The sequence below is a fragment of the Echiichthys vipera genome, assembly GCF_963691815.1.
Source record: "Echiichthys vipera genome assembly, chromosome: 16".
Taxonomy (NCBI): Eukaryota; Metazoa; Chordata; class Actinopteri; order Perciformes; family Trachinidae; genus Echiichthys; species Echiichthys vipera.
Window position 1 is genome coordinate 8,075,402 of NC_139841.1, and position 258,517 is coordinate 8,333,918.

At 40.7% G+C, this 258,517-nt stretch overlaps 11 protein-coding genes across 14 annotated transcripts; 4 read left to right on the forward strand and 7 right to left on the reverse strand.

Moving 5' to 3' along the window:
* Positions 1–7,701: 7,701 nt before the first annotated feature.
* LOC310958478 (uncharacterized protein) lies at positions 7,702–12,799 on the reverse strand. 2 transcript variants are annotated; one of them, XM_083929435.1, is made up of 5 exons: positions 12,517–12,799; positions 10,667–10,847; positions 10,494–10,580; positions 10,057–10,119; positions 7,702–9,765 (listed from the first exon to the last, which is right to left on the reverse strand). In XM_083929435.1, the coding sequence occupies exons 2-5, from the start codon at positions 10,827–10,829 to the stop codon at positions 8,459–8,461; spliced, it is 1,620 nt and encodes a 539-aa protein (XP_083785561.1). In that variant the 5' UTR covers positions 10,830–10,847; positions 12,517–12,799; the 3' UTR covers positions 7,702–8,458. The 2 variants fall into 2 exon arrangements, with proteins under 2 accessions (XP_083785561.1, XP_083785562.1); XM_083929436.1 differs by lacking the exon at positions 10,494–10,580.
* Positions 12,800–41,303: 28,504 nt separating this feature from the next.
* On the forward strand, positions 41,304–52,523 carry pip5k1ba (phosphatidylinositol-4-phosphate 5-kinase, type I, beta a; the record flags this gene model as incomplete). Its single annotated transcript, XM_083929271.1, has 13 exons — positions 41,304–41,411; positions 43,807–43,937; positions 44,091–44,208; positions 44,324–44,476; positions 45,211–45,507; positions 48,194–48,378; positions 48,940–49,020; positions 49,613–49,661; positions 49,834–49,918; positions 50,003–50,143; positions 50,251–50,335; positions 50,777–50,873; positions 52,485–52,523. Exons 1-13 carry the CDS (start codon positions 41,352–41,354, stop codon positions 52,521–52,523), a joined length of 1,521 nt encoding a protein of 506 aa, XP_083785397.1. The 5' UTR covers positions 41,304–41,351.
* Positions 52,524–59,646: 7,123 nt separating this feature from the next.
* tjp2a (tight junction protein 2a (zona occludens 2)) lies at positions 59,647–100,466 on the forward strand. Of its 3 annotated transcripts, none has more exons than XM_083930421.1 (25): positions 59,647–59,787; positions 75,337–75,466; positions 81,439–81,492; positions 84,576–84,700; positions 85,244–85,346; positions 86,779–87,601; positions 87,818–87,921; positions 88,244–88,397; positions 89,502–89,613; positions 89,792–89,925; positions 90,038–90,122; positions 90,332–90,482; positions 90,882–90,990; positions 91,497–91,716; positions 92,008–92,195; positions 92,302–92,397; positions 92,582–92,661; positions 92,747–92,957; positions 93,251–93,351; positions 93,542–93,766; positions 93,921–94,025; positions 95,636–95,836; positions 96,278–96,355; positions 97,992–98,077; positions 98,169–100,466. In XM_083930421.1, exons 2-25 carry the CDS (start codon positions 75,461–75,463, stop codon positions 98,320–98,322), a joined length of 3,705 nt encoding a protein of 1,234 aa, XP_083786547.1. In that variant the 5' UTR covers positions 59,647–59,787; positions 75,337–75,460; the 3' UTR covers positions 98,323–100,466. The 3 variants fall into 3 exon arrangements, with proteins under 3 accessions (XP_083786547.1, XP_083786549.1, XP_083786548.1); XM_083930422.1 differs by lacking the exon at positions 59,647–59,787 and adding an exon at positions 60,565–60,675; XM_083930423.1 differs by lacking the exon at positions 75,337–75,466 and having other exon boundaries at positions 59,710–59,787.
* Positions 100,467–101,670: 1,204 nt separating this feature from the next.
* On the reverse strand, positions 101,671–121,004 carry LOC310959001 (uncharacterized protein; the record flags this gene model as incomplete). Its single annotated transcript, XM_083930171.1, has 12 exons — positions 101,671–101,742; positions 102,847–102,987; positions 103,336–103,455; positions 105,005–105,217; positions 107,363–107,542; positions 109,392–109,592; positions 109,729–109,815; positions 110,105–110,137; positions 115,578–115,723; positions 116,000–116,039; positions 116,490–116,852; positions 119,118–121,004. 12 exons carry the CDS (start codon positions 121,002–121,004, stop codon positions 101,671–101,673), a joined length of 3,483 nt encoding a protein of 1,160 aa, XP_083786297.1.
* An 11,813-nt stretch (positions 121,005–132,817) lies between these two features.
* Positions 132,818–148,521, forward strand: LOC310958363 (MAM domain-containing protein 2-like; the record flags this gene model as incomplete). Its single annotated transcript, XM_083929267.1, has 15 exons — positions 132,818–132,848; positions 132,982–133,092; positions 135,869–136,158; positions 140,013–140,097; positions 140,307–140,444; positions 141,765–142,042; positions 142,419–142,512; positions 142,622–142,768; positions 143,709–143,828; positions 143,959–144,104; positions 145,062–145,164; positions 146,139–146,297; positions 146,465–146,718; positions 147,991–148,075; positions 148,171–148,521. The coding sequence occupies 15 exons, from the start codon at positions 132,818–132,820 to the stop codon at positions 148,215–148,217; spliced, it is 2,088 nt and encodes a 695-aa protein (XP_083785393.1). The 3' UTR covers positions 148,218–148,521.
* A 1,014-nt stretch (positions 148,522–149,535) lies between these two features.
* On the reverse strand, positions 149,536–160,590 carry slc30a5 (solute carrier family 30 member 5). Its single transcript, XM_083929514.1, has 16 exons — positions 160,121–160,590; positions 159,203–159,325; positions 158,997–159,063; positions 158,654–158,739; positions 158,373–158,460; positions 156,882–156,969; positions 156,664–156,740; positions 156,385–156,555; positions 153,902–154,190; positions 153,458–153,666; positions 152,979–153,136; positions 152,742–152,871; positions 151,437–151,722; positions 151,131–151,357; positions 149,973–150,101; positions 149,536–149,764 (listed from the first exon to the last, which is right to left on the reverse strand). The coding sequence occupies exons 1-16, from the start codon at positions 160,189–160,191 to the stop codon at positions 149,594–149,596; spliced, it is 2,370 nt and encodes a 789-aa protein (XP_083785640.1). The 5' UTR covers positions 160,192–160,590; the 3' UTR covers positions 149,536–149,593.
* Positions 160,591–162,649: 2,059 nt separating this feature from the next.
* LOC310959117 (annexin A1-like) lies at positions 162,650–170,814 on the reverse strand. The gene is made up of 12 exons (XM_083930357.1): positions 170,748–170,814; positions 170,535–170,640; positions 170,099–170,204; positions 169,773–169,867; positions 168,681–168,794; positions 168,044–168,134; positions 167,627–167,763; positions 165,840–165,933; positions 164,898–164,993; positions 163,231–163,289; positions 162,981–163,103; positions 162,650–162,840 (listed from the first exon to the last, which is right to left on the reverse strand). The coding sequence occupies exons 2-12, from the start codon at positions 170,601–170,603 to the stop codon at positions 162,784–162,786; spliced, it is 1,041 nt and encodes a 346-aa protein (XP_083786483.1). The 5' UTR covers positions 170,604–170,640; positions 170,748–170,814; the 3' UTR covers positions 162,650–162,783.
* A 2,742-nt stretch (positions 170,815–173,556) lies between these two features.
* Positions 173,557–188,380, reverse strand: tmc2a (transmembrane channel-like 2a; the record flags this gene model as incomplete). Its single annotated transcript, XM_083930108.1, has 20 exons — positions 173,557–173,765; positions 174,073–174,190; positions 174,857–174,935; positions 175,643–175,768; positions 175,892–176,131; positions 177,202–177,269; positions 177,726–177,854; positions 178,273–178,431; positions 179,999–180,178; positions 180,527–180,715; positions 180,872–181,019; positions 181,376–181,518; positions 182,133–182,231; positions 182,537–182,643; positions 182,739–182,820; positions 182,914–183,004; positions 183,282–183,437; positions 185,735–186,179; positions 186,299–186,337; positions 188,347–188,380. The coding sequence occupies 20 exons, from the start codon at positions 188,378–188,380 to the stop codon at positions 173,557–173,559; spliced, it is 2,841 nt and encodes a 946-aa protein (XP_083786234.1).
* Positions 188,381–193,024: 4,644 nt separating this feature from the next.
* Positions 193,025–199,903, reverse strand: LOC310959188 (AN1-type zinc finger protein 5-like). Its single transcript, XM_083930449.1, has 6 exons — positions 199,778–199,903; positions 196,510–196,694; positions 196,252–196,399; positions 195,848–195,951; positions 195,483–195,611; positions 193,025–194,437 (listed from the first exon to the last, which is right to left on the reverse strand). The coding sequence occupies exons 2-6, from the start codon at positions 196,664–196,666 to the stop codon at positions 194,289–194,291; spliced, it is 687 nt and encodes a 228-aa protein (XP_083786575.1). The 5' UTR covers positions 196,667–196,694; positions 199,778–199,903; the 3' UTR covers positions 193,025–194,288.
* A 2,639-nt stretch (positions 199,904–202,542) lies between these two features.
* On the forward strand, positions 202,543–205,715 carry ccnb1 (cyclin B1; the record flags this gene model as incomplete). The annotated part of the gene is made up of 9 exons (XM_083929975.1): positions 202,543–202,563; positions 202,812–202,922; positions 203,511–203,609; positions 203,704–203,892; positions 203,986–204,144; positions 204,269–204,505; positions 204,586–204,726; positions 204,933–205,043; positions 205,230–205,715. The coding sequence occupies 9 exons, from the start codon at positions 202,543–202,545 to the stop codon at positions 205,332–205,334; spliced, it is 1,173 nt and encodes a 390-aa protein (XP_083786101.1). The 3' UTR covers positions 205,335–205,715.
* A 25,703-nt stretch (positions 205,716–231,418) lies between these two features.
* pmchl (pro-melanin-concentrating hormone, like) lies at positions 231,419–231,826 on the reverse strand (the record flags this gene model as incomplete). The annotated part of the gene is made up of 1 exon (XM_083930001.1): positions 231,419–231,826. The coding sequence occupies one exon, from the start codon at positions 231,824–231,826 to the stop codon at positions 231,419–231,421; it is 408 nt and encodes a 135-aa protein (XP_083786127.1).
* Between the last annotated feature and the right edge of the window lie 26,691 nt (positions 231,827–258,517).

Consider the following 258,517-nt stretch of genomic DNA (forward strand, 5'->3'; position numbering starts at 1 on the left):
AAACTTAATTGAAACCTTACTGATAACAGTTATTTACGTAAATACATGGATGGATTACGGAATGGGTTTACGAGACACAGGCCCAGGGCTCAAGGGAGTAAGGAGGCCCCTAAACCAGAGAGACACGCTCCCATTGGAAAGTCACAGGGCGCAGCCAATCATCCCTTATATAGTCCTCTATATTGGATATCTTTCAACCCAATCTCTGATCCAATCTGATCGGTCTGATTTATTTATTGTATTTACGTTTTCCCTACAAAATACTGCGCCAGTGCATACACATTAAAAGTAGTAAAGTTGATTTAAATGTGTGACAGAATAAATATCTCCTGTATCAAAGGTTTACTTTGGTTATTTTCGATAATATTTCGAATGGTGTCCCACAGTATTAAGCATGTGCATTTTCTTTTTCAACAAGTGTGTTTATTAATTTTCAGAATAAATAATCACACTACAACTAGATATACTGTAATACAGGGGCAAAACAAAACTAACACAGTAAGGCTCATCTTAAATGAGATAAGCATCACAGGGCAGTAGCGTGTGTTATTTTTGCACAGTCCAAAGCGTAAATAGTCCTTCAACTCCCTTAGAGAAAAGAATTTCAAATAAAAAATAAAAAGAGAGGAAAACAAACAAAGACACAAACAGACGTATAGAAAATACATGGTCATTTCATTTGTTGGTGGTTTACATGCAGGGGGAACATGTCTCCAATGCTTTCCTCCGCTCTAAGAACACCATAAAAGATCTCCACATACTGTCAAAAATGAGATATTTACCCTTTAATGTGAAGGTGAGTTTTTCCAGTGCCAGCAAATCTGATAATCCTGCAAGCCAGACACTAATACTTGGTTTAGTAGTGGATTTCCATAATTTGGCAATAGTGTATTTGGCTTGTAGCATGCAAAAAATAACCATAGATTTATTTGCCTTGCTAAGGTTATGGTTTATCGGAAAAATACCAAGGATACATAGTTTGGGTCCTAATATTAGTTTTGGAGCATGTGCATTGTTAGGCATATGTGAACCTTTCTGCTTTATTTTTTTTGCATAAATGGAAAGACAGGTGTGAAAAGCATCCATTCTCTCAGACTATGATCTGCATGGCAGGTGTGCAGCGCCACATTTGCATGATTCTTTTTTTTCGCTTCCTGCAAACTCAGCATTGCTTTACTGTGTGAGCCGCGAGTCCAGGTCATCACTGACACTAGTTTGTCTCTGAGCTCGGCCTGCTGTTTAAAATGCAACCGACATTATGTTTGATAATGTTGCATAATGCAGTGATGTAAGCATGCTGAACGCTCACATTATCCTGCTTACAGCTGACAGCCGGCTGCTGCTGCTGCTGAATGAAAGGCCGCCCGCATGAGGGGGAGCAGTGAGTGATAAAGAGCTCTACAGGGTTTTAATTAATGGCTTCTATCCAAGGTCAGAGTCATCATGTCAGTGAGCTGTGGCCCCCGAATTGATTGATCACATTCTGCTCTCACACAGTCACATGTCCAGTCAGGTGACATGCATTGATCTGGTTCTGTGGCCTGTGACATCACTCAAGATCCAGCCAGCCCGTAATCCACTCGTCCATCCAGCCATCTATTCTTTTACGTATTCTACCATCATCTGTCCATCCATCCATTATCACTACATTAATTAATTATCATCCATCCATCTATTCATGCATACACGCATCCTTTAATACACACTAACATCCTTTCATCCAACCAACCGTCTACCATTCTGTCCATCCTAGCATTCATCCACCAATCCATGCACACATCCCTCCAACCTTCGTTTTTCCCCATTCCATCCCTCCCTCTGCTCATTCAATTATGCCTTTACATTCTTACACATCCAATAATTCATCCGTTCATCCATTTGTCAGTTCACCCATTCATCCATCATCCATCATCCATCATTCACACATCGATTTATGGATCATCTATCCTTTCAGCAGTTATATATATATATATATATATATATATGAATAGATGCAAAGAGTTGATGACAAAACATTCATACATGGTCAGGTAATTTAAGTAAATCAATAACCAGGCAAGAAGTCTACACTAACTTGCAAAAGTGAGTTTTTAAAAGAGGCTTAAAAGAAGAATCAGTATTTGTTTCCCTGATCTCTACAGACATGCCCCCCCAGAGTCCAGGAGCTCTAGTAGTGAAGGTGTGGTTACCTGTGTGACTAAGTCTGGACCTTGGATCGAACAATCAGGAGGGAAGCACCTCTGCATGCTGATTGCCTTTTCTCTGTCCCCACAGTTCATCACTCTGCAGTCAGTGACACTCTGGCACCACATGGCTTCAGCTGACCGTCAGGGTAGTGACCCCTGAAACGGTCTTCCATTAATCACAGTTAGACAACATGAAAGGGAACCATGGTGGACGAGAAATGAAAGCCGCCGGAGGTCAATCTGGCAGCCAGCAGCAGCAGCAAGTTCATCTGCAGGTATCGATGCTGCTGACGTTTCAGAAATGAACCGAAGCAATGGCTCCTGACTGTACGCAAACAGATCAATGATGCAATACGGTTGATTACACTTGCCAAAAAAGTAATTTGGCCATATGTGATGTTTATTAAAGGAACAGCTGTAAAATGATGAATTAAACCCTGAAAATAAACTTTGTATCATCAGTATTTGATCCATGAGGTCAAATATAATTTAAAAAACCTTGTGTTTGTGTTGGGAACCAGCAGGAAGTCTAACCCATGTGCTCTCTGCCCTAATATTTTGCTATAAAATAAAAATATATATATATTTATTCATTTTTTTGCCACATGAGAACAACAGAAACAAATCTGACATATTATCACCTTTACTGCGAACCTGTTAGGGAACAATTGATTATTTACACAACCAGCAGAGTAACATTCTTCTTTTTGCCCATCTTCAAAGTTTAAGTCAAATATTCACTCCGTTTTTAGCTCTGTTTTCAGTCTCTGCCATCTCTTCTGAGGGAAAAGAGATTGGGTTCACCCGCTAGTTGCTAACTGTGTCTGTCTGCCGTTTGCTCCTGGGCTGATAGTTTACTGTGGTGGTCGTGTCCTGACGGCTCATTTAAAGGCACGGTTTCTGAATAATATGTGCTTTCCTCTGTGTACTGAGCGTTTTGATCCTTTTACAGCAACTTGACCTGCTTTATAAAAGAAAGTAATCGTACTTTTTAAAATATGGAACCATTAAGGAAAAAACATCTAATGAAACACTTGGTTTTTATTATGTTCTTTAATCATAATTATATTAAATGGTAAGTTACCACGACTTTCACAAGCCAGTCAGAGTTTCTCAGCCCTTTTGCATCACCTTAACATGGTTATTTTTGAATTATTCTAATTAGGCTCGGGCAATATTGAATATACAGTGAGGATCAAAATTAGAGAACAAATTATAAATACTTAATAAATTTTGAAACACTGTTATTTTTACTGTTTAGAATTTGAAAGAATATCAGCTGTGACTATACCACTGCTGTACTAGCATGTTTTGTTTGTTTTTTTTAACCACTGTGTCAGAAGAGAAGATTTCAACAATGTTTTCTTTGAGAGGATTCAAAAATGAACAGGAAGTGTAGAGGCTCTTGCTTTGAATGACTTCAGCACATCCGCGCCCACAGGACATCACTAGTTTCTCACACTGCTCTGGTTTGATCTTGGTCCATTCTGACTCACTCTCTTCCACAGTTCTGTAACTGTAGTGGGTTTCTGAGACATTACTTTGTTTCCGAGGATTTTCCAGAGATTCTCTATGGGGTTTAGATCTGGACTCTGGGCCGACCATTTCATTGTTTCAATATTCTTAGCTTCAAGGAACTGCTTAACCTGTTTTGCAGTGTGACAGGGGACATTGTCTTGCATGAAAATTGCTGCTGACTGGGAGAGAGTGGCAGTGAAGGTATTTCATGTTGCTGAAGGAGGTTCACATAAACATTTGCATTCACTCTGCCATGTAGCTGTACAAGAGGCCCAACTCCTGCTGCAGAAAACATCCAACCAACCATGACACTTCCTCCTCCAAATGTTTCCCTTCAGACACATATAATATCATGGCCAACCAATATCGTGTTGAATGATAATCTCCATTTCTTATAAACCAAACGTGGAATTGTGTGTGTGTGTGTGTGTGTGTGTGGGGGGGGGGGGGGGGGGGGTTCAAACAAACTTCCTGCAAAGAGAACTTCACCTCGGGGAGGTAAATCTCTGTAAAAACACTGAATTCTTAGCAGCCTTAAGCAGTGTTGGCCTAAAGGTTATACCAGATGCAATAAACTGGTATTAGAAGTGTGTGACCTGCTTAGTGCTGCCTGAGACGAAGTCACACAGGGAAACAGTTGGTGTTGCTGCAGCCATGAGCACCACAGAGCTTTTCAAAGAGCCAGTTACATGTTTCATTTCAGTTATTTTTTTCATGCAGCAGTTTTTTAGAGAGATGGTTTGTAACTATTGATTACATCCAATCCAGTTTCAATGGTTCTTAGAAAAATTGTCTTTTATAAGTGCTCATTCCTGATTGATTTTGACAATTGCTTGAAGTGCTTTCTGTTTTTCTGCAATGTCTTTCTTGTTTTGTTGTGTAATGTGGTTCTTTTCAAAGATATCTTTGTTCCCTTTATTTGAATTTGATAAGCTGGGTATTTTTTACACGATATGTCGTTCTGAGTATAAAAGTTTACTGAGCCAGTGAATAAAACATGATTAATACCTAAATTTTGATCAACAACGCAAATCAAATCTTCCATAACCACCAGATAAGAGTCTCTCAGTAGGTCACATCCTGTATGTACTGTAATGCACATTTCTCAAGAAGACATTTTGTGGAAATCACGCCAAAAATAAGATGACTGTCAGCATTCATACCTGTTGATAGTGTATATATCTGAAGTGTCATCCTGATGCAGCAACTAACATGGCAGTTTGTGTATGTCGATCCTCTACCACCATCTAGTGGGTGACTTCACAGAACGCAATAACTTCATTATTGCTCACTGAATTAACAATTTATGATGGACAAAACTGAATTATAGTTTTCTTACTTGTAGGTTTTCCATGATCTTTATTCAAGATATTACATATGAAAGAAGTTAAAGATTACTAGAACTAAACACGACAAATTAGAACTACTTTATAAATCCTGCATGGGGAAATTTTTTTTTTTGTCTGTCTGTCTGTCTGTCTGTCTGTCTGTCTGTCTGTCTGTCTGTCTGTCTGTCTGTCTGTCTGTCTGTCTGTCTGTCTGTCTGTCTGTCTGTCTGTCTGTCTGACACACAGACACACAGACACACAGACACACAGACACACAGACACACAGACACACAGACACACAGACACACACACACACACACACACACACACACACACACACACACACACACACACACACACACACACACACACACACACACACACACACACACACACACACACACACACACACACACACACACACACACACACACACACACACACACACACACACACACACACACACACACACACACTTTCCCGAGCGTAGCAGAACCGCTGTCAGCAGTGTCACTAACATGGCAGCCTATTTACATCTAGCCCGGGAAAGTCTCCACAGACACACAGATATAAACACCTATCTGTGTTTGTTAACTCTCTGCAAGAAAGCAAATAAACGTATTGCCCAAAATGTCAAACTATACACCATACAGTATAGTATTATACTAGAGGGCATTTAAAATCCATGTATGGTTCGTTCTTTGGTTATTCCGTTTTAAAAACAAAGGGCATGGTTTCAGCAGCAGTGTTCAAAGTCACTGTCTCCCCAGCACTTTTAAACAAGGTCTCAGGAACAATGAAATGTTCATTAGCTTAGGTTATCTGCTTTCTTTATTGACTTCATTCTCCCCTGCCTTTGTTTAATGGCAAAGGAAATTACCTACATGTAAGTAATTTGTGTGATTCCGGTAAAACCAATCAAGTGAGAAGAAAACATTAAACTGACAGCGAGCACTGCTTTAAGAAAGATATGTGGAGTCAGCAGCTTCTAATGAAGACAGCAGAGAAAACAAACTTTAAAAGACATGCTGAAATTCTGAGTTTTAAACGCAGTGGTTACTAAATGAGCTGGTTCTATATAAAATAAAGTAATTCTTCTTCTTCTTCTTTTTCAAACCTCATTACACCATTGAATGGGCAATGGGCATCATCAGTGGTTATCAGATATGAGTCAGAAGGGGCCTGCTACACCTAGGTCCAGAAGGCTGTTATCAGACCATTTAGGGCGCACTCACACTGTCCTTCTGTACCGTGCCCAAACAGGTTTCACGGCTAAAGTCTAGTTCGTTTGACCAGTGTGAGTGCAAGCGTACCGCGCCTAGCTGCTGCACGCTTGCCGGCCACGGGCCGTTTGGGAGAGGTGGGCTTTTGTAAAGCAAGTTTGCACATGTACGAGCACGAGCATTTGGTTCTGACGTCATTTCATGTACGCCTGTTCGGACATAGAATAAAAAAAGGACGGACCATGCACGGACATTTAAAATAATGAAGGCGAAAGGTTCACGTTGGTGTGATGTGGAGGTGGAGTGTTTACTGCAGATTTGGTCGGATGAAAATATAAGATGCACAAAAACTCTGAGGTCTATGGAAAGACTTGTAAACAAAGCGACGCATCATGATGACGTCAATCAATGCGTGTGACGTGTTACGGCATGATGACGTAAAGGCAGCAAGAAGCATTCACCGAGGCCCAGGCAGTGTGACAAACGGGCCTGGGCCGCAGGGGGGGACAAGTATCCTAAAGCACGGGGCACGGTACGGATGGACAGTGTGGTATACTGGATGTGATTTAAAGCCTGACATCCAATGTCACAAGACTACATTGTATTATTTTAATTATTTTATTTTCTTGTTTTAATTTTTTGTAATTATTTTACCTTAATGTCATTTTATATCTAAATGTCATTTACTATGCATTTCTTTCCAATGCTTTGAATGTTCAATGTAAAGCACTTTGAGTTAACGCGTTGTTGAAAGGTGCTATATAAATAAACTTGCATTGCCTTATATTGATTGAACACGTCTAATTTCATCATTTGGTATATACAAAGGCTCCAACAAAGGGAAATCTTAATTTTACGGGTTACAATTATATTTGTTCACTCTCTTTCCTTTTCCTGATTCAACATAACACCGTCAAGAGCCACAACCAAGAAAGGTTTTTTCTGTTCTTTATGGAAGAACTAGGCTGTTAGGCGCGTTTCCATTGGGGTAAAGTTGGGCCACTCGGAAAGTTGCTAGGCACGCCCTCTCAAAAGTCCTCTCACTATGCGTGTTTCCATTACAAAAAAAAGCCCCAGAGAGGATAACAAGAGTGACATATCACCCTGAATGGGTTTCAATCGCCAGCTGATCAGTGATACAGTGGCGCTCCATTGTTTCTTCAGGTGAGAAATACAGAATAGTTGTAGTTTGATTTAAGCTTGTCCGTATGATTCAACTTATGTGCAAGTAACATCAAAGAAAACAAAAAAAAATGAGGCGCTGTCAAAGTGTGTGTTGACAGACAGGCTTGCACCCCGCTTGCAGTAAGGGGTGTGTGTGTGTGTGTGTGTGTGTGTGTGTGTGTGTGTGTGTGTGTGTGTGTGTGTGTGTGTGTGTGTGTGTGTGTGTGTGTGTGTGTGTGTGTGTGTGTGTGTGTGTGTGTGTGTGTGTGTGTGTGTGTGTGTGTGTGTGTGTGCGTGTGTGCGTGTGTGCGTGTGTGCGTGCGTACGGTGGAGTGAGATGGAACATGCAGCAAAGGGTCAGAATCCAACCCGGCCGCTGCAGCACTCATTTTAAAAAGCATGTACAAAGATGCGCACGCACAGATCGTTTTCTGTGCTGCGTTCTACACCACTGGATAAAAGTGTCTACTCTACTTTGCCGTGTTGTTGTGGCGTCTGTACTACCACGTCACATCCCGCTTGGCGTAATATCCAATCAGCAACCAGGCTTTTCTCAGGGGCGAAAAAAGGCCACGCTCTCCTACAGGGTAAACAAACGGCCCCTCAAGCAACTCAAATGCAAATCGGGCGTTTTGCCGAGAGAGACCCCGCCTCATTCTGGGTATTCAACCCTAATGGAAACGCACCTTATTATAGCAGCAGATTAATGTTCATGGCTTTGGAATGACATGTTCAAAAATCGTACATGGATGCCTCAACATCGTGGTATAGAATTTTGTCTGGAAACTCAATTGAAAAACCGTTTATAGACAGTTTTTATTGTTTTTGGTCAATCTAGTGAATGTTATTCCTGTAATGCAGTCTGCAAAGGTCTAATCCAGCCAGGGGATTGACAATTCTCTATCAGGATGGGAAAATCTGCATCCGACACATCCCTAGTATCTCCCAGTATTTTACTGTCACATTGCCCAGCCCCAACTTCTGTGTACAGTATTTCAACCTCTAAGTACATGAAGTGACCATACAGCAATGAAACGTTTTAGATTTTCACAGCAGTTATTTCAGACTGTCCATCTCCTGGCTCATCTAGCAGGTGACTTCTCTGATGTTTCCTGAAGTCGCTGCTGTGCATGAAAGCTTTCCCGCAGACCATGCAGCAATGAGGCTTTTCTCCTGTGTGGACCCGTCTGTGAGCCTTGAGGCCAGTGGATTGACAGAACCTCCTGCCGCATATGTTACAGCCGTACATTTTCTTTCCCGAGTGAATCATCGTGTGTAGCTTAAGATTGCTGGGGTTGCTGAACTTTTTATCACACTGGTTGCAGGAGTAAAGCTTCTCCCCCGTGTGGATGCTCATGTGATATCTGAGATTGACCATGCGGCGGAATTTTTTGCCGCACACACTGCAGACCGGCCGCTGCCCCGGTTTCTTCCCAGTGTGGATCCTCATGTGGTTCTGAAGCGCGCTGGCGTGGCTGCAGCCTTTGCCACAGGTTTCGCAGATGTACGACTTCTCTCCTGTGTGGGTCAGCATGTGGTGCTTCAGAGCGCTCGGGTGACTACAACCTTTACCACAAACCTTGCAGGAGAAAAGTTTCTCCCCGGTGTGTTTGCTCAGGTGATTTTTGAGGACGCTAAAGTCGCTGCATCCGAGGCCGAGCACATCGCAGCAGTTTTCCTTCTTCGTGTGAGTCACCCGGTGAGTGACCAAGGACGAGGACGAGAAGAAACTCTTGCCGCACATTTCACAGACAAAATCTCTGTCTCCTGAATGCAGGTCCTCGTGATCGGCCAAACTCTGTCTGCATTCAAAGGTTTCCGGGCAAAGCGAGCAGACAAATGTATTCTTTAAGGCACAACACCTATGCCGCTGCAGCGCCAACACCCCGATGAACTGATTCTCACACAGCATGCAGGTGTGGTTGCTCGGTTTGTTGAGGCTGTGCTGGCGCATGTGTCTGTCAAAGGTAGATTTGTAAGCAAACTCCGTCCCACAATCAGAGCATTTGTAAAGCTTCTCTCCGGTGTGACGTCTTGAATGTGCGATGAGCCCTTGTTGTCCGGCAAAACGTTTCCCGCACACAGAACAATGGTGAGGTTTGGAGTGAGTCAGGTAGTGCCTGTCCATCATACACTTCAGAGCGAACGATTTGTCACAAGAAGGACATTTCAGTGGCCCAGTGGTCTTCTTCTTTTTCATTTTATGAGTGCTATTTGCAGTGGCTGTATTCCCCTGGACACCATCTTCCTCGCATACATCGGAGGCCGGCTCTGAGGTGACGTTTGTTAACATAGCTTCAGGTTCAGACGGCGACCCAGAGTTATTGTCATGTGTGGCTGCATCAGCTAAAACAAAAACAAAAAAGCTTTTAGGAGACCTGAAGCAAAGTGGGAAGTACACAGCTAACAGATTAACACAGATTCTCACAACAGATAGAATTTCAATATCTTTTTACTCATGAAAAAAAAGAAGATGTGTTAAAGACGTGACAGGTACTCTACACTCTCCAGGTCTCACTTGTAAATCTTCTTCAAGAGACTTCAGCGTTGTAAAGAATAATGAATAAAATCAACATGAACGTGTTCTCATACACTCAACATCTTTTCTGCTTGTTTTGTATTGAAAGCCGTAGTTACCGGGTTTATTCACTGATTCTGAGTCAGCTGCTGCTGCTGTTGGTTCTTCTTTATGTTGCTCCTCTGAAAAAAAAAAACATGAAATTCATTTCAGTGAATTTCTCATTAAGGGATCAGTTTGCCCAAAGAGAACTACCAGTCCTGCTACCTGATCCAAGTCAGAAGTACGGTATATCTCCACCATGAAAATTACTTTGCGGTAAAAACTCTTTTACATTAATACCATTCCATCAGCCATGACTTCTTATCATGGACAACCAGGACAAGCACTGAATTTTAAAGGTGGGTGTATCACCTGAACACATCATTTTGAAAAATTTTAAATAATGCTTTGGGAAATGTCTGGCACTAACCGAAGGTGTAAACAGACAGTAGCTTATGTAATACCACTGGTTATTCCTCTGAAGTCTGACTACAACTGAAGCGGATACTGATACCTCTGTAATATAAGGTGTCATTCTTCTTTCTTATTGCTGGTGGCTTGATTTTATTTATTTTCTTAGGAGAACTTCTGGATGCTGATTCTGTAATTTAACAACAACAACAAACCTTCTTTAAAAAAAGCCAGCATATTAACATAAAAAGCCACTCAAACGTTTACCTGACTTACGTTTTTTGGACCCAGCCATTGGCCTTGCTTTCGGCTTCCTGCTCATCTGTTTCGTCTTGTCATTCAGCCCAGTCTTCTGCTCTGCAGCAGGAACAGCATCACACATGGACACTTTGAACATCAGCAGTATTTTCTGTACTGCATCTTTCGTCCATGCTTCCATGAGCGATGCAAACCGGTTCTGGAAAGTCATGGGTAATAAAGAAAAGCAACAAGAGTGGTTGGTAACACACTGAGGGTTTTTTTTATTTTTTGCAGATTTAACTACAGCTCTGAGTCATGGCAATGTGGGCAGTGTCTGCACATGAACAGTGTTATAATTCATTTCGTGGTCACAGCGCATGGAGCTCACTGAGGTCTGATCTCGCAGTCCTCCGCTGTCATGCTCCACGGGAATTTTCTCCACAGAGAGAAGGCAAAAACCATTCATCTGCGCACACTGCCCCCACTGCTATGACACAGAGCTGGATCAAATTGGGACAGTACCCCTTTAAACTAGAACCAGACTAATATATTAGTCACATATGAATCACATATTGTTATCCATCAGTATCAGTGTATATATGTTTTCCAATGTGCTGATATAAAAATATTTTTTACAGAACATGATGCAGAAAATTATGCTTTGGGTGATTTTAGCATGTTGTCATATAGCTATTATTTTTATTAAATCCTTATTTAAATGGTCAGCAAAAGACTGATACCTGTATTTTTTCGTTTTTTTTAAAAAACATATCAGTCTGGCCCTTCTTCAAAATGAGTCAATTGTTGATTGACCAAAAATGTATATCCTTCCTACACAATTACAAACCCCAATTCAAATGAAGGAGCATCCCCGAAAGGCTTAGTTGTTCACAAGCAAGAATGGGGCCAGGTTCACCACTTTGTGAACAACTGTGTGAACAAATAGTCCAACTGCTTAAGAACGTCTCTAGGCGTACAATTTTAAGAAAACGATCCCTAAGGCGGCACTGTAGTAAAAACTGACATCATTCTGTAAAGGATATTACCACTTGGGCTCAGGAACACTTCAGAAAACTATTGTCAGTTAACGCGGTTTGTCGCTACAACTACAGGTGCAAGTTACAACTCTACCATGAAAAGTGAAAGCCATAAATCAACAACACCCAGAAACATCGCCAGCTTCTCTGGACCCGAGCTCTTCTGAGATGGATTCCACATTTCAGTTTGTTTTTGGAAATCATGGATGTCGTGTTGTCCGGGACAAAGAGGAAAAGGACCAGAGTGTTTCAGCACAAAGTTCAAAAGCAAGCATCTTTGATGGTATGGGGGTGTGTTCGTGCCCATGGCATCATGGGTAACTTTCACATCTGTGAAGGCACCATTCACAGATGTGAGGTACATACAGCTTTTGCAGCAACAAATGCTGCCATCCAAGCAACGTCTTTTTCAGGGACGTCCCTGCTTATTTCAACAAGACAATGCCAAGACACATTCTGCACGTGTTACAACAACGTGGCATCATAGTAAAAGAGTGCAGGTACGAGACTGGGCTCCCGACAGTCCAGACCTGTCTCCCATCACATTTGTTTGAAGCTATTGAGAGATCTTTAGACGCACAGACATAACATTTGTACAAAAGTGTATTTTAGGGCTGAAACAAGTCTGTATCAATTTTCCTCCCCATGTCAACAACCGCTAAGGCTCATGAGTACTGTCGTTTTAGGTGCCGTTATGTCAAAAAGACAGAAAACGCTACTTTTCTTATGCTAAGCGTAGTTTAAATGTAACAAAAGGCCATTCTATGTTTAGGTTAATGTTGCAGCTAATGAAGCAGTTATCGATCGGGGTCTGTTTAAAAGCAGTGTGAACGTGTGTGTGTGTGTTACCGTTATATCTTTATTATACAGGTGGCTCTCCTCCTCTTCGCCCTTCACGGCTGTTAACGTGACTGAATCCGAGGAAGAGCGGTCATAACCATAACATCAGCCGGGCAGTTGTCCAGTAGTCTGCTGAGCTCCGTCACCGCCACTTCCGCCACAGTGTCCAGGATAGCAAATAACTTTCTCTCAAAGCTCTCCAGACGGAGCATGTTTGACAATAACTTCACGGTTTAATTTGGTAAATCTTTCTTTCTGCATGGGGCAAGTTGTCAGACAGTCACATTGTTGTTGTTTCTGTTCCGCGTTCTTCTTCTTCGTGTGATTTAACTACGGCAGATAGGCAGACTTCCGCCCTCTAGAAGAGAAGAAGCGGTCAGTCTTTTTGTTATATTTTGGTCCTTAAATGTGAGTTTAAAAATTAAATAAAAAGTTTCCATTGTCGACTGGTTCCTTAAATATTTACTTTGACTATTTTACGCAGCCAGGTTTAGTTTATTTGAAACCAGGGACAGTGCACATTAATAACATTACTGTAAATGCGCCAGAATTAGCCAAGAGGCTATTTTTCATTTGCAGTCCCTAGACAGATGTTAAAGTCACCCTCAAAACAGAACAGAATATAGAAAAAAATAGATGTTAACCACCACATATATGGATGCATATAATCATGCAGATTTATTTATCTAATGAATAAATGTTGCTTTTGTTTTTTGGTTATTCGCTAGATGTTTCTGATTGTTTAGGCCTATTTCCTAGTTAGACAGTGTGCTGTGCTGGTGTGGTTCCTCACTGTAACCACTGGAGAGCAGTGAACATTCATGGACAACCATCAACTGCACCGGCTGTAATGTAGGATACAGTTGAATTCCTTCACTTCTGGTTAAAAAAAAAAAGTATCATTCGAGAAAAAGGTATTTGTCACAATTGTGTAGGGTACAAAATGCAGGCACGCAATCTTATAATCTAGAAATATTCATCTTTAATATAGAGTAATGTCATATTTGGACAACATCCCACATAATAGTCATATATTATATCGATAAAAAAAAACACATTATTTTCTCATACTATCTGTCTGAATTTACCCCCTTCACCCCTGTCTGAAATGCTTGGCTTGTCTCTTTAAGGCCCACTCCTGAAAAAGCCAGCTCTGTTCTGATTGCTCAGCATTTATGGCGTTCAGCATCTGTGCTCTCTGCGTCTCTGCACAGTCATAGAGTGAAGCAGAGATGACGTATTTTGTATGCCAAATAGAAAAGTAGATTTTGGATTATTGCACAAAATAAGCTCTGTGGCAAACAACAGTTTAAGATAGGTACATGTGTTGGTCAGCAAGATGGTTTTCACAAATGGACACCACTTTTATGATTTTGTTTTTTAGATTATTTTTTTCTGGCAGATTTCAAGCCTTTTATTTGATAGAACAGATATGAAATGGGGTGGGGGGGGGCATGCAGCTAAGGGCCGCAGGTCGGACTCAAACCCACGGCCACTGCCCCGAGGACCCCCAGCCTCCCCACATGGGGCGGCTGCTCGAACTACTCAGCCACCAACCGCCCCCGCTTTTTATGATTTTTGAAGCATAAATGTAATTGGCAGAAGTAAAAAGCTAACATTAGGCTATGAATGAACTACACCACTCACTAGCTTCCAACTGATTTTGTTTGTATGGTGTTCTGGCGTTTGTCGTGTCATTTTAGCCTTCACACAGTTTTTTAAAGACATGTACAAGCTTCAAAAATCAGGAGTGGTGTATTGATTCACGTATTTTATCTCACAGAACAAAACGTTAAAATCTCTCAACCCTGTGTTAATCAGAGCAGGCCTTATTTAAGGCATCTAACTAAAAACCCTATTGAAAATCCCACTGACTTGAGAGACAAGGGAACCAGGAGTGTAAAAAATGGGGAATAACTGTAACAGCACTTTCTACCAATCTATATAGTCTAGTTGTGACATCACAAGTCCTGAAGGCTCTTTTAAAGGCACAGTTTCTATACAGACTGTGTGCATTTCTCTGTGGATTGAGCTTTTTGACACCTGACATTTTCACAGTATTTATAAAGCACCTGAACCTGCTTTATAATACCAAACATCACAATATTTGACCCTTTTTAATCATATGGGGCCTTTAAATAATACCAAACATATAAAACCTTTAGAACTTGTGGAAACAAAATATTCATCTGTTAATGACAATATTTCCTTAACTGATACAATTGCAGCATGGATCACTATTTGCTTGGTATTCATGGCAAAATGTTGCACGTTGACCAGACTCCTGCTCCTGCTGAACTGAGCCAGTGTGTTTGATCGAACTGCCATCAGCTCAGAAGGCACAAGAGGAAGGCCAGATGTTTCTGCAGAGTAATGCCGTGGTCACGCACATGTGGCAATCTGGTGGTTCCATTCAATGCTGATGAAAGAAGTGGCAAAGTCTGCACATTAATCAAGACATGGTATTTAATTTCCGTGCAAAACTCATTTCCTTTATTGTAATGCATAACGTCTTTGTATTTCAATACGTTTTATTTTTATATTATGATACTATCTTAACTGATAACATCAGCCCTCGGGAAAAGTAAACACAATCTTTCTATTGAATATAATCGTCTAATTGTTAAAGGTGAACTTAATTTAATTTCCCAGGGATGAGTTGAACTGGCAACATTGCAAATTGTCAGTCATTCTGCACAACAAAGGGAGATGAGTTATAAAACCTCTGATGCACAGCTGATAAAGGCGCAGGTGCACATTCTCGCTTTCTCTAAGGCAATACATCCTGCATGTGGCCAATAGATGTGGACCGAGATGTGGATCTTGTTAGGTGATGACATTCCCAATTTCCCAAACGTTTCATTGTGAGAAGACAATTGTGTTTCACGTATACATTTTGCCTTGTTTTAGTGTATGAAGACACTCTATATCCCAGGGATTCCCACCCTTTTGTACCCAATACATGTAGCTCTATAAGATGAGCTCCCGGCATCCAAACCAACCAATCATGTTCCAGATGTGATCATTTGAATTATTATTAACGGTGCTGTACTCAAAATACTTCTGCTAGATAACAACAGCAATAGTGCTCCCACTAGCTAGCTAATTGCTGCTGCTTGCAGTGCAAAGTATCCGGGCCTAGCTTTTGTGGGAGATCTGTGCCCATACGGAGCTCGTTCTCCCGATCATCAGAAAGGGAAGGGAGGGAGAGGGTGGAAGAAACGGGGAGCGCCAACAAAGCTAAAAGCTACATGCATTAGTTAGCTCCGTGGAGGGGTCACACCTATATTCCCCAGGTCCTATGTTCCCTGGTCGCAAAAGCATATGCCTCCGCTGATTTTATTTAGCATTTTGTTAGGTTTAGGGGTTATGATTAGGGGCAGGGTTAGGTTAGATTAGATTTCTTTATTTGTACCTGCAGGTAAATTTGGCTCGCAGTGGGTTAGGGGGGTGTTAGGGTCTACATAGGCCTGTTTTTGCCAGGGAATTTGGCACTAATTGTGGAAAAAATAACAGACTGGAGAACATAGAAACATCTGACCTTTTCGGAATATTTCGGAAAGGGTCCGATGTTCCCCAGTCACATAAAAAGCAGGGAACATAGGTACGTTCCCCTCCATGGTTAGCTCACACGACCTGGCTTCCGTGGGGAGTGGTACTCAGCAGTGACGTGACCTTCCTGACTGGGACGCTGCAGTTATCATAAACACGAAGGATGGGGCCAAAAGTTTTAATAACCTGTTCTCCAGATCGTCAAATACCAATGCTTAACAGAGGGACTGACATCCAGTTACATGCACGGCCATCACACAGAACAGAGAAGCTTGGATTACTCAGTGAGAGTGATTCCATTCTCTTCTCAGGATGACATTACTCCACTATATCTTTACATAGCAAATATCTCTCTGCTGCCATATTAATGTTCTGAATGTCGAGTACAAACCTTTAAGCTAGATTTTATGTAATAATAATTATATAAAAGTAAATACAAACATATTTTCATAAATTTGTCACATGTACAAATGTAAACCCTTTTTTAGTAGCTACCATCATTTGGAAGTTGAAACCATATAAAATCAGAGCTAGTTGCTTTTTTCACCAATAGTTGAGTACTTTTTTATTTTATTTCCAACAGACTTTCTTAAAGGATCTCTATATAGGGAAGTTGTTTTTCGGAAATAACTTAAATAAATAAAAATGTTCTTTTCAAAGAAAGATTGAGTCATGTTCTAGGTGTAAGACTATACTCAGGTCCTGCTCAAGTTTGAGATTTAGCCTTTATTCTCTACATTAAACTAACCCAAAGATTAGATTACAACTAGGTTTAGCCTGAGATCGTGGCTGCCGTTGAATAGAGTGTGTAAAAGTCAGGACTATATAAAGGAAAAGGCGTTTTTTATCCTATATTACTATTTTTGTTAACAAATCCCAAGAAAAGATCAAAACCAACCATTTTACTCAATAGTTTGACTTCTCCACCCTGTCTGTGGCCCCTAGACCAATCTTAAAAACACCTTACAAATAAGGTTTTTTTTTCATTTTTTCATCAAAACAGCTGGGTGCTTTCTAGCCAACATTACTCAAACATTAGCAAATTGTGAATTTGTTGGGGCTGGGGACTATTTTCAGCTGCAGATAAATGTCAATTATTAATTTGGTACTCTTCTAGTGAGTGTTTCTGGCAGCAAGACGTTGTGTGTGGGATTGAGTCCAAATCAACTACATTGTGTGTGTTCATGGTAATAAAGGAATGTGTCACAGAGAGCAACAGTGTGTGACACACACACACACACACACACACACACACACACACACACACACACACACACACACACACACACACACACACACACACACACACACACACACACACACACACACACACACACACACACACACACACACACACACACACACACACACACACACACACACACACACACACACACACACACACACACACACACACACACACACACACACACACACACACACACACACACAGACCACCAAGTCAAGTCCAAGACCGGGTCCAGAGCACATTGTGTCTGTTCAAGATTATAATAGGCAAGTGTCTTTTCAATGCTAATATTGTGATTAAGGAGTTGATTTATCTGCTAACATCAAACTAATCTCTCGAGAATTTAAGCAAAGTTCTGAACAAGTGATCCTGAATCAGCAGCCAGGAATAACTTGAACAGTTCTCAATAGCCAAGTCCAACAGGACATAAGAACAAGTCCAGTCTAGAGATCAAGTTCGGAGTCAAGTACTACAGTTTTGCTTATTAGTACCAATTAATCGTTGGTTTTGGTCTATTCAGTTGTCAGTTTGATAAAAACTATATATTTTCATCAGCCATGTCCTTCAAATTACAACATAGTGCAAACACAAGTTGGTTTCAGATTTAAATGCTAAAAGAAAGTAAAGAAAAAAAAACTCATTTTTTTACAGTTTGAGCAAAAAAAGGTTCTCTTTTGTAAATGTTCTGTGTGAGGGTGCTTTAAAATCATTCTAAGTATGCCCTCTCATTCTTTTGGACATCATGATAGACATCTCCAGTAAGGAAGTACAGAATGTTTTGACATATCCCCATCATCTCTGTACAAGTGAAGAACTTAGCCACTGTGAACAAATTGCTAAGACTCCCTGTTCAGCAGTCGACTAAGCTCTGCGCCTGATCAGAACCAGCAGATGCACACGACACCGCAGAAACACACTAATCCACTGATCCTGCCTCAAAAGAGTTGTTCTTCCAGAGTGATCCGCAGTAAGAACTCCTCTCTTAGAAATGTGTGAAAAACCGAGCAGGCAGAAGAAAGTGTGACACTCTCCTTGTATCCACAAAACAGGTATCCTCCTCCAGCCCCAGGAGCAGCAGTAGCAGACACCATAGCAGTGTAGTAATCCCTGGCAATGTGATTTTCATTTTCTGTCCCAAATCATCATGCCAGAGACCCACACAGCCACAGCAAAGACACCTCTCCGTCCTCCAGGAAGACTCACAGCTCTGCCCTCCTCTTGTCATTTCTCTCTCCTTACCCCTGCTACTTTTTCTCTCACGTTCCAGTCTCTCCAATCCTCCCTCCCCCCACTCTCCCCCCACAGGCTCCCATGCTCGGTTTAACTTTGGGTATTTCCCTCATTAAGTGCTACGCCTATATCAGGAACTCCAGAGAGGCCCGAGGAAGTCTGGCTCTGAAATAAAATGACAGCGTGCTCCTCTGATAGTAACTAATGATAATCACCCCCTCACTCTGCCGGGCGGGCGAGTCTCATGGCAGGTGTGAGGGAACTCTGGGACACAAGCTGAAACAGTCGTTGATTAGACCAAATGAAAAAAAAGCCCCGTCTCCATCTGTTATGTCTTTGTTGTCTTTATTCTTGCCTTGGCAGGAAATATAGGCAGAGTACACGCGTAGGCGGATATTTTTGTAAACATGTGCTTTTTTTTTGGCCACACACAAACTGCGTTTTAGGTCTTTAGGAAAATCCCAGTTAGATTTTTTGAAACTATGTTTTCATAGTCAATGTTTCCATTATCCAGTAATTACCAGTTTTTGACCAGGAAAATCTGGTGAAGTGCAGTTCCCTATGCTATGATAACAGCAAGTGTGTGGGCAGTATGCCTGGAATAAGTCTGGGATTCATAAGCACTTGGTTCGTTCGACACATGGCTGAACATTACCGATTCTACTTCAATTGTTCATATTCACCCTTCACTACAACTTAGCCAACAGCGTACATCAGGTGCTCGTTGGCATGATATTAATATAGGGGATTTTTCAACGATACATATACAATCCAAGGAATATTTTGTCTATTGCCCAGATGTACCAGTGAGAGGAGGAGAAGAATGTACGCAGGTTAACTTCCCCGCCTCAGCCACTTCTCTAAGCTTTCATTAGGAAGAATTGCCCAAATGGAAGTAGACACTGAATACGATCGGTAATGCTTTGGGTTTCAGTAAGCATTCTTCCTGTGTCGGGGAAACATACTGTAGGACCGAGGGTGCTAGGGGCTGATTTTTCCTCGAGACAATATGGATTAAATAAAGGCCCCATGGCCCCACGCCTGAGCTAAGCCGGGCCAGACAGGTCCCCTCTTATATCTGACTTCATAATAAGTACATTTGCCAAAGTCCTGGACTGGTCTCTGTTTCTACATGTATATCTGGTCGTGATGATATGGAGTGACGATGAAGTTATGGGCTGTTCCGATAATGATAAACAGAACAAGGTGCATTGTTATGCCAAATGGTCTGCTGCCACGTACCAGCAATACTTCCAGACTTTCATCATCGAGCCAAATCCATCTGTGTCTCCTTCTGCAGTGAGAAGAAAGGCAGTGTGACCTGTCAGCGAGGCCCTGGCTCCCATCACAGGCTTTTATCGGTCCTGACAGCGGATCTGGTGCAAGGAACACCACCTACACCGACTAATGAGAAGCAAAGATGTCACATGTCCTCAGCGGGAGGTTACTCCAGGCTGTGCTGTTCTCTGAAGGTAAGAGAAATGGATGAAGGAGAAAAGTGAATAACTGTACGGTGAGGGCACATGCAAATCCAGGTTACATACTGTTTGACCGTTGTTACCTTAGAAAATGAATATCATCCAGAAATCTGAGAAATTTGCCTTATTTTCAAATTGATGATGCATATTATAGTTTAAATTAGTTTTCAATCATTACTATGCTTGTATGTCATGCTATATGAATATATCTTGCTTCAAAAACAAAATGAGTTGAATGAGAATACATCATACATCTCAGGCTGTGTTTACTTGGGGAACAGGTGTCTCAGGCAATCACAGTCAGCTGTGGTGGCTGCTGCATGTTTCTCCCTTGCTGCTTAAATTTTCTGGCCCTGATACTTGCTAAGATGGCTAAAACTTTTATTACGTTTTATTAAGTTTGCAGGTGGAACTAGTATGTATATACTGTATATAAGTATTCCTTTTTGTCTATTAACATGAGTATCTGAAGTCATGGTTTATAGGATGTCATGCTCTGTGGGACTTGGGTCCAGCAGTGCTTTGAGCTTTATATTAACATTAGCATGTTAACATGCTCATAATGACAATGCTAACATGCTGATGCTGGTGCTTTGTTGAACTGCTAGCTGTCCGGTTTGGTTACCCTTGCATCCACCTCAGCCGTCTGTTTAAAGTTACAGAGCAACACTATCATTCATTTGGAGCCGTGTTTGGGTCCATCTGATGAGTGCAACTGATGAGTGCAACCTGTGATTATCCAAACTCACACAGACGCTTTCGACCATAGACTGAATAAAAATTGACATAGCTTCTGGATCTGAAAAATGAGGCCAATGCAGAAATGCCTTCAACCTGTACTCTGTTTAATATCCAGCAGGGGGCGACTTCATTGGTTGCAAAAAGAAGTCAGACTTATAGAAGCCAATGAGAAAATTACTCTACTTTTCACTTGATTTATTACCTCAGAACATTTTCCTAGTCACTTCATTGTCTCAATTGCTTCTTTCCAGCCTTTTTCAATTCAGAACAATGTTCATTTTTTAAATTATGGTCCTGTTACAGTACAATAGACAATAAAGTACGGTATGCTTTAGGGTGTGGCTACCTTGCGATTGACAGTTTAAAAAAGGAGGTTAATTGTAACATTTTGGTTCCCTAAAAATGTGTTGTCCAACAAATAAGTTTCACCTTGCTTACAAAGCAGAGGTAAATAAGCTAGCACTAGCATTAACTGGTTACTTAAATGAAACTGCCAATATTCAACCGGCTCTGTGTCACTGCAGCACCAACAGTACATGCAGTTCTAGTGTTAAGATTGGATGCATACTGTGTCCAAGCTTTAAAAAGGCTACATGGATGGTGTTGGCCAGTGAAGTGCAGGTTGCATGTGAGGACCTGATCCTGCAGGACTGATAATGATGATTACAGCCTGAGAGTTCATTAACAGTTTGAGCCTGCAGATAAATATCAGATATTTTACATAATCAGCTCAACAGGCTTACGTTCAGATTGTCTTATGTGTAGACACAGTATGAAAATGGTGACAGCAGTGAGTAAATTATCTCTTAAACTAATCAGTAATGATTTATGGTACATGGCTGCACTCCACATCTGTCTCTTAAACCTGTCACTCATCCCAGTTTATCATGCCACAAAAACGATTTTCATATTAAATTAGTTCTTACTCAATCCCTGCGAGACATGGTGTTCAGAGTTTGAGCGTGCCCAAGCTAAAAGTGAAGCCAACGTGCTCGGGCTCATGCTAAACTATAACACGATCCTGCTGTATGCCGAGTGGTTAGCAGTGCGTGTGACTGCTGGAGCTCACTTAATGGGAATCACACTACAATTTTTTACATGTTTGATCCACAGAGGCAGTACATACCAAGCGTGATCTTGGCATGTGACCTCGCCAGCTGTTCAGTCAGCGTACCTCTGACCTCCAAACCCATGGGAGTCAAATCATGCTTGACTTGGTGGGGCCTTTATGAAAGGGGACTGAGGGATTGTATTAGAAGCATTAGAGCAACTTAGTGGAAGAACATGTTTAAATTCCTGGATTGCCACAGCACATGCCACCAATAATACATTTATGGATAAAAGTTATTGTTACAACAAACATAATAGATATCCCTGTATCTCTTGAGTGAAAATAGATAAAGAATGTTTTTGGTGCCTGGTACTGCATTTTAAATGTCTTTAATTTGAGGTTTAAAGTTAGAAACCAGTTGACCATCACTTAACCTGCACACCTACTCCAGATTTGGACATTGCCTGCCTGTTTTCCAATCTTAGTTACAGTTGCATCTTTTGGCTGTGTCCAAATCCTGTGTTGGCTGGTGTATGTGTCTGCACAATCTTCCCAAGCCCTATATCATACAATACAGTTGCCGGAGCCAAACAACAAGATTTTTGGCACATACTTGCATGTGCTGAACTTACTTACTTTTTACTACTTTTTACAAAATTGCCTCGCATGCTGTGTTTTTATGAAGAGGGCACCTGCACACTTCAGCAATAAATGAGGGCTTCTTTCCAACCACAGGCATGTCACCATTTTAAATATAATCATATTATGTGCTAAAATTCTTTCATAGGGTTTAAGTTTGATTGGTGTCATTGACTACAAACATCTGCTTAGCTACGCTATGAATATGAAGCAGACATCTATTCACAGCATACATGTGTATATTAGCTTATATATGCACAGACATTTATAAACAAAATATGCTACACTGTAGATGTAGCCCGTCCTTATAACAAAGTCGATTAAGTGGGAAAAAGGGATTTCTAGTGGTTAGTGGTTCCTAGAGTCTCCAGAGAGCCTTCAGCTACCGAGCTCCTCTCCTGTGGAACCAAGTCCCAAGTGTTGTTCTGGAGGCAGACACTGTCCCCGTATTTAAAAGTAAACTTAAAATTTTCCCTCTTTGATAAAGCTTACAGTTAGGACTTACTAGCCTTTAGTTATGCTGCTTTAGGCCTAGTCTGCCGGGGGATAATGTTCCTTTGACACTCTGAGCTTCTCTCCTCTGTCTGCATCATCCATGTCTTATTAATGCATGTTTCTATTCAACTTCTTCCCCAGAGTCGGTGTGTTTTCTTGTACTGCATGGTGCTTCCTGCTGCTATTATTACTATTATTCATATATATATATTATCATTAGTTTTAATAATTATAATATACACAGCCATAAAAACCCTAATCACACGAGTCATATTTCTTGCAGCTGCTATGGTTACTATTCGTATCATTTGTCCATATTCACCACCATAATTATCATTATCATATTCTATCACCTTGTCTGCCATTTTTTCTACTATGGATATCACTCTGGTATATTAAGTACCATAACTTGTTAGTCATATTCACATTACTATAGATATTATTACAGTTAATGTTAATTTTGTGTTTGCTTGCATCCTTGGTACTGTCTGTCTTTGTCTCTCTCTCTGTCCATCTGTCTGTCTTTTCTCTCTATTTCTTTCTCCCCAACCGGTGCAGAAAGATGTCTGGGTCTGTTCCACGTTCCTGCCTGTTATGCTTCTGTGTGCACAAGATTGCTGGATTAATACTGTATGTATAACTATAATTATCATTATTATTTTTATTAATAAAGATAGTGCGACTTGCTCGTGGGGGAATTCTTGAGTCTCTGTAAATCATGAATGAGTCATACAGTGGGGACTTGACCGTCTCCATATGTAAAGTGTCCTGAGATAACTTTTGTTATGATTTGGCACTATAAATACAATTTAATGGAATAGAATTTAAAAAGGTCACATTTGAATACCCCTTAGACTTAAAATGGCCCATGTCCACTCCTCCTTCAGTACCCAATCGTCTTTTTCCCTTCACTTGGGTTGCAGCTACATTATGATAAGGGTTGTGTTACGGAGAATAAATTATTAATTATATTTTTTTAAAGTGTACAGTCAATGTACAACTTTATGGCAGTGATACGCCACTTCAGTATTCCTCTCTGGCTTCTGCAGCAGCAACGTAGTAGTTAAAATGTTTTTGAAGGATTTTCTTAAAATTGTTAGTTGCTCTTTGTAGTGTAACTGCTCCCTGTAAAGAGCATAAGATGTCATTCAGCACTGGATAGCTTTAAAGGGGGTGTTTAAGAAGCAGGTTGCAGGAGATTGTGCAGAAAATGTGGCATTTATTTATTAACAAAAATGAACTCAGGGAATTGCAGTAAAGATAACTTAAAATGTAAGAAATTACAGGGGGAAAAACTGCACCCTCTCCTATCACTATAGAGACCAATGACTAGCCATTCTCCTTCTTGCTGCACAGTCAGGCTCAAATTCTTTCCCCATTCATTTCTGTGGAATGATGCGAGACAAATTCCCTTCTGGTTATGAATCGACCTTTGGATTGATCGGACTGAACTGTGACAGTGAGTGCAAAGACAGTGGTAGAGGCCATCATCAGCTCAGGATACCAATACGAAGAGCACACCTGATGCAAAGCTTTCAAAGCATACAGAACAAGAAACACCACTGATTAAGCATGATCTGCCCTAACATCACAAAACACACAACTCTGAACTAACAAACTTCTGTTAGAGTGATAAATCAGTAGATTAACTGAAAAATTTAAGCCTCCTGACTCCCAAATGAATCCACTTCCTGTGCTCACTGTCTTTGAAACATCACCACCAGAAACAAAACAGTATTATCAGGTGTTTAGAACCAGCACCTGCATCATTTCTCCTATCATTCCTGCCTTTTAACAAGATGTTTCAAATTAAAATCACTTCTCAAAGCTTACTAAATTAAAGCTGCATCATTTCACTTTTCGGCCAATTGGGGGCAGCAGAACAAGCAGAAAACACAACGTTTGAGAGTGATAAGGAGGTTGGTATAGTGAATGTTTTAGCAACATTTGCTAACTTTGTCTGCTGTTTGGTGCTGGGAAGGAAGCGAAAGTGGGTATGCCAGAGCTTGTTTGCTGAAAACAGCTTCCTGCTGCTGCATTAGAACTGGAATGGACCAGTTTTTTTAATCTGTGAGCTTCTATCAACTCCTGAGGTTAAGCCATGTCAAATGGGCTTCAGTGACAGAATTGACAAAGGTCAAAAAATGAATAGTGAGTCACTTTAAAAAAAACTTTATGCTTTTATTGGATAGAACAGCTTGAAGAATGTCAGGAAACAGGAGTGGGGGGGGGGGGGGCAACTTTCCCTGCGGCTCCTGCTCTTTCACAATGACGTATATCCATTTTGCGCACTAAACATCTGTTTACTTCCGTCAGTTTGAACGTTACTTCTCCTCCAGCCCATTAAAGTGCTTTTTATCCTTGAGTTAGTTACTTTGCTTTGTTACATGAATCCTGTGGGGGTTTAGCAAATTTGATCATTTTCATTATCGGCTTAATGTATTTCAATAGCAAGGTAAGCTAGCCTGGCTGGCTAAAATGATGAAAAGCACTGTCAAGTTCATGAGGAAAGCGGTTAAACTGTCTGGACTGTCTAAACGTGGACTGACAGACACCCCATTACGTTACAAACATCTATGTGGGTAGATTTGTCTCAAGAAGTCATGTTTTGTAAAATGACACATTTACGCCTACCTATTCTCGTGGTTATGACTTATGGCAGCTGGAACCATAATGGAATTTGCCTAGCTTGGCAAAAAAAACGCAGGGGAAACAGCTAGCCTGGCAACAAGAAATAACTACAGCATGCAACTCCAACTAAAACCTTTGTTCGTGCACAGATTTTGAGCTTCAGAGATGCTGTTCATTTTCTCCCTGTGGACAAACCAAGGCCAGCTGTTTTCCAGTTGTTTCCTGTCTTTATGCTAAGCTAGGCTAATCACCTGCCGGCTTCAGCGCCATTATTGCACTTTAAACCTGAAAGTTGTATCAATCTTCTCATCAGTCCTTAGAAAGGAAGCAAATAGTGGATTCCCTTTAAGTTATAAAGTAGTCTATTTTTGCACCAATGAAGGTCCAATCAAAGCTTTTTACCATAACTTTTTCCTCACTGATTAAATGAGCGTTATTTTATGAGTTTTATCTATGAGTGTTCCACAAGAGTACCAGCATTTGTTTTGCATCTTAGCACTTCCATCAGTCTAGTCTAAGGTTTAGTCTTATAGTGTAAATTAAAAGAATTACAAGCAGTTAAGACAAGCAGAAAATATAATTATTAAACTAAATGAACTAAGACAAAATATTCTGTAAATTGAAAAGCTATAATTAAAGAAGCATATTAGTATCATAAAGCATTTGTTTGACATAAAATCCTTTGCTCTTTTACTCCTATTCATAAATAATAATTCACATTTAATGTTAATATAAAACCATGTGGACTTACTGTACAATGTGTTGTCCCTCGCCTTACTGCAGTGACCCAGAGACGCTGCCTCCCTGCAGCTCTCTGTGTGCCCTGAATGGCAGGAAGGAGTGGGCTGAGACTTTCGCCTTTCTCTCCTTTATAAATCAGGCTTTATGAGTTGACACAGCGTCTTTGTTAGGCCTGCACCAACTCCATACAATTCAAAGAACAGTTTGTTGGTCTGGCCCTCGTTGGCACAGAACACCTCATTCAGCCTGAGTCTGAGTGTAGGAAGTCATTTCATCAAAGCTGTATTGGCAGGATGTAGATTTACTATATGTGTAACAGGTATGGAGTGAACCCAATTGCAGCACAGATGAACCAGGTAAAAGCAGGTCACCTGGGGAGGGCAGCAGAGAACTGGATCCAGGTGAGTGTGTGGGCTCGTGAGCAGGTAACAGCCCAAAAGTTCTTAACAGGCTCAGCAAGTATGGTGGAGGGGAAGTAATGCAAACTCACTGCTGATGAAGGTCTGACTGGAGAGTGGTTCAGGATGAGGGCCGGGAGTTTGAGATGATTTCACCAGAGAATGTGAGCTGGTGAGGTGCAGCTGAAGCCAGGTGGGTCTTTTGGTGGAGCAGAAACAGGCCAGGGGCCAACCAGCCACAGGCAGACGAGGAACAGAAAACAGGCAGGCAGTACTCGTGGTCAGGGACAGAAGGCTGGTGGATTTACCGGGGCTTAGACGAGAGGCGGTGGTCAGAGGCAAGTCGGGTCGATACCATGTAAGCGATCTGGGAACAAGTGCTGGAGAGTCAGGCATGAGAGCGAGGACAATCTGGCAAGGAGTGAGGCTGCATATATACTGGCTTGATTGGAGATGGTGAGCAGGTGAGAGCAGCAGGTGAAAGCTGTAGACTGATCAGGAGTGTGGCTGAGCAGCAGAGCAGGAGCCGAGCAAACTGTGACAGTATGGTTGTCAATCTTGTTTCCAGTGACAAACACACTCACTGTTCACTTCCTGCCCGGCACCAAACTTTACTACAGACAGAGCCAGTTAGTCTACCTACTGAAGTGGAACATTTGTATTGTCTTAATCTTATCTACTTCTGGGGGATTGCACAGAGCCTATGGTTAAGGTAATGTCAGCTATTTTTAGTTTGCCTGAGACAAAAGTCCATGTGTTTCATTCATATTTATCCCAATTCATCCTTCTTACTCAATTTAGTAGATAAACATAGATGTCATTCAAGGTATGACTATCTTAGTCAAACCTAAACCAGAAATAACACTGACATTTTATGACCTTATTAAGTTGACATGGTGAAGATGTTAGCAAACAGTTGCCTATTTCAATTCAATTCAACTCAATTTTATTTATAGTGCCAAATCATAACAAAAGTTATCTCAGGACACTTTACAGAGTAGGTAAAGACCACACTCTATGACTTATTTATGATTTACAGAGACCCAACAATTCCCCCGTAGAGTACAGTGGCAACGAAAACCTTCCCTATAACAGACAGGAACGTCAGACAGACCCAGCTCTGTGGAGGACGGACATCTGTCTGCACCGGTTGGGGAGGAAGAAAAGAAGAGAGAAAAGACAGACAGATGAACAGAGAGAGCCAAAGACAGACACAAAGACAGAGACAGACACACTTCCATTAACTATAATAATATCTATAGTAATGTGAATATGACTTATATGTTATGGCAGTTAATACAGCAGAATAGTAGAAACAAGCACAGCTAAGGTGATAGATTATAATAGCAGCAGGAAGCGTCATGCAGGACCACGGCAGCAGGCATCGCCACGATCAGCAGAGACCTGAGAGACGACAAAGCACAAACAACTCCGGGGAAGAAGCTGAATTAGTAACATGCATTGATGGGACATATTTCAACATCCAGCAGACACAGAGCAACATGAGCATTGATAAAGGGTTGTGTATGTGTCCACCTAATGAGTGTAAGTCCAATAATATCTCTCATATTTGCTCTGTTTTGGGAAATATACCTGTCTCTTTTCGGCACCCTTTAACGTCTGTATGACGTGCACAAGGCTTTCAACCAACAGCAAGTACCCCAGAAGTCAGGTGACATGGAATAATTAGCCCCAAACTACATTTAGGAAGGAGGTCGGGGTGGATGCTTGGGTCATACACACGACTTTTGCCCAGGAAACTACGGTTCGTGTCCCGTCCCAGTTTAAAGTGAAACTTTATTTTAACCCATACCACAATCTTTTACTAAACCGAACCAAGTAATTTTGATAGATTGACATAGTTAATCGTTTTTGTTTGAATTCCCAACATTAACCACATGTCGGTATGTGACGAGTAGGGAATGAGAATGGGTTACAGCTGTTCAAAAAGGTTTGCAGAAACGTACAATGCCACTGTGTTTTTTCCCGGTGTCCTAGTTGTCTCTGCACCATCATTGCATCTGGGGAATGACTATAACACCACTTACCTGCAAATAATATAGTTGCGACATCACAACCATACAGAAGTCTTGACAGCTCATTTAAAAACACAGTTTCTGAATACAGACTACAGTGCATTTTGAGTGTTTTGATACTTTCACAGTAATTATATAGCACCTCATGTGCTTTATAACAGCAATACAACATGGGACCTTTTAAATGAAGAGACTAAGACGGGGTCTTGCCTGATGTGAAAGGGTTTGAGTAACAGATTTATATATATATATATATATATATATATATATATATATATATATATACATAAAATATTATCAGGAAAATCAGAAGTAGCCTTTAACTCAGGGGTGCCCAACCCTGCTCCTGGAGGGCCACTGTCCTGCATGTTTTAGGTTTCTCTCTGCACCAACACACCTGATCTAATGATGAGCTCGTTATCAAGCAGCTGAAGCTTGTCACAGGTTTGAAAATCGTTATAATCAGGTGTGTTAGAGCAGGGAGAAACCTCACCTATTAGCTCTGCTTGGAGGAACAACAGAATTTACAAGAAGCTCATTGCAGCTCCTCAGAAAGCCAACAGAGGTCTCTCTTGCTTTCCTTTTCTGTATAAATCCATCACAGGCTTGTTTGCCTGAGGAGAGCAATGTCCAAAGTTCAGCAAAGTTTTGACAATAGTAAACCTGCAGCTTCAGATTATGTGCTTTTTTAGTATTCATCAGCAACAGAAACCTTTGTTAATCCTTCCTACAGTAAAGCTTCAATAACATGTCGTGTGTATATGTGATGTGGGGATCAATTCTGGTTATGATTTTAAACAGAATATTCAGTGTTGGTTAGATTTTATAGTCCATTCGTCAGTTTGGGAACTCCCCCCTCGGCTCCATGTGGCTTTCCTCCCTTTTCTCGTCCCTCTGTCTTTCACCATTATGCTCCAGACCTCTTTGGGAACATCTCAGGCACATCAGGACACTAGAGGCCCAGCACCTGGGAATTCTTCTCCCGAGCTTTTAAGCAGCCACTGTGTGAAGGCACAGATCTGGCATGTTGACTAGATCTTCCTCTAGGCTCTCAGGATTTAGAATCTAGACCATTAGGCCTTCAGAAAGGGACTCAGAGCCTCCACATAATGATATTCTGGAGTATGAGGGTGAGCCAAGTGCTGCAGCTGTCCGTTTTGTTGGTTGGACTCTGTCAGGCCCACCGTGGCCTTCCACCAGCTGGTTCCTCCACATCAAAGGAGGCAGGTGAGGTCCCCGTGTCCCAGCTGAGGATGCTCTCGCTGGGACTGTCTCACCTGCTGCAGGGGGTTGAGGAGAACGCCGAGCAGCTGGAACAGCAGGCCGAGCGGGTGGCAGCAGAGCTGGACGGGGCCACAGAGATTCTGGAGAGCCTTCGTAAGCAGAGTTTACAAGCTGGACGGACGCACAGGCAGGTGAGGAAGAATCTTAGGAAGTCAGCAGAAAAATGGACCCATTCTCCAGTGTGTTCATATTTACATACTAATGTTCATTTTCATGATTAAATGTCAATCATTTTTACCTTCATTATTTGATTATTTGTTTAGTCTAAAGTAAAAAAAAAAAATCAAATGTGAAAAATACCCATCACAGTTCAGTTCCCTAAAGCCCACAGTGAGGCTTGTTTTGTCTGAGCAGCACTTACACATCACTTATTACTGCACAATATGAGACAGGAATGTTTGGTATTTTTGTTTGATTTTGAATGAAACGACTGATTGATTATCAAAGTAGTTGCTGGTTATTTATTCTATTGATCCACTAATAAATTAATCTACTTCCAGCTCTAGAAGTTGGTAGCTTTTTTTCTCCTCCAATCATGTTGCTGTAAACCTATAGGGCTAGGAGATAATTCAATATGATCATTAATCGTCTTGCAATGGATTAAATTCGAAATTCAAAATGGATTTGTTTAAGTTGACAATAACCAACAAACTTCTCAGAAAATGTTATCTGAAATACCTAAGGGAATATTATTTGAAAATGACAGTTTTGGTTTTATAATCAGACTTTACATTACCGCTTAATCCTCTGTGATTAACATCAACTGGACTGCACCACCCATGGTTTCACATAGGTGAGCACATAAACTGAGATACCGTAAAGGCAATAGGTAAAGGAAGATATCCTCAAGACTACATTAAAATATCTATTTTGTATATTACATTTATACTGTTTCTATGTTTTATGATGAGAAACTATCAAACGAACTCCATCAAGCCAATATTTATTGATTTAGACGATTCTGATCCCTTTAGGTTATGTTCATTTTGCACTAAAAGTCTTAATGATAAAAGGAATATACACAAACAGGCTTTGCCATGTGGTTATTCCAAATGGAATATGTATTTATTGAAGTAGCAGAAAACACTATATCGTGATATATATCTCTATCAAAATAAAGACAGAGATCCAGCCCTATCTTAAACCTCTGTTGAAGATCACAACACAACAACGTGACTGTATTCCGTACCCTCTTGTGTAAGATCTTTATTATATTATGTATACTCTTTGCTGAGTAACATAATCTAATACTTATACTGAGTTTGGTAAGGCAAAGGTTCAGACTTCATGCTTACATGCTGAGACTGAACCCAACTGTTTATATTTGTTGCACTGAGAACTGCACTACCCTGTCTGAAAGGTGTGATATAACGTGTGCTTGATTGATGACACAATGATTTTTACTCTCAGTAAATTACTTTTTACAGTAATTACAGTAGTAAAAATTCTACACATGACAAGCATCTTTGCTGTACTGCCAGAAACCGGGATCTCCTCTAAAGTCTGAGATAATTCTCTGCTGTGCCACCCACTGATGAAAGAGAGTCCCCTCAGATGCTCTGATTTCACAGCTTGCGTTGATTCTGCACAACATAATCTCAAAAATGCAATCGTTTATTTGTTGAATCATGCTATTTGGCACAGTCAGTGAGAAGTTTTTAGTTGGTTTCAAGCTGTTCCAGAGAGAGGGACGCAGTTTGGTCATTAAGTATTTGATACATACAGATACTGTGAAAAACATCGCTATGAATAATGAGATAAAATATTGTGCTGTTCAGGTGAGAAAGGACCTGCAGATGCAGAGTGCCAGGGGTGACAGGCTGTGGAGGGTGTCCAAAGATCTGCAGAAGGGTTTAGAGGATCTGGAGAGGGAGCAGGGAGTCATGCAGCACCGGATGAACTGGATCCTCCAGAGGGTGAAGAGCCTGACGGAGCCGAGGTCAGGGGGTCCGACTCCGCTCCACATCAGCTCTGTGAGGGTGAGTGAAACCCAAGAACCAATCAACAAACAGGTGTTTGTCTCCGTGACACCAACACAAGGGCATGTAGAGACCAAGATACGTTTGTCAGTGGACGTGACCGATGTGACTGCTCAGATATCTTTGTTGTGTTGTGTTGTGTTGTGTTGTGTTGTGTTGTGTTGTGTTTTAGGTTATCATGGATAAACAGGCCCGACAGCTCGCCAGTCTGACCTCACAGGTTTCCGCCCAAGACAGAATGATTGACAGGCGCAAACGGCACATTGACCACCTGGAGAAACATGTACGTTATGTTGGGGTTTGATGCTCCCTTCTTATTCTCTGACTTTATAGCTATTACTGTAGTGTTTGATCCATAACGAAATCTATAGATGTAAAATGCTGTTTTAAACTGAAGTATGACCTCTCAGAAGGAAAACAAGGTCAAAGAAAAATGTACCACATAAATATTATTTTATTTTTATAATCATAATAATAATAATACATTTTATTTGTATTGCACTTAACATTCAACAATCTCAAAGTGCTACAGAGCAGAATAGAAACAATATAAAAATAAAAGGTAAAATTAAAAACAAGTAATAAGTTAAACATCTAAAAAACATTTAGCAAAATGCTTTGGTGAGCAGGAAACCTTCCTCTTCACCAAAGCATTTTGCTGAGTGTTTTTTTAAAGGTCTTTTTTTAAAGCATCTGTAGTCTGCGGGGCCCTCAGCTAGATATATTATGATTTTTTATTAGAAATCTGGGAGAGTCGCTAACAGCCAGATTAGAAAACACTGATTAGCTCAGGGCAGTACGGTGAAAGCACTCAAAGGTCTTTTTTAACCACTAATCCTGCTCAAAATAACACCAAACCTCTGCATTAGCATTAGAAGGGTCCCTACACAGAAAACAAAGCACCAATTGGCTCCTTCCTTTTGGATTGACTTTGCTAATCCACTTGAATGGACTTTACTATGAGAGGAGCTGGTACCGGGGCCAGTAGGTAAGTCTTTCAAACACTCTTTTAATAAACTCTGGGTTCACTAAATATGTTGTTGGTGCTTTGTTATTTTGAGCAATATTAGTGTTTAAAAAAGCCATTTTACCGCCTTCAGCGTACTGCCCCGAGCTAATCAGTGTTAGCCACGTCCGGCTGTTAGCGTCTCTCCCGGATTTCTCCGTTAATAGTTGTTACACAAAAAAAAACTGATTGCTCATTGATGTATGTAAGTGCCGAAAAAGACCACGGGAGGATTTTGCGCCGGAATTACACTTCAAACAATAATGCACTTGATTATTTCCATCCTGTCTGTGTGTTTGTTGTAGGTGTCTAAGAGCCTCCCAGCAGCACTACGGGCAGATTCTGACTCCCACTGTGTCGGATGAGCCCAGCTGCATCAACACAGCCACTCGGAAACAGTCCACTCACAGGCTGCTCTGAGAAGGACTTTGTGAAACTCACAAAAGGATGTGTCACAATCAACAAATGTGTGTGTAATTCAGATAAAAAAAACACGTTTAGATTATTCTTCAACACAAAGTGTCAGTTACAACTAAACACTGGTTTATAGGTTGTGTTGTAGATGATTATCAATGTGTGTTGTCCTCAACAAAACACGCCAAAAATAAGACTTTCCTGTTCCTGAGTCATCGTGTTATGGCTCCGAATTCCACAATATTGTGGTTGACCACGGTGGTGAAACACCTTGTGAAGACATACTTGCTTACATTCACCCAGAAAAACAGACGCAAAAACCTTCAGACTGACAACACACAGCTGAGGGTTTCATCACACAATCCTTTTACAGCTCATTTGTGTTTTTCCTCAAAATGAGGAGAATGATGAAACCAGGGTATGACACCCCACCTCAAGGACAGTGTCTATTATCTTTTAAAAACTCACATAATTTGAATATTAATATAAGATATACACAAGTGTACACTTCCTACGGTTTGTTCAGTGAAGGCAGTGGAATATTCTTTCAGTAGGTTACAATAAAAGTAAAATATACTGTGATTATGCAAGTGGTTTGTGTTGTTTTCTAAGGCTACATATTGCGACATGACATAACACGGCATAACCGTTACATAACCTCACATCTTCCGGACATCCTAAGTGTCCTCGTAGGTCAGTAGCTCTCAACCTCAGGCTCAAGGCTCTCTATGGAGTTCCACTGCAGAAAACAAGACCATTTTTGCATTTGTTTTCATTTTACATTCACCTTTGAAATTACATTTTTCAAAAAACAACTTTCTGCTGTCCTAGCTTAACAACAGTAGAACCAGCTCCCCGTTAAAACTCTTCACATCTTCTGCAGATGGATAACATTGGTCCATAACAGACCTAACTCTTTTTCATTGCCTTATTCTTTCTAAATGAAGCTTAAGTAATTCAGCTTATTTAAAAAGTTGATGTACTTGTATGGTTTTTGTAACTTTTGGGTTGTATCCACGTCTTGGAATGCACTTATTCTAAGTCCATTTGGATAAAAGTGTCAATTAAATAAATGTAATGTAAAAAAAAAAAGGGAATTCCACCGGTTCTAATAGCAGTTTTTCTGTTTCATGAGTTGTCTAGAAATTACACTTCAATCCATGCAACTCTTTAAACAAGTTAAGGTGTCCTGAAAACCAAAAGATAGTACCGTTTTGACGTTTTAAAATATGTATGAAATAAAAGATAATAACAGAAACAAATACTAGATATAGACTACAAATACTAAGTAGGCGAGATAAAGTGCTTAGAGGGAAACTGTGGTATTCTTCAAACTGGACCCTATTTTGTGACACTTTCTTCTTTACATTTCGCTGGATCTGGTTTGTTATTTTATTTTGAAGTCCAAATCAGCTAAATATTCAGCCATGACATTGAACATCTTATGTGCTTTCTGTACTCTAACACAACAAACTCCTCTCTCCAACTCTCACTTATGTTCAGTCAAAGGTGATAAAGAACATAAAAGCTTTCAATATTAAAAGTGTTCAAAGTCAGAGCAAGTCTTTTCCATTTTTGATCAGATGACCAGACGTGTTAAAAGACCATCAGAGATGACAAGCAGCATTAATTTCATTTAATACTTGTATTATATGGGGAAAATAAATATTTGTTTACACTCAATATCAGCTCATGCTTAAAGAGGCCCTATTATGCTAGTGTGTAGGGTCATATTTGCATATTTCAGGTCAGCTACAATAGCTTTACATGCTTTGATCTAAAAAAAAAAAACCCACATATTTCTCATCTTGCCCATTGCTGCAGCATCTCTGTGTGAAACGCTCTGTCTGAGCTTCAGGGGAGTCAAGAGAAGGGCTGCCTGAGGGAGACACAACCATGGAGAAAACTCTGGTTGGCATTTTTCTACTTAGAACACTTAGAACACTTTTTACATGCACAAACAAACTATATAACATACTAAAGGAGGGGACAACCCCCCATAAAGCATAAAAGGGCCTCTTAAATATAAAATACTAATTAATAACAATAACTGACGGAGAGAAAAACATGGGCATTCTTACTTTTAAAATCCCTTTGTGCTTGAACTGTTCGCCCCATGTATTCAGCAAAGAAAGGGTCAAATGTTAAAGGTTCAAAGCTGTGGTCTTACAGAATGACACATGCTTACAGTCTTTCATCACTGACAGTGTTAGTTCTATCACCAGTTCTGTATCTGTGGGGAACACCAGCACTCTGCATCCTCACTGCTGTCTTGCAGCTAAATGTGACAAAGGTCGCGCATGGAATCTTGAGGACTGAGCTGATATCTGATGGCCTCAAGTCACCATCTTGACAGCCGACTTGTAGGCAGTCTGGCCCCTCTGGTGTTCCCAAACAAACCTCTAGCAACTCAAACTCTGTCCCACTTAGAGGAAAGAGCTGGGGAAAGGCAGTGAGAGAGGGTGAGAGAAAGAGAATTGTTGTCAGGAGTAAATCAGGATGCAAAAGCATGTGCAAAAATGAGGAAGGAATTAAAGCAAATGAAACAAAGTGAGGAGAGAAGAATGACAATGCCGGAATTTAAATTCAGATACACAGCAGCTCAGATGAGAACAGATTATTAGTGTACAGCAGTGTTACTGTGGGAGAAGATGAAGTTATTCATTTGGAATTGGAGGGTTTGGCAGGGGGGTCAGAGTTGCAACAGCCCCCTCTAGAGGTGAGAGGGAAACACTGACACCCATGAGAAACTACAGTAGTACCCTCAAACTGACCTGGTGGGATAGGTGCTAGGAAACATGTGTGTCTCTTCCACTCCTTCTGCTCTGTGGGCCTTTTGACTGAGGGTTAGAACAAAAAACATGTTTTTCTATATGGACAATGTCCAACAATATCTGCAATCTTAATTATTATCCAATATAATGTGCAATATTTACTGCTTGTGTACCTGCATGTACATTAATGTGTATATTTTTCAATATTATTTATTAACACTTTTAAGATGAAAGAAGACAAAAAAAATAAATGGAAATAATAATAAAGTAAATATAGTAAATACTATAATAGTAATAGTAAATATAAAAAGATGTATAAAATAATCAGTAATAATGTAAATTACATTTATTAAGTTAGTATATGTATTTCACAGTTGCATTTGTACTTATATATATTATATCAATACAATTAATAATAATAATAATAATAATAATAATAATAATAATAATAATAATAATAATAATAATAATAATATAATTGGAGTGACAGTAAGCATCTTGAATCTTAAATGTCAACATAGTGTATTTTAGTGTGTTCTGAAATTCCACGTTTATTTTCTGCAAGACTTATGTGGGCTTATTATAAATAATAATGATAATAAGCAGACACCTAAAATAAACAATCAAATTATAACAGAGTGCTCAACACCTAGTAGCTTATAATATTACCAATAATCATCATTATTATTATTTCTATGACTAATACATAGTTAAAAGGCTGCTTTACCACATCATCACACAAAGACAACAAACACAAAAAGTAAGTATAAAAAGCAAGTTTAAAAAGTAACCAGAAAGAGAGTAGAAAATGCCACATGGGCTCTGGACTGACTAACTTTTCTCCCACAGACTTCTATATGTAACACTACTCAATCTGACTCAAGTAGCTACTGGGGAATAATACAGCAGGTAGGTGGGGAGAGTGACACACAAAGACAGAGAGAGAGAGAGAGAGAGAGAGAGAGAGAGAGAGAGAGAGAGAGAGAGAGAGAGAGAGAGAGAGAGAGAGAGAGAGAGAGAGAGAGAGAGAGAGAGAGGGAGGAAGTGGTGAGGATGCTCTACAGTCGTTGCAGCACTTTGCTCCTCATCTCACCACAGTCAGTCTGCCACAGAGTTCAGCGTGCCGTTGCTGTTTCACTGACCTGCATTCATCTCTGCCATCATTACACCATGCCCGTTAAGGTAAGAAGGCATTAAGTGTTTCTGCTGAGCAAAGTTTTTATTCCTGTTAACTTTATTATAAAGTGAGGATTGAGCCTCCTTTTCAGGTCTGTTTTCCTCAAAGTTGTAGGTTTTTTGTTGTTAATGTTCTGTTGTGAATAAGAATAAACCTTATTACAGTGTCATGGGGTCCCTACGGGCCGTTTATGTGTCATTCAGGGGGAAGATGAACTGATCACAAGAGGAAATCAACTCCACTTCCCTTCAGTCAGACAAAGTAAAAATGTCAGTGATAAGCTGGAAGGGGTTGTCATCATTTACATGCATGCAAAAAGAGTTGCAGTGTGTATAACGTGTGAGTGTGCAGGTTTAAATATTCACCTGAGTTTACCTGAGACATAAACACCCTGGCCTACAGCCTTTATGCCTGACTGTAACTAATGCAGTCTAAGACAACAGCTCTGTAATAACTCTTCCATCATCAAGGTTATGGTGTTCATGTTTTGTTAAAACTGTTTTGGAAAGGCGTCGATTCAACTCTATGTTTATTTTGGAGGCAGTGTGTGGTGCTGTTGACTTGTATTGCATTATACTGAGAGGTATCTCCAGTTTAGTCTGTCCTCCTTGATTACCATAATATTAAGTGTAGGTTAAAGACTTCTTTCAATAGAGAAACTTTCCCAAACATAAAGCTGTTGTATCACAATTGAGATGATCCTTCACAGTGTTATGTATTATCCTGGCTTGATTATTCCAATTTCCCTTTTCACCTGCCTCAGCAAGTCCTCCCTGGACGGTCTACAGCTGGTCCAGAATGCTGCTGCGAGGCTGTAGACCAGGTCCAGCAGGATGTGTCACATCCTTTTGTTTTAGCATTACATTGGCTCCCAATCAAGTTAAGGATCCAATTTAAAGTTCTTGTTCTGACATATAGAGCCTGTCAGGAATGCCATGGCCAGACACATCGGACCTGCTCCATTAGACCACAAATGAGTCACTCAGGTCTTCTGACCAAGGGTTGCTGGTGGTCCCTCGCACTAGACTGTCAGCTAAAGGTTACCGTGCCTTTGAAGCTTTGGCTTTTAAAAAGCAGCTAAGACTCACTGGTTTATTCTGCCTTTTTGCCTCATGTCTGTCATTTTGTGTCTTTCTTATTTATTATATTTTATTTTATTTGCTTGCTCATTTTACTGTTTGAGATGTAACAACTTTATCATGTGAATCACTTTGTGACTTTGTCTGTAAAATGTGCTATATCAAATATCTATATTATAATCATTACTATTATCTAGCCCCATCATTATGTCGCAATTTAACTTTGTCCAACACTTTGGTCTATGAACAAATACTTGAAAAAATTACATTCCAATTAGCCTTAGCTAGCAAATTTTAGCATGCTGCTAACATGCCTTTAGCATGTGAGATGGTTAACATGGTAAACAGGCCTGCTAAACATGAGCAGGTTATCCTTGTCATTGTGAGCATTTCAGCATAACATTAGCCTTAAATTCAAAGCACCGCTGTTAGAGGTACTCACAGAGCTGTTGGCATAGCTCAGAATCAGGATGCATTCACGTCTGTTTCTTTTGAACAGTGCAAACGTAGGCCCTGGCCCAGTTGAGAGAGGTGGGCTTTGGCATGGCACTTTTGCACATGTATGGGCACATGCATAGAAGGTATAAGCACGGCACAGATCAACCAGGCCAAGTTTGAGTGCACAAATAAATATATGTAAATTGAAAGAACTGAAATGGAAACTAAAGATTAAACTGGAAACATTTTACATTATAAGGCTTTAATCTGGGAAATACATATAGAAACAGCTGTAAAGAATAATTGGAAAGTTTTTTACTGTACTGATTTGGAGTCAAATTCTTGTCTTGTATTTTATTTATTATTTAACAATCATACTAACATAGTTAGTAAGCAATCACTGGACTAAGAATGTATATGTCATTGTTTTGAATGAAAACCATCTAATCCCTCTAATATGCAGAGGATAAAACTAATGCACTTAACCCATCATGTTTTCAGCCACGTTGTGCTGTTGTGTAATGCTGTGTGATTTCAATATGTAAAGACCTGCAAAGGAAACCTGAAATGAACCTTCCCTGACCCTATGTAGCCTACAGAATTACTCCATTCACTGCTCTAACCATTAATCACAACGTGTGTTTATGAAAAGGAATCCATCTTAAGCAGGTTTCTTGATCTCTCCAGCCTACAATTCAAACATGCAAACAACCCGGAGAACTGCAAAATGAAACGCGCTTTTTCATCATGACCCTTAAAAAATAGTTTCATTCTCCCCGCGTCAGACCACAATACCACATCCTGAGGCAGTACTTAAAATAAACAAGGGCTTGTCTCTTAGGATCTGTGCTGGATTTGCAAGTTCGTTATAAAAAATGAAAAGGATGTTTTGATAGAATGTTTTATGGTTCACAAGCTGATATTTGCATAATTCAAGCAAGTACAGGGCATGAAAAGTAACAAACAATTCGTGAAAAAGGCTTTCGGCACTTAAATATGTGTCACTCTATAACCAGGTGAATATAGTATACATATGGCATTAGTAGGGTTGCACACCCCTTGTTTAGTAGCCACCTAGAAAATAGATATCAATATGTTCAGATAAATAGCAATTATTTAAAATGATTGGAGTTCATGGAGTTCCTCAAGGCTTATTATAAAGCCCATTTTGGTATATTTTGTACATAAATCGCATATATTTATTTTATAGACTTCCACACATTCAAATGTATTTCATTTGTAGATTTTATTTTTTTCTGTGAATAATTTGAAACAACATTTTCATGGGAAAATAATTGGAACTCCTAGAGTTGATTTGATAACAAGCTATATCTGAATTTAAGCAAGACTAAATCCATCATGTTGGATGACAGTGATGTTGAACTTGATAGTGTCTTTGGGAGGGTTTGTTATTACTGATAACACATTCTTACTGTGTGGAAGTACAGGGCAAACAAATACAAATCCACTTATACTTCCGAAGAGAGCCAAAGGAATTGTCCTCTGTAGAGCCTTTGTATTCGCAAAGTGCTGATTTTTCAAAAAAGCGGCTAAGGACATGCCATAGTTGCAGCAGTGTTTGTTTTTTAATCCATAATTAGCAGGAACCAACTGTTCCATGGTAATTCCGTCATCCACAGTCCAATGGGAAATAATGTACTTTTACAACTAGGTTTAATTTCATATATTTTCAATAACAATTTAATGTTATTGAAAGTAAAATAATCACTTAATGTTCACAAACTCCAGAGAAAGTTCATTTCCATGAGTTGGCAAATGTACAACAGGGGTAAATGTTTTCATTTTATTGAACATTTTTCTGCAGCAGCATCACCACAGCTGCTTCTAATGACGCACAATGACAGATAATATATTTGTTGTTTGTCTCTGTAATCACTTCTGCCTTCATAGGGGGGTTGAGGGTCACATACGTAAGCACTGAGTCCACTTTCCGTACTGTTATAAAACAGAAGGGAATTTGGTATGTAATGCTTTTCAAATCCTTCTTAAAAAGGATCAAGGTTTGTTGTGAGGGATTCTGGAGTTAAAGACTCATGCAAACACTGGTAGTTGCTCAGAACTCAGCAGTGTTCCAGACAGAGAGGTCTGCACATTTCAAGGCTCTCTAAGTCAAAGACATTCATGGACTAAGGTAGATTTGAACTAGACAGAGGAACTGCTCGGGTATCAGTCGTAGTCGTGCAATTTATCACCAGCTGACGTGCTTTGCATTGACATTCATGCAAATGCCATGCACTGTGTAACTCGTCTTCTCTCTACCTGACCCACAGAAGTGGTGCACCTGGAAAATACAGTTTCAGTAAAGTCCATTGAGGGTAAATCACTGCGTCTGGTTCTCCATTACTGAGGGGAAAGAAGGAACTCTGTCAGCCTCACAGCTGGAGGAAGGACGGCCGAGCTTCCCTCTAATCAAGTTCTCTCTGTCCAAAAGATGTCAACGGCCACCGCAGACAGTGCAGGAAGAGGAAGCAAAGCCTCTAAAGCATCAAAGGTAAGCAGACGTTATTATTAATTTATGTAATACTTTCCAAGGAAGGGAAGCTCTCAAATATCCTCTTTTTGGAAGACAGTGACACAGTATTAGAGAAACATTGCACTGTCTTTGTCTTTCAAACACAATACTACAATTTATTAGGCTGAACTCAACACAGAGTTTGCATGTTTCAGAGACTAATTCTTGTGAATTAAACCTCTCAGTTTATTTCATACTTAAGATAAGAAACACATATTTACAAATGTCGAGGAAAAGCTTTAATTTCCTAATTTGTTGCTGTTAATAGAGCTGCACTTGTCCGATACACGGATATCGGCTCCGATATGCCAGTTCCAGCACAACAATCCAGTAATTTCTTTTTTATCAATATCATATACAGCAAATTAATTAAGCCATTGTTTGTTGGGTTTCAGGCAGCTGCTATATTTTATATCACATTTTAAAATATCTGCAGTGCACTTTACATGGAAGTGTTATTTATTTATTTTTCCTGCTAATGTACACTTTGTTATTTGTTAATAAATGATATAAAGTACATTTATAACTGTGTTCATTTGTTACCTTTTTTTAACAAGGCTAAATGTTTATTTTAAGCCTGATGCCTTCACTTACATAGCAAAGTATACGGTTCATTCATTCAAGGATCGGATCAGTATCTGTCACAGCCGATACGTTCAGCCCAGATATCAGTATCGAATTGGATCGGAAAAAACTGGATCGTGCATCTTTAGCTGTTAATAAGGTGACATCTATAAAGGGTTATACAGTTCCATCCGGATGTAAATAAAGATCTTGTAAAGACACAATACCAGTAGAAAATGTTATGTCAGCTGTGTTATGTAACAGTTGGGGATGGAGGGAACAGAGCAGTGGTGAATAAGAAGATTAGACTGATTAGCTTCAGTTTTTGGTTTACAGAGTGATTTCACTGCACTTCAGTAAAAATGTTTTGTTATATTTTACTTGAGATATTTATTTTCTATATATTATTAACTCATCGCATATGCTAAAATACTTCATCAGGGGGCCTCACCGCCATCAAAGCTGTTTTTTAAGGGATGATATTATAAAGAATTGTTCATCATCTCACCAACTATTGGGTGGATTACCGTGGAATTGTGTACATTCATGGCACCTGGAGGCTGAATCCTAATGACGGACTATCCCCTGACTTTTACTGCTCAGCTGTACTATGTGGTATGCTAATGCATATGCTAACATGCTAACATGTCAAAGATGGTAAACAAACATTAACATCATACCTGTTGTTAGTGTCCTGACATAGCATTTAGCTCAAAGAGCCATTGTGCTCTATTGCTGCTAGCATGGCTGTACACAGGTCAAAGAAGGATTAATGTTACCTCTTTTCAGCCTCGCTCCTCCTCATCATGGGGCTTACCAGCTGTAATTGATAATGTTGTGAAAGTTGACAAGTTAATGTGTTTCTTTTCCTGCCCAAGCTTAAAGTCCCAGTCTGCAACATCCGTTAGATCATATTCACTAAAGTTGACACTCTGCTCTGATAGAACAACATAAATCATTCGGTTTTGGTTTCAGAAAAAAAATGCGCCTGTTGTTTTTTTTTCAAAAATCCACAGCGCTCATATCATCCTGTCCACTCAGGGAAGAGCTGACTCTCAGGCATAGTTTGTGCACACGCAACAGATCCCCCCTCCCAGCTCGCACATGTTACAATATCACAGGAACACGCCTCAAGCTTGGCATACGTTAAATGACGTTAGCAGTTGCTATCTATGAGTAAGTTAGCCAGCCTACCTCCATGTAGCATGTACTCGTGCATGCCATTTAATCTGGAATCTGGTGCACACGCACTGACGAGCACTCGATGGGAGGGAGCGGAAGAGCTCCCTCAATCCGCTGGACTTGACGTTTGCAGCTTTAATTGTTACTAAGCAAGAAAGCTTGTTCAAATGTAATTTCAAATGTAGCCTAATGCTGAATTGCACCCTAGAGGACAGAACATATAACATGATAATGGCTAATAGGTACATAGTACATGTTAAATATAATACAAATAATAGAAATAATAAGGAATTCAATTTAAATAGGATTATAGAGGACGATTGACAGCACTAACAGGCTGAGGGGAAATGGCAATCAAAACACCGGACAAGCTGCACTTCTCACCAGATTATGGCACTAAGAGAAAAGTCACAGGATGGCCAAAGTCAGCAGGATTTGATCTTCTTGGGATCTTCTTTCTGCATAACATTTCATGGCAATCTATCCAGTCGTAGCTGAGATCGACTCACCAATCTATATTGGATGGACCGACTGATCAACATTGCCATCCCATGAGCCACACTTCTCAAGTGATTGATTTCTTTTTTAAACAAATATATTGTTTTTTCCTTCCCTTATGATTCATTAGCCCACGGCAGCTGCCCTGAAAGGAGCCATTCAGCTGGGCATCGGTTACGCTGTGGGGAACCTCAGCTCTAAACCAGACAGAGATGTTCTCATGCAGGACTTTTCAGTGGTGGAGAGCGTTTTCCTGCCCAGGTACTCCCTCATGCCTACACATTTTTATTGTTGATATTAAGCTAATTACTTGGATACCTAAGTACAATATAAAGTTGTACTGTTGTACTGTTTTATTATTGTACATTGATATTTGTCTTATCCTAACTTAAATACATTTTGTTTGTACTCCAGTGAGGGCAGCAACATGACTCCAGCACATCACTACCCAGATTTCCGTCTGAAAACGTACGCACCACTGGCGTTTCGCTACTTCAGAGAGCTGTTTGGGATCAAACCAGATGACTATCTGGTAAGTGTGGAAATTCACTTCATCATTCTGATTCAGCATGATGTGGAGGAAGTTTCAGCTAATTCGACTGCAACACTGCTTCATGCTACGACTGTTGCATCATTCTGAATTTCAGTACTCCATCTGTAATGAGCCTCTGATCGAGCTGTCCAATCCCGGCGCCAGCAGTTCCTGGTTCTACCTTACCAGCGATGATGAGTTCATCATTAAGACGGTGCAGCATAAAGAGGCCGAGTTCCTGCAGAAGCTGCTTCCTGGGTACTACATGGTGAGTTCCTTCCTCAAACACAAACCCTCACTGTGTGTGTATACTTAAGGTCCAACAAGGTCCCTCATAAATGTTTTTTTAATATTTTAAATGCTGCGTTGTTTACAACAGTTTGCTAGCTTGCAGTCTTCTTCTTTCTTCCATTTGTTGGCACATTACCAGTAGGCAATATAAGGGGGGCGCCATTCCCCTTATTAAGGAGGAAGCATACCTGGTGTGACTGCTAGGTTTTAGGTTTTCTTCCAAGATCGTGGAAGAACTTTAATGTAATTTTAAATAGTTTGGGAAACTCGGACACAAAAACAATACGTTTTTCCTCCTTGGCTTGATGTCACTCCCTGGGTTGCCTAGGAAACGTAAAACGTCAGACTCAAAGCTTCTATCTCATTGGTTGCGCTTTCGAAAGGTCAGCGGCAACAAGGTCAAAGTTCATCTGATTTGAACTTTGAGCGCAGCGTCAGAGAGGCAAATCTGAGCAGTGCGCTGCTGCTACTTTGAGCGCTACCGCCTCTTTCATAGGAAATGAATGGAGCGGCCGTCCCAAAGCGTTTTTACCGCGTATCATGCATAGGGGCCTTTAGCAAAAACGACCTAAATGAATGTCCCTTTTCAAGCTGCCATGCCCCCTCACCACCCATAGTTATAGAAAGAGTGCTAGGGCAGAAGAGTTGTTTAATTGAATAGGTTAGATAGATTGCCTGAAAAAAACATCTGCTTGGTCTTTCTTCTTGTAGAATCTGAATCAGAACCCGAGGACGTTGCTGCCCAAGTTCTACGGCCTTTACTGCATCCAGTGCAGTGGCGTCACCGTCCGTGTGGTGGTGATGAACAACGTGCTGCCACGTGCCATGAAGATGCATTACAAGTACGACCTGAAGGGTTCCTCATACAAACGCCGTGCTTCACGCAAAGAGCGTGTGAAGTCCTCACCAACATTCAAAGACCTGGACTTCCAAGACATGCACGAGGGCCTGTACTTCGACCCGGACACCTACAGTGCCCTGATGAAGACCCTGCAGAGGGACTGTCGGGTGTGTTAAAGATCTTGTATCTATAAGCAGTGGGTCAGGATGTTGGTAATCTGGGTAATAGAACTACCTGAGTAGAATTAGTCTGTTCCGTCCAAAAAGTCACAATAGAGTTTCAGCAACAGTGTGTCTCTGTGTGTTTCTACAGAGAATTTACAAAATGGAGATAGTTTATTCTCTGGGAACCATTAGAACGCTCCACAAATTTAATGGAAATCCAACTAAACAATTGATGGCGACTGTAAACCCCCTCACTGCTGGCTAGTGGCAGCGCTCTCTAACTTCCAACATACAGATGATTGATCAGGACTCCTTAGCGTCACATTTTTAACGCTATACCCCTTTGGCATAATTTTTCAATGAGCAGGGCATGGTTAGGTAAGGTTTAGGAGAAGCAGGGCTTAAATTGTGCCTGGGACCCTCGGATTGGAACCGGCACCTATTTGATTAGATCAGGCACCTCTTTTGTCCCTATCAAATCTGCTTAATACATTTTGTTTAATATTTAATGTTATCTGTTTGGTCATTCTTTTATTTCCCATTGATGTTCCTCGTAAATCGCTTGTTTGCCTATTTTGGATGCATTTTAAGTCTGAGTTCTTTTCAAAAGCGACTCAGGTCAGGCAGTGACACCTGAAGGATGTGAGTTTTGCGCACGTGAGCTAAGGTTACTTCAATTTGAATTATGATACCCTCAGCAACAAGGAGGACAATGGTAAAATGTAAATGAGACAATCAAATTTCTTGAATTTCTTCAAACCAGTAGGTCAGTCGATATTTTAGCAAATTACTGTAAGCCTCACAGCTAGTGGGCATTCGGCACCTGCTAAGTGTGAAGTTGATTTAATGAACAGTTCTTGATTGCATATGAAGGACAGTCATACATGCATAGACAGACAGATTTCTTCCTAATAGATTGATTATGCTGCTAAAGAGCCATCTATTTTAGAAATGGCACCAAATTTGTCATGTGTCATTTGTCACTCAAACATCTGTTATCTAATGTGTTTGCAATAGCAAAATGCCTTGACCACAGCATTTAAGCATTTGAGGGACAGCTATAGCAAAACCATATGAAACATCATCTTTGGGTACCCTGCAGTACACCCACCAAGTGTGCAGCAGATTGGATTTTGAGATAAGCAAAGGACAAACATACAAGACATACAGAGATTCCTTGCTTTACAGTTAGATGAAAATAGTGAAAACTGCTAATCACAAGTTCCAGACTTCCTGATCAACAGTCGAAAACCCAAAGATATTTCACTTATAATGATATAAAACAGAGAAACAACTGCACATTTTCACATTTTAGGAAACTGAATCCAGAGAATGATAAATAACTTAAGTGATACTTGGTTGTTCAATCACTTCATCGTCTGATCCTTTCAGCTGTCACAGCAGGTTTAAATGTTTCCTCGACTGAACTGAATTCAGCCAGTGATCATGGCACCACGCCCCTCCTGATAACATTATGCAACCGTGACAGCCCACTTCCATGAGCCGTGCTCCCTTTGCTCAGACCAGAGCTGTTACGATGGCCTCATTCGTGCCTGCCTGTTAATTCATTAGTGTGAATCAACAGTGGTCACTTGATGAAGGATTATCAGCCAACAGAGCGGAGCACCTGACTCAAGATCAGACTGAGCAGCTGGACTCAAACTGGCCCCGTCTGGGTGTAACATGTTCTTATTGGGCCTCTGTAAGTAAGTGTATTAGGTAACACATTGGGAAGTAAGGGCCTCTTTGTTTACAGCAGTTACTTCATGACATCAGTGTTTGGTCACAGGGATTGAGGCTTATGTTGGACTGTACTTTTGGTTTGCAGATCAAGGTTTAAGACCCTATAACTGGGACCTGCTTTGTTATGGAAGGTCAATTTACAGCTTGTTCAAGAGAAGTTTTCTATGTGTGGTTAAAACAGTACATGTACTGTTTGTGTTATTTACCGTTCTAGTAGTGTTTTATAACATGTATCAACTTGTCAATATTAAAATGATGATATTTCTGGACAAAAGAGTTGAAGAGCACAAATACCTAAAAAGCAACATAATACCCCAAATGAATGACTCTTTGCATTAGATGGAGGTCAGAGGTCCTACTTGAAGCTGTATCCAATGTATTAAATTTAACCATGAACATATACAGTATATATATATATATATATATATATATATATATATATATATATATTCTCACTAAAATAGATATCGTTATGCTAACTTGATAAGACAGCTGGAAGATCTCAATATACCAAAGAATAAGCATTGTGAACAGTCAGCCCATGATGACATTTATGAGGATTTATCATACGAGGCTTTCTAAATGTGTGCTTAAAGGTCCCGTAATGAAAAAGTGAGAGTTGTGTTATAAAGCACCCGGAGGTGCTTTATAAATACTTTATTAAAGGCTCAGGCCACAGAGAAACGCACACAGTCTTTATTTAGAAACTGTGTCTTTAAACAAGCCGTCAGGACTTCTGTACGGTTGTGATGTCACAAATATATATATGTAGAAAGTGTTGTTACAGTCATTCCCCAATAACAGTGCAGAGATGCAAATTCAGAAGACCTAGAAACACCGACCAATCAGATTGGGCTTTTTCGGGAGGGGATCTTAAAGAGACAGTAGTTTAACTGCCTTTGCTAATTGCTGGAGTTGCTTACGTTCAGTATCCGTCTCTCGTCAGGTCCTGGAGAGCTTCAAGATCATGGACTACAGTCTCCTGCTGGGGATTCACGTTTCAGACAATAAGCAGCTATGCAGAGAAAACCGATGTGACAGCAGGAAAGGACAGAAAGTCCTCTACTCCACCGCCCTGGAGTCCATCCAGGGGGATGTGAAGGCCCCTGAACCAGTGGCTGATGACGACACGTAAGAAAAGTTTTTGATTTCTTTTCTCTGCTTTTTTTTTTGCTTTGAAGGGTAGGTAGCGTGGAAGAATACAGTTTTTAACATTACATTTGACAGCTTGGTTTCATAGTAGAGTTCTTTTTGCAGCTCCCTGTAAGTGGGTTATTACAGTATGTAACCTGAACACAGTTATTGTTTGGTAACCGTCTGCGTTACATGCCTACAGAGACATAGAATGGTCTCCAAAGAAGGCAGAGGTGTTTGATAGTGTGAAGTGGCTTTATTTTGCCAAAAAAAGAAATCACAAGACGTTTCATTGTTTAAATTTGTATGGGGTCTGCCTGTGTTTCCTTCATTCTACACTTTTATTTCTGTCTTCTAACACAAACTGCTTTCCCATGAACAAAACTCACTCTTATGAAATTTTGTAATAGTCTCATTGAGTTCAAATGTCACATTCAACTATGGTGACGGTTGTCCTGATGGTAGAAGTATAGCATCCATTTTAAATAGCTATACTGAATGTGCTGGAGCCTAACTTTTCATGGTTTTTAATTTTAATCGTATTTATTCTTTTTTCAGATTGGGTGGAATTCCTGCCAAACATAAAGACGAGAACCTTCTCATCTTTTTAGGAATCATCGACATCCTTCAGTCCTACAGGTGCGCTCACAGACACAAAAACATACACACGTCTGGTCTTTGGTTATTCTGGAATGTGCACACATTTGCATATTTCACCAGAGAGGTCATTTAAAATTGTTCAGTGTTAAATTACAGTATAATCAATTCATAAAATAATTATTTGGATACTTTTTTAAAACCACTTGTAAAATATGAATAAAATAACATTAAAATGTGTAAAACATATTAAAACATATCTAGTTTAATTAGTTTTGAGTATTCTCTCTTTAATGATTAAGTAGAAATAACAGTTTAAAGTTGGATAGTGAAATTTTTGTTTATAGAAGTTTTTCATTTGTAGTTTTTACTTTATTCTGGTCACTTCTGGGTTCGTCTGTCATTTTTCATCTCATAGATGTTTGATCCATTTCATAATCAATCCAATTTTAGTTTATTATTTATTTATTAATGTATCAGTTGATGTGCAGTAATTCATCTTTTGGCTCACTCCAGACTCCATAGAGCATGTGTGCCACCAGGCTCCATAGACAGAAAGTATATGAACGGTATTAAAACTAAAAATTAAACAGGTGGTGATGGGTGACATGTATTTTTAATTTCCTATTTTAAGGTTCATCAAGAAGGTAGAACACTCCTGGAAAGCTCTTGTACATGACGGGGTACGTTACTTCACAACCTCCTCATACCTGCAGTGTTTTATGTCCAACTACATACACACAGTATGTGCACAAGTGCATGTGTGTGTGTGTGTGTGTGTGTGTGTGTGTGTGTGTGTGTGTGTGTGTATGTGTGTATGTGTGTGCGTATCTGACAGCATTCTTTGCTTCTTAGGACACAGTGTCGGTTCACAGGCCCAGTTTTTACGCGGACAGATTTCTGAAGTTCATGGGCTCGACTGTGTTTAAAAAGATCCATCGTAAGTCCCTGAGCTAATAAACTTCTGCATTATGCATCCTTATAAGCTTCTCTTTTAAAATGACTCTTTCTTCCTGTCTCTCAGCTTTAAGAGGAGCGTCTTCAAGGAGGAAGAGGAGTTCCCTCTATGCGGTAAAGTCCGCCTCTCAGGAGTTTCTGTCCCCACAGAAGGAGGAGAAGAAGGAGGAGAAGAAGGCTCAGAGCATGGACAACCTGGATGGAAACTGTAAGTTTAAGACACACATGTAACACGATATTCTAGCAAACACTTTTGTCATGTTTAAGGGAAGGCGTTGCTTGTATTACTGCTTGATGATTTGATTGTTACAACAGTTTACAGTTCGTCCAAGCAGCCCGATCTCCTTCCAAGAGTTTCTTTCGAGACTACGGGAAATGATGAAGAGGACCTCGAAAACAGGTACTTTACATGTGCAGCTCTCAGATCAGGCTCTGGATCTTCAACAAGTCAGCTCTCCAGGAATTTAGAAAAGTTCTGCTTGTTTGAATACTTTACATCCATGAACTGAGCAGTGACATATATTAGGATATATTAGTTTTCTTTCTGTATGTTTTACAGTGTATTTGGTGTAGTGTACAGGAGTTTTCCATTTTAACTGAGGCCCATTTGGTCAAAATGCATATAACGTATACATGCCGTGTGAGAAAAACATCTTGAAATCCAGGTTTAGTCTTTTTTTTAGTTGAGAAAAACACTGCATTAGTCATTTGTTCAAACATAAATTACCTACTGTATGTTTACATTTTTCTAAGAAGCAAAATCAAAAGTGAAGCTGAAAGCAGAAACGCAGTGTGCTGCACATTCACATCTTTATATTCACTTGATGTTTTTATGTTGCAGTGAAGAGCGACGAGCCTCCAGTTCAACAGTCGCTCTGGATGATCCTCTGCCGTCCCTCAGCAGGAGCCAGTCAGAGTCTGAACTGGACGTCTACTTGGTATGGATTTGTTTTATTTTATACAAAAACATTTTTTAATTACAGGGCATTCATCTATAGATATATCTTATTGTCACTAAATCCCATGAAAAGACCAAAATCAACAGTGTTTAATTTGTCTTTCAATATTGTCTGTGGCCCTTAGCCCCAAGAAATATGGAATATCATCAACCTTATCCTTTAATTATTAAACACCACAACCCAAACATCCCTCTTTTTAAACCTTGATATTTTAACAATGAAGCATAAAATGTTGTGAGCAAATGTGTAACTTATTTTAAAGGGCTGTATGTTAAAAATACTTCCACACTGAATTTGTAGCAATAGTGCAACATATTGGGAAATGCTGTGATTTGCTTTCCTGCTTAGAGAGAGGTGAGAGCGAGAGAAGTTTGATGCCACTCCCGTATCTGTGCTAAATATGAAGCTATAGCCAGCAGCCGTTTAGCTCAGCACAAGCACTGGAAGGAAGAGTTAGTTAACCTGGCTCTCTCTAAAGGACAAAAAGCTACTAGCACCTCTCTATAGTAGTTCACCAATTATATCTCATTTGTTTAACCTCTAAAAAAAATACATTTCTGGTTGATTGGCAACCTCATAGCGAGGACAAGACTCCAGAATGTCACAAGCTAATCAGCTGCTGGCTAGCTTCAGCATACAGACATGAGGGTGGTATCAATCTCCTAATCTAACTAAAAACTGCTCCTGCACCTGTTATTCCCAACATATTCAAAGACCAGTGGGATTTAGTGGCATCTAGCGGTGATTTTTCAAACTGCAACTAACTGAATAGGCTACCCCTCCGTTCACCCCTCTCTTTCCAAGTGTTTAGTAGAACCAAGCCCCCACCACAGCGACTTCCTGGTTGATCCAATATCGAAGTGCAAAAAAATGCGATGTTTTTTAATACCAGGCTAGTTTTTAATTTATTGGAGGTTGAAGTTTATGAATAATTAGGGGGGTGGCCTCTTGAGTGACAGCTAGCCTCTGGCACTAACTTCTCCTCTACGGTTTAAGTCAGCCAGATGGACACATCTCCCTCCCCCCAACGTCGCATACATGCCCTTTTTTGGTAAGAGGAGATGAGGAGGAGTCAAAGTCTGACAGGATGACGAGTGCGATTGGATCAAGTTGATCCAACGGGTATGCTTTTCTGTATACAGTCAATTAGTAGAACCTACGGTGGCCTACGTGAAAAACGTGAAAGGGTCTCTCTACAGCCATTGTTTGGGTTCTGTTCTGTGCTACTGTGGAAACATGGCTGTGCAACATGGCGGGCATCCCACTCCCTATATAAATACAAACTGCTCATTCTAAGGGGGTCATATGTTCCCCGCTCCGATGTATCTGAAGGACCCGGGGAACACAAGAATTCTTGGTTTCAGGGGATTATACATGAATCCAAATATATGCCAATAGATCCCCCTAAATCCTACACATTGCTCCTTAAGGCTCTTCCTTTTATAGCTCACATTTTTTTGAATATTACTATTACATCTTTTTTATTCTCATGACTTATGAGTGTTGGGCATAATACTGTGTTGTACTGGTGTATTTGGAAACATCACCCATGATGAATCCAGAGGTCACTGGGTGTTTCTGCATTTTCAGCATCACACAGACTCACCCAGGGGACCCAGCTGGAGTTGATCAGTCGTTTGTGTCCCAGCATCCATAAACTGTAAGCAGCAAATCATATCCATAGACCATTCTATTGATTGTGTTATTGATCTTTCTTTAGCAGCCTGGTTGGCAGAAAAAAAATGTTGGTATTGTTTGTTTCTGCAAAGAAACGTTGATATGAAACATCTCAACGGTTTGTTTGGTACCCTCCAGCGCCTGTATGACACGCACCAGGCTTTCAACTGACAGCATGTGCTCCAGAAGTCAGGTGACGCAGTAGGCTATAAGAAGTCTCAAACCCCGCTTAGGGAGGAGGTCAGGGTGGATGGTCGGGTCATACAAGCATCAGACTTTTACCCCCAGAGGCTGGGGTTCATGTCCTGTTCCATGTGAAACCTTATTTCATAACAGACATATTTATTTTAACCCAAACCACACTTTTCTTCTAAACCTAACTAAGTGGTTTTGATGCCTAGACCTAAGTAACGCTGTTGCTAACCACGTGTTTAAAACTGCAAACGTGGAGCGTCAAAAAGTGTCGGTCTGTGACAACAAGTAGGGAATGATAACGTGTTTCACACCTTTCAAACGTTGAGTTTTAGAAAACACTGAAATTTAACGTATCTGTGGTTTGCAGAAATGTACAATGCCAACTTTTTTCTGGTGATTGATGGGTTGCTTTGGGACAAGACACGGTTTCTGCTTCTGAACAGAAAAGGCACTTGGGTCCTCTTGATGACTCAGTTTTGCCTCAGCAGAAGACACTGAATAACCTAAATAGAAACCTTTCTTTTCATGCATGCTTACATCAGCCTGCCTCTTATTTGCCTGCCATCTCATATCTTCCTAGAACTGTCTTTTTTTGGTCCTGGAGGCCCACTGGCATCCTGTGACATTTTTTTTATTAAGTCCTAGACAAGGTGACATGAGGGACAAATACATCACACCATGTGGATTATAAATACAGACAGTGGACATGAAGTACAGATAACAACAGAATAAACAGAATGTGACATTTTAGGTGTTTTGTTTCGTGTGATCCTTGCCACTACCACGCACCTGATACACTATTCAAGATCTGGAGCTTTGTGTGCTACTTTCCATTATATCCTGTGACGTCTATACTGCGTGACTCAGCCGAGCCCTGTCCCCTGCACTCCCCCGATCAGTCCTTACGCCTGTATCAGCCTGAGAAACCTCCATGAATCCCCTTTTTCTACAGCACTTCTCTTACATAACCACAAAATCCTCATTCAGGCTTATATGAAGCTGTTCTTCAGCCCACATTAAGCAGTTCTACTCAGGCACTGTGGGAAGCCTGCAGACGTCGGAGTTAATCTGACCTCAAAGCCTCTGACAGAAGACAGAGAGACTCAGAAACTAAAGTGTGGATGAAAGCAACATTTCTGAAAGACTTTTTTCTTCTTAACTCTTATTTTTGACTGCTTGCTCAGAGATTATCTCTATGCTCCCAGATGGTTTAACATTGAAAGGGATAGCTTGGATTTTTTTGATGCGGGGTTGTATGAGGTACCATAGTAAGTCTTATACCTACAGTACAAAGGTGGTCGGCAGTTTGAAGACGCAGCCAAGAGGAAAGGCATGGAAGTGAATCACTGTAATGCTGTGGAAGGGGGTCTGCAGCTAAATGTATTTTAGCCATTTATAAAGAAAATCAATGTCAAGTGTACGCTTTATTAAGAATATTATTATTCTTTAAAAACCCTTAAGAACACAGGAGCTGCTGGTCTACTGCTACCTTGAGTACCTGGCACAAAAGATCAGTTTTGGTCTCTACAGCTAATTTCCCACACTTACGGTGTATTTCCAGCAGAGGCACGTATCATTCAGGTTTAGAGGGGGGCTGTGTTGCATTTGGCGGTCTTTATTTGCATAAAGTTGACTGGACCAAATTATTCCATCAAGCACGACACTGCTGACTCACAAAACTTGGAGCAAGCTGTCAAACTAGGTGATGCAGTTTTATAATAAAACAAGATTCAGCAGTGGCGTTGCCTGTTTCTTGCCTAACATGTTTTCAGAAATAGATTTGGATGGTTTGATTAGATGGAATAACAGAAAGTTTATGAGCAGGTACATTTCACAGCAGGGGACGTCACCTAGTTCGGAAATAGCCAGTTCCATCAAGCGGCCAGTGTGGAGCAGAGCGTCCCCTAGTGTCGTCAACGCCTCGTTAGGATTACAATGGCTCTTTGAAACTTATGTGTGACTTCACAGATGTCCATGTTTAGTCCAATGTTGAAACGTTGCTTCATTGAACTTCAGGGAGCTTACCTTATTCAGTGTCAGACCAGTATTTAGGATTTTCTTGCTTATCGTGAGACCAGATAAATTTTTAGCTTGTGGCCCACATCAGGGTCATCCAATATTCAGTTTCCAGACTAAAACTGAAGCCTGAACCTGGCCAGTACCCAGGTCTAAGTCTGTCCCGCTATATACTGTATATATTGCTTTATTTAATCTGTTACTGGTTCCTGACATGCCAGGCTAATGCCACATTTTCTGTCATTTTTGCTCTTCCCCCATTTGGCAATCTGCATATGCTTACAACACGTGGACACAGATGACTAAAACAGTCATGAGAGAGGGAAATTTCGTTATACATTACATTAAATACCAAAGCTGAACCTGACCTGCGGTCGGATACTTTGTTGGGAGGCAGAGCTACCTCTCTTTTGCCTTTGCATGCTTATGTTGTTCTGCACCTGCACCCAAGTGGCATTGGATGTGCACACTATCCACTCTTTGCTTTATACTAAATCATGCAAAAACAGTTTGTTTGTCATTCCAAAGAGAGATAATAATATAGGTTACTTCAAACACCTGCCTGGGCCTGTTCTTTCAATCCATTTATTTCTAGTTTGTAAATGTTCAACTCCTAATTCGTTTGATTCCTAACACCTAATGTTGTCCTTTATCCTAAATCTTTTTTTTTTTTTTTTTAGTGAGGCACCACCTGGACTTCTGACCTCCCAGTCCAACAGTGTCAAATCAGGACCTCACAAGAGGGTAAATGTGACACAAACTACAGCTAACATGTTAATGTCAGTTTCTCCACTGTGAGTATCACGCTGTGCCTCTGTGACTTTACTTTTTGAGTCAAAGTTAATGTGCCAAATTACTGGTTATTGCAGAAATCCCATTATGAACAGATGGGGATACAGTCTGTGTTTATGTGTGTTAAGATCACTGAACCATTGTGTAGATTTATAAAACACTATGAAGCTGTTTCTTCTCCTCTTGCTTGCACTTTGCTGCTAATTTTAACAACAGTGCAAACAAACAAAAATGACTTTGACGTCTCCTCTGGAGCGTCTGAATTTCTGTGCAAATGTGTAAATGTTCTCAGCGGCTGGATCCCTGAGGACGTAGATTATGCTGTCACTTAATCAGCTACAGGAAAAGTAATGCAACTAGCTTTTTAAGTCATATAATTATATCTGAATGAAAGCTGCATCTGTCAAGACATTGAAAATCAAGAGTGATACAAACTTTTTGTATAACCGATTTTAGAATGCCAAAAGAATATATCAATATTATGCTACATAATTATTCATTCTTAGGTATTTTCTGTGTATATTTTCATCAAACGTGCAGAATGTGCTGCCACCATGACAAAAAAGTATTTGCTCAGTTTCTCGTTATAATGACATCTTTTTCTGTGTTATTACAACAGCGACACACTGTATAGTTTTCAGTCCTTGACCTTTCATGCTTCACTGTGTCATTTCTCTAGAGAATGTACTGCACCTTTCATCTTCACTGGGATCTGTTTAAGCCAATGCCTGTTATAAACGGTTTTGAATCCTGGGGGTAAATAATGACCGTATTGTACATTATGTCAACTGTCTTCTTTTTGCCAAAAGTTTTTAAAAATCTGTGCTTTTTGTGATTTCTAGGCCTACAACTGTATTATAGCAATACTTTGAACTTGTATCTGTGAAATAAACTTATATTTTATGTTCTTAAATATTCATTCTTTTTTTAGGGCCCGAGCACGAAAGTGTGAGGAAACCTATTGTTTTTAAAGATTTATTATTATTATTTTGCTACTGCTCCATTGCATTTTTTAGGGGCATCGAATGCACGAAGGCTTGCAGAAATGGGGTCAGGTGTGGCCAGCGGGCTCCATAGCGCCCCCAATTGCACGCCATGGTTGGGATAACGGTCCTTTGATGTTCATGAAATTTGGTGGGATCGTTGCTCTCATCTTAAAGAACACATACATTTTATTTCGCCGGACAGGAAGTCGGCCATCTTGGATTTTGTTCGTCAATTTCAATAGTATTTACTAACACACTTTTGTTTTAGGATGCACAAAAACTCACAAAATGTTTCGCCCATGCTAAAAAAAAATGACTTTGATGTCATGTCTTGGGCTTTGCCATGGACACTTTGGCTCTATAGCGGCCACTAATTACTTTTAGCATTTTTGAGGTGCTAATCGTGCTCTTAAGCGCACAAAAAGTTGTGGCGGTAAATTTTGCCCAAAACTTAAAAAAAGGAAGTTGTCGTAATTTGACTTTACTGACTTACAGACTTGTCAATTTCTCATTCTGGATAAGGGTCCAGACCTGAAGACATCTGCACACCCTTTTGGATTCACAGTCATAGCACCACAACAGGAAGTAAAGCTTATGCGACAGGCATTGTCTGATTTACGTGAAATGTATATGGTGTGGCCTACATCTGATGTACAGTAACATGGTGTATAGTTAGTTGGTGTGTGTTCTCTGGGGCCACATAGTAGACATCGGACGAGATATACAGTTGCAGTGCCCACTAGCTGATGCAGAAAATAATATCTTTGAGTCATGCATACAGTGTGTGATGGTTGCAGGAATGTATGGAAATTATATTTTTAATTTTTTTTTAATTTTTGTGTAGCCGACATTTTCATTAATCTTAACATATGAAAACATTTTCAGATGGAAAATCAGAACAGTGTATATTTTAAAGGAACACGTCATATTTTATTTAAACACAAGGGGGCACAGCAATAACATAAGCAGTATAGACTGTATAGAAAGGATAAGGTATGGTGGTGTTAATGTTTGCCTATGTGTGCCTTGTGCTCTACTGCATACCATTAAGGATGATTACATGAATGTCTTTGGTTTACCTGCAGACTGCTTCTTTCTGGATCATTTTAAAAGATAGCCTAAATATTGTTTTTGCATCCAGTTTTATTAAATATTAATATGACTGGTTCAATTCAAATAAATTTCTAAGGTGCAGTAGTTTCCTCTGTCTGTCTTCATCCAGTGATGTCATTACAGAGCTGAATGGTGATCTACCACTCAGGTTTAGAGGATAAGGGTTAACCCGATTTGGATGAAAGACTCTGCCCGAGGTGGATTTTAAGTGGTGGTGGTTTTAAGTCGCGATTTGACGGAAAGCCTTAACTTACTGTAAGTTGTGAAATTACATTTTTTGAAACTTTACTAAACCAGGCTGTTGTGAGGATCAGAGCTGTGGCGGAGTTTGGTTTTCATTCTGGCAACAACAAATTGTTGTTTTAACAGCTTTTACTGGGCCTTTCTGTTTAAGAACTCAAATGTGCCAGAGGGTCTTAAACTGACCAGGTTAAACCAGTCAGACGAGCACCACAATGACAGGCTGCTGTTGCTTTTGTACCATGTACAATGTATACTACACAAGTGGGAGCAAACAATAAAACCAGTGTGTGCACAGGTGGCACCATTTGGTTAAGGAGTATTGCTTTCACCATGAACAAGTAAGGAGATAAGAAAGAGAAAGAAAGAAAGAAAGAAAGTGTATACCTTGCAAGGCTAAGTTGAGCTTGATGTCGATACCAACAGCAAAGCGCACTTTCTATCAAGCAATACATGGTGGGATTAATACATCACACATGCTGCAGTAAAGATAAAGTTTCATTTAGACCAAATGCCCTTTTGGTAATGCAATGTAACATCATTAAAGCAAATTACCCTCACAAAAAAAGCACATGTGAATGTATCACATGTAAAACACATTTTTTCATTGCAACTGACAACAACATGTAGTGAAAGCTTGGGAAGAAAATGCTACTTATAGGACGTTGACCTTGGACTTTTTCCACGTTTTTTAATTGGATTTTGCAGATATCAAACAAGGAAAAGTACAGACCTTGGTCTTTTTGTCAAACATTTTACAAGTTTATCACATCTGGAACACCATTTACTATTCGACACAGTCAGATGAAGAGTTTATGGTTTTTAAAATGCTTTCACGTGATAAACTTTCAGTATTTTCAGTAATATTTCTCATGTCAAATGTAAAAATCACATGTAATAAAAAACATTCATTTCACACATTGTCCCACGTGAAACACACTTCTCATGTGGCACATGGTTTATAACACGTAGGCCTATCATGGATATAATTCCTTATCATTTATCACATTTATCAGTAATTGTTTTGTATAATTTCTTATTAACCCTTTTTTAATTTTACCTGGCCTATTTTGATAGCTAGTAGCCTACATTATAAAACTTTTATTGGCCATTTAGATCAATTAATAAATAAAGATCAATAAATGAGATAACTTTCTCATCCCTTTATTGATACATACATGTATTTAATTTGTAAAATATTTGATTAATTCCGTTTTCGTCCAGTTAGATATCAGATAATGAAATGCTTTACACCTATAGTCCTGCATCTGTGGAACACAATTCCCATGTGAAAACATCACATTCACAGGGCAGTCTAAAGTAATAACGTATATTTTTATTAGAAGTCACACAACACAGCATTTGTGTTTTTTTCCCTGGTATTTTTTTTGTATTAATTAGGCCTACTATATTTCAGATTCCGGCCACCCCCAAACACTGATTGTTAATTATATGATTGATTGATATGATTTTTTAAAACTTTAAATGTGTGCATGTGTCTGTAAACTGAGTCCTATCCATATCACACAGTCTATGGTCCTATCAGGTCCAGGTCACAGGATGGGTGACTCAGGAGAATGTCACCACCTTCCGCACCCACGGGGAGTCACATGTTGAAACTAGAGTTGCTGCAACACAACACACACCTGCAGTTTGTAAACCACGCCCACATACCTGCGAGCAACCAGGAAATCCATTTTCTTTGGCCCAGACTAAACCGAATTAGCCACCGACATTTCTTCCCGTTGAAACCCCCAAACGCCGCTGCACCCTTCACTTCCACCCCGACCTTTCGGATTTATCTGCTGCGGTCACACGGAAACGGCCACACGGAAACGGTCACACGGAAACGGTCGCAGCCGGAGTTTCACCTGGTAAGTGCGCCGTGTGTTGTCCGCCCTGGGTGTCGACATGTTTTCACCGTGTTTCGACGCGCTCACCTCCATATTAGGGCATTACACTGATGTTTACCTCATATGGGTTTAACCTGGTAGTCACAGTTACAGTTTTTAAACTTTTCTGTTGCTCATAAGGCAGCAGCGTGTCGTTTTCACTTGTCTCTAGTTGTTTGTAGCCGAGTGTGAGCTGCAGTGTGTGTTTTAGTGTGTGTGCTCTCTGTGTTCATGCTTGTGTAGCCCCTGTGTAAATACACCAGAGGTACAGCGGGGCTGGGCTGCCATTGTCCTGTAGCTACTGGTTGAACTCTCATGTGTATTCCGTGTGTAGGCCTGGTAGTGCATGTTCACCGTTTAGCATCCAGCAGTTTGGAAAGCCACATTTGAGCTTCCTCAGACTTCTGTTGTGTGTAAAAGTAGCTCTAGGTGTGTAAAGTGAGGCTACCTTTAGGCCAGGGGCGGGCAATTCCGGTCCTGGAGGGCCACTGTCCTGCATCAGGTGTGTTGGAGCAGAGAGAAACCTAAAACATGCAGGACAGTGGCCCTCCAGGACCGGAATTGCCCACCCCTGGTTTAGGCTAATGAAGTAAGTAAGCTCTCACTTAAATAGTGCACTTTTCCATTTGGTGAAATCTTACTTTTCCTCCACTATATCATGAATGGTAAGCCTAACATTGGAGTTACATCACTTGGCATACTACAGATACTATATGTATCTGACAGCATGAGTTACTTATACTTTATTAAGACCATATACACTCCGGTGCCGGTTAACTCATGACTGAAGTATACTGAAGCCTATACCTACCTGAAAGTGTAGGCGGAAACAACAACAACAGAGCAGTACTTTGGGCCATCTTCATGAAGGTAAATTTCAGTGTTTGTTTAGACTGTGTTGTATTCATTTTATGGTCATTTTTGAGGCAGCTTCTAGCTCAGTTGAATTGTAATTTTAATGTGCAATTAATTATCTACTCTCACATACCTGGACACTTATCTTCTTCTTTTTTGTGCAATAACTTTATCCACAACTTAAGTTCAATAATTGATTTCATTTTCCGTGAATTTTATTTGAACTGTATTCTTCTGTATTCTACCTCATATATATTTGACTAAGAGTTTATTGCTTACTGTTTATTGTTTTTTTTATACTTTCAGTATCTATTTAGCTAAGAGTTTATTGCTTACTGTTTATTGTTTTTTTTATACTTTCAGTATCTATTAAGCTAAGAGTTTATTGGTTATCCTCTACTGTATTTTTTATACCTCCCTTGTGTTTATGTAATCTGCTGGAAAGTCAATTTCCTTGGGAGTCATCCTAAAGGATCAATAAAGAGAATTCTAACCCTAATGTAAAGTTTGAATTGTATTGCCTCATACTGAGAGGTATTTCTAACATCTAATATTTGGTCTGACCTCGGGTTGCCTTTTTTATTTAAGTTTATGCAATTAAAAAGTTATACACACACACACACACACACAACAACAAATCATACAGTACATTTTATAATATGTAAAAATATGAAAAATAGTAAATTACTTCCAGTGCGTATAATGTCCATGATCTTCTTATAAAGTGCTGTGGGTCACAAGTTGTAAATGTTCCATGGAAGGAGCTGTTTCTTGTCCAGAGCTCATCTCCTCCTGTCCCTGAAATGGAAATAAGGGACAGGGGTTGTGGAGTGTGGGCTTATGTGCATATAACAAAAATACACTTGCATGACTGCATTATTACTATACTTACTGTATCTAAATGTATAATATACTTAGCTAAGAAAGACAATTTCCCCTGTTCTTTGCTGTTCAAAATCTAGTTTGTACTTAAAACATGTGTCCCGTATTGCCCCACTGCTGGGAAACACTGCATGGATTTATTCAAGAATTTTATTTTAAAACGTTCTTGAGTAATGCAAACAATTTTATTTTCAGTATTCGGAATTTTTCAGTAATTCCACTCTGACAGTGGCAGAAGGTGCGGGTGGCCTTATATGCGTTATCTTGAACGTTTTCTTTGTACCATTCTGCCCAATATTTCTGTAAACGCTTAGTCTTTTTTTTACCAGAGAAACGTTAGCCACTCACAGGGAAACGTCTTTTAGTTTGGAAATAAGGGAAGATTCCTTATCTTAATGGATGGTTGGCAACACTAGTCTAACTTTACCTGCAGTGTAAAACAACAGTCCTGCAGTAAACCTGTCAATTGTATGGAGGATATGTTTGGCCGTTTTTTTAACATTTGCATTTTATTTTATTTTTTATTTAAAAGTCATTGTTTAACAAATAAAACAAAGGAATAACATACAAAACGATTGTAACTGATAGAATCTGAATTCTGCTAATGCCGTGTTCTAGGATCTGGCACACTAAAATGACCTGTCCAGCAGAAACTCCATGACCATCTCATTTCTTTTTAGCTCTGGATGAAACCGCATTAGCCTCTGCCGTTGCTGGAAAGCAGAGCCATTGTTGACTCGCATCTTGCCTCTTCATGCATCAGTTCTTTGCCGTTCCTTGCTATCGATCACAGACCACTCACTCTGCGGAGAGGCAAGTGGCTTGTAAGCGGGGGCAGCGGTAGGCAACTGGAAGGGACACTGCGACGATGACAGGCAGGAAGCTCTGCAAAATCATTTTATCCGGACTGAACTGATTGAAATGATTGGTCAGACTTTTATAGAAACATATGAATATTGATGGGTTTCAACACCTGGTGCATTTCTTTTACATTTTAGTGTGCCATACACTTATTAGGAGCATTTTCAAGATTATAAAAGAAAAGTGTAAGATGCCTTAAAGGTAAGAATTTCTTTAAGTGCACGCTACATCTAGAATTTTTTCATTACTTTGTCTTGCAGTCAGACAGCCTTTCCTTTGGCACTACATTTTCTCTATTGCTATGTGCAAGCCATCATGCACAGTACCAGGACCGGAAGCTGCTAAATGGTACAGCCATCAATGATTTTATTATTTACGTCTGTATTTTCCCTACTGTGAAATTATTATATGTCTTCTGTGAAAAAGATATAATCTGGTGTTGGCTGTCACTCAGTAAATTGAGAGGGATGCCCAGTAAACTACATCCTGCTTCAGGTCATTAACCACCAAATATTCAGAAATAATACTGAGACCATGTCCTCAGTAGGAGATGGAGCCCTGGCTTTGATGCGTTTCACTAGGGAGGGACAGACTGTCTTCAGTATCCAAACAGAGCTGCTCTCTCATTCCTCAACTTACATTGTTTCACTTCACCATCTCTTGAAAAGAAACGGCTTCAGCAAGGACAACAGGCATTTGTGTCATGCAAACTGTAATGATTATTTTGGAGTTTGCCTCTCCAGGTCACTGTATGTGCACTGCACTGATGATCCAGATTAGACCCGAGGGCACGTGCACACACTGATTCTCTTTTCTCTCTCCGTCAATCTCCTTCCCTCTCTCGCTCTCTACACTCTCATCACAGATTTGAGAGTGGCATGTGTCCCTCCATCTGGCTCACACATGCATTGCATATGGACATTGCATAATGGCTTTGGGCCTTAGTAATGCAGCGCTACAGTGCAACTCCAACATGTGGGAAAGTGTCAAGGGCCAAAGAAACAAATTGCTTATGTAAAAGCATTAAGGCGACCAAACTACTCTAGTTTTAAATGCCCACCCCGTGGAAAGGGAAGAAAAAAAAATAGAAAGCGTTCTCATTAAATACAAAAAAAAATGCAGGAATTAGGCAAAAGAGTGGATCACTCTTCTTCTTCTCCTTATTTATATTATTTATAATTTAAATATAAGGCTTTTTAAAAAGTAAATAGCCCTGACCAGCAGGTTTGATACACTTCACATTCAAAATATTTGTTTGAGTAGTTTTGACAGAGCAAAAATACCCATGTAAATGATAAAGTTTTAAGATGGTGAAAAACTCAACCAAAACTTGCAAATGTGCAAGCCCATAGAACAGCAATGGATAGAACGTGACCTACAGACAAAACTACGATCTCTCTGCTTTTGGAGATCATCAACGACTTCTAATCCTTCACGATCTAATATCGTCATATAATATCACCACCCCTAATTCTGGCTGTGTTGTAATAAAGACTATTATTGCCTTATCACCTGGCTGTTCTGGTGATGAGCTAGCAAACTGCTTCTACGACGAAACCCATCGCCTATCAGTCTGATGATGAAGCCTCTGGGGGCACCGGCCAATATTTTGGGGGTTCCAGTGGATATCTGGATAACGAATATCCGGGCCAAGAATTCCTCTTTAGTGTGCCGGTCATTGTTTACAGTCTGAACAACTTGAGACACGAGAATGGAGTTGAGGTTGAGGAATGAAAGCTACGACTGGATTGTTTCATAATGTCTACTAATACAGTAGATATCTGCACATGAATGCAGATAAATAAATAAATAAAAAGCGAAATCGTTGTCAGGCGGTAGCTGATGGGTTCTGTGATTGCATTTCGGCCAATGCGTTCCGCCTCTTTTGCTCTCCATGTAGAATATTTACGTGCATGTAACCAAAACCCTCTCATATGTGATTGGTTAATAGTACTCAGGCTGCAAATGGAAACCAGAACGCTTCTGATTGCAAAATCTTGTTGTACCGAATTTATGGAGATTAACATCCAGCAGACACAGAGCAACCTTTTCATCCCATTGAAAACATATTTGTGTCCACCTGAATGTTAGTTTTTCAATGTTCACTCTCCCTTTAGATCTTTAGCTTCACTTTCTGTACTAGCTAGCTAGTTGCTAAAATAGCTCTTTGGTGGTGGGCAGTACCAAACAGGCTTTATAAGAGCTTGTTTGTTGAAAATTGCTGCCTGCTGGAAATGAAGTTGATGAGAGTGCTGAAACTAAAGTAATCAGTGAATGTACTATGAAAGAAAACTTTATTCAAAATCGAATTGACATTAGAGATGGGATTTACGGCTCTTTGAAGGGAGCCGGATCTTGTGGATCCGTTTAAAAGAGCCGGTCAAAAGACTGGCTCATTTTATTTTATTTCATACTTATTTATTTATTTTTAAGAAGCCAGCCTGGGGGTAACTCATTTTATCTGGGAAATAATCCTTGGGAGTAATGATGGGGTAAGCTTTGGATCATAATCATACAAACTTGGACACCCAACCAATATATATTCTATTGGTGGGATATCTAAGTTTGAATTATTCTGAAATATTGATTGTGATTGTATGATTTATGTGTGGACAGGATTTTAATGTCTGATTTGCATTCATTGTAAACATTCCACAAGGTGGCGCCATACCCCTCTGCTTTGACAGTGAGATCACTATTTTGGATTTTCCCTTTGTCTTAAATGTGTGAGTGTAACTAAAGCTACCTTGACTTACGTAAAAATTAGCCTTGCGTTTTACTCGCAGATCAGTCTGGTAACGTGCGGCAGAGAAAAGTTGGCCAAGCGACCGAACCAATCAGCGTTGGTTCTGAGGCAGGTCGTAGTGTGACACAACGAGAAGCAACTGTTCAGTGTGAACAACATGGCAGCTTCTGCAGATGAGATGAGTGCAGCTATCAAGGAGGCCGCTTGCTAATCTTTTTTCTCTTGGATCCTGTTGGAATATGGACCGAGCACCTGAAATTGTGCCTTTTTATTTGTAAATTTGTGTTACACAAAAGGCAAATATCCTTTACTGACATGTTGTTTACTTTCTGAGCTTTGCCTCGACACTGTTAGTACGTCATACACTTCGTACATCGGATTGGTTGATTTGGTCCGTATGTTGGTGATAGACAGATGGTTTATCCAATCAGCAACCAGTATTTTCGCCCTTTCCCAAAAGATCTCCAAACAAGGGGTCCCAGATGGATATGCTGAGCAAATGAGAATCAATCCATCTGGTGGAGTCATGTTACGTTAATGAGGCAGCACCTAAAAAAACTTTGTTGCACAATAAATAAATATAAATATATAAATACAATACTAAGTAGGCGACAATGAACTTTCATGCAAAACACCTCATAGTGCAAAATTTCCCACACAAAAACATGTTTTACAATACAGCATTTTTAAGTGGCCATGCAAATTTTTTGTTGACCCGGACTTGAATGAGATGTTTTTCTGCAACTGTTACACTTTGCTTTATCGTTTGTGTCATCAGAAAAGTGCATCCAGATGCTACTGCGTTTTCTTTGGCTCCTTTGATCATTTCTAGTCGCCAGCCACTCAAATGAAGCATTTCCTCCTCATGGGATATTTGCATATCAAATAAGCAGTGAACGTGTATTCTGCTACACTCTTCCCCTTGTGCCTGTTCTCTGTCTCACTCAGTGGAGCAGCAAAAGAGGAGCTTGTGTGTGCATCTGTATGAATGCACTGAAAAAAAAGCTCTCAACAAAGACTCGGTCTCTTCCTTCGTGTTAAAGAGCCAGTCAATAGATTTGGTTTGTTTGTGAACGTCAACTCTAATTAACATTAATAACAACCAGTATCAGTGCGTTTACATGCAGTTTAAAAACCCGACTATATCCAGGTTAAGAGCCTACCCCGGTTTCTTAAATACCATGTATCACCATACCCCGGGTAAAATCTGAGTTTTCATATCCCGGTTAACAGACCGAGAGAACTCCTTTTGTTCCCCAATTATTTTGCGCGTGTAAACAGTATTCTCAGATTATTATCGGGTTTCTCAAGTGCGCATGTGCCCTACTCCGGGCGGTGGCTTTTGACTCGTAAATAGAATAAATCAGGAAGCAACGGTGCCAAAAACGTGTAAACAACAACAACAATGGAGCGTTACCTTTAAACCGAGGGAGGACTTCGCAACGGCAAGTAACATTACTACCAAGAAGTCTCGTAATGTTGTCCAAAAGTCGGCCGTTTGTTATTTTGACAAAGGTGAACCAAGGAAAAAAGCCGTATTCAGTCCAGCTGTATGTTGGTGGAGGTCCACCTACTGTACCGGAGGAAGAGTAACTCTGTCATTTTCCCATTAAACCTCAGCTCATACAAGGGGAACTTCAATAATCCGATCATTCCCCTAACCGGGGTATGGGTTACTGATGTGCATGTGTGATAATTAAAACTACACCCTTGGAATAGAGACTTTTTAACAGTATGTATTTTTACATGCTTTGTATGTTTATGAAATATTTCACACTAATAATTTTGTTTTTCTGCCACCTTTTAACAAATAATTTCTGTTACGCCACAGATGTTCGCATGCTCAACAATATCAGTAAAGTTCTGATGCATAAAATGAGCTCAAACTTGCTGTTAAGTTCATTAGAGCCATGGGTTCATCCCAACCAGAGACCTCTGACGATGTCACAAAAAGATTACTTTTTGCCATATCTGATAGATATAATACTCAGTGGAGAAAAACAAAAATTTATCCAGTCTATCAATAAGGTGAAGAAAAGCGAGGCAAAAAAAGCAACTGAGCTGCAGATTTCATGTGTAGGCCCTGTTTAAACAGAGACGATCTGGACAGGAAACACTAAAGTGGCATTGCATTCTCACTTTTTATTCCGCCTTTAGATTAGCGTCTTTGGGGGGGAAAATCTGTGTTCATACGGTGATGCAAAAGTGTGTGAAATTCAATGTAGTATGCACTGCAGGCCCTACCACCAAGAGCTTGTGCATATATAGAAACGTCCTTCTACCTCTGTCCCTAGTAGCGGAGAAGCAGGAAGCCATACAGTGTGACAGGGATCTGCAGCGTCCCACCGCAACTTGAATGTCCGACTGATGAAGTAGTCCGGCATGTTTGTTGTTAATTGCCTGTACTGCACATTGACGTTACGTAAATGTGACGAGAGCCATCATGAGCACATCAAAGCACACCTTTGCGTTTTCAACCCTTTAGAATGAAACACAACGGTGGAGCGTTTTTTAAGATTTCCACTCTAGGGGGTAGTTTTACTTTCATGGGTTTTTAAGCCCCAAAAATGTTGTCGCCATCTGAACAAAAGGCACAAAATCTTTTGTCATTCTCACCCACAAGCATTGTCCTGTAAACAGGGCCTTAAACAACAAAAAATAAAAGAAAAAAATTAAAAAAAAACCTGTATCTCCTATATTTGGTTTTTGAACAATAAAGACAACATAATGGCCTCTGTATGTGCAGAACAAGCGTTTTATAATTTTTGAATTGCTGATACCTTCACTCATTGTGTAACGGATGTGCACAAATGTAAATGTGTACCTTTGCGTGTCGTGTTTGTTCACGTGTTCATCTGTATGGTGTTTGTATCCCCACATATGCACATACAAATGCACATATACACACATTCTCCAGTTTAGGCCATATAAGTGTTCTCCGTGAGGTTGCTGTAAGGTGTTGGATTATGATAAAGCAGCCTTTGAAGTGCATGCTGTTGTGTGAATGCTGCACTGTTTATTGGTTTGTGCTCCTAATCGCGCTCCTGTGACAAAGACGACTCACTGAGTGAACTTAAAAAACCTCTCTCCTTCTTTTTCTTCTTCCTCTGTGCTGTTGTTACCCAACCTTTTTAAAAATAGACGCCTGTTATATTGTATGTCTTCCCTGCTGTTCCCCTGGTATTTTCCGCCCCCCTTGAAGTGCTGAGGGATTTCTGCTGCTCAATGAAATCTGAATGTCTCTCTTGGCACGACCATCCAAAGCCGTAATCCAGACGTCCAAGCTGCTGGAATATAAATCCTGTCCGGAGTTTGCATCGGCTGGCAGCTCATCAAGAGGCTACAGAGATTATTTATTTATTTAATTCAAACCTCTCAGAACATGGTGGGTCTGCTGTCAGCTGGTGCCTCTGGGATGACAAGATGTGGACATTTAATCTGTGCTGTGGCATGCATGCCGAGGGTTTGCACAGTGCGTGGAAAAGGCACTCTATCGGGTGGAGTGAACTGGGGATGCATTATCGAAATTTATTAAAAACAAAACTATTGAGTGAGTGGAAAACATAATTCAAACAGCTATCAGTCAGAAAATTGAGGTTTCAGAGTGAGTAAGTGAGGTCAGATTTGAGGTGTCATCCTCTTAGACCCTATCTTTATGACATAATGCTGTTTCCCGTGTGCTCCATTAGTTTTTTTTATGTGTCCTTAAAATGAAGGTCTTTGCAATAACCAAACTCCAGTCAAACTATCAAGCTAAAAAGAATGACCACTTGCATGGTGTTAATCACTGTAAGTGTTCTTTGAGTTAATGACGTGTGATTGGCCACTACCATAGCAGCTCAAGCACTGTGTTTTTGACGGAGTTGGCAGTTCAGCATGCTGAGATGCTTCAATTCACGTGATGGTCATCGAATGCAGTAGAAAAAAAAGTACTCTATTGGTATCTAGGGTCCTGTAGCGTTTGGGTTTTTTCAATGCCGGTGCTAAAACGATACTTTTAAAATGGTGCCGTGCCTAAACGGTGCAGATATCAATACTTTAAAAGTTCAAATTGATCGATTTTTATTTATATGATGGCGTTAGTTTCTTCTTCTGAAACTTCTTTTGGTTATTAGCCTATTATTATTAATTTTTAAAAATTATTATTATTATTATTATTATTGATCCAAGGTATGGCGGCTGCTATCCCTTGTCATATGAATATAAAGGACTGGATGTAACCCTTAAAAACACTTCAAAAACTTCTTCACAATATAACTCCCCAGTTACTTTTTTTTATTTAAAAGCTTTTATTGTGAAGCAGCAAAACCAGGAAATGTTGTGTTTCCATCAGCAGTAGCATAACCGGAGTCGTTTTCAGCTGAAAGAACACAAAACTTTTAAAATTATGAAGATATCTGAAAGTACCAACGAAGAAAGAAAACTTTAGACCACACAGTTAGAAGCTACAAAAGTCCTGAGAGCTGAGCCCAGAGACTTTTAGGGCCACAGTCAGCCAGCTGCTGTTATTCAGCCCCCCAGGAGCTGCTGCTCACAGACGGGCAGAGACACTCGCGTCTCACATCTGGTGAGGATTACCTGTTAGCTAACGGGAGGCTAACGTGATCTGCTGCCAAGCGTAATGTTGTTAAGCTTTGTTTGCCACCAGGGTGAAGTTAGTTGGATATCTGGCTACAGTGCTATCCCACAACTTCAACCCGGTTCTGTTGCCTGTAACGTCCGTTTTGGAGCATCAGAGAGCAGCGTAGGAATTACCGAAGTCTGTGTCTTTCAGCCCAGTAGATACTGTTTGTTTAGGAACTGGCGCCATATTGGTGCCGTGTTTCGGTCCCCAACCCTTCTGTACCCTGATATACAGTGCCACAGAGCTCCATTGTTAAAATTTAGTTGAATAGAGCTGTTCAAGTTGTTCCTGGCTGCTGATTTAAGATTAGTTGTACAGTGCATTGCCTAAAATGTATGCAGAGATTAATTTGATGTTAGAAGAGAGACCAATCTTCTTCCTAAGATCTTAATCACTATTTACAATTTTATTTTATTTTTAGTGTCAAATCCATTTCCATATAGAGAAAGTCTCGACCACACTATGATTTACAGAGACCCACCAATTCCCCCATGAGCAACAGTGGTGACAAAAACCTTCATTTTAAGCTCTATGGTGGATGCCCATCCCTGTTGGAAAAGGGATAGAAAGAGATAGTATTGGAAAAACTCTTTAGCCTATTATGGTCTTGAACAGGACTCAATTTGCTCTAGACTCAGTCTTGACTTGGGACTGCACTGGGACTGGATTAAGTTGGGCTTGACCACAGTCTGTTATTTAACCCATTTGAGTAACATTTATGAAAAGTACAATGCCCAGCTGTTTCTGTTTCTTTATAAATTTCTGAGCCTTTATAAAAAAGACAGGCGAGGAAGGTCGGAATTTTGTGGAACAAACCACTTGAACATTGTTAGTTTTTTAAAGCAATTGCATTATGAAACATCAAAATTGGTATTTTGTTTGACAGCAAGTAAAAAGTGCTGTCTTATGATTCTTGCAATGATAAAATGGAAAACCTCGTCCAGTCCAGATGACGCCAAAGCAGCTAGAGAAAGTATTGAGAGCCGATTTCAAATGAAGCAGACACAAAATAGGACACTGCTCTGAAAACACGTTTTGTGCTCGCAAATCTCTCCCTGTGCTCACGCAGTCTTGAAGTGCAGATTGATTACAGCTTAAATGTGTTTAGTAGTGGTTGTGTCATTAATAAACCAACATATGGGGTTGGTCCTGGTGGAGGGGTGTGTGAGGATGTGAGGGTGAAGAAGATGGGTCTGTTCGGGTGTAAATGGCAAGAAGACTAAGCCTGGATGGGGGATTATAGGAGAAGGGGGCGGGAAGCATTCATGATCTGTCAGGGCTTAGTACCACAATTATCCCAGTGGCAGCGGCAGCAGCAGCAGCAGCAGCAGCGATGGTGGCAGAGGCTGTGTTTTCATTAGTGTAATGTCCAGAGAAGCTCCAGAATTATGTAACGGTGACGTGCTGTCATCCTCTATCGGCCGGCCCACTGCCTGGCAGGAACGTGGCCATTTGTTTTCCTTTTATCCCCCCTCGCTCAGAAAAGCCAAAAGGACATCTGTCGGAGTCGGCGGTCGAAGGGAGGACTCGTAGTAGAGGATCTCACCGCTCCAGGTGCTGAAGCCGTGGCTTGCTGTCATGAGAAGGACATGTTTGTAGTCTTGATGCTGCAGAAGGAGCAAGTGTGGAGATGCTGAATCTGCCTCTGGTCTTTGTTAGAAGATGATTGATGGAAGTGTAGCAGCAGTCAGTGCAGTGTGGTGTGTGTGAAGCTGTCGCTGTTAGAGGAAAGTTAGAAGATGAAGTTTAAGAAGTTCATCACGATCATGCAGGCAGCTATAGGGATTGTACCCCTCAATAAACGGGAGCTTTTGCCGCCCGGCAGGAAACTGTGGAGACCTCCGGGGTGAGTTCACTTTGTTTGTGTGTCATTACGTTTTACATACACAGTGAGTAGTAGTAGTAGTAGTAGTAGTAGTAGTAGTGAACTGCATTTTCATTGCTGCAGCTGTGTTTTTCTAACAGATCTACTTCTAAATCCTGATAATGTTTTAAAAATATATCTTTTTAGTGCCTAGTTCATGGAAGCAGCAGATGAATTTTGGAAGGTAAAAAAAGAAGAAAAAAACCCAAAACATGCGTACTTCTTGTCCAGATCTTGAGTCTGACTTCTGTCTCCATTGGCATATTATTTATGGTCCTCTACGCATTGAAAAATAACATAAATTGCAGATCAGGATCTATCTCGAAGGCATCCACAATCTACTTTTCAGGCGAATCATAGAAATATCGGCATTTAATGTCTCCTTAAATCTGATCCCAAACTTCAAATAACCTCATTGAATAGCAATCTGTGCTACTTGAACAAACCAATCGAGTGATGAAGCAAACTAGATTACTATACTGATTGGACAAATGAATGACTTCACGTGGCTCTTCCTTTGGTAACATATTGTAAACAACGAGAACTCAGACTATTTCAAGTTTGGCTATAGTCTACAGGGTATTTCAAAATTGAGAAAAAAAGATTGTGAATTTGATCATAGATCGTTATTACGATTCAATTATGATGATATTATTTTAGTTTGCATTATACCTAGGTGATTTTGTGACGGGGCATACTTTAAAAAAATGATCATTTCAGCACAAAAGATGAGTTTGATCTACACTGGAGATCAAAATTGGAGAACAAATTATAAATACTTGATTAATTCTGAGATACTGTTATTTTTTATTGTTCATACTTGTTGGAATATCAGCTGTGGCCATACTATTGGTGTATTAGCATGTTATTTGAAATTAAACAAAAAACTTTATTTTTTGGGGAAAAAAGCAGTGAGCAAAACTAGAGAATACTTTCTGATACTTCCCAGGTGTTAATCTGGCACTTGCTAACATTTTTTTTTTCTTCAGGCTGTAAGATTAAAAAAAAATAGAAAGTGTAGAGGCCAAAGCTTTGAATGACTCTTTCGCAGTTCACTAACTGTAGTGGGTTTCTAACACATTACTTTGTTGCTAAGGATTTTCCAGAGATTCTCTATGGGGTTTTGATCTGGACTCTGGCCCGACCATTTCAGTGTTTCAATATTATTATCTTCACGGAACGGCATGACCTGTTTTTGCAGTGTGACAGGAGACAAAATTGTGGCCGTTTTTTGTTGAAGTGCCTTGGTTATTTAAAAGAACATGCAAGTACAGCAGTGGTATGGCCACAGCACATATTCTACCAAATTCGGAACAATAAAGAATGACAACACTTCAAATTAAGTATTAATAACGTGTTCTCTAATTTTGCTCTTCATTGTATCAGTACATATATCATGTTCATATTCATGTAACTTTTCATAGCACGAGCAGTCAGGGAAATTTCTAAATAGTGCTAGAGTCCTGTGGGTTGGCGGTGTAGTTTGAAGCACTAAAACAGTAACCTTTTTCAATGACGCATTGCAGTATTAGTTGTTTAGCAATGGTTTAGTTTGTTTTACTTTTCACTGATTAGTTAATTACTGTATTTTAGACATGCCAAATTGCTGCTTGCCACAATTGTTGTCTCACAAGGGCTCAAAAATAATTAACAACAGCATGTTGTATCTTTCAAACATTTGCAAATATGTATACATAAGCTATTTCCTGTTTAAAGGAGGAAACATGCTCCGTCTTTATCCCATTTTCTATTTTTGTAGTTGCAGTAGAAGGTTTTATTTTATTTTATTTTGGTATTAATGTTGTTCTCATCATCTCTCCTTCTGTGATTCGATTTGATCTTGAATGTCCAGTATAACAGAAAAAGTATTGTAAAATGGTTTCTGCTTTATGTTCTTACGAGGTTTTACGAGAGCAAAACTACCTACATAATACATAGAGGCTGTGTTTATATAGTGTATATCATAGCCAGACTTATTTTACTGTATATACTATTTATTGGTTCTGTCCATACTGTACGTGTCATAGCTGCATTCACTTCTGTACATTTTGTATATTGGGTCGTTAATTTTGTATGTCACAGTTATATCCCTTTTTACTACCTTACCCCATTGGTTTATTCTAAATCAGAGCTATGATCGGGCTGTAAAAAATCACGCACAACCTGGCATGAACCCAAATAGTTTATGTCCAAGTCCAAGTCAGAACCACTGCTGCTGTTTTGGGCCCGGGTCCGATCTAAAAACCTGAACATCCTCTGCTATTTTGTCCATGATGACCCTATCCCTAACCCACCTGTTCAACAGCATGTTAATGCAAATATCTTATCAGCCAATCAAGAGGCAACAACTCGATGCAAGCAAACTCATTCAGGCATACAAACATGGTCAAGATGGTGCTGAAGTTCAAACAAAGCGTCAGCATAGGGAAGAAAGGTGATTTTCTAAATGATGTTGAATGTGGCATGGCTGTTGATGCCAGATGGGCTCAGTTGACCATTTCAGAAGCTGCTGATCAACTGGGAATTTCAGCAGTCTAAAATATTAATTGAAGGGGCAGTTCTCTGGGCAAACAATACCTTAGTGATGGCAGAGGTCAGGGGAGAATGACCAGACTTGTTCGCGCTGATCAAAGGCAGCAGTAACTCATATAACCACTGGTTACCCAGCAGTGTTCTTGCACAGAGTCCCCTAACAAGTGAATGCTACTATATTCAGCCCTAGGTCTAAATATTTCTTTTCTGTCTTTGAGGGAAGTCACTTAGATTATTTCACTTGTTCCAGGAGATACTAAGCTGAACCTACTAGTCTGTGCTTAATGTGTCAGGGCCAGAGCAGCAGGTTTAGTCATGCAGAGGCAATCTACTTTCCTCTTTCTCCGCACAGTATCTCCGTAGTCTCCACCTGTAAACCTCACGCTTGACTCGCTGCCATGAAGTTGCGAAAATAAAGTTGTTAGAGCTTGATGGAGAAAACCACATGTTCAGACATGTTAGGTCGGAGTTGCTGCTCTTGAAGTGAGCCTGCAGATTATCGTATTATAGTCAGTAGTATCAGTGTGAGCAGGTTCTCCTCTGGCTTTACTCAGAGCCATACACGAGTGGCTTAGTTCTGGGAAACGTGGCATTTTATGCTCTATTTATAGCCCTGCTTTTTCTCATCTGGTCCTTTTTAGTTTTTGAAATATTTGGTTTATATTTCCTCAACAATGAAGAGTTTTAGTTTAGTCGTTCTGACTGTTGCCAAAAGGAGATAATTGTAATCTGTAATTTGAAATTGTGTCATTTTTCATCTACCATTACATGTTATACTTGTAAAAGATTACATAGAACATGTCACAAAAAGTGATAAATCAGTGGGGATATTCCAGACCCCAGGGTGAAATCTTTAAATCACTTGATTTGACTGACCAACAGTTGAAAAACCTCATATAAACAATTTACAATTAAATTACATCTGAGAAAAGCAAATCTGAGAACCTAGAGCCAGATATATTTTTGGTATTATTGGTCCATTGCCCCACTTTGGTCAAAACTGCAATATCTCGATATACATGTGTACAGCGTGCTTTATAAAATTGACACATTTATGGATAATAATACTTATATCCACTGCTCTCTCTTGACAAAGATCTAAAGAGTGAATGATTGGTATTGTTGAAATATTTCTTTAAAAGGTGTGTTTCTCTCTTGTGTGTGCAGGGAACAGCCTGGCTCTGACCAGACCAGCACTGAACTGCTCAAATATAACCGCAAGTTCCGCTGGTCCAGAGAAGCCCAGTACTTGTATCTTCGCCGCCTCTCCTCGCGCAGCTACTCGGCTATTATGATGGTACGTTAATGCATGATGCTGTGTTTTCAGAGTGATGTAGAGTCTCGTTTGGTGTGGACTTATTTGTGTGGTCCTCTTGATCCCTTACTGTGTGTTTCAGTGTCTACACCCGATATACTTCACTTGTGAATGTGCTTATCTATTAATACATTAGCATTTATTATGAAATCCTCACAGGTCCATCTAGGGTGAGTGATTTTCATGCTTTGTCACTTGGATGGTTGTGTGTTTCTCACTAGGTAAAAATTGCATGAATTTTAATCCCATCATTGGATAAGATAAAAAAAATGCATGCATGTATTTTTTTTAATAGCCAAAAATAGTACACAGTGCAAACAGTTACACTTCTCTTCTGATGTGTGGATATGAAGATATGAGGTTTTGTGAGTCAGTGTTTCCCAGACCTCTTTCCTTATTCGAATACAAATACGCTTTTGTGACCCCTCCTGCATCAGGATGATGATTAACCAGAAAGACATGTCACGCCCCGGATGCTTCATTGTTTTAACGACTTGGTCACACAAATGATTCAGGCCAGTGAAGCGGTTTTGAATCGCGATGGCCTATTTTAAGGCCTTTTTATTGGTGATTTGACTTGTTTGGATGTAATGTTTTTTCTGAAATTGTATTGTCATTACTACATTATTATTAAGGTATTGCTCCTCTGAAGTTTTCGATATTGTGTGTGTTCTTTTCGCCAGCAGAAGTGCGTCATTTATTAAAATAGTGGATATTGAAAGGAAACAATTAAATTGTACATGGTTTTAGGGATTTTGGAAATTTTCAGGGTCAGCTGGAGTTCTTATCTGTGATTTGTCTCTTGTTGACAAAATACCAGATAAAGGTAGGCTTCAATGGATGGATTAGATGGTATTACATACCCGTGTACACACACACACACACACACACACACACACTGTGCAACAACAACAATAGGTTATTGTTGAACAGTTTCACATGGGTGTCTAGTTTTTCTCGACCTTTGCTTCATCTATAAGAGCCTTACATTTTTCACATACCTCTATAACCTCTAAATACATTTGTGTACTTTTGTTCTGGGGTGGTTTTCCTTGTTTGGGCCCATTGGTTCCAGTAAAAGTAAAATACAGTGGTAATTTAGAGAGCCAGCTCAGTTGATGCCCTTGGTTTTGGAATGATGACAATCACAAACACACTATGGCTTTAATGTTCAGGTGTCCACATACGTGTGTGTGTGTGTCTTCTACACTGCAATGCAGTAACATGCATCACAATATGGCAATTTACACACTTTCCCATACGAAAGAAGACAAAGAAAAAAAAATAGATACACTTGCATTTCCCTACTTCAGTAAACAAAATACTAGAAATATTCGTAAATAAAATAAATAAGTAAGAAAGTCTATGTTTTGCCCTTTAAAAAAATATAGTGATGTAGGTTACTTAGGATCTGCTTTAGTCGTTGTTGGGTTGCTATCTTTAATCTGAAGAGTTTTGGTTCTTTTATAGGCTACACACTAAACCTTGTGTTTGCTGTTGGGAGGCAGTTGCTGTAAGCATAGAGGATATCCTAAATGTATTGTATCACCTCAAAATAAATGTCAAATGAATTCCCTCTGTGTGCTCAGATGCGTTTTTAAATGGCACGTCTTTCTCTGAATGATGTCCTAAAGCTGTTTTTGTGCTGTCTGTCTGGGAGCCTCACAGCAGGCTCTCTGAAAATCAATGGGGATTTTGGACGGATCCATGTCAGCGGTATCAGAGGTGCAAGCGCTTCTACAAATGTATTTATAATGGGCTCATTGGTTCGTTATTACTGATAACCAGATTAAAAGTTTTTAAATTCAAACGGAGTTGACTTATAACACGTTGTTTTAGTTTGCTGTTATCTATCGTAGTTACTTTAAAACGTACCAACCCCGCTCTCACGTGGTACGGTCTTAACAAAGCTAGGAGTCGTCGGCGCTAATTTTTGCTCTGAATGTCTAATCTTAATGTTTTTAGAAGGCAAAGTGCGGACTTTAAAGTAGAGTAGACGAGACTTTTACACACTTTTTCGACTTTGAAAGCTTCTCGGTGTCTCCGAAACTTTGGCATATTTCCTACCAGAAACGTTTACCTAGTGATAGTTTAGTCTAAATCCAAAGTGAAGTCGTACAGTTCAAAGTGCGTGATGCGAGTACACGGAGAGGGGCTGCTCTCCCTGAGCAGATACGCCACTCAGTATTTCACCGTAAGTACTTCAAAGTATTCATAAACACTAAAGTTAACAGACAATAACACCTGCATGGTCCTGTTACAGTGTTTTGTGAGTCTGTTTTGGGAAGTAGTTATTCGGGCGTTTCCATGAATCCCTGCCGCATCCCGCTGCACCTGCTGTGATGTTCAGATAGCGGTCGGCTAACGGAGTTGTTTAGCTTAGAAACACGGTCAACGTTAATGAACCGCGTTTTAAACATTGTCTCGGCCCTATAACTGTTAATGATATATCGACCTATCTCGTAATTGATAGCCCTTTTTCATTTACCTCAATTGTCTATCCTTTTGTGGTCAAAACATTTCCTTCGTTTCTGTTTTTAATCCCCCTCGTCTTCAACGAGCCGCAGTTAAACGCGGTGCATTAAAAGTCATAGTACTGAAGTTATACTTATGGTTGTATGTTTTTAAGTTGTTCATGTAACTTGCCGGTGTGTTCTTTCTCATGCCTCACGGTGTAGTCCGGCTCTGTGGACACTAGGGGGCACACTTGTTCAACTTCTCTGTTATCAGCCGCCAGCATCTCACACACACTCACACACATACACACACACACACACACACACACACACACACACACACACACACACACACACACACACACACACACACACACACACACACACACACACACACACACACACACACACACATACTTCTAGACTTATGAAGAATACAGTTAATTTATTGACACAACCTTCCTAAAACATCTGCAGACTGCTCTCAAATCCTTACTCAACAAAAGTAGTGGCTCCATATGTTCCATTTGGCTTAAAACCAGTTGCACAGCCTACATTTTTAGTTTGAATTCAGCTTCTTATACAGTCCAGTACCGTTTCAAAGCAACTTCAAACATTTTCTACAATTTAACAAAACCGTTTTTTTCTCAATCGAGTTTCTGGTGCTGAAACTAGTTTTGAAAAACAAAAATCTCTTGTTCCAGCACCTTCTATGCGATGGTTTGCTGCTTTTCTGTTTGATATTATTGTAAACTGAATATTTCTGTGGTTTTGATAAAACAAGAAAACTGTAGACATTAGAATAAACAAATAAAAATCAGTTTTTTTTTTTTTTGCAGCTCTGCTGAGTGCTCAGATTTGAATATTCTGTTTGGCGAAAAAATGTTTTCATTATAATGGGTGTCATGAAAAAAATGTGTGGGAATGTAGAGCAAAAAAATGAAATGGATTTTAAAATGAATTTTGAGTCTGGACATTTAGTAATTCATCTGGTGAGAACCAATTTACACAATGGAGAGGAGAACATATGCAGGCTGTGATTTTGCACGTTTGAATGTCACCCAAGGAGACTTTATTTCAATGCGTTTTCCCTCTCTAAAGAATTTCTTTCTCTAAGTCACGGCCTGCGAAGATGACCCAGTATTCAACCTCCCTCTCTGGACTTGTTTTTGTGTCTGGTTATGTAATGACCAACACTCTGGAGGCTACGACTTATCCAGAAGGCCTGCCTCTGAGCAGCCGTCACAATCATATCTCATAGTACAAGAAGACTGTCTGTCTGATTAAACTGGTTTGGCCTAAAGCATTTCCATCGGCTGCTTCTAAGTCATTATCTGACTTTCAGGAGTTCATGTTTTTTTTTCTGTCCTCACATAGTAGCTATTCGCTCTGCTGCGTTTTTCTTGCCTTCCTGGTGTTAGAGGATGTCAAATAGACCGAAGCATTTTTCACAATATTCTACACTATGTTTGTAGTGAGTAAAATGTTCATCTTTACATGTCATCTGATCTAACCAGCATTTTGAGATACTGTTTTGAGTACTTTTTAAATGATTGTCACTTTAACAATTTTCAAACAAACTGGAGTTTGATCGTTTAAGTTTAAACTGAATTTCTAGATTGACATTTGAAATGGCAGTGCCAAAAGAAAGATCCTCTCTGTGTTCATTTTCTCTGTAGTGTATATGTAGCATTTATCCTTTTGTCCTGTTGTCCTGTTATCCTGGTTTCCCCTTGTGGGCCACAAGATCAAAAAAGTGGGTTATGATGGGTGAGCTGCCAGCTCCATTCGTGCCCCGGTTTCACTAAGCCTGGGCTTGAGATGTCCGCGGAGCACAGATTTCACTTCCACTAGTTACCAAAAAAAACCCAACAGTTTTAAATCTCAGCCATTGTTTTGTCACTAACTCAAATATGCACCCTCTGCACGTTTACTGTTGGTTTGTCTTTGATGATGTGAGTCATCTCTAAAGCTGTAAAGAGTTTTTGATCTATCTTAGGATGTGGGCAGACATCCAACCAAAACTGTGTTGTGTGATTTGCAGTTGTGTTTATGGATGAACACTTGGGCGTTTAATCACCGCATGCCTGTGCAGAAGTTAGTGTGTCTGTATGTTTACACCGTCTGCAGACGGTGGGATTTGTGCTGAATGTAGGCCAGCAGAATCCCTCTTACGTCAAAGGCAGGCGGGCGGGCAGATGCAGGAAGAGAGCTGGTGGTGGTTGTGCAGCTGTGACCATGGAGGAGGCTGTGGCGCACATCTATCCGCCAGAGCACCGCTGGCGGTGAACAGGGAGAGACGCAGATAGGAAGAGACGGAGAGTGCCAACAATGAAGACTGTCCTCAGCCTGCACAGGAAATGGGCCCACGCGGTCAAGACCATACGTATCCTTCAGGGACTCGTGAGTGTGATTCTGCTACAGATTTGATCAGATCTGTGGCCAGGGCACATGGCTCAGCTAGACTGGTTCTGTAATGGTGGTGCTTTTTTTTTTTTTTTAAGTTGAGCCGAGTTGCGTTTGGTTCTGAAATGAGGGGTCCTGAATTGGAGAAAAGTGGCATCAACTGTTATCAAAAGATCATTGGGATCCAAATGAATTATGGTATTTTCAGAGGGTAACGGCTGATGTAAGTAGTCAACTTGATTCAAAGGTACTTTTTTGTAGAGAAACTGAGGTATGATCTCTCTTTATGAATTTGGAGATCAACTTTCACTTTGTCTTAAATGCTGAAACATTTGTTAGAAAAGTTAGTTTGTACTTCATTTGGGCTCATGGATGGACTTGACAGACAGCAAAACCAACTTCATGAGTTTGGGCTCTATTGCTTCTCGTTAGTCCTAACAATCAATCAAAGAAAGATTCATTCAATTATGAAAGTAAAGTAATTGTTAGTTGCAGTCCTAGACCTTGCTCAGTGGTCAGTTTCTAGGTTGTTGAATGACTTGAAGTTTAGCAGGTGTGTGTGGTTTCTATGTTTTTTTTTTGTTGAGTCGTTTTTGTCATGCTTATTTTTTCATGCTTTTTTTTTTCATGCTTACCCAAGAAACTTTTAAGCACATCTCTGGTAAACACAAGATTTAGAGTTGTGTTTTGCATGAAGCTCTGTGGAGAAATAAAGCTTTACAGATTTATTGATTAAACTAATTGCATAGCGGACGAAATGTGTTAGTCGGCAAATCATTTCTTAAAATGAGGACAGCCTTAGTAGTTTCATTGAACAGTCTGTCAGTAGACATGTTTTCATCCTGAATTATTTTGAAGTGCTTGTTAAAGAAAGCTAACTGAAGTGTTCTTATCAATGTTTAATCAATAAGAGACAGAAGTTTCTGAGTCAAACTTGTTGTAATGGTCCGTCGTTGTTCTTCTGGTAGCTCCTGATTGTGTAACGACAGCCTGGGCTAATGAACTGGCTTTTGTTGTTGCATCACATAATACATTATTAATCTGTTCGGTGAAATGGAACTACCCATGGTAATCTTTCCTTTCTCTCCACAGAACCCGGTCATGGAGGAGACCGTGTGGGAGCAGTACACCGTGACCCTGCAGAGGGTGAGTCGAGCTGCCACACAAACACACCAGACCTCATCTCATTCACAATATTTACATTTTAGCAATAAACACAGGCTGTTTACCGTGTGCTTCACAACAAGTGGATTTTAATCATTTATTATACCCGTTGCAGTAATCAAAGAGCACCCAGGTGACAAAGACATTCTCCTGTCCTCTGAATTAGAGCCAGAGTAAACCTCTGCAATTTTCAGAGTCCAAAATTAACCTTTTGTTCTACCTGCTAATTTATGGTAAACTACAAAAATTCACCAGCCAAAATATTTGTCAACCAGCCTTTAAAAAACATGAGGTATGATCTTCATTTTTCCTATTCATACTGGGTTGCTCTACCCCAGCAGTGTACCGTCACATACTTGTAGACTAGGGGTGTATGGTATAAACGGTATAGAGACTACACCGGTAGGAAGTGTGCTACGGTATGGATTTTGACTCTACTGTGTAACCAGCAGAGCAGCTTTGACGTAACCACACAATGCATACGGATCTGGATCCCAAGGGAATATTAACTGGTGCTATCAGTAGAAGCCTATGTGAAAACGTAATTAATGGCTCACAGCCACAATGCTCTGGGAGCTCCCGCACGTATCAAGCGAGGCGTAGCGATTGCTATAGTTCACATCAACATGGGTTCCACTTCTTTGTGACCTCCTACTTCTGAATGCAAGTATGACTGGAACTCGCTATACATTAGTTCCGGAGGAGTCACATCAACGAAACTTACGGTGTCTTCGGTGCCTCAAAAATAGGCATCGTCCGTGTTTTTTTAATTTTAGAATCGAAAGGTATCGCAAGTATCGGTTCTCGTGACATCCCTAGTCACCACAGACACATTATTTGAATACTCTGCAAAAAGGCAAGTAGAAGTGCATTCATTAGTGGCTCATATCATCCATGACCATTGTTTTAACTCACTCTTTGATAGATATTAACTTAAAAGACAATTAAATAGATGAAAATCTTACGGAGTACAACTTTTAAGTCATTAACTATTTGATCAAAGTAAACTAGGTTACAAATCGGTCAATGCCAGCTTCAGTACACTACTGACACATTATAGTTGATAGTATAAATAATTGCTAGTTACAGCATTATGGTTAAATAGTTAATACTTTGTTAAATGTAGATCTGTCAAGTTTGTGCCACATCTCACCACCAGCCGGTGAACCAGGGTCTACACTGTTGTTAATGTTAAACATGTGTATGACTATGCGTGCAGAGTGAACTTGAGCTTAGGTAATCATCATGATGAGCTCATTGTCTCTGCTGCGGTTGACTGAAGCCAGAAAAGCAGATTTAGTGCAAAAAGGTTCTCTGCTGCAGGCGTGTGACCCCCGACTCTCAACCCCACCACAACCAGCTGTCACACTTTTTATTCTCTTCACCATTTGTTAACTGAGTTGTCTCTTATGATATGTTGCCTCTGCCCCTGCAGAACATCTCTCACCTTGTGTGAGGAAAAAGAACAATTGTAAAAGTCTGTCGCTTTAACACACTTGAAACTCAACATTCATGATAATATTAATAAAATAACATAATAAAACAAAATATTCATCTGCTCTAACGATACAAGACATACAATCTTTATTAGGGACAATGTACATTAATTGATTTCAATGTGATGTAAATGTGCCACATTCAGCCAAATGGCTAATTTTCCTTTGCAGGTTGCCGTTAAATAGAACATTTTAAAATTAAATACATTAAAGAGCCAAAAGGCAGACAAACAAATCCATACAGAAGGAAAACAAGAATAACACTAAAAGAAAATGTAAAGACATATATGCCAGCAAGAGAATCTCAACGCTGATTGGCTGTTGTGACACACAGTCACACGAAATCACCTGAAAAGTTCAATATTTGCGACAATGCGTTGTTCGCAATCTTAAGGCTGTTGTTTTAGTTCTTAAAAACCTAAACAGGGACATGGTCTGCAGGTTAACCATGACTACAAGTCCTATATACTGTATATACACTGCATAGGTTACATAATACCGCATGTATTGTCCCTCTCAAATACATTAATATATACATTTAATACAAACTGGTAGAAACAATAATGTAACACAGTGGCAGGCTTCCGTGGCTTTATAGTCTTTGCTGTCTTTTTAAAATCCCTTTTATATCATGGTGGGGGTTTTCCCACTTTTATTTTAGTTTAAAAAAAAGTACAGCCCTGTTTTTATTGGGTAAAGAGAACAGTCTCTGGCCTCTTGGGCTCATAAAACCTTTTCCTAAATCCGATTATGTCAAACATGCTTTGTTGTCAAGCTAAAAACAAAGCATGAAAAGTTGACATTTTGGAGACATCTGTCAGCAACAGTCTATTTTTCAAGCTTTCTTTTTTTTTTTAACTATTTGAGAAGTATTTGATCCTTCACTTAGTTGGCTCATAACAGAAGTAATTTATTTTCTAAAATTATTATACCAGAGAAAAAGAGACCCTTAATTTCTTCCTCCTATGTTCATTAATTTTTGCCTGTGTGGATTGCTCCCTCCCTCTGCCTCCATGGCCATCTGCTAGAGACAGAGGGAAGTGGTGAATTGTATCGTTTTAAAGTACAGATGGAAGGGAGGGGATAAAGAGACGCAGCCATCAAATCTCTGACCTAATCTAATCTGGGCAAACTGGAGCAGTGGCAGGTAGAATCATTCAAACCAAAACACGTTTCCAAAGAAGCCCTTAAAATCAGGAGAAAAGCACACCTTGAAAAAGTGTGCAGTGAACGCTAACATGCACAGGCACACATGCTCACATACACTTGACTCTTGAGAATAATATGAAGCCAAGGATTACCATTGTTAATCAGACGATGGACATGTAGGCGCTGAACCGTTGCACAGTCATACAGTCATACATGACTCCAGTATGCACAGCTGTAATCACAATCGAAGTCAAAATCCCTTTAATCGCCCGCACAATACACATACAGCCATGATAATACACTGTGAGCTGACACACAGGGATTACAGGACCTCAACCACGCACACGCAAGCACATGCACGCGGTGACACAGAATAGATGGAGAGTCCACATGATTTCCATCTTTTCTTTTTGTTCTCAGGATCCGAAGATGGGCTTTGGAATCGCAGTGTCAGGGGGGCGAGACAACCCGAACGATGAAAGTGGCGAGACCTCCATTGTGGTGTCCGACGTCCTGCAGGGAGGACCTGCTGATGGCTTGTTATTGTGAGTACTGATGTTGCTCATAATTCAATATAAATCCCTGAACTTCACACAGTACACTCAGAAAACTATAAATCAGTTTAGTGTATACTGTATTTAATTTAGTACAATTCTTGGACCACTGCCAATAATGTAATTACTTAACCATGACCCCTTGTAGAAATGTATCCATACCTACAGAGGTATTTGACCCTTTTTAATATAATATCCCTGTATGTATTAGACCATGGTGGAAAAGAGAAGTGCTTAGCAGGACCAACCGATTTACAGAATATGTTGCATCTATGTGAGAAGCACATGTTCTTCCAGATCTTACAATTTTACAATTTACCACAATATGAATTTACAGTACATGTCCATAATAGAGGGCCTCCATAACAAACCTGTGACTCGTTCAATCAACCAGTTCATTAGTAAAACATTTATTTATCTGTTTATTTATCTGTGTCTTTATTTTTGGAATGAACATTCTCATTTAGTCCCTTGAGAATACCAAAAGTAACAGATTTTAAGTTTAGCATGTTTAGCTCATGTGTTTGTGTTCAGTGAGAATGACAGAGTGGTGCAGGTGAACGCCATCCCCATGGAGGGGGCCATCCACTCCTTCGCTGTCCAGACTCTCAGGAAATGTGGCAAAGTAGCGAAAATTGTAAGTACAGGTTTTAGTTTGTTGTTTGTACCTTAACCTTATTCCTGTTTTGTTACTTGGTAAATAAAGATAGTGGCCCTCATTTATCAATCTTGCGTGAAAACGGGCGCAGATCTGAGCGCAGAATTGGTCATACGGCAGGACACACGTGTGATTTATGAAACATTCGTATCTGACCAATCTCAGCGTACGAATGAGCGGGCCTTGATAAATGCGGCGGCTGAATTCGATCGTCATTAACATGTTATGCCCTTAAATATTCCTGGTTCGGAGGCCTCGCCCACTGAGGTCAAACACGGAGAGACGAAACACTGGGAAGAAAAGAAACTTTTCCTACACACAGATCGGCATCCTGACATCTGAGATGGAGCAAAATATAGATGTGCTTTTTGGAGTGGAATAAAAGGGGCCCATCAAAACACTGTATTGTAAAGAATAACGGACGCAGTCAACCCGAAGCGGCGCTCCACTGTGAGCGCCTGTGCGTGTGTACGCACTGCTGAACCTGCGCTCTTGCTCTGTAGCGGGGTTTGCCAGCGGGGTTATTAGGTATTCCTTGAGAGGATGACTTTTGTCACCTAGAAGAACCATACCAAGATGTTAATCATCTTATACCTTGTTTGATTTAATGCAATTTATCGAGGGTAGCCACTTACCGAGGAGATGACTTTGGCTCTGCAGTGCGTCTTGCTGCAGCCGCGCGCCAACACATTCATTCATCTTCAACCGCTTTTCCCTGTCGGGGTCGTGGGGGGCTGGAGCCGAGCTGTTTTGAAATATAAAATAATTGTGTGTGTGTGTGTGTGTGTGTCGTCGACGTCCCCCTCACCTGGCCACCACGTTTAAAAGCGATAGCTTAGCATCACAAGTCACCTGTACATTTATCGAGGGGTAGTTTTTGTGATTGATGAATGCGTAATCATTCATGGATGGTGCCTTCAGACGCACATGAGTACAATCAATTGTTCCAACCACAATTTTTATATTTTTTATTCGTTTTAAGAATCCGTTTTGATCTGTTCTTCATATGTGACTGCTTATGCTTAATGACAGCTGAGGTTTGTTATTTTCAGCCAGATTTGCTGTGCTGCACCTCAAATCCACAGGCTGAAATGTGCGTACAGGATCTCAGACCACACGTGAGATTTGATCGTAGCTCCCGCTCATGTCCAAATTGATAAATACCGAAATTTGCTTGGAAATGGTCGTACGCACGTTTATCTGCCGTACGTTCGTTTGATAAATGAGGGCCAGTGTGATCATGAGAAAACGTAGTCATATTTATTAATCCCCCTAGTATTTCCTCTCCGTCCCTGTACTTTCACCTTAAAAAACAAACTGATTATTAATCTATTCAAAATATTTTTTTATGGATTTGTTTGTCAAAGGGACCTTTTTTATTTAATTTTTATTCCTCTCTTTTAATCAACAGACAGTCAAAAGGCCAAGGAAGGTTCCAGTCAATGTCCTCAACCGGCCCCCGTCCCCCGATGACAGAGTTTTCAACAACGACTACAATGATGATTATAACTACGAGCAGGACCGCCGTAGTGTGTACAGCGGCCGGAGTGGAGGGGGGCGAGACCACAGCCTGGAGAGGGAGCGAGGGGGGGGAGGCTACACGGATTCTGGCTACCAAACACGTGAGCGTGACTACGACAGGGACTATGACCGACGGGAACGTGGCAGGAGTGCGGAGAGAGACCTGAGCCCCGACCGGCAGTACAGGAGAGATGGCAGTAGAGGTCGCACTTTAGACAGAGAACGCAGCCCGGATCGCCCATACAGGAGCGACCACATGCCTGAACGCGACCACATGCCTGAACGTGACCACATGCCTGAACGCAACCATAGCCCAGACAGAAGGTACCGCAGCGAGCGTGCATTAGACAGAGAGCGCAGTCCTGATCGACGTTACCGCAGCGAGCGAGCCCTTGACCGGGAGTACAGCCCAGACAGACGCTACCGCAGTGAGCGAACGCTGGACCGCACAAACAGCCCAGATCTGCGCTATGGACGTGACAGCCCAGCACGAGGCCATGGGCGCGACCACAGCTTCGAACGAGGACGTGAACGCATCCCCAGTGACCCGAGGAAATACGAGGAGCCGCTTAGGCGGAGTGGGAGCAGAGACCGCCTGGAGCGCTCGCCGTCACCTGCTGCCATGCCCATCCCTCTGCCCCGCCCCATCCGAGACATGGAGCCACTGGAGAAACCCCTGAATGTGCTGCTGCTGAAGAACCGTCCCAACGAAGGTGAGAAACTAACAAATCTTGTTACTTATTCCTATATTCAAGCTATTAGACCTTGTTCTCACTAAAATAAACGTCTTTTTTTTTTTTAAAACGGGTAATATGTAGTTTTTTTGCCAAAAAGCCAGGCTGGGTATTGTTTTTGTAGGCTTTATAGACTGTTTATTATGTGTTGATAATATACAAAAATGTTGATCTTTTTTCTACTATGTTTTCCAGAGTACGGCCTTCGTCTGGGCAGTCAGCTCTTCATCAAAGAGATGACCAACACAGGACTCGCCAGTAGAGATGGGAACCTGCAGGAAGGAGACATTATTTTAAAGGTAGGGTAAAGCTTTATCCTCAAAGTGCAGATGGGGAACAGGCTTCATGACAGAATAGAAATAATGATATTTTCTATTATTGGTTTATGTCTCATTGTTCTTTTATTATTATTTTGACTTCTGGTGTACTAGTGAGTTTGGTCATTCAGAATGCTATGTGTCTTTTTTGAAAAATAAATCAAAAGAAAGAAAAATTTTTCTTAGTTTTTAATTTATGGAATCTTCAAACCTCTCATAATCACTATCCTTCAATAAAATACTGTTAACATTGTTTATTTGTAGTTGCAGTAATTAGCATCCGACTATCTCTCCTCCGTGACAGATTAACGGTACGGTGACAGAAAACCTGTCACTCAGCGACGCAGGGAAGTTGATCGAGAAGTCCCGCGGGAAGCTGCAGCTGGTGGTACAGAGAGACAAGCGGCAGGTGCTGATCCGAGTCCCTCCGATGGTCGACAGCGACTCTGAGCTCGATGGTGAGAGACACTCGAAACTGAAAAGCAGCAGATCCTATCCAGAGTAAAGGCAAACCTGGCCTTTATCATCATCACATATAAACCCACTGCGTATGAACTTCATATGAATAAACTGTAGAAATGTGGTTGCTGTTGTATTTGCCCTTCAAACGTGTTTTCCCATTATAAAATAAAAGTTTTACTAACATCAGTTTTTAGTATCATTTAAATATTTAATGTGTACAAACCTGTAACAAAGCAGTCCTAGCACTATGACCTAACCAGAGATTCACTAAACTACCATTATTCTTCCACAGTCATGATTACTCACTCTTTTATACCTGGTTTTAATGTCACATGACCGGATGGTGTGCTATGATTGGCCAGGACCAATCTAGATAAGTGGTGTGAGTGGATTGTTCACTGACCAAATGTTTGTGGGGGAGGGGGCAGCCGGAAGACTTGTGACCCACTTTGTCTGGTTTTGGGACTGTGTGTGTGTGTGTGTGTTTCTGCATGTGTGAAAGTGCTCACTCGCCGTAGGCAGGGTGATCTAATCCCCATTATAATCCTGCTATTGGATATGACAGAATTTCATTATGTTAAGGTTGGTACGGCAGCAGCCATCTGATTTTTGCCGTCCAGTATCCCTCCGTATAAAGACCTCTGAGAACAATTGGGACTGATTGTGTGAAGTGCAAATACTTAATTTGACTTTATAATATATTGGAATGCTTCATCAATCACGCCATTCTCAAATACATGGAAATGCAATTTAGCCATTTTTTTTTCCTAAGCATCAAGAGCCTTGGAGCCGGTGCATATAATTACTGAGCATACTCCACGTTGTGACCTTCATTTGTGCGCCTTTTGTGTGTGTTTTTGCCCTTTCCTGCTTCCATGACCTGTGGGCCTTTTTTAAATTGTGTAAAAGCCATGTTATGTAATTCAAATAATACAGGCACATCAAGGAGAAATTAAACATTTTACTCCTCCGGACATGTTTTTACCCCTTTTTACCTGAAAATTAAGTCAATACCAAACACAAAGACCTCACAGACACTTAAGTCTTAAGTTCAGAAAGGTGATGTTATTTTTCAACCTGCTTGTTGTTGTGTCTTGCAGATATCTCTGAAATTGAGTCGTACCGCTCCTACTCTCCCCAGGATGAGAGGCGGGGCCACCACTCCGACCTCTCCTCCCACTCCTCCAATGAGAGGCTCAGAGAGAAGCCCAGGTAAGATGTCATTAAATCCTTAGCCACTGGAGAGAATTGTTTTCTATACAGATTTTTTATCTGAATTTTATTCTTATCCTGGATTTTGTTTGAGTGTTTAATTTTGTCAGCCATTTTCTCTCTCGGTTTGTGGATATTGGGGGCATATTCTGCTAACTAGAATTTGTGAAATTACCAGAGAGGACCCACCCAACAGACTAGCAAAAATGGGCGCCATGCCAACACCATTCAGAATTCCTGACAGGGCTGTAGAAGACAGGCCCCCTGTGCAGGCAGAGAGGGAGGAGCCACCACGACCAGAAACACCGCCAGGTAAACACGTTTCTTCTTCTGAAATCTAACACTTTGATCATTAATTTGTTAGGTAATGTAAATGTGAATGCTGCAACTTGAAAATATAATATAATTTTTTTCGTTTCCGCAGTACCAGCAGTAACTGTAGCCCCCAGATTTCATGCTCCTCCTAAGGTGCCACTAAAGCCGAGCATAGAGGACCTGGATGTGTATGGGTCAGTATATCATAAACAGTTATTCAGGGTGTCTAGATTTTTGACTACACATCAGTTTGAGTAACTCTCTCTGGGTCCTTAAGAGAGAGACCTAGTTATAAAATCCTGTATATTAAATAATTTATTTTATCCTGTATTTTTATATAGTATATTATAGTATATACTGTAAATACTATACATGTAAATGAGATCTTGCTTTCCTCACCCAGGCCGAACACAGTGATGGTGTGTTTCCAAAAAGGTGACAGTGTGGGTCTGAGGCTGGCAGGGGGAAATGATGTTGGCATCTTCATCGCTGGCGTTCAGGAGGACAGCGCAGCTGACCAGGAGGGTCTCCGCACAGGAGATCAGATAATGAAGGTGAGACCGCTTTTTTCCCTCATTAAAAACCTGCAGACAAAACATACAGTAGCTCAATAGCACTAGATGCTGAATTTTTTTTTATCATTGTCCCTGTTAAACTGAAATTATAGTGTTCATGTGTCCACGAGGGTCCAGTTCTGTCCATGAGGTTTCTATATTGTCATCTGCCCATGTCCAAGTGCAGCCCAAAAAAAGTGACAATCCATGTCGTTAATGTAAACCAAAGGCAGTTTTTGAGTCTGCTACCACCCTCATGCTGATAAGCTAAATAAAGAAGTGATCAGCCGTTTTTGTCTTGTGTAAAAAGTGTCCTATTTAATCTGCTGTTAGTGTTTTCTATTTTGAACCATACCACTTTTTCTAATGATATTTCTTGTCCGTTTTGTTCTGTTTCAGGTGAACAACATGGACTTCAGAGGCATGGTGCGTGAGGATGCTGTCCTCTACCTCCTCGAGATTCCAAAAGGAGAAGATGTAACCATTCTTGCTCAAAGCAAACCTGAAGGTACTGTACTATACAGATAATGGCTGCTAATACAAGATATACAAATAAGGTATTGCTATTAAAGCTGGTATATTTGCTAAAATTATCATTTTATCCCAACAGCACAATGAGACAGAAATGAAAGATAAATACAGCGCCAAATACATCGAACCTAAAGTTGACGACCTGTGTGTACATACTTAAAGACTTAATAAGGAGGCTCTAAATTAAGATTCACTTTCAACGTTAACAGAGTCAAGTTGTGTGTTCCATATAGCAATTAAAAATGTATACTACATTTTTGGATATATTACAGACATATACCATGTAGATACAGAATATTAGTGAAACCAAAATTGAGCCCTGTGGTACGCCAAATCTACTTTACAGAATGTGAGGTTGAGTTGTTGATTTAGTTTTTAATTTAGTTTTGTGTTCGTTAGTACACGGATACTGCCTTGTGCCGCCCGATGAGTGGATAGACCCAGAATGATTGGAGGTTCTTTCCCGTTTGTTTTCCGTTTCAGTGTACAAGGACATTTTAGCATCTGGCAGAGGCGACTCTTTCTTCATCAGGACCCACTTTGAGTATGAGAAAGAGGCTCCTCAGAGCCTTCCTTTCACCAGAGGAGAGATCTTCAAAGTTACAGACACACTTTATGATGGCAAACTGGGCAACTGGCTGGCAATCCGCTCTGACAAAGACAACCAGCTAAGGGAGAAGGGAATCATCCCCAACAAGAGCAGGTGTGTGCAGGGGTCATGGTTGTGGTGGTTATTTACAGTGGGCTTAAGTATTGCTTAAATTAATTGACATGTGTGCATCTGTAATATTAGTGTTAGCCGTGTTAGCCCAAATTCCAGTAATTTCACTGTCTTTAGAGCCGCTAGCAATAACTGAATCTTCTTATCTCTACACTCCAGTATCATTCGATTCTGCTTCACTAAGAGTCATTACAAACCATGTAGTGTGGAGAATTTAAATAAAAAGAATGGACTCACGCTTCAGACTTATGCTCCTTTTTCTTTTTCTCACAGAGCAGAACAAATGTCCAATGTCCAGAATGCTGCTCGGGCTGCATCGGGCAATGACAGAGGAGACTTCTGGAGGCTGAGAGGTCAAAGAGCAGCAAAGAAGAAAGACTTACGCAAGAGCCGAGAGGACCTGAGCGCCGCTCCGGTCACCACAAGATTCCCTGCATACGAGAGAGTGGTCTTACGTGAAGGTGCCCAAAAATGATTTCTGCTGTTCCACACAATATACAGTATATGTTGGCTGTTTTTCTTGTCTACTAGTGACTGAATTTGTATCATGTTCAATCTTTTGTTCAGCTGGTTTCAGGAGACCGGTGGTGATATTTGGGCCCATTTCCGATGCAGTGAATGAAAAACTGGCCAACGACATGCCAGACGAGTTTGTCATCGCAAGTATGTGCTTACCCCATCACCCCTTATTAAAATTGTTGCACACTTTGTTGTGCAGTGTTGTACGACATATATAGTGAACATAGTTAATATGTTCATATTTTTTGAGGGGGGGGGGGGGGGGGGGTGACGGATTATTATTATTTTACTTCCTTCTACATTTTGAATATCTTTTTTCTTCTCTCAGAAACGGAGCCCAAGGATGCAGGAAGTGACAAATCCTCCGGAGTGGTGAGACTAAACACCATCAGACAAATCATTGAACAGGTATGCTATACTAGAAAATGAAAAAGTGCAGCTAGAAATACTGTTAGAGGATCTAACATTCAACCACCTTTCCGTTTCCCCTCAGGACCTCCATGCTCTGCTGGATGTCACTCCCAAAGCTGTGGACACTCTCAACTACACCCAGTGGTATCCCATCGTCATCTTCTTGAACCCAGACAGCAAGCAAGGTGTCAAGGCTATGAGGAGCCGCCTCTTACCCGGGTCCAACCGCAGCGCACGCAAACTGTATGAGCAGGCCGTCAAGCTGAGGAAGACCTGCTCACACCTTTTCACCGGTAGGTTTTACGATGACAGTGACCGTTTATATGCAGCAATAATGAAAATTATAATAACTCTACGAAAGTTAAAAGGTGCAGGCAATTTAAAGTACAAAATGGATACTTTTTTAGTATCCACGATTTGCTCTAGTTTTGTTGCTTTCTGGTATCAACAATGTTTCCTTATTTTTGCTCTTCTCTGCAGTAAGAGAGAAATTAAGAGAATGATGCTGCATGAGGCCCATTGTGATCCTTGGCCTAACTTGTGTTGGGTTTTTTTGTTTGTTTGTTTTGTTCACGTGCACGTTCAGCGACCGTCGACTTGAACTCGACCAATGACGCGTGGTATGGAAGCGTGAAAGATTCAATTCGCGAGCAACAGGACAGAGCTGTGTGGGTGTGTGAGGGCAAGGTGAGTCTTGTTACCTGTTTGAACGATGCATGCTGCAGGGATTTCCCAAAAGTTTACATGGGTTTCCAAATAAGTCAAATTGGCTCACAGAACATTAATAATGTGAACTTGGCTATAAAAAGAATGTGATTTTGACTGTAAGAAATAATACATCCTGTATTGAGTTTGCATTGTCCCTTTTTCTCCTCAGTTGGACGGTTCAGAGGAGGACCTGGATCTCCATGACGACCGCATGTCCTACCTATCAGCAATGAGCGCAGACTACCTGAGCATGGACAGCCGTCTGACCAGCGACTACGAAGACACAGCGGACGAGGGCGGGGCTTACACTGACAACGAGCTGGACGAGCCATTGGACGAGCCCCAGCCGGTGTCGGCCATCAGTCGCTCATCAGAACCCGTACTGCCAGACGAGGTGGGAATGCTGACACATGCAGATGCTGTATGAAATACTCTACAGTGTAATTACTGTAGAGGGGCCTCCTTTAACAGTCACCCTACCAATAATCTCCATTGCTTCCATTTTTTGACTCCCAACCTCCAACCCTTGTGTGTGTGTGTGTGTGTAGAAGCCTCATCCTGAACCTCGGGCTCGTATGAGGAGGTCAGGGAGCAGAGAAATGCTGAACAGAGAACCCAGCCCTCCCCCTCCTTTTGTCCCCGAACCCCCAAAGGTGAGATCCTCCCCCTCCTTCCCAAAACCTCTATATCACTCTCCACACTTCCTGGTAATGAATAAAAAGCAAGTTTTAATTAACGTTTTGCAGGGTCCACTTTCTTTTCTTTTGTTGTTTTAAATGTGGCTGATAAAGACCACGGCTTTAGATTCTGACAGTGACACATGGCTGAACACAGTGTCTCTCAAAGATGCTGCAGTCTGAAAAACTGAATCATACTGATATGAATCTGAACAGAATTTCATAAATATTTTAACTGTGTTGTTACACTTTAGTTTTCCCAGTGGTGCAGGGAGGAGCACATATTGAGTGGAGGGTCTGAGGAGCCTCGTCCAGGAAATGTTGAGCGTCAAACACTTAACTTCCTGAATTCTGGTGAATTTTGAAAGCACAAAATTCAGGCACCGGTGAAAATATAAAAATGGAATGGAGTTGAATGCTCACGGTTATTCTGCATTGCATTAAAAGATATGTTATCCCTGCTGAGTCAACACACATGTAGGCATGATTTACTCTTCCTTCCTCTTTTATCTTTTGTTTGGGGAAGTAACCTTTTTAAGTGTGCGACACATGCTAATGATATATTAATTGACTTTTCTTTATTCATAACCACCAGATGTGACTCAGCAAGTTTTTCTGGTCTTGTTAAAAACTTCATTCACATTCAAAACACCCCATCTATCTGTGTTCTCTGAGAAGTGGAGAATAAAGTCAGAATATTTCAATTCCACCTGAAAAAATCTGCCTGTGCTAATAGTTTGCTGTGCGTAATGTAATTGCTCAGTTGATGGTAGTATCCCCTTCAGATCTTTGAGAGACTGGGTTGCTGCTCTTTATCAGAGGTGGAAAAGTGAAACTGAAAAGACTTCTGATCAGACACTGATCTCACCATTGTGTGGATTATTGTCCACATAGATCTTACCTTCGCCGCTCACAGCTGAAACAGAGCAAAGGTGTCACTGTCTATAAGCGAGTGGGGTGCACAGACCGTGACACAGCTGCTGCTCTTGTAACATTAAGATCACAGAAGGTAAACATTTGTGACATTACAGCCGCAGTTTGGCCACAATTCTAAAAAGCTTTAAATAAGGTGTATTAGACACTGGTTTATTATTCATTTTAACAATCCTTCATCGCTGCCTGCCCAACTCCCAAACAAATACTGAAAAACTGGCTAAAACATATGATGTGTGCCTCAGAATAACTCCTCACACTGAATGACTCACGCTGACTGACCAAGGGCTTTTGTATGCGTATGCGTTTATACGTTTACCATAGAAAGCCCCAGTGCCCACACAGTGCTTGCCGCTGCAGTAGGAGGGTGGGCAGAGGGTAACTCCCCGGAGCATCACTCTGCATGAATTTATGCTTTTGATCAAATAAAAACACTCCAGAAAAAGGGCACTCTCTCTGTAGGAGGCCAACCAGCAGGTGCCCCAGCCCCCTTTGAGCCCCCTTTGAGGTCTGTGCACATGCCAGATGTGGAGGTGTTTTAATTTGAAGGAGCATGATGCTGAAGCAGACCAATCTTCACAAAAACACCATCTGGCAGCCAAAAATGTTTTCAAATGGTCCAGAATATCACAAACCGTCCCTTCCTGTGACAGGTGAGGGCTCAGACTCGGACCGACTCGTCACGGAGCTATGACTCACACTCCAGCAGCACCATCAGCAGCGAGGCAGCGGGCGTAAACAAGCCGCATCCCCCTCCCGTGGCCCTGAAGCCCACCGTCCCCCGTCTGAGCCAGACATCAGAGGAGCCGAGCCCGGGGGAGGAGGACCCCGCTAACAAATCCTTCCTGGGCAAGGTTAGTATTATAATACTGCATTTTTAGACCAACACACTAGGTAACTTATGCAACAGATTCCTATTAAATCTTAAATATCCCTTTTTACAAACTCTGACATTTTCCTGGCTCATGCAGCATCTAAAATGTCCTTTTCTTGTGTTTAAGACTGACTTTGGCTTAGTTACTAAATGATTATTTATTGTATTTTCTTCCTCCTTTATTGCTTCTAATATGAAATAGAAAATGGGTGATCAGGTAACTGGCTGCAGTCTTGGATATTTTTTAAATCCATAATTACTCATCCATCGTAGTTGTGTTCTGGTGTCTTCATTTCATTAAGATTTCACACTCAAATGTTTCATTTGAAGGTCACTTTGAATTGACTCCTGCCATGTGGATGTGCAGTATTTACTCGTTATCGTCAAAACATGGAATGTAAATGAATCTTTTTTCTCCTAGATTAAAGCTTTTGAGAAGATGGACCACCTGGCCCGAGCTCAGAGGATGCTGGAGCTGCAAGAGGCAGAAAATGCTCGAGTGAGTACTGTTTGTATTCGTAACAGGGCCTGAAGCATGAGGTGGGGAGGGACAATCAGCCCAGGGGCCACTGTTCTGTAGCTGGGCCCTGATCTTTGCAGAGAATTGCATAAACAAATCTTTAAATGAGGGATGTTTTGTTCTTTCGTTGAGCATTCAAAATGAATGACTTTTCCTCCCTCCAAATCAGAAACAGTCATTTAAAAACTTCAACGTATGTTTTCAAGCCCATATTAACATTGAAAGAGTTCTCGGGTTGCTGTAATCATTCCTTTATGATACAATTCTAACTTTAAGGCTGGTGGAGAAAATCCACAGACTTCATAATTGAACCAACTACAGTATAGTTCTGTGTGAAAACATGCAGCCTCCTCATTCAGGGAGCTCTGGCAAAGAAAAAAATGCATGTATTGTGCTGCAGTGCAATCGAATCCATGCAAGAACACGTTCCTGGAAGTTGACTTTGTAATGAGAGCAACGCGCTGAAAGATATTACAACTGCCACTGTGCTAACTTTCTAAAGTTGTATTATGTAACAGTGTTCCGCGTTTGAGAATCTTACAAGCTAGAAAATATCAGGGGTTTGTGTGGGCGGGCCGTTCAGAAGGTGAGAAAGCAGTGCGCCCACTAAGTTATTAATAACTGACAGAAACACTGCATGCATTAGTTCACTTTCTCTCCCTTAAAAAAACACACACACACACACACACACACACACACACACACACACACACACACACACACACACACACACACACACACACACACACACACAGACACACACACAGTAACAAGTCAGATGCAGTATTTAGTTACTTCATATTCAAAATAAAACGTGTTGAGGTTCTACTTCCACTTTTTTAGTCCCAACCCTGCTCACTTATGTTTCCCCAAAGGTTATGTCAATAAGCCCCTTTGGGGGGATGAGAACTCAGAGGAATGTTGAAATAAATCTAAAATACTCACTTGATGCGTTTGTATCAGACCGACTCATAATATCCACAGCTGAGCTTTGAGATCGAGTTCAGTTTCAGAGTCCCTCATCTCTTTCTTTTGCTTTAGGAAGGGAGCTCTCTACAGCTACCAACAATTCTTTCAATGTACATATGGCCGTGCGAATATTGTTTTATGGTAGATTTCTGTGTGAACTGCTAACTTGAACGCCTTCTTTAAGTATACAGAGTTGGAAAAAGCTGCGAAAACACTTCTAGTCTCTTGGGGTCCATGTTAGGGTCTACTCTCACTTAGCATTTGTACCATGCGTGAGTACAACTGTTATGTGCCTAGGTACGGCCCACTTCAGAGAGGTGGGCTTAATTAAAGCGTGTACGAGCATGAGATTTGACCGCGGCCCTGAGACTATTTATATACGGCTGATCCTCACCACGGACATTTAAAAACTGCAGATTTGGTCAGATGAAAACATTCCATAACAGTCAGACAAAACTAAATCTCAGAGGCGTGATGACGCGTAAGCAAGAAGTAATGGAGCCGAGGCTCGGATCATTTCAAGTAATGTTAGTACAAGCCGGGGGAGGGGGGACAATCACGCTAAAGCACGGGGCACTGATCATCTGGTGTTTTTAATTTTGACTTGTTCTGACATATTTGGGTCTGCTCCCTTCTCTCTGCACAGTTGGAAATCGCCCAGAAGCATCCGGACATCTACGCCGTCCCAATAAAACTGCCAAAGCCCAACCTCAACCGTCCTCAGCCAATAGGGTGAGAGCATCACTCCCCACAGCAAAAATGACTTGCACTATATGTGTTACGATGTTGTTAGTTATTCGAGTGTGTGTGTTTGTGTGTTCAGCTCCAGCTCCAATCCCGAGCAGCAGCCTCCCTTCAGGCCGTACTCAGAGTCCAGAGGATACGAGGACGATGAGGCGGAGTACCGCAGACAGCTGGCTGACCAGACCAAGAGAGGATACTATAATCCTCAGAAATACAAAGACACTGAGCTGTAGGCTCAGCAACCCGGCGGTGACATCACTGCACACCACTAGATTCCTCCCACATCACCGCTACAAGCAGACAGCGTGCGTTGCCTTGGTTACAGCTCATGCAGCTTGGCCTTGATGTAAACTCTGTGAACTTTGTGTTTGTAGTCAGATTCCTGGAAAGATCCATTTCAACATTAATTTCAGACACTTTACAATACACAGGATACTCTTTAAAGCGTGTGTTTTGGCACGTTTACCATCGCACACGTCCTAAATGAAAAATGTCCGATTTTTCTGCATGTATATATTCTTTTAATCTGTCTGAAGAGAGTTTTATTTTAGACCCGTTACACTAACACCTAGACCCGTTTCAGTCTCTCATGCATTACCATTGCATTTGAGTCGCCACACTAAGCCAGTTTTAGATAAAACACCGTGCAGTTTTTAAAAAAAGCCCAGAATGTTGTTAAACTACACTTGTTTTGTAGTTTTGAAGGTATTTGGACTTCTAACCATTATTTTTTTTAAGCTGGGTTGCTGCTGTTTCCTATCCAGGCGGCCAGAGATGCCACAGTTCCTGAAATGTGTGAAATGTCGTTATGTACAACATCAGAGGAATATTAATAATATTATTATTATAATATAAAGTAACAAAGGAGTGCTGCAAAAAGTGAAGGAGTCCTAAAACCTGGAAATGAGTCAGCATTTTTGTGCTTCTGGTTCCCTCGACTTGAAGTCGGTGGGTTTGTGGTTCGATGCCTGAGTGAGAGTTGTAAGTCCGTAAATACTCCACTCATATTTTCAGCTCATAGGTGTCTTTAAAAAGGCATTTGCTAATTGGTAACTAAATGAGACTACAAACATCATCACGCCCTGAAATCAACTGGAAACTAGTGGTGTTAACTTTTTCATATTGCATTTATGCTTCAAAAATCATAAAAAGTGCAGAGCTTTTTTCTGCAATAATCCAAATTCCCATCCGATCCTATTGGCTGTTTGTCGAGGAACCGAGTTTGTGGGTGTGCCTACAAAAAAGACATCGTCTCTGCAGCTCTCTATATACAAATGTAATACTTTGATTCCAGCTACCATCTTTTGATCAGGAAAGAGTCTCTGAGCGTTTTGGAAATAACTTCAGAACATCAGCACGTGTTGTTAGATTCCATCTTGGGTTTCTTAAAGAGATTTTTCAGAACACCCTAACCTCCGTTTGTGGATTTTAATGGCAAGGAGCTAATACCATGCTGCAACCAAACCATAGTCATGGTCCTGTAGACTGTACGGTATCTAGGTTGTTTTACCTCCTATGTTGTGCAGTTTTCTGTGCGCTACCAATGTTCTAACCCTCCACACTGTCACCTGGCTTGTTTTAGACACACACAGATACAAGAACAGGGTCAAAGTCAAACAGCGTGTCCGTACAGGAAACCCTGTCAGCAGCTGCTCTGATGTCAAAAAGCTATTCCTCTGTCTATCACTGTCCTTATTGTACTGCTACATTCCGGACTGGACATTTGTATATATACACACACACACAATCACTACGCTGTCTATGTGTGCATTCTGGGAAGCAGCACATATCTGAGTGCCTTGTAGCTCTGATGTAGCGTAGAGAAGAAAAAAAATAATTTCTCCAGACAGCACAAGGTTCTTAAATTGACAAATCAATCTCTTAAAATACGACATCTGGAACTTTGAGTTAACAAATGACAACATCTGGAAGTCATTCAGAAAACGAACAGGTCTTTTGGTGAATGCCGTGCACTTCCATAAAGAAGCAGGTTGTGCAGGTGCATGTAAAGCCTTTCTGTATTAGAGCCAGATAAAACCGGCGCAGCAGCTCAATGATGTCACACACTGTTCACATATATCATGCATGGCGTGTTCACACATGACGGTGACGGTTATTAAGCCGAGTTGGATACGAGGGGTGCAGTGCAGCTAAGGCTGATGTCTGCTTGTCTTTATTATCTGCTTGCCACCAGAGACAATCACATTGTTACTGCATATGTTTTTATATTGAATACACACTGAACTCAGTCACGTCTTTGTACACGGGAGCATCTGGAATGTGGTGATGACAATCATGTTTAATGTGTTTCTTTGAAATGTCTGTTAGTCTGGGCTTTTTCTATGTGTTAGTTTGTGATCTCCTTAGTGTTACTGAACACACTCTTGGTAAATTCAAATCAATAAATAAATCTTTTTTACATTTTTTTTTTTACAGTGCCTTCTTGGAAGTGTCAGACTTTTAGTTTTTTGTTCCTGGAGCAGTTTGGAGAGATTAAAGGGCAGGGTACGCTTCAAACAAACTCGGTTTCACCAAGTACACGGCCACGCGTTGTGGTCAGAGTGTTTATACCTGTTCTTATTCGTCACGCACCAGAAAAGGTAAAAGACCTCCCTGTCACAGCGAGGGGCGAGATGCTTTAATAGTTGAAAAGTGTAACGAGTTTTAGGACATCAAACACGTGAAGCTGCAGTAGTGGAAAAGTTAAAAAAATGCCATCATTTGCAGCAGAGTGAGACCTCTTCATGCAGCGCTCCTCTTTGTCCTGAGCCAATAGAAATGCTCTCTCTCTGAAGTGAGCTGTGATTGGCCAAAGTCTCCTACCACGTGCTGGATTTTCTTAAGCTCGGAAACAGAGAGGGGGTGCAGGAGTCTAGTTTGGAATTGCAATATAATGAAGGATTATTATTGTTTTTTTGCCCAACAGCACTAACAATAACCTGCCCGCCCCAGGGTTCAATGTTGACAAACAGTGCCATGTGAATCTTGGTAGGCAGTTAAATGAATAGACAGGTTCATCTTTGAGAATCTGAAAAAAACATTTCTTGCGTACCTCGCTGCAGTCATCGTTTGACTCTCTTGAACTGGAGCTTGATCATTTTTCTTTTAACAAACAGCCACCTGCCCTCAGTTCAACCCCTGTCGAACAAAACACACCAGCACTTACTGACGCTGCCTTTTCTTGACTTTATTCAGCAGAATTGGACATGCATTCCCCCGTAACTCCACCACTTGACTTTAAAAGTTCTAGATCATCTGGGCTGCCCTGACGATTGATAGGTCCAACATGATTAGAGTACATTCAGATATTACAGCTATTTAACCAAAGGGAACGTTTGCCACCTAAATATGCACAATATAATCCACATTTTCTCTTTGGTCAAACGGAACACATCACATTAACACTGGGCCTAGTGACATAATCTGTCTTCTGCTGTCACACTGCAGATGTACGGGTGTGTACTGTACAGATTAAGGCAAGTTAAGTGATGTCAAACGGGATACTATTTCAAACAACTGAAAGATGGAGTGAGAGATGTGATGTGATGGACAGAGTGAGACGTGTGTGTGTGTGTGTGTGTTCAGATGTAGACGGGTTGCTCCTGTGCTGTCAGCAGACGGTACATGGCCGCAGGCATCGTCTTCATGTGGATCTGGAGCAGAAAGAATCCAAACACAGGGAGGAGTTGCTTTAAAAAATGATTATTATTTGTTTCTATTTTTATTCTTTCTTGTAATATATGTACACTAACTCATCGAAATCTTTACATATTAATACTTTTTGTGAAAATGGAAAGCAGAAATTTGGTTGTGGCAGTGCAGGAAAGATGGTAGGGTCTGTGAAATGTTTCAGATTCCTCCTCTGGAATGTGAATCTAAACGGAGGGTTTCATGTGAATTTGGAGCTCATCTGTCTCACATCTTTCCAAGAGAACATTTTCTAAGGCTGGAGATCTTTGCCAGTGTCCTCTTCACCCTCTGTATGGAGAATGTGAGTTTCCTGGCCTCTGGACAGAGATTTAGGGTGCGTTCATAAATCCAATCCGACACTTGACACTAAATGAGAGTGTTGTTATTTGAAGGAATGGAGGGTTCTATTCCCGTATGAAATAACCAGCGGTTAGGTTCAAATATTAACAATGCTCTGCTGCTCCGAAAGAACAGTGCTGTGAATAACCGAGCGGTATATTCCAACAACGAGCCAAATTTATGAAGAGTCCAGTTGTGCGCTCCTGTGCTCAGAGTGACACATCTGTAGACTTCCAGGTAAGATCTAAAGGATGAATAATTCCTTTATTTCTCAGGCTGTTGAAACTCTGTTGAATGCTCAGGATGATGAGGCTGCAGGTTAGTTTCACTCTGAACTACTGGGGGCTGATGTTGGTTTAAGCTACAGCATGCTCTAAACTTTAACTACAACTACAATAATGTATTATAAAGTTAAAGGTGAAAAAAAGAGTCTTCTGGGTACAATACTCTAAATTCTCATAAAAGATGGAATTCAAATAATGTCTCAAACCAGGGGCCAGCACCAACAAATAAAAGCTCCCATGGTAAATTCATTATAAAGTACAGCACTTAAAACCACTCATGTTATGTTCAGCTATCATCAATTACGTTTTGTGTGTTACCAGAGACAGGATGAATAATTGATCATTTTAACAAAAAGCATCTTAGTAGAACTTAAAGGCACACTACAGTACTATATAACAGTAGTGTCTGTCATTTCACAGAGAGACATTGAGAACTCCTCCCACCTCTCCCATGGCGTTAGACAGAATCTGAACGATCTTCTCGTGAGGCGTCGCCACGACACTCTGGCTGTTGATCTCGATGATGCGGTGACCGACGCGGACGCCACCTCTCTCAGCGATGCCTCCCCTCATCAGGCTGCAGATCTGCACACACACACACACAAGGCTATAAACACAGGGGAAGTGGACTCAAACTGGTGCCCTCCAGCAAAGACAGCTGGGGTGGAGAATAATGAAGCTACCGGTGACAGCGACTGAGGCTAACCACCAATCCTTGAACATCATCTTAACAGTCAAAGCTCCAATTCTCTGTCTGTCTGTCTGTCTGTCTGTGCGTGTGCGTGCGTGTATTTAAAAGTATTTAAAAACATACAGGGGACAGACTCGAAGTAGAGAGGTGCATGTGTTTCAATAAAGTTTACAAAAGAGCAAAAAAAATAAAAATACAATAGTGCGCGCGTGCGTGTGTGTGAGATCAGCCCCCATACTCACGATGCCATTCTGGACGCTGAAGCCCAACTGGTATCTGAGGTCCGGCCTGCGGATGAGCACCATGGTGACGGGAGGACACCTGACGATGTTCATCTTGATCCTGGACTGAGACTTGAGACCCTGAGGACAAACAGAGTGCGGTTAGCTACAGGACACAGCCATCACAGAGGGGAACAATCGACAAACATACAGGGGAAGAGGAGGGGATAGTTACATGTGCCATGTGTGAGTCCTTTCATACATGGTCTAGAGCAGGGCTGCCCAATCCTGCTCCTGCATGTTTTAGGTTTCTCCCTGCTCTAACACACTCTAGTCTAAAGATTTTCAAACCTGTGACGAGCTTCAGCTGCTTGATAACGAGCATTAACTGATCATTAGATTCAGGTGTGTTGGAGAAGAGAAACCTAAAACATGCAGGGCAGTGGCTCTCCAGGAGCAGGGTTGGGCAGCCCTGCTCTAAAGGTTTGGGTGTCCAGTCATTTTATATCTGCTCTGTTCCTGGGACCAACACCATCTATAAATCAGTGTGCGTTTAATCCGTATGCATCACACAGTTTGGGTTTTGTTTACGTTTTTCAATCATTTCGGCTGTGTTGAGGCATATGGCACACATTTTGGCACAGGTTGTGAGTTTTTCTCTTATTTAGTTCAACCGTAGCTCCCTAATAAGTCTATAATAAACTCTGTTGTCAAAATACTGTAGACGCTGTCCTCATTGAAACCCATTAGACTACCACAGCCTTTACAGCATGCATTGTGCATTCGATGTATTATATCAGACTTTCAGTGTAGACTTCAAATGATCATTTGGACTGAGCCCTTTTCTCATGTTCCCCTATGGGGCAAATACACGCTGTTTACTTGGTTTCCATTAGATTTACTGCTTCTGTATTATGGACAGGGATGGGAAGTGTTAAGATTTGATTGGATTCAAGACTGGTGTCAATTATGCCTATTGGTTTGATCTTTTAGCAGTTCCCTTATTGATTCCTGATCCATTTTCTGTTTGTCGGCCACCAAAGGTTTTCAGCTTCAACGCAACAGTTTTATTATCTCTGAGTCAGAACAGTGTGGATGAAATGAGAGAATATTCATTGATTCATTTTCCTGCGTGGCTCTAATGTTATTAGTACAGGATATTTAACAGACGTGCTGCTCAGCTGGGAAACAGAGGCAACAGTGCGTAGAATGTCAAATGGGTTCTTCTTGTTGCAGGTTTTCCCGCAGCGTATGAGTTTCAAGTCATTATTATGCAACTGTACCAAAAACATGCTGATTTCCATCACTCGTTATGGAGCACTGCAGTGTTTGATGCAATGCAAAACAGTGGTAGTGTTTAAACAAACTGGCATTAAAAGGGTTAACATTTATGAATATTTGACAGTTATGATCAGGACTGATGTGGGTTAAAAACAGTGTGTGGAAAACTGTTGTATATCATATCAGTTCATCTAAGATGGTTGCATTTAAGCTTTTGACATTATACAGCTCATTGTCAAACATTTGGTTCTGTGGTCCACGAGAGAACAGTCTGGGGAGACTAACTATCCCTGCTACTGTAAGAAGATCGCAGCTGTTTGGGTGAAAACATGAAGGAATGCAGGGAAAATATTCTTTAAAATGAACAAAGAACAGAAGTAAGTCAGTAAAAGAAAGAGCAGCAGCATACCTTGATGATGCTCTGGCAGGTGCTGAGCGGTAAACCCACCAGACTCGTCCCGTTGATGGTCATGATCTGGTCTCCGATGTTGAGTCGACCGGACTTCTCAGCCGGACCAGCGTGCATCATGCTGGCGATGATGACGGTGGGGAGGATGGACCCCCAGCCCGACTCCACTATCACCACACCCAGGATCTCTCCTTTCTGCTTCTCAATGTAAACCTGCGGGGAAGCACGTGCAGCTTTTTTTGGACAACTTTCCATAGAGTCATCACTTGTGACAGTTTATGAACGGACTTTCCTCTTGCACCATATACACACAAACATCAAATTCAGATCTTTAAATTGTACTCCGTAAGAATTGAGATACATTATTTCTAGCGCCCTCATTGGCAGTAAGATGTAACTGCATTTGAGCCTGTTGTTTCAGAGCCTCCATCTTATCACATTCATGGTCACTCTGTGTGTTGACTATTGTATTTTTATTTTTGTGGTCTTTTGTAATCTTTATTGAAACACATTCTTCGAGTCTGTCCCCTGTATGTTCCCCTTTTAAATCCACACGCACGCACACACACACACATGTTCCTATTACACTTCTTTCCTTACTACAAGCCCGACTCAGAAGTTGAGGTTCCCAATTTCCGATTACAAGTGAACGCAGCATAATCTGGCCGTCACAACAACCGCTGTCAGCAGCGTCACTAACATGGCGGCTTATTTACATTTAGAGAGGGAATGTCTCCACAGACATAGATATTGGAATACTCAGCAAAAAGGAAACAAGTGTTTTCTTTAGTGGGTCATTTGACCCATCACCATTGTATTAACTTACTCTTTGATAGATAGGGTCTTAAAGACAATTAAGTAGATGAAAATAAATTTACAACTATACAACTTTAAACCTCTCCTCGCAAAGTAGCAAACCAAACAACATGAGAGAGTGACGCTGCATCCACTTTGAGCTTCTGCCCCATTCTGAAAAATGTGAGACAGCAGGCGAGGAGAGCAGCGAGAGGAAGGAGGGCTCTGGGGTCAGACCAGGTTGAGCGTCTCAAATTCACCTTCATACTGGGGCTAATAACTACTTCTTTTTTTAACTGTCACACAGCTGTGACCCCAAAAGCAGCTGCTCATCTGAACCGCTGGAGGGCATTCAGCATAAGCAAGACAAATTTCATTATGTTTTTGTTCCAAAAGAAATAATGTCGACCATGTATGTGTCAAAATAAACAGTCAAACTATTGAGAGTGAAGTGCACAAAAATTCTGGAAAGAATATTGATTCATATTAATGATTCGACAAAAAAAAACTGCCCAAATATGTTTTGTCTTTCATTCAAAGCACTTTTAACCGAGTCTTTGTTTGAGTCACATCTAAATGACTGCAAAATCATTACTTTTCCTGGTTATCCCGTGAAATTACAGTGTTTACAGAAGAAGGTTTTATCATAGTCAAATGTAAATTGACCCTTTTTTCCACAGCTACAGTCTTCTGAAGCTTGCTGAATGTAATATCGTCCATAATGCCTGTATAATGCATAATGTTGTAAATACGCTCAACGTCGGGCAGTGACCTTTTTCCAATCTACTCTCCCCTGCAAACATAGAAGACGCGGAAAAAGCATCTCACAAAGGGTAAAAAACTAATAAACTAGTGACTCTGACATCCTTTTGTTTAAGTTTTACTGTTGTTCTCACGCCCTGTGATAGACTGGCGTCATGTCCAGGGTGTACCCCGCCTCGCGCCCGATGTCAGCTGGGATCGGCTCCAGTCCCCCGCGACCCTGATAGGGACAAGCGGTTGAAGATGGATGGATGGATGTTGTTCTCACTTGTTATATGTTTATGTTTATTGTGTCTCATCCATTTAACCAACGCTTAGATTGACAGAATAAATGTGTTTGGGAGCACTTAGTTACGGGTAGGGTTCTTTTGTGGGGTGTAAATGTTATTCTATAATACATGTTCTCTTTTATACAAATAGTACATACAATGTGTTGTTGTTTACTAGTGTCTGGGCCCCTAAATACAGGCTTCAAATAGCTTACCAGGGCGTCCCAGTTCACATATCTGCATGTTATCTATGATTGTACTTGTCTTTTAATTTCTGTGAGTAAACTGAAGTGGACTGAAGCAAACTAACAGAACAACTAGAGCAGAAAGATAATGGCACTGGCTCGTTTGCGTTCAACTAGTTATGATAACATGACTTGACCTGAAGTAAAAGGCTGAGTTGTAAAAAAACTCACCATAAATCCAGCAATGGGTCAAGAGGAATATTTTTTTTGAGTGGAAAAATCAATTCCAAACACAAGAAGAACGTTCAAAGCCCCTGTTATGTGCTGCCACCTGCTGGTTCACTCACATCTCTGCAGTTCTCAGACTTGGAGAAGTGGATGAGGTCGTCGTTGTACATGTCCTGAGTGTTGAGCAGGTCGCTGTACTCCCTCTGGCTTAGATCCTCCGGGTCGATGCCGTTGGCCCTGAGGAACTCCTGGTAAGCCACGCTGAAAGACTGCCCGATGGACTGAGCTATCAGCTGGGCCTGAGAGAGAGAAAGAGAGAGAGAGAGAAGGAGGAGAGGTCGTGAGCGATGGTCACTCTAGTAGTCGCTGTGGTCTGCACGGACAAACTGAGCATGCACCTCACGTCTAAAAGGCTTGTTTACATCCCACTAAAAGACGCGCACACACACACGCGCACACACACACAATATTTGTTAGGACTACTGACGTGATGCATTCCTTCCCCTTACTCATCTTATCATAACATAGTTTAGTAGCAAGAGTTTTCTGTTTGTCCTCTTCTTACAGATTTTTAAGTGATTTAAGCATTTATTTATGATTTAAGCATTATATTTTAACTTTCATTGACTTTTTTGACATACTATACTATGAATATATAGTAAAATATATATATAATAAAACAGATCGGCTGAGTTTCTGAGTGTAACATTTATTACTGCTACTGTATCTTACTTACTTATTTTGTCATCAGTGTTTTCAACGCAGTGTGCATCACACTGTTTGCATGTTTGTAGTGTCTTGTCTGTTCCAAAAATGAAAATAGTTGACCAATAAACAAATACAGTAACCTGTATGAGTATCTTGACCGATCGTGATTTTGATCTGATGTCATCATATAGCAGCAATTCTATGAGAATTACCGTCGTGTACAGTTCTTTGAGATGACCGTGGTACTGTGATTCAAAGCTCAAGCTAGTGACATAAACATGAACTTGAATTTGCCACAGCAAATTAGCAGAAGCTTAACTATTAGCAAGCATTTTCTCTCCTTCTCTGAAATGCACCGTCGATATCTTTTAGACTCTTTTTGAGAAGTCCGTGGGGTGCATTGCAGTGGAGGATGCTGGATTAGTCACTTTTTCTGCAGGATTGTCCCTCATTGAATCAAAGGGTTTCGAAACATTTTCCATTTCAAAATTGCAGACTTTTTCCGACTCAAATTTCCAGACTTCTCACAGGATTTTTCTGTCAATATTAAACATCTGAATTGTTAGATGCTTACGTCAATAAATGGTTTAAAAATCAAACTTTTAACACGTATGTTAAATTCTGAATATGTATGCCACTATGTTGCCAAGTAAGTACAAGAAGTACTTTAGGATCGCCTGTCTAAAGCAGTCATGGCATAATTTCTTTAAAAAAAAGTCAGGAAAAGGCATAGTACAGTATGTCCAAAAAGTCAAAATATAATATGTCCAAAAAATGCTTAACTCAGTCACAGGCTAGCCAATCTAAAGCAGTCATGGCATCATTTCTCCAATCAGGCTTTCACCATCTGAAGGGACGTGCACACGCATCTACATTTGTGGAGCATCCAATAGGAACGCTCTCTGACACACTGAAATGGCCTGTGACTGGCCAAAGTATTCTGTCACGGGCAAGATTTTCTACAGAGCCAAGAGGAGCTTCAATAGTGTATTTTTTCACAAAACTACATAAAGCAGTGAAATCAAGATATACAAAGAAGTTTTTAAGCTAATTACTAACCAACATGCTGGGCCCAGTGGCAGCCTGTGTCATCTGATAAGTCCCGCCCTCAATGTAATGTTTCCTCGAACTCTAAACAATATTCAGGTGATTCTTGGATGTGCTGGCTCACTAGCAAAACAATGAATTGTTTTTTTAATTTTTGGTGAAGGCATGGAGTTTCCCCTGCATCAAGGGCTGAATTTATCATAAATATCCATATATCACGTATTGGTTGACCCCTTTATTTCAGTATCTGTAGCAGTCAAGTACATCCTTTTAAAGTATGCGAGTCAGCCAAGATGGTTTCCGATTGCCCATCCCGCCTCAGCTCACTGTGTCATTTCTATGCTAATAGCTTAGGATAACACAACAATAACAGAATAATAATCAATTACTTACATCCTCAGACTCGAAGACGTGGCAGATCATCCTGTACAGCCTTCTGTCATCTTGGGTCATGGTGGTTTGCTCAGCTGTTTGGTCCAGGTTTTCCTGTGCGCTGCGGGAGCGCACCATCTTCCCCCGGGCCATCAGCACCACCATGTTACCAATGTCAGCTATGTAGGAGATGGTCCTCAGTGGCAGGTCCATTAAAGACTCCTGGTGATCCAGAAGACATGCAAGGTGCTCTCCGTTAATAATCGTCTCTCTTTGTATGGTGACACTGTCCCTCCAGAAGGATTTAAGTTATATATTGATGACATTAGGTATGGCATGCACATTGTCATTTTTATACCTGAGTGTCTGCGTTGAGGACTTTGATCCTCTGCGTAGACATGAACAGATCAACCTCGGCAGTAGACGGAGCCTCCCCGTCGGGGCTCTGCACAGCCGGAGACAACAAGAGAAGAAATGAACAGGAGAAGCAACAGGTTGATGATGAACGGCAAAGGAGAGCAGAGTCAAGAGGCATTTCATCAGAGGGCTACAGATAAGAATCTAATGAAAGAGAAATACTGATGGCTCATGCAGTATGCATGCATCATACAAAAGATTACAATCAGTGTCAATCGCAGATGTTGTCTTTGTCTAACATTAGCATCTGACCTCAAATTTCTGTCATCCTTTACAACAAACACAATCACAGAGACAAAGAGAACAATCAAGAATACCTTTTTCCTGTTCTTTGCCTGCTTCTGAGCAGCCTGCGGTGATCAGAAAGCAGAATAGAGAAACGTCAAAACAACAGTAGAAGAAACTATCTTTTTGGGTGGATCCACAACAACTCACTAGCTTCACTGTGGCCCGTCTCCATTCCAAATGCCAAATTAAAGGACAAAAGGACCTTAAAGGTGTATGTTTTGGATGTGTGTGTGGGAGGACAGTGATGTTACCGTCTATCACATCTGACAACAGCAGGCTGCCGGGGGCCTCTGCAGCTAACATGATCAAAAGTTTCCTTGTCATCGACGTGACATAAACGACCCTGAAGACAGATGAGCGGCCTCATGTGTTTCAGCCACCTCATGACAGCTCAGGGTTTGTGTTTCCAAATGTTGGTTTGTGTCACTGTTTGCTCTCAAACTTAATCTGTGCAGTTTCAAGGTTTCAAATACAAACTCACCCTCACGATTAGACATTTGGTTAAAGTGGATTAAAGAAAGGCTTCTGCCTGGATTCAAAGAACTGTTCGTTTCATGTTAACAGAGTGGGCCCGTAAAGCCTGGCTCGGACCAAAGATTTGCAATGATGTGAAAACGTCGCAGGTAAACACTGCAGTGTTGTGAACTGACCCGTCTCGACCCAGCTCGTACCAAAGGCCGCTGGTCAAGTCAGCTACAAACTTTGGACGGAGGCTCAACAAGAGAAAGAGAGAAAAGGAGACAGAGAGAGAGAGAGAGAGGGTCAAGCAAGCGAGAATAAACAAGGAGAGGGAGCGACCTTGTTGAGAACAAAGCAGTAAATCAGAGAAATAAAACATTTTTCACTGTCTCATCAATATTAGAAACGGAACTGTAGCGAGTATCTTGGTATCGTGGTCCATTCATATTCTAAGATGCCACAAACTACATCCAGCTACAACAAAAGCTTGAAAAGTCAGTCGCTAGAATGGAAGTACAGAGAGTCGTTGCTATGGAGATGATACACCGTCTTGTCTGGCAGGTTGCAGAACGTTGTGAACCTGCACGTTGCAAGAAGTTGCAAGTTTTAATATGTCTTGTCGCAAGTCTTTGATCTGAACTGGGCTGGACATGTTGGACACCGTGAAAGCTAGATTTAGGGTTAATTTAGACTTGTTACATTAAAATCCAATTTCTTTAAAGATTTTTCCAGTTGCAAGAGTTGCATTTTTATGAACTGTGTGAAAGTTTGGTCAGCAGTTGCTGGATATGCTCAGGTGTAGTAAATCACTGTTTATGTTATCAGTAACACTTGTGCTTTTCCTACTGTGACAAGTCAAAAAGCCTGCTGTGAAAAAGACTGATTAACATCTACAGAGGCTGTATGTTTGGGGTTTGGACTGTTGGTTGACAAACACTTGATTTGGCATTTGATCATATTGTGCTGGGCTCTCAGACTTGGACATGCATTTATGGGAATACAAAAAATCTGACATTTTATAGACAAAACAATGTATAGATTAATAAAAAAAAAACAATACAATCAACAATGAAAATAATCATTAGTTGCTGCCCTGGACATATACTAAGTTACTCTTTTAATCATGTTGCATTCACATCTCAAATCTCTGAATGGTGATAATCAGTCTCCTATTGAAGCTGAGATATACTGCTTAATAGTATTTATTTACTGTAGTCAGGACAACAAAAACCACTGTTGATGTTGAGACCCTCCCAGACGCTCTGAGAGTCTGGAGAAAACACAGCAGTGTTTCTCATTTCAACCACACTGCATACTTTTATGTAACTGAACCTGTTTAATACTTCATTTCTATTATTTTACTATTATATGTCTGCATTTTTTTGTGAGCTTAGAATGATCACATTCCATCTGGACTATTTGGACATCCAAGATAGCATAACTCTTCACTCTTTAGTTTAATTTTTTATATTCAATCAATTTCTTTATCGGTATATTTTATATATGTTAATGTGCATGTTTAAAAACCTTTATCCCCTGCCTCAATTCACACGCCGAGGTTCACAAAGTTCAAATGTGGGGAAAAAAGAGCAGTGGTATCAGATTGGTACTCTGTATCAGACCTGGATCAGTGCATCCCTAAAAGTGAGACGTCAGCTCACTCAGCCTGTCAGACAGCAATCCTCTCGGCCTCTTCCATTCTGAAAAAGTAAAATGACTAATGTATCCCCCTCACCAGTATATGTCTCTAAAATGTCTCCCTCTCCGTAGGTTTCTCAGACCTTAATGGAGGCGATGTCCTGAATCTGTCACTCAACTGTCCAAAAAGCAGGGTTCGGCTCTGCTCATGTTCTCTTCCTGCCTCTGACTTTCTTTACTCGTCCTGCTCACACACTTCTATGTTTGAATGCCACACTATCACTGTACGCTATCTGTCACACTAACTCTGTGACACCACCTGCCCTCAACCGACTCCAACTACATTCAGTATCCCTGGTTATATCTTCTCATGTGAACAGCAAAGACAACACATGTGAAATCATGCTTGATACAAGCCACATTTATCTGTACTGATGTACTTTGTTATATCGGGGCGATTTGCATGAGTATATCTTCACATATGATGGGGGCAGAGAGCGGGGTGTCCAGTCTTCAGGGCCTCACAGCCTTGAACAGTTTATATAACATCCCGAGGAGCTAAGAAATATCCTGTATGACTGTGGATCGGGAGCAGCGATGTGTGGATGATGCATTGTGCATAAACCCGAGGACTTTTTCACCCCATGGCTGTGCTGTCTGCTGAGGGTTTCTGACTTTAAAAGATTCAAACATGAAGTCAACCTCAGTTACATCACCCATGATGTGTCCCAGTGTGTTAGAAAATCTCCAAGTGTTGATAGACACATTCGCCAAGGAGTCTCTCTCCTCACTCAGCACCCCCTCATTTTAACCCTTTAAAAAGGGATAAAACGATGTAAAATTAAAACCATAATAGCTGATGCATTCATTCTTTTTGCAGCAGAAAGCTAAGGCTTCAATCTTTTAAGTCATCATACTGTATGCCTTGATGTTACGTCATCATGTTACGTGACGTGTGATGCAAAACAGACCGACAACTCGCAACAGCGCAAGAGTATCTCTGTCGTTCTTTATACGATGGTCTAAAAAAATAAAATAAAAAATGTAATAGCTAAAGCATTCTTTTTTCAACAGAAAGCCAAAGCTCTTGTCTTTCACGTCCTCATGCCTGTGGTGATGTCCTACCATTATGTAAGGTCCAGTGCAACTCACTGTGGTTCCACAGTACTTGCAGATGATCATATCTTACAAACTAATGAATGTTTATAGTTTAAAAACTTATAGTGTTAAGAAATCTTTTCTTTATTTCACTACATTTAAAAGTATTTTGGATCGATATGTTTTGTGTGTTTAAGCACAATTTGATGAAAAAACATGCGCCTTTTCTATTTCTTTTTATTTCTGACACAATTTAAATACTTTTATTAATTATTATTGTTTAATGACTTACATAACCTTTTAGCTTAGGTTGTACAGACTTTAGTGATATGAACATTTGTAGGTACTCCAATAAATTATATCCCATACGCAAAACTACCAATGTAGGCACTGGCAGGCCATTTCTATTATCTATGAGTCTAAAGGGTTACAAAACATCCCAGCTTGGGATTGTGACGTCCCTCTACTGTCTGCTTCAATCAGTGCCTTTCAGGAAAGCCTAGAAGCAGTGGGCCGTCCTAAGCAGACCACACCTTAGGGTGTGGCTTCATTAATAAAAGGCCGCCTCAGTCAGTCTGCTCTCTCTCTCTCTGGTGGCTGAGCAGCTGACTGCTGCTCTGGCCTACAACTTGCTGTTGTGTTTGTCTCTTATATACACATACACATGCAAACGCACACACACACTATTTGATGCAACACTCACCCACGTTATGTTCTTTTCCAGTTGTTTAGTTAAATAAACACTACATTATATTCAGAGCTCTGTGTGTCTCTCTCCTTTGTTTCAACCTGAGAGCCAGGGTTGTAACAGGATCAATGAAGTATTTCTACTCTATTCTATTCTATGAAATAATAAACTATTTTATATCTTCAGAGTGATATAACTGTACATTTCATTTATATGCAAAGATATAAATAGATAATATTATTTAGCATTTGAACTGGAGAGGTTTGCCAACAGAGATAGACAGTACTGATAATATTTAAATGTTCTAATGCTGAGGCTGTATCCAAAATCACTCCCAAATAACTCTATAGAGCACTATATTAAACCCCCGTCTTTTGAGTTTGTTTGAGTCATTTAAGTGTCTGAATGCAGACTGAATCTGTATATAGTGCCCTTAGAGCTAGTGTGCATGAAAAGCAACAATGTTTGCAGCAGACTGAGACCTCTACCTGCAGCTCTCCCCTCTCTGAAATCACCTGTGATTGGTCATAGTCTCCCACCATAGGTTTGTTTTTCTAAAGCCAGAAACAGAGCCAAGAGGAGGTGAACACTTGAATGATGAAATATTATCATGGCTCTTTTGCCCAACAACACTAAAATAAACTGCCTTCCCCAGCTTTAAATATCCCTGCTAAATTCTGCCAACAGTCCTACAATGAAAGGCGCCACACTTAAGAGGCAAAACATAACATAATTAACTGACTGCTTACTATAGAATAAACTACTGCGTGCCTATCATAGGGGCGTGGTGGATGACTTTATCTGTCTATCATGTATATACTATATTTTTCTACATTGTCTTACAACAATATTTATGACATTTGGCCTGTGGTTTAAGCTCTGATCCTTGCACCTTATATTTAATTCACACATACAAAAATAGGCTTTACCATCTGGTTAATTCATAAAGACTATTTGAAGAGCTCTTTTCCAAAACGAGATAAAAGCCAAATTTTAAAAAAATGAGTTTGTCATGCCACTTTGCTGTATACAGAACATTTTCACTGCTTCATCAGTGTTTCTGCCAAATCGCTATATTTCCTTGTTTAAAATGGTCCTCAAGATGCAGTTCCTTTCCAAACTGCGACCAGCGCCAAACCTATTTTTAGCCTAAATACATACGTCCTCTCGACCAATCAGATTTCAGTAAGCGTTCTAGACGATCCAACATGGCGGCGCTCTGAAGCGGGAGAGCGTTTTGTTTCGTCCGTCCGTTCAACATGTTCAGACTGAGCCATAAACCATTTTGACAAGATACATTGAATATTAACCAAATGTGTGGGTCTAGGTAAAAAAATGTCATTTTCCTGAAAACTATTAAAATGGATTTATAGCGTTTTGGAAAAGAGCTCCTCATTTATTCATCAAATTAAGATAAAACATGCTATATCATGATATATATCATTAAAGAAGTATGAAATAACCTATATCTGGATAGAAAACTTTGGCCATATCGCCCAGCCATAGTCCACAGTATCATAAAGAGCAAAGTGAGCAAATTGAGTGATTTCAGACACAGCCACACATTTTCCTCTCCTTCCTCCACTACAATATGACTGCAGGATGTAGTTTGCTCTCACCCGCACTCTGCTCATGGCCTCCTGTGCCTGCTGCATGCGGGAGCTTTTTGTGGGCGTCCTCTCTGACAGCAGGTGGGTGCAGCCCAGATAGGTCGCTGCAAAGATGATGCCGTCAATAAGGTCTTCGGGGTCGCATGGTCCGGGAACTGCGTGAACCAGATGCCCTCGTTAGGCACATTTACACACACATAAATGTACTACATACAAATTGAAAATGTGACGCAAGGGCAATGATCTGACAAAATTACACCAAACACCTATGATACAGGTACATTATACAAAATACACCCATGACCATAAAATAAACTAAATTGTAAAATGTAATGTGGTCAAGTACAGTATTCATCTTCATGTCAACAGATGCAAAGAATGGAAATGGACCTGAGAATGATATCATGATTTTCATATGCGAGTCCACTCACCGTCCACAAATGTTGGAAACGGAGGAAGCGATCTGCGAAGCTGAGAAGACACAAAGGAAAAGCTACATGACTATCCTTATTATTTCTGCTCACATAGTGCAAGTCTCTCTTAACTCATTTCAATTCTGCAAGACTCTTCCTGCTGTCAGCCATTTAGCTGCTGGCAGATCAACACCTTGTAAAAGATGTGTGCCTCTGCAGGATTTATCATCCATGTTGCCAGGAATTCAGTGAGTCATGCAGTGGCCTACAACTGGTGCTCACATTTTTTTTCAACCTGATTTGTTTGGGGAAATTGGCAGCACTAAAAGTATGCTGAATTAACCGCCAGAGGTTCCTGTTTGCAATGTACACATGGATGTGCAGACAACTCTTACTGGAATACTTTGATACTGAAGAAAAATATGATAAATCTCCAGCAAGCTCTGGAGGTGGAAGAAGCATCTTTTTTGTCTATATTTTAGGGATTTCTGGATGTTTATCCGCTCACCTCCTGGACAGACGTCGGCTGTGGAGGCGTCTGTGGCTGAACTTGAGGTTGGGGCCGCTGAGCTGGAAGCTGCTGATGCTGTTGTTGATGTTGATTCTGATGTTGGTGGTGCGGATGCTGATTAGGCGGCATGTGCGCGTAGGGCTGCGGCTGTGTGTATGTCTGTGGCGACCTGACGGTGTCCCTCTGCTGTGAATGGTGGCCTTGGTGGTGTTGGTTGTGTTGGGGCTGCTGTTGGTGATAATGTTGAGGAAGTGCTCTGGCGGACTCAGCTCTCAGCGGACTGGCTGGCTCCCGAACTGGAACTGGTGCGTAGCGGGACGGAGACTCAGATAGTGACTGAGCGGGCGAGTGAGGAGGCGACTGAGAGAAGAAAATAGAGATAAAAAATAGATAAAGAAGAGAGTAGTTTTTTTTTAAATCACTCCTTTTACAGTGCAATGCATCGACAGCAACTCACACTGACACCTTATTGTGATGATACATGATTCAGGATTTGGGCATTAATCCAAGTATCTAAATGAAATGAGAGCCTGGGATGTAAATCATGTTGTAAAATTTCCGGAAAGCAATAAAATGTAATTTAATTATTGCGACACTGCAGACCAAACTCCTTGAGCAATGTCACTCTTCATTTCAATATAGATATATAGAAATATCAAGAAATACACTGATAATAATTTAACTCTCAAAATGTCACTTTTACATTTCTGTTAATGTTTATTCTAGTATATTCACTGACCTTACTATTGTTAGATTATATATATTCATATTATTACTATAGTTATTATTAAATGTAATGTTCATTCAGTGGTTGCTTTGCATCCCTGGGTCTGTCTGTCTGTCTCTCTGTCTGTCTGTCTGTCTGTCTGTCTGTCTGTCTGTCTGTCTGTCTGTCTGTCTGTCTGTCTTTCTGTTAGTCTGTCTGTCTGTCTGTCTGTCTTGAGATTAGGAAGGTTTGCATTGCCACTCATACACATTGTTTTTCTAATTTTATTTATATGTGGTTTCATTTTCGCTGTGATATGTTTAGAAAAGATTGATATATAATAATTTGAGGGCATAAACACTTTATGTAACAAGAATAAATAAACCATCATGTCATCAGATATTGCAACTTGTTGCTGCTTATCGAGGACGTGTTGGGTCTCTGTAAATCAAAAATAATTCATAGAGTGTGGTCTATACGTAAATTATCTTGAGATAACTTTTGTTATGATTTGGCACTATAAATAAAATTGAATTGAATTGATAAAAGTTTGGACGGAGGTCTTCATGCTAAGCTAGGCTAAATGCAAAGTATACTCCCCAAATTGTTGTACTATAAACTTTATTCTTTGCTCACTCAGTTTCCTAACCAGGGCTCGAAACAGGTGAGGTAGTCTAAAATTAATAGCAGATTAACAATGCAGAACTGAAGGCCCCCTCCAAATAATAAAATAAATAAGCTCAAATAAAACAATGCAGCAGGTAATGGGACCTTAAAAAATATATGTACATTTCTTTTCCAAAAAATTGTACAACAGTTAAAAGCAGCAACTGAAGGACCAGAGGGCACCATTAGGTTGTTGTTGGTGTTGGTGTTGTTGTCGTTGTCAGAAGCTATATGTAGTCACTTGAACATTAATGGTAGACTTTTTTTTTATAAACAGAATATTCTCTGTCACCTGAAAGGCGGCTCTTTTTCTCATCTACCTGTTTCTGTTTATCATCGTTGTGGAATCCGTTTGTCGCAGGTCAAAGGGTGCACCTGAATGGACCATGAAGTGTTGTGCTGTGAAGGTGTTATTATGTTATTAATTACTGTAAGTCTTAGCAAAGTCCACTGGTCAAGTCACTTACAAACTGTCAGTTGGTTGAAAAGGCTGTTGTGAATGGAGGCTTAAAGAGAGAGAGAGAGATGGAAAGAGATGGAAAGAGAAGGTCGAGTGAGCAATACAATGAATAAGGAGGAGCGCCCGCCGTAATCGAGAACAAAGCAGTGAATCAGGGAAATAAAACCTTATTTTTGCCATTTCATCACAACTTGAAATGCAGCTGTAGAAAGTATCTCACTGTCTCTGTCCTCATTTAACTTAATTTCCACACAGTGAGGTTCGCTTCTCACTCTCTCTCTCTCATTCTCGTGTTTAAAAAAAACCCTGTAATCAATCTGTGGTGCTTGGTGTTGATTCTGTGGCGCAGCGCCACACATTGGTCTATGTATGGGAAACACTGTTTCTCTCTGTTTGATGACTGTAAACTGCACTGAGAAAAATGCTGTTTCTGATTGGTATACAGTGATGGAGATTTACGTACACACATACATCCTTAATATGTACAACAACAACTAGCAGTGCCGATGAGAAGTAAAAGATAAATATTAGGATAAGTTATTCTGAATATTGAAAACTATGATGTAGCAGCACAGTTTCACCATCTTCAATTACTACAAAAGGCTGATCTGCAAAACAACTGGCAGCACAAGATTCCCCCCCCCCCCACGAGAAAACCTTGCTACCAGTTAACTGTGCACATAATAAATTTGAACAGGAGCAGATTACAGTGCTGTGAGTCCTTTGAGAGATATGATTTTCATTTCATCTAACAAGAACAGTATGCTTTAAAGATGAGTGAAGTCACACTTACATGGCCAGCTGTAGTCTGCAGTGGGTATACCTCCTCTGTGGGGCTGACCTCCTGCCTCATCACCCAAATCGGCTCCACAGGATGGTCAGGTGTGTAGGGGGAGCGTATCGTCTTAGTTTTCACCTCCTCAATCGCCTCCTTAATGTCTTTGATTGCCAGGCTAATGGCATCTCCTGAGCCCCTCGTATCCTCTTCCCCTTGGAGACCCACCATATTTCTCTCCTCCTGGGCCTCTCCTGAGCTGCTCTGCCCAGAGGAGGGGCTCTTGGCCTGGGTTTCTGTTTGTTTGGGTGCCTGCCTGCGACTTCTGGGAATGGGACTTTGATCGGCACCGTCCCCCTCGCCATCAGACTGCCCGTCATAGTGGTGCAGCCGACAACCTACAGAGCGGTCCACAGGGGCGTGATGGGAACCACGGTCTCTGCCCTGTCTTGGGGTATAATGGGAGCCCTTGGTAGGGGAGGATGGAGCCCCTTTTTGTACATTCTCCTGTCTATGGCTGGTAAAGGGCTCTTGGCAGGACTCCTGCTGGGCCTCATTAGACTCAGTCCTCCAAGCAGATTGCCTGCGAGGCTCTCTGTGTAACTCGGAGTAGGAGGTCTTAAGGGGCTCAGGGAAAGAGTTGGGATGAGATTTTGGCTCAGAGTATGACTCGTAGACAGGCTCTGGGTACGATTTTTGGTGGGACTCTGTATAAAAGTCTGCATAGGTTTTAGGATAGGAGTCAGAGCAGGAAGTGAAGTGAGACAGCGAGCACGATTCGGAGCAATCCTCGTCTTCATCTTCAGGTAGCAGGTCGTGGTCGGGCACAGGGCTCATACTGGTGTCCTCACTGAAGTGGTCCAGCTGGGGGAAAGGTGGAACATCAGGGGACGAAGGAGGGGTTGGTGAGTGGAGCGGCGGTGGGCTGTGGAGAGGTCCGTCCATACTGAGTGAGGCAGCACTCTCCGTGTCAGAGCAGAGATCAGTGATTTCACTTCCCTGAGCTGCGATGTCTTCCGCTACATCATCCATCACTGCTTCCTGATCCTCCTCCACCCTCTCTGCACCTTCCTCTGTTCCATCATCGACTGCCTGCACGTCGTTATAGCTGCAGCTGGAGTAACCTGTGGTCGGGCGGTGGTCTCCATCATCCTCCGCCTGTTCTTGTTCTTCGTCCTCCTCCTTAACTAATTCCTCTGCACACTGCACCTTACGCTCCATGAAGTCCTCTTCTGCCTCAACGGGAGGGGTGTTTTGGGGTTTATGTTGCATGTCATGGTTTGCAGGACCAGGTGGGAGGTGGGTGGGGGTGACAACAGCAACTGCAGTCTGATGAGGAGATCCCCTGTCCTGCAATTTGTCAGGTGCAGGATCATCTGATGAGCGTCGCAGCACCTGCATCTCTGCTTGACCCTCTCTCTCATCCACACCAGGTGAGGAGTCCTGCATCCCTCTGGTAGGTTGTCTCGGTCTGTGACCTCTTAGCCTGGGGTTAGGGTCACCATGACGGCGGTAACGAGTGACAGCAGGGCGGTGTTGTTGGATGGGACGAGGCTCAGGGTCTCGACTCTCACCCCCTTCTGGCCTGGAAGGAGCCACTGCTGGAACCAGACCAGGACTCTGAGCCTGGCTTTGGCCCTGCCCCTGCCCTGATGGAGGCCGCCGGCGATGCCGAGGGGGTCCGCGGCCTGCGGGTGGGTAGTGTTGGTGAGGAGGCTGGTGATGGTGGTGATGATGATGATGGGGATTCAGTTCCCCATCTTGGTTGAGCATCTGACATGGCCTCCAGGACCGACGTACAGAAGGTTCCCCAGATGAGGTCCCATTAGGCTGCCTGCTCCTTGGAGGCACCTTGTGGTCCTCGCTGGCTTCCCTGAATGCCTCTCCCTCATATTTGTGGCTCATGGCTGGAGTGTGATCCGACTCCAATTTTCAGAACATGCTCCTCTTGTCTCTAAGAAAACCCGGCTCACAGCACAACCTGGCAGAGACAGAGACAGGATATTAACAGGAAACAGCTAATAACACACATAAGATGTCCAAGGAAAGGTTTAGGTTTGCATGTAAAACAGAAGCTATTAGAGCTGGAAACAACATTAATACTTGATTCTTAGTTTTGCTTTGAGCAGATATTTTGGATTTCGCCATGGCAATGTTCTGGGCACTTACTTTGGAAGACTACTAAGGTTTAAAGGAATTATATTCTGTAAATTGATTCATCTGTTGATCATTCAAACATTTAGTCTATAGAATGTGAGTAAACTAAAGTTTATCTTGGAAATAAAGCAGAGTTTGAACTTATCTTGCAAGCTATTCTATTCAGTCATTATTTACACAACTACTTCTGGCGTCGTCCCCATTCGTATTATTGATTGTATCAACTGGGAAATCAGCTACAAAAGATTCTTAGGGCTAGATCAGGGAGGCATTGAGATGCAACCATGAGGAGCCTATAACAGCAGGCTTTTCACCCCTCCATTGAGAACAGGAATGAACACTTTTGCATTTAGAAATGTATGGTAGACGTAGCATATAACCAACTGAAGGATATTACCGTCCATCGTCAATCAGCCTCAGACTGATCGTCCCAATCTGCCTCACTCGCGACCAGCTTCATCATCAGATAACATCGCTGATCAATATTTTAATTATCCAGCTTTCTGGCAGTGACAATGACACTGAGGTTAACTTATACTGTTTTCATTACATTTTCATTACCTTCATTTTGAACGTTTACATACTACGGCCAATGAACCCCCCTCCTCAACATATATCCAACCAGACTACACACACAAAAAGGAAAATATTACAGCGATGTCAGGTATCAGGTCGGGGACTCCCCATTTCCATATTGCTAATAGTAAAAAACTAAATCCTCTGGGATTCATCTGGGTGTGCAGTCCACTTTAATCTGTTCCACATTCATCCGTTCACTAGCAGATGGCACAGAACAGAAAGAGAGTAAGGAGGATGAGGAGGAGGAGGAGGAGGAGGGACATCTCTCCTGTATCAGATAAGACTCGACAGAAAGAGATGGATAGGGAAGTGATCTGAATAATAAATGCCCTCGGTGAGAGAGAATCCCAGTTTTGATATTTATTTGATACGACGAGGCTATCAGGGCACCCATCAGTTATCACAGGCTTCACCGTGTCTGAGGTCAACGCGCTGAGAGAGGACACCAGAACGCAATTCTACTATGCTTCAGGAATAATAACGCCACTGAAGGAAAGGTCACCGATGGAGAAAGTCCGATTCAAAGAAAGAAAAAGACTAAAGCTTGATTAGACAGGTCTACATGAAAGCTTAAAAGCATTTCTCATTATTGCTAGTCCATATGTTTCACTGAAGCTGCATTCATTAGTTATTTATTGGAGCTTAATGATCAGATGAATCCACTCTCTTCTTGTTCATCCATCATCATTTATGAGAACCATGGCACGTCTCATTTTGTTTAGTGGTGTTTTTCCATCCTGATACCTGTACTGGAATATAATATAATATTATATATATTATTATAACCCTGGATGGAAGTGATAGGATTGTTATTTTTGTCAGCTTGCCTTTCTCAGGTGAAACCCTTCGAAACACAATGAATACATTTGTATACAGAGAATGAACGCTTTAGAACTTTCTTTTAATATCTAGTTAAGAAGATTTTTTTCAGGGCTTAATTATGTGGTATCGCACAACTCTAGTATTGTTGGATTTTGTTGCTAAACAGACCAATCTGAGCCTGGAATTCTCTGTGGCATCCTGGACATTTTTCTCCTAAAGATTCCTCAACTCAACTCTGTACTCAAATGGTGCTGAACATCTGAACTACTGTAATGTAGACTCTGAAATAACCCTGATTGAAATCAAAAGCATTATTGCTTCCATATGTGACAAATTAAATGTCTGCAACTTTTTTAATGAGGAAATCTTGAAATTACTGCTAAATAAATGTGATTAAGAAGTGAATAATGGATCCTTTTGAATTTTAATATTTGCTTTCATCTTAATTGATTTGTTTACAAAGAATTGCATCGTGTGAGTTGATTTCTTGTAACCTGAGTAAGCTAATGACAAACTCACTGTCAATTACTGCAGCTCCTCTTGAATCAACACATTTCACACTGGATTAAGCAGAAGATTTAGTGATGTGGTTGTCATCTTATATGTGCAGATATATAAATTCTGAACGTTTAAAAAAAATCATACATGTTGACAGAGCGAAGGCACAGAGGGCAAAGGTTAATGTCGATCCTGTAATCTGAGCACATATCACAACTGCTAGGGAGGAGACATGAAGGGACGCAGTAGGAGCGACGGCGGGCTCCCAGGGTGGCTAATGTCCCTCTCTCCCTGGAGTTTAGGATTGAGTGGCAATGGTTGGGTGACTTCGGAGAAGAGGGGGGTTGGTGTGGGGGGGTCACAGATGGCCATGGCAGCACAGCAGTGAAACGTACAGGCCGAGACGCGTGCTACACATCCATCTGTCAGGCTACAGTGAAAGCTGCAGGGTGGGGGATTTACTAGCCCATTAACTCGTTGATCTTATACTGACCAACAAGCACAGACTGACAACAACACACGTGTGCTTTACGTCTGTACTCAAATTACAATCAAATTACATCTGAACAGATAACATCCATTCACTTGCCTTACCTATATGTGTAAAATTAGAGCTGGATGACAATAAAGCAAATATCACAATAATTTTGAATGCAGTACAGTTGCAACTAAATGTTATTTCATTATTGGTGTACCTGTCAATTATTTTATTATGTGACAGATCATATAGAACCATTTAGTCTATTTATATGTTGGGAAAAAAATGCCATCACAATTACCCAGAGCTCTAGGTAATGCCAATAATGTGATGATATTTTGGGGCTGACTAAACTATTGGCTCTTGTAGAAAGTATTGACGCAAATGTTAATTTAGAGATTAAAAATGATCAGTTATTTGAATATGATGATCAGACAGGTAGAGGCATTCACTGTCCATTTCAGTCACCCTCAACAATTAAAGTAGTTCAGAAATGAAGAATCAAACGTGTTAAACAGGTGGTATAGTAGTAATAGTCTCCACAGTGGTGTGTAGTATGGTATGGCTACACCGGCTAATTATTCTGAGGTAGGTGAAAAAACACTCTGGCTTGTTTTATTTCTTTAAACCAATGACACCTGTCTTGGGTGGCGATGGGTTTACTGTGCCCTGGCAAAATAGATAGAGGAGATAGCAAAAGGCGCCCAACCTCCGGTGCTTAAAGCGACTGCTTTATTCTAGCACTACATCTTGTGAGCCAGACTACTAGCCTCATACAGTAATGCTTTCATATTGTATAGACGCATTTGATCCTGAGTTTAAATGTTTGCCCTTAACTTCAACATTTAGCCTTTACTCCGTCCTATAAACGACTACCGTAAAGTGCTGCCTGAAACAAATTGTCTATTGGATGATTAATAAAGTTCAATCAGCAGAAACTATTTTGATAATCGATTTATGTATTTCAAGCAAAATTGGCAAACATTATCTCATCCTTGCCTTTCAATTGTAATGACTTGCTGATTTTCATTGAATAATGCAACAGTAAACTGATCTTTGGGTCAAACAAAACAAGTACTGTGAAGACTTCACCATGGGCTCTCGGAAATTATTATGAGCATTCTTCTATTTTCTGACATCTAATGGACCAATCTAGAAAATTAGTGGCAGATTGGCCGACAATGAAAATAACCATTAGCTGCAACTGTTCTCACTTATACAGCATGATTCATCCCCTCTCTCTCCCTCTCTCTCTCTCTCTCTCTCTCTCTCTCTCTCTCACACACACACACAGACCCACACATTACAGTGACAAGCACACTCACCCCGCAAGCATATGGCCCATGTTGGGATGCATCAATAGTCGCCTTACTTACATTGTGTTTACATGCTGTTGCCCCGGAGGAGGAAGATTAATCCTTGAACAAGAGCCAAATTGGCAAGTGCTTTTATTTTGAAGGCTGTCTGGCTTCTTAAAACCTCCTTCCACGGCCTTGAACGATTGTATTATGTTAAAAGGGCAAAAGCCTTCTTTGGGAATTGGTGCTCATTACCGGTTAGTGATCAACCCTGTACTCCGCCTCCCTGAAACGCTCTCATAGGATACAATTTAGAAAGGACCGTGGTGATATTCTGCATACGAAACTCTACGGTACATACAGTCTTCACTGCATCCCTATGCCTCACACGCCTGACATGTATTGGGGGAAAAAGAACAGCAAACTGTCACCTGTCTAAAGGATCCCTCCTGCCGGTCCAGATTTAATCCCCGCAGGTGTCAGATCCGCCATCAGCGGAAACGACCCGAACACACTCCCAGTCCTTCCAGCCCCACAGAAAACCCGGCTTCCCCGTCACCGGCTGCCGAACATGACATTGACTCATTTACCTGCATGTCAGAGGAGGAGAGGCCCGGGTCCGGCTGCTGCAGTACACATCGCCCCCGTTGTCGTGCCTGCTCGTTTTGGCTCGGTTTGTCCCTCCAGACTAACTTGCTCGGATTAAAAAGGAGAGCTCAGCCCCTCCTTCTGCATCGTGACATCAGAGCGGATTAGCGATGCACAAAGCGCCTTTACAAACCCTGCTGATGCTGGTGCAGACACAAACGGGTCTCTACGGCCGTGAGTGTGGCCGCCGTCATCACTCCTACTCCGTCCAGTGCCGCTGCGCTTCTGCTGCTGCACCGTCAGCTGTGATACTCCCACGGTCCGTCGGTGGTGTCGCTGTTATCTGCCTCTGTGAAGCTGCTTGGTCTTATCAAGATGCTCCTGAATTACTGAAACAGTTGGACAAGTAGAAAACACGGTCGTTTAATCCTTGTGACCAACCAAATCGTTTTTACGTCCGTTAGCTAAGAACAAGTTCTTACCAGTTAGCTCACATTTAGCTAGCTCAACAGTGAACTAACATTTAGGCCCGATAAACAAACGTTAGTTTAAGTTAGACATTAATTGTTATCCCCCAAAGACAAATATAGCCTAAACTAAACCAAAAAAGCTCGTATGTCAATTAATAACACTTGCCTTCGTTTTGAGAACATGCCAGCCTCTTAAAATACTCTCCAGATGAAACTCAAAATATCACACCTGCTGTGACATTAAAAATTAATATGTAATCAGTCCCGCTAATCCAAGATGGCAGCCGGAAGTGACACATTCTGCTTCCTTCCATGCAGGGACAAGCAGGATATGAATATCTCTACATCTCATCAATAATTAAAAATGTGTACACATAATCAATCACCTTCAGGAATTATTTAAAAGGCGTTTAGTTTTTTATTTTAACATGATTTATTTGTATTGACATGTTATGTCATCATTTATATATATTTACAAGTTGGGCCTCCTTTTACACAGTCCATTTTAGCTAATTATTTTTTTAATTAGTATTTGGTCTAACATGTCAAAATGTCTGATGGAAAAAGGCCTATGGATGTCATGGCTCTGTCACACTCCATATGCGATACATGTTCAAATAAAGTCTGGTCGAAAATAGCCTTGAAACAATAAAATAATTCAAAATAAGATAAATATAGTTGAATGAATAACGTGATAACCTTCAAGAGGAGTAAGGAATAAGGAGTTTACTTCAAGGTAGATAGAGGAGTCACTGAGGAATTTCCTAAATCTGCCAAATGTTAAACAGCCAAATGTCTTTTGCAATAATCCCAAGTGTTTGTTTTTATTCTGACACATACAAAGAAGTTGCAAAAAGGTTCTCCTCTTTTTTGTAGAACTCATATAAAACCTTTTCAATCCAGTCCTGTTGGTCTTACTGTAGGTTGCTAGGTCTGATATGGAAATACAGTTACTAATAATGGCATAAAGATGTACAGAGCAGAGTGTAAAGCAGGGGGGCAGTGTTTGCAGTGAGCTCCTGGTATGATAAAACGAGCATGTTTCAGTGTTACTCAGGACCTGGTAGAGCAGATCAATAGGGCCTGTGTCTACGCGTTGTTGAGGACATGCGCCTTCCACTGGAGCAGCCGTTACCTTGACAACAATATGTGATAGAGGATAGTGATGGTGATGATTAGTAACCATGGCATCCAGTCTGTGATTGCTATCTTTGCAGCCATACATATTTGGTCCCACACAAACAGCCTAGTAAATCTCGCTAGTGTACAATAGGCTACAGGCTGTGAACTTTTGGCTGATTGTGGAGGCGTGTGTGACACATTTTTATGCCCTGAGCCAATGAAAAGGCTCCAAAATATAGAGGGTAACATGCAGAATTAGGTCATCAAAATGTATCTGAGGTCACACAGCCTATATTTACTGCGTCAAATTCACTGCTCTATTTCCAGAGAAGACATCAATAATTTGTGGCCCTCTCTGCATACATGGATGAAAGTATACTGTGCGTGTCTTGTCATTAGTTATACAGCACCCAGTGAGTACAGACTGAACCCATTACTGGAATTAATGCACATTAATCTTTCATCTTGGCCCATTACAGCGTTATGTCTTGTCACGCAGAAAACCCATGGCCTCTCAAAATGCACACTGCTGATGCCAATGTGTTCATGAGATAGTTAGGCTCCATGTCTACCTGTTCAGGGTCGGTTTTCAGTTGGACTGCAGATGGCACTCTTCAGCAGGGTGATGGCAGGATGGTGTTAATAACCATGTAACGATAGGACATTTTCCACCAGCGTTGACTGCGGAAAGCACACAACATCAAGGACTGGACCAGAGTTACAGGAGCATGGCTGCACCAGTTTCTACCAACAGGCCCTCAGACTTCTGAACTCATAAACATACTCCACATAGCATATCTGCTAACCTGCTGTTTGCAGCATCTACTGTAAATAAAAATGCTCTATACATATCTCGTTCCCTATTCTCACTACATTTGTGCAATACTGTCAATTACTTTTACACTCTTACACACTTTATACAGTTTGTACTGTACAAACAGTATATATGTACTACATCTTAGTTAAGTAATCTCATCTTACCTCTCCAATTATTGTCACTTTATCTTATTGTCATTGTGATTTATTAATGCCATTTTACCCTAATATTATTGTCCTTTTACCCTCTCAATGTGATTTTATCTTATTTTATTCTCATTGTTGTTATTGTTCAGGTGACCCCTTCTCTTGTCACTCAAACACATTTAATTCTACTGTTGTCCTGTATGACCAATAACACTAAACTTAATGTCATTATTAATGTTTACCTTTAGGGAAGTTTCACTGAGAGCAATGTTTTTTTTTTTTCAGGAACAGCCTGTTCACACACAGTTATACACATTCTCACCTGGAAACGGCCCAATACAACCATCATCATAACAATGGCAGGGCCACAACAGTGTAATGTCCTACCCTGTGAGGACGTTGTCACCATTCACACTGCTGTGGTTAGACCACACCTGGGGTATGGCAGTGTCCTTCTGGTGGGGTGCAATACAAAAAATGCCTGGTTGCAACAGAGAGGGTATAAAGAGAGACATTTCCAGAAGCAGCATGCTATCATCCTGACGTTAGCATTTAGCTCAAAGCACAGCTGCACCAAAGAACAGGCGCTAGTGTGACTTTAGACTTTTATTGTTCTAAAATACATACACAAAATGAAAAATTAGATGATTTCTGACACACTGTGTTATCAACTTGTACAAATGTGTTTAAAAATGTATGGTTTGCCATTTATCTTTTTTTCCTGTCACATGAAGATAATAAATGGTTCCAAAGACTTTTTTTCTGTAATTAAGAAAATTACACATATCGTACTAAATGTGTTTATTATATTAACTTTATTGTACAATTTATAATTACAGGGCAAAGCCAATAAAGAGAATGTCATGTTGTGATGAAAAGTCATTAGGGAAGTGGCATTGTGAAATGAAAACCACTGGAATGAAATCAAATAAAACAAAAAAGAAAGTAATGTTTCGTAATACTAAGCAGAGTTTTAGAGATGTAATTGATTATAGTATCCATTCATTATCCAGTACCATAGTAAAAGACCTATGAGTGATCATTATTATAAACTTTTATTAATGCTACCAACAGATGGAGTAAAAGCACAGTATCTGAGACAGCTTAGTGTTACAAAAACAAATTTCTTCACTGAGAAATCGTGGCGGCAAATATTAAAATGACAAATGAATGTGCTCACTCTCACCCCTGACAACGGAAATCAAGCTTCAACATTGACTGCTCTGGTGTGTTCCCAGAGGAAGGGTGGGGGTCCAGAGGGGATGTAACCTGCTGATCCCTCTGGCAGCAAATCACATAGTGAGGATGACATGTCATAATGCACTGCGCATGACACATTCTGGCACCTTCAGTGATTTATTGAAGCTCTATCTTGTTGTTTACGCAGAAATAGAAAGCTGGGAATTCAAACCAGTTGAAATCTAAAGTTGTTTTTGGAAGAGACTACAATCTTTCCTCTGTTCACTGCTTTTGATAAAACCATTTGTATAGCATTTGCACGTGATCATTTTAAGAGTCAAGATAATGTTGACTCAAAGCCTCAGTCTTTCCTTAAGAAAGATCATTTGTGCAGTCTGCAGCTTCTACTGTCAGGCTATCTGGACAAAATCAGAGGAGAGTTCATCTTCCCATCTGGTCTGAAGGTTTCATGGCACTAAATTAAAATGCTGATGACTAAAAGTGAGAGGAAGCTAGAGGATGAACCATGTACAAGAGAACTGCAGAAAGAGAGAAAAAGACAGACACATAGCAAGCTGGTCCGACAGATGGGTCACAAATGTGGATGAGAGTGCTCTCTCTAAAAAGAATTACGATAAAGTCTGGTCTCCCATAACCAGCATGCTACATTTATTTCTCCTCTACCTCCCTTTTGCAATTACACTTAATGAAAAAATCAAATAAAATCATTTTTTTCTATCAAAAAGTCACTTTTAAAATAGAATAAAAATGAAATGATTAGCCTCAAGGATTCTGTCTTAATCATGATGGCATTGATATTCCCACATGGTTCATTTGTCTTCAAATTAAATTGGAGGAAACTCCATGGGGATGTCTTGTGTTAGGTGCGAATGTAAGATTAATTTCCTAATGTTCATATTCACAAACACAGCTGTTTAAGGCTGAAGCCAGCAGAGATATTTTAGATGGTTGCAAAATGTTTTGGCTCTGCAGGTTTCTAAAACACAGTCTGGGTGATTTGTATATGCAGGCCTCTCCTTAAACTGTGAAGCAGCATCATATCACTTCCAGATCGGGGTTTAAAGGCATGTTTGGAATTCAGCATACAAATACAAAAAATATGTTGCTATGCTAATATATACACTTCATATTAGTTATATATTACACTGATATAGAGATCAAAATTAGAGATTAGAGTATTCAATTCTTGGTTTATTCTGAAATACTCCATCCATCTTCATCCACCTTCAACCACTTGTCCCTAGTGAAGGTATTGCATGTTGCCGAAGGAGGTTCACATAAACATTTGCATTCCCCCTGCCATGTAGCTGTACAAGAGGCCCAACTCCTGCTGCAGAAAACATCCAACCAACCATGACATGACATTGCTAAAGTTCATTTTATTTGGGTCTGATGGGGAAACATTTTGTTCGGTGTCGGACTGGGAAAGACTGAACCCAAAGTGTGTAAAGAAGACAGTTAAATTTGGAGGAAGAAGTGTCAGAATCCAGATCTAAATCTCTGGAAAATCCTTGGCAACAAAGTAATGTCTAAGAAACCCACTACAGTAACTGAACTGTGGAAGAGACTGAAGAAGAACGGACCAAGATCAAACCAGAGCAGTGTGAGAAACTAGTGATGTCCTGTGGGCGCAGATGTGCTGAAGTCATTCAAAGCTGTGGTTCCTTTTTGAATCCTATAGCCAGAAGAAAATATTGTTTAAATATTCTCTTCTGACACAATAGTTACTGTTCTCTAATTTTGCTCATTGTTTTTTTTTTTTCATGAAATAAAAGTTTTTGTTGAAGTGCTGTGGTTATTTAAAAAAAAAAACACACTAGTACAGCAGTGGTATTGCCACAGCGGATATTCTATCAAATTATGAACAATAAAAAAATAACAGTATTTCAGAATAAATCAAGTATTTATAATTTGTTCTCTAACTTTGATCTCCAGTGTAGACTTCATACCAAAAGTATGTAAACACTCGTCACACATATGTGAATGTTGAACATGTCACTCCAAAAAAACATGCTGCTATAACAACCTCCACGCTTCAGGGGAAGGTTTTCCACAAGATTATTGAACTTGAGGGATTTGCTCAGTCTGCATTCCTGGTTCATCCCAAAATAGTTGGATAGGGTCATAGGCATATTATGAAACAATGGGCCTCTGGGCATAGACAGGTAATAAAACATCAAACGTAATTAAAGGAGCATACAGTCAAATAAGAAGATAATAATAAAAAGACAGTGCTTCTAATGCTGCTGCTTCTTGTTTGCTTTTTGGATTCCGCTCCAAAGGGTTGAAGGGCCCATATCAATGCCCCCCTACCTAGACTCTCTTCCAGAGGATGTAGAGGACTTTGTATTAAACCCAGTGAAGATATTGGTATCATGACTGGACAAAAAAGAAGACCTGAGGAATCCATGTTTTCCAACCGTAACATGCAAGCACATCAGGAATGGCACCAAATAACGCTCCAAAGTTAGGCTACATTTTGGCAAGGAAAAACTGGCATGAACATTTTCAAAAGGGTCCCTTGACCCCAGACCTCAAGACATCTGAAGGAAATGGGTTCAATGGGATAATTCTTAACAGTTGGATGCAAAAACATGCAGTTTCCTCTTGGAGTACAGATGTATTCTTTTAGCCTATTTTGGAGTATTTGAATATTTATGCATACAGGTTCATAAACAGTCTTGGAATTTCATACATTGGGTCTGACTGGAAAGCTGAGCCTCTTGTGGATTCAATGAGCCCAGTAGTATTCATGTGTGATGATGTTTATCCCCATAGTAACCATTTAATTGGAGTGAGAGCATTTTTTGCAGCTTGACCTCACTGTAGAAAATGTGCTGTTGTGACCTCTAGGATAATCACAGCCTCATGAAACTTTACAACCACAGACTAGAGACCTAAAGCATTCAGAGGATGTATGGCTTTTTTATCTTATGAAATTTTATATTCTATCCCTGTGAAACAGCAACCGGTAGGTGACCACAACAGTTAAGTTTAAGCAACAAAAGGTGGCATACATTTAGGCACCAAAACAACTATGTTAAGATTGAAGAAAAGGCTTAGTAACACACCCGGGTCAAAGTCCTGTGTTTTGGGACCCATTCAAACAAAGTGCTCCCTATCATTACTGTTTATCTTCCTGTGTTTTCTTCCATAAGCACTCCCTAATCTCACTCTGTACTCCTGTCCTCACATCTCCAAGTTCTTTTTCCCACCAGGCACCCTCCCTTTTCCCTCTTTTCCCTGATCCCACACTGGCATCCCACCATCTCATCACTCACCTTCTTTCTCCTCCTACTTCTCTTCCTCTAAATCTCTCTCCTCCTCCTTCCCCCTGCTCTGCTGTCCAGACACACACACTTCCAAGCGGAGCGTCTGCAGTGTGCTGCCAGTCCGTGAGCTGGAGAGACACTCAGACAACACAAGAGGAATCTTCAAAGTCTTTGTCTGCAATTTCTTGAATTTTTCTGCCTGTGGATGCAAATGTGAGACCTACTTTTGCTTTTCCTTTTTTTGCCTGAGTTATTTCCAGAAAAAGACGCAATGCTTCCATTCTTCATCTTGACTTTTGCTGGTGAGTAGTTTTTAACGGTTGTGCCAGTGCTGGGGCATGAGGGCATGTTTCTCTTGATGCCAGTTGCTATGATTCATACTTACCATTCCCTCTCTCCACTTTCTCCCCTCTCTCTTTTTCTCTGTGCTCAAAGCCACCATCCAAGCCCATAACCAACTGTTGCCAGGCTCCTGCAACTTTGAGTCCAACACCTGCGGATACACGTCAGATGCAGACTTTACTACCTGGACACTGCACAAAGATGGTACTGGGAGACTTGCCACACAGCATCTTCAGTCTTTTTTTTTTGAAAACATTTTTTATTTTGAACTAAGTTTAGGCTTTATCATGGCTCTTGTAGAAGCAATTCAGCTGTGGTGTTGCAGTTGTTTTGGTGCTGATCTGGGCCACACCACCAAAGCACACTGGTGAATAGAAGCCCATCTGGTCTGCATTGATTTAAGCATCTCCAAACATCTGGAGTCAGTGAAATAACACATTTAGGCATTCTGCGTTGGTAATGTAGCTGATACAGATGAGTTTTGTATACCAATATATCTTAGTTATGTAAGTCTCTATTTATTTGAAGTGATCAAAGCCAACAGATGACTACAGTTAAGATAATTTACATTACCTTATTGTAGAACTTCACAATTGCCGCCAACTTGCTGTCAACTTTTCATTTACTGCATCTGAGCTATGTTTCATGTGTGAAGCAAAATGTTGAGAAGGGTCTAGCTGCGGATATATCTGCAGAAATGTTGCAGCAGGATCCTGTCAAGATAATTGCGACATGAAGTGGGGCCTGCTTTAAGAGGTGGAGGTCATGTTGTCTCAGTTTTTCGACCTGATTTTGAATGCCAGACTCAAAATTTATGATGCACCAGAATCGACTTGACTTTATTCTCAGCATAAAATGGGCTCACATGCTCTCTTTCAAAGCCTAGGCAAATCAGGGAGCCACATTTGGTCAAGAGAATACATTCAGTGCTCCAGCCAACTTCAAGGTCCCATATTGTAAAAAGTGAGATTTCCTTTTTTGATTACAAAGCAGGTTGAGGGGCTATATAAATAGTGTGAAAGTATCAAAATGCTCAATCCACAGAGAAATGCCCACCGCCCATGTTCAGAAACTGTGTCTTTAAAAGAGCCGTCAGGACTTCTGTACAGTGGTGATGTCACAATTATCCTATAAATAGGTGCGAAGATGCTGAGAGTGCAGATGTGGAAGACCGCGAAATACTGACCAATCAGAGCAGAGTGGGCTTTTTCCAAGCATTTCAAACAGAGGGGGGATATAGGTATATTCCGACATACATTATGATGAAAATAACGTGTTTTTGGAACTCAAAATCATGTAAACATGTTCCTATAGAAACCTAAAATGCAAGTATGACCCTGGAAATTAGCATAATATGGGGCCATCTCTAAACTAATACCAAAATCCTAATTATTTTAACCTCATACATGGCATAGCCATGAACAAGCAGGAAGAAACAGATTTTAAATTGTTAAAACACTTGATTATCAAGTTGGCGTTAAATACATTTGATGACTGTGAACCAACCACTTGATTGATTGACTATGCAATTTTGATAGGTGTATGATTCTTGTTATATCTCATCTACACCCAATGGATTGGTGAAGCAGACTTCCTTCTACAGCATCACCATGTTCATGCTTCTCCAGCAGAAAGTGTATCTGCAGCCAGACTCTGTAGGAAACACTCCTTATTAAGACTTTCCCCCCACCATGATCTTTGCTCATACTTGTCTGAAAATGACTCTGCTGTTGTAGCCTGTCTCCCTGTCAGTCTTCGCGCTTAGATATGTCAACTTCTTTCTCTGTTCCTGTTTCCATCTGTGTTGCCACTGCCTGCCGGCTTGTTAAAAGGTCAGTGTAGTTGTTGTGTTAATGGTGTGCTCAGTACTTGCTCAGTTATTCTCCTCTCTCATTCTTCTTTTCATTCTCTGTGCTCTGTGCAGCACAGTCAGACGAGGCTGTAAGAGAAGTGAAGTCATGTCAAATGTATACATTTTGTAAATGTAAATGTAAAATTTTTACTTTTTTATGAACTTTTTTCTTTTCTGAATCCAAACAAGGCAGAGACACTGATGAAATCAAGACAATACGTCAGCTTGTGTGTGCCCCAAAGTAATTATGTTATGTTTCAATTTAGTCTATTTGTACAAACATTGGCAAACAATTGCAGTTTATTGCTTAAAAATGAGAAGAAAAGCATCTTGAATTGAGCACATTACAGGTGAAGTGAGGTCTCAGCTCTCAGTGTGTGTTTTTCAGGATATGGGAGCCCCAAGGCAGCAGGGCATTCCACAGGGACAACTAATAAATGACAGTGAGGAGAGCTCAGAGACCACTGGAGCAAAAAAGAAGCTAAGAGTCGCTGTTAGAAAGGAAACCGAATTCCAGATTTCCTGAATTTTTTGATTTTTGTATCTTCTTTCTGAAAAAAAAGTTCCATTAGAGACCATATCCAGTCAGTGTCTTCCCTGTTCAAAAGAGAAGATGTTGGGATTGTCTTATTTTCAGCTAGCGCCATCATTAGATCAAAATTTCCGTCTGCCTTGTCTAGGCCTACGGTTTATGGCAACCAAATACAGGCAAAGCTAAGTAGGCTTCATAATAATAATATAATAATCTTTGAATCCACTGACCCAGACCTGCTTAGCTGAATTTCTTTTTCTTACTTAGTTTTTAGGGGAATCCCTACAGAGCGTAAGGTGGATAGATTCATGCCTCATTTGCAGCAAGCAACTTTTTTGAAAACAAACATTTTTGTTACTGGTCATTTATCGTACCACAAAGCTTTGGGAGGCAATTTACTCATGTCCCATGGAATTATTTATTATTATATTTATATTTAACACTACTTTACACAAGTCTATGGAAAGTTGTTTGTTTTAGGAAATGGGTTAAACATGCAAAACAAATATCTCTAGCATAGTCAAATAGACAAAATGTCTGCCTAAAATCTATTCTATAATGTTTTTTTTCTAAGTCCCACATCATTTTTGTTCTAGGCCGTTTTGTTGCAGTGGATGGAGCTATAAGTGAGGACCAGGATGAGGAAATAAGTGCAGATACCGGGCCACAGAGAGAGATCACAGGGGTCCTGCTGAGTCCTGCTCTGGAACAGGATGAGTGGAGCTGCCTGAGGCTCGTCTACCAGATCAGCGGGTCGGGAAGCCTGAATGTCCTGCAGCGCATGGAGGGAAAAAGCTTTGACAAACCACTTTGGAGCAGCCACACACCCTCTGACAGCTGGGTCATCTCAAGCATGGACCTGCAGAACAATACTGAACCTTACAGGGTAATGTACTTTTTAAAATAAGGTCTGATAACAGTAAAGGTCAGGTGGTCACTAAAAAAATTTTTCATATTCATGTATCATACGGAGACCTTGAATTTCAACAAGTTTAAAGAGAATTTAACATGTGGAAGTAAACTCAAAATAGTTCAAATTGTGCAAAACATGTAACAATTTCACTCGAGCACAACATTTGTGATGAGAAGTAAAAGTTTAATTAAATCAAACAAACCGTTATGCACAACTATAAAAACAGTATTATTCAGTATTAGGGCCAGTGTAAGGAAGCAAAAATTAGAGATTTAGAGAATAAAGGTTTTAAAAAGGCCCAAAAGTCATAAATGTGACAAAAAAGCAATAACATTTCAAAATAAAGTTAGAAATATGTAATATTATGAGATTTCAGGGAATGGAGGTATAACAAGCATCATCACTGAAGGGTCCTGTGCAATTCTCCAAATATTAAAGTAGTGAACTTTAAGATACATTTAAAATCACTTGATGACTTAAAAACATTATGTCATTTTTTAGAAATAGTAACTGCTGATTTTCCTTTAATTGAAAGAAAATAGCAGAGGTGCTGAAAACTACCTTTCATGTTGAAAAGAAGACAGATATAGGTTGACATTACACATGCAGGCCCAAATTGAAGCCAGCATGAGGTGTGTGGAGAAACACAAAGACACCTACACCCACACATTATATAAACACTGTGGGAATAGTACAGCACATGTTTATATTATACGCAGAGGCAAAGCTGACTCTGACAAGGTCGTGACCTACATAATGGTAAGTAGGGTCTGTGCTATGTGTGGGCCCCTCAGCACATACCATAACGTATTTCAGTCCACACCGGGGTGAAAAAATGAACGTTATTGGTTCAAACTTCACATTGACAAAAAAATGAAAAAATATTATTCTCGTTGAACACAAACTCACCAACCTATTCTCGTGGCTTGAACTTCTTACAAAAGGGAAGGCTCTATTTTCTAGATTTAAAAAATAACAATAACACAATAATGACAATGCTTATGTATTTGGTTAAAAGTGCTTTAATCACTTTATTTTCCCCAACGAAGGAATGATTCAATATTTTTATCTGGGTTTGGAGCAGAAGTTCGGTTGTGGTTAGCTTAGCTTGGCATAAACACTGGAGGCAAGCTAATACAGCTACCCTGGCTCATCTCTCCAGTGAAATAGTAGGAAATAGGATTAAACAAACCAGATTCACTATGTTAATCACTCAGCTTTAGATGTTCCCTTTGAAGAGAACCAGGCTAGCTGCTTCTCACTGTTTCCTGCCTTTACGGTAATTAAGCTAACCATGTCCCAACTCTCGCGCTGTACTATTTTCATTCAATTCTTAAAATAAGTTTATTTCCCAAAATGTTACTATTGTAACTTAGCAGCTACCAGATGGAAATCAAACAAATCTGTAACGCTACAAAGCTTTTAGCTCATTGGTTTTACGGTACATTTACTGTATAGTTCAGTCTCAGCGCTCTCAACCCAGTTTGCAGTAAACAAGCTCTAAACCACTGCCCAGCACCAAACAACAGACAAAGTTAGCGACTAACGTTAGCTGGAGAATAAAGTGGCAGCTCTTTAGCTGCTATATCTAGCAGCTAAAGAGCCAGATATCTTTCTCAGGAGTTGGTGGAGACCGAGCCAGAGCTAGGAGACTATGAATCTCCTAAAAAAAGTTTTTTTAAAAGTGGTCAATAAATCTCTACGCACACGTGCTGAAACTAGCAGGTTTTAAAGAGAAAGAAAATGAATTACAGATAGAAATTATTAGGAAGAACTCTCTCTCCTCCTGTTTACTGAAGAATTAGAAGAATTACTTTATTTTTATCCCACACAGGGAAATTCAATTTTTTCACTCTTATTATCATACATGTTACACACACAGGCCCGAAATACACACATGCACAACCAGGACCTATACATGCAATTGAGGAGAGATGTTAGAGCGAGGGGGCTGCCAGTGACCAGCGCCCCGAGCAGTTGGGGGTTCGGTGCCTTGCTCAACAGCAGCTCGGCAGTGCCCAGGAGATGAACTGGCACCTCTCCAGCCACCAGTCCACGCTCCATACATGGTCCACACAGGGACTTGAACCAGCGACCCTACGGTTCCCAGCCAAGTCACCTATGGACTGAGCCCCCCAACACTGTAACAACAAGCAACGTACAAAACTCCACTGACACATTTACTCAAACAAAACTATAAAGACTGATCATGAAAGTAACGTTATGTTTAACACTGTAACAAAAAACTAAACATAGAGGTATTCAAAAGGACAGCTGTGCATGCTCTTCAGTCACTACGGCAACCGCAGATGCTTTTAGCTGAAAGTGGCCAGGTAAGTGGTCACTCATTAAACCCAATCACCGATGGGGAAGATGGGAGTCACACATAACCATTGCTCTTTCCTGTCCTTCTCAAACTACGTCTCAATTGCATGTTAATCAGCCCAATTTCAAAAATTTCTCAGGGGAGAAACCCCCGAACCCTGGTCTGGCTTCTGGCCTGCAGCCCCAGACTAGCTAGTGACACGCCTGTTCAAATTACTTCTGAGCTCATGCTTGATCCCACACATTCACATGTCGATTCGTTCTGACTCCCAGCTCGTCCAATATGGCAGCTTGGTCAATGGCCCCTAAAGATCGATGCTAGATTGTATCCACCAAGGGACAACACCGGCATACTGTACAGGCATCAACAAAGAAATGATTATTTGAAATTGTAAGTCACACCCTGATAAGTAATGAGATTTAACGCTAACTCTGTATTGTAACCTAAAATATTGTAACCCATCCATCAATCCATCTTAAACCACTTGTCCCTATCGCTGTCGCAGGGGGGGCTGGAGCCGATCCCAGCTGACATCGGGCGTGAGGTGGGGTACACCCTGGACAGGATGGCAGTCTATCACAGGGCACATAGAGACAAACAGAGACAGACAACCATTCACACGCACATTCACACCTACGGGCAATTTAGAGTCATTAATGAACCTAACACCTGCATGTCTTTGGACTGTTGGAGGAAGCCGGAGAACCCAGAGAAAACCCAAGCAGACATGGGGAGAACATGCAAACTCCACACAGAAAGGCCCCAGCTTCTGGGCACCTCTTGCTGTGAGGCGACAGTGCTAACCACCACCCCACCGTGGCGCCCAAATATTGTAACCCCTTCATAGCTAATGCTAGCTAGCTGCTAACTTAAGTGTTGACGCTTGCATAGCATGCCAGATTTGTTCAGCGACTCGTTTGGTTGGTAGGATCTAGTATCTCGACCATAATGGTTGGGGTGGATGGATGAGTCAAACAAACACAGGACTTTCAGCCGAGACACAGCTGTTCGTGCCCCATGTGAAACTCAACATTAATTAACAAGTACGTTACATAACAAACTTAATCATTTGAACCGGAAACCACCATGTTTTCCTGAACCTAAACAAGTAGTTTTGTCACCTAAACCTAACCCTACACTATATGTTGAAAAACGATGCCAAAGGGGTACCCAGAGAGTCTTAAAAAGTGACACCAAGGGATCCTGATCAGGCTGCAGTATTGGAAGTTGGGAGTGAGAATGTGGTAACCTACGACCCCCGACTTCATGCCTTAACAAGTGTGTTTCTTCTCTGTCTTCCTGGGAGTCATTTTTTCCTCTGGACGTCATTTTACAGAAATCCTGCTGCTCATGAGAGCTTTAAAAGTAAAGTAGATTTCTTTGCGTTTCATGCATGCACTCTCTCCGACCTCCCATACGTCCGCTGACCTTCTGGGATTTAATTCTCATGTCACTCGATATCAGGGTTGCAGAGTTTCATTGAACATGTGTTGTTGGTTAGGTTATCATTGAAGGTAAACCTGGAAGGAGCGCTGGGAGCAGTGTGGCCATCTTTGAGATCCACATCACCCCTGGATACTGCCTTGGTCAGTGACTTCACACATTCATCACTCACACATCTTTAAACAAAAAGGCACATCCACATACTGTATGCATGTAACTCTAGACACAGACCATCTGTGCTCTGTTCCTTTAGCTCACACACATGAACATATTTGGTACATGGTTATGTGAAAAGCCTTTTGCACCCACACCCATAATTAAGGGTCTGTTTCTCGTTTTTCTCTCTGTCTAGAGTGTGATTTTGAGGAGTCTCACCTGTGCGGATACACTAATCAGTGGAACGCCAATGTGAACTGGTATGTGGGAGGAGGCGGGGCCCAGCTCCTTCACAACAACATACCAAATGACCACACATACAACAACAGGACAGGTGAGTTTTAGTCATACAAAGATGTTTTTATCCATAACTTAGAGCTATGCAGGTTTTCATTTTGGGTGAAATGAGCACGCGAATGATATCTAATAACATTCTTATTTTGCATATGGACATAATTATTCAATAAATTGTTCTGATGATATTTATTCCCCACCTTAAAAGATAATCCTGGCTAATTCTATATTTCTCGTATTGTCAACAAATCCTTTGAAAAGACCAAAATAATCCTTTAGTCTCTTAGTACTTCTCTTCTGTGTGTGGCATTCAGCCCCAAGCTCATCCCTTCTTACCAAAGATGTAAATATGTAAAACGGGTCACAAATACGTAGTAAATATTTTTTTCTGTTGTTTCCTAAAGCAGCTGGGCACTGTAGGTTTTTAGCAAATGTTACTGCAACAGGAGTAAGTTTGTTGGGGATTATTTTCAGCAGGGGATTAATGTTTACAGCAGCAATAGTGTGTGAGGGATTGAGTCAAAATGAACTATAATGTCTGTGTCCATGTTAATGAAAGAACATGTTGCCCATACAAAGACCGGCGTGGCTCATTGATCTGTTGTTAATCATTTCTGAACAACAATGGAGCTCTTTGGGACAGAGGAAGATATTTCAGGCTGTGGATGCACACACAATACTTGTTGGACGGATCCATTTATTGTTGGTTTTGGTCTTGATAGGATTTGTTGTCAATAATAAACACATCGTCAGAATTATCCTTTAATTGTCATATACCTGTAAGTGCCATAAAACAGGGAAGCAGACTGTGCTTTCTGCATTGCTCTGACTTGACACGAGTGACAAACATAACATGTTTCCAGTTGTTCAGACTGAGATTACCCAACCTACAGTAAATGTTTGAATGTTAGACCTCAACAGAGACTTTCTTTAACAGTCTTTGTTCCCCATTTTAAGCTTATCATCCAGGATGGTGCCCATATATGTATCACGCGTAACTGCAGTTACAGGCTCGACTCTAATGATAGCGGGAGAAGGACTAAGTAGGAGTATTGCTCCTTTGGTGAAATTCACAAGCTATCTGGTGGTGTTAACAGTAAAAAATGCAACAATTTGTACATCTCAATAATAAAATATATATTATTCTAAATTCTGCATGTGTTCTTTTTACTCTTACTGTAAGTATATTTTCATCCTAGTTATTTTGTACTTTTGCTTAAGTACAACAAAATGCAGGACTTGTTGTTTCTACACTGTTGTATTTACTTAAGTAAAAAATCTGAGTACTTCTTCCACCACTGATGGTAGCTGAGGGGACCCTGTATTCCAAAACCTGACTCATATTTATACTCACGCTCAGGTCACTTGATGTATGTGGACTCCATCTACGCCAAGACTTTCAAAGAAGTGGCCAAACTGGTGTCTCCCATGACGACGGTGCCAATGTCCGGCTGCCTGACTTTTCAGTACCAGCGAAGCGAGGAGAGGGGGAACCTTTTCTCTGTTTTCACCAGGGACCGACTTGGTCAGTACCAGGAGCTGTGGAGGGCAGGGACAGAAAACCAGAGCGATTGGAGAGGGACGCTTGAAGAATGGATACCTGTGCAGGTGGACCTGAAGGCACCATACTCTGTTCAGGTCAGTGTGAACATGTCACGTCATTTAAAGCTCATTTAAAGATGTGATGTCTTTTACATAAACAGATAATGAAATTTACAAAATCAGGGAAAGGGAAACAAAGCATCATACTTCAACGCTCAACTTGAATAACGTTGATATAAGGGAATAGTTAAAGGAACAAAATTTATAGAAATACATGCTGGTTTGTTTGACAAAGTTTACATTTAAATTCAGTAACAAACTGTGCCTTTAAACCAACATACTTTAGTTTGCGCAAAATGAATAAAGAATTGTTGCTCAAAGCTGTACCTCCATTGTTCCTTCTCTGTGAGAGTACACATCTGTGTATTTATGTATGAGTAACTGTCTGTCATGGGTCTGTCTGCCTCTCCAGGTGGTCTTTGAAGTCTCCTTTAACAGTCCGAGAGGCGGACGCGTTGCAGTTGATGACATTTCTTTTTCTCCAGAGTTCTGCAGCACAGACACTGGTGAGATGCAGCCACCGTCACTCCCTGTTAATTCCAAGTACTAAAACCAGAGCCACAAAAGTGTCATCCAACAATATCAACACTCTGATTCCATACATTTGTTCCACAGAGCCGACCTTTGACCCCTCCATCGCCAACTGTGACTTTGAGTCAGGTTTCTGCCACTACATCCAGGACCAGGCCATGTTGTTGTCGTGGAGGAGAGTGTCTGTGAAGCCCAACATATTTAGGAACGGAGACCACACCACAGGGGCAGGTGGGATAAAACAACTGATAATGGATTTTAGAACCTGCATTAAAAGAGAAGTCGATTTTACACATCAAAGTCTGTGTAATGGTGTTTGGGACTAATGTGGGTCAGCGTTGGTTGGGGCTAAAGCTGGAGAGAAAGAACTAAGCTTAACAGACCTCTGTAGCCCGCTCCTGTTGCTTAAGGCTAGTGGCTTGAGGCTTCATTAGCCACTAGGGCCTACTAGCATAACACCAAAATCGGTACAGTTGTGTGAATCAAGTGGTGTTGTATTGTAGGTAAGGAGGGGACCAGGTTTTGACATGGAAGAAGAATGTGAATATAAAAAATATTTGCTATGGTCACAATACCAGCATCAAAAGCTATAAACAGCTAATCATGGCTAGCTACATTGTTGCACACCACAGCCAACCATATATCATTGGTTAATGCTTCACCGTGTCCTTGTAGAGCTGAAAAACGTTAAGGCCAGGTCAACTTTGATTTGTAACGTGTCACGCTTGCCAGACAGGGACAAGTGTCGAGCATCAGTTTGTAGCTTCATGTGACCGGCTTCCATTGAAAATTACTTGCAGTCTGTTGCTTTATTGCTCGCAGTGTGAACACAGTATTACTCTCTGGTTCAGTAAATGTTGCCAGGAGCAGGTGCTTTTATGTTCCATATTACCGGTGTGTTACGTTTGGTGTTGACTTTGTATCTGTCTGTTTTTCCGATTTTTTTCTGACCCCTTGTGGGCAAAAAAAAACACAGCTTTAAAAAAAAGTGCAAACCTCTGGATGATGAGGATGTGGTAAAACAAAGCAGGATTTCAGGCTGAAAAACAGCTGAAAAACGTTGAAATAAAGATCAGTAACAGGTGCAAGTAATGATGGGAACATTCATGGCAAGCAGATTCGCAGGAAGAGACATTTTCGCAAGAAAATAAAAACTATCTTCTCTTTACAGGATATTTCCTGTTGGCTCACTCCCGGCTGAGCCCACACTCTGGTTACGTTAGCCGCCTGGTCGGTCCAACTCTGCCTGGGAACATGAAGTACTGCCTGAGATTCTACTTCTCCCTGAGGGGTGAGCACCCAAGAACTCTCCAGATGAAGGATATTTGCTCAGACTCATTTTATTCCTACGCGTTGGTGTTTGAGTGTGCTGTAATTTATTTTACTGACTCACCAACCCAAAATAACTTTGGCAACTGCAGGTTTCAACCAAACAGACCAGGCTCTCGCTGTGTATCTGCAGCAGCAGCAGAGCAGCAGACAGGAGAAGATTTGGACTCAGGGGGAGAAGTCCAGAGGAATCTGGATGGCGACAGACGTCACTTTCCAGACAACACAGCCTGCCAAGGTCAGAGAGGAAGTGGAAATATCACAACAGTCACAATAACAGTGGAAAGTGAGTGAGAGAAGGAAAGAGGGAAGGAAAGATCAAATAAAAGGGTGAGGAAAGGGAATGAGGGAAGGAGAGAAAGAGGGTGTGAGCCAAAAAATGAATTAAGGACTAGAGGAAGGAACAAATCAACAAACAGAGTGTGTAAATGAATGAATGAAGAAAGAGGGACATGGAGGGAGGAACAATAGGAACAAATGAACAAATAAACACATTAAAACAGGAAAGAAGGAAGGAAAATGTACAAAATAGAAAAAAGAGATGAACGGAGGACAAGAGGCACCAGAGGAATAATTAGACATACACACAAGAGTCATAGGGACTCATCATCTGGGAATCATCTATGTCTAAACAAGATGTCATGGCAATCCATCCAAACACTGGACCAATTGACACTACAGCTATTTAAACAAACAAATAAAAACTCGAGGGACAAAATTAGAAGAAAAGGGGAAAAAAACACCAGGAAAAGTAAGGAGCTGAAAAAAAAAAATAGTGTAATAAAAAGCTCCATTTCTGCTCTGGTGTTTGAGCCTTGAGTTTGTATTTACTTAACTGCCATTAGAGGACACTGTGTCATCATCACGTGCATGATTTATGTGCATGATGAGAATTACCGCTAATTCATGGAGATGCCAAAATGCTCAAAGGCTTTCTCCTCGCTGGCCTTTTGTTCCTCACTGCACATATTGAACCGTTTTAAAACACTCAGGATGTGATTGATGAGTTCTTTTCTCCCTCATGAGGGATTTCTCACACACAGAGCACTAGCAACAACAACAAAGTGTCTGTGGTTTTTGGTTCTGTTCAGAGATAATGGTCTCACAGTGAGCCATGGTTGCGATTCTTCTAGGATGGTGAAGATGGTGAAGATGATGAAGACGCCACTGCTCACTGTTTACCTTTGCTGTTCAGGTGGTTTTTGTCAGCACCTGCAGGAGCTTCTGGGACTGCGGCTCCGTGGCCTTGGACGACATCAGTGTGAGCCTCGGAGACTGTGAGCTGACAGGTACAACAGGTACAAACTAAAAAATGTTCTGTATCTCTTGTAATAGCCTAATCTCAGTACACACATGTTGTCATTGCGTCATTTGCCCTTATTCCGAAAAAAGACAATATTCACACTTGAAATAGAAAATTCCCCAAATATTGCTGTTTACATGAAGCTGTGCAAAATCTGATTTTTTCAAAGTTTTCCACCAGCCTCCGTCTTTCATTCCTTTAACCACCGTCTTTAAAAATTCTGCATTGCAATATTTGCGCATATCCAAAAAACCTTGATGTCTTTCATAAGTTTAAAATGACATGTTTCTCCTTCACCAAAATGTTATAAAAACTCCAACTGAGACACATCCTGAATGTGCTGTATACACGTCCAGAGAATGCTCCTTAAACCTGAATAATACCACAATTTCCCATACGATGTAAACAGAATATGCTTCATCCTGAGAAAGGCCTTATTCGGAATATCCAAACAGAATATGCTGTTGACAGGACGTGTATCAAATTGGGAATATTGTCATATTCCTAACAATTGCAAACACGCTGCTCAAGACGGCAGCGGGTGGAGGAGTCAGAACTTCTGACTCAGAAGGGCCCGAAAAGTAAAGGGTACCACCTTACAAAAGAAAATGTACAACAAAGTAATCCAGGGCCAATCCAAACCTCATTGTGGCCCTAAAAGGGATTGAAGGACGATTTTTTTTAATCACTGTTTTGTGCATAACAAACAAACTCCAAATTGTTTGGGGCCCCTGGTGTCTGCAGGGCTGGCAAAGTGACTGAAATATCAGTTTCATGTGATGTCATGTCAGTCCAGAGAGATGCAGTCAGTTGATGGTTGTGTTTCGGCATTGACTGTCACATAAAGTGTTATAATAATAATATACATCAGACTTATGCAGCGCTTTTCAAAGTACTCTGAGGCTTTACAACTGTAGGTCACATACTGTATGTGTTAGCTAACATGTGTCTTTCATTTTCCCGTTGCAGGCTTGTTGTCGTCCTCTCTGCCAGGACACTGTGACTTTGAAGCGGGCCTGTGCGGCTACACTCAGGTCAAGCAGAGCGATGGTGCTGACTGGGAGTGGAGGAGAGGACCCACCCCGACCTCGTACACCGGGCCAAGAGGAGACCACACCACGGGACTCGGTGAGGGCCCCCTGCTTCAAGTGTTCTTCCAAGTTCACGCTTATAATGCACACAGTTTTCAGGCTCAGAAAGAGGTAGAAAAAGTTAAATTTTTCTTCTGTAGCACAAAAAAACCCCACAGACTTCCACAGCTGTAATCTGTAACCCCTTGACTTTTATGACGACAGGATACTACCTGCACATGGAGGCGTCGCCCATGCTGCCCGGTCAGAGTGTCCGGCTGCTGTCCCGACCTCTGAGAGGCTCCAGGGGGCCCCAGTGTCTGCGTTTCTACTACAACATGTACGGCTCAGGCACGGGTCAGCTCAGTGTTCACCTCCACAAGGACGGGGAGGACACGTTGCTGTGGCAACTGAGTGGCGAGCAGAGCATTGCCTGGCTGAGGGCCACCGTGGAGTACCAGAGTGACAGCCAGCATCAGGCAAGAGTGCAACAAAACATCTCCTGAATGTTTAATATTTGAAGCCTTTAAAAAAAAAATATATATATATATATATATATATATATATATATATATATATATATATATATATATATATATATATGTGTGTGTGTTCATGTCAGACTTTACTTCAGTATTTCCATTTTATTCATACCTCTATTCCACCACAACTTAGAGGGACATCTTGTACTTTATAGTTCACTACATTTATCTGGCTATCTAGTTACTTTACAGATCAGGATTTTACAAAACCCTATGATAAGCTTTTAAAATACATTGCATTAAATATATACAGTATGTTTGTATTGTGCCATAAATAACATGTTTGTCAATTTAAAAGATAATTTTACAGGGCAAGAAAGTTGTAGTTTGTCGTACCAGCTAGTCTGTGTATTTTATGTGAAACCGCTGAGTGAGCTACATGTCTTGTCTCGCACAATATACTTCACCTAACCCACTAAAGCTAGCTAGCTAGGTAAATTAGCTATGTTATGTGTAGTGTAGTGATTCTTTTTATCAGTCAGGAAGAGGAAGAACGAGGAAGACCTGTTGCACACACACACACACACACACACACACACACACACACACACACACACACACACACACACACAGGCATCATAGCTTCAACTAGATGTCACTCACAGGACTAAGACTGTGTCTTAGTTTTGCGACAAACTGCGACTTTCTTGATTTGCACAATGATCTATTATTTATTGACAAACATCATATGTGTAATTAATTTAAACAATTCATTTTCAATTTAAACAGGACCAGTTCACTATCTTAATATTTTTTAATGAAATAAAATCCCTTAGACCATTAAGTGGTCAGAGACCGCGTGGGTCTCTGACTGGGGTGGCTTATCAGATTTCAGGGCCCAGGCCACCCCCCAGAAGCACCCCTGCTGTAGAGGGCTATGCTTGACTACATGCTTACACATTGATGCATCTAGATTAACAATCTAATAATGTAATATTTAATTAGATATCAGACACAAGGGCAATTTTTCTGCAGAATAATTACTTTTGGTAAAAGGGGAATTTGCTAATAATACATGTACTGTACTTTTATTAAAGCAGGAGTTTTTATGGCGTATGGCCATAAATATAACATTATTGTATTGGTACACATAGTTAAGGGTCTGAGTGCTTCTTCGACTGCTGCCTATCACTCACAGTAAGAGGATGATTGAGAAAATGGGTTTTCAGGGCCTTTAAGAAATTGTTTCACTCTGTGTCTCTGTTCCAGATTGTGTTCGAGGCGACCAGGGGTTCATCAGTAAGGAGTGACATCGCCATCGATGACATTATCTTGGAAGGCAGACCTTGCCCAGGTAAACAGTCTACAGTATTTAACACAGCTAAAGATCAAACATCCAAGAGAAACAGGCGCAGTGAATGATCTGATGTGTTTTGGATTCCCCTGCAGATATGATGATCAAGGCCACCGTAGAAACCTCCAATGAGATCGAGTAGAAGGAAAGAAGAAACCAGCTGCGTAGGATGCATGAACCCTGTTTTTTTTGCACATTACTGACTCATACCTTCTGCATGTCAATCTGAACATGTAGAATTGTGGGTAAAAGGAAACTTGTAGTAGTAGTTCTGTTTTCATGGAGCAACACATCAGTTGTGTCATAGTCGGCATTTCTCTCGGCATTGTAGAAACAGAGAGTGTGTTTAACTGTGTTCTTCTTCACATTTATATGCATTAGATTAATGCTCATTGCTCAAATAAAGCGAGAAGGTTATTCAACATTACTTTGGGATTTCTTTTCATTGGGAACAGCTGAATTTAACAGTTGATTTTACTGTGGGATGTTGGTACATTTCCAACATGTTCCTAGTAACAAATTACTAAAAGGACAATGACACTGAAGCAAACTTTGTGACAACGCTGCCTGTTGGTGGCCAATATCCATAAGCATATTAAAAAAATCTGTTAATGATAATATGGCCAGTATTAGGTTTTTTTTTCATGACAGTGCACAAATCCCCCACTGCCTCTACTTTGCTTCTGCAGAACCTTTGCATCCAGACCAGTACTTTAAATTACACTTCATGATTGAAGTGAAATTTGAGCTGTAAGCATGTTGTCTTTAAACATCGCTATAAACAAGTCATCAGCTCAAAATAATGTTTGCATGAATTCAATATGATGTGGATTACGGATGTCCAATAACGATTCAAACGGCTGGATTGGGTGTTAGTGACAATGGCACGATATATTCAGTTCTTTTTTTACTTTTTATCGCACATTATATACTGAAATTTTAATTCCTGGTTAAGTTTGGACCAATTTGTTGCTGCATTTTAAATGTTCACACTTGAATTGTAATTCCTTTTATTTTTGAAGATGTTTTACCAAATTGCTGGTCATGATTTATTATTTTAATAATATTTTTGTGGTATTTTAATTTTACAGTTAGGAAGGCTATGTTTACGTCAAGCCTGATGCAGTCTTATACATGAAAGACTGATCCCAGTCACTTTCACACAGTGAGGCATACAGTTTATTGATTAAACACTGGTTTTGGATTGGTACTCGCTATTTGCCGATATTCAAAGCCCAGGTATCGGTATCAGTACCGGGACCGAAAAAAGCTGGATTGGTGCACCCCAAATCTGGTCTAATATTTACTTTTAAAAATGACAAATAATAAAGTCAGTTAAATACTGAATGTTTTGAAGCAGAAAAAAAAATGCTACACACACAAACACAAAATGCAACTGACACAAAGATAAAAGCAATATATTTAGATTTATTTAAACCACATACATACATATACTGTACATTTCAATGGAAAAGAGGGTTGAATCAGTAAAGTTTAATTTGGTCCAACGGATGGTTGTTACATGATACACGTCCCGTCTTTCAGGTATTTCATGGACTCCATCTGTTGCGTCATTGCCAGAACTTCCTGAAATCCTGTGCTGAGTCCAGACATGTGCTGGAAGTACGCCTCCTTCTCTACCTGCACCGACAGATTATTCACCCCAGCGTCTTTCAAAATGGCCGTCACCTAAGAATCAGGGGAACCACACACGCACAGTCCAATTAGTATTGGTAATAACCCTGACTCAAAATTTCACTGCGATCTGCCCGAGGATTCATCCTCTCGGGATATAAATGACTTCTTTAATAACTGTCCAGTAATGGACACTGATCGTGGACCAAACTGTTGTGAAGTGGCATGATGAAGTTAAGCCCTCATATATGTTTGTACGGACCTGCTGTACGATCCTCTGCTCCACCACATCTGACATGATCTGGAGGTGGATGGTCCCTGCGATCATGTTGGCAGAATGTCTCCAGAAATGAGGGTCTCTGTACGACAACACTCCTTCGATCTTCTCGATCTGAAAAAACACCAGGAAAACCATTTAAACATCTGCTGATGGGGTAATAACATTTAAAGTGTTACCAAGACGAATGATAACGCTCAAGAACTTTCTTGAACCTTGATGAGAGCACTCCATTTCAACAGATCGATATTTGTTTCAGGAAAATGGGAAATTTATAGCATTTACTAGGGCCGGGTATTGGTTAAGAATTAACATTACTGGTACCCTTAAAGTGATACAGAATAGAGTACTTTAATTGATGCTTTCCCTCCACAAATTCATTCAATACCCATCATGTGAATGGAAGCCTTTCAGCACGTTGTACTACGAACTCAGTCAAATACACTGCGCTCGACTTCGCCACACAAACTGTATAGTTGTAGTTGTTGTGGTAGTAGGCCACAGACACACACATTGCATTAAATCAAAGAACCCTTGTGGTGATTGGTTGCAAGCAAAATTGGGATGTGGCGAGACACTCGAGATGATACACGACACGTGATGCACCTTACTGGTTTCATTAGAATAAGATGCAATGAGATTTTAACACTATTTTTAACCTTCAGTATTTTCTTTAGAGGTGGGGTTGAGTTTAACAAAGAGCTGTGCTGGTGCGGCAGTTGTAACGGCACTTAAAATCTCTAAAAAGGAGAAAGCCGTTTTAGAGTACATTTGTTTATTTCAATAACGAAATGTTGTGACTCTGTAATAAGCATCCAGACCATCAGAGTAGTTGTTACGTGACAGGCAACCATAGGACACGTGCCAGATTTTCTTTGGTCACGTAAGCGCAGTAGTTAAGAGTTCTTCTATACGCTGAATCTCTGCACTGAATAGAAAATATCCCAAAATCCTGGATTTGCACAAAAAAATCATTTGTCTCAGTGGAATATTTTCAACTCACAAAAATAAGTCAAATAGAAAAGAGATTTGCCTAAATGTTTGCAAACTCCCTAATTATACATACAGTTAGATGGGCAGACAAAAACACCATCCATTTAAGAAAACTGCGGCACATTGTCTTCATCATATGAAACTCCTCACCTTTTCCAGAGCACTGTTCAAGTCCTTCTCATTTTCTTGGGGAATGCGTAGAAGAAGAACCTCACAGGCATCCTTCAACAGAGGGATGACGCTGAGAAAAATGAGCGTGGCGATGAAGAGCGAGCAAATAGGGTCCGCAATCAACCAGCCGAACTGACGGATGAGGATGGTGGAGATGATCACGCCGACGCTGCCCAACGTGTCAGCCAGGACATGGAGAAAAACACCTGAAAGTAAAAAAACATGACAGGCTACAACTTCCTGTTCACAAAGTCCTTTTTATAGTGCATTACCAGAAACACGCACCTCTCATGTTTGCGTTCATGCCTCCTCCCCCGGAGCCATGGGAGTGCCCGTGCCCACCGTGCCCGTGGCTGCTGTGCCCGTGGCTGCTGTGCCCGTGGCTGCTGTGCCCGTGGCTGCCATGAGAGTGGCCATGACCTCCGTGGCTGTGCTCGCCATGGGAGTGGCCGTGGTGAGAGTTGCCATGGTCATTTGACGAGCAGCTTTTGCCGCCGTGGGCGTGAGCGTGAGCGTGACTGAAAGCGCAGATCCCCACCAGGTTGACCAGTAAGCCTCCGACAGACACCGGCTGCAGGAGACAAAAAAATGACACGTAGAGTTCAGAGTGACTGAAGTCTGACTAGTACTAAACATCATATAATAAAGAGATCTTCATGTGTAAAATTGGCAATTAGAGTACTCCTTAAAAAAAGAGAAGTGTGTAGGATTTAGGGGGATCTATTGGCAAAAATGGAATAATTCATTAGTGTATAATCACTTAAAACTTAGGTGATTATATATATTATATTTTCACATTTTCAAATTACTGAAGGCCACTGTAGTTTCTCCTGAATGTAGGTGGGAGGGAAGAGGTATTCCGTTGGTTACAGCCTGCAGCTGTTCTAAATTAAATCCTAAACACTGCTCGTTTAAATATATTTACTTTAATTCTATTTAACCAGGAAAAGTCTCTTATTAGATTAAAAATCTATTTTACAAGAGCGTCCTGGCCAAGACGGGCAGCATAGTCTCAGATACACACAAACGTAAGGTGGACACAAACCGTAAAAACAGTAAGCATTTCAAGGTCAGCTACAAAAATAAAAGCCTCAGGCAAAGCATCTACAGAGAAACGTTTCTGCCTACAGGTCATCCAACTTCCCCTTAAAAGTTTTCAATGAGAACAACTCATTTTGTTTCAAAGTTTTCTGTAACATGTTCCTGGCAGAGGGATCAGCAAATCTAAACACTTTCTTTCCCATTTCAGTTCTGCCTTTTGGGACGGACAGCAAGAATGAATCCTGAGAGCAAAGACCCAGCATTATTTCGGTTAATGTAGGACAAAAGGTAAGAAGGAGGATTTCCTTGTTAATGAGAATATGCAGGTGTCTACATATTGATAAGGAGGACCATCCAACCCGTTCATACGTTTCAATGCAAAGCTTTTACATTGAGAGTATTTTACATTGAGTATACATGTTGGGAAATGTAAATACCTGAGGAGGACTCTTTGCACATACTAATGATTTAATCAAAGAGTAGAAACATACTTAGGACATACGAGTACATAAGGCTTTTTACATTAAGTGGTAGATACAGTTTACTCACAGTCAGCATGTCTGTGTTTATATTAGGAGGGTCCAACACACGGGTGACTGACTCAACAAAGACAAAGAAAGCGATGACCATCAGGAACAGGCCGTTGATGAATCCAGAAAGTATTTCCACACGACCATACCTGCAAAAAAAGTCCATCCATTAAACACCCAGCTGAATTTGTAATGCTTGTAAGGTTTTCTAACATCTCCCGCCAAAGCCTTTCCACATCTTCTTTTTGGACTTTACCCATAGGAGAAGATCCTGGTAGCTTTCCAGCGAGTCATGAGGGCAGCAAACAAGCCGAGGACTAAAGCGGAGCAGTCAAACAGCATGTGGAAGCCGTCAGAGATCAGACCCAGACTGTTGGTCCAAACGCCATAAAACAGCTCCACAAAGGTGAAAGCCTGAAACATGCAGAGTATCAAAACTTAGATTTACTCAAAATAACTTCACAAACCAATTCCAAGTTTGAAAAATTAATTCATAAATATTTTCTCAAACCAAGTTGAAATTGAATTAATATTTAATAAGTATTAGATGTCCTGCACTTGGTGTTACTTTATATTTTATTTACAAAGCTCTTATTTTGAAATTAAAATCCATACATTTCCCTTGCAAAACAATGATTCATCCATGGCCGCCAATTGCTCCAGTAAATTATATCTCTGCTCTTTCACCTGACAGTCAGTTTTGTTTTTTTTCTCTCCTCCTGAGTCTGTACGTACCAGGTTGAGACACAGAAAGTAGAAGATCTGTCTGGAATCATATTCCTCCAGGATCTGTTTCAGAGAATCTTTGATGAACCGTGGGAGCGACTGCGATGTGTGCTGCAGGGCGTCCCCCATGAAGTTGTAAAGAGGGGTTCCTTCAGGCGAGTAACCCACCAAGGTGCCCTTCTGACCTTTCTTTGATGGAGATGAGAGAATACTGGAGGCTACGGAGAGAAGCGGAAGGTAAACAGACACGCATTTAACTTAAGAATATGGACAGGAAACACCAGCAACTTATTTATGCTTCTCATTGACAATGGTGAAATACAGAGGTACATAAACATCCAGAAATGCTTTGCCAGCGTTGTAGCATGAACGCCATAGAAGTGGGAGAGGATCAGAGATGAGGTTTACATGATAGAACTCTCATCCCTCTGACTCATGACAGCTGTTACTCACACATGATGAAGAAGACGGCGCTGACTAGCACTCCTCCAGAGAGCACATGCTCCGTGCTGACCTGCTGGGGCGGTTTGCTCATGGAGCGCAGCTGGTCCGTCAGTGGGTGAGTCCAGAAGTTGGCCAGCAACAGGGCACTGAGGAAAAGGGCGACGGCGCCATAACGAGCACACCTTGGCGTCTCCATCTTTGTGTTGCAGATGGCCTCGACGTAAAACTCCAGGATCATCACAGAGAGGATGATCATGCCGAACGGCAAGATGAGGGACGACCACGATTCTACTTTACTCTGGTTTTAGGACAGAGTGTAAAAACAGTCAAATGATCAAATGAGTGATATTGATGAAGACAAAAATTAAGAGCTGTTCTTCTGATCTACAGACAGTTTCAATGAATTCACAGTATGGAGACATGAGAAGATATATACTCAGAAATATCAGAACCAAACATCATGGAAACTTCATCATGGAACAGTAGATATTGTGTTGTGGATCATAGTGTTGGGCAGACCAACACAGAGAGCAGCATTAGCGTCCTTAGGTCTTGCTGTCCTAGAAGGGAAAAGTTAGTGAAGCGGCCGTTTCTGTGACTTATTATTGAGACAGCACCACTGGTTTGGTTGTTTTGTTGGAAAAAAAGAAGCTGAATTTAATTATCTAAAGACTGAAAACAGCTTACTGTGTTTCCTTTACTCCAGACCTTTGTAATGTCATACAGTTCTCCAAAAGACTAAAAACAGACTTGTGCATGTTAAAGGGGAACTTTGTTATTTTCCAACATGGAACTTATTTTCCCATGTTTTAGTGTCTTAGTGACTAATGGGGATAACAATGGGGCTGCAATATAACCCTAGAAGAAGAAGAATTCCTTAATTAGTCCCGCAACGGGGAAATTCGATTTTCACTCTATTATTGTTATTCCTGTTACACACACAGGCCCAAAATACACACACATGCTCAGACAGGACCTATATAGATGCAATTAATGGAGAGATGTCAGAGCGAGGGGGCTGCCAGTGACCGGCGCCACGAGCAGTTCGGGGTTCAGCGCCTTGGTCAACAGTACCTCGGCAGTGCCCAGGAGATGAACTGGCACCTCTCCAGCCACCAGTCCACACTCTATTCATGCCCTCCGGTTCCCAGCAAAGTCACCTATGGACTGAGCTAATGCCGCCCCCAAACAGGGCCATTCTGAAAATGTGCTTGTGTTTTTGCCACGGACAGGCTCAGATTGTTATTATAAGTGTCTGACTACATTATGGAAAGGACTCCACAGAGCAGTAAAACCCTTTTCTTTACCTTTTGTTGATCCGGTCTGTTTGTTATTGTGTCTCGCTCGCGCAGTCTTTTACTGAAATCGTGAGAGGTGACTTGACTCGTCCACATAAAATCAGCTGATAATTCAGCCATGACATTAAAAATCTTTTAGGTAACACCAAGCTACGCTTTCTGTACTCCAAAACAATAAACTCTTCCCAGCACTCCTCTCTCCAACTCTCACTCACGGTTTCCTCTGCTGTCTTATGCTAACAAGTCACCTCTCATCATATTTCAGAAAGGGACTTCTCATTGTGCAAGACTTGGTTAGACACAATAACAAACAGACCAGATCAGGCGAAATGTACAGAAAAAGGTTTTATTTCTCTGTAGGTTACTTTCAATAATGTAGTAGACACTTATAATGACTATCTGAGCCTGTGTCAGTGGTGAAAACAGGCTCTTTTAATTGATGTACATTGATGGTGCTTAATTGTCTCTAAGGAAAACATTGCAGCCTGTTTTGCTGCTGTGGGCTGCAGGGCTCTCACTCAATACTGAATCAATATCAAATCATTATTGTCCCCCATTAGTCACTCAAGAGCATGGGACGATAGGGACCAGGTTGAAAGGTACTGAAGTTCCTCTTTAAAGTGCAATTCCGGCGCAAAATCCTCCCATGGTCTTTTTTGGAACTTACACAAATCAAATAAGCCATTGAGACAGTTTTTTTTCGTGTAACAACTATTAACAGAGAAATTTGGCAGTCGCTAACAGCCGGACGTGGCTAACACTGAGTAGCTCGGGGCAGTACGGTGAAGGCAATAAAATCTATTTTTTAACCACTAATACTGCTCAAATAACAGCAAACCTCTGCAGTAGCATGAGAAGAACCCCTACACAGTTTTTAAAACACTCTTTTAATAAACTCTGGGTTCACCAACTATGTTGCAGTTAGCCAATGCAGAGGTTTAATGTTATTTTGAGCAGTATTAGTGGTTACAAGGCTGCTTTAATGCATTCACTTTAAGGCCCTGAGCTAATCAGAGTTAGCCACATCCGTCTGTTAGCGACTCTCCCAGATTTCTCCATTAATAGTTCAAACGTGAAAAAACTGTCTGGGTGGCTTATTTGACGTATGTTAGTGCCGAAAAAGACGATGGGATGATTTTGCGGCCGAATTACACTTTAAGATTTCTTATTTTGTCACATGTTCCGTGCACTTACTTCTGTGGTCATCGACAGCACTATGACCCAAGGCAGCAGAACCACAGCAGAAACAAGGTTGTCAAGGGCATAGAGGCGTTTGGCACCACCAATTTCCACTGAGAGTTTTCTGGAGGCCGTGTGGAAGCCCACCTTCAGGCAAAGGGAGGCCACGAGCAGCACAACACCTCCCTGATGGAAAGAACACGAAGATGGGGCAGGAATTAATTGCGAAAGCTAAACTAATAGTTTACTATTCTTTTGTAGGCCGCACTGAACAAAAATGTAATGTGTGATTACTTTGTGATCGGCAACCCCTAAAAATGCAATTGCAGTGTAGAGGAAATGAGTGAGCGCGCTGTCATGATGTCCCTCAGCTGGTTAGAGGACGAGTCAAGGCAAACAAAATACAAACAACACAGAGAAATATGATAACAGTATGAAAAAACACAAACAGATCAGGTCAAGAGCAGTGAAAACCGCTGTAACTGCTGCCCTTGAAGAGGAGGAAAGGATACGGTGCTCCGCCATCTTTGCCATGAGGTCGTCATTGTCAAAGAGGAGGAGGCAGATCACCGCGATGATGAAAAGAGCAGCGCCTCTGGTCTGCACAGATAAACCAACAGAAATTCAGATTACATACTTCTAAAACAGTGATATATTAATCTGAGGTGGTATACACAGTCCAACATAGTTGTTTCTCATAGCAACTAATCTCTGATGATAGGAATTCTGTTCTACTTGATAAAGAATTGAATGATAATTCTTGTTAAATACAACTCATACAGTCATACTTTGAGAGTTTTGGACATCATTCCTGTTAGCTACGATAATGTTGTTCTCACCAAAAGTATTACTGAGATCTGGGAACACACAGCAAGATCGCTAAGTCCGACAAGGCAGGAAACACTAACAATCAGACAATCAGACAGGCTGTCTGCGAGCCTATTGGCTGGTTCGTTAAAGCACTGTCACTGTGTTTCCAGATCACATCGATTCATTGGTGAGTACAAGGTTATTATTACTGACAGGAATGATGGCCAAAACATGTTGTACAAAATTTGAATTACCCTTTAAAAAGTGAGCAAGTTATCAACTGCATAAAACAGTTGCTGGGTGTAGTTTGATCCAAAAGCTTTCAGTAAAATTTGTCACAAAAAGTAAGTAAGTCTGTAAGTTTTTGTGAATAATCATGTCACAATAAGAAATTAAAACAGTCCCTGATGTTGGGATATATGTTATCTTTGGGGACAAACTGCATTCTTTCTAATGTCCCGCAGGAGGCAACTCCACTGGCTCTGAAAAGAAGTCGGATTGTATAAAAGTCAATGAGAAAATGACCCGACTTCTCAATTGACTTATTACCTTATTATTAAACATCTTCCTACATTGAACTTTGATCCTTCATCGGAGTTAATTGTAATGTTTGTCACTTAAAAATATATTGTTCAGCAATCAGTCTTTGTTAAAACTTGCTAACTAAGCTAACATTAGCCAGCGCTAGCTGCAACTTCAGGGAAACTGCTGATTTCTAACTGGCTCTATGTCTTTGCTGTACATGCAGATGAACAGTGTCAGCACCGAAAAGTCCCTGCTCACCAGTCCACTGAATGATGCGTATCAGACTGTTAAAAACCGCTCAGCGTTTAGCTTAGTGCAGCACAATTGAAACAATGGCAACTTATTTCTCTTTCCCAGCTCTGCCCTCTTCTCCAAATATGGTTGCTTGTGACTCCAAAATACCAAAATCTCGACGACCAAATGCCAAACTCCTGACTTTAGCAGTCCACAAACCAATGGATGACATCATGTCGATGCCCATTATATTTTAGGGTCTATGGCAAGCAAGCAGGTGCAAATATCAGCAAATGACACCAAAATATGTTTGAAAGTCTTTTTGGGTGAAGTGTTTCTTAAAATGAAACCACAACAGAGGTGACATAATAATATATCAATGAATAATGCAGTGTAAAAACATGTGGGATATCTTCTCATAAAAGACCTCTTACCTTGGACGGCCCCCCTCCAGAGCTCGTGAACAGGACACCAAGGAGAGCAAGGACCACCACATCACTGTGCTCAAAAAGCAACAATGTCCTGGAAAAGACACAAGACAGTTTTTAGTCGCACCCAGAACACAAGACAGTCTGCATGAGCGCACACAGACTGAAATACACACGGCTAAAACTGCACAAATGTGCTCACATAAATTCACCCTGCATGATTGCTTTAACTGCTATAAAAAAACACTCTAACACACATTTACACACAAACACAACACATATTTTACCTCAGAGGGCCACAGAGGGTTAGACCGAAGAAGCCCAGGAGGGATATGACACAGCTGAAAACAGCATGCTTTAGTAACTTTATCCACTACAAAGGAAACAGATTTCAAAAGAAAATAGATGAATGGTTATGGCAAGTGTACACTGTGGCTTAACAGAGGCATCGATAAAATACCTTTAATAGAAAAACACTTTTTAGACAACAGAACAACATCCATGGGTAAAGATCCAAACATTTACAGTGTGTGTCCCATCTGTTATGTCAATTGAGATAGACATTTTTTTTTACTAAAATGAAAGAAGATCTGGATCAGCACAAACAGAAGAGGAAGAAATCCAACAAACCTGTCTTTTTGATATGACTTTGCCGGAGGAGAAAGGCTTTTGAAAGAAAAGCAGAATAACAGCACTCCTGAGAAAGGAGAAGGGTCCCCGTCAGCATGTTGTCATCATCCATAAATACAAAAACACTTAGGACATTACAAGTGCAAGTTCGAGAAAATGGATGAAATGAAACCTAATAAAGTAATAAGCGTAGGAGCACTACTTACCCTAATTTTAGTATGAAGATGAACTGGACAATGTGAACCACTTTTAGGATATCGTAAGATTCAAAGATCCCAAGAGCCTTGAGGACTTTTGTGATGACCAGTAAAACTATGTATCTGGTTAACCTGAGGAGGAAAAGGACAAAGACCCATTGACCTTTTACACTTTATTACATATATTACAACCAGCCAATTAACTGGTTAGTGTACAGATAAGCAAGTGTTTACAATTTCAACAAACAATTGATTTAAGATATTTATCAAGCCAAATGTCAAAACCCCCTGTTAGTTCTTCTCAAATGTAAGGATTTGTCTCTTTTAAGCAAATTTAATGTATTTGGAGTAGTGACAGACCGATACATCGGCTGGCCGATATTATCAGCTGATATTTGCGGTTTTTAGGTATCAGCCGATGCAGGCTGCTGCGTGTTGCTGGAGACGCCTTTTTTAAGTTCAATAAATGTTCCTTATTTTAAACTGAGACTCTTAACATTTGTTATCATCATTGTGTCATTTTATGATGTAAATTGAGGGAGAAATCGGCTCAAGAAAACCGGCAGTCCGTATCGGTCAGTGGCTAAGAGTGATGAAAAAAAATCGGTAATGCCATCGGCCCTTAAAAATACATATCGGTCATCCCTAATTTGGAGTTCCGATACAACAAGTACCTAACAGAATCACGTCACCCTGGGGGCCGGGTAATAATGATGGGCATTTTCACCATTTGATATTTATAAGCTAAACCTATCAGTTGATGGTATACTAAGAACACTCATTACATACGAGTTTGAGCTGATGATCAAACTGTTACTTGGACTAGAGCTACAGGCTACAGTGATTTGATCAAAAGTGGAGAAAATACAGTACAATACCTGACATTAGTTGGATGACTTTAAAGTCACGTTAGCACCATAAACGTACCTAGAGTTGGGGACTTCGACCATGCCCAGCTGCCCCCCTGAGAGCACGTTGCTGCTGTATTTGTCTTCCATCCTCAGCCGAAGTTAAAGTCCAGCTGTAGTGATTATGTCCCCACTATCCTACACATCACTGTCACCTCGATAGTGAAAACAAACCGCTTTACTAATTCACCGGTGAATACTGTGACAGGGCTCCTTCTGCCTCGTAATCATCCTTCCGTTTAAACCGAACTGAATATTTAAAATAAAGTGTACACAGACTGTAAACACAAAGCCAGCTGGCAGCCTTCTCTGCCCGTTAGCCTGTTAGCTGCCTAGTTAGCCATCTGACACACCAGCTTAGTTAGATACAGAGTTCCTGTGTTCGGCGCGCCCTCTGTGAACAGTGTTTCTCAAACAAATACATGTGGTCGTCCAGTTAGAGCTGTATTGTCAACTATTTCTAGGTTGAGCTGGCCACAATACCGGCCAGAGCAGAGATAAAGGATCAAACATCCAAGCTGGAAAAAAGCCGCAGCACTTCCGGACACGGGGAGCAAGTCCACGTCACGTGCGTGGTGTCTTCGTGAACGTCGCTCATGCGCAGAACCTGCGCATATGACGACGGCGGTGGTGTGTATATTTACTGTTTTTACCTTACACTGTATAAATGAATCATTATAAAGTCTATTGTTTTTACTCACATCCTTTTTTCTCCACATTAAATAATAATTTGGAATAATGAGTACATTATTCCAAATCTATTGCCCAAACTTAGCAATGTTGTTATTTTTAAGCTGAGTTTGTTCTGCTTAATGATGCTGCTATAGGCCTAGTCTGCCGGAGGATAATACTTTCCCAGATACTCTGAGCTTCTCTCCTCTCTGTCTGTATCATTCATGTCTCATCAATGCATGTTACTAATTCACTTCTTCCCCGGAGTTGTTTGTGCTTTGTCGTCTCTCAGGTCTCTGCTGATCATGGTGGTGCCTGCTGCCGTGGTCCTGCCTGACGCTCACCTTAGCTGTGCTTGTTTCTACTATTCTGCTCTATTAATTGCCATAACATAGGCTGTAAGTCATATTCACATTACTATAGATATTATTATAGTTACTGGAAGTGTCTCTGTCTTTCTGTCTTTTTGTCTGTCTTTGTCTCTCTCTGTCCATCTGTCCGTCTTTTCTCTCTTTCTCTCTTCTTTTCTTCCTCCCCATCCGATGCAGACAGATGTCCGTCCTCCACAGATCTGGGTCTGTCTGACGTTCCTGCCTGTTGAAGGGAAGGTTTTCAATGCCACCATTCTCAATGGGGGAATTGTTGGGTCTATGTAAATCATAAATAAGTCATAGAGTGTGGTCTTTACCTACTCTGTAAAATGTCTCTGTAAACGCTAATTCCGTTGCTTTAGCTTCCATTGCTCAATGTATTTATTTTCTTATGGGGGGGTTAAAACCACGAAGAACCATTGTGAAAACCCAAGTCTTTACAACAAAACAACCAAAAAACAAGATGATGTTAGACAGTCCAAATATTGAGCTGCTAAGCCCTGATTCCGATTTAAAATTACTTAAAATATTGACTATATTATTTTGTGATTGAGTCAAAATTTCAAAATATTATCAAATATCAAAATTATGATTTACTATATCTCAATTTTTTACTTAATATTTCATAATTTAGACTCATAAAGTCAACATTTCAAATTACTTAGGAAGTCCAGACTTTATAATTCATTAAACAAAATATTCATAATTTTAACTTGGTAAACATACATACTTGCCCATCTCATCTCATCTCATCTTCAACCGCTTATCCGGGGTCGGGTCGCGGAGGGCAGCAGCTTTAGCAGGGGACCCCAAACTTCTCTTTCCTGGGCCACATTAACCAGCTCTAACTGGGGGATCCTGAGGCGTTCCCAGGCCAGTGTGGAGATATAATCTCTCCACCTAGTCCTGGGTCTTCCCCGAGGCCACCTCCCAGCTGGACATGCCTGGAACACCTCCATAGGGAGGCGCCCAGGGGGCATTCTTACTAGATGATCCTGAACCACCTCAACTGGCTCCTTTCAACGCAAAGGAGCAGCGGCTCTACTCCGAGTTCCTCACGGATGCTGAACTTCTCACCCTATCTCTAAGGGAGACTCCAGCCACCCTCCTGAGAAAACCCATGAGTATGTTCATTTTTTAGCATTTCCAGCGAGAGACACACACACACACACACACACACACACACACACACACACACACACACACACACACACACACACACACACACACACACACACACACACACACACACACACACACACACACACACACACACACACACTTTCTCTTTTCTTCTGGTCTACTCTCCTCTTTGTTTATCTTCACATATTTTTCAAACATATTCGTATATATATTTTTATATATATATATATTTAAAAATATGATATGATAAAGCATTAATCATATTGTGAAAAACAGCACAACATACAAGCGGAGAGAATTCATTATCAAAAGAATAGCACATGAAAAGCAAAAAGACCAAACAACAAACAGTAAAGAAATTAGATGTTTTTATTGCTGTGGGATTACACCAACTCAATAAAACAGATTGGTAATGTTATTTGTAATCATTTTAGAAAGATGTGAGGTTTCAGTGGCATCTGATGGACGGGCTGACCCCAGCAGTTACCTCAGGATTTCAGTGAGCTCCACACAGTCCAAGCAGGACGCTCTCATAATGTCCCTTAGTGTCCATCTGAGGAACAGAGACGAAGAAGTGTTCAGCTAATACCATGATACCTCAGTGTCTTTTGTTTCTGTACTGGACGAGTGAAAGACAGAACATAAAGGCAGCCATTCAAACTCAAATACTTCATCGGTATGTTTCATTTTTACCAGTATGTGCTCCTGTAGGCTGATGTCATACATGGCCCTGTATTCCTGCACGATCTTCTTCAGGTCGACCTCAGAGCGGCTCACCAGCACCCTGATCAGGGTGTCCTCACATGTGCCGTGCCCCTGTGGGAACGGAGCAAAGGCTTGATCACTGAACGGGTAGAAAGCACGAAGGTGGCTTCATTCTACAGGATAACAACTTCTACTACTACTGCAGTCAGTAGGGAATGTCTGTGGAGAAGTCACACACCTTCATAGCCAAGTGGAGCTTCTCAGCGAAGAAAGCCGGTCTGTTCCAGGAGCATTTCACTAAACGCCAAAGAGACACACAAATATTCCCACTGATAAAATGCTCATGTCTGACAGCTCACAGTGTTTCTTTGTGGCACATGTTGGAGACTAGAATAAGCATATACTGTAGTATAGTTGGGATTGGGTCCATCCAGCGTTCAGTGTCTGTTGTTTATTTGTGCATCGAAGGTTTTTCGCAAGGTTTAGTTCTGGTTCTTTACAGACGCCTTCCTTCCAGTGTTTTCTTTCTGGATACCACACGTTGCATGACTGAAACTGATCTGAAAGTTATTGTGTAAAATGTCGTGACAACCACTGGTCAGATTTCTGTTCAATCCATTGTCGAAATTCAGGGCATTTTTGGTGGATTTTAGTGACCCCAATTTTTCACTTGTACACAAGAAGCGTAATGAGCAGGCTTCCGTAAAATGTACTTGCTCACAACAAATGTTACATTTTTGGCCCAGAATCCATTAATCCATTACTAAATGTGCAACAATTTACATTAAAGACTGGGGGGGGGGGGCTTCCTTTGTTACTATTTATTAAGAGGTATACACTAAAAAGCAACTAATCTGCTTCATCACCACTGTTTGTGTGCTTTGATCATATTTGACAGGGGCCAGGCAGCATAAGCAAACAGCCTAAGACCGTTATACAGTATGAAGGCTGCCATCTCTCACACAATGACCGTGAGAGCCACACAACTGAATCTTTTCACAAGCTCTCATGCCACACCATTTACTCATGCAGAGAAAAATTAATTTAGCACTGTTATCAGGAACCTGCAACAAGCTCAACTGCTGCTGACTTGGTCTCAACACACAGTACAGGCTGATTACCAATTACTGTGTGGTGTTTTTATTGGTATGTGTCAAATGTCCATCCTGTCTGTCTTCAGAATCAGCAGCTCAGAATGCTTTCTAAGCACAGTTTGATATTATCTTTCTACTTCCACAATGTAATGGTTAGATACTGCTCCGCTGGCTCTATTTTCATTAACCCAATGGCACAACCAGATTGTAATGAAGTGTGTTGGGTGTGTGATACTTTTGGTCATTTCAATGTGGCAGTTGCCTGCTGGCATGCGAAGACAACTGTGTAGAATAATTATTCAAAATGACACATTTGATGTGCATATAAGCACGGGTATGGGGATGGGGGGTTGTTCTGTGGGTATTTTTCTAGAGTCTGATGCTTGTTGGTACAAAAAATCTAATCTATACAAAATAAAACACAAAAGCAGATCTACTATGAGTAATTGTGGCTTGAGTTAACAGTGTGCAACATCATTCCAGTTAAAGACTGCAGCTGGACCAGATACACGCTGCCTTTAGATGGCTGCACTCAAACACTTCACAGACTTCCCCGATACCGACTCTCACTCCAAACTAAACTGAAAAGTTGGTTAGCCCTGGTTGTATATCAAAACCAGTGAGAAAAGCAGCGACAAAGAAAAACTCAAATCTCTCGTGCAAAATAACCAAGTTCATATGGACCCCGTTGCTCACAAGTGATTGTTCCACGTGCACTGAAAAGCTCCAATCCTAACAAGAGAACTCCTTATTCATGAAACGTGAATCCAGATCTGATCAAATCATGAAAGAGATGAGGAAACCTCCTTACCAATGTCAATGAGACAGTCTTCAATGTCTCCCTTCAGCTCCATGTCCAGGGCTTTAGGTAATGTGACGTCACTGACGTCAGCGTAGTGCTGGAATGCTAACAAGTAAACAAACAAACAGGTATTTATGGTTAATGGCACTTTTGTCAGACAGAACACAGATGTGTCTCCAGAACGGTCTTGTAGTAAAGGCATGAGATCATTGCATTAACTCCAAACATGTTTGGAATTTAAAAAACAGCCTTTGAAAGGATCTTTAGACATAAACTGCCACAATTCATACACTAAAACACTGAGCTACTACAAAAGACGGATAACAACAATTTTGCCGTTAGAAGGTTGGTGTTGTTCACAACCAGTCTGTCTACATTGGAACTAGACATGAAGCATCAACTGGAGCTTTTTTTTTTATGTGTCCTTCAACAGAAACTATTTTTGCTTTATTAAACTTGTCGTGTAAAATCTGTAGCACAAAAACACGGAGCATTAGCATGTTGAAAGAGTATGTGTGCTCAAATAAACCTTCACTTAATACATAAGTCTAAATAAATCTGGAAAAAAAACTCAGTGTTCAACTGTTTTTTATTTTTGAGTGAACCTTGGACTTCATGGATAACAAAGATACAGTTTAATTAAAGATTATTTTCTCTGTATTGTTCCTACGTTGCTGGGTGTGTTCTACCTGCTACCTGAAAGAGTGTGGTTCCACCTGTTTTTCCAGGTGTGTGTGTGTGTGTGTGTGTGTGTGTGTGTGTGTGTGTGTGTGTGTGTGTGTGTGTGTGTGTGTGTGTGTGTGTGTGTGTGTGTGTGTGTGTGTGTGTGTGTGTGTGTGTGTGTGTGTGTGTGTGTGTGTGTGTGTTTGATTGAAATGAATGGGAAGTTTTGGCTGAACCAGCCTCTGGTGAGTGAAACAGCTGAAGCATTCACACATTTCAAGCACTCACTCTTGGAGAGCTGCGGCCCGCTCCTTGTGGTGAGAATGTCGATGAAGGCAGAAACATCAATTCCACTGGTATTCTCACCTGCCTCAAACAGAGTCTACGGGTACACAACAGTAACATGTCATTACCAGTTTGTTCTCGGCTTTTACATCAAAGAATAAGTCTGGTGATATTATATGTTGTTCTTATTGTCAACAAACTATCCCTGTGTGTGTATCCAAAGCTTGATGTAGCCCATTCCTTTGTGCCAAAGAGTGCTGCAGGTATATTTTTTGTCCAACCCGAAGTTAGCGCCGCCTTGCTTCTTCGACAAAAAGTCAATGGGATTTTTCTATTAGATTTTGGATTATGCAGAAAATAAGCTCTGTGGCAAACTTTACAAAGTTCATGATACTTACACATTTTGTTCAGCAGGATAATCTGCACAAATGAACATCAAATTGAACACACGATCTTTGAAGGGTAAATGCAATCCGCGGTCGATGCAGGACTGCATCACCATCACTAGCTTTCAACTGATTTTGCACGTAAGTTTTGATGATGTAGTCTCCTGAAGCAACTCGTTAGCCTTTTTAAAGACACGTAAAAGCTTGGAAATTCACTAGTTGGGTATATTTACCTAGTATATTTTGTTTTGGAACAAAACGTGAACATTTCTTAAGCTTGTGTTAACCACAGACCTCTTTTTCCAGGCATTCAACTAAAATCCCGTTGACATAGAGACTCAGGAACTGGGTTTCAATCCTGCAGCAGTCTAGAAGGGATGGACATTTTATGTACTGTAGGCCTAATTTTCATATTTGAGTACTCAAAAAATAAACAAATATGCAAGAATAGCATCTAATATACGTTTTTGAGGCTTCATCCACACACTCTTGTCACAATGTAGGAAAGCACATTTCTATCGCCTAAAGTGACGACTTTGTTTGACTCCCTTTCTGTAACCAGTGTGAAGCAGGGGGGGAATTAGCAAGTTAGCAGGCTGCATAAGTCTGTATGCTCTGGACCTGCTGTCTGCGCTCCTCTGGGCAAAGTCTCAGTGGTGGGGAGACGCAGAGGGGCCACAAGATGTGCTAGCTAGCCAGCTAACTTGATAGCTTACCATTAGATGAATGGCCCCCGTCTGTAGCTAATGTTATGTGGCAAATTCATTCATGGTGAAAGGCCAGCGCTGCTGTCCTTGGTCGAAACAATCAATCTTAAAATAACTTTTGAGTGTGTTGAACGTTGTTGCAATGTTATAACATTACTGTAACATACACATTAACTTGGTGACTGGAATCAGCCACTTCATAAAATCGTAGTAAAATACTGAACAAAAAACAAAACAAAAAAGAAGCGAGTAGGCTACTAGATCTGTTAAATAAATACATCTAAATCAAGCACTAAAGCACTCATGTCAACACCTACTCTATAGAGTCCCATTGTTGTCCCATAACTATTAAAAACATACAGTGAGCCACACTGTTGCACTGGGTGACACCATCCTGTTGCTGAACTCACTGGAGCCCCAAATGTGTATTAATCCACCACTGAACATAGTCCCCAACAAATGCATTGTTTACCCCTGTTTGAGTAACGTTTGAGATCATTAAGCATTTTGTTTAAATGAAACTGTACATGTGATCCAAGTTTAATATATGTTTTAGTTCATTAGGAATGATAGGCTCGGGCCTCTCTCAGTAGGTTGTTCAGAAAGTCGTTTTGGTTTTCATGATATTCATTGACAGTAAGATGAATTTTGAATAACGCCAGCATGATCATTTAAAAGTAGATTTTCCTGATTTTACCTCTGCGTCCCTTTGGGCCAGAGCATTGTCAATTTCCATGCTCTCATCTTTGTTTGCTTTCAACATGGCCAGAAGGGCTGTGGTGAAGTCACCGCTAGTTTCATCCTTAATGACGTCCTCCAGCTCCGTTTCGTATTCTGAGGGACACAGGTGACAAACACACACAGGATAACAGAACAGAGTGAATTAAGGGTTATAGCTGTTGTTCAGAGGCTTACCGCCCTCATGACTGGGTGATTACAGTGCTGCACTGTCTAGGAATTCAGTGTTATTGTTCTACTGCTGTGTGTGCTGGAGTCACTTAAGAGTGTAAGGGAAATACCTAAGATGCTACGCAAAATGTGAGAAACCTTTCAGGAGCTCAGATCCCAGCATGTTAACAGAATAACAGTGTCACTGCTCTGAATGGGGCCAAACCTTCTTTGAAGACCCTCTTAATCTCTCGAATCTCTTGGTTTGATCTTGTTGCCAGAATCTCCACAAGGGTGTGCTCATCTGTACCCCAACCCTGTTAAAACATTAAAAAAAGGGTAACATTTCTTTTTATAGGACTCTTTAAACATAATAACAAGTGTTATATAAGCATTAAAAATATTTGTGATAGAACTGGTATCTTCGGGGTAGGGGCACTCAAACAAGTAGAGCCAGATACAGTTACAAGTTTTATTAAACATACTTCCAGCATTGCTTTATGTGAAGTGTCCCTTTAAAAGGTCCTCTGAGATAGATTGTATTAATTGTATTTGTCATTATTTATCGTGATCATCCAGTATATTTGGCTATTGGTGATTTATGCATGGCTGCAGTGCAGCTGCTCCATAGATCAAACGACTGAGGCTGGGGAACAAAGCAGCTTCCAGGTGTATGTGTGTAACTGCTGCTGAACAAAATGCAGTTTCATGGATACATTTGGGGCTGGCAGTTAAAGGAGAAGCAAAAGTCTTAAAAAAGGTATGTGCAAGAAAGCTGTTAAACTAAAACTATTCTGATGAGTGACATTGGGCTATACATGTAATCTCCACGGCTATTTAGTACATGAACCTCTTGTATTTACCTTTGTGGCTTTCCTGAGCAGGTAGGCGTCGAAATGAGTAGGCGTCATGAGCAGAGCCAGAGAGACGTCCTCCAAATCTGACCTGAGAGCTGACTTCAGAGCTTTATCCAGACTCTGCAAGACACAGGGAGCAGCTGCATGAACCCATGAGGGTGCTCGTTAAAATTGTGGCATTTCAAAACGCATTAAGACTGCTGCAGAAATTCAAAACCATCGTGTGTTTAAGAACACCTGCACAGTGCCTTTTTTGATACTCTGTTGTGCCAAAGTGGGAAATGTTCAAATGCTAAACATAGTGGCTTTAACGCAAGAATAAATATATGTTATGCTGAACGATGGCCACAAGTATTAATCACAGGATTGTGTAATATTACATTTTACTTCATTAATTAAGATTCTCTTGAGTCGGTTGCTTCAAAGACATTATCATTATCAGGTGCCCTGACCAAGCATGGGTGGAACAGGACCACGAGCAACAAACATGCATTCATGTTTTCTGGAGAGGTGTGTTTACTTGCTGTTGTGATGAAGCTTTCTTTAAACCAGTGGACTGTTCAGCTATGATAATGGAACAGTAGCACATAGAAAGAGTCATGAAGTCTGACTGACTCAGTAATGTCAGTGACACAGAATTAGTTAAAGTTTGCCAAAAAACCGCAATGGATTGGCCAGGCGTCCATGCTTGGTCCTAGCCTCTGATCAATGGAGCTATCCTGGCCTTACCCACTCAAGGTCAGTGCCCAACCTCGACCATCTGCCAACCTCTCAGCTGCTACAAGGGTGGTCTTGCCAAGAAAAGCAGCAGGATTTAAAATAACGTGATGACCCTGACAAAGATTTTTTTTTTTCCTTCTTTGAAATGTTCTAAAAGTCTTGCTTTAAGTGGAAAAGAGCAACAATAATGTTTTGAAGAATAAAAACAGGTAAACAAGGAAAACCAGCGGGTCGAGGAGAGGATATGACTTTGAATGCAGCGGATCTGGGTTGTATGACTTGTTGCTGTCCCAACATTTGACCTCATTTGTGTTGCAAATCTGTAAAAGCTGAAAACACTTTACCCAGTGAGGTCAGAGGGGGAAATGAATGACTCACCTCCCCAGTGGATGCTTCATAAACTGCTTTGATCTTCTGCCTCTGCTCGTTGTTTCTCTTCACCAGGACAGCAACGATCACATCCTCGTCCACGTCTGTGAGGGACAAGTCTCTGGGTCAGAAATGTGTTGTCTTGAAAGATTTGTGTCTTATAAAAAAAAAACTTTCAAAATGTCTTTTAATGAGGTTTTTACCTCATTCAAAGAGGAACGTTTTGCAAAGTTATTAAACTTATTAAAAGTGTATACAGTCTGCAAAAACATTTACAAACAACCATACTGTGCAAGCAGGAGGTCATTTTTTAGCCAACATGAGAGCACACGTACCTTTATTTTCAATAGCGCTCTGAAGAGTGGAAGCATCCCTGCTGGCATTGAAGTTAGGGTACGGGGCGACTGTTCCATAATACTTAGGCTTCGGCTTACCCTTCACCTAGAGCAACAGCCACAAATACGGATGTTCTTATTCATTCCAGTTTCATCACGGGGCAGAGAGACAGGAAAGATGCAGAGAAAGATAAGGTGGCAACAAGTAGAGCTGCCACGGTCGACAGAGCTACAGACAGCTGTCAGTAAGTCATGGTTAATAATAAAATTCAAAGGAAATACACATACTCATGTTTAAGCACCTAGAAACTCCTGTTAAATGTTTAATTAAATTGCAAAACTGGAGGACAATCATATGTTAAAGTGAAGTGAAGTTAGCCAGCAACAGGTGTCTTCTCCTCATGATTAAGGTGTTCCTCTGTAATGTGATACTCACTGTGACCGTCTCATCATCAGGGTCTCTTTTACGAATGACATTCGCGAAGAATTTCTTGAAGAGGGACATCTTTATTTGGCTGTGAAGTTATAGGCAGAAACTAAGACTATCAATGGAAGGGGGGGGGGGGGGGGGGGGGACGAAAGAGAAATTATGAATTTAAAGTTGATTTAAATATTTATACATATTTGACATTGAAAAACAGAAACTCACCTGTGGTACTGCAGACGGTCTCCACACCCCAGTTTGAAGAGCAGGTATCAGTGGCAGTATTTAACTCACTCAGCAGTGACTCCACCCATCTCTGTGCAGGTGATTTTCCTACAGGTTTCATTTCACCTGCATAGCACCAGCCAATCCTCTGCCACCTCTGAAAGACAACATTCCTGCGAGGTGACAGCCAGAGGTTTGGGCGCTTCTGACAGGTTGGGTGACTCTTCTGTACAGGCTTGTATTGTAAATTTGTAAGTGCTTCACCCTTTAATCAAACACGTTATGACGGAGCAGTGACAACTTGGATAAAGGTGCCTGTAGTTTGCATTTTAGCAGCCGGTGAAGTAAACAATCTGCAACAGTGACCTGAGACTCCATATTGTTGTTTCTGTACAATTACATGACTGAACCTGAACCATTTTTCTCTGGAGCTGAGAAAAATGGTTCGTTTTTACACACCAACATCTGTTTACAGATTTGGGGAGCACTGTATTTGAAAACGGTTGCTACAAATTTTTGTGCCAGCTTGGCTGCACACAGAAGCAGGTAGTCTTCAGGGCTTTCTTCCAAAAAGAGTTTATTTGAACCTGTGAGGGCTCTCAATCTTTCAGCTCAGTGAAAGTGGTAAGTGAATCAACTCACTGCAGCCAGGTGTGTCTGTGTGTGTGTGTGAGTGTGTGTGGCACTGATTGGCGTTGAATAAGCCCAGGTGTGAGGAGGCTTCATACGTCTCCAGTGCTCTGTGCAGACTCATTATCTCAGCATCAGAGGTAGTGAGAGCTTCTCCCTGTGGCTTCTCAAGTTGTTGTTGTATCTATAAACACCAACTCAGAAATTTGCCTGTTTCCCAGTGTGTAACTTGGGGTGCTGGAGAGTTTGTTGGGACTCCAGCCTTTTGGGTTATCAAAGGTCTCCTAGAAAAGCCTTTGCCTTTTTATTTTGTGTTTTCTGGGTCTCCTGGACTAATTTGGTTTTGTGTCAGCTGTTTGGCAGCAGTGGTAGAGTCTATCTTCTTAGTGCTTTTTTCCCTTTTCCTATCTATTGCAATTTTGTGGTGATCCTAACTTTGAGACACCCAAGGTTCTGCACCTGCGACCCAAGTTATAACTTTAACCCTAAGATAATGCTAGCTAGCTGCTAACTTAAGTTATGATGCTTATTTAGTATTGACAGATTCCTTTGGTGACTCGGATGTAGCGTCTACCCTTTTCTCTGCTTGATGCCAGCAGCTCGAGGCTACATCTACACTAGCATAACAACCTGAATCTATGGTTTTGATACAACTAATTTCGAATTAATCCTCTTTTACTTTGGATTCTTTCAAAACTGATTTGGGGTAAAATGAAAGCCCTAGTTTCTACCGTCAGTTGCACTTGCAAAATCAATCTGCATTCCACTGCTAAATCAGATACTGCTACTTTTTAAGCATGCACTAAGTTCCATTAGCACGGAAGCCACCCTGCTCCTCGGTGTGTGGACGGGGCTGGCCTTTAAATCATGATGTCAGGCTTAGTGGATGATGACTGTTAGTCATTGGCGCTGGATCCCACCCTACCCGAATCTCCAACTGAGCTGTTGCTGGTCGAGTGGCACTGCGGGAAATGTAGATGCCTGGTACTGACAAGAAAGAAGAATGTGTGGAATAAAAAAATATATATCTCTTGTTCTGCTATGTCGATTTTGGTACTTTTTGATAATGCTAAATCAGTGAAGTACTCTTTTAAAGTGGCACGGACACAAACAAGAAATCCAACAAACAGCAGAAATGTTAGTAACTTTTTTCTTTTCAACAAATTCTTTTGTTTAACTTGTTCGATCTCTGAGTTTGTCCCTTATCTGTGGGGTTTCAAGCAAATAAATAAGCTGAAATAAATAAAAACTTTGCTTCAAAGAGGTCATTAAAATAATTATTTATTCAAAGTCAGAATAATACCATGAATTACAAAGTCAGTGTAATTGTAAGGGAAAACAAAAAGCCTGAGCACAGACATGAGCACACAATCACATGTTTCTGTGAAAAACATGACTCTCACCCACAAGACCGCAAATCATGTTCTGTGTGAAACCAAACGTTTGGGACTTATTTGCGTTGACTACTTAGGTACATAACTAAAGTTACGTAACACACATAATTATCTTAACACAAACCACAATTATTTCCTTAACCTAACAATGTAGATGAGTTTGAATTCACAACATTAACCACATGTTGCAAAGTGAGGTACATAGGGTGTTATAGTTCGATGCGTACAGTTACCCATTGCATTAAAAAGTGACGCCAAGGGGTCTTGACCAAGCGTCCATGATGAGTTAGAAATGGGAGCGGGTTGGTTTAATATACCTTTGTTTAAACAGCTGACTAAGGCCATGGTAATGTTAGTGTAATTAATTTTAGAACTTTACTAATGGCAACCAACAGATATCCCACATCGGTCCTAACTTGCAGTTCACCATGGTACCGTTAAGCAGGGCAGACACTTTACAGACAGTGGCTGTGGCTATGCCTGTAGTTCTGGCTGATACTGTTCTATGATATAAAACTGAACTAAGCCACATAGTCTGTACATTCCTGCTATATTTTTACATATCCATACATAGTAGAATTTCACAAAGTAATGCTTACTCTCTTTTAAACGTTGAACTTTTGATGTCAGTAAGGAAATATGAAGACCCAATGAGGGTCCTTGTGAGTGAAATGCCACACCCTCAACACCTTGTTTTTGTTCCTATTTATGTCTCCAGTTGTGAAATGAACAAAGATTGTCAGGGTGATGGACAAAGCCTGCAGGAATGTGATTTTCTCATGCTGTTATCTCGGAGGGGGCCCTCTCCCCCGGCCTCGGCCCGGTCCACCACCTGGCACTGGTCCAGGTCCTCTTGGCCCCGGCGGACGGCTCACCGGCCCTCGAGTGTTAGGGTTGGGCGAGGCCAGAGCCACATCTTTTTCCAGGTTAACACCTTTACCGGCTGACCCAGGCTTTGTCTTAGTTGGCTTTGCTTCAGGCTCCGATGTCTTTTCTGTTTAGACAGGGACAGTGATAAATCAACTAAATCTCTATACTTTCAGTAACATGTTAGTTTTAAATTCACAACCTTAATACCTTAATACAGCTCTTTTATTTATCACAAACATATGGATATCATATTAGTGTTTGATATCCAGAACGAATTGTAGTTTTATAGTATTGTAGGGGTGAAAATTTTGAGATACGCAGATACAATGCATCTCTGTTTCATTTTAACACTTTACAGTATTAAAATCTGCACATCTATTTATTTCATATATGTCTGTATAGGTCGACCGGCTGTCCAGGAGTTTACTGACCAGGCTCTGATGGAGCAGGGGGCATGAGGGACCGATTTGGTAGCAGGTCCTCCAGGTCTTTCATGACCTGGTTGGTGCTGTCTGTGTTGTTCCTCCGGTTCTTTTCTTCATCACGAGCCTGGAGAGAGAGAGAGAGAAAATAATTAGTAGGCAGAAAACCGTTAAAAATATGTCAGGAACATGCTTCAGGGATAAGATTGACAATATATTTTTCCTACTGTTAACAAATCCCATGAAAAGACCAAAACAAATCAATACTTTCGGACTTCCCTTCCCTGTCTGTGGCTTTCAGCCCAAAGACCATTGGTTGCTACTGAAAATGTAAATCTTTAAAAAACACTTTAAAAATATAAAGTTTGATTTTTATAAAGGCTCAGTAATTTCCTAAAACCGCTGGTCACTGTAGTTTTTATCAAATGTTACTCAGACAGAGTAAATAGTGCATATGTTAGGAAATATTTTCAGCCAAGCTTTGATACACATTCAGTTACAGCAGCAGGCTGGTGTATGGTAACCATTCTGTCTTAGCCTTTAGAATGCTAATGTTTGCTAATTAACACTGAACACAAAGTACAGCCGAGACCCATGGGAATGCCATTAGGTACGACTAACAATGCCATGCCTTGAGCTACGCAGCTAGTGTGGTTAAAAATAAGCTGAACAGCAAGCTGCACTTCTTTGTAATCAGAAGTATTTTGGTTAAATTATTCGCTCAGTTCAGTAGTCTGCAGTTCTGTACAGCACCCCACACTATGCATTATTTTTATCCCCATTCTCTACTTACCATCTGCATCTTCTTCTTCAGCTCCATGTTCGAGTTTTGATAGGCCTCAGACACTGAGTTTAGATAGTAGATGGCCAGTCTGTGAAGGACAAAGGATTTGTTGTGTTGTCAGACCACAAATAATTTGTGTAATCACACACAATGTGATGTGTAATGTGTGTGTGTGTGCGTGTGTGTGCGTGTGTGTGTGTGTGCGTGTGTGTGTGTGTGTGTGTGTGTGTGTGTGTGTGTGTGTGTGTGTGTGTGTGTGTGTGTGTGTGTGTGTGTGTGTGTGTGTGTGTGTGTGTGTGTGTGTGTGTGTGTGTGTGTGTGTGTGTGTGTGTGTGTGTGTGTGTGTGTGTGTTTACAAAGGTAAAATATAGTAGAGGAGCTTTTAATGTCTTTTTTTATTATAAGGCAGGCCAAGGTGCTATGTAAACTGAGAAAGTATCAATCCACAGAGAAATGTGCACAGCTTATATTTAACAACTGTTTCAGGACTTCTGTACAAGTTGTGATGTCACAACTTTACTATATAAACATAGAAACTAAGTACTAAAGTGGTGGTCCAGTCATTCCCCGGATGCAAAGACGGTGCAAAGACGACCAGAGCACAGACATGAAAGATCAAGAAACACTGATCCAATCAGAGCAGACAGGGCTTTTTCAGGAGGGGGTCTTAAAGAGACATGTGCTAAAATGATATAAGGTGAATACAGGTATATTCAGACAGACATTATGAGAAAAATAATTTGTTTGTTTGAACATTAGAGCATGTAAACATGTTTAAGCCTCCTCCACACTTACACCATGAGCAGTACAGCTGGTATGATGAGGCCTGGGTTGGCCGCATAGCTGAAAAGCGTCCCCATGAAGGCTGGCAGATCCAGGTCGATCGTCTCCATGATCACATCAAACATCTTTGGCTTTCCACTGCAAACATCAGCATGGTCAACATCCGTATGTGATTTATATATGTGAGTATTTGCTCATTTCTAACTATGCTCCTGTATCTCGTTATTTGTTATGTATAACTTTTTTCATATGTGCCGTTACCTGAAGGGTCCACAGTCAAATGAAGGCGGCAGGGTCATGATGGTGTAAACCACAGGTAACAGACTGAGGAAGAGGATGAGGAGCAACAGACCCATGTAGAAGTTGTTGGACTTGGAGGCCTTGAAGACTCTCTCGTGGGGGACGTTGGTGGCCATTACAGCCCAACACTGATAGTACATGGAGCTGAGGAGGCGCAGCACGTTGATGCCGACCAGCCCAGGAGCATAGAATGCACCCATCCTGAAGTACACCGGAACATGACAGCATGAAATGGGATAAAATGGTGTGTAACAAATAATTAAATATGAAATCTTTCTAGTTATGTTTAATTGATTTAAGTGTGAACAGACTTTATACTCTTTGTTTGTGGAAATAAGTTTGATATCAACACATTTCAGCTTAAAAGAAGTGGTAGTCAAGTTATTTTGACAAAACTAAAAAAAACTTAGAACAAGTAGAAGACAGACAACATCTATGAATTCTCAGCAATAGGGTTGGAATTCTTTTTGGGCTGATAATTACAGGACCACAATATATTTTCATCAGTGAGGGGCAACACACATTGGGCAAGGACACATATAACTGTCAGGTTACATCACTGTCCCAGTGTCTTTCCCTGAAAAGGCACATCTTGGCTACTGTACCCCGACTACTTCTTCTGTCTGTATGGTGCATCCAGTATTCACTAGTTTTATCAACTGTTGCACACCAAATGAGGTGTGTGTTGCACCTGATACACTTGATACACTTGAACTTGAACTAGTCCTTTAGCTATATTTGTCAAAATCAAAAATGTCTTCAAATAGTATCCAAAATTCTGAGACCGCCACCACCTCCTCCTCCTTCTCCTCCTACTCCTCCTTCTCCTTTGAAAAGTCTGGTAAATACTTTAGAAATAAATAATCATATCTACTGTGAAGTACATAATCCATTAGAATGTCCAATTAAGCTCTTTTAAAAATATTTTTAAAGACCTGAGATAATGGAATATAATGTAACATACATACAATCATATAACAGATGGGTACATGCTACAGCCATGCAAGTGGCTCTTGAGGCTGTACTCGGGAACAGCGGTGGTTCGAGTGAATGCTAACACATTTAATTTAACGTGTTAGCATGCTTACATTCACTGGTACTAATTAGCACTAAACACAAACTACAACTCAGGGTGAAATGAATGTAACAGATGTCATGGCAATCCAACCAATCATTGATATTATCTACTCAGTGATCCATGCAGCAACAATCGTGCATGTAAACACACACGTGCACACTCACACTCACATGTATAGAAAAATAGTTCGTACCAGATCATCCCTTGATTGAAGACCAATCCGAGTACATTACCACTGATGTCAAACTCTCCATATGACGGCTGAAATTCAAAAACAACACAGTGATTACTTATCATTTACTGAAAGCTTTAATTATGAAGTTTAACTCACAGTTTAAAGGTATTCAAAAATAACAGTTAAATACTGTACATAAGCCTATTTACCGGGGAATTCATCATTGATTGTGTAAAAAATAACAGACTGGGGAACATAGGACCCTTTCTGTGACAAGCGGTCATAAACAAAACGAGGAACATCAAAACTTTTTTTTAAAAAGGGTCCGATGTTCCCGGTCACATACACAGCAGGGAACATAGGACCCGGGGAATATAGGACCTGGGGAGCATAGGACCCGGGGAACATAGGTATGCTCTCATTTGGACACTGTTGTCTCACAATCCATTCAGATGACAATGCACACATAAATGGGGGGCGTTACTTATAGACGCATCCTAAGTTAACCATTGAAATGAAAATGTTTGAGCTTTCAGACTCACAAATCCAGCCTCTAGGTCCCAGCACCAGCAGTAGTTGAGGAAGCGAACAATGACAGCTCTGGCAAAGTCACCAATCAGGATGGTAAGGTAGGACACCTGGATGTCCGACACTGTCAGCTTCACAAATTCCTGGAACAATACAAATTCAGGAAAGTGAAATGGGGATAAAGTCTGTCATGTTTTCATCTCACACCATTTTCAGAAGCTTTTGATAGTGACTATAAGGTTGAGACATTTTTTCAAATCAAAACGGCAGACTCAAGATGTAAATGTGTGAAGTCGCTGAACCTCAATAAACTACAAATTTTAATCTTAAACAGGAATTTGAAGAATTAATAAGCATTAATTTACAAAAATCAACTTAGTGGTTGAAATCACAGAATTTTTTAGTTTCTTTGCATATAATCTTCAAAACATAGCAGCAGTGACACTTACTAATTAGATGACATCTATAATAATGTTATGATGTCAGTCATTTAGAAAAACTTGTGGCTTGTGTTTCTGTGTCATGTTAAAAAAACAGTAAACCCGTTTTTATTTTCATTACAATGCCGACAGCGGTCTCCCAGCAGGGTCCCCTGATGACATCAGCAGGGTTCATGGGGGGTGGGATGGCATCAGTGTCGTTGACCATACGCGTGTAGTTGGCGTAGTACTCCTTCAAGGCCCAGAGGCTGGCGTTCCTAATGGACCCCTCTTCTTCCAGCTACGAGGCACAAAGTAGTCAAACAGTCGGCAATGACACAAATTTCTATTCAGCATATGGAAAGATTTTATGAATGTCTGGTCGATCACCCATCAAAATCTAACACGATAATGGTTCCAGACCATAGACTGTATAAAAGAAGTGGACGTAGTCACCAAGAAGTCAGCCAATAGTTTGTTGTCTACGGTTTTGAGGCCTCAAGTTTGGCATTTTGGCCGTCGCTAACTTGTTTATTTGGAGCCCTGAAGTGACCATATTTGGATGAGAGGGAGGAGCTAAGTCATACAACGCGGTTGCTTGCACTAGCTTGGTTAGCAAGGCGCAAACAAACATTTTACATTTGAATTGAATTATTTTATTTTTGTACATCCAAAAGCTGAACAAGACATTTTCAGGAAGCCAAAGTGAACTGAAACCACGCTGTGAAAGGGTTAAAAGTTCTGCAACAATAACATGGACAACAACGTGGTAGCAACTTGCCAATCACAAGGTAACCGCGCCCCGAAGGATACCCTGCTCTCCTGTCTATTTTACTCTAAATGGGACCATAAGAAATTAACATCATGCCGTACTGAAGAAGACTTGAACCTAGCGATTGATGTCATAAACTTAGTCGGAAAATGTTTACCGAGGTAATAAATCAAGTGAGAGGTAGGGTAATTTTTGCATTGACTTTGATTCAATCAGACTTATTTTGCAACCAGTGGAGTCGCCCCCCCTGGACAGAAGAAAGAATGCAGCATTAAGACACTTCTGCATCGGCTTCAATTTTCAGAACTGGAGGTTTCTGCCTGTTCCAGACAGGGTCACGAAACAAAACAATGCAGTCTCTCTAAAACAAATATTAATATCATAAACATTCATGAGTTTACAAAATGGTTGAGATTTGTGACTGAGGGACTGTATGCTTGGTAATACTAATACTCTGATATTCCCCTCATAAGCAGAATCTGGAAACTGAAGTTCTGGAGAGACCCCTAGTGGCTTAAATGTTCATTACAACCAAAAAGTGGGGCTGCAAATGTTTAACCTGAGCTTGGCACATCAAAGTTCTTGGGATCATAGAAATCAGAAGAGTTTTAAAAATATGACATATTCTGCGTTGACATCAGGCCCGAGTTTGGTACCAGGTACCACTTTATTTTAGTGTTTCTTGTGTGTGAGGACTTGAGCTGATGGTGGCACTAAATGCAATGTCAGGGGGTCACCTAAATGAGGAAACTGTGTTTTTTGATACAAAACATCTTGCCAGCCGTAGGGCAAAAATAAGACACAGAATCCACAGAAGACCAATATTGTGCTAACAATGTCTGATGGGTTTTGGAAAAGTTATCAACATCAAAGTAGGAAAAGTGTCCAGCTGGTTTGGACTGGGAGAGTACACACACACACACACACACACACACACACACACACACACACACACACACACACACACACACACACACACACACACACACACACACACACACACACACACACACACACACACACACAGAGACACACACACACACACACACACACAGACACACACACACACACACACACACACAGACTGCTAATATACCTTGGTGTTGACCTCGTCAAACAGGGCGAACAGAAAGGTGTAGAGGTTTCCCAGGAAGAGGGCGAAGATGCGTCCGAGCTGCCACTTGAGGGCAATTCGAGGATGGTAGTCCTCCATCTCAGCGATGGTCTCGAACAGAGGAGGACACACCAGACCCAGCAAAGACATGATGATCTCCAACTGTCCAAAACATGATCAGGATCAGGATCAGGATCAGGATCATCTTCTCATTAATTAACTATTTAGTAACTAACACCCTTCCACCATCATCAGTCTCTACATATCTAGTAGAACTAGTAGTAATAGTAATATTGAGAAAGTTCGCTTGTTTTGCATTTTACTGTGTTACCTTTGTTCAATGTCCTATGAACTTGATTGAATTGGTAACAGGGATAATGGTAGTATTGGTGATTGTAGAAGCAGTGGTATTAGCAGTACATAAGCAGAGGCTAGGTGTGTTAGTGTCAGTATATTCAACATAATTATCACTATCTAGATCTAGACTATTTAGATAGTGAACATCATTACCTCGTTCTTCTCGTACCAGCTGAGGTCTGTCCTGTTGGCAAACTCTTGAGACCTCTTCACCACAAAGTAGATGAGGTATCCGCTGCCTCCGAGGCTGCAGGTGATCAGGAAGTTGGCCATGACTCTGAGGAACCTCCGCAGGTGGATGTTCTCATCCTTCTGGTTCTCCTGCTCATCCACGATGGACTCCTGTTCTTGTCAAAGCAGGATTTACATTCAGTAGAGCACTGAATCGATCATTGAGCGCATTAGCAGTGCAGCAGTGAGCTCAAATGGAACTACAGGTGTACTGAAATGAACAGTACATATGCATATGTTTCTTGTTAAATGGTTGCCATTGGTTACTTTAAAGCTGGTGGTGATGGAGGCGTATTTATTGTCAGCGGTCTCTGAGTTGCCTATGAGGTAATCCCAGCTGGTGAACATCTTCCAGGCAAATGTGAACTCTCCTTCGTCTCCGTCTCCACCACCGACATCAGCATTCTTGGCCATTCTGAAAAAACAACACAGCGGGCATGTAAGCAGACAAACCTGTACATTATCAAAATTAATATTGATATCACTAACCCACAAATTCACACTATTGTTTTATCTTTATGTCTTTAAGTTCCGTTATCCAAGAAAGAATGAAAAAGCACTTTATTAATCCCTCAATGGGGAAATTAAATGTTTGAATTTCTTATCCCTTTGTTTGTTTGAGTTACTGCTAACATCCTGCTTTGTTTTGTCTTTTTCATTTACTTTCCCATTATTTCCCAACTCAATTTATTCAAACGATCAAATCAAAACCGGAGCTGGAGGATTTGAAAATGAAAAGCAACCCTGAGCCGGTTGCTGCTGCAGACTCACGTGCGGATCACGACCATCAGGCTGTAGCCAAAGGTGCCGATCCCGACCATGAGGTAGGACAGAGGCAGCCTGAACTTCAGCAAGCCGATGGTCCTCTGGTTGTTGTAATATCCGTAGAACAGGACTGAATATTTGCAGTAGCCCTAAGAAAAGAAGAGGTGCTATTATCATCTCTCATCTTCTGTTAGTGTCTGTGTTGATTTGTGCTACATAGTTAAGCTATTAGGTGTGTTTTTATTACACGAGGAGCAGATTGGATAAGTGAAATCCTCTCTTTGACTGTTGTGTTTGACAGGTCATCAAAAATAATCAGGAGAACAGACTGAGTGAGCTGTGTGAGGAGAAATGTTCTGCTGTATTGTTCATACTGTAATAATCAAAGGATCAACAGAGTCTCATCAAAAGGATGAATTCTTCTGGTGTCCAGATGTTCAAAAAATGGAATTGTCTACACAACACCCGAGTGACATGAAAAATAAAAATTATAATCATAAAAAAATACATATAATAAAAATGTAAATAAATAAAATAAATAAATAAACATGACGTCACATGGAACATCACCTCATGAAAAAAAAGTTTTCAGATATTGTATAATACATTAAATCTTATGCAAAACAAATGTATGTTCCTGACAAATTACCTCAACAGGAGAGTTAACCTCTCCTCTCTTGTATGAAATCTGACTACATAAGTGATTGTGAACAGATTTTCTTTTTATTTGGACTCTTTATAGCAGCATTTCTATCAAACTCACGTTGAAGTCCATGAGGACAGAGTAGTCCTGAGCGGTGGCCTGCTCTGCTCTGGGCACAGTCTTCCTCGGTATGGACCCGTAGGGAAGGCCCATCAGAACCTGGAAAATAAGTAGTAGCATTTAATTGAATGAACTGAATATCACTCTCCAGATAAGCTTTCCTGCTGCCATCAGGGCCTCAAGGCTCTGGAACTGGCTGAGTCAGCGTCATCTTTTCAAGTACTTTTAGTGAGAGGCATGTCCTGATTTTATTGAATTTGTCTGCCATTTACTGGACTGTTATTATTTTTTATTTTGATTTAAAGTAATTTAAAAGTCATAATAAATAAGCCAATGTCTTTGAAATAATGTAAATAGATTTTATTCCAGCGTTTTAATTAAGAAACAGGATTAGAAAATTTCACCTCAGGGATGACTACCAGTCCAAAAGTGAAACCAAAAAGGACCAGGTTCATGCCGTACATCCAGCGCAGGAAGATAAAGTAAGATGCCACAGATGACCCAAAGTGACCTGAGGACATTGAAGAGGTATTTAAGCTGAGCATTTGTCCATAGGCGTCACTGTTCAGCTGGTAAACCCTGCTGTGTGCCTCAAACACGACTTACTCTCCACGTCTTTGATCTTCCTCTCCCAGGGAATACAGGCTGTTCTGAAGTTCTCAAAATCCCGTTGAAACTTGATCCATTTCTGGGATTTAAAAGAAACAATGAAAATTAGAGAAGGAAGACACACAAACAAGAAGGAGAAAAAAAGACAAAAAGTTGGATTTTTGTGCCTGACCTTTGTCATCATCACTTTGTAGGCGTACCACTTCCTGCCTTTTCCTTTGCCCAAAGCTCCTTCAAATTTATCCACAAATTCTTGAGCCTCCCTGTGAAGAAAGCATGACAAAAACCTGTCAGATCAAGGCCTAATAAATGAGCTTGATTGTTTTTTACCCCCACATTTATTTACTTCTAGAGCTTCGACAAATTTCTCATAAGTGATGACTGGTGTTTTGGGGGAAGTGCATATGTACAGTGTCAGATAAAAAGTTGTGTCAGATGTAAAAAGGAAAATGTGTATGATTTTATTAGTGTTCATGTCAAGGCTTGATTCAGTATATGGCTGTGATTCTTGGCTAAAGCCAGACAGGTGTAAGAGATTACTTCAGGTGTACGAGCCTCCGCTTCATCCTCCACGGCTTGTTCCTGATGTTGGCGATGAGTTTCTTCTTCTCTTCCACCTCCTCCATTAGCCGCGCCATCTCTCCCTCAGACATGGACTCCTCCTCCTCCTCAGACCCAGACTTGGAATCAGATGAACTGGAGGCCACAAGAGTGAAAGAGTGAGTTATGTTGAGGCAAACACAATTGTTCATATAACAACTGGACGCTCTGGGAGACTGTGCCTGAGCACAGAGGTGCTTTGAGCTAAATGCTAATGTCAATAAGCAGATGTTTAGCAGGTATAACATGTTAGTTTAGCGTGTTAGCATGCCAATATTTACTAATTAGCACTAAACACAAAATACAGTAGAGGCTGATCAGAATATCATGATAAATTAAAATGTAGAACTGATGGTGATGCTAGAGGAAAAGTCAGGAGATCAATAAAGTCATTAGGATTCATCCACTGAGGAAAAAAAAAATACTCCGGTTGATCAAAGTAGACATTACTTTAAGCCTGTGAATGTTCTCATTTGTCCAGGCCGTCATTATCCTCAAAGCAATTTCAGTCAAAAGCAACTGGACTTGGTTATTCGTCTAGACAAGAGAGACATTACTTTATTTTGAGGGGTCACATGCCAAAAGTCTTGGGAACCTTCGAGGAAGAAAGTACCTCATTACAAGCATTGTTTGTAGCATAACTGAGTTAGCCTAGCATAGCCTAATAGACTAATTAATTATTATTCACAAATGCCTATTACTCTCATTTTATTTATTTTTATTAGTCAATGGTGCAGGCCAAAAGGCCTCTGGACGCAGCCAGACGGACCTTCAACCAATCACAGCAACGAGATGTGACTTAAAACCAATCAAAGCAACGAGATGTGACTTAAAACCAATCACAGCATCGGGATGTGACTTAAAACCAATCACAGCAACGGGATGTGACTTAAAACCAATCACAGCATCGGGATGTGACTTTAAACCAATCACAGCAACGGGATGTGACTTTAAACCAATCACAGCAACTAAATGTGACTTAAAACCAATCACAGTAACTAAATGTGACTTAAAACCAATCACAGCAACGGGATGTGACTTAAAACCAATCACAGCAACTAAATGTGACTTATAACCAATCACAGCAGCTAAATGTGACTTAAAACCAATCACAGCAGCTAAATGTGACTTATAACCAATCACAGCAGCTAAATGTGACTTAAAACCAATCACAGCAACGGGATGTGACTTTAAACCAATCACAGCAACTAAATGTGACTTAAAACCAATCACAGTAACTAAATGTGACTTAAAACCAATCACAGCAACGGGATGTGACTTAAAACCAATCACAGCAACTAAATGTGACTTAAAACCAATCACAGTAACTAAATGTGACTTTAAACCAATCACAGCAACGGGATGTGACTTAAAACCAATCACAGCAACTAAATGTGACTTAAAACCAATCACAGCAACTAAATGTGACTTAAAGCCAATCACAGTAACTAAATGTGACTTTAAAACAATCACAGCAACTAAATGTGACTTTAAACCAATCACAGCAACTAAATGTGACTTAAAGCCAATCACAGTAACTAAATGTGACTTAAAGCCAATCACAGTAACTAAATGTGACTTAAAACCAATCACAGTAACTAAATGACACGGTCTGACACATGCAAGGTGGGGCGGAGCTTGGTCCATTTTGTAGCAGGAAAAAAATGGCGGCCAGGTCATAATCTTTCTCGAGTTCTTGAGTGTGTGGATATTCATGCTCCCCAGATGATAACCCTTCTTATTTTGGCATATCCAAGAGCTTTCTGCAAGCACCCCCCTCAGACCAAAGATTTCAACGTTGTACACTGAAAACTACTGGCCACATATCCATGGATTATGCTGGGGATATTCATGTTCCCCAGAGAAGGACTCCTAATTATTTGGTAACTCCCCCTGACCTTCCCATTTAGACAAAACACTCATGCACATTAATATCCAAATCTTTTAGGCAGATAAGCATGCGTTTTACTGAGCACTGCTATGGTTGACAGGATGAACCCGTTCCATTTTGAATGCTCCGTGAGCTTTACGGTAGTAAAGTTATCTTCACAAACAAGATATCTCATGGTCTAAGAACACAGATTGCAGTGAAATTTGCTGAGCACATTTATCCTTTCCAGAGGAGAACAAATGCAATCTAAAGCTTTTTCAAAAGTCTCCTGGCCAATAGTAATGCTTGGTTGTTATAAGTTGTTGACTTCTTATATTGGGAGTGTAATGAATGCTGCACCCTCCAGGGCTTGAGACTCACCTGGTATTGTTTTTGAAGTTATCAATATGGCTCAGCACCAGATCACAGCGCAAATGTATGTATATACTAGCAATTACATTGTCATTAAAGTATTTGGGTTTAAAGACCAGTGTTAAAATAACTGAGGTAGGTGACTTTTTACCTGTCGTCCTTCTTTTTCTTCTTCTTCTTGTCCTTGTCATTGTCCTTGTCTTTCCCCTTGTCCTTCCCTTTGGCATCCCCCTTTTTACCCTTAGTATCCTCCTCCTCCTTTCCTCCTTTCTTCCCCCCTCCCTTCTTTCCCTTCTTTCCCTTCCCCGCGTCACTGTCCTCCTCATCACTGTCCTGGGCTTTGCCTCCTTTCTTCTTATTGGCCGCTCCTTTACGCTTCTTCTTTGGAGCCTCATCCTCGCTCTCGTCCTCCTCATCGTCTCCACCCCGTTTCTTGGTGGGCTTCTTCTTGTTTGCTCCCCTGCGTCCTCTGGGAGCTTCATCTTCATCCTCCTCATCTTCATCCTCGCTTGCTGTTTTTTTCCCCCGGCCTCTTCCTTTTGCACCTCCTCTTCCAGCTCCCTGCCTCCTATTTGCTCTCTTCTTGGTGGCGCCGTCTATGTTAAGACCAGGTTATGACCAATATAAGACACAACAAATAACAGTTTGGTATTCTGGTCATTAGATTAGACAATAATTATTTTTAAATCAGAACCATGACACACTGTCCACTCACCATCGCTGTCACTCGCATCCGTGTCAATCTCTATTTCAACTGAGAAAAGACAAAAAAAAAAAACACAATCAAATTCTCAACCAGATCAACCGATCATCCGCTCATCCATCTACAACACTAATAAGTGTATTTCTGTTCCACGATTCAGTGCAAAAAAGGGCCATCTAAAAGTCATTTTCTCCACAGTGGTATTTTATATACTACTTTGATTAGCCACACTAGTGGCGTGGCTGTAGGGATGGTAATGTGAGTCGGTCAGTCAGTTTACCACTTTGGTCAACACTAAAATATATCCACAACTGTTGGATAGATTGTTATAAAAGACAGACATTCATGATCTCACCAGGATGAACAGTAAAAACTCTGCTGATCCTTTAACGTTTTAGCTAATGCTATCAAGTTAGCATCGGAATTAGTTCAGTATGGGGTCATCCCTATGTTCCCCTTTTGGGGAAAAAGGGTCCTATGTTCCCCAGTCCCATAAGCCTATGCCTTTACTGATATAATTCAGTATTTTGTTACAGTTAGGGTCCGGGTTAGGGGGTAGGGTTAGGGTCTACATAGGCCTATTTGCGGGGGAATTTGGCACTGATGGTGGAAAAAAAAGACTGGGGAACATAGGACCCTCTCAGTGACAAGCGGGGAACATAGGACCCTTTGAAGGGGAACATCGGACCCTTTGAAGGGGAACATAGTACCCTTTGAAGGGGAACATAGTACCCTTTGAAGGGGAACATAGTACCCTTTGAAGGGGAACATAGTACCCTTTGAAGGGAAACATAGTACCCTTTGAAGGGAAACATAGTACCCTTTGAAGGGGAACATTTTTCCAATGATTTTGCTAACTAATGACAGCAACATACTCACCTGCACTTGTGTGTTACACTAATTAACAGATGTTAAACCTGTTTTAAAATGTTAGCAATGTAATTTTCCCTTAATCTAATAGGGCTACGGAGCTGTTTTTCTATGATTGGGTCTCAGTTTTGTTTACCACACATGCAGGTGCATGCCCTAATTAAGTAGCCTTCCTGTAACATGCAGTTAGTATCATCTCCTGAGCAGTGCTCAAGTTTAGTTTCTGGGATCCAGCCCAACAGGGGTGGAGACAAGTGGGAACAAAAGCACAACCTGTGATAATAGCTACATGTTATGCTTCGTTAAGCTCCTGTTTGTGGAAAAGAACCACAACTCCACACCTCATTAAAGTCTAATGTTGTATTAAGTCTGTAAGTAGCAGTGGTGGAATGGAACTGAGTATATTTACAAGTACATATTGTAAGCTACTTTACTGAAGTGTTTATATCATTTTTTATATATACTTCTACTCTACCATCACGAACCCATCACTCATAATCCAGTCATATGATATACTTATATACACCACCATAATGCATAGTTTAGTTTTAGTTTTTTAGTTTAGATAGTTTATTTTGAATATGTGAAAAAACTAAATTATCATACATTAATGGGCAGACATAAAGAACAGGAAAAAAACCAGAGGGAAAAACAAATGTACAATAACAAAGTATAACAAAGTAAACTGAAGAAATATAAATCCTGTTTACAGAAAAGGACGAAAAGGAGTGGGAAGAAGGATAAACTTATTTTATTCCACCCCTTTAAAATAAATATTAAAGAAATAACACTTACTGAAATATTTTGCCTTCTATCTATATAGTAATAATAACAATAATAATACCTTCCATTTGTGCATAGTGAGTACTTTTACTTTTGGCATGTTAAGACGATTGTGAGGCTAATAAGAGTTTGGTTTGAATGCAGGATTTTTACCTGTAACTGAGTATTTGTACACTGTAGTTTTGCTACATAAGTCAAATGTCTGAGTACTTTTCCACCACTAGTTGGTAGTAAGCAGTTGTAAAGATAAATGACAAAAATAGAGAAATAATTACATTTTACAAAACAAATTATTCTCAAATTTGTGTCTGACACGAAAAACGTTGTTTTCTTCCGAGATGAACCGGGCTGCATCACACACGTTTATGAAACAAACAAATGCTCCACTCCTCTAACCTTCTACTCACCATCATCTAGAGCAGTATCTCTTTTTCTCGGCATGATGAAAATTCAAAAGTGTTTGTCCTCTGTTGCGTTCGCCCGGTCTACCCCCCAGCAGGTTGGCTCTCCTCTGCCCCGGCTCCCCGCCAGCACCCAACTCAGGTATCTGACAGTACCGTCACTATGACGACTGCTGCATGTGACCCGCTCTCAACAGGTGTTCTTGGATAGGTGCAGTAAATTCTGGACACCAAAGGTGATCCAATGTGGATTACCAAGCTGAAAGGTTATTCTATCTTACATGTATTGTATTGTTACGACATAGAGGTGGTGATCCACAGCGGTGGGTCACAGCATGGATCATATCAGACCCTTATTGACTCTTATTGAAGTAAAAACAGCATTTCATGTGGCTCTGTTTATGGCTTGACTATTGTGTCCTGCTTTCTTTTTCCTAAAAGGCCAAAGGAGCACATCACCTAAGAGCTAGAGACACTCTCACTCGTCTAGTCATTGGAAACCAACACACACACACACACACACACACACACACACACACACACACACACACACACACACACACACACACACACACACACACACACACACACACACACAAGAAGACCAGACGCCCTAAAGATTTAATGAAGGTTTAGGGTTCCATATTGCGAGGCTCAGTAGGCAAACAGTAAATACCCCAAGATGACCTTGCAGCTGCAGTATTTTCTTTATTTGATGTATTCAATAGAAACACAGCAGGTATAGAGTCATCCGACCTGCAGGAGAGACTGACAGCAGCTCCCTGTGCCTGCAGGGCCTGAAAGCGTATGGAGAAACACCTCAAAGCCCCATTAAATAATAGAGTGGAGCTCATTTTTCACATCCAAAACGATTCCATTACATGGTTATCGGTTCCCACAGGTAAGACTCGGATCATCACACCCTTTTAGACCTGTGCTTGTGTACAGGTTGGTGTGCTTGAGCTGACACATCACATCTGCTGCATTCCTGCCCCCCTATTCAGAGAATTTGAACACAGGGGGTTGGGAATATGACAGCATAATATACTTAAATAACGGTGCCTCGATCACTTTGTCTGTGTTATTGTGTGACTTTGTTGCTCTAAAGCAGGGCTGCCCAACCCTGCTCTTGGAGGGCCACTGCCCTGCATGTTTTAGGTTTCTCTCTGCACCAACACACCTGAATCTGATGATGTGCTCGTTATCAAGCAGCTGATGTGTGATACAGGTTTGAAAATCAACTCAAGTGTGTTAGAGATCGGAGAAACCTAAAACATGCAGGACAGTGGCCCTCCAGGAGCAGGATTGGGCAGCCCTGCTCTAAAGGGTTATGAACTACTAAAACTGACAAACTAGCAGACTGAGGCAGTGGTAGAGCAGCAACGCCCGTGTTCTGTGAGGTACAGGACTGTTTTTGTCAGTGCTGTCTGGTGGCTCTGAAGAGAGCAGAGAACAGCATCGGTCCCCTCCATGTAAACTTAAACAGGGCCGTCTGATGACAATGTAATGTGGTGAAAATGTTCCAAATATAGCCTTTACTTTAACTATTATTGATGGTGGCAGGAATACATTATGCTGCTGCCCCCATCCACTCAAGCTCATTGTTTGCTTCCGTGCTTCTCCTCTGACTGTGTACGACAGTAAGTTAGCGAGGTCATTTGTGGTCAATACAATTAAATTACAAACGTTAGGGAAGAAATCTATCCATGTGTCAAGACATTTCTTAATTTAGCATTTTTTAATTTTGTATTAACATACTATCATGAGAGTCTAAAACTGAAGCCATGGCAGTAAGCATTGACCCATGGTTCCTGTCTGTTATAGGAAAGGTTTTCGTTGCCACCGTTCTCTACGGAGGAATTGTTGGGTCTATGTAAATCATCTATACCTACTCTGTAAAGTGTCCTGAGGTAACTTTTGTTATGATTTGGCACTATAAATAAAATTGAATTGAATTGAATTGGTTTCACAGCAGAGTCCGTCTGATAAGACCTAATATTACAGTGTTCAGTGGCTTCAGAAGTATTCAGACCCCTTCACTTTTGCCCACTCTTTGTTGTAGATTTAATTCTAAATAGATAAAATACCATTTGCCCTTCAATCTAAATGCAATAACCTATAATGAAAATTCATTTACAAGTCAATGAATATATTATTATGTTTTGCAAACATATTAAAAAACGAAAAACTGAAATATGTCGTTTACATAAATGTTTGCTTTGCCACTCCACAAAGGCTCCAGTGCGTCCACAGAACTCCAGGACTCGAGTCCACATGTGGTAGAGTGAAGTGATTGGACAAAGTTTAGAAGGGGGCGCAACTGTACAGCCTCAAACTGCATATCAGAAAAAAAAATCATGTGTGAACTTTTTTTCTGTTGACTTACTTTTTTGTCTATAAAATTGCAAATGCCATGAGCGCCAAAAAAAGTAAATCTTTTTACAAAAACAAAACAAAGAGCAGGGATTCACCATTTTCTCTTCACATCTGGACACATTTGTGTTTTCAAAGTGCATTTGTAAACACCTTTATGACTAAAAACCCATCAGATGTTGCTAAATCAATATTTTATGCATGACCACCATGAAAGATGCATACGTGATTAAAAGTTAATGGATCAAGTCTAGAAAAGGCTGCATTGTTACTGCACATCTGTGACCGGGAAACAAAGTGTGTGTGTGTGTGTGTGTGTGTGTGTGTGTGTGTGTGTGTGTGTGTGTGTGTGTGTGTGTGTGTGTGTGTGTGTGTGTGTGTGTGTGTGTGTGTGTGTGTGTGTGTGTGTGTGTGTGTGTGTGTGTGTGTGTGTAGGACATAAATGCTACGATACATCTGTGAAACCTATTTACACGTGAGACTGTATTAATCACAGTATCTGTGTATCATGTTCCAGAGTTTGCCCGTTTTAAATGTGCACTGTTAGGTTCACATTGAGTGTGTGGTATTTATAGTGTTTGTCTTCAAAAGTTCCATAATGTGACACCAACTGAACAATGTGTTTAAGAGTACATTCATGTTTGGGTTTTGATTGTAATGCAACATATGCTAAATGGGATTGTATGTCTGTTATGCCATCTAGTGGCTACTCCTAAAAAAGACTGACCGAGATGAAAACGTATAGTTACTACTGTAACACCACTGTAAAACAACAGGCTGCTCTACAGATAGTGCGAGGTCTTGTACATTTGTTTCCGAGGAATAAATGTTTCTTTATATTCCTGAGCTGGATCATCTGAATATTAAAAATGGTATCAACAAGAGTTTGAAGTTAGTTATTAACATAATTTGTGTGTGGTTGTATTTTGCCCTTTGTAAGCCTGTGGAAAAAGTCTCCATGAAAAATGGAAGTTTGTATGTTTGTAGAAAAGATTAACATAGTTAACACAATTAATGTGTGAGCGCATATCAGTGTATCAGTTACACTCAATGTGGTACATTGACTTCACGATGTGGAGAACCAGTTTTCTGCTTTCGAATGGCTGGTCAGGAGTTCACAAAATCAGTTATTTCTTTGTGTGTGTTCATCATTTGTGCTCATGCTCAGCAAGACGTGTGAAACAGAAGTGTCCGTGACATCATGTGCTGCTCCTGCTTATGAGTTAGTATACTCTATGTGTGTGTGTGCGTCAGTCACAACATACAGTCTCATAGTGAGGCAGGGGAGCAGGTGTCAAAACGTGACCCGAGGCCACCCTCGCTGCAGCGGATCCCGTTACCCCTGCAGAGACTTGAGTCACATGGAAACACAGAGCTGTGGCAAATGAACAGACAGTCAGCAGCCTGGAAATGTCAGCTCAGTGCTGCAGCGGACATCTGAACCTGTGCAACATAAAAGGGGTTTTTGAATCATAAAGCACTGGAACATAGATATGCTGACAGAACGTATTCTAACACTCTGGACATGATTAAACGTGTCTTTTGTTGAGAGTAAATTAAAAATCTGTTTTAGTGCGCACATGCTCTCCTATCAACACATCTACGTAACTAAAATGGAAGTACCCTCTGTGCGTCCTCTGATTTTCTCGACAGCTGTTCATCCTATTGGCTTTACACTTGGCGTTTGGTGAGGACCCGAGGAAGTGCGGTGTTGAGTGCGAACTCCTAAGATTTAAAGGACATATTTATTTCAAGTGCCTTATGTACACAGTAGTGTTGGATGTTGAGAGGAGACCCCCATTAACCGTTACACCGCCCAAAGGCATGCTGGGTTCGGCTCGCTCTCCATCGCTCGCTACAGACCAAGAGAGACGGATATGTTACATTGTAGCAAACTCATCGGCTCAATCCAAACGTCCACCCTGCAGGGTTGGGGACTGGACCCTCACTTTTGTTGTAAGCACTGTGACCTGTTTACTGAGACTGTAAAGTCTCAAGGAATGATAGTCTGTTCTCTCGCTGCTGTAAAAACATTTGAGTGACAACTACAATCGTGAACAGTGATCGATGCAGAACGTGCCAGTGGATTTTAGGAGATAATATCTATTATAGACTTCACTTGCCACTTAAGCAATTTGCACAATCCCAACAAAGTTTAAACTCAAAATCTTCTGGACACTGTAAATTACATTTTATATAAAGTATAACCATAAAGATGTTAAAAGTTCAGAAATAAAAAAAAGACAAGCTCTCAGTTTTCACTTCAGACAGAAAAACAGAGGCATTAAAATGAAGAGCCGTGGATTCTTGATTCTATATTTGTGAACATAATTTATTTACATCATACAATGTATTCTTTATTATTGGAAGATTACGGGCACTGCAGTATATAAATAAAGACGTTTGTACAAACTTGCATAACTAAAGGGTAAAAAAACAAAAACACACGGATTAAGCAGCTGGACTAAAAATAAAAAACTGAAAATGATTGATAACCTACGAACACAGGTCTAAATCACCGCAGCAGTAAGCCTCAACATACACACACACACGCGCACACACACACACACACACACACACACACACACACACACACACACACACACACAAACACACACGGTCCAACACTCCCAACGATGTGCTCACATTAAAAATGGAGGGAAACATTCAATAGTGAAGTAAAAGATGAACATGTTAGTGGAGCTAAACCCTTTCAAAGGCAAAAATTAATACAAGTTTAGGCTACTTGTCATACAACACACAGCGTTAACACCACTTTTCTGGAAAACAGAGGAAACAAATGATCAACAGTCATGTGACTTCACTGGATGGTTATAAAGACATAAAAAGTAGGAAGTCGACATCCAGATCCTGGGCACAGAGCAGGTCACAGCATTCAGCCCGAGATCAACAGAAGGAAAAAAAAAAACATGTGTTTCTAGCGCCGCACGCACAGCAGGAGGGAAGGCGTATGAGCCAGCAAGAAAGGGCTAGCAACAAAGCCTCTTTAGCAATATGTCTGAGCTGTGTGCTGAGGGGGCAGAGTGGATGAGATTCCAGCGGCACAGAAGCAGTTCAGGTGGATAAAAACTAAATCAGGACGCAAAGTCTGACGAGGAGGGTTACAACAATAACAAGTTTGCTACTCAAGCCAGCAGAGAGCAAGCGTGGCTGAGACGGCACCATCAGCCGACAGCAGCCAAAGTCTGAGAGTCCAAACTCTTTCCAGGCAGAGTTCAAGTGACAAAAACAGCCTGCACAGCCATCAACAGCATCTTCCAAAGAGGGCAATGACTTTTTCCTCAGCAGTTTCCCTCAGTCACATCCCATGATATGGACCTCGCACACGCACATACAAGTCTCCAAAAAAGTGTTAAACTCACAAAAAAACAAGAATGAAAGCTGAAAATATAAATTAACTTTCATGCACTGGGGGGGAAAGTCTTGGATGTGTAGGAAACAAGGGGAAGAAAACAGGTCCTTCAGGAAGAAGGTTGGGCTCAAGTCCATTTCTTTTTTCTTTTTTTTTTCAAGCCGATTGCTCCCAGTGTTCACAGTCACGCTGAGAGACCTCTTCATATTCTCTGGATCTTATCAGCCACAACCACAGGGTTCTCTTTGCGAATCTTGTCAGCGGCTTCAGCTTTGTAGTCATACGGACAGTTATGTTTGTCGGAGTAGCGGTGAATTCCACAGAAGAGATTCCCACAGCGGCAATCAAAACCTGAAATTCCAAAGCAGAGGACAGACCAAATCAATAACAAGTGCTCACAGCGGCCAAACTTTCCTAGCTGTAGGCATCCTGGAAAAAAACTTGAAATGTGATTGTATTTGCCTTTATTTGTCCCTGGTTGGAACCACTCTGCTAACAAGGACCTCCCTGAAATCAAACTTCTGAGCTCATCTTTGATCTTTTCCTTACTTTTCTACAGAAGATTGGGACGGACTACTTACACTAATAATCAGTCAAAAAAAATGTAACGTCCCACTCGAGACACGTTTTATTTAAAAATGACTCTGCTATGATTATTAGTTTGTTTACATGAGTTTCCAGAAGGTTCAAAGAAAGTTAAATAATTCAGAGATGGAGCTGGAATGACTCTTTCTCCCTCATTTAGGAACTTTGCATCTGGCCTCGCCCCGCCAGTCCCTGCTGCTCACATTCCTGGTGCATTCTCTGTGAGCTGTAGGTTGAGACTCTTCTGTAACTACATTTAGCTTCTACCCCAAGTTGACGAGCAGGCCCAAGGCAAAAGAGTAACGTGCATCATCTAGATGACTAAACACATTGGAGAGAATCAGCCATAGGCCTACATGTTTGAGCCAGCTTCAGACAGGAGGCGACGGTGCACCTGCCATACCACGCAACACAGAACCCTGCAGGTGGATGGATGGACACAGACCTGGGGCTGCCCGCCAAGCTGACGTTAACGGTCCGCAACTAAGTAAAGTTTTGGCTTCCTGAACCAGGCGTCAGTCAGACCCAGACTAAGATGAGGAATATGTTAAGCTCGAAATCAGTGACTAGCAGACGTAACAGGATGGTGAGTGTAGTTAGCATTTTTATAAGTTACTGTTGTTTTTTAGCTTGTAACTGTCAGTGGCTGACAGCTATGATGGCAGTGTGTTTTCTCTAAGTATTAGAGGTTTCAGGTTTCTTTGCTGCTGTTGTGTTTAAGTTGTGCCCCCGTCCAATAGTGTTTCACATATAAGCAAGGGGTTGGTTTGTGGATTATTGACGTACCAACTAAAGCGGTGCCACTTCTTACCTGTAAGGCCAACCTTTTTGCGGCACATAAAGCAGCGATTCTTCTTGGGTTTTGGGGGCTCTGGGGCTTTGGACTCCTCACTGCCAGCAGTGGAGGGATGAGAGGCTGAGGATGTGGGCTGAGTCAACACTGGAGACGCACAAGAAAAACACGTAACTACACAATTATAGAAAAAAAAAAAAAAAAAAAAAAAAATATATATATATATATATATATATATATATATATATATATATATATATATATACACACACAACATGTGATGCAATACAATTTCTAGAGTTTAAATAACAACAACAATGCATATGAAGTTGATCTGTAAAATCAAGACCTAGATCTAGCCATACCCTCTAAATCCAACTCACCTGGCTCTGGGAGCTCTACTTTTCTCCCTGATGCTCCTTTCTCCTCACAGGACAGACTCATCTCAGTCAACTGTTGTGTTACAGACATGGCAGTTGAAATCCCACTGCAAATGATAAACGGGACAAGATGAATATAAAGAGTCCACAGGAATGACCCACTGATGAGGTATTCATGACTTGAAACATTTTGATAGCACTGAATATACAAATGAAGAAGTTTGTTAGCATTTTTTTAAATGTCAGTGCTGCTATACACAAAGTTGCTATGAATGGACAACAGTGTACTTTGGACTCAAACCACTTGTTGAGTACATACGATATGGTGTTCTCAACTTCCCATTTTAAAACTGTGCCCTCACAGGTTCCATTTGAAGGCAGTATAATATACCCTGGCTGATGCTCACCTGAGAGCCTCGTTGGCAGCAGCCTCGGCAGAAGCGGCGGCCTCAGCTGCCACCTCTGCAGCTGCGACTGCAGCAGCTGCAGCATTATTCAAGGTGGCCTCTAACCTCTGGATGGCAGAGGCCTCAGCTGCGGAGCCACTACTGCTGCCTGAGGGAGGAAATGTGACTGCATGTTATAGCCAGATACACAGGTTGGGGGTTAGTCTTATGTGCATGAGGATACACAAAAAACCCTGTGACTGACACAGCGGGCCTTACCCATAGCAGTCAACGTACTGACTCCTCCATTGTTCTGTCTTGACAGGTGCTCCTTGTGGCACACAGAGCACATGCCATTAGTCCTAGGGTTGCCATAGAAACCACAGCCATTAGCACATAGCATAGGAACTGGGCTCTGATTGGTCTCCTGTGCCATAGCGATGTCTGTCGCCTGGGGCGCTGACCTGGAGACACAAACGAAGACACATGCTGGAGTGAGTGTTGTGTGTGTGCAACCAAAATACAGAAATGATAAAGAGACCTTCAGAAATAATCGGCAATACTGAGTGGATTCACTCTGCACAAAGACATAGCCATCTACAGAAGTGGCTGAACGATTACAATATTTTCAGTTGTTCTAAAACAGTTTTCTAATTAATATGGAAACAGACCTTGATGCTCTCTAAAACTTGATTTTGATGTCAGAAGGATGATTTATTTCATTGACAAATATTTGTTTTCAGTGAGATATTAATTGACCGTTGTAAGCTTTACTTGCTGCTATAGTTATATCTAAGCTAAAATATAATTAAATACTAATCCGGTAATTGATTTTTATTATTAATTATTTTTAGTTAGTAAGGAAAAAGAGCCAGTTAGAGTATCGATAAAGAACCAAACTTATCAAAAGTATTGATAAAATCCTATGGATAGCCAATGATCCCTACACACAACCGAACGCATGATCCCTGCTGAGATAATAACAGGACTGAAATAAAAGCTATAGGCTGTAGTAACTAAAAGTTAATACCCAGAGTAACGCATTACTTTTGGTGGACATAATCAGTGAAGTAATTTAGTTACTTTTTAAAAGAGGCAACTAGTACCCTGTAACTAATCCAGCTGTTAGCTTCTGTGGAGCTTTAACTCACATCTAAGCAGGTTCATCAGCGAATGAGACTGCTCAGGTGCCATCACATGACCTGTGCGGAGAATCACTCAAAACAAAACGGTTGGGTGATAGGATCGCAACCTTTGTTTCAAAGGCGGTCTTTTGTGATGTATTCAAACCGTCTTCATTTTGTCATTCAAATTTTAGACAATTTTATTTGGGCAAAACACCCATTTGGCTGCTGGTTGCAACTTTTGAGAACTTTGACTTATTTTGTTGACTAAGGGTTGTATAAAATAAACATTCATACTCAAAGTTATAAAAACAAATGGTTTTGACATTACTGGAGAGACCAACTGTTTTGGTATCAGCAGCAGTGAATTAATTACAGTTGCAGAGTATAAAAAGACACAGCTATAATGATACCAGTCTGACAAGTTTACATCTTGACTATAAAAGCTCCTGCATACCTATTTACTCACAAATATGCCTGTGGGGGACATTTAGGTCTAAAACCTGAATGTTTAACTAATATTGACAAAATTACAGCATACTCACAGTTAGAACACAAGGTGTATGAGTCCTATCTTCTTTGGCCAATGTCACTCAAATAGACTTAAACTTGCATCAGACTCATAGATTTAAGGAGGTTGTGAGGATATCAGAAGAAGGCGGTTTATATTAATTGGCAAACATAGGGGAACCAAAAGAGAAGTATTCACATCACAAATGTCAGATTCTTGTGAACTGCTTCTGAGGCATCCTTCTCTCTAAGGCTGTCACAACACCAGAATTTTAAACGAAACAATGCTAGAATTTAAAAAAGCTTTGCTCGATACCATCGAATATGACTGAACACACACCGAAAGTTTGTTTTGTTTTTTTAGAGATTCAGTACTTTTAATATTATTGAATGGGGCTATCATTGTTCTGAAACATGTTGTATTCAAAAACCTTACTCATTGACCCAAAACTGTCATCACTTGACCGCTGCCATCAACTGCAGCGCTCAGTGCTCACATGGACCTGTGTATGGTGGATTTCCTCTGTCACAAGAGTGCAATGTGACACTGTATGAGAGAAGCACACTGCTGAGCTACCTCAATACAGTTGGGCTGTGACTGGGAACACGTCTATTTATAAACAACCTCGAGAGCCCTGTAAACAGCATCATGCCAGAACGTGTATCCTCGTCAGAGAAGGTTTCCTCATCAAAGACACCATTAGCTCTCTAAGAAAAACACATTAGGGAGACAGGGGCTGCCAAATGCTACAGTTAAGACTGTGCTGGCCGTGGGATTGGTGGGAACAGAGTACAACATTCAACACAGCACCTTTAGAGAGCAAAAAGGGCCGAGACAAAAGCCAAAATCACGTTGAGCTTAAGGTGAAGTTGTACCGACAACATGCGAACATCAAACTCGCCCTCAAGGCTCAATGACCTCCATCTCTACTTAGGTGTGCTCAGCGGGGGTGGCTTAAGGTGGACTGCAGTCCTCGGCTGCTTCCTCACAAACACTGGGCCACAGCCGTTTCACTAATACAAATCCACTGAGTCATGCTAGCAAGCTAATGGTGGCTGCTGACATATTTCTTTCAAAAGCTATGCTACACGGAACCTGGTAGGGTGAACATTATCACCTCTGAACCAAGTTATAAAAGCTTTTAGTTGAAGACAAACAACCAAAGCGCCGTTTGCTGCTGTGTGGTTTTGTCCAAGCGAAATTTAGCCACAACAACCGTGTGAGCAGGCTCTCGTCATCTCGCTAGTGTTAGCATGCTAGAGGTTAGCTACAGGGTTAGCACTGCTGTTGCTTTGTCTCATCTTTGTTTTTGTTCCCACCACAAACGAACCAAGTATCTTGACAATAACTTGTAACAAAGTGCATTTGCGAGTATTCCCATGGAAGATACGCGTGTGAATCAAAACGATGGACTTAAGCGGGGGGGAATAATGTTAAAACCTGGATGCAACACAGTTAGCATAGCCAACAAGAACTTGTGGTGCCGTTAGCAGATTAACGTGAGCCAAGTTGAACACAGATCTTCTTTATTTAGCCAACATTGGTGAACACGTAGGTGCTCTAAAACACCCACATACATTCATGATAATGCTGTGATAATCTTAAATGACCTAGGAGCTAGCGTTAGCTGCTCTAACATGCTAAAGTTTGAGTTAAAGCTTCATTTCAATTTACAACCTTCAGATTGAGGAAAGTTTTCGTCGACACGTGTGGACCAAACGGAACATTTCTTAAAACGTTTATCCTCGCTAGTTTACGAAGCCAAATTCACATTAACGACGAGGCTATTCACTTTCAATTAAAATGTGACTTTAAGATAGTTTACGTTCCTGTTTCACCGTTCACTTCAGAAACTTCCCAAACAACCACCGACGTTAGCTGACTAGGGCTTCACTCACGTTGGATAACTTACCTTCCGTGTCCGAGAAATGCTGTTCTTTCTGGGAACTTCCTTGACTGACGGAATAACTCGGGCTTTCTTGGAGCAAACTCACTAGGGCCGTCTAGGTGGGTCGTTGTTTGTGCCTCTCTCCTCAGTCTCCTCACACTAGTGGCTAGTATCGGTGACGTCGCTGATTTGTGGTGGCATCTGTTTTGTTTTACGTGATGCGTTTGCGTCCTCTTTTTCCGGCGGACGTCACGGAAATTGTGATGCTCCGATTGGAAGGCAGGGGCGTTGGAGTATAGCCACCAAATATTTCACAGGCTATTACAGAGCTTGCATCTTCCACCCAGTAGACAGACTTAGTTAAAAGTCAATACTCATGTAATCAGGAAGGGTCGACGTCTGTACACCTGTCTGTAGATCCAGTAACACAAGTTTTAGAGGATGCGTTGCCTTCAAATGTTCCTCGTAAGTTCCTAGCGTTGATTTCGAGTGTCATATCTGTATCTCCCCATGTACATGTCGATGAAACGGAACAGTCCTCAGTGTATGGGACTGTCACGGGTGGGTTACCGAACAGGGCTCAGGCTCAGGGCGAACGCATCTGTTTGAATACTTTTTTTTTAAACTACAGCGCTCAGGAAAAAGTGGGTCTTAAAGGGGCGTCTTTATCAGTTGTTTTTTCCCCCATCCTGATCAATTAATACTAAGAAGAAGAAGAAGCATTCCTTTATTAATCCCGCAAGGGGAAATTCAACTTTTTCACTCTGTTATTATATTATTCAGATTACACACACACAGGCCTGAAATACACACACATGCACAAACAGGACCTATATCCATGCAATTAATGGAGAGATGTCAGAGCGAGGGGGCTGCCAATGGATCGGCGCCCCAAGCAGTTGGGTGTTCGGTGCCTTGCTCAACAGCAACCCGGCAATGCCCAGGAGATGAACTGGCACCTCTCCGCCACCAGTCCACACTCCATTCATGGTCCACACAGGGACTCGAATCTACGGTTCCCAGCCACCAGTCACCTATGGACTGAGCTACTGTGGCCTATCTGCAATACCAATTCTGATCTGCTCACAAAACACAAGCAATTATATAACAAACCCAATGACACGCAACTATCAACATTCAAATGTCTCTACTATTATTATTATCTCCCTACTTCATTTGTTATATTGCTGCACTATACTATAGTATATACTGTTGTTCTATACTATATGTTATGTTATTCTATATTACTACTACACTGCACCTTAAATGTCTGAATTCCTTCACTATGGCTCACATCATAATATATAATGTTAATAAATAACATTGGCTCTTGCACTATATTCTGTTATATTTATACAGGCAAAGACTGAGTTACATTACTTAATCATATCATATATTAGTCTGGTGAACACTGTTTATATAAACACGTGGACTCAGCTGCTGTAAGGTATTAGGTATTAGTTTATTTAAAAAGGGGACAGTGCAATTTGATGAAACACATGATTATACATGGTTAAAAAAAGACAGAATCAGCCAGAAGGCTAGTTCCCATCTGTAGTCCCCCGGCCATGATGTGAAAAGGCAATAAAACGTACAATTTAAAAAAGAAGAAAAGGAGAGAAGAAAAAAGCACACAACACGTGTACAATGTAATACAAAATACATATTCGAACCCTTACTATACAATTAAGAAGTCAAAACATAACATTTTATCAAAACATAACAACAGGCTTATCTTTTAGTGTTGCCAGCTGTAAGTGTTGATAAGCCACATTTTCATTTTTTTGTAAACACAATACTGTCACTTTCAGCACCACTTACTTTACCACTTTAACATGTCACTGTGTCTTTCAAATACTCTTTAGTTTGTAAAGTTGTATCTAATAATTTTAGCTCATAGCCGTCCTGTTATAATATATGTCTGTTGTTATTGTTGTTCTATTCCAATTTGAATTTACTCCTGTTGTTTCTCTTGTACTGGTGCAACGATCAATAAACCTGTATCTTATTCAGTCATAGTGATCCATTTCCCGTTTCTGCCCATTGATCTTTTAGGACTTAAAAGCTGTTTGAACTTGAGATTAAAAACACAAAATATAGCTGCAATGTGCATGAAACATTTTTGAAGACGTTTGTCAGCAGGATAGATGTGTTTACAGCGTTTGGAGCGTCCTAGTTTGTTAATTAAGACCATAGGACACATTTTAGTCAGAAACACATTTAATATAGAAAATAAGAAAGCACTGGGCGTTGATACATGTATGTGCTTTTTTTGGGGCTGGGGTAAGTAATCGAAAAAGTCTATCAGTCCGGCTGCTGATTATTTACTAAGCCTAAATCGTGTAATCTGGGGTTATCGGGATTTATGGGTTTATCACATAGACTGTATAAAAAGGTGCAACAGGAAACACGGGTAAATGCGTCAATTCCGACTTTTTTTTATTTTTCTATTTTTTTACAGTAAGCCAGCACAGTTCTTTTTTTATTTTTTACTTTTATAAATGATGAAAAATTACGTTTGCATTATAAAATATGAAAAAATAACAATAATAAGCAAGACGTAACAGGAAAAGGAAGACAGAAAATCAACATCACGTGACCAATGGTCGTCTGGGGAACGCATTCGAAACACATGTGCTCAACCAATCAGATGCTCGGAGGTTTCCGGACTCAGCGAATCAGCTTGAAGCGAGCGAGGATTTAAACCCAGACGCCAGACCTACCGAATACAGCTCTCCACTCTCCATTACGGCTGCACGTCTGTCTGTTGAAGCGACGCATATTTCGAAATGGCTCTCCGAGTAACCAGAGTACGTACTTTTTCATGCTTTTTATTTCTGCTTTTCAGGTTTAGTCTTGGGAAGGAGTTTAGAAGAAATGTGCTTTTGTTTAATTTCTATTTTTAAATAGCTACTGCCTTAAAAGCCCTCGTGCGTCGCTCGGGGTTCTGCTCTCGTGCGACTGTTCCACAAGAGGCATTCGACTAAAGAGTCACCATTAGAAATGAATAACATGCAATTTAACTTAACGCTAAATGTTTTTTTTTTTTTTTTTGCAGAACCGCTTGGCTTCTACCAGGTCTGACCTCGGTGGGAAGGCCTGCTCGGTCACCGGGCCCACACTGAAGCCTCGAGCAGCCCTGGGTGAAATCGGAAACCTCAACAAAGAAGTAACGCTACATAAAAAGGCAAGAATGGGACGGAATGGCATCTTCTGACTAGATACTTTTTTTTTTTTTTGAGCGATTAAAGTTCAATTCAAAGTACTATGGTGCAAACGCACTAACGTAGCCATGCATTTAACATCCTCACTAGGCTTTGTGTGCTGATTAACATGAACTGTTAACCTCTTTGTATCGAGATGGTTCCACATCTGCTTGTTGCATATATGAATAAAACGTTGTATCCAGAAAGGCTAAAAGCTGTGCCCACAGGGCTTATGTTAAATAAGAAGCAAAAGGGTGTTAACCAGTTTGGTAACATGCCTGTCCACTGCCAATAATGTTGCCTTCTTAAAACTTTCTTTGCAGTAAGAAGGGGTGACTCTATGCTTAATGTCAGTGTCTGCCATATAGATAATGGTATAACGCCCTGTACATGTCATAGTCCAAGGAAATCTTAATTGTTTGCATTCAAAAGCCTAGGCTGTACCACGTAAGAGATGGAAATTTCACTTTAAATATTGGATTCAAATATTTACTGATTGGAAAAACACCTTCTACACTGATTATTTTTTAAATAATGATTTTTCATTTTAGAATGTCAAGACGGAGGCCACAAAAAAGACTGCCAAAGTTGTAAAGGCGGTTGTTGAACCAGAAAAGGTTATTCCTACTACACTGGTGCCTGAGGTGCAGGTGAGTTGTACGCATCTGACTGTTGGGACACAAGCCTCTTGGGTGGGGTGGGGCTTCTGTTTGTACTCGTGTTGAGATTTCCACCTTTTTCCAGGTTGTCCCTGAACCAGCATCCCCCACTCCAATGGAGACTTCTGGCTGTGCTCCTGCTGACCTCTGTCAAGCATTTTCTGACGTCATGCTTCACACAGCTGTCAGGGATGTGGATGCAGATGACTATGACAACCCCATGCTCTGCAGTGAATATGTTAAGAACATCTACAAGTACCTCAGACAGCTTGAGGCAAGCAGTGTTTAATTTTCTTAAAGCTGGACAAATCTTTTTGGCATCTCCTGCCTCCTCTTCTGGGGTTTAACCAGTTTCCTGTAATCTCAGGTTGAGCAGAACATCAGACCTGCTTACCTGCAGGGTCAGGAGGTGACTGGTAACATGCGTGCCATTCTCATGGACTGGCTAGTGCAAGTGAGCCTGAAGTTCCGTCTGCTGCAGGAGACGATGTACATGACTGTGGGAATAATCGATCGCTTCCTTCAGGTGAGTGACAGTTAAAGCATCAGTTCTCTGTATTAAGCTGGAACTATAAAGCTCACCACCCTGGCCTTCTGACCTACTTGATGCCACCAATTTTCTAAAATCTGCATGTGATTTCAACTCTCAGGAGCACCCAGTCCCCAAGAAGCAGCTTCAGCTGGTGGGCGTGACTGCCATGTTCCTGGCTTCCAAGTATGAGGAGATGTATCCCCCAGAGATCTCAGATTTTGCCTATGTGACAGACCGGGCCTACACCACCGCTCAGATCAGAGACATGGAGATGACTATTCTCCGGACCCTCAAGTTCCAACTAGGCCGCCCTCTTCCCCTTCAGTTTCTCAGAAGGGCCTCAAAGATTTATGAGGTTTGTAGCAACTAGATTCAGCGACTACCTTTTGCTTTTTTACCAGCGGCTAATGTCAATTCCTGGCTGTCTATCCTCAGGTGACGGCTGAGCAACACACTCTGGCAAAATACCTCCTGGAGCTCACGATGATTGACTATGACATGGTTCACTTCCCACCCTCAATTTTGGCAAGTGCTGCTCTGGCTCTGACCCTCAAGATCTTAGATGCTGGTGAATGGGTGAGTTTGGATGCCAGTGTCTACCACCTCCTTATTCCAACAGAACTAGAGGCTAAAACAGTGAGGCTGCTTAGATGTTTGTCTTTTTCTAAAGACCTGTAAGGCTAATTTTAAATGTTACAAATTGTGACAAGAGATGCCATGTTGAATGGGTTATCTGGATTTTTTTCGCTGCCTCTTCTAAACAAACTGTCATGTCTCCTCAGGATGTGACACTGCAGCACTACATGGACTACACGGCAGAGAGTTTGATTCCTGTGATGGCACACATTGCCAAGAATGTTGTGAAGGTGAATGAAGGGCAGACCAAGCACATGGTAAGTGTAATAAAAATCTAAAACTCTTCTCCCCTTTCCCTCAATGCTTTCAGAGACAATATCACCCTGTGCATGACTAGTTTACCTTGAATCAAAACATTTAACAAGGCATATGATTAAATACCCATCCACTTTACTAATGTCAGTGTTTTTGATCTACTGCTAACTTGAGCTCTCTTCTTGCAGGCTATTAAAGGCAAATATTCCACTTCAAAGCAGATGAGAATTGCCACCATCTCCCAGCTGAAGTCTTCAGTGGTGAAGGATCTTGCAAAGCAGCTCACCCAGTGAGATGATTTTTGGCACCATGTGCTGATTTGTACAGTTGTAACTTAAATGTGATTGAAGGCGCTGCCCACCAAGGACCATGTCGGTGGTTTGCTTGTTTAACCAACTGAATCGTGTATAAACTGACTTTTCAAAACATGCTACAAGTTTTAAGTTACTATTGATGGTTTTAATCTTAAAGTCTACAAAATGGCAGTTCAATTTTGGTAAAACACCTCGCTCTTTAGGGAGGTGAGCCATGTCACCTAATCAGACTTCATTTGTTGAATAGCTGGCTGAAGTCTTGAAAGGGTATCCTTGAGTGCAATGTTTTACCAAGTCATTAATTTATATCCAAGCTTATGTCTGGAAGTTATTTTTATAGCTCTAACTGCTGCCAAGCATTTAAACATCAAACTTGTGGCATGTTTAAAATGGTCACCAATAAAGGGGCCAGTGGATGGGTGTAGCTTTTAATGTTTTTTTTTTTTATCTGTAAAATGTACAGCAATACTTTTAACTTTTTAATTTTCTTAAAGCCTTTATTAAATGGTTCACACCAGAAATGTGCTCTGTCTTTACTCTTGGTCACCACTAGAGGTTGCTCTGAGCTTAAAGTTCATCCCACTGAGCTTCCAGTTCTCTGCCTCATGGGTAAACTTCTTTATAGCCAGGTGGGGAAATGTACCGCTGAGACTCTAGACGTTTTTCAAAGGTTGTCTGCCTGTAAAGTTGTGCTTTGCGGTCTCAACTGTACAAACCTCCATGCTGCTTACTCACATGTTTAGCTGCACTAAACATGTGCTTTCAGTTGAATCAAAACTTTTTTTAACCATGTTCTGTAGTTTGGCAATCATTGCACATTAATCGTTTACAGTTTTGTGCACAAGGGAAAATGTGCCCCCTCCTTCCAAACTGTTTACTGGAATATGGTTGTAAGTCTCACTGCCCAACCCCAGAGGATATAGTCTAAAATGTACTTTGAAATTAACACTCAAAAGACCCATGAACAGATCTTCATTTTGTTACAAGGACCCACATGTGAGGCATCACTAGAAAGCCCCAGATGTCCTTTAATACAGTACACTGGGACTGCATCCATGGTTCTTGAAATGAAGGCCCGTGTTACATCCCCCCCCAGAGGACTAATGCATTGCTGGTTTGTTTGACCAGTAAGTGTGTAGGCTCTAATAGGGCACTGTGTAATCTATGTTCCACAGAAGACATTTGACTTGTGATGTTAGGGAGAGCACAGGTGTTAACTAATAACGATGGCTCTGTTCTATTCAACAGCTGCAGTTGGCAAAGTCAGGGAATTGTTGCGTTTAATTAAATTGTTAAACTGGTTTTCCATGGATAACCTGCACGTGAAAAAACTTACTATACATAGATTTTCTTCCCGCTCCCATCACTTCCTTGTGTGCCAGCTAGCTTGAATGACTATAGTGTGAATCTGATTTGAATGCTTGGCAAATTTGAGCTGTGTAGTATGTTGGCTACATACTCATGCCGCACCATTGTTTTTCATGCTTCCATCCAGACATGTTAGTAATCAAATGCATTAAAATACACTGACAGTAGTTAGTTCTGTCTTCTCTCATGTTTGAAAGCCAGTGCCAGGCTGATAGACACTGGAGATCAAAGTATTAATGATTTATTTTGATATACTGTTACTTTTTATTGTTCAGAATTTGATAGAATATCAGCTGTAGCTTAGGGACACGGTTTTTGTTGAAGTGCCTTGGTTATTTAATAAAAACGTGCTAGTACAGCAGTGGTATAGCCACAGCAGATGTTCTATCACATTCTGAAAAATAGAAAACAGTATTTCATAATTTAAGTATTAATTTCTTCCTTAATTTTGATCTCCAGTGTAAGTGCTTGAAAATAAAGTTAGTTTGACTGTGCCTATAGTTTTTGAAGTGAATATGAATATAGCCAACTGTTAGAGTATTACATTATTATAAAGGGGGTAAAAAAGGTTGATTTTTGGTTTTGATATGATTAACATTCTGAGTAAAGTATAGCACACAGGGCTGTTTGTTTTGAAAAGTTGTCTGTCAAAAAAATAACAGGAAATGTGTGTAATCCGTTCCCAACCCCTTTGGTTGAGCGCAACTCTCCTCAGCGTCATACTATTCAATACTTGTCAGGTCTCATGTAGCTGCAGATGCAAAGTCTCCTCACAACTTCAATTACACCACACCAAGCCACAAGTATTTACACTAATGGACAGAGCAGAGGGGGAGCTATTATCACTGAAACCTATTCACAGCTGAGATCCTTCTATCCATCCTCCAACCCCCCAGGGGACACCAGGAGAGCTTTGCTGTACAATACCTCCTGCCATCTGCCCCACAGGAGTCACTGTGTACATTATCAGGATCATAAGGCCATCACTCCTAAAGGCCTGGGTAACAGCTTCAGTGCATCTGTTGCTGATAGGCCGAGACTAGAAATCATTTGCCGCTGAAGGGGAATAGCATTATTTGGCACATTGGGAGATTGAGTTCATTCAGTGAAACAAGAGTAAGTTCCACATAAATCATCAGTGGTGCTTTCACTGTCTTATTAGGTAGAAACACAGCCAAACCATCCGTTGATAGTTTCAAAAGTCATGTAATGCTAAAGTGTTTGACACCACACTGATCTAAGAAGAAGACTTATCTGACATATGAGCAGCAATGCTGACCTTAGGAGCACATTCCTTTTATCTATCCAGCTCTGAACCTTCTGTTGTTTTCCACATGGACACGTGATAATTAGCCTCCTTCCTCCTGGAAAGCCGGCCCTTTAAACCCACAGATCATACTGGGAATTCATACTTGGAGGCTGAGGTCATGACTGGGCAGCCATATCGGTTTACAAGACAGATTCCTCCTGTGCGGGGCTCAAAACCGTACACTTGCAGCTGCCTGGAACACTTTTTGGCTTTTCTGATGAAGATTCAGCTGTGTGACATTTATTAGGATGGAAAATTGAACACGGTGGCTGCACAGTTCGAGACAACTCAGCAACTGAACACTGGGACACAATGTTTGCTGGTCACCTTAAAACGCTTAAAGTGTACACAAATGATACAAAATCACTCCACCCTTATGATATCTCATGCACAGCTTTGGGGGGATTAACCACAGTTTACATGCCTGCCTCAGAAAACACTTGTTCTGTGATGACAATTAAAGACCAAGCGATCAGAGCTGATAGAGAGTTCGCTTGGATCCACTCTAGCGTTAGATGTATAAACATATACAGATCCAACATCCACTGCAATACAACAGGATCGGATCTGTCTGACGTTCCTGTCTGTTATAGGGAAGGTTTTCGTTGCCACCGTACTCTACGGGGGAATTGTTGGGTCTGTGTAAATCAGAAATAAGTCATAGAGTGTGGTCTTTACCTACTCTGTAAAGTGTCCTGAGATAGCTTTTGTTATGATTTGGCACTATAAATAAAAATTGAATTGAATTGAATTGAATCTCCACAGCATGTATAGTCTGGCAACACTGATTTATCATTCTTGGATAGGGAAGGAATAAAACCCTCTTGCTAGTTTGTATTTCCTTTAAACCAATCCCACTCGTCTTGGTCGGGTCTTAGTGTTGGGCTCGGAGATTTAAATCTTTTACAGAAAGCCTACTGACTTTGGTGAACCCCCTCATTTAACGCCACTCAATGTTGACATGTGTGGTTCGAGGTGAAATATTTCAGCATTTACAGAGTGGATTGGCACATCAGTTTGCACAGACATTCATTGGTACCCAGACAGTGTATCCTAATGACGTTGGTGATCACTTGCATTTTTATCTAGCGCCAATATTCGGTTGACATTTTACCTTTTTTTTATTAATATCATTCAAGGTCAATAGCTCAGCAGTCTATTATTTATTTTTCTTATTTTCTTATTTGTTTATTTAAAGGACAGTGCAAATCCATCAGCATTTCTGTAAACGTGCCAGTGTTAGCCACCAGGCTAATTTTCAACTGCAGTCCTTTGGCAAGATGTTAAGAATGTCCATCATCTAAAATATATGCCTGTCAGTCAATAATTTGGATTTTAGTGAATGTCTCGGAGCATTATTTCTCTCCTTCATTAATGTCCTTATGCCACCAGTGGTCGAGGGGAGGGTGTGTTTAGTATTGGCCTTATATTTGTTTTTCCTAAAGAATCGTTTTGTTATGTCATGGTTTGCTGGCACAGGGACATTCACATCTGTATCAGGTATCATTTGTCTCCAGTTAAAGTAATTCTTACCTTTCTGGAAATGCTGCACAGCACTGGCAACTGGAAGGGACGCTGCAAAGGATGAAAGGCAGGAAGCTCGGCAAATCATTTTATTTGGACAGAATAAAAAGAGTGGTCAGACTTTTGTCAGAAATATATGAGAATTGAATATTGGCTAGTTTCAACATTTGGTGGATTTCTGATTCCTGTGCCATACGCTTATTAGGAGCATTTGAAGTGTTGGGCTTCAAATGGAAGCGGGATTTAGTGGGCCTCTTGGCTGTGAGAGTCATGTTATGACAGAGTTAGGTTAGACAGGCCGGTGACAATATTGAAGATTTTGAACAATCGCCCCTGGCATGGAGACCCATAGTGTCTCAATTCAATTCAATTCAATTTTTAGCAGGGAAGATTTGGGAGACGTCCGTGTTATGGAGTTGCTGTTGTACGATCTCAAGGGTTAGTGAGGATATACAGTACATCGTGTCAACGGCCCCGGGTCTCCCTCTTCCTCCACACCGGTCAGACCAGACACAGCCTGTGATCTTGGTTAAGTGGCAGTTGTATCAGAGACAGCCAAGGAACAGGCAAAGGAATTAGGTGAGTAATCAGACACTAAATGTACGACGTTTGTGAGAGCAGTTTGTATTTGTAAGACAGGTGAGGTACATGCTGTGTTGGTGATTTAGCAGCCACTTCGGTGTGTCACATTGGGCCAGGGCATTGATGAAAGCATACAGAATTTAACGATCAGTCGTTTCCCTCTTCCGTCCATTTTGGTGAATTGTATGTTTGGGCCCTGCATTCCCATGCCGGGGTGGATAAATGTGGTAAACAAAACGAGGTGACCAAGTCCAAATGCTTTTGTGATGTTTGAGTACTAAGCAGTTCTGTTCACATGAGTCTTTATCTCTCAAAAATGTATTACACATGCGTAAAACAGACCCGCCGCCCACTCAACACATCTGCCCGCCATCTTGATTCTACACTTTAGATGTAACACAGATGACCCAAAAGACAATAGAGTTTCCATAGTTTCTGTTCTCACTTTTGATAAGCTTTTAACAAGGATCATAGCTGAGCTGACAACACTCTCAGTCAACAGCTCCACTGCTAAAGGCTACTGATTCATCATTGATCACAATGGTGATGCAGCTGAGTCAGTGCAGTTTGAAGCTTTTAAAGCTACATGTACTGAACCTGTAAGAACCACTGGCTTGGCAGCAGACTTGTTTAACCTGTCAATCTACAGTGCAACACTAAATCTGGAGTGCTTGTAACATCCGTGTAACATGGTCCCGGTTTCCCTGAGAGACCCTCTGTGAACAAAATAATTCGAGCTCAAAAGTCCACTTAATATCTTTTCTGTGTGAAGTATGAACATTGTGTATATGGAAGAAGATGGTAAGCTCTGTCTTTATTGCAAGAGGTCTCAGGTGTAGGATGTGAATGTCCTTGATCTCTCTAAAGCCGTCCACAACTCCTCGTCCATTACTTTAACCCCTTCTCAATTAATGTGGTGATTAGTTTGGATGTTCAAACAGTTCATTTAGTTACCATTAGGGATATTCTTTTGTTAGAAAGTAATTTCAGTGAAAACTATGCAAGACATGCTCTTCAAATCTATTGGGTTGAAAGCTTTGATTAGCCTGAAGAGTTAGCCTCAAGTTTGTGGGGTTATCCCCTGAATATCATCTAAACATAAAGGCATAAAGTTCACCACTGTGAAAAGAAGCAAAAGTAAACGTTAGTCTTGTGTTGCAACGGATATTTAACCAAGGGCAGTGTGAATCATATAGCCCTGGGTTTAGGTTAACCCTGGGTTAACAATGTGTGTGCTAAAGTGGGCCAAGTTATCCCAGGCAATGAGAATATGCAGTGTGGAAAGGGCTCCAGAGTAATGGTTCCATTCACCTCCACTGAATTAGTTTAGCAGTATTACCAGAGGCGGATATCTCAAAACCCATGTATGCAAATAAAACCAAAACTATCTGCATGGCTAGATACCACCAAATTGAATGATAATATGGTAATATGGTGAAACGACCACGTAAATGACAATAATGTACAATCACACAGACTTGATGGTCTTACAAGATCTCCAGTGACGCGTAACACACATTCTGCAACAACAGTTTGAGAACGTTCATGCCGACATGCACATTTCAGTGTCCTTAAAGCCCAAATGCTTCTGTCCTTTTCCATGTTTATTCAAGCTCCCTCCATTAAATGAATTTGCGAGTCAGCACTGAGGTCCAGAAAGAATGCAAAACTTGGCTTAGACCTCTCGGTATTTCAGCAATACAGATCTCACCCACAAGACCAGAGTCAAAAGTTTGGAACTCCTTCCCAGTCTAAACATCATCCAAGATGGCCAGGGATTTAACAAGTGCACCCTTCAAACTGAGTCAATGCCCATTCTCACCTCGTGTGCACCAAGTCTGCGTGCCTCAATTCAATACGACAAAGCCAAACAAACAGTGGCCCGTGGCAGCACTGTTAGGGTTTCTGTGGGGTGCTAATAGTTTGGCAGCTGGCAAGCAGAATGAGGCCTCTGGGCGCGAGAGTGAAGTGAAGCACAAATAAACACAGCGGCATTCGTTTTCACAATTTATAGATTCTCAAATAAAAATCATGTGCTTGCTGAACTTCGCTGACCTTGGACGTTCGGTGTCACATGAAGGGAAGAAAGGCTCCCATTGTGGCCTGAACAGTGGAGCGTCTGAGCCAGGTGTGAACGGGATTTTCTCCAGACCACCTCACCCTCTCCGTGCACGGCTTAATCGGCGAGCAGGAAGTCATCTTCGCCTCACGATCAAGGTTGCACTTAGATGTTTGTTTAACATCTGCAGACAGGAGAGCCGTGGGTTTCCTTTCCAAAGACACTGCATTGTGAGAGTACCTTGGAAGGAGCAGACATCTTTTGTCAGTCAACATTTTTATGCTGATGTCAACGAAGGATTGAACAAAGGTTAGTGTAGTGAAAAAATGAAGCATCTCAAAACCATGTATTCTATCAATGTATAATAATTATGTATGTAATGTGTCTCCCTACAATGACACGGCACCCTCTATTATGACACGGCACCCTCTATTATGAGGAAAAACGTTTTTGTATGTGTTGGATTACATTTTTCTTACATACTGTAACATTCTTAACTTACATACATGAATTAAGTAGCAAACATACTTTTTTAAAACCTAACCATCTCCTTCTAAACCCTAAACATGTAGTTTTGTTTCAATAGACGTTATGTTTAAAACACGGTTGTTTCACAGCGGGTGTTTCCCTTGAAAGGTAATTAAATGCAGTTTTGTCGTACGGGAACTTAATTTTCTAGGTTGGACTGCTATATGTCCTGTCCAAATTTTGACAAAACAATCTCAACAGAAGGCCCATTTGGTAGCTTTTGATCATGTCAACACACTCTTCATCAACAGACTTTACATTTCTGAGCACTTTTAAGGGAAAATCCAGCATTAAATCATGCCAGGGTCTTTTTTCTGCAAATACACTTATCGAATAAGCCATCGAGACAATTTTTTTCGTGTTACAACTATTAACGGAGATATCCCGGATAGTCGCTAACAGCTGAATGCGGCTAACAATGAATAGCTCGGGGCAGCATGGTGGTCTTTTTTAACCACTAATACTGCTCAAGATGCACCAAACCTCTACAGTAGCAATGTAGGGAAAAATGCAAAGGAAAAATAATGTCCTATAACAAGCATATTTTTATTGCACACATTATAAACAACAGCCTGGATATGCAAATTAAACTACGTGATACCAACAAAAAAAACAAAAAAAAAACACTACTGCATGTAGAAATCCAAACTTTTAATGCATTCATGCTTTAGCCGGGATATTTTGTTTTGGGGAGACAAAAAGAAGTAACGATCTTGTTTCAGCTCTCAGAGGTTATTTTTGGCCACTGCAGCTTCACTGGACCAGTCCAGAGTACAGTGTGGTTGCAGGGAAGTGAGGACTGATGGTTGTGTTCACTTCCCCAAATGAAATGTTTCCACTGGCCTTCTCCATGCAACTTCTGGGGATTAATAGGTTAGCTCGCGATTATAAGGGGCTAGTGGACTTTCTCACAGGAAGAAACCAGCCAATAACATGCTTTTATAGGCAGGAATAGTTTGTTGCTGGGTGGTATTTAAGCAGGGGAAACCACTAGGTATGAGTACTGAGGTCAAATTTGTATTTCAATCAGGGATCTAACAGTTACATTTTGACCTTGTTGAGGACTGTTTCCGTGCAAAATGAGTATTCTGATGTTATGAGGGCATGGTGTAAGTTCCAGGCTGGTTAGATAAACAATTGACTAATCAGAGCTTTGTAGTGATGGTGATTTCATCCTCCTGCAAAAACAAAACAAAACCTAATACTCCCACCCAACAAGAAATCGGCGAACATGAACACGCTGTCAGGCTGAATGAATGAGGTGAAAGCAAAAGGCAATTTAGTAGACTTTTTGTGTTTTGTTTAGGATATCTCAGGAACGCCTTCAAGGATTTTCTGCTTCAAGTGGTACAAATGTCCGCTTGAACTCAAGGATGAACTGATTCGATTGTTGTGGTCAAAGGTCAAGGTCACTGTGACCTCACAAAACACATTTTTGGCCATAGCAAAAAAAAATTGTACGATAAGTCTGACAACATTTCACACAAATGTCTAATAGGATAAAGATGATGAAGTGTTGACATTTTATCTAAAAGGTCAAATGCCAACTTCACTGTGATGTCATGATGTTTCTGTCCATTATTCAACGGCATAACTCAAGAACAGAAGGGGAGACATTTGGTTGGGTAACTGAACTGGTGCACTAATCGAGAAACTGTGGTGATTGTATATCAGAGGTCAGCAACCTTTGGCAGCTTCACCAATGGCAACAAGTGTGCAAGAAATGTTTGGGGAAATGTTGTAGTGCTTTCTCATCCACATGCCAAATGACTCGTGCACAGCCATTGACAGGTGCACTGCCTGTTATTTACAGTAGTCTGACTGACTTTTTCATGCTCCATGAAGCCTTTTCTTTATGTTATGAAGCCACTAGATGGAGCTCTTGGTTCAAAGGAAAAAGGCTCAAGGACTGGTGATTGTGTGAGCTTTAAACTCTTTGTTGAACAGTGAGTGCCATCTAGTGGGCTCAGAAAATAAATACGTCATATAGCTTCATGAAGCTTTGTTTGGACATCTCTACCTTTTCCCATCCACATTTGTAAAGACCCGCCAAACTCTGCCTCTGATTGGCCAGTTCGTGTTGCCTTCTTCACAGAATGTGGAGGTAGGGGAAAAAGAATGCTGACAGAGCGGGCTCGGTAGACGTTGATATGGCACACCGGTTAACAAGAAAATGTAAAAATAGCACTTCATATCAAAAAGGTTGCCCATTCCTGGTATAGATCTTCTGTGGGCAGGTTTAGGGTGTGTGTGAAGTATCCACGTTTGCCAAAAATACACTTAAAGGTTGAATATGGAGAATGAGCAGAACACAGCCATCTAGTGTCTCAAGATCGAAGTCAACAAAAAATAATTCCAGCACTCAGGTTGCCAGGTTGGTCAGTAGCCTACAGGAGACCAGAGTCTGTTTGAGCCTGTTTAAACCCATCCCCTCCGGCAAATCACACCATAAAAACAAGTATTGCAGAGGAGTTTGACTGACAGTTACCGTTAGCGGTTACCGGTTACCGTTATCCGTTAAAGCTAAGTAAACATGAAAGTTAGCTTACAGATCAAGGAGAAAAGTAGCCATTTTAGCCTGTGTTTTACTGCCATTCCTCTCCTTTATCTCAGTCCATGGAGTGAATGCTCGGCCTATATTGACTCTGGTTTTTGCCCGTCTCCGCTCACTCAGCTGCTGGGACAAAAAGCAGCTGCAGGATTGGCAAACTACATTTCACCCAGTGCCAGCCTACAGTAGCTGCCCCGAACAGACAGACAACCCTGCTAACCCGCAATGCCCACCGCTATTGGCTGCTACCATGGAAACAGAACGTGACAGAAAGTCATTTTCAAACCCGTCATTAAAAATTTAAATATTTATTCAGACTTAATATATGTTTTTATGGAAAAGCAATACTTTAATTCTGTAGCCCTCAAAACGCCCCATGGGTGTATTTTTCTTTTTTTCTTTTTTAATATAGCTTTTAATAAAGATTCTACATATTCAACCTTTAATACCTTTTTATTTAATTCCTTCGAAGTCTTCACTACATATATTATACAAATCTGGACAGTTTAGATATAAACTGCAACTTGACTGGTTGGTGGAGGCATAGAACCAAGGTGGTAATTCTAGTTTATTTAAATTATTAACCCTCAGTGTAGTTTTTACTAAATATGTCTTTCAGGTTTTCAGGCAGATATGCCTACATTCGATTTCAATGCATTTTGGTTGCTCGAACCATTCCTCTGGTCTGTACTGGCCGTGGAGATAGATTACTACAGTGCATCACTTAGTACAGAAAGCTTTCCAAAGTTCAGCTGAAGCTAATATGAGACTTCAGCAGCCCAAATCAGGCCCGTATCTTCAAAAGTGATTGTCGTTTTAGTGCAAAAAATATCGCTTTACTTGCTGCAGCTCTAAATTGTCGTAATCTGGCTCCAGAAATTAATCTTTCCCGTGGTCACGCACACTACATCTTCACATTACATCATACTGACTGAAGCACCGATAGCTTGTGTTTATCAGACTGTGCCTTGTATTTTAACCTGACATCACTGTGCAACCTAATAACCACTAAAGGGCTATTAAGTTAATGTTGTCACGCACTAACTATCAGAGGTTATATCACTGTTTTACTTACAGGGAACTGGGCCAGTCTTTGTGTTTTGATTTACTAGATCAGTAATAATGAAAACAAGACTGCCCATGAATCTAGTGCTTGTTGCTGTGATTGGATTTGTTTCTACATTATTCCCTTCTATGATGCCAAGTGTAATGGCTGGTTTACGACCCATGTAATGCAGTAGTGTAGTATGTAACGTTTGCTTTGTTGATTTAGAAAGTATATTTTGAAGCATTTATGTCCTAAAAAAGAATCGTTTTACACACGGAAAAACAACAACAAAAACCGCCTTGATGGATGTTGTGACATGTTTGGTCTCATTTCCACATAAAGCAGTAATAGCCCCATTTGTTCTTTAATTTGAAAGTGATGTAAGCACCTCGCATGGACGGTCTTTTCAGGGAAGTCTCCTGGTATCTACAGTATGTTGAAATCCGATCTGTTTGGTGAGTCAGGCTGCCTGGCATGCTTGCCACTGAGCTGTGATAAATCCTCAGCGTGCAGGGAGGAGGGGAGGGGATACACTGCTGCTCCTGCTGACACATTGTAAATCAACCTCCGGGGTCACTTGGCCATCTCCTTCATTGTCTGCATGTGACACAGAGATGGACAGAGGCCATCCACCGCTGAACCTTGGCACCTCTTCTGCTTCTTATGGGAAGCCATTCAGCCTGAATCCGTGGCTGCACTTAAAAACTGTATTTAAAATTTTTCTTTCACTCATAGAATTTCCTCCAGTGATGTTTAAAGGTGCTCTACTCAAAATACTGGATAAAAAGTAGGCTGGGATTGCCTCCACACAGCTCTCACCCCAATACATGAAATAAGAATGTTTTTTTCACATCAACATGCATGCGCAGCCGGACCGTCTGTCTCTACAAACAACAGAGAAGCTCAGATGACTTCATTCTCTGGTCAGGACGATGTTACTCCACTATATCTATACATAGAATATACCTGTAGTTCCCTTTTCAGGATTGTAAACACACTTTTTTTCTGCAATAATCCAGTCTGGACCAAAATGTTGGACCAACTAGCAGGCTGATATCGACACTGCTAGAGTAGTTAAAAAAAGTATTTTAACACTGTTTCATAGTTGAAACTCTTTTTTGTTTATTGCCAACAGTGTGCTCTCTATGTAGTAAGCACTTTGGTAAATTAGAATGGAATATATATATATATTTTCATATAGGTGAGCTCCTCCTCCTCCTGAATGAGTGTTCAGAGGACTCTCATTTCACTCAAGAAGCCTCAGGTAATTACGCCATTTGTCACGTCACTGTCCTCTTCGGAAGGGCACTGAATATACTTGATTATAGAGCTCTTTCCTTGTTGAACTGGTTGGCCTCGGACGCATAATGCATGTAGTCTGTAGTGTTTCTTTGCCTTGCCGTGGGGAAATTATTTTTCAGATGGCTACAGATGGCTCTTCACTGCGCAATGACAAGAAATGAATGAATGAACAAAATTGCTCCAATTATTAGTTCCAAGACTCAGGGCTAAACCAGTTTTCCTCAAAGTGTAATTATATGAGGTTACTTTTGTCATTCTCATGAGGGTTTTCTGGTAGTTTGGTCCATCATCCCACACACACACATCAACCTCCAGGGACTCAACAGGAACAGAAGCACAGTTATTGATTCTATTAGTCAATAAGGGCTAGTTTCCTCCCCGACTATTATACTAATGCACTTAGGGTGAATGTCCTGGCTAGCCTTGCAGGCCAGGTTATAGAGTGCAACAGAGCTCCTAAATTATTCACAAGGCCCCTTCACCAGCTTCGGGCCTCCATTAGAGACAGCAGGGGAAAGAGGGGAGAGGGGGGTGACGATGATGTCACCCGGCCCCATGGAGCCAGACAGGACACCTGGGACTAAATGATGGAGTCAGCTGTGGAGGACCACAGCTCCACCGGAAGAGTCTGTCTGAGGACACTAGTGCTCTGCCTCTGCAGGTCACTTCAACAATAGGCCTTGGTGGTCAAGAGGGAGCACTGTGAATGCTGTTTGTGTGTGTGTGAAGCTTATGTAACCACTGTTCATATGACTGATGAATGCTCAGGGAGAATAGCAGTCGCTGAAAACTGAAAAATGGAGGCATTTGACAAGAAAGAGTGGCCCTGCTTCAAAACTACAGCTGTAAAAGAACAGATAGGTGAATAACAGGAAAACAAACAGAAGGTGCACAGCTTCAGCTTCAACGTGCCTTGTTGTAAACCCCCTTTCACGCATGCACTACAAATCTGAAACTATCTAAACATTACCCGGTGGAGCTGTATCTGACAACGCAAATGCCCAAATCAGTTGGATCAGACTTCACCCTTCCAGCTTCCTAGTAACTTAACCATGTAATCGCCAAGTGCACCCATGTTTAAATAGAGCAGTGCATTGTGTGGAGAATTCACAGTGAGCGAGTCAGTGTGTTGATGACTTTTCTATCATGTGGCTTGACCGGAAGAAAACAAACATCAAAGAGTAAAGCAGAAGATTCGTTCACACGGCAACAAAAATATATAACTGAAGAGACAACGGGACTCTGGAACTTCTATCGGGAACGACAAGAGATTCTGTTGTTTATAACCACAGTGTAATTTCCATCATGCCCTGCCTCCTGCACCCTCTACCCAGGCGCATACCCCCCCCCCCCCCCCCCCCCTCGCCTAAACCAAACAGAGTATTTCCAGTAAGTGAGAACCCATCTGACACAGACACTCTCCTGTTGTGTGCTACATGTGTAAAAGGGGAAACTTTGGACAATATCTGTCCTTTTACATGACGCTGAGAACATCCTGAGAACATTAGGTCCCATTGATCCTTATAACTGATTACTAGAACCCCCGTACGGAAGTGTTCGACCTCCCCATGACCACTAAAACCTCCTAAAGGACAACTACAACTATGCATTTCCCAGAATGTTGAACTATTCATTTGAAGTCTAACATCAGGAAGCAAATGTTTCCCTCCAAAGTGAATACCACAGATTACATAGCCAAGTGCATATGATTGGCAGCCTTGCTCTGCAGGATGGATAATACAGGATGGGTATATGCCATATTCCTGCATATACTGTATGCCACACCTCACCTAATAACTCAGTCTAATTGTATGTTAGAAAACATTTGATAAACTTCTGGAAAAGATTGAAAAGCACAAATGTTCTGATGGGCAGACCACTGTCAAAGATTACACACCATCCTCCCCACAACTGGTAGTTTTCATCAGTCTGATACTGACTGGCTGCCAGGAGAGACTATGGAAAAACAGACCGAAGAGATCCACAGTGAAATGCAATGTGTCACTCCGGCTGACAGGCTTTGGAGTGTCAACACCACTGTGTGAGATGTGAGAGAGGGTGGTGAAGAAGAAGAAGAAGAAGAAGAAGAAGAATTACTTTATTAATCCCGTAAGGGGAAATTCAATTTTTTCACTCTGTTATTATATTATTCATGTTACACACACACAGGCCTGAAATACACACACATGCACAAACAGGACCTATTTACATGCAATTAATGGAGAGATGTCAGAGCGAGGGGGTTGCCAATGGATCGGCGCCCGAGCAGTTGGGGGTTCAGTGCTTTGCTCAACAGACCCTTTGCATTGCCCAGGAGATAAAGTGGCACCTTTTCAGCCACCCGTCCACACTCTATTCATGGTCCACACAGGGACTCAAAGCGGCGACCCTCCGGTTCCCAGCCGAGTCACCTATGGACTGAGCTACTAACGCCCCAGAAGTGGAGGAAAGAAGAAAGTTGTCGTACGCAAACAGCACATACAACCAATATCTGATTTCTCCTGAAAGACCACTGCATATTGTCCTGTTCTGATGACTTGTATCGATGAGTTGCTTTGTAACAACCTCCATAAATACCGCAAATTCCCACTGTACTCCCACTCATTACATTTTGAACCCAGGGAACCCGTGTCAGAGGCTATAAAAATTAAACAAAACAGAAAAGCAATTTAACTTGGACAATCACATCAAAATACAGACTACGCTCTGCTGCCGATCAAAACTTAAAAACACATGAAATAAGCGATGCGTAGTGTGAGGTATTTCACTCTGCAGCTGGTCTGCTTCTGCCTCATTTCTGGGAAGCTCAGCTCATAGAATGCACAGCAAAAACACTAAAACAGTGGAAAATCAACATAGTCAGCAACAAAGTCGAGAGAGAAGAAAGTAATTCAGTTTCCAAGACTCGTCCTTCTTTCTCTCCTTCTCTCTCTCTCTCTCTCTCTCTCTCTCTCTCTCTCTCTCTCTCTCTCCCTCTCTCTGTCTCCCTGTCACTCCATATGTTTCTCACCCTCTGGGGAAAGGGCTTCATGAAGCCTGGAAATGTCACAGGAACAAGCTGGTGTGTCACTGCTCTAATATCTGGGATATTAAAGCAGTGGCATCACTTGGCCGGATATTATGTAATTAGCCCCGAATATAATTGTTTTGTAAAAAAAAAAAATGTAACTTCTCATTCAACTTGAATGAAACTTTAGATGTCTGGAGATAAGCAGCGCAGCGGTCAGGTTACTTAATGCTATAATAAACTCACATATTTCTTTTATTTAGGTAAAGCATTATAAAAAAGTTTGCGTACGTAATAAAGCATACAAAAAAACTTGCCACTCTCATTTAACATTTACCGATGGGCTAACCCCGGATGTTTCCGAAACCTGGAAACGCCCCTGTATTTAAGTAAGGATGGATGATGGATGGAGTACTGGGTAAACAGCGTCAGTGTCCAGGGGCCTCTGACTATGGTGGACAGAGGGCTGTGAGTGAAGGAGCATCACAACTTTAAAATGTGTCTTACTGTCGCGCTTGATACTGGCTCCGTCCACACAAATATATTTGAAAATGGATATTTCCTTCTACATTTACTCTTGTCCACAAACAAATGGAGTTTTGGTCACAAAAACTGACATTTTTGCAAAAGCCATCTAAAGTGCACATTCTTCTGCTGGCCCATTTGGAATCACTGTGTGAGCCACTGTGACCCTGCCAATCAGCATCCCGTGAGGAGCTACTGGCAGCTACGGGTGTGGTTTAGGTGTGAGTGCTGGGCCACTGTTCCCAACAACAATGGCGGTTCCTAAAGAGGTCAGTGTATGCTGCAGTAGCATCCGTTATATCAGAACTGGAGAATACTTCTCCATTGAAAGAAGAGCAAAAAAATGGCAGTGAAGGCTTTTAACAATTGAAAATATGTTTTCTCTCTTCGGGAACGACCTCGGCAAGACTTTGATAAACAGATGGTTCATCCTGCAAAGTATGTTTTAAAACTGTCTGCCCTTTTCCAATCAGTTTTCAGTGACGGCTTTACAGATGCTTTTGTATCATCAGATTAGGGGAAAATATCGTTTTTAAAAAAATATCTGTACACGCGCGGAGGCCTCAGAATGGTCCATGAATCCTCCTCTTGGCCACATGTCAAAGTGTTCTTGAGTCTGTTACTGAACATGATGTGAAGATCATGAATTACTTTGCCGATTTTAATATTTTAACGGTGACTGTGTAGTTCTTATGCGATTACATCAGAAAGTGAACGTGTCACTGTTCACATAGGTCATTATTGAATTTCCCCATTGAGGGATTAAAAAAGCATTTCTTACATTGTGACGTTCTGCACTGATTCTTCCTGCCTTCAGTTCAGTAGTACGTCTGGTCTGTTGCTCATCATCCCTGTAACAGACGTCTAATGAGGAGTCAAAGTGTAAATCTGGCGTATTTGCATTCCATGGTCTTTTTCGGCATGATTATACATCAAATAAGCCATTGAGGCAGTTTTTTTTTATCGCGCTGCCTTCGGTCTTTGGTGATTAACAGTTCTTCAGGCTCGGACATGTTGAGCTGTTACACTGATTATTTAAACTGACTGAGATGAATTCAATTAGCACTGGACATCGGAGAGCCCTTTGGCAACATATGCCATATAACGGCTTGACCGAACTATCAGGCAGATCTTATTAGGGTACATAGAATTGAGATGGGTCTAATTAGATTTCAGTATCAGGTTTCATTCACATAGAGCCAGTCATTATCACTGCACTTAATGCAATAAATCTAGTGATTAAGTATGATGTTTATGGCTTGAGACAGATGGTAGAGCAGATGTGCACCTTAAAATCAAGTGGACACCATCTGATGTGTCCATTCTCTAAATTTAGTTCTGTAAATAAAGTATAACTCACTGTTTGTATCTCTATATCTGTATATATGTAAACCGTTGTATAGATATATTTTCATATTTGATCATGTCTTTTGTAGAAAAAAAATAAGCCAAGATAAATGGACTTACAGTATATAGTACATAGTACGTAGTATAGTATATAGTATAGTATAGTATAGTATATATTATAGACTAATAGTACTAATATGTGCATTATTAAATGGTTTAAAATCTTATCTAAAATACATCTTAAGGATAAGGATGCTATAATCTTTTTTGTAATCTAGCAAACATGTATGCTGTATGCATGTGTGTGAGGTTGTGTGTGTACATGCATGTGCTGTGTATGTTATTTAAATGGGAATGTGTACAATTGTGTCTGTTTAGAGGCCTAGAACCACAGTGATTGAAGACCTGCAGTATATGATCTACAAATCACTTCCTGTTGGCCCCAAGTGTTTCTGCTGCACAACAGTCCTCAGGCTAATAGCTTACTCCCTCTCAGTCTGGAGTCTCTGTGGTCTGACCGACCCCCTGTCCTCTGTGCTCTCACCCTCCATGGAGGGAGGAAGTGTACATCCTCCTCAGGGATCAATAAAGTGCAGCAGAGGAAGACGCTACGATGACCGTGGTTTTCCACTGCGACCTGCTGCATTTGTCAAGGAGTAACGAAGTTTGGGCTGAGATTTATTCTTAGTTAGGCCCCAGTTGCCTCATCACACAAAATCTTTAAGCTTGATGGCGTACTTTAGTATTTTCAGAAATCTGAGGAAATTCTTCAGGAAAAAAGACTAATAAGAAAGTACATTTGCCTTTTAAAATAAACCCTAATTAGTAAGCTGTCAATTTCAGACACATACAGGAAGTGTCCAGTTTTAAAAGACACAATTAGTGGAGTACAAGTATACATTTGTGTGGCTGTACAGATGCTGGTGCACCAAGCAGCGCCTGTTCTAAAACAGGATGTAACCCCGTTTCTACAAGATGTGTAACCATGCAATTGTTGCCAGGATGAAAACATGACTGCGCTTCACACTTGGAATGATAAAAAAAAAAAAAATCCATTTACATAGTTTGCTACTGCCAAAATGAAGTTAACCTTAACTGTCATATGAACAGTAATAACTAGAGTATTGAGTATTGAGTATTAACGTTTGCAAGACTGATTGTTTCGTCATTTTTTCCGCAGAAAAGTCTCAAATAGATGGCGGGACAAACAGCCATGGTGACGCTACAAGCCAGCTTACTTACTTACTGACAACGATAACCAGCAGTCAGCCTCACCAGACTTTAGCTAGAGCTTTAGGCGTACCTAAGCATTCGCATTCTCTACCCCCTTAATTGCTGTTAGATGATCGTGAATTAATGATGAATGAATAGGTCAAATGGGTTGCAACACTAGGTTAGAGAGTGTTGTTTTAACGACAAAAAGTGTAACATTTTGTTCAAGCTTACCAGAATCGGAATTCCTTCCCCCCGATTTTTATCCGCACACTGTAAAAGTTCATTTCTGTGTGTGAGTTCTAAAGACCCCATTCAATTTCCATGGTTACCTTGTGCTGGACTGGTTTATGCAACCAAAATATTCAAGCTACAACCAACCAATAAATCCTTGAAACGGCTTCTCTCTCCATAACTGCACACATGACGACGCTTCATGGTTTACTGTCCCATCCCAAAATTCAAAGGGAAAAGAGGGAAGGAAGGACTGGAGCACACTGATTCATTTTCAGCCTTTAATGGTGCAAACATACATTCCATAAACCTTTTTTAAAGAAGTAATTATAGCATGTCAGACCATCTTTTATTCCTGCATCCTTGTTGTGGAAACTCACTTCATGCGATCGAAAAAAATATTAATGCTATTGGAACAGTTCCTGGCAAATCATGTGCCAGTAGTAAGCTAGACCAAATATCTCAGGGCATAAATAGAAAAAAAAAAAAAAGTATAGTTGCAGTTTGGTAAAACAATGCACATATTTTATCTCAACAGCCCAGACAGGATAATCACTTCACCAAAAATGGGTTCCAGATGTTCTTTTTTTCCTCAAAGGTACCCCATTGAGGGTGAAAGCCATTTGTTGTAAACTGTGCAAATCGAGCACTGTTGAACAAACAGAAATGTGCAGGCACCACACACAGATGACTCCTTTCCTGCTATAATCAGCGTCCATGTGTTCACTGCCTCTCACTGCGTCAGCTGTTTCAGCCATCTCAGACAAATGGAAGGCCATTGCTGCCAGAGCTTGAGTAGTCTCTCTGTCCAAAGCTTTAGCGTGTTCAACCAAAACCCTCCCGGCTGTCCTCTGTAATGGGGAAATACCAATAACTCTGCTTTGTGCTCCGGGAGCAGCAATATGTTTCATGTTATTTTGTTCTCATTTATCAATCACTCTTATATAAGCTGGAAATATGTGAAATGATCAAAGCAAATACACTAGCCACCAGCCTCCACTTTGGAGGACATTTGTATGACTTTGTCTGTGGATATGGGCCTTTCATTCTTCATATCTTCGCATATTTTCTCTTCTTATTTTTCCTATAGCTTTCTGTAGCTCCCAAAAGTTCCAAAACATGTTTTTATTTTGTGAGGACAAGATATAAATGTATTAGTTTGTGCGCACAAGATTAAAAAAAAATCTAGACATCAAGGGCTCTTTAACTTTCAAAAGAATACATGATCAAACAATAAAATATACTTAAAGTACAGAGGCACTCATTTTTTTTCAAACAATGATGAAGATACAGAAAAATAGAATGCATGGCAAAAATAACATAGTGTCAATATACTTCTCAAAATTTCACAAATCATGTTTCAGGGAAGCTCATGTCTTATTAAGAGGGGCCAAGGTCCCCCTGCTGTAACCTACCCACCTCACCAACTACCACTGGATAGCTAGATGTGAAATTATGCATTTTTTGTTTTAGCTCTGTAATTTTAGTTGTAATGCATTAATGACACATACACCTATGGATTATTGTTAACCCATTGATGTTGTTTATCGTGCCCTGTACTTTGTGTTACACCATGTATGAAAATGGACGCTACTCTGACAGTATGTCTCTGCTGCCCCTATTTCTAATTTTCTGTGTATTTGTTGTCCTCCAAAACTGCTGTAATCTTAATTCTTTCTTCTAACTCACCACTCAATCAACATCACATTCATCAAATCCCCATTCACTGAGCCACTGAGTCAGCTGTCCAGAGGCTTCTTAAGAGTCTTATCGTCCTAAATGGAATGGTTCCAGAGGAAAGGGGACTAGTGCGTGGCATAAAGCAGACAGCCAAGAGGTTGTTTCCACCCTTTTAAGTCCAAGGCAGTTTCAATGGATAGCAAACCTTTCTCCTGCTGTTCCTCAGCTAATAATAGTGCTATTCTTGTGGACGAAACGACAGGCAAGGCAAGCACACTTCACAATGCATCCCAGTAGAGGATACAAGGTATCTTTTAATCCCTGATTTACTGTAGCAATATAGGGCCAATTGTTTATTATTAAGTGTGATACAAAAATGTAATGGAAAATCACTGATTTATGACTATGACTATTTATCAACGTATTCTTATCATACCTCACGAAAAGTTATGCACAAAAATTTGTATGGAACCTCACGGTGACGGTTAGGGTTAGGCATCAAAATGACTTGGGTAGGTTTAGAACAAAGATTGGGGTTTGGCTTAGTACTCAATAACGGTCCCCCAGGTAAAAGTGCTGTGTTTGAGGACCCCTCCACCACCCTGGCCGCCATCCCTACGTGGAGTTTATCCGCCTTAAACTACATCCCCTGAATTCCTGCTTTGCTCCATATGTAATTTCTACTGTAACAAATACATGAGATACACATAAACTACAGTGCATAACTTTTGGTAGTTACATTTTCGAACAGTGGATGAGGACAGCCTGAATATTTTGAGGTTTAATGTCAGTCATTATCAGTTTCACTGTAGTTTTTTTGTATGGAGTGCAATAAGCTAAGACTGGTGTATGAATGTGGAGATTGGCAGCTAATGGAACATTTTAGCTAACAGGCTAATATGACGCTGACAGCTCACCTGCTTGCATATTTTCTCGTATCTTTGTGGTAAGTTACAACAACACTGCATTCACAAGCAATGATATAGAAAAAAATCCTCAAAAATCAAATGTAAAAAATGTAATTCTGTGTCTACAGATTCAGGAGCAATATTGTAGCAGTAGTAGCCTATAGCACTTGAATCATAGACTGTATAAAAAAATGGACGTAGCATCTACATCAAGGTCTGTTCTCTCAAGTTGACCCAATCGTACTCGCCATTTTGTCAGCCATTGACTCCCCCTCGTTTCCTCTCACCAAAAAAGGGCACTGATGTGACATTGGTGGGAGGAAAATACGTCCATCTGGCTGACGTGTATTGGATTAGCCACATTAGCACCACCCAGGAGCTAGGCTAACAGCAAACGCTACTAGATAAACGAGAGTGAGTGAGAGTTTTTTCTGGGACGAGGAAACAGGAGTCATTTTTTAATTTTGTAATGGGAACGGGTGGCAGCGGGATTTTTTAGAGGGTAGAGACTGACACAGGAGGTCAGTCTCCTGTGTCAGTCAAGCAAGTGCAAGCAGCCAGCATTTATGATATATATTAATATATATTATATATTAATATTTAACAAAGTACCATGCCCATAGCCTGTAAAACACCGACCCTCATGGCCCAAATACGGCCTGAATCCTCCCGCTGCTACAGATTAGCATCTAGTGTATGTGCCATCGATAGTAGGCTATATAAGTAATGGTGCAAGTGCGGCTACCTAATTAGCATAACTGAGCTAACACGTTGTGTTCCTAAACCATCTGTCAGTTACGTTGATCGAAGAGCAAATCATCTTGTAACTTATGGAAACACCACCATACGAATGACCACAGTCCAGATTGGTTTAATTAAGCTGTGAAAACAGCCTGTTTACAATTTAACATTATGAAACCTGCCCCTAGTGGCCACTGGACGAACAGCAATTTTTGGCACTTCCTTATTGCAATATTCCAAAATTTTCTAACTACAAGGTAAGTTATTATCTTTATGTTTCTGTTACTGCAGCATATTCACCCACATATAAAATGATGTAGTCCTCCTTTTCTATTGGTTGAGAAAGAGGACCTTACTTGGAACAGACAGAAAACACACTGAAATCATAAATCCAATTCACAGCAATGATTACATTTTTTAACAGCCATTATTATATTTTATTACAGAGCAGTAGGCCTATAGCAAGAATGTTCTTGAGGGCTGCTGTTTTATTGGTCTTAGAATGATTAAAATGTGGTAATTTGGCAACAGTGAATTATGCCATACTATAATATAGAAAACTCTTGAGAAACATCTCTGGGAAGTATTCGAGATTCATCAGAATGATTACATTCATGGCTAAGTTAAATCAAAAACCACATAACCAACAACAGATAAAAGAAGTTGCGCAGTCTCTGGTTTAACCATTTCCAAATGTTGCTCCCACAGTTATCGGCAAAACAAAACACCTTCCCATAAAATGTTTATCTAAATTGCGTACTATTATGGGGTAAGTATTTCCCAAAAGGCCCCCCTTGTAATTTGTCATAATTTTAAAGGGAAAAGCTTTTGTATCTAATTCCAAGGACTTCAAGCATCATGGCAAAGAGTTCATAAAGCATGGATGTCAAACAAACACACGCACACTGCGGTAGGTGTTTCTGTCTATTGGAAAATGTTTTTGTGGCATAATTGTGCTTATGCTACACCAGTAACATTTTCCTGGCAGTATGACTCATTAATTACCCTTTCAGATTCATCAGTATTTGTCCACAATAAAAACAAGACTAAGAATCTACAGCCACATGAGCATCTCTGTGAGACGGTAAAACTCAAACTAAAGTTCAAAGTTTGTTTCAGTCAGCAGTTGTGTTGAGGAAAAAATGGTGACTGTTTGATGGTGACAGTGTTAGCAGCTAGTATTAGTACTTTGTGCTCGCATGCTAACAAAATAATTGAAATGTGCTAGAAGAAAACTCAGGGGGATTTTACTCAAAGTCAGTATGGACTCATCCTCTAGGACCATGAAGTTCTGTCCAGAATTATATGACAATCCACAGAACAATAATGGTGAGAGACGTTCTTTTTACCATTATACATTATACTTGTTTATTTATCGTTTTAATAAAAAAGTTTTCTAATATTAAATGTAAGCGGGGGCAACTTTATTTACAAACCATTGAATTAAGAGGGTAAATTTAAAGTAGTAAATTCTTAGAGGGTATCACGTTTACTATGCAGATCACTGACATTTTCTGGCAATATGAGTAATTTAGCTCTGCTTTTTGCAGATAAAGCTAGTTACCCCTTCCCCCTTAAAAGAGAAAAGAAAGAGAGAAAGCAAAAAAGACCAATTAGCTATTTTTGGAACATCTCAAGGCCATAGGATCCAGCTCAAACAGCGGTAACTATCACTACAACCAACCAGCATTGCCATTCTTCAAGCCTCCTCCTCGTCCCTGTGTCCCCAAGGCGAATAAACATTCTGTTCTTCTCTGTTAGGGAAAACCATTATGATTTGTCATTGAGTTGCCTATTCATTACAATGAAAGGATTTACTTTGCAAAAACTGTTCTCATGTTGTCAAACAGGGCATTAAGTAGTCTTATAGTTGACAAAGTACCACAGTTTCCAAACCATTGCTTACAAGTTGTTTTGTTAGAGTAGCCATTGCATTTTTTCTTCAACATAATTATTTTTCCAACCAGAAGTTTGTTTCCAAATACCAAAAAGGTGCAAACACTCCCATAAACACATCCTCTGTTGTGCTTATTCACTGCTTTCACTCTGTATTTTGTGAGGAATGTTTTGCAGTTGTTGACTGAGTCACTTCGACAGACCCCCAACAATAAAGTACCATGAACCTTTTCTTTAAAGCTTTTAACTACTGATTCCTGGCAGGGAAGGTGCTGCAAGTGCTCACAAGTCACAACTGGACCTCGCATACATGCACAACGGCACGCTTTGAATTAAAGGACCAGTGTGTAGTATTTAAGTTGCATCCACCGGCAAGGTTGCAGATTGCAACCAACTGAATACGCCTTCCTTCACTCCTCTCTTTCCAAGAGTAAACTCAACAAACGCTCTCTCTGGAACCAATTTTTGGTGTGTGCGTTCTGGGCTACTTTAAGCTAAGCTAATGAAAACACAACAATCCTTAGTTTCATGTGATTATACACTAATTGAAACATAATTATGATGACATAATTCCGTACTTGGCATATATACCTCTTAAATCTCACACATGAATACACCAATAATGATATGTCGGATTAGGTCGGTAAACAATTTTCTTGGTAGCAGTAAAAAATGCAACAGTTTCTCAAACCCTTATTGCTAAATAAATTGCACAGAAAGAAATCTGTGTTTGAATCTGTGGATCTTCATTGTTATCTGCACTTGGCAAGGCAGAAGGCACAGTGCCTATAATGAGCCAAACCATCTGTAATTGATGTTTATCGGACAACAGGAAGCTTCATTCCTGTCCTGATTGATTGAAAGGCAATTTTCTATTAAATCTTCCCTCTGCTAGCTGAGGGTCAGACAACATCTGCAAAGCTGAGGAAATCATTTAGCCTGATGCTCTGATGAGCTCTTGTACAGTTGTAAATGCTCTCTCAAGAGCCTGCCTCTGTTCTCCAAGAGGCCCCAGCAGCACACGTAAGACAGCAGTCATTTACCAGTATCCAGGATCTGATGTAATAAACTATTATATGTGAAAATCTGTCTGTAATTTTAGGGGAGGCTGCTGAAAGTCAGTAAGTCATAGGGGTCATAAAGGTGACTCCTCCCATCACAGATGTTTTTGTTGAACCATACCTCCACCAGGCTACAGGATACACACACTTGTTACTGCAACTATTCCAGCTGTTAGTGTAAGTAACATTTTTAAACAATTTTGTATTAGAGAAATTTTTAATGAACCCTGCTTTTGTGTATTTAAAATGGCTTTCCTCTAGTGTCTAGTTTTAGAGTCTTAAAGAAGTAGCTCTGCATTTCGGGAGTTAGGTGAGAAGATCGATACCACCATCATGTCTGTGCATTAAGTATGGAGCTGAAGTCTAGAGGGGATTAGCCCATCTTAGCATAAAGATTCGTGGCAGAGAGAAACAACTAGCTGGGTCTCTCCAAAGTTCAACAGTAAACCTACAGCACCGCGAAAGTCCACAAATTACACATTGTATCGTCTTTGATCCATACCTTATTTTGCTTTCAATAGCCTGACCCCCAAAACCCCTCAAATGGCCAAACGCGTAGTTGTGATGTTAGCAGTAACGTTATAGCTGCAAACACTGCCATGTTTGTTGGTGAATAAATGCTACAACTCCTTAAGACCCACGTCAAGCTCCCATGTCTTGCTACCCCTCTGATTGAAGTGAAGAGAATTTGCCCTGAGGCTAGCAACAACTTTGGCACAGGCTCACTTTAGGTGGACTAACCTTTAAGGTGGACCAGTTATTCTCATTTCACCATCAAGTGGAAACACACCATTAGTGACAAGCCCCTCCTTTTACCTCCGACTGCTAGCTAGCGAAGCTGTTAGCAGAGTGTTTATACAAATAAACAAAATATGCTTTTACCTGCTATAACTATTTCTTGATTTTCTATCCTGTCCCTTTTCTATTCTTCCATTTCTATGCCATCACCTATGATGACCTCTAAAAGTAGAACTGTAACCCTTGACATCTCAGTTTTAGGAGTTAAGACGTGATACAGTTATTAAACGTACAAGACATAAGGCAGAATTCAGTTTTATTCTCAGACCTGCAATAATTTAAATATAGATACATGGATATTTGTAATATGTTACAACTCTGTGAAGCAGAAAAGGATGTGGTGCTCCTCCTCTTTCTGGCACCTTCGAGCAGAGCAAACTGTCCTAGACTTCCCAGCATGGGCGGTACACCCGTCCCACCATACACCTCATTGTGTCCCTCCTCAGGATGGGGATGTTCAGGTCTTGGCCGGCGTCTTTGTGCTCGATGACCTGGCTGTTGTCGTCAGCTCTCCGCTTGTAGAGGGATAGTCCACTGTGCAGCATCCGCAGGTCCCTCCACAGGCTTGGATCGGCGATGACGACAATCCTCTGCCCTCTGGTTTTGCCCGCAATGGCCATATCTGCGTCTCCGAGGTCGTTTTCTGTTACCTCATCCTTCAGCATCGAGGCGAAAGTATCGCGCTCCAAGGAGCTGTCGTCAGCCTTGGTCATGGGTAATGCCACTGACACTGTATAGCACTCGAATAAGAGAATTGCAGCAAAGATGACCGACATGAGTGACTGTCTCATGGTGAAGATGTTCCAGGAGGTTCAACGCGTTGGTTTCGTGGAGGAGTTTCTTTCCAGTTCTTTGCTCCGTGCTCTGATCCAGACATCATATCATCCTCTTTTATATCATTTCAGACACTCTGGATTGGCCACGTTGAATCGTTTTCCATCGTAGCTTCTCCTGTTGCGTTCGGGAAATTAGTTAAAAGCCTTAAGAGGCAGTTGGACACAACACTTGCAGTGTTCAAGAGTGTTGTTTTGGTGGAAAGTTAATTAAAATCATCTCCAAAGTGGTGACTGTTATTAGTCTCCTAACGATGAAACAGTGGGAATTCTTTGAGCACCTAACTCTGAAAAACATTGATCCAAAATGACTGCCCTTTAAAACAACAAGGAGGGATTACTCACCCGTGAAGCTCTTTGTGGTGCCAGACACTCTGTGATAAAAGGTGGCATTGTTGCAACAGTGTTCAATATGGGATTTGACATTGGATTAGTGCAAACTATCCGAACAAATAATTCCTGTGTTTGTGTGTTCGTGGCAACAGCTCCTTGATGACGTGTCAAAGAGAAAGTGAAGAAATGTTTCTTTGAGGAGAATATACAATAGATCTGCTCCCAAAGCCTGAGGGTTGAAGTTAATTTGATCTCTTGCTGGATCGCAGCATAATTACAATCCTTCCTAATTATGGTTGCCAGATGGGTGCAACAGGAGCGTTGCACACCTGAGCTTGCATAAGATCCATATGAAATGAGTTATTGTATTTGATTCAGATCAAAGGTGTTGACAAGTTAACATTTTTATTTTTGTCTTGGGTAACTTCATGTCATCAGCTGTTCCAGAAAACTTTGAAAAGATGTTCTACAACTAAGATCGTCAGAGCAGGGAGTGTGAATAACAAGCTTATGAGCACTAAAAACGTATTTCACTTAACATTATTAAACAGTATTTTGACAGAAAAGATTTGAGATTTTACTGACATGATGTTCAGCACATTATAAAACTTCGATGGCTAGACGTATAATTTGATGTCATTAAATTGTTAAGGTTATTTTAGTCTTGGTAATGTGCAGCTGGGCAGTTCACATGGGAAATGCCGTGGACCATTTCTTATTGAAAACCATGTCTGTGGTTTCTAAAAAGCCTGGCATTTGAGAATTATCTACACCCTGTTTTTATTACCGTCTGAAAGGCCTTGTGTGGTTTTCAGGAGACAGACGGTTTTGTTTAAATCTTATCTTTAATTCCTAGATGTCAGTTGGTCGTATATCGTTGATGGGACGGGTGGAGCCCTTCCTATGCAGTAGGTGTTAATGGTGCAAAAGAGCTTGTAGCTGTTTTTGGATGAAAACCACATGTAAAACAGAGGTGTTTTAGGAATGAAGAAAATAATATTTCCATCCCTTAACATAATATTTTTTTGCCAACACGTCAAATCCATGTGGTAAATGTGCCAGTGACCGGACTAATAATAAAACTATCATATAATCTCTCAGCTAAAACTTTTCAGAATACTTTATTCCCTTCCACATAAACTGCATACAGTTATTCCATTTACAGTGTATAGAAAGTGTAAGGTCAGAAAGATGCTGGATTAGGGTTGGGCAAGACAAATAAATTATCGAGTTATGGTTAAGTTTAGGCCAACACATAAATACAGTGGGATGGGAAAGCTTCTAAAGAGTACAGAAAAATCAACATAAATAAGCCATCGAGACAGTTTTTTTCGTTTATAAACTATTAATGGAGAAATCCTGGCAAGTCGCTAACAGCCGGACGTGGCTAACACTCATTAGCTCAGGGCAGTACGGTGAAGGCATTAAAATGTCTTTTTTTAAACACTAATCCTGCTCAAAATAACACCAAACCTCTGCAGTAGCATTATAAAAGTCTTTACACATAAAACAAAGCACCAACAACATAGTTAGTGAACCCAGAGTTTATTAAAAGAGTGTTTTGAAAGACTTACCTACTGGCCCCGGTACCAGCTCCTCTCATAGTAAAGTCCCTTCAAGTACTATCAAATGCAATCCAAAAGGTAGGAGCACATTAATTAAAGCCACTTATGAGCATATGTGTAGAGGAAACTGTCTGTGACTGTTAAATGAAACCAACAATGGCTGCTGGTAGGAAAAGGTACATGAATCCTGGTTGTTACATGCTTTGTATATTCAGACTCAATATGACACAAATTTTAAAGGCAGCGTGATTACATATAAAGTCAATGCAAAACTGACACAAATTTTCTCTGGGTGGTGCGGATTATGTGTATCTACATGTGAAAAAATAAGAAGGTAAGTAGAGAAGTCTGAACCATGGGCGGATTATGAGAAAATGGACCCATGGACACAGACATGCAAAAGGCCCCACCACCTCTCCTTCACAGGAGCAGGACACAGACCTTGTGATTAGTTTGCCTCTTTTGTTGTTTTGCATCTCTTTGTAGTCGTTATACACCTGTCTATGATTCTGTGTCTAATTCTATAGTCTTTGTGTGCCTCTTTGTGGCTGTTTTGTGTCTCTTTTTAGTCGTTTTGTGTCTATTTGTGGTCCCCAATATTGTATATTTTTGTAGTTGTTTTATTTTGTTTTCAAGTGACATTTTGCAGGTGAAGACCAAGGGAGTCCCTGACACTCTGGGCTCCTGGCCTGTTTAGTAATCCATCCCTGTCTGCAGGAAAAACAAAAAGAACTTAGGTTTCTGTTAGTTTTGAGATCATTCAGAGTCTGAGCTGACTTGCCTTTTCGTGGTTGATCTGTGTGGTTATTGGATTGCAACTACATGCTATGCATTTCTATCCAACATTCTCAATGCCAAACTATTGACTTTAGATGCACACTGCATATACTTTGACCCTTTGTTTTCTATACATTTTAATAAAATAGCTCAATGATTTTCCATACAGGGCTGGAAGACAGAGATCATTTTCCATGTTTGTCCTCGGGTGTAAGGCAGCAGTCACCCACTGAATGTGCTTGTGTGCCACAGGCAGTGCTACAATTTGTCAAAGAGGAGAAGAAAATAGGGATTTCTATGCTCAAGCTGACTACACTGATGGGCGCCAATCAAAACAGGAGGCCGGCTCGGGACTTTGAAAGGCGGTGTAAAAAGACCCAACTGTGTGCGGAGGGAAGACGTAGGTAACACCAGCCCCGTCAGCACAGCACCGCTTCTCTTTATTACGATATCGAACGGCGGGCCACACGACAGGCTTAAGTTTTATTCCAACCAGGTAAATACAGGACACAGATCTGACAGCAGTGATGGTATTAACAGGCACAAATTGAATTATGTTGTTAAAACTCCAACACGGTGTGTTCTGCCAGCTGGGTCTGAGGTCTGATCTCAGTTTTCATTCGCTCACAGACAGGTTAAGGACTTCTGTACCACAACATGCACAAAGGACTTCCCTTTCGGGGCAGGAAGTTCTGGTGGAAATTCACTGGATGTTCTCAGACCAAACAACCAGAGAGTTCGGCTTTTACACCAATGCAGAGGTGGAAAATAACTCTGTGACTATCTACTTGTGTAGTATTACACATCATTTAAATATTTTACTTCAGAATTTCTACTTCCAAAGACTTTCCTTTCTCCCCATCACATTTCAGAGATAAAACCCTTGCATTGACTCTACTTCTAAACCTTTTTTTTCTCTTTCCTTGTTCTTTTTGGCATTTTGCCTTTACACTGCAGTTATGTAGTAAGTACATGCACCTTAACCATAAGGCTACTGGTATGACCCACTTATGTACATTTAAGGAAAAACATTAAACCGTACTTCAACTGATCTGAAAGTATGAAAATGCATCTTAACCCCTGACCTCAAAACTAAGCAGACTAATGAAGTAGTCACAGTCAGTAACATTAAACACTTGCTAACAATTAACCTAAACATGTTTGCTGTCTAGCATTGATTTTATTTAGAACCCTGTACCCTTATTTCACTGTTTGGGGTTCCAAAAGACCTACTCTGACTGCCAGACAGGGTGATATAGTGCCATTCGCTGCTCTATAAGCTGGTCGCAGTGTTTTGGTAGGATGGAAATCCCTTAATTACGTTGTCTGGGTCCAGACCTTAGAATCCGCCCACACCACAGAGTTGACTGATTCGCCTGGCATCATGACATATAGTTTCTAAAAACACAGAAGAGCCAATGAGTGCCGTGGGGAGACTGACGATTAGCCAATCAGCGCCCTGTGTTGGACTAACACTGTTGTCAAGCCCTGTATTTACCATGGTGTCTGTCTGACGTTCCTGCCTGTAATAGGGAAGGTTTTCGTTGCCACCGTACTCTACGGGGGAATTGTTGGGCCTATGTAAATCATAAATAAGTCATAGAGTGTGGTCTAAACCTAGTTTGTAAAGTGCCCTGAGATAACTTTTGTTATGATTTGGCACTATAAATAACATTGAAGTGAATTGAATTGAATTAAACAACATTCACTGGCCAATCATAACCAAGTTAGTTAACCATGCTTACGTCATAGGCTCCGCCGTGGATAAATTGTTTTGCAACCTCCGCAAAATGATTAATTTTACTGTCATAATCGGATCGATTCAGTCCAATAAAATTTCGGAAAGTTTAGAAGTGCTGCATGATTGAATTATTTTACCCCCATCCATGTTAGCATAGGGCTACACCGGAAAGGATCCTGCTCGGACCTGAAGTATCTTGATATCAGATAGGGGAAATTGAATCATATCAGTTAGAGCAAGGGTGTCAAACTGATCTAGTAAAGGGCCGTGTGGCTGCAGGTTTTCATTCCAACCAATCAAAAACACACCTGGTCCAACAAATCAACTGTGTGAAGACAGTTCAGGTGATTGAGTAAGTCGAGTCAGGTGTGTTCTTCCTTGGTTGGAATGAAAACCTGCAGCCACACGGCCCTTTACTGGATCAGTTTGACACCCCTGAGTTAGAGTGAAGGCAAAGTCAGGCTGAAAATGAGTGTAACTAGTTGATAATTCTGTCTGATAGCAGGCTAACTGTCACCCTCTATCTGGCTCTATCTGGTATTTTTTCTTAAATTTGAGAAGATAAAGTTCACTCTCAGAGGCTCTATAGACTGCTTCCATAAGAAATGGCGGTGCTTGATTAAGGCCTTTGACCCCCCCCCCCCCCCCCTTAATAGAGGAGGGATATTATGTAATCATACTTTTATTCTCTTATTGTCTTATATAGAATCAATGGTTGTATCTCTGTGGCCTTTGAAGGTAAGGGCAGGAGGGGATGGAAGGTGGGAGTGATGCTTGAAAGGAAAATGTTGGTTACATTGTAACATTGCATGCCTTGCTTCTTTCCTTCAATTAAAAGAAATCAATCATGACTTCAAATAGGAAAAAAAAATGACTCATCTTACTGCCATTTGTATCATTATCAATCATAATTGCTTCCATAAAATCATAAATTTTGAGGTTCCTCAAACCTCAAAATGAATAACACAGCATGGCTCCAGACACCTCGAAGAGCCAGAAGATGAAAGGCAAACACTACTTTTAGCTATTTGAGTCTTATACCATGGCAGAGGGTGTCAGAGTTGGTCTGGTGGTCAGGATGTGAGTGCAGGGGAAGATGAAAGGAAAGAGATGAAAGCTGATCTTGGATCTGGTGCTACGTCTCAGGGTGATTTGGCTTAAAAAACTAAACATAAAATTCATACAGAAAGTGACACGTCCAAAGTTGAGCTGCAAGACACGAATGCAGGGTATCCAACTGAGAAGAGAGAAAAACAGTCCAACACATTCATGTCCTTTCAATATAGCTGCAGAGATGCTGGTAGTCATGGAGATGGTTACTAACATGTAATCACAATGTGATACTAAAATAGCAACATCGACGCTCAGCATGTTGGAGACAATTCTCTCAGCATCATGTTTTTCGATGGAGGGATGGAATAATGAACTGCATGGACGGGAGAATTTGGTGAATGTGATCCCCGTCCAGCTCACACTCGCTTCAGTGACCACTCATAAGCCACAATGGTAATGCTGTGTGGGGGAATGTTCTGGAAGATTCAGAGTTCCTTTGTCTATTCAGGGATGCTTTACTTCACAAGCTCCTTTTTCCTCTGGGAATTAATCTTAAGCTATTTTTGGTAAATAGAAAGGACTTATACCATATATGTTGATACTACAATCGCCTGGAAAACCCACTTTCTTAATCTGCTTCCTACTTGAAGAAATTGAGTCCTTCATGCTCTAGGGCTGTGCATCAGAAAGAATCTGGTGTTACATTCCCTACAGTAAAACAAGGGTTACAATTTAGTATATTGCAATATCTAGTGTTACTGTAAGCAATCTATCTAATTTTAGGAAACTTATCAGCTTAAAGAACACACCACCACATGCATACGTTGTTACATTTTAGTGGAAGAGTCAACGATACATTGCAAGGCTGTTATAGTATAGCAGTCCGCGGTTTGAACAACACAAAATGATACAGGGGAGTGTGCCTTTTTGAGGGACTTAAATGAATCTGTGTCGTTGTAAAGTTTCAGTATTTTGAAATCACAGACTGTGAATGCCCAACCTCTCTCTGATGGCTGAGAGGGTCATCCCTTTGGCCTTCATCTGGACAACCTGCTGTCTCAGGGTTTCAGTCTCCTTAGAGCAGCTCACCATCTTGCAAAGTAACCAGGAGAGCTGCCAGATACATAGGGTGTGTCTAAAAGTTGAGAGGTATACAAACTGGCAGGTATATCTGAAAGTGAAATTTTGCTTACTGTTGCTGTTTTTTCACAAAATAAAGGTTCTTGTTGAAGTGCCTTGGGTATTTAAAAAACATGGTAGTATAGGTGGTATATTATTCAATTCTGAACGATAAAAAGTAACAGTATTTCAGAATGAATCAAGTAATAATAATTGACTTTGTTCTCTAATTTCGATCTCCAGTGATATACTATTAACCATTTTGGAGTTGTATAGATTGGTTTGAACCTTACTGTTATCTAGTTGTTTGGTTTTTTTTGTAACTGCTGCACAGATTTTTCCCTCGGGGATAAATAAAGTTCTACCTTATCTTATATTTAAATAATATAAGATTATATAATCTTTTTGTCCAAATCTTTGTATCTAAGTCTATTTTCTGCTGATCACCACTAAAAATCCTGTATTGCTATTGGAAAAAAAACTGTTCCAACTGTTACTTGATGGCTGAAGTACTTTTCAAAATGCATGTGACAGTGTGTCAAATTCCGAAATATGAATTCATTTAAAACTATGTCACCAAGCCATTTGTTATCTGTTAACTATTGGATGGATTTCCATGAAATTTGGTTCACACATCCATGTTCCCATCGAGATTCATCTTAGGTCAAAATTATATTTTTTTCTTTGGTTTACAAGCAAGAACCTGCACCTACAACATGACCTAAATGGTGAACATTGAACCTGCTAAATATCAATATGTTAGCATTTTCACACAGCACCAGTACATGTGGTCTTTAGAGCCAACATAACCACAGATCACTGGAAAATAATGGTGTGGACACCTGTTAGTTTGTGTGGCATGACGAGGCACAGTTTGACAGTCTGCCATCCATAAAACATTGATTGGATTTCTTACTGTGCTCCGTGCTGAGGTGGTACTGTTCCAGACACTGTGGCTGTCTGACAGTGAAAACTCCTCTGCTGTTTCTCAGCAACAGAGGTTTGTTTCTGTGTCTCATATCCACGGTAACAAGCACTGAGTGTTAAATTTAGCTGGGTTTGCATTGATACAAAGAAATGCTATGCGATTCTCAATGAATAAGAATGATTCAAAAAGGTGAGCAAATAAATACAATCTCAAATATAGGTTTTTTTCACCCCCCTCAAACAATGATGTTGTTCTTTAGTTTGGCAGCAAATGACGTTCACCTTCAGAGTATAACAAGAGAGCTGCATCACACACTGAGTGACAATGTGTGGCAAGGTTCTGCTTTAGACAAACATTGCAGATTACAAGGATTGTCAAAGCCGCCTTGTCGCCTAAAAATTAAGTTCTCATACAACTAAAATTACATTTTGATGGAAATGACATGTTTACTTAACATACTTAATTTACTTAATCAACCTACGTAAATACAAGCAGCCCAACCACATTGCGTAAAAAATCTCATATTCATTTTATTCATTATTGCAATTAAGAACAAAAATAATGCAAAAATACTCAATTAATTCATAACATTTGAAGTGAAAATAGTTTTAGAGCATGGGAGTTCATTCTCGATCTTGAGAACAGTATGTGAATAGTATCTGAACCTACTGGTGTAGCTGGCCCCTTCTAACCTCATGAAATCAAATCCCTCTATGGACCAAGTACGGAGTGTGAACGGGGAGCTGAAGTTCAGTTCACCTCCCAGGCACTGCCGAGGCGCCCTTGAGCAAGGCACCTAAGCCCCAACTGCTTGGAGCACCCGTCCATGGGCACCCTCTCACTCCATTAATGCATTAATGAATTAATAAATTGTGTATTTTTCTTTTTCTTCATTAACAAGTGCATTGGGGCAAGTCTTACACCACATTTTCCCCTATTTTAATTAATGTTTAGAGTTTTACTGTTACATTTAGGCTCCTGTCACTTTAAATCAAGTTTTGCCTGAGAGTTCAATAAAAGAAAAAATATCTGACCCTTGATGTTCCTCCAGTCACCGCCACAATCCCCGGCTCAGCAGGAAGGATGTAACAATGGCGGATGATTGGATGAATCAATCAGTGGATGTGTAAAGACATTTTACCAGCTAATCAAAGGAGACAAGTGTCATCTTTGTTCAATTGCACCTCAGGGGACAATGCTTTCACCCAACCTGTGTCCTGGAGACACGATGACGTGCTTCTGTGCTCCTCTGAAAGAATGGGAGAAGGGTTATTCATCCCTTCACCTTCCAGTCTGAAGAGACAATTGCACTATTTTATAATCGTGGCTGGTATTTCACACAAACCAGTTACTTTTACAAATTCAGATAATAGCTGTATATTGTTAATTAGACAATCATAGGCTACTGAAAACCCAGTAATATAGCATGTGTCTTGTATACATTTGGAATAACTCAGAGCAGACCATATACATTTACATTCAATCTACTTGTGCTGGTGTGTTACAGTAGCCTATGTTCCTTGACGTGACGTTTAAATGCAAATCACTTTCCCTGTAATGCTCATTTCAATACATGTAATCTCAGTGTAAATGCATGCAGCAACAAGTAACATGCACAGAATGACAAACCATAGGCCTATAGAAGAAAAATGCAGGGAAAAAATACAATGCAATTCAAAAGGAATACTAGGCTATAAGAACAATCTTGAATTTTGCAGCAATAATGTTTTGACAAGATATTATTGTATTACATTTTTTTCCACTTTAAGAACTACATGGTATTGTTGAAAATAGCACAAACACTGATTTTTAAATCAAATTATGTTTATTTGTAACACATTCATTCGTAGCACTAGACAGTAGTGAAACTATGTTAGACTAGAAAGTAATTAACATTTTAACAAGAAAGCCAGGAAACTATAACATGAATCTTGCTTTCTTTTTAAATTGACTTTTATTGTATATGTATTTATTGTGTTTTCTCTGGTGTGCTCCAGCTTTGGTCTCCATGAAAAAAGAAATGCCGTTGTCATGGTGACACTTCCGTCAACTGAGTCCCGTTGCCTAGTGGGCTTTGTTGTCACGTTAACCCAGAGGACGGGACTTGGCCCATTCTAGTCAGGATTAACGTGAGCAGGTATCTTTGAGCTACAATGGCCGAAGAGCCAGCCACTGTGGGAACTCAAATAGGGAGATGTATGTTATACAACTGGGCAGAAGAGGTGAGTGTGTATCGTCAGTTAGCGAAGTTAGCCTCACTAATATTAACGTGAACGTTAGCTAAATTAGCCACCCAACGTTATTCCAAACTGCTTGTCAAAGTGTAAGCAGACAGTGTTTAACGTTATAAAGATATAAAGAGATATAACATTAGCCTATGCCTTTTAAATAAACATAAAAAGAGACACGTCACTGGTGTTATATGGTTTGTTGTAACCACATACCGGTAGTGTATAGAAAATGTGAAATGTGATCCTGACTTGCACGAAAGCACAGGTTTATCTTAGCGTGTGTATGTGTGTGTGTGTGTGTGTGTGTGTGTGTGTGTGTGTGTGTATGTGTGTGTGTGTGTGTGTGTGTGTGTGTGTGTGTGTGTGTGTGTATGTGTGTATGTTTGTGTGTGTGTGTGTTTGTGTGTGTGTGTGTAAAGTATCTTTAGTGCAGGGTTGTCAAACGTTTGGCCCTAGGGCCAGAAGAGGGCGGCCAAAGGGCCCAATCCGGCCCACTTGATAAAAACGTCTTCGTCAAAAAAGACACAAAGTGGACACTAAAGGTAACTGGTTTTCCAAGACGCAATGGAGCAGTTTCTATTTCTTTACAGAGGTAAATGAAGACTGTGTGCTCAGTGTGTTCACAGAACCCTTCAGGGCTTAAGGAATATGGAATATTATATTCTGCACCACTATCAGACCCAAATTAGGCTACAGTTTAAAACGTATTGTAAAAAGAATGATAGATTATTTTATCGTGGAACATTTCCAGAATGTACTTCTTTAAAGAAAGGGACACATTTGGAGGTGTTGTTATATATTGCTTATAATACCAAGGTTTTATTGGTCCGGTCCACTTGGGATCAGATTGGGCTGTATATGGCCCATTAAATAAAACGAGTAAGTTGACACCCTACTTTATTGTGTCAGTAAGTCATATCAGTGAGCCAGCCAGCATGCAGGGCACTACTGGCACCTGTGATTCAGTCATGATGAATGTTGAAATGATATGTGAAAGGTGCATCGCCACAGCCGAAGTTTGTTGTTTTTTAACTACTCATATCAATAACCACACTTTAGTCTAAGCTAGAGGTGGCCAATTCCAGTCCTGGAGAGCCACTGTTACTCAAAGCGCTGTAGTACACATGCCAGGCCAGTATATGGCAGGGTAACTGCCACAGAAATACACCAACAACTGAGAAGAAGAGACGAGAAGACACTGTATAAAAATACGAGCGACTTTCTTGCTAAATCTGGCGACTTTGCAAATCGCCTTTGTCAAAAGCGACTAGAGACAAATCTAGTGACTTTTTCTGGTGTTTTGGAGACTCTGATGTGAAAGCTCGATCACTCTGCAGTTACTGTCACACTTTTCAGATAGCAACTTAATTTATAAAAAGCAACTAGCGGCAAATTTAGCGACTTATTCAGACCATCAGGGAAAGGAAGGAATTTATGGTCGGCCTTATTAATTCCCATGCGTGTTGCTGAGAGTAATCCAACTCTACGGCCTCTGAGGTCCGTCTCTCACCTCTCACCTCACCCTCTACACAGCAGCACTGCGCAGACACTGTTGTCATTATTGTTATGTTACATCGTGGGGTTAGAGGTCGAAGGCGGGGCGAGAGTTGGGGTGATGATGTCATCGTCCAGACGACAATGCAAGGGGGGAGGGTGTTTTCCCCGGTTTCAGAAGACAAGGTTTTCAGGCTGTGATAACGCCTCCTCCGTGTGGATGGTCGGCCAAAACGATACAAAAGTTGTGCGGTTTCAGCAAAACATGTCTCATTCATTATACACATTTGCTTTTCTGTGGTGTGTGTCATAATGGTTGTAATACTTTTCTGCCTGCTGCATAACCTTGAAAACTCAGTAAAAAGAGGGACTGTCACACTATTAAAGCTGGCGTATGCTCATATAAGGCATTCAATCTATTGTCTCACTAAGGGCTTATACAAACAAACACAGCTATTCTGAATAGGGCTAAAAATGTCCATCAAAAGTTCCCAAAGCCAATGGTGACCTCGTCTCCATTCATGCTCTAATATTCAGTTTGCTCTCATATTAGAAGACAAAGACCAGCGGCACATCTTTTGAGATTTAAGAGGCTATAGCCAGCAAACGTTTTCCTCATCAAAAGGGTTGCAGATAGAGTAGGGAATTAAAAAATGTTTGGGGGCAACTTCTGCTCCCACTGTCTAAAAAATTGGGCATTTACAACATTTTGGGGCCAATTTAAAACAATATATTAAGTGGTGCATAAAGATGCTGTTTCCTAATGTGAAATAAGCCCAGCTTAAAATGCATGTACAGTAGTAATCATCACCTTGTGTATGAGTCAATTAAAAGCATACTATCGCTATTATTAGTACATTTATCTGTCTGTGTGAGTGTATGTTAGAGATGGCCATAGAAATTAAATGAAGGATACTTTCCTCAACACACACACAAACACATACACATACATACATACATACATACATACATACATTTCTGACAGTGGTTATAGGAGTTTTCTTTTGACTGACAAATTGACAAATCAAGTCAGTTATAATCTTAAACATAGGACACAGATTCAGAAGAATGTAGCATAACATGATATAACATGAAACACAACAAGATGTTTTTCATACAATCAAAACAAGACATGGTATCATTGATTGCGGCCTACAATCAAACATTACAAAGGTATTATTTATTACATTGCTTTAGATTGTAACATGTGTTTTTTCATCTAAACCCTATGAATCCATTCACAAAGAGGGCCGTTGCTGCACTTGACAGTCAGGAGACGAGGACACAAATCCAGAAACACGGACACAGAGGGATTCTCACGATGGACCAGGAGTCTAAAATGGAGAGTGTCACCACGCTGAAAGCAGCTTACACCCCTCCGAAAAGTCCAGGGGTGAGGGTGCGGGGTATGTGTCTCTCTCTTTCACTAGCTGCAGGACAAAACTACCATTATAACACATATGTAGACTATACATGTATTCTCAGAAGAGGTGAGAAGAGTTTTTATCAGGTCGGGGGTCTAATTGAGTACCAGAAACAGATGGCTTCTTTGAACTTTTTTTTTGTTTTCAGTTTCAGGTTGTTGTTTTTTTTTACACTGTTCAAAAAATCTTTTTCAGATGATTTGCTATGCATGCTCAGTTCATCTCTTCTTTTATATTCCAGGAGTCAGAGGCGAGCTATTGGAAAAACGTATCTCCCATATGATAAGGTAAATCGACTATGAAAGTCTTTTGATGCTCAATAAATTCTTGCTTGAAGTGGTGTGTTTATGGAAACACTGCCTGACCATGTCTTCGGCATGTCGAAGTGATGTAATATTTACACGTCTAGGTTTGGTTTCCTCTTCAATCGCAGCTGCAAAACCTTTTAAATCAGATTTTATGATGTTATTTTACATGCAGGCCAGTCATCCGAATGGCGTTTATAGAGCCTGTCCCCACAGATGAGGTTATTAACATCCTGTGTAAGTTAACTGCTTATAAAGAATACAGAGCATCATGTCTTCGATAAAAACGTCTCGTCCAGCAGTAGACAGTGTCTCATGACTCAGTGCTGAACCATACACTAAATATCCTGGCCTTTATAAGTACACAGCGACACTTCTTGATTCATACAGGGTTCCCGATCCCATCCAGCAAGGGCTCAGAGCAACTTACTTGGCTGATTGGTTGTTATGTTGAACACAATGCCATTTTGAATACACTTATGAAGAGAGTAAGTCGTGAATATCTCAGAACGAAATGTTACTCCAGTGTATATGATGACCATTGATCCACTGAGTGACATTTAATGATATGTACAATGAGCATTATTTTCTTATATCACCACTCTCAAAAGGCCCTGCACACAGTACCATTGTTTCACCCACACAGTTGTTTGCACTGATTAGACCTCGTCTGAGGACTGTGTGGGCATGGACAGACTGTGCATGATTTGTATCTGCCTCACTCTTCTGGGGGTCTTATTTCACCTGTTAAGGCGAGACAATTTATTACCTTTTAACTCCACTGTATCCTAATTTCCTTCACTTGCATCTTATGCTGCATTCAGACAATGTCAGCAGATTGGGAAGATCGGGTAAAAATGTCTTTATTCTAACTTGGAGTATTCACAAGTTATTCCAAGATGGTTAAATGCATTGGTAGCCGTATAGTCACACTTTATAAGTAGCCAAATTAGCTATTTTAATTGCAAGTGAAACAAGACACAAACAATCTGGTGTGTTTGTTGCCTTGCAACATTGTAAACTGCAATGTTTGCAGCCAATTTATTGACAATTGACATTGGTTGTTCTTTACACCAAGTGGGAGATACAGTATGTCAGACATGGAAAATCAACTAGGAGTCTGAGGAGTCTTTCCCACTTGGTCGTTGTAATAACGGTCTGAACAACATGAGGCAAACTTGCCCCCCCATATGGAGAAGGTAACAGGAGAGAGAGAAAGAGCAGACACAGTTGAAGTGAATTGGATGTCCTTCCTATTCAAGCATGGTGCTCAAGTACACAGTGCCAAATAAAAGTAACTACGTACATTTACTCAAGTACTGTACTGTACTACTACAATTTTGAGATAGTATTAATGTTTTCTGCTACTTCTTACACTACATCTCAGAGGCAAATATTATACTTTTAAGTCAAGAAGTATGAAATTAACAACACAAAGTATAATCAGCAAATATACTATGATGTATTATCAGAAGTTAAGATGTTATAACATGAGACTTTAAAAAGGGGGCATAATGAGAAATTTTATTTTGGGTATTTTAAGTAGGTTTTGATGCTTATAATTTTGCACTTTTACATTTTAAATCCCCGACTTTTACTGGTAACAAAGTATTCCAACACTGTGGTATTGCTATTTTCACTTAACTAAATGTTCTGCGTACTTCTTCCAACACTGCCAAATAGGGAGACTGATATCTTCTTGTCTTCACAGCGAGAAGGTTCATGCTGAGCTGAACCCACTGAGTCCCAAAACCGACTTCTGCTCTACAACCCAGGAGGATTTCTGTGTCAAGGGATTTGTGCCCCTCATCCCTAAAACAACACAAGTAGGTTTATTTGTATATATATGCATCTGTTTCAAATTACCAACCAACTGAACAAGAGTAACTGATTATGAGTGATTACTATATATTTTCCTGCTGCTAACACCATTAAGCATTGAGAATAACAAGTGTTGCTTGCTTTATATTATAATGTTGCCATATTGTTATAAGATCCAGCTGTAGGAGGAAAAGGGTTGCTGAGTGTGTTAAAGATCTGACATGATAGATCTTTCTGATAGCAGACATTTTTTCTTGTGTTGAATTAACTAATTAATTAATTAATGAATTAGTGATGCCAGATATGACATTAACAATACCACAGGCATGTGTCACCAAGCATGTTCAACCTAGTGTGACTCTGTTTGAGCTACCTGTCTTTACTCAGCTTAAACTCTGTAAACTCTGGGGCTCCTGGTTAACCTGAAGCTATGTATCACCTGGCTCAGTTCACTTTTCAACTCAGCCTTAAGATGATGTGAAAAAGGCAGAGTTCTTAATTAAAGTCGCAGGCAATATCATTAAAACCACAAGTGTAAATGTAACATGACATGACATGCCTAATGTTATTCTGAGCTAAAAGCTGTCGACCCTGTCAGAGATTGTATGGGGAAATGAAATATTAATTGACATGCAGCCATCTGCACTGATTAGTAAGTGTCAATTAATCTGTTAGTGTAAATAACAACCTGACTATTAGAAAACCCAGAGTGGACATGTGCAGAAAAATGTTGTCTAAAATAAGTATCATGTAAATCAAAGTAAGTAAGTGCTTTATAAAATACCAGAAAACCTGATTTTAACCCAAAGACAGCTGGCTGACCCACTCACTCTTTGTGACAGGAAAAGTGTGATCAGCTTAAAGGCAAAGTGATTTTTTTGCCTTTTTTTTATTTGCACACATTTTGCAGCTTTTGTACATTTGCCCCAAACAGCCGGTTTACCAAATGATATGCAGATTTCAGTTATTTTCTTCCAGTGTCTGTTCTTTTTCCTCTCAACTCTTACTCTCATTTTTTTTGTGAAATTGATAACATAAAGAATACACAATACAACCAAACATAGAGATGCCTGTAAAAACACAAGGCGCTCGGGAAGAGAACAGTATGACATTATTGTGTATTATTGTCCTTGACAGCAGTATAAAACACAGAGATATAAAACACACTAAAGAAGCAATGCCACGCCTTGACTGTAAAGGATTGAGTTTAACTACCTTTTTGTGGTAAATTCTGCATTATCAACTTTTAGATGAATATATGAATCGTCATTAAGGAGACACAGAATTCCAATTCTAGACCACACTCTATTTACATGGTCTCCAAAAGTTGTTGACCCCTGGACATTCCCAAAACAGAGTCACATGAACAAATATATCTGGATTGTGGAATACTAATCGACGACACATTTCATAATCCATTAATTGTTTAAAGTAATTTATCAGGTAAAAAACATTCCCAGGCCACAGCTTCTCAAATGTGAAGTATGCTTTTTGTTGTCTGTCTCAGATCAGTGAGAATGGAAACATTTGGTTTTTGGAGTCAAAGATTGAACTAAAAAGAGTTCTCTTTTTGAGATCTGGGAACTTCTGATGGGCATGTGTCATGTTTTTTATTATAAAGATAAACAATAATGGTAAATTAAGTAAATTAAAATGGGTTGATTGATCAAAAAGGAAAACAATTCTTACATTAGATGCTCATAATTGTAATCTAAAGTATTCGGAGTAACACAGCTTCAAAATCAGGAGCAGAAAGTAGGAAATCAAATGTACAATGTTGTTCATTTGACAGTGTGCTCCTGTTGTCTCATTTCCAGGTTCATGATTATAAAACTGACCAAGCCGTCACATTTTGGAGTGAAAATCACCAGCGAATACAGGTTTGTCAGATTATTCAGCTTTTTGGACGTCATAGTAAGATTCTTTCTGATGCTGAACACTTCGATCTGTAGTCTCTCTGTATGATTAGTGCCTGAGCAAGTTTTCCTTCTTTAAAAATGACATACAGTCACTAATGGCACCATATAATGTCAGAAGAGATTGCAACAACAACAGCAGCAGCTCTCAGAAGAAAGGCACATATCCACCGAGGTTAAAAGGAAGATGATTATAGACTCTGTATTCAAAGCTCTGTCCCCAATTAGTCCCTCCGTGTCCTACTTTATGATCTCCTTTATTTTTTTTGTGTCCTGATTCTTCGGTCTTGACACACAGCATGTACAGTAACATGTTTTAATGTTATTCTTGTGGGTTTTGTGTCCCAGGGTGTGACCGCCGTACAGACTTCGAAAGCACCTTTCAGGAAGTCGGCCCTGTTCAGCACACCCATCAGTGAGCGGCTGGATGAAGTCGAGCCCCAACCTGATAACTGAGATAGATAGTGTGTCAGAGAATCATATTACATTACAACATTACCAGTTCATGTTAAAGTATTAACCCATTTTAAAAGTTATTGTTATTCTCAATGGCTGTGACACTTTTTCTGTAATGCAAGGGCAGCATTTCAGCCCTATGTTTTTACTCTACATACAGAGATGGTCAATAAAAATGGGATGACTATTCAGTTCCAGGATTTCTGCCTGAAAAACACACATATCTATAGCAGATGCTCATCTGATGTCATCATGACTAAACACAGACAACAGTACGCTGACATGTGGACATTAAACCTGCCAAACTATCTGTGAACTCATTTAGCATTTGCTAAACAGAATAAAAATATTCTAATTCTCCACCACATTTAAACAAACCCAAAACATTTAAATAACCTAATTTTGTGGCCCTGACAGGACCACTGTGCATAAAGATTAATGAAATGCGTATTAGTTACAATATATTTAGCTATTAGTAGTTATATTTATTTACTTCACCGTGAATTTCACTGTGGTATTTTCTTAGATTCTCTGAATACTTCTACACCACTGCATATTCGTTTTTGCTTTTTTTTATATATATATACAAAATCATGGTAACAAAGCTATATTTTGTGGCAGACCAGAAAGGCAGTGTGACAGAATGTATATCCCCCTTTAACTTTTGCTAGAAAACAAGAAACTTCTCCATATCCACCACTAACCTTAAAGGCCATATAGATCGATTAATCTGGAAAATAATCTACAAAATAATCAACAATGAAAATAGTTGTTAGTTGCAGCCCTACTGATAATTCTACAGCAAGAAAGAAAGTAAGAAACTGCCATAATAACACAGTGTGGCTCATTCACATGCAATGCCAATTACTACTGCCAACTCAAGTTGAATAGGACATTTCCCATTTACTCTAAACAGATTGTAAATGTAAATTTCATAATGGTTTGGTACATTTGGTGTATGGCTTGGTCCCCTTCATCTGTTACCACACTTATATAGTTGATTGTTTTGTGATTGGCTGCAGAAGTTTAGCGGCGGAATTACAGTTCAGTCAGACACATTTATATAGTTATATTGATTTATAAAAATTGGTTGTACAGTTGGATTTGTAATACATTTGTTGCTAGGAACAACTGTGAGGTGTACTGTACATACTGTAAAAAGAACATTAGCGAAGCCTCGATGGGCATCAACACTGTCAAGTCCCACGCACACGGTGCTAGCTACACGAGTGCCGTTGGACGCAGAGAGCAGCAGCATCTCCAGTTTCTGTGCTCCACCAGCCACTATTACCCAGAAACATGACAGCTGAACTAGCCAACACAGCTACGACAGCGACCTCGGCCTCGTCGTCTGATGTCTTCAGGGTGGCTATGGGCGACTGCGTGCTGAGAGTATCTGGTGTCTCAGCACTGCAGCGAAACTCCTACAAAGGCTTTTCTGATATTTCCAAGTCCATTTTTTCCAGATTGTGACATAGTCAAGACGTTGAAATGAATTGAGGCACATGTCATGAGTTTTGATTGGTATATTATTCACCCAGTTGTTTTACCATGCTGTCCTTGGTGGTGAATAGTAGTCAGAGTGTCTAAATACTCAGACCCTTTTACTTAAGTAGAAGTAGTAATACCACACTGTAGAAATACTGTTACAAGTAAAACTCCTAAATTCAATATGTTACTTAGTTAAAGGACAAAAGTATCAGCAGAAAAAAGTAAAAGTACTCATTATGCATAATGGTCCGTTACAGAATGTTATATTATCAGATTATAATTATTGATAGATTCATGTGGGGATGATTGTAATTACTTAATATATTGCTGTGTAGCTTAATCTAAAACGATATATGCTATTTCATTTGTTGATAACAGTTTGTATCAGATTATTGTCTGAATCTGTGAAGTAACTAGTTTCTGAAGTTACCAAATAAATGTAGTGGAATAAAAAGTACAATATTTCCTTTGAAATGTAGTGGAGCAGAAGTATAAAGTAGCATAAAATGGAATTACTTAAGTAAAGTACAAGTACCTCACAATTGTACGTAAGTAAAGTACTTGAGTAGACTTTCCACCACTGGTTGTGAGCCAAGGTATTTTTTAATAAACTTTGCCTTTGGTATAATTTAGTCAATCTAGCTTTGTTCTTTTCCAGTTTATCAGTTCTGTTGTATGTCTCCGAAGAAATTTCGGTCAAAAGCAACTGGACTTGGTTGTTTGTCTTGGAAGATTTTTCACCTCTCATTCAAGAGGCTTCATCAGTTCATGTACACATCTGACCAGGCTGGGACTGGTCCAACTAACTGGTGTGGAGATGCAGGTATTAAACCTCTCACAAGTCCGATGATGTCACTGGAACCCTTTGTGCTCCAAGTGCCAACGGCCGTCATTAGAGTGGCCGTCGTTGGTGGGAAGTTGGTTTGGACTTCGTTAGTGCTCTATTGAGTCTTAACGACAGTCGTTGGAGTCACAAGAGGCCATTTGTGAACAGTTGTTCTTTGAGGTTAGATTGTTGATTCTCCTGAAGGGATGAAAGGGCAGCATTGTAAATTGGAGATAAGTGGTGTCTCAGACCTCCTCCTCTGTTTAGCGATGGTTTCTCTACTTAACATAGATGGCTTCTTTTACTCCTCTTTCACGACTGTCACTCCAACGACTGTCGTTGGCACTTGGAGCACAAAGGGTTCCAGTCACATCGTCGTCATCGGCCTTGTGAAGGCCCTTACTAGAGGTTAAATACCTGGATCTCCACACCAGACATTTCGACCAGTCCCAGCCTGGTCAGATGCGAACAGGAGAAATATTAACATTAAAGTAAACGGTGACATTAAAATCTTGGCTTTGACCATCTGTAAAAAAAAAAAAAAAAAAACTGCAGTGAAAGAAACTGTGAGGGCAAACTTTGTGAAGGTAAAGAAGAGGTGAAAAAATGGGAAAACAAGAACACTAATTATAAATAAAAAGTAAACATTGTTAAAACCTTCATCTTGTCCAAACTCCTGTTCCCAGCCAACATCTTTCCTCCATCGAACACAATGGTAATGAAACTAAACAAACAGTGTGTGAACTTAGTTTTAGAAGAAGAAGAAGAATTACTTTATTAATCCCGCAACGGGAAATTCGATTGGGGGAACAACTCGAGAAGTGACCAAAAGAGAACTCCTGTTTAAAAGTAAAGAAAACGGGGGGTTAGGGGCAATGGAGATGGGATCAAGATGGTGTGTTGCTTTTGTTAAAAATGTCTCTGCTGCCATCTCCAGGAATGCTCTCTTGGTCAGTGATCTCCCCTTGTGGATAAAAAGGAGTACAAACTATTTTATGGTGATTTCATCTCTGAGCACCAACACCTTCAAATAGACTGGACCGGCCTCTCGAGTAAAATGATCTTTAACAAAATCAACGATTTCAGATATGGTGGGTACATTAAATACAAACACACAACTCATAATGAAGGCATAGAGTTTTTGAAAATGTTAATATAATAAAAACCTCTCAGAGAGTATCAGAGACGTCCGCTGGCTTTTATCTGTCAACAGACTTGCTGTCCGAGCTGTTGTGTCTTCTAGTTGCTACGTCATAACAAAAAAATATCCAATGATCCACTGCGGCGATGATGAGACACAACAGCATCTTTTAATGGACTGTTACAGAGCAAAGGAAGTTTGGGACAAACTCAAAGTCTACGGTGTTAACTTTGAGTTATCCTATAAATCTCTGCTGTACGGTGTCCTGGAAAACAGTCCCACTGAGAAACCCAAATAACTGATGCAGCTGATCAAATGCATCGTGTGCATGAAACTGTGACCCTATGCATAATGATCCTCCAGCAGACTGTAATGGACAGTGGCACGGTATGCAAACAGGTGCTCACTGAGCTCCGGAGGAGAAGAACCTGGACAAAAAACATCTCCTTCCATAGAACAACATGAACTTGTGACACACAGCACTTTATTAAAACAGCATGGACTTTATACGCACTTTTTCCTGACTTTACACTAATTGCACATGTTTTTTTTCTATAATATGTACTGTATGTTCTTTTTTTGGGTGTGTATAAGGTGTAAAATTGTAAACTTTAATGAAGTTTAAAAAAAAAAAAAGTCAGATGCGTACATGAACTGATGAAGCCTCTTGGATGAGAGGTGAAACGTCTTTCTAGACAAATAACCAAGTCCAGTTGCTTTTGACTGAAATTGCTTTGGGGATAACGATGACCTGGACAAATGAGAACATTCACAGGGGTTCTGTTGTATGGTTTTGCTCTATAGATGTAATTGCAAACTACAACTGTTAAGCAAGTTTAAGATGTGTTGAGGTATTTTGAAAGAATTAAAAAGGTATTGAAATCAACTTCAGGATTCCTGCCTATGCCCCGTAGTGGTAGTAGCAACGAGGACTCTTCTGGGAGACAAAAAATCCCCCTTTAACATGGACATAAACATTAAACGACGTGAACAGCCCAGCAAAGACTAATGCAGGTTTAGCTAAAGGACGATAGATTGTGCAAAACACAATCCAAGTCATGTTGTTGAGAGTTTCATTTTTCTTTCAAAGCAACAGCCACCACTGGGCCAGGGAGCTTGATGTGTTTTCAGGCCCTATTCATCTTTTTTTATCAATTCTTTGTTGCCTTTAATTATTGCAATCGAATGGTGCAGAGCAACAAAAGCCACACTTTCCTCCTACACCTCATAAATATCTTGCTATTGTCGCTGAAGGGAATGACAAGAAAACCTATCAAGACAGAAAATAGCACAGAGAGCGTGTCTCCACCTTTACAAAGACCTCAGGCCTAAACACAGCATGCAGACGTGAAACACGATACATTGTTGGGAATCACAGTGTTGTGCTACGGACTCACATGTGTTCTGTCAATCAGAGGACAATTCCAGGCAGTGCTCATCCTTTCAGAGCTTTCAGCAGGGATTAGTAGGCGGTAGCTATGACTACAAGTAATTTTAGCTTATATGTATGCAGTTTTTCTTTCTTAACATTTCATTATATCATGAAAGAGGAAAACCAATTTGCCTCAGAAACACAAGGCCTCGGATTACATTTGCACTTTACATTTCAAATGAAATGTGATACAGTCATTTTCATTTTTGTTTCGCCTCTTTATTTTTAATTGTGTCTCTGTTGTTTGTGTCATTGTATCATGTTGGTCTTTTGGGGGAAATATACATCCCTAAAACACGATGTTAAGGGGAAGCTATGTCGTTCTCTATACATGGGCTGTACCTGATGTGAACCCTCAGCTGACCCAGTGAGCACCGATGTGGTCATTTGCAGGTCAAAAATATTTTCTTATATTTATAACTAGGGTGGTCACGATACTAGAATTTCAAAGTTGATACCCAGGAAAATACTTGATACTCTATACCATTTTGAATACCACAGGGAGACAATTAATAACATTAATAACAATAATAATAACTTTCAAAAAGTCTGACATACTGAAAAGAAAGTAGAAAGCACACAACTGTAGGGTGTATATAGAACATTTTGTTCAAAGTTTGATTCATTGTGTTGTAGAGCTCAGGGATTTCTGTGGACATTAAATGATTCCATGAAGGAGGTTAAAGCTTGGATTCATTTAGTGAATCAGTTGTTGTTAGTCAGGTTTCTCCACAGTGTAAACAGGGATCTGCTCCATGCTAATGTCTTCAGCTACAGTCCTGTCTATATTCTGTGTTTCTGCTGACTTGGCTCCATATAATCGTTGCTGATTAAACAGAGTTGGTATGGCAGCTGCTACTGTTTCTGTCTTGTTGCTGGCTGACTTTTTAAACACACTATTGTGTCCTCCTGTTAAATTAACGTCTCTGACTGTTAGACGGACAGGACTGATGATATTAGCTGCTTAGCTCCGCTGTTAATGTTATTGTTTATTATTAGATGCTAGACGCTAGCGGTTTGTTTTTCATTCTTAGTCTTTCCCTTATTGTTAGCCTTGTATGCTAAATACTTCCAAACTGCACTTTTTCTACTAAAACCAGCACTGACCTCCAGCAGCAGCGCTAACTTGTGTTCAGTCACGTTACTGTTGTTATTCTGATACAAATTTTTAGTATAGAATATTTTCCGAGTATTGATTTTTTGAGAACCCTATTTGGTTCAACAGCATTTAAGTGACTATAATTCAACGTGAGGCTGGTCCTAACCAGTCTCAGTTTGTGCCTCTCATGTATTAACATAACATTCCATACCTGAACAGAGATGAGCGTCCAATTTTCTACTAAACAAATTGCAAGATCCAGTATCCAATATTCTGTTCTGAAGGTAAAAGAAAAAAAGAAATAGAAAAGAACATATTATACAAATTTCCAGGTTCGTACATGATTTAATGTTTCTCATACTGTCTGAATATGCCTGTATTCACCCTCTATTTTAGCGCCGGTCTCTTTAAGCCCCACATGCATTTAAACCGGACACGATGCGATTAAATTGCAAGAAACAGGAGTAAGGCACTGCTCCTCCAAAGTTGTAATGGTTGCTGCCCTGTCTCTTCAGCCCACAGCGGGTCTCCTCATAGATCAACATGCCTAAGGGCACATTGTTGCCGTCCACAAGTCATAGTTATAGCCATTATATTATATCCACAGAAACAGCCTGGTTTCCTTGATGTAGTCAAGGACTGCAGCAATGGTGATCCCCTGGATGTTATCACGGAGAACTTTACGATGACGCTTATCGTAATCTCAATCTTGCTGATTGGCTGACGTGCCACATCGCCACACAAATAGCCTTCAATATTCAAAGTTCAATATTTTCCACTCATGCGTTGGGCCAAAGGATGCTATAGACACAAAAAACGCATCTATCACGGCGTGAGTAGCCAAAGCAGCGTGAAAAGCACAAGTAGCGCGTTAACCGCCTTGAAATTGTGTCTTTGCATTGACTTTGTATGTAATCACGTCACGTCTATTGCGTCCGGTCTGAACGCATCATAGCACTTTAGCAGCAATTTCTACCTACTATATATTTAGTATACTGTGGTCTTGACATCACAACCGTACAGAAATCCTGACGGCTTGTTTAAAGACTAAGTTCTAAATACAAGCTGTGTGCATTTCTCTGTAGATTGAGTGTTTTGATTCATTCACAGTACATAACACCTGGAACTGTCAGTCAATGGCATTAATGCCTTCGTCATCCAGGAACTGCCTCCACACTCACTCACTCATTGACCGGCACCAGGAATAACCGAAGGCTGGTCAAACTGGTCAGGCTGGATGATGTTACAGGCAGTATAACGTTCACCATGGCGTCTCCAGACTCTTCCACACCTGTTACCTGCTCACTGTATGTCTGCTCTCATCTGGGAAGATAACGGGGCACCAGTGGTGAACCTGCCCTGCCTGATGTTATTTTGTGAATGCCAATCTCGCTGGATGGTGGTGCTGGGCAGATAGCACAGGTCCCACTAGAGGAACTGGACTACCTGTGCAACCAGATTGGGCTGTAGATACCGCCTCATGCTACCAGTAGGGCACTAGCAGAACACAGAACCAGAGAAGAATCAGTCATGAAGGATGCGGAGAGAGCCACTGTCTGGGGCCACAGCAATCTTTCCCTTTTTGAGGGTGGTCTTGTTTTTTACCTCTCCATTGCACCTGTTCCCTGTTTTTGAGCAGTAATATTTAATATTATAATATTAGATTAAAATATTATTTATAATGGTTTTAAATATATTTAAATCTATAATAGTTCATACGTAACATTATCGTGCAACAAATATGTTTAATACATTGATCCTGTATTGTCCTTTCACAAGTATAAAAAAAATCTGTCAAATTATTCAGAGGAGCATACATGCAGGGTCCCTGGTGTAGACCTATTCTCTATCTCGTAAGGGTCCTTGGCTTATTTTTAGAACCTCTGATCTGGATGTCTTTTACCTGCAAATCACCAAATACATGGTTAATGGGAACTACAGCTTTTCATCACCTACATGCAGGTTAACACTGGGTCAAGATAAATCAGCCAACAATTCAAGATGTTCTAGTTGTTCAAAATGATTTTGAAAAGTATTTGACTAATGCACACATGTCTTTGCAGTATGCTTGTATGCTTTGCACTTCAAGGTCTTGGCTGTATGAAAAGGCAGAAAAACACACAGGACAAGATGACAGACAGCCTGGTCAGTTGTGAGTTCAGTGTGGGGTTCAGCAGAGACCTTCACTCTGCTCATTGTGGCTCTAACAGGCGTCGGCCGGCGGTGTGTCATTGTGAGAAAGTGGGTGGTAATTACAGCCCTGCAGGGGAGATGTTCTCCTGCAGAGAAATGCACATACACAGACACACACACACGCACACATACACACCAACACACGGAGCCCATGTCCCCGTTCCACAACTGATAATGAGCATCTAATGAGCGGTGATGTCATTACAACAAACACACAGCCGCCTCCACTTCTTCCCTTATCTGTCCACAACTTCTTGCAGTTAATTAGACTGCACATTCTCAATGCTCAGTCTCTCTATGGCCATGGACGGATTCCACTATGAGACAACGTTTTTGTGTGTCTCTTTGTAGCTGACGCCTCCTGCTACTACTATTATTGTGATTATTAACTTCCATTCTAATGACTATAATTGCAGCTATTCATATGATTTAACTACGTACGTATATTCACTGCTCTTATACTTATTAGTCATATTTCTGTTATTATTACTGCTATTAAAGCTACTATTCATATCACTCTAGTATAGCCACTGCCATAATTGTTATAAGTCATTTTTCTATTATCATCATAGTTGTTAATGGTATTATTGTGGTTGCTGGGCATCTTTGGATCTCTTTCTCTCTCTATTCCTTTCTCCCAGCCAGATGGCCGTCCACCATTAGCCTAGGATCTGTTGTGATGTTTCTCCCTATTACAGTTTTTCTCAATTTCTAAGACACGCCTAATGAAAATGGAAAATTCGACTAACTGTGATAAACAAAAGGAAAACATCTATTCACAACTGATAAGAAATAACTTGCATCTTTAATTCACCTGTATGAAACCGCTTTATACAGTTCTTCAGTCGTTAATTAGTGGAGAAACAAATGGACTAAATGTGAATTTTTGAGTATATCACCTCTTTGTTTTGTTTCGTAGATATTGCTACGCAGTTTGCTGAGGTTTCTTGTGTGTTTAATTTTTATTTACAGTATTTATTTCCATTTCTGAGTTTTAAAAGGATGGAAACAAGACTTTAATTGCGTGGTTATCATTAACGTAATTAACAGTGTTTCTTTGTAGTCATTTGGCCTTGTTTTGGTTGGTGTCTCTTTAAGTGACATTTTGCAGGTAAAGGGGGGGGGGCTGCCACTTTAAACCCGTTCAGTATCAGTATCTGTATCCATCCATGTCTATGGCCATTTAAAATTCTATCTGGGTTACATTTGGATAAAATCATTTGGGTCAGTATCATTGAGAGGATATGGCCCAGATACATTTAGAGAGCTTTAACGTCAATGTATAAAAGCAGCAGACTCATAGT

Bases quoted from the DNA above. Each gene is read 5' to 3' on its own strand.
- LOC310959117 (XM_083930357.1), bottom strand. From the start codon at position 170,603: ATGTCCCTCTTCAAGAAATTCTTCGCGAATGTCATTCGTAAAAGAGAC. The intron at 170,205-170,534 runs GTGAGTATCACA...CTGTTGCTCTAG, and splicing joins CTGATGATGAGACGGTCACA to GTGAAGGGTAAGCCGAAGCC. The intron at 168,795-169,772 runs GTGAGTCATTCA...TGTGTCTTGCAG, and splicing joins ATGAAGCATCCACTGGGGAG to AGTCTGGATAAAGCTCTGAA.
- LOC310958478 (XM_083929435.1), bottom strand. From the start codon at position 10,829: ATGGAAGCATGGACGAAAGATGCAGTACAGAAAATACTGCTGATGTTC. The intron at 10,581-10,666 runs GTAAGTCAGGTA...GTTAAATTACAG, and splicing joins AATGGCTGGGTCCAAAAAAC to AATCAGCATCCAGAAGTTCT. The intron at 10,120-10,493 runs GTATCAGTATCC...TTTTTTTTTCAG, and splicing joins TGACACCTTATATTACAGAG to AGGAGCAACATAAAGAAGAA.
- tjp2a (XM_083930421.1), top strand. The intron at 81,493-84,575 runs GTGAGTCGAGCT...TTTTGTTCTCAG, and splicing joins ACACCGTGACCCTGCAGAGG to GATCCGAAGATGGGCTTTGG. The intron at 96,356-97,991 runs GTGAGTACTGTT...CTCTCTGCACAG, and splicing joins AAGAGGCAGAAAATGCTCGA to TTGGAAATCGCCCAGAAGCA.
- LOC310959188 (XM_083930449.1), bottom strand. From the start codon at position 196,666: ATGGCACAGGAGACCAATCAGAGCCCAGTTCCTATGCTATGTGCTAAT. The intron at 196,400-196,509 runs GTAAGGCCCGCT...TTCCTCCCTCAG, and splicing joins CAGTACGTTGACTGCTATGG to GCAGCAGTAGTGGCTCCGCA. The intron at 195,612-195,847 runs GTGAGTTGGATT...GTGCGTCTCCAG, and splicing joins AGTAGAGCTCCCAGAGCCAG to TGTTGACTCAGCCCACATCC.
- slc30a5 (XM_083929514.1), bottom strand. From the start codon at position 160,191: ATGGAAGACAAATACAGCAGCAACGTGCTCTCAGGGGGGCAGCTGGGC. The intron at 159,064-159,202 runs GTAAGTAGTGCT...CTCCTTTCTCAG, and splicing joins ATCTTCATACTAAAATTAGG to GAGTGCTGTTATTCTGCTTT. The intron at 150,102-151,130 runs GTGAGGAGTTTC...GTGTTTTTTCAG, and splicing joins TGAACAGTGCTCTGGAAAAG to ATCGAGAAGATCGAAGGAGT.